Below are 288358 nucleotides of genomic sequence, written 5' to 3' on the forward strand. Positions count from 1 at the left end.
GCATTTGACCCATGGGCCACTGAGCTCAGTGATAATGTGGCTGCCCTTCAAGGAGACATTCAAGCCTCCAGTCAGGTCCCACAGCAACTGCAGGGTCAGCTTTTTTGCCACATACGGTGACCATTAGCTGAAAATGTCAGGAACCAAAGGTCACTGCAGTGGCTTGACCGTAGTTATGTGCTTGAAAAGTACCTGCGTGCCTTTGTGTATCCCAGTGTTACTACTCTTATGTAAAACCAAGAATTTGCATTTAAAACATTGTATGTTTTCTCTCTGTTTTACATGCCTTATACATGGCCTGTCTTCAAAAGAGTTATCTCATATTTAAAATAATGTGTTGGGACACAGAATTCATCCCTCAGTAAGCTGTAAGGGGAGAAAGCTGTAAAGCACAGGATGCTCCTACTATTGTTTCTTCATTGTTAAAAGGTGAAAACCTCAGACAAGAAGGGGGAGAAAAAAAAAATAGAAAAAAGAGAGACAGTTTTAAGGGCTTTTAAAATATCTAATGCTCCAGGATCTAAATTGGCAAGGAGCCAAGCAGTGTCTTAAAGGGACAAGCACTTTATTATACTTTCTAATTCTTCTAAAGTCTGTCTGTAGGATATATGAGCTGGCTCTAATATGACTACTCTATTCTCATCCTCCAGTGGTATACTCTGGTCTCAGCTCATAAATTGAAAAAGGAAGATCAGTAAATCAGCATGGACTGTTTCAGAGGGACATTGTGAATTTCCAGTCAAATCTTCTGGTTTATCTTAAATATTTCATCTTAATGTCACCTTTAGAAAAAAACCTTTCATTCATGTAAGTTACAACATCCAGTTCTAAACTGATTACACTCCCCCACTGACCTCCTGAAGAAATGCTTCTACAGCAGCACGAATACCACATTGGCAGCTCTATGCTATAGCTTAGGAAGGAGAATTTTTGGCAGAGCAAAGATCCTTAAAACCCTCTCAAGACATGTTATGATGCACCAACAAGGTAAGAGGAGGTCTACATTGCCCTAATGTGCACTGCTGCTGCTCTTGGCCAAATCTCCTTTCCAGGGTCTGCCATATCTGTGGGGGACTCCCACGTCCTTTACACCAGCATGACCAACACATATTCATCATCATTTACTGGGCCAAACTATTTTCTGCGTTGCCACAAAGTCCACCAGTCTAAGCAAGGGGAGTCAATTTTTTAGCCAGATGGGAATGCAGTACTGAAAAGGATTAAAAAAAGAAAGCTACAGATGAATACTGCCACTGAGTCTCACGGGTACCGCCTGGCTGAATCTCCTTTTAATAATAATAGCAACTCCTTCCCCTAAGGAGAAGCACTTCCCCAGAAGCTCAAAGAAATACCTAGAAGGGAAAGATTTATCTGAAAGATTTTATCATGAAATGCATTAACATCTTTAATTTCAACCAATGCTAGTTGTACTGGGCAACAAACAACAGACCCTTGAAATACAATTTTCTGTATTTTGCTGCTCAAATAATTGAGGAGTTACATGAGAAATATGTGCTGATAAAATTGCTCAAAGAGCTTGAGTCTATCCTCCTTCTTCCTACCTAGGCCTTATTCTTTTTTCATCTGAGTGGAGATGATTTTGTTTTTTAGAACTTTAGATGAAGCTGGGAGTTTCCATGGCTGCTTATTTATACAGGGCTATACACCACAGTTAATTCACTCTGACAAGAATGATGTTGAGCTTTCTTGCCATATGATCTTGTATTTAAGACCCTGTCAGTTTTGAAGAGTCTAAATAAACCTTCTTTTAAATATTTAATACTCTTCAGTGATATATGCCTTTAGGCTCTGAGCCTGGTCCAACCATCGAAACTTAGAGTTTTCTATATTTCCCATCACCATGATATTCCCATACAAATCAAATTTGCACTCTAAATTCTCTGGTGGACTCCAAGTTGTTTTCTTCTCATTTGCCATTCCTCTATATCTAGAAATAAATAAAATTCTACTTGAGTTCCTTCTATAGGACTTCTAAGGTCTTTGTATAGTAAAGCCATCCCATCCCCCCAAAATAACCCACAATATTTTGTGATAATGTCTCTGATGATATGACAGATGCTCAAGTTCTCTACATTCTGCTTCTTTTTTACTAAGGACCTGTACTTGGAATGCTAAAAGAAGTCAAAGAAAGGGTGATTTCTTTCTCTATTTCTTTGGCCTAGTGACGTCCTCCCATTTGTTCTGGTAACTGAGGAAAAAGAGAAACAATGGACTCCGTGACATGGAACAGGGATCTTCATGGAGTAAATAGAAGCCACCTTCAATACTGATCCATTGAAGTGTTATGGTAAATGTGGGCCTTGTCCAAAATAGGCACCAGCCTGTTGATTAGAGACCTCACCCGGGTCACTAAGAGAAACATAGGTTAAAACTCTTGACAAGCTATTTTTCATTTTGACCACAAGTTTCACTGCAGACCTGTGGAGATTTCCTTCTAATTAAATATTTCAAGTAGTCACTCAATGTGAAACCAACTCAGATCCTCATTCAGACTTCTCAACACTATGAAGAAAAAGGGGGCTGAAATAGTTGGTAGATCAGAGGTTGCCTCTTATCCTTTCTCTCCCAACCAACAAGCCTCAATCTTCAACAGAGTTCTCAAGGTACTTAAGAACTGGGTCCTTCCAGGCAAGCTTTATTTGTTCCCTGATGCTCCAAGCCCTGCAGAACTTGTCCTGTCCCTAGATCTCCTTACTTGCACTTCTGGATGTGTCACACATGCACGCACACAGTCCTTCTACAAAGCCTGAGACACACAACAAAAGTCTGATGCAAAAATCACAGGATGTGCTCAGAATAGAAACCCAGGCAGATACCTGTCACATGCTCCAGACCCAGTTAATAGCAAAGGCAACAAACACTTGCAATGGCCTGCATCAAATGGAAATATAACTAAAATAAACAAAGTGTATGTCAGGTTCAGTTCAAGAGACGCTCCTGGAAGATAACTCGTAACAGCTAGAACAGAAATTCATGCTCTTTGACAGGAATTGTCCTAACTCTAAGTGTTTAGACTTCACAGAACTCAGCAAAATTGCCTTTGAGTGTCAGCAGGGAACACTGTATATTCTTCTAAGACTTCACAGTACAACTGTCAGCTGTCTGTTTTCTTTCTGCTACGTGTAGAGCTTATACAGACCCTCCCAGAGGAGCCTTTAATTGCATGTCATGACAAGTCTCCCAACCTCTTTGCAGCTCTTCCACTTAACACATGGTGTAAACTCACCCAATCTCCCTTCACTTTCTCCTTCCCAGATTTCTCTTGGAGCTCTGTGGAGGCCTGTGTTGAAGCTTCATTATGATGGAGTGGACCCAGTGGAGAACTCTATAAAAAGCATCCGACCCATTTATCAGGACAGATCTCTTTAACGAGCCTATATAAACCTCACATGTTGAAAAGCTCAAACCTGTGACTCAGAGACAAAGCTAAAAACTGAAGTAACTAGGAAAGAGGGGTGTTTTTTTTTTTTTCCTGACTGCTTATTCCTACAGGTTTTTTGATCATACAAGAAAGTCACTAGATTTTACTACCAACACCACTGAGTGGTCCCAGCAGAGAGACAACACCATTACAGAGAGAGCTATGCAAACATAGAGACCTTCTCTGCCCCAGAATTCTTATAATATAAATAGTAAAGACAGTGGGAAAGAAAATAGAAACACAGAGAGGCAAAATGTGTTGCTCAAGGTGACACCACAGTTCGGTAGTCACCACAGAGTACTGTTTCTCGGAGTAAATCTTCTTTGTAAGAGGTATGGCTTCACGTTTAAGGAAAAAAATCAAAGGAGTTCTCCTAGCAAAGATATTGTAAAGTCTGGTCACACTTGTAAAGGGATTCCGTAGAACATCATGTCACGGCATGCTATATTATTTCCTTTTAGTGATTCTCAGAACAAATTTTCTCAATTTTCAAGTCTAAAGAGACACTTCTTTTTTACTGCATCTACCTCAAACCAGTATCTTAAAATTAAGGTGTGATAGTGAAACATTTATATTTAAAGCACTGTATATTTGCATCAAATTCCTCCCCCACCCATTACAACCACAGTTTAACTGCACATTTATGCACATGTTTAACTTTAACCACACAAGTGGTACTATACACACCAATGAAACTACCTGCACTTAAAATTAAGCACTTGTTTAAGGGCAAGATGTAGAGAGACACAGAGTGGGATTTTAAAAACCCCTTGAACACTCAGTGGAAGTTAGGTGCTTAATGCGCTTAAGAGACATTTGAAAATCCCACTGAGATGGCGTATCTGCAGCTGAATGCCTCTGGAAACCTGGCAGTGCAGCTCAGAATGATACAGTGATTGATTGCAGTGAGAATTATGCTTCTAATGAAGTCCTGATTACACAGAGAATTTGCAATAGATATGGCTAAAATGGGCACAAGGGTTTGCTCCTTTTTCTAAAGCACCTCTTGGATTTCAGTCCAAACTAGTACACAAGTGAGGTGTAATTCTGTGAGCTACACAAGCAGCGGCTCTCAGAGGGCTCACAGGTCCAGTCAGCTGGCTTGTGGTACATTTATATTTACTAATTTCCAGACTTCAGCTATCTGGGGTGTATGTCACCCTATACGGTGGTCAAAGACCACAGTCGTCTCTCCCTCATCAAATCCTACAGCAGAAGCATCTCCACACTCTCCCTTGTTAGTTGATCATGGACTGCTCCCTCAAAGAGGACCCAAAACACCCAGTCTCTGGCTCTGACAAAATCAACACTCACCCAGCAATGCATCCAAACGCCTGAGGACACCCAGAAGCTGAATAAACACCTCTAATGAAGTGATATAATTTTTTCTAAGCTAATGAGAAGAAGGTGACCTGAGCCCCCGGGTACAAACCCTAATGGACAGCAAGCCAAGGAGATAAGCCCCCTCTTTCCACACAAGCTAACAGAGGTCACGCTGGCCAGAGTTTGGATCTTTCTGGCAAGCAGCTTGCTGCAGCTCTACACCTGGCTGGGTTTAATTTGTTATTTATGTCAGCTTTGCATATTTGTAAAGTTCAAGGGTTTATTGCCCTGGCCTGACCTTGCCAAGTCAGAGCTCACATGTGGTTCTCTAGTAGCAATTTCTTTCTAATAAACTTTACTTGAAAGAACATGTGTGATAGATTTTGTTGATGATTAAAAAGAATGGGGCTATGTTCATTGTTAGCCAAGCTGGTTTTGAAGTTTTGTTGGAAGTCACCTCTGTTCTCATTTTTTAAAAAATGTCCCCTTCCCCCTCACACCTTTATTTTACTGCACACCCTAATTATGTTTCATGTGGAAGCATGTAGCATTGTTTGTGTCTATACAGTAAAGACACTTCCCCCACATGCTTATTAAGATCATTAAATTAAAGAGCATTGTTCAGAGTTATTCTTTAATCAGAGCGTGTGCAAGCACCAAAACCTGGGCACACACAAAAGCATGAAAATGTGTCTCTCTGATGTCCAAATGTGTAAAAAACAACTAATGCCTGACACATTCTTTACCAGCCCCAAAGACTGTTGCTCCTAATTTGCTTTGTTTTTCCCTGTTAAGAAAGGAAACAAACATTTTCTGTCCCCACAGGCTGTGTAACAGGGTATGATCCTAGCTCCATAGGAAGCAACACCAAATTCCCTTCACCTTCAAAGGGCTAAGAAATTCATCCCCTTATGTTCAAAAGCAAATAAGCCAAAGTTTCCCTGGGAATCAGAACTTCTAAAACCTGATATTTTGACCTTTCAATAGTGTAGATTCTCCTCTGGCTAAAAGCCTGGCTGTGCCTGGTTTTACCCTTCTGCTTGATTGTCCTGTGCAGAGACAGGAGTTGGACTCAATGATCCTTGTGGGTGCCTTTCAACTCAGGTTATTCTGTGATTCTATGACTCCTAGTAAGCAATGCCAGCCACCTGGGTGCCATGCAAACTCAACCACTAGTGATCTTTGGGGACTGGATAAACTGAGGACTATGTGCTTGAGCTGCAGACCTGTGTTTAGTCCAGTGCTGCCTATCCTTGTGCCAAGTGTGGTTGACATTGTCCAAGTTTAAGAGTTATTAGAGGTAGATAGTCAGACAGACAACATGATTGCATAAATCTTGTTTTCTTATAAAACCCAGCTGAAAATGTTATCACAGTCCTAGCACATCCTGAAATCTTTATTTCCCCTACAACTCTTTATTTTCCCACAGTCTATGTTTTCAGCTCAGGACCTAGTTCTGCACAGACAGCATTGAAGGAAGTTTTCATCTGATGTATGACAGCAAGTTAACATGTGCTCTAGTGATTACTTGAAGAGCATGTGTGTGCAAGTACTTTCCTGAATCAACAGCTTTGATTGTAAATCATTTGAGGCAGGCTTGCCATTTATTAAATGTGTGTACAATGACCTGCCTGAGATCACTAACACTACTGTAAAATGACTAAATAAGTAAATAATAGTGACATTCATGCTCTGACAGCAGCTGTGAGACTTTCCATTAAATGAAGAGCTCAAGAGGCAATTGCATCTAATAGTCAAAGCAGGGACTAGGAAACAGAATTTCTGGTTGTCACTCATGGAGCAGGGTCAGGACGCGCTGTAGCTACTTCTGCGTGAAGCATCAGTTTGTAGCTGCCCTGTAAATGGGACAGTGACTTCAGGAATTGTCAGCCCGACACAAGTCTTTCCTTTGCTAAGTGGTAAGGTTTGTGTGTATACATATACATGCACAACTCTAGATACTTCTTTTTCTCTTTCCTTTAGTTTCTCTGTTTCTGTGACGCCACTGCTATCTCTGTCTCCATATGCAGTCTTCTTGTAATATTCACTGACTGTACCTTTCCCCTCTCTTTCTTCCACCAAATTCTTCCTCTCACTCTGCAAATTTCACATTTTTTCTAGCTCTATGTGTCCTTTTCTAGCCTAACACCACACATTTTTGTCCAGATAGCACCCCTTTCTCCTCCAACAAACCTTTTTCATGGTGTCTCACTCAAAATGCAAAATGTAGTTTGGCAAAAGCACATTTTTGCAAGGAACAACAAAATTAAGGGGATCCAAAGCCAACTACAGAGCCCCATGTAGACAAAAAGGTACAACCAAGAATACCTTATTCTGATTACAGTTTAATTGGACACCCTGGTGTTTGAAGGGACTTGGTGGAAAATAAAACAAACGTGCCTATTGTTCTTGGAATAATTATTACAATAATAATCATTCTTTAAGCATCAGTAGTGCCTTTCATCTAAGGACCATAAAGCACAGTGCAAACATTAATGAACTAAGCCTCTCAGTGTTTCTATAAACAAGGTAGACATTTTAGACCCATTTTTTAACATAAGAGTGAGGCCCAGGGAAGATAATAGCAGTTTGGTTTTTTTTAATTTGCTGTTGGCTACTGAATTCTAAGTATACTTAGGCTCAGCAGAAAGTGTTGCTTGATTTTCAGGAGTGATAAATATCCATGGTTCCAATGGCTCTTAGAATGTAGCATCTCTAAAATACAAGTCCTACTTAAGTTGCTGCTTAAGTGTGTGCTTAGCTCACTCTGTCTCAAGATCTCTGCCAGAATCAGACCACAAGTTTGTGCAAGAACTGGAGGAATTTAAGGCTGGTTCTTAGTCTCTTCATCTACACAATAGTCTACCATGAGTTTCATAGAAAAGCTAATGTCCTGTAAAGACCTAGGCATGGCCTTCACTTTCGGCATGAGCAATTCTATTGAATACGATATTGAACACAGTGAATACAGTTGATTCAGGGCGCAGCGGTTTTTACAGGATTGGGGCTCACGTATTTCCTTTCCAGTCTTTAGAAACTCACGGATGGCTTCACATAGCCACCCAAGAGTTTAAAATATGAAATGGAGCTAAATCCCCACTAAAACCTTGTTTTATCAACCTTTACTAACTTTGGTGATTGGTTAAGAAATTTGTAAGCAGTGTTTCCTAGACATTGGCTTAATAAGAAGCTTTCAGCCTTGCTCTCAGCCAATCCAAGTGCTAAACAGAACACTGCCCAATTTATTTTTTAACAAGGTCCTCTGCTATTGAAACCAGTATGAAGTGCAATTATGGGCTTAACATACAACTGTTAAATTATCCTCCCAACATCTTTCCAGGCCACTCTCTTAGCTCTTCAGAAGAATATTTTATTGGAAAGGGTAAATGTATAAAACTCTACTGTTAAAACACTTAACAAATCTCCGCTGTCAGGCCAGTAAACTGTAGTCCACTCACTCTGGTCTGAGATTGCTGTTTCTCTGCTCCCCCTTTCCCACCTCCTTTTTCTTTGTTTAAAATATGCTGACCACACAGTGACCTCTCGTAACCCGTTGGCCGAAAATTACAACCAGCCACACAAACAAGCAGCTCGAGGTCAAAAAGAGCAGGGTCTGCTAAAAGTTAGTAATCATACATTAATTCCCTGACATAATTAATCAAAATGAACCACCGTTATCTAGCGCGGAACCTTTAACCTATTACAAAGGGGTCAATTTGCAAACCACTTGAGCATGGGAGTTTGGTACAAATAGCATACTCCCTTCATCTGGGATGCCCTAAGTAGGCAAAAATGCCTTTGAAGTCCCAAATCTACCAGATTTAGATATAATTTCATCAATCAAGTTAAAAGGCTGCCTTCCCTCCAAAAAGGATTTCATGTAGATCTGTCATCTAGTTCTGTTCAGTGGGTGACTGAAAATCCATTTGTTAGGCTCTTTTTGTCAGGATGGAGTAGGCTGCAGTTGGCTCTACATGTCAAAATAGCTGAAAGTTTATCAAATTGAAGGCTAAGAGGCATGATTTGTGTTAGAACCTGCGCCTGTCTGGTGAAGGAAGCAGTAAATCTCAGCTTTGTTATGCCAATCAGCTCCAATTCTGGAACTTAATTGTGTTTTCATTTGATATGACTATAATTATATCTATATAGTGCATGCAGGTATTCACAGGGATCAGAGACAGGACTTCACACGTCTGTACAGCTCCCAGGTCCATGTGGCCTCATGATCCTTTCTGCTTTCACTCAAGCAAAGTCCCTGTGAATTAGTATTACCTCCATCTTAAAAGTAGGGAACTGAAACCCCGAGAAACACAGCCCTGATCTTTCAAGGGATTTTAGGGCTCAGTTCCTTTTCAGATCTTAAATTCCCACTGAAATCAGAATTAATCAGGCATCTTGACAGGAATCAGGAGCCTAAATGCTTTAAAGGTTTGGTTTTAAATGGCTTATCCAAGGTCAGAAAGGAGGAACTTGCAGGAGAGAGGGGAGCAGAATCCAGGTCTCTAAAGTCCACTGAATCAACCTTCCTCCATCAGATTTAAGATCCCTACAGTCCATGGAGTCTCCCTTGAGTGTTATCTAATCCTCTTTCATATGTACCAATACAAACACTCCTCCATATGTATATTTAATGTATTTATTTATTACATGCAAGAATGGATGAGCTGTAGAGTTTAGAAGAATATCATCTTATCCAGTGATATCATATATCACACAGGTGAATCTCCAGGGGTTTACGATGTTACCAATTCCCCAAAATAGAATTAATTTTAAGCCATTCACTGAATCTCATTTTCTGTGTCATATAATATATGACCACAACAAAGGTGTCAACAATATTTTAAATGACTTTATATTAATATTAGTGCAACAACTGCATTTGGAAAGTATCACACCTACTTTAAAAAGTTTCTGGGAAATGTAAAACAAAGTCATTGTTAAGGTCAGTGTTTTAGCAGAGGTCACTTGAACTACAATTCCCAATATGCACATGGAGTTGACATGTCTGGCTTTTAAAACAAAATCACAATTCATCATCTGAATGTCAGAGCTGTGGCTTATGAGTTCCTGGTGTCTGAATGATTATGACACTTATAAAGTATATTTTATTATTACAGCCCACTCATTGCCACTCTCCATATGTGAAGTGATGGATATTTTAAATGTAATTCTACTTATTTATATTTATATCTTACTAGTGACAGGTAAAAAGCATCAACAAATCACTGCAATTTTTAACTAGTCAGCGACAAGATTTATTTTCAGTATAGTTAGTATGCACACTGTGGTTATTAGGAAGAATGATTCCCACCCAGAGAATCATTGTTTAGTCATGTTTAATTAAAATAAACAAACAAACAAAAAAAAAGTGCAACCTCAAAATATTCAGAAATGTCACACGAAGGTAAAAGGGATGATGGTAGATATACCTATCACAATAGGTCTTTGTGTAGAAACAAGGGGCCAGACTGTGCTCACCTCTATGCCTGGCTACTGGAAGGGCTGGGCTGGCACAATGGTTCACCAGCCAAGAGTAGGAACTGCACATTAACTGCAACATCTTCCAATGCTTGAAGTGACCACTGGAAATTAAAAAGGTAAAGCTGTCTTTAACAAGAAGACATGGGATTGCCTGCAACGTACTACTACATCACATTGTTACATTTTCATGCTAATTAATTAAGTACCTAATTAATTTATTAATACTTAAATTGTTCACAAAGTTAAGACTATGAGGAACCTATTTAATGAATAGACTCCTAGATGTGGATGCAGCAGTTCTGGCTCAGGTTCCTCCTCAGTCACCTGATTTTCTGTAGAACTGTGAGTAAACAGCCTTTGCTTTAAAAAACTCACAATGACAAAAAGTTTTTTACATATGGAGGTGAACAGGCCACATAAGTTCCTGGACAAAACAGAGGTTTGGCACAGCATCTCACCTGTGTGCTTTCACTATAATGATACTGTCATCAAGATGAGTTAGCTTTGTACAGTTTGTAAGATATTTTTGTCACTGTTACAGAGACCTTCAAGAAATCCAATGCTTCTTCTCCAGCCCAACAATCCTTCCAGTCCGTAAGGAGAACTGGCATCAGTTCCCAGGGCAGCTGGACAGCATGTGAGACAAAATGGAGGATGTTGCAGTCCTACAGCTCTTCTTCTTCCAGGAGAAACCATGACCCAACACCAAAACTGCAAATAATGAGGGACCTGCTACATCATTCTCATTTCAAAGACCCTTTTGCACATCAGTTTTGCAGCCATTCCTGGCCACAGCTCTGTGCATACCTCAAAAATAGCAGTGACGGACATGTGCCATTGGGTGATATCAAGGGCCCTCTTTCAATTCTGGACAACACAGTACCATGGGATAGTACAGCTCTAGGATGCTAGAAAATTATTTGCTTTGTAGTCACAGGTCCCTCCCAGGAAAATTTGTGCTGTGCTACCTGTCCAGTCCCCAAGCTGAAAGGCAAATGTTAGACTGTTCATAGGAAGATTTTGTAGACTGGCACAAGAATTTGATGCTTATCTCAGCGTTATGTACTATACCAAGTCATCCCACATGCTCTAGTACAAACTACTGAAACCCTCACTTAGCATATCTGTAAAATGGATATAACTATAATTAAAGACCTCCAGGGTCTCTGGTAAAGCCATTTAGCATTTGTCAGGCACTTTGTGGGCTTTTGGGTCAAAAACAATAAATGCAAGGTAGCATTATGAAGAGTTTCATCCTCAAGTTACAGTAATACATAATAGCAGGATCTTCAAGTTACAAATAAAATCACAGTGCAGAAATGTGTAACACAGAAAATGCAACTGGATTCATCACACATTCAAACAGACTTAAGGGTTACATGCAGTAGTATTCTGGACCTGGGCATTTACAACAGGGATAAACCTGTTCTTGCATAGGTAACTTCTCTTGTTGTTAACAGACAGGAAAGAGTGTGAAAACACCAATTGGAGCAACTTGCTTACAATAGTAAGTTGTTTTAAAGTATGAATTACCTTGAGCTTATTCAATAACATCATGCAAAGGACAAAGGGCTTACTGGTAGCTCGCTCTGCAAAACTGTCTGAGCTGTGAAGGCTTCTGAGTCACACTCCAGAGCATCTGCAAGGAAAAATACATTACATTTTCCAGGCCACCAAAACTCCTGCTCGAAGTGGGAAACTCACACATGTTCAATCCATTCCCTCCCCCACACACCCTGTCTCAACTCCCACAGGATAGGGAGTTTATTAGTTAATACTTGAGCTTAAATCTTATTCTGAGGAAGTGATGAGCATCTAAGTCTCTCCTCCCTTCTTGCACAGAGATGAAAGTTTCTTAGCTGGCCTGTTCACTCCAACCTCCCCCTTCCTGGAAGAGATGAATCCCTGCTGCAGAAATCTGAAACCTCTGGCCACCCAGCATATCTTTTAGAAATAAAAGCATCTTCTCTGAGAAAATGCATGCATGGAATGAAGCACAATGCAAGGCAAGCTCTGCTTGCATGGAGCTGTAGGAAATGAAAGGTAAAAGCCAAAAAAGCCAAACGGAGTGGTGTTGAGATAACAACAGGACATTGTTTTGATCCCAGGAGATCCTGTGGTTTTTCTTTTTAATAGTGTCACATAGAGTAACTTATAAGGGAGGCAGGGAAGGTGACACAATTTTATAACTCTGCAGGGGCTTCACACCATGGGACAAGATTCCTATTGTACTGAGGAGTATTGGAAAGAAAAGGGGGAAAGGAAAAAAAGAAGAGCTTGCAAAGCAGATCTAAAATTACACCTATTCTCAAGGAAGATACAAATCTAGGCCAGGAGGATTGCTCATTACAATGAACTCCTAGGAACCTCCTTAGCAAACACTTTGCAGGTATTTATCAACGTAGCTGAGGACAGGTGAGTAGGAGCAGGGAAAACAAAACAAAAAAGCATCCTGCTTTTTCCCCTCAAAACTCTCAGCCTGGTTTCTACATTGATCAGGTTTTGTTTCCCTTCTCCCCAGTATAAAACTTGTTCAAGAAGCCCCCCAGTTAATGGGAAGGGTACACTGGGGATGTAATAGAAAGGCAAGAAATTTCAGACATAACTCATTACTTTCCCACCCAAGATCACATTCAGGCAAACACAAACCCACCTTTTTAGCTAACACAGAAGAAGTAAAAAGAGAAGACAGACTTTGTGCATTATGTTCAGGACTGGATCAGTCCTCAGAGGTGCAGCCCCTGTGAGCTTCTCCTCCCGAATCAGATCCCTACATTTCCCTTTGCTCCTGCAAACTCTATTTGATTTCACTTGGCCAACCACCTTTTACCCAGCTGCACCCCATGTGGAGGCAGGACACTTCCAGTGAGTCCTGCCAGGGTTTATCTATTTCAAAATAATGCACTAAACATCATCTTTTCAGTTCTCCCCCTTTCTCAGTCCCATCAGTGTCAGCAGAGGTGAGCATGATCCACAGCACCAACGAGGTCTGGACCATTTGAGGCACCTGATGTACCGCATACAGGTGCAGACAATAATTTCAGAGCCCAGCACCAACAAATCAGTTGCAAATTTCAAGCCACAAAGTTGGAACAAACCAAAGATGCTGCCCTCTTCTTACAAGAGAAAATGATAAACAGTTAAATCCAAAATAACAGAAAACACACAGATTCAGAGGGAGAAACAAAATGCAACAAAACTGTGTGGGCATCTGTGATTTTTAAAAGATAATTTAAATCCATGAAAATAATTACAGTGGGATGGTCCCTATTATTATTGTGAGTTAAGGTCTTCAAAGATCTTTATCCGAGATAATCTGAGCTATTTGGTACAGAACTTCTTTTATTCCCTTCGCACTGTGCATCACACAACGCTCTTTTCGGTGTTTCTGTTCACACAGCGGGCACTGATCCCTGCTAAGAGAGGTGTCAAAACTTCTAATAAAATGACTGCTCACGCAGAAAGTCTCACAGCTGAAATTTTGGAGTCGTACAAACTCCCACACAAAGCAGGGCTGTCAGATCAGATTGCAAGGTGTCAGTTTACCCAATTCAAACCTGAGGTTCTATTAAAAAAATGCACAACAAGCCCCCCCTACACATACACACACAAATGGAAAATGTCAATCAAAAGTAATTAATAGTTTTCCTTCCTCTTTTGCACTCTAAAGAATGCCAGGAGACAATATTCAGTGAACTTGAACGACTGATGAATAACATTCATTTGAAAATCAGACGCATGGTAAAATATTCTTCGTCAGTACTACCTGAAGACTGTGCTCCAGACACACAAATATCCAAATCCTCAGCAGTGTCTGTGCGGAAATCTGCTGCACAATGTAAAGTTTTGGAGGTAACAGAAGGCGTCAGTACAGATGAGGGGGACAGATGTGGAGTTAAGCCAGATGTGAGGGAAAGAGCTTGGGGCCAGATTTGAGCCTTCAGGACCCACCATTTACGTCAAGCAACTGTGAATGATCTCATTGCCCGAGTCATCCAGGGCAAAATGTGGCTTTGAGAAGAGGAGTCAATACTTATGGGAACTTAAAAAAAAAAAAATAAAGAAGCCTATTGAATTTCACTGAGACCTGCAGAGATTTAAACCAAGATTCTCCTCCAAGTTGAAAGCTGAAGTTCTTCATTTATCCAGCAATATCTGCCTTAAAGAGCAGTAGTAGAGTTTGCTGGCTCTTCAACTCCACACCAGAGAGTGCACCAAATGCTGGAGTCATACTTTATACTTTGTTTTCAATAATTAGGTGTGAATTTACTCACAGAAGGATTCAGAGGGACTAGTAAGGCTGTAGCCCCACACTCTTTCTTCCCCAGTAGCTCACTAATTTCTATGCCATATTTGCATGTAACTATATCATGGATCTCAGCTGTATATCTCTCCTCTTGTCTCAACACGGCCATGGACGTGTTGGATCCAGCCTATGTAGATGGAAACACATCAGTAGACAAGCAACTATAAATGTAGAAAAGAAAAATCATCCCATTTCTTTCATATTCCTTTCTATGAGGAGGAATACCCCTGCTTTGGCACAGTTTTCTTTGACCTAACAAGGGATTTTGAGATGAAAGACATACTTGCTGGTAAAGTTAATTCTCTCCACCTGCACATCACCCTCACAGGTCAGTTCTCCCTAACTCCCCTCAGCCAAACTTATCTGCCTTAGCAAAGAGGGGCTATTACAACTGTTGTGCAATCTTTTCTTGCAGATGCCAAGTACACATTCCATTTTTTCCCAAGCTTCTTTTTTTCTTTTTTAATTGCCACATTTTTGAACATTTTGGATAAAATACTCTTCATATACCCTTAACGTGCTCTGAATGCAATAAGTCGTATCTGATACAGGTAGCTTCTCCCAACCTACTTGTAGGCAATCTGTTGGAAAGAGAGCCACTACTCTGGATATCTTTAAAGCACAAGGCCTATAAGTTGTTGATGCTGCTGTAACCCCATAAAGCCCTTTTCTTTTGTTCTCTTCTTGAGGCTGGTTCCTAGTACCCTTCAGACATTTTATTGATCTTTCTCCCCCTCTAGCTCATACATGCTAATTGTACCTCTGGAGCAATACAATCTTATTATCATGTTAATTAGTGGGAGGGTTGTTGAGGGTTTCCAGTTCATTACCTGCTAATTTCAAGATAAATGAATCCACAGGTTACTAAGTAAATAAGGTCACCTATCAAGTACTTGTAAACGTGTTTGTAAACAGGGAGGGGAGATGGGGAGAGAGAGAGAGAAAGGGAAGTATGTTTGGCTTGGATGGTGGGAAGTAGCTTTGGATAAGGATTTGGCATCCCATGCTGGGGTGACTCCATTTCCCTTGAACTCATTTGTAATGGAAAGCGAATGTTTGCTGTCCACCTGGTTCCCCAGTGGGACGTTTCCTCCCTGCAACTACTTTGTGTGCTCAAAGGGCTCTTTGTGAGCAGATTACTCATTTGGAGGTTTGGTTGATTGTTGCTGCCTTTTGTGGTGAGAGCCAGGAGTGAGGACATGCACTAGGCAATACAGCACCAAAGGGGGAACAAAAAAGCATGGTAGTGTGAGTCACAGTAACCTCCCCCTTCACATGGCTCAGGGTTATTCATATTGCCTTTATAGACAGGGCAACAGGACAAAGAAATACAATGGGAGAGGGGAAATAAACAGTCATATGGGGTAAAATGACATATTGCTTTGAAATCTGCACCTTTACATCACACCCCAAATCTCCAGGAAAATTACTCTCTGACTGGGGCAAGTGAATAGAAGGACCATGTAGAAAAGCATATCTGAACCATGGGGATTGCAGAGGTAAGCTATCAGGGGGCAAAATGGAAAGTGATACTGACTGGGCTCCCCTGGGCTCTGTCCTCAGACCGGTTCTGTTCAATGCATTCATTAAAACAAGTGAAATAAATATGTGTATTAGATGTGTGTGGGCAGCCAGCTCACTGAAAGGAAGGAGAGCAATTCAAATAGATCTTGATAAATCAGAAAAAATGGTCTGGAAAAAACAGAGTACTAATCCTAAAGGCAATCTCAGAGTCCAGGTCTGAGTAGGAATAAGGCTTGTGAACGCAGCATGAGCCAAGCAAAGTGGTGTTACTTCATTGAAGGACGTGAAAAGATGAGTAGATATCAAGTTAGAGAGAAGGGAATACTTCCATGATGTTGTGGACAAAGCAAATATGATATTAGCATGTATAAGCAGGAGTATTGCCTGCCAGGCTCCTGAATGACCTCCAGCCCATGCAGCACTGGCTGGTGCCAGGTTTTGAGGAAGAGCAGAGAGATCAGAGCTCCAGGGAATTTGGCCTGTGAAAAAAGAGACTGAAGGAACGCAGTTGTTTTAGCTGAGGGTCTTCAGAAATGTGAAAGATGAAAGAAGAGAATAATCTACCCTGCAGAGCTGTACTGGCTAGGCCAGAAAGTAAAAAGTTTACTTTACAGCAAGAAGGATTCAGGTTAGGGGGTAAACTCAAGTACCTGTATATAAATCTTTAGTGTCAATTTAGGGACCCAAGACAGACTGGCGGATATGCTAAGGGACTTGTAGGAGGCTTGTACCCTTGTGACAAGGCTATAGGCTTGGCAAGATACCACAAGAGATTTAAAATTACAGTAGAAACCTGTCTTTAGGCATCTGAATCATTCTCCAGGTAGAAATTCTTAAAGCTGCGAACAGTGAAACACTGGGGTAGTTTGCTTGAAGATGCTATAAAGTTTTTCTGTTTTGGAAGAAGACAGGACAGTCTGCCTGCCTTGGGGCACTGGGATCCAGCAAATTCCCACCCAAAGCCACCTTGAGTCTCTCTCATTTTGTATCAGGTGAGAATTCACCTACCAACCCCTCTTTCTGGCTGTGCTCTCGTATATTCAGCTTTTTATTTAACCCGTGCTCGAGTCTGTTTCAGAGGCTTGGAAAGGTTCAAAGTTGAACACAAAAACTTCAAGGGTGGTCCAGTGGGTTAAACCTGAGGAGACATGAGAGAGGAGAAAATTGCAATGAGTAATTCACCTGCCCCATCCCACCTTTTTCTCTGAGGGAGATGTCTGAAAACACTCCTCCAGTTTGCCAGATTTGATCCAAACTCTGTTCAAATGATACACTTGTGGAAATTTTCCTTTTTCTCCCTAGTTGCTTTTAAAATTTGTTATTTGTGCCAGGAGCTCTGTCATATGAGTCACCTGATCTTCTTCCACCAGCTGGATGAGCGTATAACAACTTGTATCATCAGCTTCCAAGGGTGAATGATCATGAGAAACAAATTTAAAATCGCTTTTTGTGAGCATGCAAGATTATTTCTATAACCATTTGCATGTTTGGTAAAAACAAGTGCAAAAACACCACAAAAACAGGCCAGGCAAATCCATTTAGTTTTCTCCCCCCCCCCCCCCCCCCCACTCCATTTTATTTGAAGAGCTATGGATTTCTCAATTTTACATGAATTAGAAAGTAGAAATAGGCCCTTCTTGTAGTAGTGGTTGATATCAAATGCCTGTGAAACACAGCAAGCCCTTCTCTGAACTCAGAATTGCTTGTGCATTTATTTGGATACCAGCAACCTGAGGAATTTAAATTTCAAGAACAGCAATCATGAGTTATATTGAGCATGATCTTATTATTGTAACTAAACAGCTGAAGTTTACACATGAAACATAATCAAAGGGGGTTCTGCATATGTATTTATTTCATTTTCACCTGCTTGCCATATACTGTCAAAACAGACTTTGAGAAATTATGCTTTGGGGTTTTTTTTTGTTTTTGTTTTTAGCATGCTTGGGAATTTTGGGGTTGTTTTTCTGTGGTTAACTATATAATTAATCCAGTGCTTATTAAGACAAACTCAAATGTTTGTATCATCTGGTTTTGGCTTCTCTTTCAGAACAGCTCTAAAGTTTCTAACTGTGTAAAATGTAGATACTCTAGAGGCACTGTGTTTTAGCCGTTCAACTGCTATCTGAAACACTGAATTCTCCCTTCTTCTTTTTTTTAATTAAGATAATAAATTGGTCTTAAATTATCCCTGAAATCAGACCAGTGTTGATTACAATGGGTCTCATGCTGTGACAGCTCAAGATGATGTTATTTTTATTCCTTTTCAACGAGATCTTAATCTCTCCCTGCGTGTAAACAAATTGTCACAGTAACCTTGTTCTTTTAATCTCCCAGCTGAAGACCTTTAAAGCATTGGGAGATAACAGATCTAACTGAGATTTCATCAGCTTTCAGGCTTTTAAAGATATGCCGCATGCCTCTCCCACTGCTGCAGTCTTTAAATGTCGAAGGAGAGAAGCCCACAGTACACTCAAAAGCTTTCCTTAAGCGTTTGAAAATAGTATCCACCTAGCACCATGAGATTCAGGGGTCAAATTCACAGACAAAATTTGGATGCAAGCACAGCAAACCAAATTACTACCTGTTGCAGCTGGTGCAGAACTGTCCCACTGTCTCTCTCTTGTGTCACTCTGGCTTACCCTGGTCAACCTTGCTAAAAAGGTTGATGAAGTTTTAATGCTCAGAAAAACGTTGTCAGAAAGAAACACTGACTTGCATTTCTTATTCTTCTTCTAGGAAAGGAAAACAATTTCAAGGGGCAGCCAGCAAGAAAAGGAATGAAAAGACCAGAGGTAACTCACCTTTTTTTTTCCCCCCTCCACCTGCCTTGCAAACATGAAGTAATTTATCTTTTAAAGCAACCGATACATAATTATACCTAGTCAGCTATTACAAATTGGGGAAAAAAGGCAACAGGTAGAAAAGTTACTTGCCTAAGGCCCAGCAGCCTGTTTCTGACCTGGCTCACAACCAGTCGTCCACGCTGGGGAATCCAAACCTCGCTACTCTCCCCCAAATTCTTTGGAGCAAACTCCCAGGATTAGCAACATTGACAACTGGGTTTCTGCTAAGTTCCCAAAACTCTTCGTTCCACTGGTGCATGGCAGTGATAACACTGTGAAGTCTACCTGTGAATACTTCTTCAAAAAATATTGTCAACTCTGTATGTCAGTCTATTTCAGTGTATTCAGATGAGCATTTTTCATGTTTGAGGGCATGTGAGCATCATTATTCATAGTGGTAGGACTGGGAATACTCAATAGCATCTATAAACCTGGTGTGCATTTCCTTACAGGTAAACATTATTTGTGAGTAGACATATGGGTACATTTTCCAAACACTACACAGGAGCCACTGCACACACACAAAAAATCTGTTCCTGTTAAAATGGCTTTTGCCCAGGCATCTATTGATGTTTGGAAAACGTGCTCCATTTATTTACTGGCATGCCAGTTATTTGTCTATATAACAATGTTTTCTGTCAAGTCAAAAAAATTTATTGTTCCTATGGTTTAAACTCTTTCATTGAAAATTCAGCCAAAACTATTTTAAAGTCTGACAGAAAGGTCTGTCTGCAAATAACACAGATATCTGCATCAGGTTTTCAATAATATTGTCCCAGATTTACTACTGACTTTCATTTGGTTTAATATGCTTCCACATCAAAGTTAAAAGCACTTAATATATTTCAAATTATTTTTAAGTTATAGCACATATGCATTAGCAGCACATAAGTACCAAATAAATATATATACAAACATAAACATATATACATAATGCAAATTGGGGTTTATTAATATTGCCACCATCTGAGAATTATTAATTTACTTTGGGATGTTTGGCTTCCTGAGAAATTTGAGCAGATAAGCACCTTTCAGAAGGAAAACAGGCAAAACTCAGGTGAGGAATCTTAAGCTGATGAGGCACATTATACCCAAAATTTCTTAATCGGAAATAACAAAATGATTCAACAGTAGCAAAAAATTTCTCAATACCAAATTATTCTGCAAACGTCTCTTAGGTTTGTCAAACTACTGTATGAGAGAACAGCCACAGAAAAAAGATTATCTGAGGATACAAAAAAATTGCACTCAATAAGTTTGAAACACTAACTTTCTCTTCAGAATGATCTTTTTATTCTGAAATTCCTTCAACTTTGTTTTTATTACCTTCTGCCATTTAAAACTTAGGCAAGTAGACAAAATCACTTCAGGGATGCTTTCAGAGAATCATGGTTACTCATAGTTTTCTGAAAATATTTTAACTAGATAACAGGAAATATTTACTTACTCAGTTATTTGCCAGCAAGCTGATAAAGTGACAACATGCAGAGTGGAGTTTGGGAATATTTACTGGCTGAAGTTTGAAACTCAACAGCAGTAAGGACTATTTGCAACATGAGGGTTTGAGGGAAGCTACTGTCTATTATTCCCTATTTTTATAGTTCATATTTTCAATAAATTAAATATATATATATATATATATAATAAAAAACCCCACCACAAAAAAACACTCTATGCCCATAGCTGAGGGAGGTTTGATTGCTCTAGAGGCACATTCTGCCCCTGACCACATGCCAAACTCAATTACTGAGTCTCCCTGTTATCTCCATTGTCTCCAGTGACAAGGGAAGGGACAGCCATCAGCAAAACCTGTTCAATGTGAAGCTAGGGCAGGAATCCAGCTCTTCACAGCTCTAAGAGAAGACAATTAAGTTATCCCATTGCAGCAGAGCAAAATACACCTTCCTCAGTTGCTTTGCTATGGATAATTCCTACCTGTCTTAGACACATGTGTGAAAAAGTGCTTAAGATACCTGCACTATCACATGAAGCTGCCTCACCACTTCTACCCTGACAATATCCACAGTTCACAACACAAGATAACAGAAATACAGTTTTTCCTCTGCTTTGAAACTAGTTCCCAGGTCACTAAAGTTCCATCATTTCTCCCTTTAATCTTTCCAGAAAGAAAACCTCTGATAAAACATCATTAAAAATGTATAGTGGTTTTAAGAGCTAAAGAGAATGGTTTCAAATGTAAATATCAGTGGAAGCCTCTGGTTTAGTTTCTATGGCTGCAGTTCAACTCTATATACTTAGTACCACCTATTTCTTATCCTAGCACGGGCTAGCAAAATACCACAGCCTGAACTAAGCATAACTTGTCTTGCAACTTCTGTAAGAAGTAAAGATCAATTTTCTCCCCGAACACCAGACTAATTCATCAGCAGAGTAGAGACTAAAACATGGCAAAAACAAATAGCAGAGAAAAGAGAACAGATATGAAGACAGAAGAAGGTGAAGGGACTAGAGGGAAAATAAAGACAAAGTAATTTTCTAACTAATATGACCTGATAGAGCCTCCAATTCTGTGTCACCTGGGAGGGAAGAGGCTGCACCTGTGTGCAATACTGTGTTAGCCCAGAGGTGGGGTAACCCCTGGCCAGGGACTGGCTGTGATCTGTCATGCATTAAAGCCTTGGCATTGGTTTGCTTTTCTCATATAAACACATCCTTTGCCCTCTGTGAGTGTATTTTGAGCCTTCTGAAATGAGGAGACAGGGCTATCTCCATCCACCACACTGAACCAACTTCCCTGTGGTGCTGCCAACACCATTTTAAAGCAGATAGTGTAGATGATTACTTAAGTGAATTTACACATGATGGCAAATAACTATGCTTAATAAAACTGAAAGCGCCTTAATGATTTCATTTTGGTGATTTAATTTATAAAAGCAAAGCTTAATCATTTAATAGCATCATTAAGAAAACACCACAGGAAGTTTAGAAATAAAGAATCATCCATGTCTCCTGAGAAATGAGTTTTCTTCTAACATTCAGTTCATGACAAAATAAAATTGAAAGCTTACAGCTTCTTAAATAATTGCACTTGAAATATAAGAAATCCCTAAAGAATCCTTTCAGCCTCATCTTCTGCAGCACAGAAGAATTGTATTTCTGCTCACCACAGTGTGAAAGAGGCTTCACAAGTAAGAGACACCACTGGTGATGGAAATGCTCGTATATATTTTTTGTTAAAGAATTCCTTGTGAACAAAATGCAAATGTCAGAGCAATTAAAAATAAATGTTTGTTTTGAAAGTAGCAGTTTAAAATAAAATAATATTCTGTCACCACATTTGGCAAAATGACAGTGGAAGCATCCCTTACCAGCACATGCGCAGTGTGTGTGTCTGTGCACGCATGTGCACACACTAGTGTGCTTGAGTTCCAAATGGAAATCTCCAAGGACTGGATTAACTAAGAGTTTGCATTGGGGTAATGGAAAATATGACCTCATTAGCACTAGGTTTGTCATTTGCTCCACAATACAAAAGTAAATTACAATGTATTAATGCAGTTAGTGTTGTTTTTAATGTGCACTGGGATACAATAAAAGTTTTTATTGGGGAAGTGTGATGGCATGTTTTCACTACAGTATTAGCACTGGTCTTCTGATAGGGCGGCCAGTCATATTACCCAGTGGAACGCTCCTATAATGATGTAGTAAAATTTGACTCTGATATAGTAAAATCTGTTTATGGCAAAGCTGCTTTTTCACACAGTCGAGCTGGGACAGGGAGCAGAAATGACATAGCTAAAAGAGTTCTTTTCTAACTGTATTTTCATTGAAAGTGCTCTAAAGAAACAAATAAACAAGCAAATATTCCTAGGCTTCAGGCCTGCCCAAAGGAATTACCATGCCATACTCTCCATTTTACTTTGCGTACTTCCTTTGCTTCTTCAATTCATCTACAGGTTTGTCATCCAGCAGCTGCCATAAATTAGTGTCCCCATCTTGGTGAAGGAGCCTAAACAGGAGTATTGTAATTTAACACACTTTTAATAGGCTTGTCACAGAGTTTTGCATGTACAACCCAGCCCGTGTAAAACAACCTCAGGCACATTCATGGCTTTAGAGAGGGAAGGTAATGGTGGAGAGCAGGGGGTGGGGTGGGATCCTTTCCTTATTGAATACAGAGCTTGCTTGTGTTATAGCAGTGCTGGCAGCCTCCACACTCCTGCTCCTTTATTATATTACCAAGAACAGGTTTGTGGTACTAATGAAAGTTTGCAGGTGCTATTTTTAAGCCGTGATTTTGCCTTTCTCTCTTTCCTAACTGGACACAGAAAGTTTCATTCATTTAAACTTGTTCTCATTGTTTTTCCTAGGCAGTGGCTAGTAATGGCCAGCTCACCATCATGCCCTAACCAGACTTCAGGTAACACCAGTCAAGATTGTCTATCCAGCTCCCCACAACCAGCTAGCCACACTCCACAACTGCATTGATTTCCAAATTTGTGTTTCTTATCTTAGCTTGTTTCAAAACCTAGGCTGAATCTGGGTTTCTGTAGCAGTAATTCAGTACAGTCTGAGTCTGGTCTGCACCATAACTGGCAGATGTTTTGCCTTTGGAGTCCTAGAAAACCATGCTCATTGTTGATGTGGTCAGGGGAGATGGTGGTGTCTGGACTGGAAGTTATCATGGGGGAAAACATGGCCCATTGCAGCAGCAGAAGTCACTGTTTCCACCCATTTCTGAAAAAGTAGCCAGAAACTTAAGCCAAGACCCCAGCTCCCATCCACTACCTCTCTGCTTTTTCTCCTTTCTCTTCCCCTCGCTGAGATCCAACCTTCCCTTTTTGGGGAAACAAAACCTGATTTTGCTTTTGCTTCCAGGATGCATTGAACAAGCTCAACTATCCCTTTGGAGTGATATATGAGAACAAGATGTAGAGAGCAAAATTTGCTGGGATGAAGACATTCATTAAAATCAAAAGATAGTCAGAAAGTCCTGAATAAGGCTTTGTAATTAATGGACCCAACTAGACCGTGCCTGTGGCTCTCTTGCTAGTTCAGTGACAGTAGCTGAAAGTTATTTATTTGTTTGTAATATACTTTTCCTCCAAAACACTTTAGTAATAAAGAGACATGAGGGAAGACACATTAGAATGTGTGCCATACATCAAAATGAAAAGTACCACATAAGCTACGTGATAAACGTAGGATAAAATGTACTTTGTTTTCCACAAGACAAAGCAATAAGGAAAATGCTGTGTCTGGAGTAATTCTGAGCTTGGAACTTCTGCTGGTTATTTATTTTTATTAAGCAAATATACAACCTTGTAAATGTACCTGGTGCTAGCTAAACAAGAATAGCATACAGTCCTGGTCCTGAGGAGTTCACAGCCCACGTTGGATGAGACACTGAGCAGGACAGACAAAACAAAAGCCTATGATTCAGGGAAGTGTTGAGATGTTTTAGGTGAAAACAAGAAACATTTATAAAAGAAGCAAATAATGTGGCTATTGAAACTTCACATAATCATTAACAGGTATAAACATATCTCCTCTCCTTCCCATTTATTGATTTATTCCCCGGTGGCATATTGTCTAAATCCTACACAGCAAGTCCTGAAGCAAGGACAGCCTTTGTGTCATTTGTACAGTGCTTAGCACCACTAGGCCCCGATCTTTCACCAGGTTCTTTTCTATTTCTTTTTCCAGCATAACTAAAATAATAAGCAGATCTGAAGGCAAGAGTGAGGGAAGAAAAGCATCTGCAAGACAAGATTCAACAAAATCTGAGGGTGACTTTGGTTGGGAAGTAAGAGAAGAGGAACAGAGAGCTAAAGTGTGGGCACAGACAGTTATTATCTGCTTTCTGACTTATTTGCTTAGGAGCTCTTGCAGTTTTACTTGTAAATGCACAAGGAGAAAAGGAAAAAAAGTTATTTTGACTTACAAAAGCGTGGAAAGGTCATTAGGAAGACTTGAGAACGAATAAAGCTCTTTAAATCCTTCCTACTTGTAATGCATAGAGCAAAGCTTACAGGAAAGCTGCAGCTAAGAAAATTACAAATGGTAATGCTATTATTTGGCATATAGTTGCCAAAGGCATTCAATATAAAGATTTTACAGAGGTGTCAACTGATATATAGCAAACACACAAACAGTCTCCAGCACTGTAACATATGCAAGGAGAGCTGAAGCTAAATATTAAGCATATGAATTATATATTCTTGCAATGCGAGGCTGAGAAAATGCTTGCTGTGCACCATAGTTAAAATGAGCAATAAATACCAGGGTTAATGCTGGCAATGTCTTGTTGTGGAAGGTTCCTCTAAGCCCCCCTCTCCCAAGTTTGTGTTTCAAACCATTTTCTGCTGTGTTGGATAATGAAGTGATTAGACTGCTCCTTTCCGAGACTGTTACATATTTAAAACAGGTTCCACCGCTGCCTCATTTTAAGCATCAGAACTTGTTTTGGGCGCCAGAAATGTGAAACATGAACATCAATAGCTTTCTCCTGCCAAGATAAGAGCTTGCTGCAGAGGCCAAACATATGTCTGTCTTTCTTTCCCTGAGGAGGTTTCTGGATAAGGAAGAGGTGTGTCTGTACCTGAGCTGCTTAAAATGACTCAGCCACATATGGACCTTTTGTAAACTTCCCTTTGCTCTTTCTCCACAGGGCAGCAAGAGATTTCACTCTCAAAGTTATTGCCATCTGGGTTTACAAAGCTGGATCTGCCTGGAATTGGCCTCCCCAGTAAAAGTGGTTTTAGCTGCTGGGGTCTGAGCCCCGTGGTAGGTGCAAGCCCTCGCAAAGGTGGCTCTGCAGGGCTCTTCGCTTCCTCAGGGAGGGTCATCCCAAGACTTGCCCTTTGAAAAGCGCAGCAGGACTTCCGCGATAAAACACACTATGCTTTGCTGCAACCCTCCTCAACGCCAGCAAAATTCAGGTGAGGGAGACGATAATGATGCAAATGCAAAGCACTGCTGATTTTCAAAGAAAAGCTCTTACTCCAGGCCAGAAAAATCGGGATCTTGCTTTGCTCACTAGCCAAGGCAATGCCTTTGCCACCCCCAAAGTGCTGGAAGTGCTGCCCGTGCCTGACACGCTGGGTGAGCGCCCGCACAGACAGGTCGTGCGAGCGGGACAAGACACAGCTTTGTATTCAGCAAACGTGCCCAAAAGGCAAATTAGTTCTTGCAGCTCAAGTTTAATGAACAAAAAGTGCTCGTAGTAACCAGACTCTTGCTTCCCTCAAACAAGGTGGGGTAGTGTCAGGGCAAACTCAGCTGGGGACCTGAAGAAAGATTTTCCTTGTGTTTTGCTCTGCTTGACCGGCTCTGTGCAACCAAATGCAGGTCTGATCCACTCCTGGCTGCCTTCCCTGTGGTCTCTGCAGACAAGAAAGACACCTGAGACAGCCTCTCTGCTGGTGGACCGGGATACATGCCCTCCTGCAGTGACTGCCACCGTGTTTTCCTCCTGTCGGGCACAGAAAGCATTGATTACATGTCGTGCCCTCACAAGGTGAGAGTGATATAGCTTAGTGGTTCCCCACCGCAGGCTGCTGGCTCCCAGCCCTGGGACACTCTCTGGAGTCCAGTGTTTCCCAGCCAAGCCAGCAGCTGAGATTTCTTCTGATCATTTCCACTTTACCATGTGCTCTACACAGAGCTCTGCCCCTTCCAGTACCATCCCTGCATACCAGGCACTTGCTTGTGCCTTGAAAATGCAGGCTGAAAACAACTCAGGTGACCCCAGAAGCTACATCTGAGTGTAAGAGGTGACAGTATTTCATTTTTACTTCTCCAAACCTATGTCATCAAAATCAGCACCCCATCAGGACACCCTTACTGTAAGGACTCACATCTGCGCTGAGGGATGGTGGACATGAAACCAGAGGGGAACTTCGGCTTCACACTTTCTTTTGAATTTAAAAGGCCTTAAGCATGGTCTGGCCATATGTACAGAGCAAATCCCTCCCCAAAAACTAAAATATAGTTGCCTTTAAAGTAAAAACAAGAGTAAGAGAATGTAGGACTGGATAGACAAAGGAAATGGCTCCAAAAATACAGAGTTTTGAACAGCAAAAATGATCATTGCTTCACAGGATTTTGGCTCTATTGAAGAGTCAGGGCTCCTAAATCTTTGGAGTCAGCGCCATCCAATTTTTAAGCAGTTAGGCACTGACAAATAAATGCACCATTTAACTGCCTCTTATTGAAATTAATAGGAATGAATCATCCTGACATTTTTGAAAAATCTTTCTAGAGCAGCTTAGGTGCCTAAATATCTTTAGCAGCATAGACCTAAGCAACTTTTCAGGTAATAGTTAACTGCTTATTCCTGATGTGTCTCATAGCACTAAATCACATAGAATAAATGAGGTTTTTAATGAATGTGAGAGGATGGGGTTTCAGCTGCCAAATTCCTCTTAGCTTTGTGCAAAAAGTGGCAGTAGCTGTGAAACTGTTCTTCCCTCGGCCAGCTGAAAGTCAGGCAAAAATGTTGCACCCAAATCCTTCCAGCCTGTTTACTTAAGTAGCACACACATCAGTTTCACTGCAGTGCTACTCTTGCTGCCCTTAATTCATGTATTTTCCTGATGGCTTTTTAAATTTTTTTCCTGGGACCCTGAGCATGCAACATTTTCAGCAACTGCTTCCCAGGGAGGTGACACTGATGACTGACATACTCTCCTGTACCGCTGTACCGTACCAGCACACAGCAAACTGCAGCACTACCTGGCCCCTAAAACCATAACAAGGCCCTTCTTCACACAGACTTCACACAGACTTCACCCTTGGCTGATGAGCCAAAAATAGCCCGTTTGAGCCATGATACAGAGAGAGGAAGAAATGGCACTGCTCTCTCAGAAACATCAAGCCACCAAAAATCCAAATCACTGCAAGCACAGGGGTTGGAAGGAGATGGAGAAGGGCTGTCAGAGTTGCTGTGAGAAGTGAAGAGAAGGCATTTGGGAATGCTTTACATTCTTTTGTGTTTGATTTTGGATGGCTTGGGAGGCACAGCACATTCAGATCCCAATGTCATTGTTTAAGGGGTTGTTTATTTTCATTCCCCTCCTCCCTACATAGAAATTAAATGTGGCACACAGAGACCGGGCACTGATGACTCTTCAGGGATAGTTTTTTATTACATCTAGGAGACAGTCAAAATAGTTTTTGACATTATTTTATTCTAGGAATTATAACTGAGACCCTAAGGCATGGAGACAAGCAAAGCCCAGAGTAAAGCAGTGGGAGATGCTGATTGCCCAAGGCTCCTTAGAAATCCCAGATTATGTTACAGATATAGTCACACAATTGAAAGTGATCCACTTACCACAATTTAACCAGCGTGGGGACCGCTTTAATGGTCTAAGCAAATATGTTAACTTAAAATTGTGGTACTTTAAGAACGCGCAGGTGGCTGCTGTGGCTTGGTCGATGGGCAGTGGCTGGTGGAGCCGCAGTAATTCAACCATCTCAGTCATGGGCCTGTACATTATAGAAAGGTTATATTGCTCGTATCAGAATAGCACTTCTAAGCTTCAAGCATGTGGTGGCCTCAGTGTGTCTGCTGCTGTGCCTGTATGTACAGTTTACGATGCTGAAAACAAACTGTAAAGGACAAATGAAACACGGGTGAAGGGTAGAAGGCAGTAATAATACTTGGTAGAATAAAGAATCATTAAGTAACACGTTTTCTGCAATGGTTGGATGTTAAGAATTGTGATTCTTTACTAAATTTGAGAAAGAGAGAGAATTGCTCCACTATGGACATACGAATTCTGTTATTATAGGATTGCTCATTCAGCTCATTGCAGTTTTATTTTTGAGGAGCAAAATGGCATATGCCCTAATCTTAACCCCTACTTGCACATGGTTGCAACTCTGCCTGTGCAAAAAGTCTCCATATGTAAAGAATTCAGACAACTTAAAATGTGAAGATATCTTTCTTTGGGAAACTTGCATTGTTTAATCTAACATTTGGAAAATCTAAACCAAACTTTCCATATTTTTGGACTGGGAATATCAGCTGGCTACTTGAATTAAACTGGCCAGCCACATCTTTTCCACAGCTCTCTATGCAGTTAATAATAGTATTACTTTGAAGTTAGCCAATTCCTTTCCTCTGACAGTCTCCCAGTGCTTTTGAAATGTAGCTAGATGTTATTATTCCCATGCAGTGGCTCAGAATAAACTGTGAAGAAACTAAATGATTTGTTGAAGGTTACAGAGTAAACTAGTGGCAGAGCCCAAATTTTCCATGTCCTAGCCTATTCATGTAGGCCAGTGACATCAAAGTTTGGGGACCTGAAATGTTATATATTCCCTTAAGGAGTCATTTGAAGGGTATTTACACTGGCCCTTCCTTTGTCACATGGCTATCGTGGCATTGAAGTAGAGGCATCCCCATCTCATATGGCCACATGGTAGACACGTGTCCCTTGTCATGCGAGACAGGAGCCGCTGTGGGTCTCGAGGAAAAAAAAAAAAAAAAAGGAGGGGGCAAAAACCAGCAGGAATTGACCTGAGCATCACAAAACCTGGCCAACAGCTCACTACTTGCCCAGACCAAAATATCAGCCAGAAAAGAGGGCTGCAGAGAGCAGACTCCGAGGGGGATAAATTGTTGTGATGAGCTGGGAGCTATAGATAAAACACTTCTGTTCTTACTAATGCACCTGCCCTCTTTCACTGTGTTCATTATCACAATGGTTCTTGTATTTTTATTCATCGATGAGAGCAAAATGACTGAGCCTCTTGATGCCTTTGTCTGTGAAACACTGTTGTCTGCTGGTTTTGTATCACCTTTGCCATCGCAGCTATAACAAATCACCTTGTTAATGTTACAGTGCTTGTTCTTGTGGCCCAGGGTGATCCTTTGTAGACTGGTGGGCAACACTCACATAACTATAATCCACCACATTTTCATGCAATTAGTATGCGGCAAAATTGTTCTCAGATACTCACACACATACAAAAAAGATTAAATAAGACCCATTTAATGTCATGAATTGTCCTGTTAGGAGTTAATGAGGTCTGGTAGGTTGCCAAAGTCCAACACACAGAAAGCTCAGGCAGGCCAGGAGGGAGAAAGGGAGGAGTTGCTGGGTTCAGCCAGATAGACCTTGAAGTGCAACAGCTGTGCCTTGTCTTTGAGGAGAGGATCAAGTAGAGAATATGAGATAGGCAAACGTTGGCTTAAACTTTCTTCTCTCTTTGATTGTCCTTGGACATCTGCCTCATCTCCTGTCAAGAATGTTTGGCAGCTGTGAGCCCAGAATAACACTGCTGCTCAGCCAGGACGCTATCGCAGCCCTCTAATACTTTAAGCCAACTAGTCTCTGCTGTGTGCCTCGACCGATACTGAACTATGCTAATGCCTTGAGCTAACTAGACTTTCTAACAGCCCGTGAAATACACAGAAGTGGGGTCTGCGGTTTATTTTCCTCACGTGCTAATTGGCTTTAATTGTTGGCCAATTGGATTTCAAGTTGAGAAAAGGGTGCCCCAGACAAAAGGAAAAGTGTTAACTTAAGACCGTGGGAGAGACTGGCCATTCTGTTCAGTTTCTAATGTAGCAGACTTTATGCAGATGCATAAGTCTCAGGGCAATGGCTGTCCTAGGAAGATTTTTCAAGCATAACCAATGTGCTTCCCTATAAAATATATGCTTCCATACAGGCTGAATGTCATTAATGTTCAACTATTTCTGGAGTGTAAATTCCCATCTTTCAGAACCAAAGTGTTTATGCTCATTTTGCCTCAAAAATAAAGGGGTAGGTAAGAGGAATACCTGATTAATTTTGATATTCCAGCTGGTTTAGGCAGTGGCTTTAGAAGTAGAAGTGCTTCTGCAAAAGCCAGCCTTAATTTTGTCCCCACAGTCACAGTGAGAGAGTAGGAAGAAGGGCTTCCATGCTATATGTACCTCAACACTTGTCTCAAAGAAACAAGCCAGCTCTGAATAACAAGGGGACTCAGATTCTGCACCCATTCAGCCTTTGAACAGAATATCACGTTGTAAGATTCATTATAACCACTGCATTCCCATTTGTTTCAAATGAGTTCATGGGAAGAGAAGCAGGCCATGTAAATACACCTGTGAGATCAACCAACCTACGTGACTCCGGTGTAATCTTTCGTGTACATATCCTCCCAATATCCCTGGTAGATAGGGTAGTGCTATTATCCATCTTTTGCTGAGAGCACAGAGGGGTAAATCCTCCAGAGACAGCTGGGATCATAAATACCAAAGAAAATATGTGCTAGAGAGACTAAATGCCAGCTTTTCAAAACTAAATTAATAGGATTTGGGCACTTAACCTGCTTAAAGCACTTAAAAGACGTTGATGAAGAACTACTGAAAACCTGATCAGAAGTGATTTGCCTAGGTCATATCAGCTAGGAATCCATGTCCTAAAATCTTGTGACAGGAATTTAGTGCCGTTAGGACCCAACCAAGTTCATGAGCAAAACCTCAAACAAATCCTCATCATTATCACTACATAAACCATCTAGAAATGGGAACAAGTTATGGCATTGTGAAAATCTACTGATGAGGAGTAAAGTTCTCCATCCCCCCTTCATTTTCTTAAGTGTATCCCTTAAACAAAGCTCAGTTCAAGCCACTTTCACTTGCCCGTCTGGATGGTGTTACACAGAAGCCACAAGTTCTTTTCAAAGCTACGTAATATCCATTCCCAGTTGTTTGTTAATCAAGCCTCAGACTTTCTCTTTGATGTGACTTGTAGAATTGTTTTGGAGATAATGCTGTAATAAAGGCCCAGATTTTCTTCCATTACTTCTGGTTATTTCGTGTTAACCAGGCCATTCAGAAAGATGGTGTTTGGCCAAACAAGCTGATGGAGAATTCTCCCCAATGAGGGGAGTTTTAACAGAGGTTGGAATTATTAAAGGTAGAATAACCTGCACTATTCCAATTTACAAGTAGTCTTTGAAGGGCTATAGCTAGTGATACTACAATATGCTTGCAGACTGCCTAATTTATAGCAGTAAGTTGAGGTTAATGCACATACATAATAAGAATTTAAGAAAAACACCACCCTTTTGCTGAAGATCCATAGATTTTTCTGCAAGCTATACCAAAAACAAGGTTAGGTACTGAAGGTGTTCAGGCACGTGCTCATTCCCATAAAAGCTTAGTCAAGTTTCCTCTGGCCTTTGAGTTCTAGGGCAACAGACTCCTAGTCCTAGGGCAATGTCTCCTCTGGCAGCTTTATTCTGGTAGTCCAGGATGGTCTGTATTGGAATAAATAAAAAATTATTCTTCAAGCCTGAGTCTTATCACATGAACCCTTAGGTCTCAATCCCTGATATTGTGGTCCAGTGTTTTGAAAAGTTCTGCTAAGTGTTCCCCACTCAGGTGCATTTTACTCACTCACTCCAGATGGGATCAGGGCCAAGAATGCCAGACCAGCACACAAAAATGTTCTAGCAGTAGTTCCAGCTGGGACAAGAAACAGAAATGTTATCTCATGACTCATTGTCCTAACAGAAGTAAGGGTAATTTGGATAAATTCAGACAGTGGGCTGCTTTAACCAAATCAAGCTTGAGCTACGAACATCTTGACCCCTTTCCTTGTAAAAGAGGTTTTCAACAACAACAAAAAAGGATTTTAGCTCCATCCTATCTCCTTACCCTATGTAAACTGCTGTAACAAAAGCAAAAACAGAGGAACTATGCAGAAGAGTGACAAATTCACCAAATTCCTCTGTGTTAAATCTAATGCCTGGTGAAAATATCATGCTCTTCTCCATGAAACATGATATTCTCTCCTGATTTACAAAACACCAGGGGGGAACATACTTGCAAAAACTTTCAGCTACAGTGAATCTGACCTGGAGCACTTGTCTTAAGGGGCAAGACCTGACATCAGCTTCCTCAGCAGTTCAGAGACACCGTGGGATTAACACAGAGGGACTATACTGGCTTCTGTGCAGCCACATGCAAAACACAGGGTCGGTGCTCCTCTCTGGTGCCTGCTGGCATCTTGCCCTCTCTGACAGCATTCACGGGAGGTAGATGCTGCCTGTAGGAACAAACTGCCCAAACTAAACTCTTTGCTTCTCTGTCAAGCGATATCTTCTTGCTCCAAGAGCATCTCAGCATCCATGGTGTGAGGAAAAAGTGGTTGATGGCAGCTCTGGAGACGAGACTATCACAACGTGCTTCCCCTGCCTACTTATTTTCACTTGGGATTGTCCTAGTGTGGCTCCCTCTGTGTCCTATGCTGCAAGAGATCATGCGGCCATCACCGAGGAAAGCTGGACACTAGACACTTTCTGCAGCTAGTCAACAGGTCTCTGGGGTTTGTCAACTGAAGGCTGATGCCAGCCACCTGCTCCTGCATGGCAGTGAAGTGTGCTGCTTTCTAGTGCTCAGCAGCTCCCAAGAAGCTGCAAGTGGATGCGAGTGGCAGATGCTAACAGACACCAGAGAGCCCGAACTGCCGGCCTTGCCTCTCCTTGACAAATTACACCTTCGCCACAAACATTTCAGCGTGTAACTTATCTCCCCATCGGAGCTCTGGCCGCCCCTCTTTGCAAAGGCAGCGTCCTTCCAGGTGGATTATTTTCCACTCAAAGACTGATGCCTGCAGCAGCAATCTTGAAAGTCCCCTGCTATCTGCTTCTCACTCTTCACAAGACAAGACAAGACCACCCAGTGATTTGCTTGAAGAAATATTACACCAGCCTGTGGGCCGGTGTGGCCCAGGGAGCATATCGACAACGAGTTACCCAGCTTAGAAAACACAAGGGGATTAATAACTTGGACAGTGTGCTGGATAAAACTAAACTCAGAAACAATTCCCCACCCAAACCCCATCAGAATTTTAATCTTTACAGACTTTTAGCTCCATAGCCCAATAAATCCTTTCCATAGTGACTCATTGTTACCCTGATCTTCCTTATAAAACACACAGTGGAAACAGTGTAACATTTTCCTTTCTTATTGCTTTCCTTTGTAAAACCATCTTTCCTTGTATCTTGCTGCCATTTGCCTGTTAGTCATGGGCTTCACTCCTGAATGAGCCACTTAAGAAATGTTACACTGATGTCAAATTGATACATGTCTTGTGAATACTTATACTTTCTCTTTATTTAATGTGAAAGAACAGTGTTCAGAACTGATCAAAAATTGGGGACTCTTCAGTGCAAACTTTCAGCTGAAATACAATTTTTCTATTGAAAAAAAGAAAAACTTTAGCAGAAATTAGAGAATAAGAGTTAAAGCAAGACCACAAACATTTTGTGTTTCAGATTTTTCTTTTCTTTTGTCCCTCTTGGAAAAACTGAAATTCCTTATAGAGGACATTATTCACATTTCTTACGAAGTCCTCAAAATACATTTTAAAAATAATTCTGTTGCCAGATCTGGGAAACTGCAGCTGCAAATCAGTGGGTTTGCCTGTGAACTCCAGCTTGGCAAAGTGTTTTTCTGGGTATTTCAAATCTGGGAGCCCAAATCTATAAATCAGACCCAGAGGAAGCATGACCAGATTTTATACAAGTTCTGAGCAGGCAGAGTAGTAACAACAAGAATGAAGAACAAAAATAATGTTGTCCTGAGAATTAGATACTTATCTCAGACTGCTCCCTTTCCTTCCACAGGATAGCAATAGCAAAACCCATAGAGGACTTCATGAAGCACCTTTCTCTAGTATATATTGCATTTTCAGGATCAACATGCCTTTTATGGTGATGTCATGGCAAGTGAATCTCAAATTCATACGACATTCTAATTTTTTAATTGAGTGAGAACATGAAGACATTGTTACAGTGTCCCAGGAGCAACACAGGGAAGAAACTGAATTCCTTGTTGACGCAGTGCTGCAAGGTGTGCAACCGTGAGCACATGGGCAGCCTTATTTATGAAGTACCATACCATTCCCCAAAAGCTTTGAGCAGTCAGCTTATGGTTTGAAATTCAGCCTTCAACACATAACAGAGTCCTTGAACACCCTCCTATAGAAAACAAAATCCTGCTTATTTTGGCAGATGTTCATTTTCTCTTTAAAGCACACTATTCTACTTTCTGACTGTTTAGAGTATTTTTCCTAAGCACAAAGTTATTGTGGGTTTAGCCTGAGATGTCAGTCAATCCCCACCTTTAAAGCAAACTGATTTCTCTACTCCTTTCCCTGTGATATCTATTTTGAAGGCTCTCAGCTCCCTAGTGGGCCAGTGGGACATCCCGCAGCCTCTTTATGGCTGGTGGTCTGCAGGAGGGAACAGGATTACATCTCTCAGCAGCCAATGGTGCTGCCAGTAGGTTCAATAAACGAGCTTAAAAAAAAAATAAAATAAAACCACAACACACACACACAGCATGTCCTTCTTACTCTGCTTTGCGTGGTGTGACTGAACCTGCAGAGCCAGTGGGAGCGAGTTCCCTTTCCTGATTTCACCTCTTCCATTATGTCAGAGAGCTTTGTTCCAAACTAGGAGATTATGCAATGGGCTGAGGAGGAGAAGTGACTTCAGTGAGATATAGCACACAAAAAAGTGTGACAAATTGCAATGACAGGGGCTCCGATGGTAGCTTGTGATGGAGTGAAATTAAATCTCTAACCAAACAATGCAGCATTATGCTATATTCTATAGGCATCCTTGTTGAGGGTAGGTTGAGAGAAAAAGAGACGAGCAAAAAAAAGATGCACACATACTTTCCCCATCCATGTTCTCAGTTCTCCCCCAGTTCTCCCTCATGTTCTCCCCCAGTGTCAGCTTAGAAATAAAAATAATAATAATAATAATAATAACAATAAAAACATCTTTGATGTTTGGGCCCAGGAGTAAGTAATGTGTGACTCCGGGAGAAGTGTAACAGATTGAAGAGATGCCCAGCGAACACCCACAGATTGCAGTGCCAACCCCTGCAGTGGGACGGCCTCCCAGGAGTTGTGGCTGGGACTCTGGGACCACCTGGCCCCATACTTCCACTCACAGCATCCCAAGTAATTTGCCCTCCTTCCTAATTAAAGTGCTCCCTGAAGAGCACTGGAGGACAAGGATGTGTGTACACCTTTGTACTCAGCCGCTCCAAACTTCCTTGGGCAATACCGCAGGGTGATCCTGATGGCTTTTTTCATGCTAAATAACTGACCTGGATGGCCTTACTGGCCCATTCATCTCTTCTACATAAACAAACTATTCATTCTCCAAGGAATAGGTGCATCTGTTCACTCAGGCCCAGTTCCTGAGGGAAGCCAACAAGAGACATGACACTATTTAAGGAAGAAGGGAGCATAACATGCTGTTAGAGTATCTTTGCTGTCCCGGGGCCATCCAGGTGTTAAATCACTCAGTGGCCTCTAAAGGATCCAGAGCCAAACACCGAAACAAAAGGCAAAGATGTGGAAGGAGAGTGCAAATACGAGGAAGGAGAGTGCCAGATATCACAGCTCACACTCGTTTTTCTCTTTTGCTTACTGGGGTTTTCAGGAGCAGTATATTGACAGGACGGAAAATGAAGTTGACTCTAGGAGGTTAGGAGCACTCAACACGGCTGCAAACTTTATGAGCTGGTCAGCATTACTAATGTTCTCAAAGCAACACTCTTGCGGGACTCCCGAGCTTAGTTTCCACTGGAAAGAAACAATAGTTCAAGCTGTGAAATGTTTTACATTCAACTTCCACCTCTCCCCCCCTCTTCAGTGGAGTTGCCATGAGCCCAGACTTTAAAAACATTTCAGACTTAAAAGGTTAAGATTTAAGTGCTGCTGATTTTATCTGGGCTTTTAACTAACATAGGCAGGTGGATTAGAGATACGTGTACAATCTCCACTCTAGACACTTGGGTAAATATGCACAAGTGCTGAGTGAGCCAAGGAAGGAATCTGATGTTATTGTCTATTAATTTGAAAGCAGAGATTAAAGAAAGTGCAGAAATCAGTAGTGTAAATATCAAAAAAGATTTCCATTTATATGTAAGAACATTACTCTAGCAGTCTGGCTATTTCAAATAACATGAAAGCCTTTTTTTTTCTGAGGAAAAAGAACTGTGAATTTGTTTAAATTTACATATTTTCCTGTCTTTGTTTGCAGGAATGGTCGCCATGCTTGCAGCTAAGAAGCAGTTTGCTTGACAGGGTTGGGTTTTGTTCAGAGGCTGTGTTTGGCTGGAGAACCTAAAACCAGCAAAAGAATTTCAAAAAGTTACATGACAGACAACCAGGCTGGGATTTCTTCCTTCTTGCTTTCTTTTCCTTACTAATATTTGTGATCATTTTTCCCTTTTATATTTTCACTGTACAACAGCTTGAAAACAGATTCTGATTTCCTACTAACATTTTTGTTATTCAGAAATATTCATGAAAACTTGGCAGAAATAATCTGCAGGTGATGGGGAATCAAAACCACTTTGGCTGTGGCTATTAGGGGATTCAGTGATGTGACTGACTGCCTATCCAGCTCGTATGGCATCACTTCTGCTTTCTTCTTAAACACCTACAACCAATTTTTAAATGAATGATGATAATAAACAGTAAACATTCTCAAAACAAATTAAGTGCTTGCACTTTCTCCTAGAAAAGAACAATTAAAAAATTATCTACTCTGTTAATGTGGCCTAAGTGTTTAATACTGGAAGAAACAATGTTTTCTCTAGAATTAGATATAGAATTACATTATATCTGAATGTGATAGGTGCTCTTTAAAAGCATACTTTGCACTAAAATATCAAGGAATTCTCTACTTTTCTGAAAGCTTTACAAATTCCTGGAGGTCATCTGAATACTCAAAAATAATGCATAATATGACCCCATGAATCCAATAGGCCAAGCTCAGCGCTTTTTATTAGCAGAAATATTCATGAATCTTTTATCCTCCTCTTTAGTCCAGCAGCTCTTATTTTCACCCTGTTCTCTCCTTAATGCAACATTTTGTAGAAGTGCCAAGAAAAAGGAACCCAGCTTCAGGTTTAATTGCTAATATTTCTAAATTTAGTCAGCATAAAATCCATCTGAGGCTCCAAAGATTTTCCCTGTAATCTGCAGAACCTGAGTTTGAATCTAGCCCAAGAGAGCACCACAGCAAATAAATACCATCTGATCTCTACAGAAATCTGACAAGAGTTCAACTGTTTTCCACCTTGCTACAAGTATATCAGAGTTGATTTCCCAATGCAATGCTGTAGGGGAAAAAAGTCAATTAAAATGCAACTGTCCCAATTTCAGTGAAAGTTACTGATCAGCAGGAATCACTATACATATAATTATTATTTTTTTTTTTCTTCTCTTGTCCTAAAAAGGCCCACACTATGGCTTGCTTTATGACTCATGTGACAGTGGACAAGCAGCAGTGACTATGAGCCAAGTGATCCCAGTTTTCCACCTAACAATATGGCAATTGCTGGCATTGGCTCATTCCTCCCATCTTTCTCACCTGCTTCTGTGACCATTATGGATACCACAGTTAAACTCTGCAAAATTTGTCTGAAGTCACACAGTATGGGATTGTCAGTGGTGTTATTTCCCTATCAGTGTAGCCAAAAAGGGATTAAGCTAGACAGAAATGAACCAATTCTGGATGCTGGAAAACATCCAGATTTGGTTATCATTTCATTATTTACTTTGGACCATGTAAATGTCATGGAAGTTTTCAAGTTGTAACAACCACTGAAAATGTGACGATTTTCCATTTCTCTTTCTCTAGCAGCTGGTCTCACAGATCTAGCTATGTAGCTTGTTAGCCTCAGTAAGTTGTCCCAACATTTGCTAGTATTACATAAATGGAGACAACATTATCTGATTGAAGGCTGGGTTTGCTCATTTTTATGCAGGAGCTATTTGCTTTAAATAGAAAGTTTTCAATATTTCAGTGAGAAAGCCTCAAATCCAACAATGATTCAGTTTGGAGTGGTTTTGATCAAGATTACAATTTTTTATTTGTCAGATAATTTTTCAACAAACATTTGGAAAACTTTAACAGGGAAAAAAACTCTAGTTCCCGCCCAGTTCTAATGTTAAGTGTCCATAAAACACAGAGGAATCTCCTCAGTGAAACAGTTAAGGTATCAGGTCCTCTTAATCCGTTAAGATTAATTATCATATGTAAGTAAATAGGAATTGTTTAAAATTCATTTCCAGAGGTAGGAAGATTAGACCTGAAAATAAGTTTGTTCCGATGCTGAATATCAAGACTACATCAATAATTATTGAACAAACAGCTGAACCTGGGCTTTTGGGCTCCCCTGAATAGTTTGGATCAAGAGTTCATTCAGATTACGTTACAAATAACAGCTCCACACAACATTTGGCTTAGGTTCAGTTTCTTTGAGTCTTAGGCCAGGATAGACCTTTGGTTCATGTCCTTCGACTCTCTTTCTAGCTTACACAATCATATTTCACTCACATACTTCTAAGCTGAGCCCAGTGACATTAATTAAATGAGAGCACTTCAGAAATCAAGAGAGAAAAATGTTGCTTGCTTTAGGCGGAGAGCAGGAAAGGAAAGTGACACCAGGCTTTTGCCACGGTGAAGAGCTGAAAAAGGTGACTGTGCCTTGGACTTGTCACTTGTAACTTTACATGTCTATAGGGTAGAAGTCTACACGTGATATCATCATGCTCGGACTCCACTGCAGTCAGTGGAGAGAAAGGGCATTTCTAGTGCACAATTCATGTGCTCTCCCTACTTCAGGATGGGACCTAGTGCCCCATTTCTGGTCACTGAAGGGTGACCACCTCAGGTGTGGACAGCTGTGACACAATTATCCAAGAGTCATGTAAGAACATCCTCGCTTTTCATGACCACACAACAAGCTCTAAAAAAAAAGAGCAGTTTTGAGCCCTCAGGAATCCTTGTTGGTTTAACCAAGCAAAGTTTCAAGACTATTATACCCTCCAAATGCAGGAGACCATATAGGTTAGTATTTCTAGTTTGATCTTGCATCTTCTGCAAAGGAGCGATGTTATTGTCAAGGCTAAGATGGGGATGGCTGCATTCTCTTTCTTTGTGAAAGTGAGAATTGGTATTATTGCCCTTTCATTCTCATGAGAGATGTTTGATTTGAAAGAGGCCTTGACTTTTGTTAAACATTATCAGTTCCTATTTTATTCTAGATTATTATGTAGATTAAGCAATGTCTGACACTCAGAATTAAATATGAATGACACAAAATAAGAATAAATTAAAAGAATACAATATGTCCTGGCTACTCTAGCTTTTGTTGTAATACTTCTAGTACTACAAGACTAGAGGTGATAGTTAGGAGAATTCAGCTTGATCCCTATGGAAATGTGCCAAGGAGGAAAATAAACTATAGAAATTGCGAATTTAGGAGTTAAAAAGCCCCACAAACCGTTGTACCCTCTTTATCTAGCCAGGATTAGAAAATACTGAGTAGTACAGTGCAATGTTTTCCAACATTTCATCTCAGCCATCATGTTTTTCGACACTCCTTTGAAAGAACAGCCTCTAGGAAGAGGGCTGAGTGCAAAATTCACAGCACATAAATTAATCTCTTTCTCCAGCTAGTGGGGTACTGAGAGGAGATTGGAATTGTTTTGTTACTCAAATGTATTTCACATATTCTTTTGCCATTTTTTTAAATTTTCCTGGCTATTAAATGTTTTGTCCTGAATAGTTGTGATCCCTATTTAAAGGTGAATTGCTTTCCTTAAAACTAATAAATTAGCAACTTGGCCTACGTGAGCAAATGTAGAAGCTTTCACAAGAATTTGCATCCACACTGATGATATTGCCATTTGAAAGCAAGATTATGAGTGATCACACGAAATTAATGGAAAATTGGAACAAAAGAGGGGCAGGCAGGTTGCAAGTGAATTCTTCAGAAAATCTGAATGTCTGTGAATTACTTAAGCTTAACTCTCTCCATCTCCATATAGGCACAACACATCCTGTAGCCCATCGGAGAATCTCGACACATCACACATAGAGCATGCAAGACACACTAAGGAACTCAGTATTGGGTTTCCCACTGATTTCTGAGTGCATATGCAGCTGACTGTCTTCCTTTTCCCTTTTCCCAGCGCGCCTGGATACCTAGTTGTGCTGTCATCAGTCCAAACACATGCTCTATTTTCCCCTCTTTCTAAGTAAAATTCTTATTCCCTCTCCCTCCTCAATATGTTACTCTTTCCTGTCTCTTGTTGCTCCAAAGCAGTGGTGCCTGCCAGGAACCTGAGAGATTCAGTGGGTGTATAGAGCAGCCTGGGAAAAGGGCAGACAGAACAGAATTGCCCAGATTTTGACCAAAACATGAAGTTTTCAAACTCTGTGTTAGTCCCTTGAAAAATCAGGAAATGGGGTGCAGCAGAAAGCGGCTTGCTAGGCTGCTGCATGTGTCAGTGCGCGTGTATGTGTGCACATTTTAACCTGGAATCTATACTGGTGATTAAATAGTCTTTAAATCAAAGCCAATAGATGAATAAGGGAACTATTCCAAAACCAAGGGGGTTAAAAAACACTCTGCATGCACCTGCTGGAGACGCTGTGCTGCTGGCTCTACATTTCAACTCTAACCTGTATTTGATATGGTGTTGTTGCAGCTGTGGGTTGGGGTGGTTTATTTAAGTGGCTCCAAATGCTTGTCAGTGTGGCAACCAGCTGAATACATAAAACAGGCTCTCCAAACCCTTTATGGCCCAGGGTCAGAGTAAATGGAATAATAAAATCCAAATGCTTTTGTCTCATTTTCCATCACCCAAGCCTTCCGCATAAATCTACAGCTTTGCAATGACCTTCGCATTCAGTGTCGGGGATGAGGCCGCAGGTCTGAGATACATTTGGTCTTCATCTTAGGTCTTTAAAAGCTTTTTCCAATTAATTTTAACTGACTTCCATAAGGATCAAGTACAGTTTCCTCCTCCCACCCCCCTCGCTCCACATCCCACCCCGTTTCTCTCCTGCCCAGCATCTTCCTCAGTCAGTCGGTTGGGGGAACGCTAGAGAATACTACTATTGATCACATTATACATGGTGGCATCAACAGCAAAGACATTTACAGAATGAGTGATTTAGCAAATAGGAAGTGAGAGCTTTCTTTAAGGAGTTTTAATTTGATGTCTTCCTCACTGCTGGGTGTCTGGTTTTCTTTATTTCTCTAGTGCCACATTATCACCACTCAAATGTCATTGGAGGGACCAACAGTCTCCTGTACACATGTTTACAAAGGGTAGGTCACTATTAAACTAAAATATATTTGTTTGGATTTAGTGAATCAGAAATCACCTTGCCTGGAATTAACCACAGAGAGCAGCTCCTTCCTCCTTCCCCATCTGATCTAAATTAGATGTAAAGTCATTTCTAGGTGTTTCAATTACAGAGAAGAGAAACTCAAACCTTTATCAGAACAACATCCCCAGGACACCTCCAAACGTCCTGACTGTAAGAACCCACAGGTTTCCCCTCCCGATTCCCAAATGGGATTTTAACAACCACCTAATAAACTGGTGCCTAAAAAAAATGTTCATTCCAAGTTTTGTACTTAGTGAAGCTGGAACAGACTTTGAGATCTGTAGTAAGCATTAGGGGACACATTCACAGCCCAGAGTTTCGACGTTTATTGTGGCTCTGTTGACTTCTGTCAAGCTGAACGGATTTATGTGATCAGAAAACTGGGCCCAAACTGTACAGATACAGTCAATAAAACCATCAGTCATGCACCTTGCTACTGGAAAACTGGGCTCAAATAATCTTAGACAAAACAAGGGACAAAAATATCCATAATTTGGCTGCTTTCCTGTGACCTGCCCAAAGGAAAACAACAACTAACTGGGATCTCCAAAGAAAATTGGTATTTCCTGAGATTTTCAGTCCAAAATTTTAAACATTTTAAAAATTAAGGAAGTTCTGATCATGTTGGATCAGCACTGAAGGTTCTATTTCCCTAATCAAATCAAGCACTCCCACCTGATGCTTTATGACATTTATCCATCACTAGTGTGAACTTCTCTTTCAGCTGTGACAGGAGCATCAGCAAAGTTTAGAGACACAAGACTCAAAATCATAAAAACCTTCACTATGCAATGATGTACAGCAAGGTGATACCTCTTCTCATGAGACCCGATTGTGCTACTAATGACAATATGAATCAGAAAGGTGTCCAACGATTGAAGTTCATGGAGTTACACCCCTCTGTGTGTTGATAAAATAAGGCTCTTTGTTTGGAGTCAGCTTCCCCAATATTTTCTTGCTCTGTGAAACTGTCCTTCCAAGGAACGAATAAGCCAGCAGCTAACAGAAGTAGAGTGACTTGGTTTCCCATGGCATCGAAGGCTGTCCTGGGAGTCTCTGATGCCCAAGAAGCTGGAAATATCACCTGAAGCTTTGCCTGTGAGTAGAGAATTGGCAGAGGTTCTCTAATGTAGATTCTCTGGTAGGTGAGCACTGACCATAAGTGACAGTCTTTCCCTCAATGGGTGCATTATTAGAGTCTTTCATCTCTGTCCAGCTGCTCTCACCAAACTTGCAGGAATTTAATAATTTGTTCTTTTACAACTGGCTGAAATTTCCTGACAGATTCACAGTTACCAAGAGTGGACAGGCAGAGGAGCAGGAATGCCCAGCCAGCCCTGTACACAGAGGCAGATCAGGTGAAAGTAACTCCTGGAGGAAATCAAGCTAAGAATGAAAATTAAATAATTTTTTTTTCTCCTCCAGAAATGAGAAGAAAGGAAGTCATACACCTGACTATGGAAGTGAGACAAGGTAGGACAGAACCATTCCTTTTTGGAGACTATGGGATTGAACACATACTATAACAGGTTCACTTCTGTAGCCTGAAAAAAAGTTTTTCATGGTAATTAATTTGAATGAGTGGATTAGAGACCCTGCTTTTTCCATCCAAACTCACATTAAGGGAGTCTACAAACATCCAGCTTTATATTTGCTATGTAGGAAAACCATCTATGGCCCTATCAAAAAGTCTCAAATGGCTTTAAAAAAAAAAAAATTAAAAAAAAGGAGAAAAAGAAAACTCATTCAGTTAAACAGAGAACTGTAAGCAAGAAAAAAGGAAGGAAAAAAACAAACAAACACAGAGCAGGTGTTTAGCCAGTCAATTAATTTATATGGCTTCTAGCACAGCACAGGGCATTAACACCAGCCCAGCACTGCACACAGGTGGCAGGGTGTGTGTTTGGGAGGCGGGCAGGCAGTAAGACATACTGTGAATTTTCTCTCTAAGCAGCATGATTACAGAAACAACTGCAAATAACTTTGTGCTGATCCCCAGCGATGCATGCAGCAGTCCCTAATCTTCCAAATGTCTGCCTATGTAATGGTATGAAAACTATGGCATTCCTTCAACCCTCACCTATGGAGACACATCTGGGCTTTTCTATTGATTCTTTATTTATGGATTTCTGTTTCAGCATGTTGAAAAGGGAGTCACATGAAGATCACTAATACAATCCTGAGAACACAAAAAGATACAGAAACACTGGCAGAATATACAACTAACAGATGCACTAAACATATTTCCACCTGGAGTATTTTAAACAGCTTTTCAAACACACACATTTATAAGACAAGGAAACTGAGGTACGGAGTGAAAAAATTAGACCATGCCTTGTAGCAGGGGCAGCATTTCAACTCGGATCTCCTGCCTCAATTCTCCATGTGAGCTCCAGGAGCCTCCATGCATTGGTTTCACATGTGAAACTCTAAAAGCTTAATTGAGAGGCTGCGTTTCCCCTGGAGTGGAATCAAATGAAACACTCAAGCTAGACACTCAAGTAGGCTTACTGGTTTAATTTAAAAGCAAGGGGGACTGGTAGCAGTGAGTTCCCGGTCAGGGGTCATTTGTTGTGGAATATACTTCTCACCTTTGTGTTCCTCAGGGCTGGGCTCTGGCAAACTGAATGGCATTTGGCATGTCCACCTGCTCTATCAGTTTTTTCTTGAATTAGACAGCTCAGCCTAGAGTGGCTTGAGAGCTTCTTTGGGTCTTGAGAATAAATTTTGTGTGTGTCTTTTTTAAAGAAATCTTTGGGTTTTTAGTGTTGTATTAGTAGTAGTAGTAGTAACAGGAGGAGGACCCCATGGTATATAAGGAAAAAAAAAGATAAATTCAATGCATGATTGCCTGGAAGAATTACATTAATTTGGAGCACTCAGCTTTACTCCAGTGTCTGCTTTGTGATTATACAGAAATAGGAATTTCACAGGATCTTGATCCAGGAGATGAAGCTGACTTCATTCCTTTTTAAGACTTAAGATTTTGGACCAAACATCTGTTTGAAACTTGAGATGAAATTCACATGTTTTAGACATAAAGAAATGAGTCAACTAGATGTCCAGCATGCATGGTCAAGATCCTTGGCTCTGATCATCTAAAACATTAGCACGTACGTAACTTTATGCATGTAAGAAGACCCAGTACATTCAATGGGATTACTCCAGGTTATTGAGCTTTCTCCCAGGGCAGTGTTCCCAACTGGAGCTAAACCACAAGCTACATCAAGCTCAAAACGTACGAACGTTTTGAACTTTTGAAACCACAGTAATTTTATCTTCAGGGCTCTGCAATTATCACTCAGCAGTGGGGATATTCCTGATGGAGATTTCAGCTCCACCAGAAGCCAATGATAGGCTGAGAGATGCTGAATCTCACAGATAGCACCACTCTTGTTTGCACCCCACCTAACCTCTTAATAAAATCTACAATAAGGGACACCTGAAGCATGTTGCTGTTGGAGCTGAACCATTTTTCAAATAGAAGGTAGTTTGTTGTTTTGTTTTGGGTTTTTTCTCCAAAAGCCCTTAAATATTGTCAATAGTTTTTTTCACAGCATCAAGGGCTTTTCACAGGGCCATTTCTTTCCCTCTCCCTCTTCTGATATCAAGAAAAGAAGGCCCAGTTGGTTTCCAGAGGGTGGCCTAATCATCTCCATGAGCTATGGGGACATTTGGAGAGGGGGACCGCCCTCTTAAATTACAAATTCTTGTCAGACTCGATGGGTGAGAGACCCACGTGCCCTCATCTGGTCACAGAGCACAGCACACTGGCACATTAGCTTCTGAAGCTGCCTTTTCAGTGCTGACCTTTATATTAATGCTAATAGGGTTTGGAGAAATAAAATGTAAATTTGCCTCTAAATGGATTAGTCTAGGCTGGGGGAGGGAAAGAAGGGTGCAGAAGGGGGTATTGCTTGGAGCATTCGCACGAAAATTAAAACATTTATGTTCCAACACTTAATTTTATTAGTGGCACATCGCAGTTGCCTGAATGTGTAATACATTGCTCAAGTCCACTCCGTTCTCACTCAGACTATAAGTGTGTGTGTGTGTGCATGCACTGTGTTGCTAGAGTTATACATTATATTTACCTAATTGACGTCCTTTTCCTCTCAGCTCACATTTTGTCATCAGGATTGTTTGTTGGTTATTGCATCCCATATTCTCCAGGGAAGGAAATAGTCTTGCAAGCTTCAGCCTGACCCTGGGAATCCTGAAACTACAATCTGGGCCCAAAATACCCTCCCCCCCACCTTTTTTTTTTAATCTGCACAACAGTATGGGTGCCCATTTCTTCACAATAGCAGAGTGTTTACACACAGGAATTGGGTAATAAGGTTAATTGGTGCTTACAAGTGCTTTACCTAAGCAGAGACCTTAAGAAAGGTGAGTAAACAGCAGTATTCCTACTTTTTAGATAGGAAAATTGAGCCATAATTGGCAAAGTGATGTTTGGTTGAAATGACTGCGAGAAAAAGTGAAGAGGGTACTATTAACCACAAAAAGTACAGTTAAATATTTGCTAAAAGATTAAAACATCCTACCTGCTCTGCTTGAACTTCGGGGGTTGACTCCCCACAAACAAACATGAGGGAGTTGGGAATTCATTTAGATCAACTGCAATAACTCCCTTTTCAGTGGAAGAACTCTCACATGGTGTAATTTGGTTTACATTTTTTGCAAAATAATAATTCAGTGGAAACCATACAGTTTCATTAAAATCAAAACATTTTCATAGAAATAGATCAGCTGTGGCAAAAAAACATTGGTGAGAAGAAGTTATGATATTTCTTTTCACCAACATCAAAACATTTCTGTTAATTTCAGTCAATGTTTATATTAAAATATGAATTTTCATGTTCTGTGTTTATATATTTTTCTTAAATTGGCACCTAACTGTTATTTAATGTTTTAATACAGTACACATTTTTCAAAGCACCTTTTTTGGCTTAGAAAATATAAAAATTTCAGCTATTCATTCTGACAGAGACCCAGGTTTTCCGAAATGTCAGCATTTTTTTGGAATAGAAACTCTGGTTTGTAGCCAGGTCTAAGTCCTTCTTGTTGTAAATGAGGCCATATTCATTAGATATCCAGCCGTGGCACACTTATCTTGTATGAACATATATCTCCAGCATCGTGGCTGGGCCAATGCAGAAATCAGACTTGGCTTATGGGGCTGACATAGATTCATTCCTAATGAAACACTTCTATCTAAGAGTGATTAAGCCAGCAGCATAGCAGAGAAATTACTCTAAAATCCATTGTTTTCACTGAAGATCTGATCTCTGGAGTTGTATTTAAAACCACTCATAGGTTTCTATAGGCTGACAGACTCCTGAAGAATGATATAAAACCTTTCTTTTTGTATTAAGTCCTATAGGAAATTTCCATGGCTACGTCACCTCCATGTTAAATTAGACAAGTGGTTCAGCACAGAAACAAGCAAAAGCCAGGCTGATTTGGATTCCCTATTGCTGGTGTTAGTGGCTGTGCATTAGATACAGCTTAAAACATAGTGCAGATTTGAAGCATGAAGGTAACATATATACACACACAGGGTCCTGTAAGGTGAAAAAAGCAGAGGGGGGAAAAAGAGCAGATCATTCAGTAGTGGAAAAGTATCTGATTGCTTAATGTAAACTGTGATTAGTGGCTCAGTGCCTGGACAGTGAGTACTTCACAGGCCCCCAAATACGGTCCCCAAATCAGCATGTGTGCTGCCAATCTGTCAGGCAGTCCAGATGTAACACTTTCTGGCATTGCGATGTCTTCAGCTGGTTTGTGTCAGAGCCGGCCAGTGCAGGGGGAGCTTTTCCAGAAGTTGGCTATTGAGTGTCTGTCTGCCTGGATCAAGGGTGTTGCCAGTTTAACATCCCAGCATGGGGCCACCACATCTGGCTGCGGAGCCATTAGGAAAAGGGAAAGGTGGGGGGTGTCTGGGAGGGGGCAGCCCCACAGGATTCAGAGTTAGAAGGTAGCCCCAAAAATGCCAAATGTCATCCATCTGAAAACAAAGGACTTTTGGAGAAAGTTGAGACCACCACACGGGGAAAGATTTTGAAGCGCTCAGAGCACAGCCCAAAATTCATACCTGGCATTAAACTCTCAAGTCAAATTGGGAGACCTCTCACCGAGCCTTTTCCTCCCTGTTGCAAATTGATATTCTACTAGCTCAAAGCCAGATGATGATGCTTCTTAAACCAGATTAATCTCCAGTTCATCATATCACTAGAGACCAAGCGAGGCAAGGGGTAGCAGCGATACTGAACATGTGCAAAGTGAACAAGATCCTGAAGTACTGGAGAGGGGAAAAAAGGAAGAGAGGAAACTTATTGGTTGTTTGTTTTTTTTTTTTTTTTTTTTTTTTTTTTTTTTTTTTTTTTTTAAATAAAGCATGAGTCTGTTTGATTTGGTAGCTTCAATTTTTACCAGTGCAGATGGGGGAAGAGGGGAAAAACCCATACAATAACCCTGGCAATTATGTGCCCCCCCCCCCAAGCACCATTAAGGTGGTTACTGTTGCACAAGACATCCTAAAGAATAAAGCTGTTCCCATCCAAGGGGCAAGGCAGCAATGCAACAAGCTGCAACAGAGAAGGGCCTAGAATAAGATTCTTTAAGAGGATCTTGAATCAAGGGTTAATTGTTTCCAAATGACCACTGTGTGGGAGACTATTATGGGATGGGACCCATTCAGTATTGGTTTAAAGCTGCTGGTTAGGTACCTTAAAAGAGGGCTAAGCAGCAGCAGCTGTTTTACATTTAAAGCGACTGAAGTGAGTAGTGAATTACTGTGGGAGACAAATGAGCCCATGACATGATTGGACCTGGGACGGCTCTCCCAAGTGGCCACTTGTTTCATGAGAAGTCCCACCCCCAGGCTCTGTATTTGAGTATCAAAGGCACAAATAGCACCAATTAATTCAGATTAGCCCAAGAGGGAGAAGAGACAGGTTGGCTGCCTGCAAGAACCCCAATTGATGTCATTTCTCCTGGGTTTGGGGTGCTTATCTGTGCTACCAGGCTCTCATCTTATTATTCCAGATTGTTTCTTGAGGAAGTCGTGGGGAGCATCAGTGTTAAGTCAGAAGCCAGCAAGGCCAGCAGAGTTGTGTTGGTGTAAACTACTTGCTAGCGATAAAAGCAAGAAAGGAGGCATCATGCAGTGGACCTTGTGGTTTCCATCTAGGAGTTAAGGGTGAGTGTGGGCCCTGACACAGTTCATTTTGGTATATACAATAAGTACACAATCAGGCTCAACTTTTCTGGGGAAGTCCCTGCCCTGCAGCATAAGGAAGATGTAAGATAGTTCAGCATTAAGAGCCTACAGATAGGGTAAACTGTCTGGACTATGTTTTACCAGTCATGGATTTCAACCCAAAATTCAGTTTCCAACAGCTTTGCAAGGCAAGCAGAGCTTCCCTTTAACCACCTATCGTTTTTATCCTTGTTGGTTTTCTTCCTTCTTTCTGCATTGGCCTCGATTTGTAATACTTATGTAGAGATTTTGCTGCCTCCCACTAGAACTTTTTCTCTCACCACTAATATGCAGCTGCAATGTGCACAGAACAGTCTGAGCACCCACTTTGGGATTCGACATTCAGTTCAGTGACACCAGGGGCTTGCGTCAGCCTTCCCAGAATCGAAAGGAAAAAGCAGTCCTACATGCTATTTACCAAACTGCATTAGTCAAAATACTGCATTTTAAAAACCCCTTAAGTTGTTATACATCATCATATAAGTCATCACAAAATAGTGAGCATGAATTCCTAAGAATTATGTTGACATGGAAATTGTCAGCAGAAGTGCTGGCAAATTTACTTCTCCTCATATATCTGTACTCATATCCTCCATAGAAATTAACATATTATAACGCTAATATTTCAAGGTAATGTTTTCTCTTGAGGATGCCATATTTTATCAGTTAATATCATCTGCGTAAAACCTATTCAATTACAGTATCAAGCAACGTGTGATTAATACTAATATCACCAATGTAATGGCAACTTTGTAAGGTATCATCGTAGCTGTGCAGGCAGCTGAAAATGGCAGTAGCAGAATAAAAATCACTCTTTTTAATTAAAAAAAGAATAGTTCAATGCCTGTGAAATTGAATGGCCAGTGATACCTGGAGTGCAGCCTACCCTGCCTGCAGAGTGTAAGTTGGGCCACAGATCTTAGTAGGATAAGGATTTCACTCTTCAGCTTTGAGCTCCATCCCTCAGATCCCTGCAACATCATTGAATATAAGGATGGGAGGGAGTTAATTGTTTTACTGAACCAGGAAGATAGCCACTCCTGATTGGTTGTTTTTATTTTTAATTATTATTTCAGAAGTGTTGTTGAAAAGCCACTGGATGGTCATTTATCTCTGCTTTTACCTACTTCCAGAAGAGCAGCACTTCAGGTACGTTGGACCTAGGGCAGAAAACTGCAGTAGTACAATAGATTATCAAGGTGCCTTTCCTAAGAAAGGAAACAATATTTTTTAAAAGAGCAGTGTCCCTGCTTTGTCCCTCTGGATCCTAGTCCTGTGAAGGACAAGGGTTCTCAATAGGAAGAATCCTGTAGGAGGCTACATAAGGCACAGAAATGAAGAAAATGGCAGGATATTATTATCAACTGGTCACAAAGCTAAAGCATCCAGAATTGAAAATGGCTGTAACACACCATTGCAGCTAGAATAGATTCCCTTCCCCCTTAACCTGCAGATTTGTTGCCAAAGCTGAATAGTTCTGTAATGAATAATTTATTCCAAACCGTTTCCCCCTTCACGAATTGTCAGAAGGGGATCATGAATTTTTTTAAATGTGTATTTTGTCTGTACAACTGATAATGTCCAAGGGGGTTAGAGTGAAACTGTGGGAATTGTATCTCATGTGAGCCAAGTTTTGAGAGCATTCTCTTGAACTTTTGCCCAAGGGTGAATTTCAGTCTATTCAGATAGATATGCCATATCATTGTGCGAATCATTTTGGGTCTGTAGCTCATCCACATGCATATTCACAATTTCAAATTCAAGCTGTCTTGACAGGATGCTTAGGTCACATGGGCCATATCTGTTCCCAAATTGGAAATGGGTAATTTGGAATCCGCTTTCCAGCCCCCACCCCATCCAAAATCCTCTTCCCACAGAAAAATCTGTGGCGTATTCCTGAAGTTCACTCTTCCAGCCGTGCTCCTGCCCACGTACCTCTAGGAGAGGATTCATGGGAAGTGCGCCAAACCTGGCTCAAGTGAATTGGTTTAAACTTTAGGATCATACAAAAAATATTTTGGCAGTATTCCCCCAATTTATTTCACCAGTTTAGGTAGATTTTACAAAGGCAGCTAAGCACAAAATGAAAAGGGGACTCTAACAATTCTGACTTGTAAACACATTTTGAGCAGATTGTGCAAAGCAATTCAACTAAAATTAGATTATGAAAAGTACACTAAGTAAAACTGTACTATGGAAATGTGATTAAATTAATTAATTGAAGAAGCAGCATTGCCACCAGCATGTGCTGGCCCTGTAAACTCATGAGTACATTTGTTCCTAGCTTTAATTCTAAAGTTAACATGAGTCAGAAATGCGACTTTTCTAGGTCTGTGATCCCAGTGAGTATTGTGACCTATTACAGTTTTTCATTTGATCCTTAATTTGAGTTTGGTCAGTGACACTTGCATCCACTAAGAATTGCTCTGGTGACCATAGATTGACAGATAGTTACAATCCTTACAGCATTTGTTTAATAGGTTTAGTTACCACTGTGGGTTGTTATTCAGCTAAGCCACTAAATAATGTATTTTTAGTTAATAGACAAATCTTCGAAGGATTTGTACAATGTGTATGACTAAATGAAGAAACCCATTATAATTATATGGTAATTTGTTAAAATCATCATTAATACTTCTGATGTTAATTATCTAATGGTAAAAAATTACAGAGGGTACAAGTAATTTGCCCTTTGTAATTGCTTATTAGGTTGTAGGATAATAATTTTGTTTTCTTTGCATGGAACTATTTATTGTATTTTTTTTCTGACAGTAGCTGAAGTATGTGTGAGGTCAAAAGCTCTTGGATACTTTTCTTAAGAAATGAGATCACATTTTTCGTGGAAGTTCAACAGAGTACATCCAACCATGATTGCTACATGCAGTCTTCACTTAAAAAAAAAGTTGGAAAAATCATGAAAGTGAAAATTACACTTTTGGTTATAGACTGGATGCACATATTTATATAAATCAACCATTTACATGTGGTTACTACACATTGCAAGGAAACAAATGAAGTATGCCTGTATTCCTGGTTCTGCCAGGAATTTGCTGTATGACTTTGTGTTAGATACATGACATGATCTGTAGTTCATCACAGCTGCATACGTGACTTCCAAAAAAAGAGCTAAGTGCCAAAAATTATTACAGATTTGGTTGGCCTTCACCTCTGATCATTTTTCCCACCTTAAGGGTGAGTAAATGATTCCTCAAATACACAGGCTCTGATTCACCTCTTTCCTCATGTTAATGAAGGGTAGATTTTAAAGGCATTTTTTTTCTGAGAAACATTTTCACAGAATATGTGTTAAACTCTGAATAACTTATTGGGAAGCATGGAAGGAAAAATCAGAATGTTTTGGTTTGTTCTTGAAACAAATAATTTTATTTTTTATTTCAGAAAGATATTTTTAGAACTAATTTAGCTAATCTTAATTACATTTTAAAAGTTTAAAAAATAATACCTGTCAACTAAAATAAACACTTCACGTAATGCAAATTTTTTTTTCTTCTTTTTTTCTTTTTTTTTTTTTTTTTTTTTTACCAGATTTCATTTCAGTCAGAAAGGAGGAATCTGAAGTGAGGGGCTTTGGGAATAAAGGAAGCAAATGGGAGAGCAGTTAGAGGCAATGGGGCTACTGGGAAAGAGGGGGCCCCAGAGTAAACTTCCCCTCACATTACTTACATATGCGTATAAACCACACTGCTGACGAATCACAGTTTTTATAGATAATCCGTGGGTGATACATAGGAAGATATGGTATTCATCAAATTCTGATCAGAAACAATTCCACTGAAGTCAATGGGATTGCACAGGCATAAAACAGATGTGAAGGAAGGAAGAGTCAGAATCAGGCCCGCTACACATGCACACAGGCTGTCAGGCATATATAGTATTTTGATATCAGTCTGGGAAAGCATCCCCCATTTAAACCTGGAGTTAAAGTGGACTTAATAATGAGAACTGTAAATATGGAAGTTGTCATCAGTAAAGCTCAACGAATATGTTTCCAGGTGAAAACTGATGTCTTGTAAGGGTGAGCAGAGAGTCTTCATCCAGCAAAGCATCACACATTGGCCATCGTGACAGCAGATTTTCTTGCAGAACGATGCCCAAATGGAAGTGATTACGTTGAGTGTAGGGGGAAGCAATAGGGCCATTCACACATAATCACAGAATAGATGTAGTTGGAGATGGGTGTTAGCCAACGTCCTGGATCCAAGTGTATTTGGATGTGAGAGAAGTTCAGATCTTGATCCAAACTTTGTTGTTCAGACCTGCCTCTCTCTGTCAGGAGGTGGCTCCTGGCCAGCTCGCTCTTCCATGAGTGATTCCACTTCACCAAATGACAGGTGGGATGTCTGTTTAACTTAGCAGGTGGGGGGAAAAAAAAAGCCCCATCCTTAAGTAGATGCTATTTTTGATGGTCTTTCATAGACACACAAGGGGAATAGGAAGATAATTAGCCCTTTTATGCCGCTTGTCCCCATATACCTCCAATTTTCAGATGTGCTCCTTTTTTCTGTGGTGATCCCACCATTAACTGTTCAGAGGGATGTTGACAGCCTCCCTTTTCAATGTTTTGCCTTTGGAAAGGTTTCGTGCTCTGCAGGCTGAGCTGTCTGGCACACGGCCATTGATGGGGAGCTGGAGTTTGCTCTTAAGTCCCAGTGCAATCATGCACTGTCTGCTGCCTGCTGTTACACAGTGCTGCAGGAGCTTAAAAAAAAAAGACTCCTCCAATCCTGTCAAAAAGACAACCGAATTATTAAAGAAACAGCTATTCAGGTGTTCAGAAGGACTGAGAAATGCATGGGCAGAAATTGTTGTCAAGGACTGATCTGCCACTTAGTCTGAAATGCAGTGAGGTAGGAGGGATGTAGATGTTGCAGTCCTAGCTTGAGTGTCTAGCCTCTCACTTTTTCACAGATCCAGGAAAATGGGCATAATCCTCAGAGAGATCTGCATTAAATAAAACTGCATGCAAGATTCTGTCTTCCACAATCCAACCATCTGAGATGTAAGCAATGCCAGCACCCACAAACAGCAAGTTGAAAATCCTCTGACACCTGGAGATCCCCAAGACACTTTGGCAAGGTAGGGAGCAAAGTTAATATGTGACTTGTTAATGGCAGAACAAGAGGAAGGACAAAGGTCTCTTGGCCATGTGCCTTTTCCACCTCTCCCACCCTGTTTCTCGATAACTCAAAACTTATTAATATTTGCTTGTTATTAAGCATTAACATATCTTAACCTTAGCATAAGTTCATACCCTACCGATTCCTGAACACTCACGCTAATTCTCTTTTGGTGAAAGACCAGTAATTTCAAGCAATTGCCTTTTTGGCTACCCATTTTCTGAACTCTGAGAAGACTTCCGATGCAGAAGACAGCTAGCCTTCTTTTGTCTAAAAGTCAGATCCTAAATTAAGAACCAAAACCACAAACCAGCCTTGAAAACTTTGGCATGCTCAATCCCTTGGCATGTCATTGCCTAGAAATTACTTAGTCGCAGCAATTTCTAGATTCCAAGACTTCCTACTGTCTAGTTTATCGACTAATGCACCAGACTTCTCATGTTAACAACTTCTGGAGCACTGCTTCATCGATACAGAAGCATCCTCTGTTAAGGTGGTGACATAATGATACACTTGGCTGCTTTTTTTTGGGGGGAGAGGATGCTTCTAGTGCCTGGTATGCATGAAAGGCTTCAGCCCTTGCAGCTTCCTCATCCTCCCTGTGTTGCCCTGCCTGACTCTGAGGTTCCTGTTAACCCAGCAGCTTGGCTTAAAAAAAACAAGTCAGCGTTTTGCTTGCAAGACTTATTATATTTTTAATAAGAGATATCAACTCTTTGAAGCCTGCAGTGGGAAAAAGTGTAGAGGAAGCTGGCTAAATTGACGTGAAGCACTCTTTCCCTATCTCCAAACAAGCTTGCTAGAACGTAAAACAACACATCCCGCATTATCCAGCAGCCTTCTGAATGAACACTTTCCGCCCTGTGACAGAACGTAAACTACTTTAGCCTTATTCTCCTCCTGACAGACCTTCTAATTATCTCAGCTGTTTACAGCGCTCAGGCCCTCTGCTACCAATTTCTCCATTATTCTGACAGTCAACAAACTAGACCTATTAGAGCACAGCACAATTCTTGCCCAAGGCAGGAACTTTGTGAGACCACAAATCGTCTCGGTATTAAAAGTCGGTGCATAAGAACTGCCCTCAGCTTTAGCGCTAAATTGCTGGTTTGGAGACATTCATTGCTGTATATTGTATTTCCACTATATTCCTCTTTAATAGACTTCGTGCTGAAGTGTGTAAGGAGAGTTTTAAAGCCTGAGGTGGCAAGTAGACCCTTTTTCTTTTTTTTTTTTTTTGTTCCATTTTATATATTTTTCCATCTTTTTTGTTTGTCGTCTTATATTGCAGGTTGGTTCACATACATAAAACAACACTGCAGTCACACAAGAATATCTCACAGTTAGTGAGAGGCACAGATTTTGCCATTATAAGTTAAACAACAAGGTTTGAGCAATACCAGATTTGTTTTTCTTTGATTTGTATTTGGCTTTGGCCTTAAAATTATTTCTTTCATGCTTTGGAATATTTTATTTTCCTATTTGGTAAAGCTAACCGGTTTTGTTCTTCTAATCTGCTGCTATCAAAGTAGTCAGGGCCAAATAAGAATAATAGATAGAGAAGATTACAGTTTCTATTAATAATCTGCATGCATTTGTTTAAGCAATGTTTATTTAAGGTTCAGAAAGCTCTCAGAAAATTGTATTTATTAATTAGTGTACACAACACTTTATAAAGTATTTATGCATGGCCTATCTCCAGACTTCTCTCAGACTGAGCTTTTACAGAACCAGGGATTTATTTTGACTAAACACATTAGAACCATCTGATTCAGGTACACTTGTATCTGGGACCTGGACTAATTTTCAATGTTATCTTAAATTCAAGGTGTCTATAGGTATATATTAGTTTCAAATCTCTCAGGTAACCTACCAAGGTGTAGAAATAATTCCAGGTGTCTAAGATACACATTATTATCAAGCTGATATTCATAACTAATCCTAACAATCAGCCCAAACAGCAAAAGCTCCAAAAACTGTTTTCCAGAGCCATTCAATTGATTCTGATTCAGTTAGGAATACACTCTCAGCAAATTTCATTCAGGCTTCTATTTGCCAAGCAAAAGTGGTTACATTTATGAAAAATTAAAGCTTGTAAATTGAAAAAAATCTTTTAAAGACAGAACTGAAAAGAAAATACATAAAAAGCACACACCATTTCAGCTAAGCGGCAGGTTGGAAGAAACATGTGCTTTTGCTGAACTGTGTTACCTCTGCCTGGTGGAATGCCGGAATATAAAATGACATGTTATATTAGATTCTGCTGAATTTAAATTCTTCCTTCGAGGCATTTATAGTGAAATAAAATATTTTCCAATGAAGACTCTTTGAAAAGTGACATTGCTTTCAGCAAAACCTTCCTGAAGACAACTTCCAGTTTAGTGAATTGTTATCTGGCCTATCACAAGAAATCAGGTACTGGACATGCTTATCATGGACCAACAGAGAGGAGGCCTTAGCACAGGATTTGTGGTACAGACCGTTGCATTCCTGTGAGATCAGTGTAAGTATTGAGGCATATTTAACTCAAATGCTGACCAGTTAATGGCTTTAAAGCGTTCAAAGTTCTTAAGTTCTTCCAAACGTAGCTTTGAAAGTGAAATGCATCTGTGTTGTGTTGTGGTTTTGCATTTCATCTTCCAGGATATACTAATTTGGGCTAAATACTGCTGTGACTTAGTAAAAAAAAAAAAAAACTAAATCATCAGTCCACATTGTTCCAAACCCAGATAACTTCAGGAGAAGTAAGTGAGATTTGCAGTTTTGCTGATGAGATTAGGAACTGTTTTATTGATTTCCATGAAACTTGCATGAAATGGAAATTAGCACAGGCTTTAGTAATTTATCATCCTTTTCCTGTTTGATTCCAAAATATGGTTTCCTGTTCAGAAGAAGGGCATGTTCCTGGGTCAAGTCAAGCTGAAAGTTATCGGACCCATGATGGCACTTCTAATTGGCTTTGGATCAGACTCTCTAACTGGGGTACCCTGGATTACTGCCTGCCTGAGGACTTTTTCTGAGCACAGAATACTCATGTCCACAGTCTTAACCATGTCTTTCTTTTGCAAGCTGGCAGAAAATACTGCTTTGTGTTATGATAGTCAAGAAGGAGTCAGAATACAAAATGGAGACCTTGGAATTCCATTGACCATTCTAGAACTGGTGTCGCACAAAGGAAAGTAGATAGGATCATTGAACTTAAACATGGATGCCATGAAAATTGGTTAATATTATTTTTAGAGGACCTCTATGTAAATAAACATATTTAAATATATTTAAAGTAGTATATCAGATGTTGCTTTTTTGTTTGCCTTTTTTAATCTAAAAAAAAAACATGTTGATATAAGTCTTTTTTAATGTTGACCTTAATGAACAAGTTTACTGGTAAGTATTTTCAGAGTATGTTGAAGTAAACAAAACACAAAGTAATTGAAAGAGAATTTCAAACTTGCAACCACAAGTATTTGTAGTGTAGACCAAAGTCTAAGCTTTGGGTTCATACAATTATGGTATCAAAATGTTACCATATATGTGGTCAGCTCAAAGGGTGTGGAATGACATTCAACACGTCAGCCAGAATATTTGTAGGCATGTCATCATGTACTGCGATCTTTTCAACTCCCACAAACTAAGCAAGAATTGTTAGCAAATCTTGGAAAAACAGACAAGCTTCTTAGTAATATAATTTGGATATTCAGGATAGAGTGTTCCTTCCTCTGAGACCATGCAGAGAATCAAGGAAGTGCTGGCATTAGAGGCTGTTTAACACACAGCCTATCTTAATTGTTGCTTGAGCCTCCATGGCACTTTTCACAGTTAATATATTCATTTTGGCAATCTAGCCAGTGGTGTATTTAGGAAATTGCAGTTTTCCTATATAAAATTTCCTATTCAAAATATAACTGGAAAATATACTAATTCTTCCCTATTGCATACCATAGACTACTGAGAGACAGTTTTAGCTTTATCGTTTCTGATGTGGACTCCTCTCTAGCTCCTAAATTAATTAAACGAAACCAATGGGATAGATTAAAATTCACATTGGCTTCAGGAAAAAAAGTAACCCTTGTCTATCGCAGGAGGCTGGCAGCAACAGATTACAGATTTAGGAAGCCTTGTTCCTGGTCTTTTCTACAGTTTCATTAAAAAACATGCACGCTAACTGTGGAAATGGGAGGCAACCTACAAAAAATGTGTTATTATGAGAGTCTGAGACATTGTATTTGTGCATACAGCAGGGAAAACTTTATTGAAATGACTGCTAAAAGCAGCCCAAGAGCAATGTGGGGAATGAGAGGGAGGAAAATCCAGAGCCAGTGTCTCGTAAGGAGAGCAGTGGAGTTGGAGTCAGACGTGCAGAAAGGAGAAGAGGTGAGGGTCAGAAAGATAGAAAGGAGAGAGAGCAGCACTGGGAGAAGACATGAGAAATTAGATCAGAATCTAAAAGCACTCAGGAGAGCAAGGGAAAAGGCAGAAATTAGAACAGGAGCTAAGAGGAGAGCCGAAGAGGCAATAAAAACTCAAGGAGGAGAAAGAAAAACTGCAAGATGAAGGGAGGAGGACGAGAAAAAAAAGACAGGAGATATATATGAGGCAACATAAAAGGCCCTTGACCTCCAGTTTGTAAAGGTGACGTGATCTGTGCTGTGGAAGAAAAGAAATACTTTGCATTTTTTGAAATGACCATGAAGAGAGAACCAGGCTACATCTCAGAAATCAATATCGCATTTTATGCCTGCTGCACCCTTCACGAAGAATCAAGACAACATTGATTCAAGTAAGTAATATTTCATTGAAAACTGATCTTTGATTGCATGGCTGTGAAGGGCTGACTCTGAAAGTCCCTCTGCGGTGTCTGTGCCGAACAGGTGTCATTTTCAGGATTGTGTTAGAAGTGATGTGGCTTCATTCCCGGTCCGCGGAGCACGTGGAGAGCAGAGGACACGTCACTTTAGTCTTTGAGAGCAGATGATGTTGCATCAGAAGGACTGGCTTGCTCTCTAGGGTCATTAGTCTGTGTCTGATGGTGTGCAGTGAACAGTCTGGAAGGTTTGCTTTGTGGCTGTATTCATTTCAAGTGGTTAAACGATTATTTTAAGATAATTAGAAAAGCCTTAGACCGATATTTTAAATCTGCTTTCCTGATCAATTGTAGTGGTGTTAGAGCTGGTGTGCAGTCATGAGGCAAAGGGCTGTCTCTCTGAGCTGTGAGGCCAAGCTCTGGTAATGGTATTAACTGTTTCTGAGAATTTTATCCCCAGTGTTTTAGAGTGTAAACCCTCTGCTTTGTTTTATTTCCCTGGCCACTAATTCCCTTGGGAAAACAGAGTCACTGTTTATTTTGCTAGCAGATCTTGAAGTGTTCAGCATCCTCATACCAGGAAGGGTGATGGTGAAGCAATTTATCATAAAGACCTGTGTTGGAATTCGCTTTTGGAAAATCACTTTCTTATCTCTATAAAACCAAAGCATATGTGGGCAGAAGGATATACTGATCAGGAGGGGCAGAGATTTTTCAACAAAAACTTCCATGGATCTCATTGCAAGCCAGCTTGACCCACTCACAATATTTAGCCATTTGAATTAACTTAGAACACAAACGTGGTATAGATTTCCGACTGAACCATGTCACAGCCCTTTATGGGCATCACACAACTCAGAAACACTGCAGGAGATGTACTTCTACTGTATTGCTTAGTTCTTTGGGACAAATGGAGGAGCCTCAAACCTCCTGCTACAAATCATGGCAGGTAATTCACCACCAGGGAAAACTGCAGTGCAGATTTCATTGTCACAAAACAAAGTGGTTAGGACCATCTCAATGAAACCAAACTAGGCACTTCTGTTTCAACAATGTCAAAATATTTTGTTTGCATTGAAAATGCATAAAGAAAATATTTCTACAGCTTATCAAACTGTCATTGAAGAACCAAGGACTCCCTACCCCAACTGGGGGTGAAAGTAAACCTTGAGAGATATATTGTGGGTCCATAAATCAGTTCTTCTGTTAACTCAGTACTCCATTGGTGCAGTACCTTGTTGTTGCAGAAATATGACAACTGCAAAGTCATTTTCAGTATTAATGAAAAGAAAACCTCTACTGAGAAGCTGATAGGCAGTTGTTAACAGGTCTGTGAACCTGTTCTTGAAGATGAGCTTACATTCATGGGAACATGATGGTCCTATCTCTAGCAAAGATTATCTAATGGAAGATATACAAAGTCTTGGCCTTTGCAGAGAACAACCGGGAATCCTGAACCACCACCTCTTCATAACAAACTTATTCTCCCCAGGTACGGAATACTGTAGGACTTCTCTAGTTTCTGTATAATCAGAAGCTAGTCCATCAATGTGCAGTGTCTCTTTCAATATGTCACCTCACAGGACAAGTAATCTGCATTTCAAGTGAAATCTTGAGTTTCACAACTTTTTTCTCAAAATAAAGACAAAGTGCTGGTAATAATACACATATTTACAAATAATTCATTTTTTTTCTCATGTATGCATGCTCTGTACATCCTTTCACTCTTTCCACACAAATGTAAAAACCTCATTTTGGGTGTTTTCCTGGTATTCAGTCAAAGTACATCTTCACAGATGTAGCAGCTAAAACACTAAGAATGAGATCAAATTTCACATTAATGCTGTATTAGAAACAGGACAGAATACAGTTGTATCCAGGGTATTAGGGTTTTCTGACAAATACAATTGTACCCTACCTAACTTGCTACAGGACTTGGGGATTCTTCAGCAAGCAGAACTGGTAGTTCTGAAAAATGAATAGTAATGCCAAGTCAGATCCTTTGAACAGAGTTTCAAGACAATATAGTTATTGTTCAGTAAAGAGTCTAAAAACAGCTGACATATTTTGAAAACAAGTGAATGAGAAAGATATTTTGCAGTTTTAAAAGCAATACAAATGACTTGTGGCCTAATAAAATGCCACTTAAAATTATTCTGCATATATGTGTATATTCACATGTGCATGCCTATGGATACATTAAAGAGACAAAAAAAAATAACAATAGTTGCAAGATATCACCAACAAATAATGGTTAAAAAATGCAGTGCCTATTTGTCATAAATATAGACTACTGATGAAAACTGTTTATCACATTTCTGCCTACTCTAAGCCTAATACAAATGTGGAGAGCGTGGCATGACCATTGAGCTGACATTAAAAGCTTTAAATTGAATTACATTGGCAGAAACCTTCAAAAATTGTCTTGGGAGGAGAAAAAAATTGATGACAGAGTATAAGAGATGTATGAAACTCAGAGCATTTAGGAAATGTTATCTTTGCTGTGTGATGAGAAATGTTTCTAATTGCACTTACAGGGTGCCTTTAAGATGTGCTGTTTTTATTTAAGCAATGTTCTTTATGATATGTTATAGATTATCAGCAGAAATATATAGGCAAAAAAATGCTTAAGATACATGTTTTTTGCAATGATCAACTCATCCATTTTCATTGTTCAATCAAACAAATTGTAAAGGCAAAGTTATTGAATCTATAGCAGCAGTAGGATAAAAAGAAGGCATCTTATTGGTTAATGAAGAACCTGTACTGTACTGATAGACGTGATATCCCAGTGCTCATGAGTGGTTTTGTGTCTCATATCACAGTCAAACTGTATGGATTTGCTGGTACATCTGCACCTTACTGTATGTCAAATGTTACTGCTGTTCTTTTCCTGGATGCTAATTAAATCCAGTAATTGGGATGCAATAAGAATTACTGTATGTGGATTTCAGCATTGATAATGTCTGTGCTGCAAGGCTTTCCCAACCAGCACTCCATGTTCAAAGTTGTCTTTTGCACATAGTGAAAACCAGATATAAATGCAATGGAATTTCTTTCCTTGCATATTAGAGAATTATAGTTAACTCCTCCTGTGTCATAGACTCCCATAGATTAATATGTCTTGAATAAAATCTCAGTAAGAGGTATCTTCTAAAATTACAATACTTCCCTAAGGGTCAAAGCTCCTGTGCATCACATCCAACCAGCTCTTTTTGTCTCGTTTTTCAGCTGTTTTCTAGCAGAAATTTCAAATTTCTTTGCTCTGTCTCAAGGTGTGTAGCCAACTATTTGAGAGGGAGGTCATATCTTTGCACACAGGATGGCATTTGCACATGGGACTCAGACTGTGAGTGATCTATTGAGTATTGGAACTTGATATAATTTATCAAAACCACTCTTTGTAAAAGGATACTGGTACTTTCTACTTGCATATCACTCTGCATATTAAAAATGTTCTGCAAACACATCTCCATTACTTTTGCTTGGTATTTAGTGTCCTTACCTTAGAAGTGGAAAAAAATCTAGAGCGTAGAGATTTTCTGGTGACCTCACAGATTTATTCCTTACCACAGACCGTGAATCAAGAGTTACAACTATAACAGCTGTGTCAATTCATTCAAAGTAAATATTCAAAAATACATTCATCTGCTAGCCTTAGGTGGAAATAGAATGAACTATTTCTTTGTTGTACACACAAGAAAATAAAATGGTTTACCAATATCCAAACTGGTTAAGAGTGAAAACTGACCAGATCTGAATTGTTATCTCTGACATAAATTTGAACAGGAAAAGGATTTGTTGCAATGGAAACTCATGCTAATAGAATAAAAATGATGGGAGTTGTCTGACCAAAGTCAAACTCAGTGGAGTCCAGGATGACTTAGAACCGTTCAGTCTGCATCAGGGAAAATGGACTAGCTGAGGGAAATAACCTCTTATTCATTTCTATATTTTTGTCAGCAGCATTAAAAATAAATAAACAAAATAGTGTATAAAGACTTTCCTGACTTTCTCCAAATGTAATCAGTTGACTATGTGAGTATGTTTCAGCTTCATTGCTCATATGCAGAAAGAGCAGGGAAGGGAACCAAAAAAAAGTTACACTAACCACCTCCTACTTAGGGTTATTATGTTGCACTCACACACTGAAGTTTGCATTTTAATTTCTTTCCAGGAGCATATCCACCAGTAAAAAAAAAATACACAATGAGTAAATAACCCACCAAATCTTGTATATGTAAAAGAAAAGGAAGACAAATATTCTTTGGAATGCAAAATTGGTTTCAAACGCAGTAATAGAGAGGAACTCGTAAATAAAAACTTAGACAGAAAATGAAGAACATCATTTTAACAGAGAAAAGGCTCCTTGGTAGGAACAGAGATCTGGTTGCTAATTGTATCAAAAGACACATGTAGCTCTGAGCTGAGTTGTGAGGAGCCATCAGGAAAACCAGAGGAAGAGTACAAGTCGTGGGCCAAAAAAGTCATCCTGGGGTATTGCAGATGGCCCAGAGGCTGTAGGTTGGGGAACATAGGATTAGTTTTGGATTTAATGGCTTCATGTAGGCTATGCATACAGTTAATGCATTAGACTCAAGAGATCTAGGGCCAAATTTTCCTTTTATGAATACTTATTCCAGAATTGCTTTGTACTTAAAATGAATTAAGAGTATAGTTTTTTCAAACTGAATCATTATTTCTCAGTTAAAAAAAAAAAAAAGAAAAAGACAGGGCTAATAATTTTCAATTAGTTTCATCTTTAAATCAGGGAAATTATGTGACCTGTTGGAAAAAAAATAATAAAAAAATAGTGTACTTATTAGCATATATAGACATTTTGCCCTGGTATAGCAAAAATGAATCAGCATGCGAACATGCAGCACATTAAATCCTTCTCATTCTTTGAAAAAATCCTTTTCAAAGTTGTTATTTCAATAAGCTATTAATTTCTGGGCTAAACTATGTGCTAAAGTGCCAAAAAACACCTTGGAAAACATGATATATTTCATTCAAAACAAGTAAACTTAGGAAAAAAAAACCCTACCTTTAGGCCGAAGAAATCTTTATAGAGCGTGTTTTGGAATCCCTTTAGTTAAAAGATTAATGATTTTTAATCCAACATGCTGCATTTTGGAAAAGAGTGAACAAAACCACTGAAAATATTTCCATCACCTACTTCAGTGGGTTCAGAAAACTCAACCTGAGATGAATCGTTCTTCACCTTTATTTCCACCAAACTTTCTGGTGTACACAGCGATTAAAGGCACTTTCTGGTCCCCTGCAAGTGTCATTAGCCCTGTTGTGTTGTGGGAAACTCAGTCACAAAGCCTATGGGCTACATGGGGACAACAAGAGAAACACAGTTTCAAGAGCAGTGGCCTGATGTCTCACAGCCACCACTTCCAGCACATAATAATAATTAAAGCCTGGTTGTCTGTCAGTTTCGGACGATTCCCCCCTCCAATTTAATCCTGTTACCTTCTGGAGCAAGTAGCAGAGGACCCCAAATTTTAAAGAAGAGTCTCAGACCGCAAGTCAAGAAATAATGTACTCTTCATAAGTGTACAAAGAGGCACCAACCGATGAAATTAATAGCTTAGGGCATTGTGAAGTATTTATTTTTATCAGGTTTTTTTGTATTACTGAAATTTAGACAGATTTTTTTTTAAAAAAACTGTTTCCTCAGATTACACACACACACACTTAACACTAGCATAAAGGTAGTGCAGTATGTTACTTGGTATGTCTCCCTTTAAAATATAAAGCATTGGCCTCCTATAGAGGAGTTTCCCACCACTCCTGGGGAGCTCGCAACTAATGAAGCCAAAAAAATATCAGGGTTCATTAGGCATGCGAGCATCCTGGTAAAATCAAAGATCACTCTGGAACCTCCTCAAACATGTTATAGTTACCGTTAAAATCATCATCATAGTATTTGAGGTTAGTAAAACATATTGCTTAGGCTATAAAACATTCTAAACTAGTATCCCAAATGTCTTGCCTCAAGCAAGCACTTAAATTAAAGTTTCAGACAGCTGGCACTGGAATCAAAATAACAGTTTTGCACAAAGAGATTGGATAAACACGAATATTGTTTTCATAATTTATTTTGTCAATGTGCAGTATTGTGCCTTGATTTATCCATTGTACTTGGGCATGATTTCTTTTACTTTTCAACAGGTAACTACATTTCACTGTGGTTTTTACAGAAAGAAATCCTAATTGATCTGCTGCTCTTAAATAACCTAATCCCTAATTAGCTGAGCCTAAACATTGAGAAAGGCAGCATTGTGTGCTTTAATTAATTTCCATAATCTGGAATTTTTGTTTGCTGGCCTCATAAGATCTTTTGGTTTTCAAGGAGAGGCAAACATAACAACATCACTACTCAGCGTACAAAAAAAGGGGGCAGTGTTCTGGATATTTGATACAGCATGATTGCAATAGCTACAACCACATAATTCTTAATTAAGACTAAACCCATTTCCTATTTACCTTGAGTAACAATTTTAAGAAGATGTTCTTCCTGCGTTTATTTCTGCTCAGCTCTCCTGTCTCTTCAGTGCTGTGGAGAGAGACGCTCTCCATCAGTTCTCTCTTTAGACCAGACCTTCCAAACAAGTAGCATGTTGAAATATATAGAAAGAATGTATCAGAAATGTACTGCAGCAATCTCTTAAGCAAACATGCGTTTTCAGAAACAGATCCCAAAACATTCTATATATAAATACCCTCTTCCAGAGCCCAAATGCCTCTTCTTGAAAAGAAATCTCAAAAAGACTTCTGTGTGCTTTTGCCAAGTAGCTAGCCAACAAAATATCCACAAAAGGCAAACTCTCATCCAAAGGTGACATAAACAATTAGAAAAACAGAACCGAGGTTAAGAAAAGCTCCTGCTGTGTTTGGATAATGCTGGAGTGTGAAAAGGCATCCTCATGATTCATGGTGCTCTTTTGTATTGTTTTGTAGCCACTTCTTAAAAAAATATTTTTTAAAGTTAAAAAAAAATCTAATTTTGATAAACACTTTTCCTGTAAGGCCCTTTGAATATTGTCACTACAGATCTTTCACTGAAATGGGAAATGAAATTATGATATTGTCCAGAGCTGATTTCTCCCACCTCTGTTTACCCAGCCATAAATTGGAGATAGATAAATATATTTTGTATATACAGCATTCACCTGCTTCACAAGGATGTTACAGAGTTTACGATGACTTGCAAATGTTGAAAGTGCTTAATGCACAAAATGCAACTCCAAAAATATAAATTAGGAATTTCCTGTATTGAATTTGGTGGGATCAGTGTAAATTTATTTTACCTAGGTGACTGAGAGATAAACTGATCATTGTTTATGCAAACGAGTTGTGTGGTTTTTACTAACATGAAGAATGGTCAGTCATTCTCACATTTGTAAAAAAGATTTATCAAGCCAGCACAGACCAAGCAGGTGCTGTTCAAGGTTGCCCTTTGCTTCCACACCTGCTGTAAAATAATCGTTGCTTGTCTGATGGGAAGTCCACATGGAACTCTGACCACCGGGGCACCAAAAGACACCACTAACCTTTCAGCTCTTGAAGGCAACCCGTCTACCATCACCTGTGGCCTTTAACAGAACCTGACTGGACAATTTTAAGACTTTGCACCAATGAAAGCAACATTTTGGACACTAATCAAGGGAAGAATGAGATGTTGAAAATGTAAGAAAATTGCCTGTACTGATGTGCAGCCTTTTTCTTTCCTTCCTTGGACATGTCTCTGTTGCTTTTAATTAAGCTCTCAGATTCATAGCTTGGAGATCTTTAATAACTACAGAAAATGCTTGCGAGGCAACTTTTTCACTTCTAAGAAGGATCCTTATAATAAATGTTACCTTTTAATTTATAGGTAAACTTAACCCGATTTTACCTTTACAGTAATATATTGCATGGCCATTTGTGTGCAACAGACTGATGACATAAAATATTTTAACTTTTAATAAATGGCAAAAATGTTGGATTGCACACCTCCAACACACCGTAAGCATAGTGCCTGCTGATGAATTAATCTAATTAACAAAGGTGAAGGTTTATAATTGGGGTTAACTAGAATTTAACTGGTCATTGTTCATACCCCCCACTGCATTGTCCCCTAAGTAACTCACTCTGGTAGCCCTCCATGGTCCCTCGACCCCAGCATGAAACTCAGGGATCAAGCAGCTTCAAGGAAAAGTAGATATGATCATATTTCCAAGACTGTAATAACAGCAGAACTTAGTGGTGTGATATTTTTATACTGTTTGGGAAAGAGACCCTATTTTTTCTTACTCATAAGCCCAGAGTATTTTTAAATAGTTCAAGTCCCTGTAGTACTTCACAGTTTGCAGCGCAGTTTAAAAAGTAATACATCTTTTCTTAGATGTACCCCAGATTCTGCCTTTTAATAGACATGATAATGAGATTCTGTGTCTTCATTTCCCAGTGTGCAGAAAGCTCAAATAAATCTTTGATTGTTCACAACCCTGGAGAAGGCTCCCAAGCCCAGGAATGTAATGATGTTTCTCTAAACAATCATTGCTAATGAAATTTAAGTGTATTTAAAATATATAGAGGTGTGTGTGTGTATATATTAGTACTATCAAAATTAGGTTTTATTCATTTTGCTTTGTAAATTTTAATAGGATAGCAGTAAACTTAGCTCTCAAGAGATTAATTTCTAGGAGAAGGAATGTCCTGAGTTATTTATCTGACCTGCAAGACATACATTGAGCTTCTGCTTTTGAGTGAACTCCCTCTAATAAGGAAATCAAGGGATGTTTAAAAGAGCCATTCAGTGACTTCTTCATAAGATTAGGGACCACATCCCCACACCACTGCTGAAAGCATCATGTAGCTGACTACAGTCAAATTGCTTTAATAATTTTGAAAGAACAAGGTGTCCAAGTAACTCGAAGGAACATGAAAGGGCAAAACAAATAGGGGACACAAGTATGGGAAGTAAGGGTTAAGAAACAGAGTTAAGATGTTTCGGAATGAAATAAAGGGTTACAATGCTTCAGAATGAGAACTGTGAGGTTTAAAACAGGTTTTATTATCTGAGCAGCAGTTTAGTTTTTTTAAATGCAGACTGAGTCAAAAAAAAAAGTATTTCCATTTCAACATCCTTTTTAAGGATTATATGTAAAATATCCCACAGACTGTTCCCTCTTTCTGTGTCCATGCTACTTGCCATTGCTGCATGCTGGGGTGTTACACACATGCTCACACTTGTGCAAAGTCCCTTGTACCCATAGCTGATGAGACTGCTAATGGGAATTCCTTCACAGCAAAGGCATGGAGAAACCAAAAGAGTTAATCATCAGCCTTAAGACAACAGTCCTAAGACAATACTGAGAAGATATGGCACTCAAGATGAAGCTGTGGCAACCAGGCTTGGTGGCTTATTGTAAAATCCAAATAGCTTATTATAAAATCCAAACTTGGCAAGATTCGGTGAAATGTTACTCAATATCAGTCAAAATCACAAGTATACCTGGGCTTGGCTGTACATGATCTAGGCACCTCTAAACTTCTTTGTCAAAAAGATTAAATAGTTTGAGGGTTTCTGGCTACTGTCAGGCTTGTGGGTATCTGCATTCCAAGAGAAAACTTTTTATAGGAAGTTGAACAGCCATCAGCATTCACCTGTTGAGTCGCTGTTCTGCATAGTTTGACGCAGTCTGTTGAATACAATTCTGGATGTTCAGCAAAGACACACATAATATTCTTGTCCTCAGGAAAAAATGCTAATGACTTACACCCTCTGTAGTTGTTAGGTTTGTTTCAAAGAGAATGCAGTCTGAATGGCATCACTTGTTTAATTTCAGAACTCAAATTTGCCAACAGAACTTTCAGTTTATTTCCTTTCCTTTTGTATTTGTGTGTATCCCAGTCATTTTCAGGAAACAAATTATCATGCCTATTTCTAATTTTTACCAAGAAATTACATTTTTCAGAAATGCTGAAGGAAAAACATTTCAATTGTAATGCTCTCCATGTCATAAAGAAGCTTAAGAAGACTTTGGACATCACTGACTTCTAAAGATTGTAGCATAGAGGGGCTGACAGAAGATAGAAACTTGCAGAGCTGTAGGGAGGATAAAAATCTCATTCCTAGCCAGGAGGAGAAACCCTTGTGCATGAAGGGTGGAGGGAAAAGCAACAGGAGAGCTGCCACAGCCTTGTCTCCCCTGGAGATCTGTGCAAATCCCATGTACCATCCACCTGGGACACTCTACCTGCTCCCAGATTCTCAGAGTATCTCTGGTAGAGATTAGTAGCCTAAAACAACTAATTATTTTCATCTCCTTTCAGATTTCACCTTTTTTTTACCTCCCCTTTCCACCTTTGACCATACATAATCTTTAAAAATCTTACCAAGAAATATTTCCCTGATCTGAAAATAATTCCCTCTGCCCCACAGGTGTGATGTATGATAGCATCAGTATTCTCTCAGAAACATTTTTTCTTTCTTAAGAAAACCAAACAAAGCAAAGTTTTTTTTCCTGACTACAGGATGGAGTTCTCAGAGCTATTAGTGTTTGGTTCTGATGTGAAAAATAGATAACCAGGCCCTTAGTGGTGCTAAGCTAAAATTACCCTATTGCCTATACTACACTTTACGTACGATGAGACTATGTTTGGCCCACAGAGCAATCTCTCGGATAATTTTGACTTAAGTCATGTCTCCTTCTATTTAAACAGTGGCAGATGTCACAGGAGAAGTTGATATCTCTTGGAGCCAAGATTCAATACCATCAAATCAAGGTAGATTTTATAACAAAACTTGATAGAGTGGGCTTACCTATTGACTGGAAATTTAATAACGACTCAATCCATTCCTCAGCCTTAAAGGAGGTTTCTCTCAATTCTCAATTTCTTTCTTCTGCATATGACTGAAAGTGAATCAGAGAAAGGGAATCAGAAAAAGAGAAGGGAGAGGGGAAAAAAAAAAAAAAAAAAAGAGAGAGAGAAAGAAAAAGAAAAAAAGAAAGAAAGAAAGAACGAACAAATACATAAATACCCCCAAAGCCAGTTAATTATTGGAGTGGTGCTGAGTAATCAAGAGAGCTGTGGCTGACTATTGTTTACACAGGCAAGATGGTCTGGGAGTCTTGAACTCAGATATGCCAAGACAGCAAAGTTAAGACCTGGTCCTATCTGGCAAACAGCTGCAGTCTCTTTTTAATTAACAGCATATTCCTGACTTGGTTCAGGTTGTGTGGATGGAAAGGTGCTTCCCAAGGAAATCAGAGTAGGGACAGAATAGGGAAAAAATGGAAGGGAAAAAAAAAAAGGCTGAGGGGAAAGGTGAGTTCAGGAGGGCAATGAGGCGGGGGTTAACAATGCTGCTTAAGATCAAGGGCTGAAGTGCTGAGATGCTGCCAGACTTGAAAACTTTAATTTACTGTCACTGTTAGCCCCCTTTGAGGTTTATGGTGGTATTTATACACACAGCATCAATCACATGAAACAAGGAGGGGATTTATAGTTTGTTTTAAAGACTGCAAATGCAATGTAATGCAAATAGCATGCCTCATGGGCATTTACATTTAATGGGAAAATTACAGATGCAAAAGATTGGTAGAACAAATTTTAAATTGACTTTATTACATCTAGTGCTTTTCAGAGAATACTATTAAAAAAAAAAAATACACGAGGAGATATGGTAATGGAGTTCTACACTGTAGCTTGACAGCTTAAATTCCACTTAACTGACTTTGCTTGCATCTTTCTGTTTATATTATTTCTTCCAATAAGTTTGGCTGGCAAAATCTCTGAATCATAAACTGATTAGAAGCTTTGATTCTGTTTTGTTTTCTTTTTGAGGCTGGAATCTTTAATGTGTAAAGCTGATTGTATCTTGATAATGGTTTTTAACTAAGATTCATCATCAGAATTTCTTAGTCTAGACCCACTCAGGAACAGCTCTTGAAATCTATTATCACCTTAATATGTGACCATACTTGCATTCTCATTAATTTGTATAAGCTTCCATTATCACCCCTATATGTCTATAGATACAATAGAAAAAGATAGCTGCATTACCTTGCTCACGGATGGAGTGAACATTCAGAACTAATCACAGTTATTTGTGGAAAGCCCGTCCTTTCTCAATCTAATTTTATTTCCCAGTATTCCCATGTGGCTCCAAACACTTCTTCTGGAATGAGGACTGTTTGCTGTTGGGGTTGAAGGTTGTTATTATCAGTTGCCGACTTATGGTAGATCCATCTGAAAGGTGTTGGTGGGCCTCAAACTCACCTTCAGCAGACCAGATGAAGCCCTGATCCAAGCAGGTGCAACTCTACTTGCTTCAGGGAAGCTGTGCCCAATTACTCAAGGGTTGATTTGTTTTTAACACCCTGCAATGATTGCTACATTCCCCTCCCATTCAGGCCTCAAATGAGCAAATAATTTAAGGTGGTTTTTAAGCCCGTTGCTATTGAGCAAAGATTGAAGCACATGTGTTGGTTTTCAGTCTGTTTTAAAGCCAACAGCACAGCAGCCGCTCTACCTGCAGAAACCTGCATTTATCTGGCAGGAGCTTTTTACCAGTCATTTCTTCAGACTTCCAAACCTTTGCTGTTATACAACACACTGCCCTTGAAACATCTTTCTAGACCTGCTCATTGTACTGTATTTTAGCCATGGTATAAGCAAAAAATTGACCTGGCCTTCGAAGAACATAAAACACTAATGTGATTACTAGAGCTAGCTTGGCCTATTAGGGTTGCATTTCTCCAAGATTTCAAGCAGAACCTCCAAGAAATGCCATCCTCTTTCTTTGTTTCTGTTCATCATGATACATAGCCATACATCCTTGAGATACCCTTAAAAGCCGTGACTAAAATGTAGAGGATTTGCCATTCTTAGTGACTCAACTAGTTCTACTGAACTCAGTGGAATGGTTATCATCATCTACAAATACCTCTCCAGAACTTTCTTCTGTATCCCTACTTTCAGTTCCTGTAGCTCTCTCCTTCATCTAATAGAGTAATATCTATAAGAAGACTAATAACAAACTATGTGGCATCTCAGTGCATTTATTAGTGAGGAGCTGAGTCATTTCCATGTTTATTCTTTGTCCAGTTCTGAAAGATATATTCTCCGGGTGTTGTCACCCATAACACATACATAATGGCAGAGAGCAGCCTACATTAACATTTGAGCTAATACAAACATGCACTGTTTAAGCAATTCACCTGAGATTGACGGCCTGGCTATTGTGACTTTTGTTTAAGGTTGTAATCCCGTGTGATGACATTCTCCCGTGCAGAAGCAGTATGTTAGCACCACACTTGGCAATGTCACAATGATGAGGAAACCATAGACTCAGGAAGCAAGAGCAGAAGGGAAACAAACTTTCACACTCAGGAACCATTAATGAAGTAAACACACTTGAACGGTGACAGGTAACACACAAACCACCTACCAGTCACGTTACAAATCGAACCAACACTTACAAAAAATGCAAACCTAACTGTAAACAAAGTATAGAATAATTTAAAAGTTAGTTTGTCCTGTGATAAATATGTAAGCAGTGCCCAAGCAGACACAATGCCTTCAAAAAAGAGTGGAAAAAGGCCTCTTTGTCCTCCTCTGTGGAAGACTTTATATGTTTGTGATAATCTATAAAGAAACTAGATTTCCTGCAACATTGCACATCATAATGCAGAATCTGCTTCCTGCAACACTGCTGAATGTCATGACATTATCTTTAGGCACTATAAGTATCATTGCTTTCAATAAACTGCTCACGAATTTCAACTGTAACTGGAAGAATTTGGAGAGCCAAAGCTAATGTTGTGGTACTTAGGAACACACACACGCAAATGTCCATGCAACCATGGGTAAATCCATGTGTTCATGTGTGATCAGTTATCAGAGCTGGACAAAACTAGCAAACTTCTTTTTGTGAAAGGCTATCTAGACAAACATGCAAAAATCACAATATTTGGACCAGTTTCACAACCCACAAATGACATGTTTCTACAGAATTTAATGAAATGGCAGTTTAAATCCCCCCAACCCCAAACCATCTTTCAGTGAGAATTAACATTTCTTCTGGAACTAAAAAAATTACACTGACAAGATGAGTACCAAGACAGAAAAAAATAATAAAACATTAAACCCCTTAATTTTCAAGTACTTTTGTGTTTCCTAGTAAACATTTTCCACATCTCCAAAACCAAACACTATTCAGAGTATAACCCAAGCTTCTGGAAGACACTCCTTACATTGCAGTGCTCTAGGACTGTCATGTGAATTTAAATACAAGTACTGTCCAGATAGCACATACCAGCTGCCAGTTACTATGTAGTAGGATATTCCCTCACCTTCTGTTTTAGTTTAATGAAAGATTGTTTTCTTTGAAAATGGCAGGTTCCTTCCATTCCATCCTCTCTGCTCATAGCGAGATGTGTCATCTGATACTAATTTGTACTTGCTTTGTGTTTTGACTTAATTTGATTAATAACTACATCCTTTAATGGCAGTGTGACTTAACAATATGTTATTATGTTGGTGCACTGCACTTCGGCATCTAGGAGCAATCCATCTGCATCATAGCAACATTTTGAAACTAATTCAAAGAGGCATTATTCTGTACCTCTTCACCACAGGGTAGAGGTCTGCTCTTCTACTGGAATTGCCAGCTTAGAGCTGCAGGCCAAATCTGTGTTGAATTTACCCAAAGACTTTTCTTAGCACTCACATTCCAGCCTGAAATATCTACAGGATTGTTCAAGCCCTTTTATCCACCTCATATTATTGATTGACTTTCGTGTCGTCTTCTTTTTTTTTTTTTTCTATGTTCCCTTATGCATTCATACTTTAGATATTTTAAAGAGTTTAGTAGTACAATATTTTGGGCAATGACAAAAATGTATCAGAATTGTGACACTTTATAGTGGAGTTTACAAACATGCACACAAAAAATCCTATAGAGACAGAGAAAGAGAGAGATAGAATGCAACCAAGAAAGAAAGAATTTGTCACACCCCAAATTACAAGTATAACTGAACTTTATGGTGTCTTAAGAGATAACACATGTTTTCTGTTGTATAGGATTAAACTAGTAAATAAGGTTTAACACATGGGGAGGCAGAGAAGTTTAGGGAACTGCCAGCACAGGAGAACGTGTAATTGCACACAATGAAATGTGGATTATCATCATCAACATCAGAAAAGCAATTCACAGAAAAAAAAAAAGAGAAAGCTAAACCTTAATCTACTGCACTGATAGGTTCTATTTGCTTATATTGTAGAAAAGGCTCTATTCCTCAAAGAGAAGGAGGATAAATAGCTGGGAAGTAAAAAAAAAAAAAAAAAGTATCTAAAAAAGATTTCAGGTCTAAGGGAATGGGACTACTGGAAACAAGCCAGAGAATCCAGCATTTGGGAAAGGGATGTATCAGAGTTTAATTTCCCTGTTGTTGACCTGAAGTCAGTAACCCTGCTCAGGATTCTTCCTTCTGTAAAAGAAAGGTTCAAAGTAACGCCCATGGTACCACAGCACAAGCCTGTCTGAGTAGCGAGGCAATTAAAGGATCAAACATATTTAAAAAAAAAAAGAAAAAAAAGTAATTGCCTTTACAGTGGAAACAATGGCAGTAAAGTTTATGCATGATGGTTTCCCTTGTATTAGACCAATGCTTGCCACATGCCAAAACATAAACCAGATTGCATAATATGTAGGTTTTTCATAATTTCCTCAGATTAGGTTTTTATTAATGCCTGTCAACAGCAAATGACAGGCATGTGTTGCATTAACAGCTGCTATAAGCCATGCCAGTACTGACTTCTCTGCAAATCTAAAGCCTGGAGGAAGCTTAAAAGCCCATTGATTGAAGAGGAATCAACCCCATTTGCATTAAATTTCCGAGGTTTTTACCTTCTCTTTTTTTAACCAACTATTAGTTGCTTTTACATTTTTACTAATAATAGTCAATAATTACAGGGTTATTAACAATCATCTGGGATAAACAGATCTGATTACCTTCTCCAAGGTGTTCCAGCCATCTTTGGTTATTTTTAACCTTCCTGACTTATATCATCTCAAGAAATTACTTTCTTTTTATTTCTCTTTCTGAATACTAGAAAAGAACTCCCTACTTCCAGGCCTCCACCTTGTACCCCTTCTGTTCACAATAATCTGTAAAATATACTCATAGCAAAGCAAAGTAACAGAAAGAAAATAGATTCCATATCAGTAACTGGTAGGTGCTAGACCTAAGAGAGATGTGTTGTCCAGTTTTCGAGTCTACATGAGCACAGTTTACAGACTGGAAAAAGACTCAAAGCTTTTAATGTTCCAATTTCTTGAACATCAGGAAAAAAACATAATTTACAAACTTTTAAGAAAAAAAAACCTAAAATTTTTAATGGGATATTACTTGTAAAACACTAGTGTCTAATTGGTGAAATAAAAGAGCTCAGAATTGCTTTTTCTATTAGGTAACATTCCCAGCATAAAATAAATATGCTGTAGAAGTTCGCAAAATTCTCACTTTAAAAATGGACCCACTGTGTTCTTCAGTGTTTTTATCACATCATCAGATCACCACTTAAGTTTCTAAAATTTAAACATCACCAAGACAAATGAATCTAAAAAAATACTAGTAGGAATATCTGGGGTTAGAAGGACATCTCAGACATTGATAACATGGTATTCAGGGAATTTATTAGTTAGGTCTACAGCTGTTGGCCTGCTATTTGGCTGAGCAGTATATTGCTCATATACATTTCATGGCAGGAGCATTTCATTTTGATGAGTGGAAAGTCCATGAGAGTTTGGCCCAGACTGCACAAATGTAAAACAGAACTGCTCTGTGTTGAGCTGCATATTTCTGGATTCAGCTTAATTAATGTTGCTGACACAAATTCAAGTTTTCAGTGAATGTCCATCAACCTCAGAGGAATTTCATCCAAGGACAAGAACAGAATTAAGGCAAACAGATATGGGTCAGCTTTAGGAACGACCCATTATTTGTGCATGTGTCATTCATCATATATTTAATAAAATCAGGATTTTTTTTTTTTCCATTCTGGTCAAATTGAAATCAAAATCAATATTCTGATTGGTTTCAGTATGGGTAGGAGTTGGGTTCCTGTGATTTTTAGGATTCTTTTCTTTTAATACTTTCTCTGCCTCCTTGATTCCATTTTCAACTCATGGGTGTTCTCCTTGTTACCAGGACTGCTTAGCCATTAACATCCAGTTTCTACCATCCTCTCTATACACAGAGCACTCAATTACAGGAACCCCTATATATATTTATATTTGTATATAGACTCAGATAGATGGTACCACCACCACCAAAAAAAACAGTGTGCAGAAAAGCCATCTCTGCTGCTTGTTCAAGGCAAAATTCTTGAACCTACAACAGCCCATAATTGATGGGATGGAAAATTTCCAAAAAGGTCACTTTTGCCAGTTTTCACTTTATGTACTATGTCAGCCATTTTATTGTCATTGAAAAATTAATCTGTCTGCATAAGCATGAATTTTTTTACCCCAAAAGGGGCACCATCCACATGGCTGGCACTGCAGGTATCCACAGGATTCTGGTACGAGATATTGGGACCTTCATGTTTGCAGGTGGTGTGCCAGTGGTCATTACTATAAGTGGGAAGCTGTTGGGCCATTATTAAGAAATAGTGACCTGCATTTCAAACAACCCCACTTAATCAGTGGCTGAGATTTTGCACCGGCTGTTTAATAATAGTTTATCTAATAAAATATTCATGTTATCATATATTTTCCATCTTAGAGGATGATCAGAATGTCATTTTAATATTTTCCCCCAACTAAAATAAAATTTTAATTAAGGCTAAAGATATATTGCCTACGGAAAGCTAAACTGTTTAAAATTATTAACTGCTTGAGTACTTGTTGCTATACTACAAGCTGCTATAAAAGAAAAGAAATTAAGTACATGGGGGATTAACGCAATTTTGAAAGCTGCGTTCCCCTCCCTCCTCCTTTTAGATACGCCTAACTGAGCCATAACTATTTTTCTCCACTCAGCCAGACTCCAGCTTTGTGGCTTTTTTAATAACCTGGCTTTTCAAGCTTGTGCCCCCGAGAGCCTTTTCATTTCTGCCGCACTACCTACAAGCAAATTTCTTCCAGTTGCTCAACAGCCTAATGCCTCCCTTTCTTCGTTGTTGAAGCATTTCATTGCAGTTTCATTGACGGGGAGGTGTTCTGTTACAGTGGAATCAATAGCTCAGGGCTTCCCAGCACACCGATTAGCTTGTCAGTCAGAGCCTGGGGGAGGTAGTGTAAATCCCAGAATACCAGGGGCCACCAGTTTGAAAAGTAAGGAATGCGAGGAGCCCGCATGGGTTTTTCTACCACCTGTTGCTCTGCAACATGTGCAAAGTGTATTAACTTCTTTGCTGCTACATGCCTTAAAGGTCAACTGCGATAGAGGCTTTAAGCTTTTGGAATATTCTAATTCATTACAGGAATCAACTTTTACTGATTTGTGACAAAGAGTGCCTTACAAAAGGCGTGTTTTTTCGGTGGTTGGGCTTTTTGTTGGGGTTTTTCAATACATTTACATTTGGCAACATGTTGGTTCCTCTTTCAGGTTTTTTGGTTTTTTTTTTTTTTTTTTTGGATTTTTTTAATCAGTACCTCATCTGCTTTTTTTTTATTATGTAGGAATAGAAACTAATTTCTACAGCAAATGTGGTTCCTTCCTCTGCCCTCCCTTCCACCACAAAAATAGAATCAGTTTAGATGATCCAGACTGTCACAAGGGGGATATTTCTTCTTTCACCAGTTTAGGTTTGAGGAGGATGAAATTATGAAATATGAAGTTGGAAAACTTCTGCTGTACATATGCTCCCGGTGCACAACGCCCAAGCAGAGGCGGCTGTGCTCCCACCGTTCTGCCGTCCCGGGGGACAGCAAAGCATCTCCAACTCCTTCCAGCCTTTTTAGGGACTTCTGATAATGACCAGGAAATATTAGAGAAGTTCAAAATTGCTCTTAACTGCACATACAATGGGGCATCAAGTCACCCGGAGCTAAATCCCCTTTGCCTACCTCTGTCAGATCAAACCATGTCCTAAATGGCAAGGCAAGGTAATGCAGAGGAATATTGTCAGCACTCGTGGTCTGAAGCAATGAGTGAGCAAAACTTCTCTGGATCAATCTCAGGCTCATTAAATGCTGTCTCTAAGAAGTGCTCAAATTCTAAGAAAATATATGTAACCAAAACTCCTCCAAAGGCAGCCATTAAAAACAGAGGCACAGGCCCTTTGAGCCAACCTAAGAAACCTTATTACAGGCATTTGTTATCCAAAAACTACGTCACATATGACCACAAAAGGAAATTCTGTGCTTAGAGCATGAAAGCCTGTGCTTTGGAAAGGTTTTGCTGTCACCACATTTGGATTTGCTCACCAAACCTCTACAAAATCACCACAAACCACAAAGTAAACCTGCACAGTGCAAATTGTGCTTATTAACATAATTCCATAGAATTAACTCAATAGAGCTTTTTTTATTAATTTTGTTTTAAAAGAATGGCACTGGGATTTTCTAACTAATAGCATAAACAGCAGCTGGAAGCTCCAGGTTGTCCAAGTGGATTCCAAAGTTTGTATTGAAAATATTGATCTTTGCAATAGACAATAATCTCAGATGCATGTCTTTCCAAATGCAAGGAATTAAAAAAAACAACTTGACAGTAATTTAAAGACCCCTACTGATATGCCTCTTTCTATAGAGTGTAGAAGGAATCCAAGTCAATCTTCTAACTTTTTTCCTTTCACTAGTAAGTGTAAGCCTGTTTTAATTTTAAAATATAAACATGCCTCCTGTTAAGTGTGTAGCTCTGGATATTTAGTTACTTTAGCAGCACACCAGAAGGATGTAACCAAACTTTTCATGATACTGTAAACCATGTACCATTTATATCACCTGGTAATTAACAATCCTGAGAAAGTCCATGACAAACCTCTTTTTTTTTCCCCCTCTTCCCTTCCACCCACTACTAGTAGTGCTGTTAATTCAGCAAAATTAGTAGTCTTGTGTTGTCAGAACAAATCACTCCTACCCCGTTATGAATGTGGTTACTCAGCAAGACCGCATGTTCAGAATTTATGGGATGTTTTTTCTCTCTGTTTCCATCTTTCACTTCTTTTCCTCCCCCTTTATGCATTGTAGCTGTGAACATCTGATACGGGTAAAATTGCACTGGGTGATTACTGAAATTCAGCCTTTGACTGCAGCAAAATACTCTGTGTCTTGACACTTCTTTCACCAAAAACCCTGCCTCGTGATGAATCAAAGCACTTTCAATGAAAGCATGCTATGTCATTTCCCTCATTTTATCCAGTACGTGTAACAATTTTTTTCTTTACCTTGCACCTTATAGACAGTTACCTCAGGCATCTGAAAACAGGTCTGCTACTTGTAACCACTTGATGCTTCTGTCATCAGGAGGGGATTACCCTGTATTACTTATTGCACACACGCGCGTGCGCAAACACACGTGCACATTATACTCCAAAAAGGAATGTGAGGCCGCCCAGCCATGAGCTGTTGATGCCAGGCTGAGCCTGGGGTGCAGCAAACCCACAGGCAATCCAGGACCCATCCAGCATGGCATGGCCTGAAGTTTGCACTGACCAACAGGTTTGCCTGGCAGAGATCATCTTTCCATACATTTAATGGCCGCTTGTTAGCTATAGGCTGGAAAAGATGTAACTATATGTAGTATGCATACATATGCATTCACTTTTGTACCATTAATGCCTAAGGTTTAGTAAAAGTGAATAAACCAGTAAACTCTTTCACAGACTGTTTGGCAAAACATATCCAAACTAGGGGAAATAAAAAGAGAAAGAGGTCATTCATAGGTAAAGTGGTATTGCCTTTCAGACATATTATTTTTTCAGATTATCACTATTTATAAAACTCATTAATAAATTCATGAATAAAAGCTATAAAACATTCATGAGCTTTCTATAGACGTGGAAGTTTAGGCTAAACATGAAAATACATGTGCAGAATATACACACACAAATAAAAACATGTAAACAGAGAGATTTAAATGTCACTTGTTTCCAGCTGAGAAACCTACTAGCTGGACCCATAGACATGAATATTCTTTTCTTGTCAATTGGAATAGACTCTAAGGGCATGATGTCCAAACGATTATGTGCATAGGTGTCCAAACAAATTTTTAATACAAAATAGTTCTGTACATCAAACTGTTTGCTACCAGGGTAATATCCCATCTCATGCCCATTCTCTCTGTCACTTTGCCTATAGTTTTCTCTAGCACTGTGCATGTAACACGTGCACTGAAAAAATTGTCTGTTAATCAGTGCTGCCTAAGCCAGGTTATACATTTCATATCCAAATCAACACCTACAGCCATCATGACTTCATGTGTTTGGATTCTGTCCTAACTGGCAGTAAAAGCTGTCATTAGGAGCAGGAAACAGTATGAAAGACCTTTCACGGCCTCTTTCAGCATGCAATGTCATCTGTTACCATGGGTTGTATAGTACTGATGGCTATAAATGCCACTATGAATGATGCAATCTCATATGTGATGATGAACTTGAAAAAACCTTTGTTGAATTTGTGCTTAAGGTGCTCATATTCCGGTTATTCATGAGCATCCAAAATGTTGATCACCAGCCGGGTGTTTCAGCAACCCCAGTGGCAATGCTACAAAACTCACGCACAGCCCTTCCTGTAAAAGATGGCACAAATAAACTCACTTTATAGATTCCATGAGAGTTGTTTGTCAGGCATGTCAGCTGTGGCTCATTTCCCTAAATTTTGTAACCTTTCCTGGTAGAAATGTTTAGAAATAAAATGTGCAGTTTCCCTTTACTTTTTTTTTTTTTTTTTTAATGATAGTGTTTCTCTATGCAGTCCTCCTGCAATCGTTTTGCTCAGATGTATCTGTAAATACATTTTGGATACTCAATTGCCCCTGTATGAAAACTAGCTTGTCTGTCAGGAGTAAAGCAATTTATTTCCCAAATTGTAGGTGTGAGGCAAAGAATTGGGTGAATCCCAAAGTGAGGGATCTAGAAGGCCAGCCAGTGCTCTGCAGTTCAAAGGACATTCTGGGCAAGTCCCCATCACTGACTGCCAATGGCTTTCCATCACAAGCAGCTGCAACCTTTCCAACTGCAACCACGGACTTCTCTTAGGAAGCAACTGCCAATCATCCTGTATTGTGCAGTGATTTTGGGCTGTGACAAAATATCCCCACCATACGCTACGAGGAGCTCACCAAATATATTCTTTCCTGTAAATTCATGGAACTTGAACCTCAGTTTCCAAAGGCAAAGAGGTTAAATTTTAACCCACGAGAAACTAATCTTCAATAATGTTAAATTAACTTTGTTCAGAAGCAGATTTTGTGACTGAGTGGCTACTTGTCATCTTGGTCTTTTTCAGGACTGGTACACCATCCTGGATGGCCACTGTTGGGGCAAAAATCATCTGGTGGTTGCAATCTTCAAATTTAGTTGCCATTCTGAAAGTTTTTTGAAGTAAAAACTATCAAAGTGTTAATTAAGAAGACTGGAAATGAGTCAGAAACATTGTCACAGCTAACAAAGTTTAACTTGGCTGCAGAGAACACAAAGATAATTTAGCTAACAGAAACACTAACTGTTGAACATGTGGGAATTTGTAAGGAAGAAAACTGAGGCACATGGAAAAGAAAAACTAAAAAAGCAATTAGGGGGGAAAATTAAATGTACAATTATAAGCTGCATAAGACTGATATATCATATTAATCAATGTTGAAGTAAGCATTATAAAACAAAGAGGTGAGGGGACTACAGAGATGCAAGTAGCCGTTCCTATGACCCACCAGCCAAGGACATGTAGTTAGGCCTTGGGTGGCTCAGCAACCTAAGAGACCACGTGGCATTTACGGCACCCAGGACCTTCACCCATGCCAGTGACTTGGAATAACTGGCTGTGATTTCAGTCCCTCTGAAGTCAAACATTAAAGTCTCAAGTCTGCACACAACCTAAGCAAGCACACGTTTAACCGTTCCTATGTGCTAAATATAAGAGCACAGTACTTTTTAGAGTCTTTATACTGTTTAAGTTATATCTTGGCTATAATTGCCTAACCTTAGAAATACCCCATTCTTTTCTTAACCAAATAAGCAAAGATGTTCACCTTCCTTCTTTGTGTGCGAAGAGATCATAAAAAAAGCAGGTTCACGGGAATTTCTTAAACACCAGTGAATATGCTTGCTCAGAAAGACAAGAGACTGTAGAAACCTGGGGCTATACAGAGGAAAATAATAAAAAGATTAGGGGAGAGGAGTTTTTCAGGTCTAGAACCAGAGCCATGTAACAAGGATAGCCCCTTTTGTTCTCATCTCTTTTAACTTTCTTTTTCCCTCGTAACAGTTGCCCAGTGGTTATGAAGAGCTTCAGTCCTGCATTTCAACTAAGGGGCCCGTCTTTATTCTCTCAGAAGAGGGCTGTCTCAAGAGCACCATGCTAAAGTGCTAAGTTATCATCAGGCTGGGGCTTTCGTGCAACTGTTTGTGTGTGTGTGAAACAAGCTCTCAACATGTTAGTAAGAAGCCTTTAACCCAGATTACGCCACCTCTCTTTCTATAGTGTTCTTTTAGGGCAGAGTGTGAAAGGTCACCCTCTCAGGCTGGATAGCAGTACTCAACCAATTACAGTGCACCAGTGTTGCCACAAAAGAGAGTTTCGAGTCCACAGCTACAAAAGATTTTACGTGTCTGATTTTCAAAAACACAATTACAAAAGGAGGAGGCTCGCTTATGTCTAATTTTGGGCCCTGAATGATTTTTTGTTTAAGAAAAAAAAAAAAAAGAAAAGAAAATCAATTCTATTTCTCCAAAGAGGTCTGAAAAATGTGGTTAGACCAGCACCTATGCTATTTAAAGAGCAAAACCTCTAGTCCCTCAGGTTCAAGTACTTGTGATTCTGTAGTCCTATAGTTGCCAGAATAATAGGATGGGTTATCTGAGTATATGAGTAGGCTGACTTTATGAAAACAATATTTAGAGTGAGTGGTATAATGACTTTGAATTACACCTTGCGTTTGCCTCACATGCCTCAGACATTGAAAATTGTGTACTTCTTTCACACAGATGCATTTTCAGACCTAATTCACCAACTCAAGTTTCATGATTATCCTAAACTTAAGTTCTTCAAAAGCACCTGCAAGGATGAGCCAGCAACCCATGTCCTTCTGCCCTGGAGTTAAGCTGAGGTCAAAACAATGACATCCATGTTGCTCATTGTGTATATCCATAGGGAACTCACTGTAACTGTGGTTAGAGTAATCCTTCCCCAAGCATTAACCATCTCAGAAGTCATAAGGCAGATAGTTCCCCATTTAATCTGGAGACCCAGTGTCTTCCTTCACTTTGTCTAGTTAAAGGTCTCTCATTAGTTAGAGAAAACAAATCTCAAAAGATTTGAAATTGTGTGGCTTAAGTATTCCAAAGGCAGAGGAGTTATGCCATCAGCTCTTCCTAGTTAGTTCTCAGGGAAGGCTCCATGCTTTCAGGCTATTTGTTAAAGAACATTACGATGAATATTTCAAAGCTATCTAGGGGTGTCAAGTACCTGCTGCAATTAAATCAAATGGGCAACCTGGAAAATCTCAACCTGGAATTCTTGTTATTTCTCATATGATCATCACAGTAGCACCTCAGTGTCTTTATTTAGAAATGTTTCTGTTTCTCTCTAAGAAAGGAATATACTTTCTAATCTCTTTCATTTGGACCCATGGGAAAACCTATTAAAAGCACAGAAATTTAGTGTCTTCTGTAAAGAAAGGTAACAACTAGAGAAATTGAATAAAGTATGATATTAGAATCGGCAGTGAAATATTCCTGGGATCACAAGCTATACATGAATTGCTACAATAACATTTATTTGAAAAATTAGGACAGGAAGAGAGTTTTATTGTAGGTCATGTAGAAGACCTACAAAGTCAGACAAGAAAATCAAAGAGTTCTTATTTATGTCAGGGTAGAAAACAAAAGTCCATGGGATTCCTGAGAAGCTCCATGGAGATAAGAGCTACCCATGCTACAAACTCCTTTGGTGATTCTGGGAAAACTGGTTAAAATTCCTGTACTAAGTTGTATGTATCTGCAAAATGATTACTAATGTAATTCTCAAATGTGTTGTGAGATTTACTTGCCAAGTTTTGGAGATTCTTGAAAGAGAAGAGCCAAGTGAAGTTTCACACATTCTCACAGAAGATATATGCAAGATTTTATAGGAGCCTATCTACATGCTCCTGTATGGATTCCTCAAAGATAAAATAAAACTGTACTTGCTGCACATTTCCAGCAATTGTCCCATGTCTTTTTTTCTTCCTCCGTTCAATGAACTGTTAAAAGGCCAAGAAGAACTGTTGTGCAGATGATACAAAACTAAAGAACTGGTGGTAGGTGTTACACATTTTGGTACCATCTGTGCTATCTAATCCCAGCCAAAACAATCTCCTGTTCCTATGTAACTCTGAATCTCACTGGAAAAGGGGGGGAGTAGTGTGACTGGCTCAAACCTTCCTGTGTAGGAGTATTATTATCAGTGTTTGCAAATTTTTTCACTCTTTATAACCATCATAACTCTCCTCAAAAACCCCTCATCTGGCTGCTGGCCTACTACAGAGACTGAGCTATCTACACAAAAATAACTTATGTTGGTTGGTTCACTTCTGGTGTGCTGGAGGGAATCTTCACCCAAGAGAAAAACGTCAACTCACACCAAAAGTTCTTTTTCCATTTCCATACTTGCTCACATTGCCTTGCAGTGTTCATTGTCCTCCCCCCCACTTTGAGTCAGGAACACAGACAACATCCTGATGACACATTTTGTAGCACAACTCAAGGCAAGTATTTCCTGGAAATCATTCTGGATTGAAACCACTTGTGGTAGATGTTTCCAGACATCAATGCCATTGCAGCTTCTCATAAGACCTGAAATTAGTTTGGGGTTTGTTTGATTCTTTATTTTGTTTTCAGGGTTTTTTTTTTTAGATTCAATCCATGCTCTGATCTGCTCTCAGGGAGCTTGCTTTTCTCTAAAAGTTTATGGGAAAACCTGTTTGTGCAAGGGGTTCACACATGTACACACATTAGTCATCTTATATGTGACATATATCCAATGTTGTCATCGCTGCCAAACATAATAAAAGTAAAGCTAAAACACTTAACCACATATTGATCTGCATCTGTATCTCCTGTAGCATACTTAGTGTAATAAGGTCTTTCTACAGAGCTCTAACACAGGGAACAACATGCTTCCTGGAACTGTTTGCTTTGGAAACAATAGAGGAAGCATCTGATCTCAAACTTGCTCATTGTTCTGCTATTCTGCTGTTGCCATATAATCCTCGGGAACCTGTGGCCTTCATCTGAAACACAAAGGAGAATCTGAAGAGGTTGGCCATTGGTCTTCATGAGGCCAGTCTGTCTTGGAGGTATTTGTTCTATGGGAGAAGTATGTGAAAAGGCCATGCTAACAGGGGGCAGAGAAAGGAGTGATAAAATTAAGAAATTGAAAATCAGCTCAGTCATGAAGGCCATCTCCTGCCCAGCGCAAAATAATGCCACATACCTCATTTTTGTAGTGCTGCGACAGCTCCTAGCAATGGGGTTTTCCACAGTGTTCCTTCATAGATAGACAAGGAATAAACCTCTGTCCTAGAGGTTTATTTGTTTTGTTGTCAATATGTATTTTAATTTTAGTCCAACACACCTGTTTACACTGAAAGCCTGTGCAAAATATTCTGTGCTATTTCATTCATCTACTGATTAAAAAAAAAAATGAAAGACAAGAACTCTCACAAATTACATAAACTTGATTACTGCAATTGTTGTCAAGACAAAGTTTGTCTTACAATGAAGCAATAAACGCTGGACTGTAGTTTTTCATTGTGCTGCTGAGCAACACTTTTTTGTATTTTATTGCCTTGGTAGATGGCATCTACAAACTGATCTTTTTCACAAATAAACAACATGTTTGAGACAGAGATGAATATACAGCAATAATACCAAAAGGTTGACCTCCATGTCTGTTTACTAATTCCTTAACTTCAACCTACCCTTTTCCCTACAGTGTTTTTATTTTTTTTGTCTGTGTGCTGCCCACATTACCCAGATCAGATAAATGAATGTTTAATCTTATTAAAGCAAAATCCACTCAACTATCTTATAGTTAAGTACAAAATCTTAACTCCAGAACATTGGTTTTGCCCAGGGATATGGAAGAGATAGAAGCGCTTATTCAAGGATAGATTGGTCTCATTGAGATGTGTGGTCAAGCTGCTAATATGTTTGTACAATGCAAGATTGTACAGGCCAACTTCAAGTAAAAAGTTTCTGAGTTTGTTTGTTTGTTTTTATGGTCACCATACAGTTTGCAGGAATAGAGGTATTTATTACCCTACCTTTGATTTTTTTTCCTCTCTTTGTCGAATCACAGGAAATATGGTTTTTCATCCCATCCATCTTTTCAAAAAAAGAAGTGGAAATGATAGCCATATACTGTTAATCAAGGATATTGAAATTTTCTCTCCTTTGATTCACCCATCAGTATTCCTGTGTATAATAAGAGCAGATCAGAAACCTTTTAAAAAATTATATTTCTAAATTACCCCTGGGTAATTCAGAATGGTAGGTATTTTAATCTCTAAACTCCCTAGTATGTATCTATTTATTTTCACTGTCTTTTGGCACCCAGCTGGCAAAAATCCAGTCCCCACAGCAAGAGAACTATCAGAAACTATAGGAACTTCAGAGAGGAACACAGACAGTGAAAGAATGACTAAATTAACTTTTTTTTCTTTAATTCGGTTTCTGCTGGCACGTAGCTGGCAAGGACACACTCGTGTAGATATACACACACCTCAAGTAATACAAGGCAAGAAAAAGCTAAAGAAGAGGAATACAGAGAGAAACTGGAACACAATACATTCAGAGAAATCCCAACAGATCCACTACATTTTATTCAAATTTTTTTGTTTCCCAAGCCTCTCCAACTGGCTTTATTCCACTGCAGAGAAGATAAGAAAAGTTGAATGAGAGTAGCAATGCCACAATTCCAACATGCTCTCTGTGTGTTTAAAAGTCACTTCGCCATCCTTTTGCCAAATGCTGTGTGTATGTGTCTGCTTGAGTGACAGGGTTTGAGTTTCCAACATCAGGGATATCAGTGACTGTATTTATTATAATAGCTTGTTTACATATCTCAACAAATCTTTCAAATTGTATATTGTGTTCATAAAGGTTGCCAAGTCCCCAAAATTGCACAAATGCTATTTTGATGGTATAGATAAGGCAGTAATCCAACTAGTGGAGGTTATCAAACTAGTAGGATTTGACAACAGATTGGAGAGTAACATTAAATACAAAATTATCTTGGTTATTTGGAGGAATGCTCTTGAATAGAGCAAGATGTTGTTCAAGAGGGGCTAATACAAAATGCTGCATCATGTAGGAAAGGCAGGCAACATTTCTGTGGAAGATGATGTAGGAGATACTGTTAGTGACAGATTAAACTTGAATCAACAATGTTAGGATATTGGAGGGGGAAAAAAGGAAAATGTCCTAGTTTTATGATGATCTGTAGAGCATCTGGTGCTTCCCAGCACCAAGTACCAGCTGGAGGACTGGGATCTGCACTTTGGTACTGTAATCCAAGAAAGGTTTGCGTCAAATAGAAAGGGTCCCCTTTCCACCAGTGTGGAAATATTGAGGACTTAAATTTGCTCAGTCTCAAGAGGGGAAAGAAAGGAATGGTAGCAGCCTTCAAAAATATCAAACTAGAAGTAAAGGTGAAAGACAAACTATTTTACATGTCCGCTCAGGCTAACAAGATTTGGGGTAGACATGAAGAAATATTTAAGGAAATTGAATATAGCTGAGTGCTAGAATAGCCCACTTAGGAACCTGAGGCACCAGAGGCTGTAAAGAGAAAGAAGCACAGGTAAGCTTTGTCCAGACCATGTCTTATCCTGTCCCAGCACAGAAGAGGACCAGATAATCTCCTGAGGTCCCTTCCTGGCTCACTCCTGATAGTTCCATGACAAAATTTTAAGAAATGTCAAAATCAACGGTGTCCATTCCTCATTGTCCTCTACACAGCATGAACACCAGCTGGAAAGAATTAAGCAACAAGAAAATTATCTCTGCTTTCAGTTCTGGCATCACAGCAGCTCTCAGAAGAGAGGAGTGGTTGTAAGTTGCAGCAGAAGTCTAGCTCAGTCCCTCCTACCCCAGACACAAAAAGGCTCACACTCTTCTCCGTCATAGCACATAGGCAATCTGGTTATACGAACAAAAGCTGGCACATAGTCAGTGCATGCACTATCTGGAAACTTGGCTACAAAACTCCAGCAAGTTTCTGCTGACCATGCCTGAGCTGTCCGTTTTTTTTGTTTGTTTGTTTTCTCAGAATCTTACAAACTGGATGAAAAGCGGGGCAAATTTTCTAGAGGACAGCAAATTGCACAAAGAGAGTCACCCTGCCAAGTTTCATTGCCATTCTCCAGAGATGGAAATACTAAATCTTTTCCATCAAACTGGTCTATAATGCATGAGCAGAACAAGAAGTTTTTCTGCAACATGTCTGGACAATTTTACTCTAAAGAATTTTTAAGAGGGAAAAAGTGCTAATTTGCATGCCAGAAATGCAAAATGTCAACCAAAATATTTGAGGTTTGGGTAAGACAGAAATGAAAACTGAAAAAAGATCCTGCTGAAGGTTAGTGCCACACAATAATTAGAAGGAAAAATGTAGCATAAAACTGCAAAGAACTTCCAAGGTCAGTTAACCCAGGCTTCCTCTATGCAACTACATTATATAATCCCCTTTATAAAAGCATTGAATTCAAAGTCAAAACTAGTTTCGTTATTTGCCTTAACTGTTCCTAATGGAAAGCTATTCAAGAGTGTCAGTTCTCCACTGACTAGAAATCTTCTAATTTCTAACTTAGATTTATTCACTGTCAGCTTATCCCATTTGTTCATGTGCCAGTACTGTTTACTAATTTAAGTAACTCTTTTTTTTCCACTTCTTTATTTCTCTGATGTGTTTATAGAAAAATCATATCCCATATTCAGCAGTACTTCTTGTCCTGCTTATGGTATGTAACTCATATAGTGTTTGATGTCTGCTTTTCACCCTAATAAACCAAAGATGCCAAAAGTCACATGTCTAGCAATTCAGGTGCACTTGCTGCAGATTGAATACAAAGTGACAGACCTACAGAAAAATCCCTTCACATGGGCAAGTTATTTCAAAAGTGACCTGCACAGACTTTTTTCTGAAGGTTCAAGTATTGGTCATTGCACCTGGCTGAGTTTAGTCTGATTCTAGCATTTTCCTGTTGCTACAACAGTGCTGACACTTTGTGATGACAGAACTGCTTTTAGTTCTGCCTGTTAACAAAACAAAAGGTGAGTCCTTTAGCAAACAGCTCCTGGTAGCAGGAAAATTACATCAGGAGCTTATCATAAACCTCATTAAAAGTCATTCTGCTCTGTAAGACTATGGAGAAAGAATTCTCTATGAGAGAAAAAAAACAAGAGGGAGCAAACGGGAATGAGGTATCGCCCAGAGCTCCCAGCTCTAGCGCTGCGTGGTCCAGTCAGGATAGATGCTACCACACTCTGTTAGAGATAACAGGGGCTCTTTATAGCGCAGATGAGAACAGTCCTTGAGACACAAAGAGGAAAAAGTTCAAAGAGACTGTGCTTCTTGGAGTACCAAATCCAAACTCCAGCTAAGAGCAAAAGAAGAGCCTGGGGAATCTGGGGAGTCTGCAATGATAGTTTAATTAGACTAGCCTTATCTGTACAACAAATGTGGCAGCTTTCTGAAATAAATTCTGCTATTCACTCCTCACTGAAAACTCTATTGCGTTCCCCAACACCAGAATAGCCTTTTGCCTAGTAACAGGCACACTGCCTACAAGCTGGACAACATCTATGCACTAAAACTTGAAGTATTCACCTCTAAAATTGCAGCATATTTTATGTAAAAACAGAAAATATTCTGTAAGTTAGACACTGAAAAATTTAGCAACTGAAAAAAAGGAATTCTTTCCAAAGATTCTTAGGAAGAGCTGTATTTAGCACATGTATTTATAGCATATTATTTTACATATTTTGTACCTCTCTGTCTGGACTTTATTTTTTAAAAGTCTTATCACTATTAGTCTAAATAAAGTCTCTCAGATGACTTCCCATCATTTCTATTTCATTACCCAGCTGAACACTCTTATCTGGATATTTAAACATTTGTTTAAAATTATTAAGATTTCTCTGTAAAGTTTCCAGGGAAAAAATAGATTACTCTTAACTCCATTTCTCATAGCATAAGAACAAGGGAAGAGTCAATAAGACTGAAAGCAACATATGTGGAGATATAGAATTCATAAAAAGAAATACTTTTTATTCAAGTAGTTCGTTAATTTTACTGTCAAAGGTTATCACTGAGGTCCAACACTTTAAAAAAAAAATCAAATAGAACTGGGCACCCTCCAGGGATTCATGGTAAGAATAAATATGTACTGATCTACCCACAACTAGGAAGGGATGTCACCCTTAGAAGAAAAAGCCACGTATCTCCATTTAAACTGGACAGCTGAAAGGTAGATGCTGACAGTAAGTCAGACTATGAGAAATGAGCTACTTTAATGAAAATGATATAGAAGTCCTGCCAGGAAACCTGCACTGATGTATGTGGGAATTGCCTTTAACCAGAGACTCAGTGCCACCATGCAGGAAACAGGCATCCCCTCTGGTCCTTCCAAATTTGCCATCCTCCCTAGCTGAGACCCACTGAAGCACTGACCTGTAACACCAGTGAGAGTTTTGGTCTCCAGTAGAGTTTGCAGCCCTGTGAAATTTATAAGTTCTGTGTGTAACTGGGCCCAATGGGTCTCTGTTCTCCTGCAGAGTTTACAAACTCCAGTACATGTTTCATTCACAGGACTTATAGGTTTTATATATTCCATATATTCAGGCTTTATATAGTCTGTATCTTGAGGTCTTTGAGAGGTTTTCTTAACTACAAAACTACTATTTAGCCATTGACTTAATTCCAATGCATAAAATTCAGATTTCTTTACACATTATAGGATTTTGTTAATTCTTAACACACCACAATGAATGACTTCAGTCTGAACAGAGAGGCACCTCTAGAGTTATCAAAGGTGGAAGAATCAGCTACCTTTGGAAAACGTTAGTTGAACCTGTGTGACAGATGATGCTTTAGAAATTAAAAAGTTTAGATACTCTCGGCAAAGGTAAGAATGCTTTCTTTTCCAGATTACGATTTGGAAAGTGTTGAGGAAGATCCCTCTCGAGTCTTCCCATCATTTCTCAAAAGGGAAGAGGGGATCAGGGTCAGAAGCTTCTCTTCTGGCCACAGACAGAACAGAAAATCCAGGAAGATCAGATGCATTTTGATTAAGCAACAGAACCATTTGAGAGGAAAGCAAGAGGGAAATGGCAGATTCAGAGTGGACAAGAATAATAAGGGCAAGATTAAGAGAGAATAACACCCTGGCTCATAAGTAATAGCTTCCTATTCCTAGGTGTCCTGTGCATCTGGAGGTGGGAGCAGTCCCAGGAACACTCTGCACTGCACAGGCTGACACACTTTTATGGGACAAGGCATTAAAGGCAACCAGCGGGTGGAAAAGGCACAGCTGGGGTACCCACCCTTTTTGGAGGCCAGGTGAGAGATGTCTGCCAAGGTCAGGCATTCAAGTCACCAGGTGGTGTATTTAATTTAAAAGGAGTGTTAACCTTGTTTACACAAAATAACACCAATATGCAGAGAAGCAGTAAATCCATTGTCGTTAAACAGCAGGGAGGCTGGGCTGCGCTGGCAGTTTGCCCGCCAGGAACTCGGCTGGCACCCGCCGAATGAACACCGGCATCGCCGGCCCGAGAGCCCAGGCCCACAAATGCTGGCAAGCCTCGGCAAGAAAATGCTTGCGGTCTGCCCTTTCTACCCTCCAGTTGACTCTTTACATTCTTGTCAAATATATTTAGAACAAGAGGTGTCCACTTGAAGGGAAACATTTGTTAATCACTTAAATGCAGGAGTCTGGCAGTGCTCCAAGTTTACATTTATAAATATGTAGTATCTGTTTCCAGCTAAACAAGGAACTCCTGACCCCCCTCACCCGCAATCCAGCAAATACATATAGACACACACAGGAGGAGAACTTGAAAGGGGCGGGGGGGGGGGGGTGAAACTGGAAATGATGAACAGAACCAGCTTGGCCAAGGCAGGACCAGTCCACCACCACCCCCCCATCCACCGTCAATTTGTTCTCTGCCTTTGTCTGCAAGTGATGTAGATAACAGTGCAGAAAGAGGATGATGTATCTTTAAGTAATGAACAGATTAAAGTTAAATTCCTGTTGACCGAGACAGTTGTGTTGACATTCCTGTTGTTTACTGGCAGCTGTCTCTACTAATGACACTTTGATAACTGCTGTTGGGCAGGGGGATGGGGACAGACAGAGTCAGCCAGGTTAAAGAATGCTGTTTAAAACCCAGTCATCCAATTAAACATTAAAGCTGGATCGGGGATCATCAGCAGTGGTGCTATTCGGGAAAGCAAAATTCTGGGCTTCTTTTTTAACTTCTGCTCAGATTATATGGCTTAAAGGTCAGCCTGCCCCAGTTTGCTAGTGGATGGGGGAGATTCCAAGAGGACTTAAAATAAGACAGAAAGCAGTAAACTCTGTCAAGCCATCCATGAGCTGCCATGACATGGGCAAGCACACACACAGTCCCTGGGGCCGGTTGGGACTGGGGTCAGGCAAAGGTCCTGCGGGACATCCTCCCCCATCCCACAGCGGTCAGCGAGAAAAAAGAAAAAAACTACAAGCATCCCACTGCAGAGTCACAATTTCCCTGGTCTTCTGCCATCTTCTCCACCTCACTCTGAAATAAGTTGTTTTTGCAGGGCACTCAGTGCTGTAGGTTTGTTTACCATTTGTTCTTAAATTAATATGTTTGCCATTAACAGCTCCTCTGTTTGGCTGTGGGCTTTTCAGGAGTGAGGGTTAAACTGAAATCCTGGAGCCTGTTCCTGAAGTCCTTGCTCAGGTCAAATTCCCATGGGGAAGGAACACAAGCCCAAGATCTACCAGGTGATAAACCTTAGAAGTGTAAATAGTCTACTAGATCTCCACTGGTGAAAATTAAACAGATGCTTAAGCACTCTCCCAAATCAATGCCCAAAGTAGATAACACAGCCCATCACCCCCAGTCAGACATCAGCCCCCACTGCCCTTGTATCAGCAAGGTTTGGTCTTACTCAGGCCTAAAAAGTAGCTCTTTGGATGGCATTATGTTGTTGCCTCAAAGTTTTCCATGTTCAAAAGGACATTTTAAAATGCAGATGTTTCTTTCCCATCTATTTGTTAACGAAGCCTAAATTTAGGGTTTTTAAAGCAATGTGATAATGTCTCTTTAATTCCAAATCAAATGCCACATGCTCATTCACTGTAGCCATTCATAGAAATCAATGGATTCATTTTTGAATTGATGAAGTCAGTTTAATGGACTTCAAACTCCAAATAAAAGTAACGACAAAGCAGCATTTCCTTCCATCACTAAAAGCATCACTGCTTCTGTAGGAGAAGCACATTTCATGCAGCAAGAACATTTACAGTAAACACAAGTTAATTTAAATGAGTATCAATTAGAAAAAACGTACCTTGCTAAGAAATCTTGGCTCCTTTTATTGTCTCAGACAATCAGAAATTGAATCTTTCTAAGCTTAAGAACATCAGTTGGCTTGATATTTTTTCATAAGACATGAATGGGAATGGGAGGATTGTAGGATTGTACCTGTGTTCCATGTACAATTTGAAATATTTGGAAGATGGAAATACACACATATTTGACGTAAACTCTCAGCATCCATGCAAGAAAAGACCAAATATCTTAACAGTGCAGAAAATCAGCCTTGATCTCCAGAAATAAAAGTCCCACTTGAAAAAAGCATCATCTGCACCCATGGCTAACGTAAGCCTAATGCACTGCAAACAGCATGGTGGCCATCTGCAAACCAGGTCATAAACATGTTCTGCTTTAACAGATGAGCAGGGTTACATCAGCCCAATTTCTAGTGGGAGAGTCTCCAAGTAAAACTTGGAGTTGCTACAGGAAATCACGCAGGTAGCTCCTGTCCTCCCCTGAGACTCCATGTTGTACCAGTGCCTCCATGTTGCTGATAAGGCACCAGACTCAAGCTCTGACTTACGGCCACCTAAAGATACTATAGCACTTTTCACTCATGGGAACAAGAGTGTCAGAACCAGTGCTTTGGCTGCAGTCCAACTCGGTAATTACTTTTTGCATTTCTAAACATTGCCGGTGCAGAGGCGGGCAGAGGTTATTTTCTACTATTGAGTAACACCAAGTCACAAAGAAGGGCCAGAAGAGCTGGTTGCATTTCAGTGCGAGTGGGAGAGATCTCTGCAGTCTGTGAAGTGTTTGGGGATCCTTCAAGATGAAAGGTTCATTAACAATTGGAAGTTTAATATTAGCATAATAATCAGTCCAGACCATGTCTTAATAGTAAAACCTACTCAAGAGATCCCATGCTGCAGGTTTCCATTGTCCAGTGCAAATTTATACTTTTTTTTTATTCCAAATCTGCAATGAGCAGAGTCCAGCAAGAATTTACTATGTGACTGATTTTCCAATAGGAAATGCAGCTTTTTCAGGCTCAGGATGGGAGGTGGTGGGGGGAAGAGTTACCTGACCCCCAAACTGTTGTTTCTCCATTTCACGATTAGAAGACCAGAATTCATTTTTAATTTGTTTGGTCTGAAAAAGAACATGTCAATTTTCCATAATCATTGAAATGTAAATGCCATAGAGCCAAAGACTTTCTTTAAGGAATATTCAAGAAATATCATTTTATGATAAGAAAGATTTAATATGAATTTATGCACTCTTATAAAAGATCAATCTATTTAATATGGGGAAGAAAAATGCAAAAACCATATATTCTAAATTAAATGTTTCTATATTTCTTTTCCAAACAGCATTTTTCCTTTTGGAATTTACTTATATTCAGAAAGCCTTAAATAATACAGATGCTCAGAGAGACAGTTTCATGTCAAGGTAAATCTTTAGCACTGATCCAAAACAAAAATTTCAGCTTGCTAAGGATCAAACAAATCCATCCTTCTGTGATTCTAACACATAAAAGCAATGATAGTTATATTATTTCCTTCCCATGCTCTCACCAGGACAAGACATATAATTTCCATAGAAATACACATGATTTTCACTAGTAGCTTTTTTCTAGCACGAGGTGAATCAATACTCACAATATTGAAATGAGCCCATCTGTGGTCAAAGGTACTTTTACCTGTTGACTTTTGATTGACAAGACATGCGGAGGGGGAGCATGACAATCAGATACAAGTTTGAATAAGAGAATTTGTTCTTTTGCTTTGCCAGAAGCTGCAGTGGAAGAAACTCATACACCTATGCTGTGCTACTGCTGGGCTTGTCATGCTGTGCGAAGAGGTAGTTGCAGTAACATCAGTTTCGTTAATGAGTACTCTTTTTCCAGCAAGAGAAAAATAAAGTTGAACCTTTGAGGGGAAAAAAAAAAAAAGAAACACACCACAAAAAACAAACCTGCAAATAATCCACAGGGTGGATATTTCTTCAGTGTTCTTGTTTTCGTTTGCTGAGGTTGTTGGGTTTTTTATGTCTTGGAAACTTAGACATCAAAAGCAAGTCAGAATAGTTGGACGCTTAACTAATTAATTAGTTTTGGTTTAAGTTGCAAAAATATGACAACAAATTTCTTTCACCCTGAAACCAAAGGCAACATTGAAAAACACAAGTGTCTAACTGAAATAAAGCAGACAGGATATTAGCCTTTAAATGAAAATTCAAGTTCTGAAGGAAAATGCAGCTTTCAAATTTATTAGCAGGGTGGGATGCTATAGCAGTGGAGGTAGAGACGGCTATTTTCAAAACACACCTGGAATGGGAAAAACAGCAAATTTTGTAAATATTCTTTAAGCTAATATATTCTCGGGTTCCATAATGCACTGTAAGACATTGGTATTGAGAGTCATTCCCTGAACAAATTTGGGGGCTTTTTTAAATTTATTCAATTGTTCAGCAATTAGTCACAAGTTTGATGTTCACGTCTGCTGATCATTTAGATTCCAAAGGCTGAAGAGGAACTAAACTACAGCAACTTCATCTTAATTCAAATGTCAACCTTCTTACTGAACCTTGTACATTAGTTGGAGTTTTAGTTAGATTTATTGTGCTACAAGACAGACTTTTCACACAAGAAAATGGTGTCTTTATTAGTACTGAATGTGCATCATGAGAGATCCCTTGGATTACAAAATAATGACCAGTTTCTAACCAGCACTCCAGTGTCTTTTACCTTTATAACTCTATCAACGAACAGAGCTGACACAAATTACCTCAGTTCAGCTTTGACGCATCATTTTATTTCCATTTACCACTGACTTAAGCACACATAATTACTTACTTAGGTCACAAACAAATGTGACGGACAAGTTTCACACTGAGCAAAATGTTTTATTACATAGCATTACTATCAGCCTAAGTTAATTAATTAAAATTAACATAAGCTGTTGGCTAATTGCAGCCCAGGAGAAATTCTACTGCACCCGATGGTACAACACTGGAAAATTATCACAATATTTTAAAGCTTGACAAGTTCCAGTGAAAAGCTAAACATTAATAGAAGCAGGTTACCACAGTAAATAGACTAAAGCTGACTTTTAGCTTGGAAATACATAAGCCTTCAGCTTTGCAGTTGGGGCAGAAGCAGCAGCAGTAACACTTTTGAAAATTTCTACCTTTACACTGCAACACAAATATCCTCTAAACAAAGTGGATTTTTTTTTCAACAATCTTCTAACTACAGCTGTATGAGATATTATGTAATCTTTCTGATGGCAATTGCCAAAAAATGTATTAATGCCAAAAAATTATATTAAAGCCTTTTGTGAGAAAGAAAAGAAGCAGAAAGCAAATCAGTATATTTCATTTGTGTGAGTATAAGGCCCAGGGGAGACTGATTTTGTTTCACTGCCTAAATAGAAAATGGCAGCTCCATAAAGGTATTTAGGAACCTAATTCTTACTTAGGTGCATAATTGCCCTTTAAGTCTATGGGAATTCAAATTCTCAAGTCCTTCTGTGGCCTGTTTTCATGTGCTCCCTTGGTGTTGGTGACATTTGTAAAATAAAGGGGTTTTTTTTCCATTTACTACAAGTTCGTTCACAAGAAATAATTAAAAAAAGAGATGGATCCACCTACAGTATTTTGAACACCCCAAATTCAAGATGTCAGTGAGAATCCCCACTTTCACCACAACTATCAGTGAGGTACAATGGCTTGCTCTAACACATATGCTTCCACTCCGTGGCTGTTTGCCAGCTGAAAGATCTTGAAACATCACCACCCTTGATGGGCATGAGACAGTAGATGGACAGAGGAGGAAAAAAAAAAGTGAGTCTTCAGAGTTTCCCAGCCCAGGCAGTCTGAGCAGCCTCCCCTCATGATGTCACCAATAGAAAAATCTTAGAATCATAGAACAATTTTGGTTGGAAAAGGTCTCAAGAGGTCATATGCGTCTCACCCTCTCACTCCAGACTGGTACAAGTTCCAAGTTAGGTGGAAAAGAAGTTGCAGAACCTCTCTGGAGCTTCTGCCCATCTATGTACAGTACATAGCCACAGGGTTTATTAAAGCTCCCAAAAGCGTTTGCTGGAAGCTGCACCTCTTAAAAAAGCACTACACTTTTGTTCTGTTAATACCATCTTCTACTTATCTGCTGTCAAAGTTGTAATAACTATGGCTGATTATATAGCTGCTTAAAACTAGCACATTAATTTCAATTAAACTGAAAAAATGCAGAGTGGGGTGGAGACTGTGAGTTTACCAAGTTTATGGGAATAAATTAATCATTGACCTCAGCAATATCTAATGCAGTTTGTTCTCATATTTAACCCACACCCACTGACCAGTATACTGCTACCTAAATGTCTATTCCTATTTACCCTAGAGTCCCACTAAGCTAAACAAACTACTCTCCCCTTGGCTTTCTTTGTAGGCAAACAATACCCAGCACTGACATGTCTTTCTGTATTTTGTTTGCTGTTTTACAACCTTATAAAAGTCTGCTTTTCTATCTAATACTACTTTTAAAATAAGTTAATGCTAGGAGAAATCAGAATGTATTACCTATACCATCTTTATTGCCTCCTGGTGTTTTGGTATTCCTGGGATGATTTCACTCCTTAATGAACCTCCAAGCCTGAGACAGTTGAACCATCTAAGAAATATATCTCGGTTTGGTCTCCTACCCACTTGACAGGCTGTGACTTGCAGCAGCAGTGAAGCATAGCAACAGTTTGAAAGGTAACCATAATCTGGTCATGTTCACAGTTATGCAGCTTTTGTTCCCTTATTTGTGTCCCTCCCCTCTTTCTCAGCTTCTCCAGCAAAGAACAAATTATATATGCATTTCTGCAATTCATTTTTTTCAGAGTAAGGCTAATACACAGGGAAAATGTTTGGCTTCCACAAACCCCACACCCCTAGGACAGACAAAAAGTTCACAAACTTTCCCCTTACCTGACATCACTCCTGCAGACTGACATCAAAGCCCCCACCCATGGAAACTGGGGCAATATCAGCTACTTCTTAACACAAGAACAGGTGAAAAAATTAGGCCTTTTAACAACAAAAAATCAGGAGCAATTCATTAGCATGATAAACCACAGAGACAGATTTTTTTATTTATCAGAGTCACAGGCATCCTTATTGCCCCTTTTTTCACCATGCTTTGGTGGAAATTCCAGGCTCAGCAAGCCTGATGATTAAACTTCCATGGTCCAAGTATTTTGTTTCACTGCACATGGTGGAAGAATGAATTCATGTTAGTCCTTATTTGTCCAGAAGTGAAAAATGTCATGAGAGTCATATAGTGGTTCCTTGAATGGACTATGAACTAACCCTATAGATACCCCATGCAATGAGTTCTCCTGGGCCGTCAGAGCAGGGTAAGGTGTGTGCATCAGACCATGTTGTCTCTGATGTTTTGGCTGGTAGGTGCAGAGATCTGTTGCTGAAATGTATTAATGAATTTTCCACCTAACTCTCTGAAGATTTACACCAAGCCCATTGTACTTTGACTCTTCTCCATTGCCTGCGTCCTGTAAGCAACCACTGAAAACACAAAACCCACCCTAGATCAGCCTGCTACTATGAGCTCAGGTGTTATGTGAGGATGCCAAGTTGTGGAAGAAAGACCCAAGAACAAGAATGAAAAGCAGAGTATCTTTTCTAATGTATTCATAATTCTTGCCTGTTTGCATTTGATATGGTAAATCCCAGAGAAAGCTAAAGGGGAAAAAAAAAATGCTTGGTTATGTTATTCCTGACAAAATATCTGGAACACTTCTTCTAAGGGTTGATGTATGAGTTTTCTGCTCTGCTCTCTCTGACTATTGACAAAAGTAATCATGCATGTTGTTAGTTAGGAAAGTAATATTCTTTGTCTTTCTAACAAAGACTTTAGTCCTACAATGACGGGTCAAAGGGTTGCACACTGACCTGCAAAGGAAAAAAAAATCTCCCATAAAAGTAAATGTCTTTCAGAGTTACAATTACTTGCAATTATCTAATTCAGCATAAAAGGCAAACATGATGTCACACAGTCTTTGATACTATAAAAGGCCCTTTTTGTGAAAGGTCTTTGATCCTTTCTAATCCACACGCCAGGTATTGCTGATTTAATTGCTTTACATGTAAATATAAATTGCTGAACAGATCTTTGTGCTAATTTTATTTATTTCAATTGGGTTTTAATGGATTTTTTCACACTTGAAAGTGTTCTTGTAACATTTCTATAATATTTAAATGAGCTCTGCATAGATACTTTTGATTACATAGGAAAACATAATAACCATTATGAACTTTATAACATTTGCTCAGAAACACATGCGATGGAGGGAAGGTTACTGACTTCATCATGTGCACAGCTGTGTGTGTATGCATGTGTGTTCTTCAGGAAAATGAATTATATCTTCCTGAATATGTCTCAGGAGCAAAATTTCTCACATTTAAAACACATGCAGTCTTCAACTTTTAATCTCTGTTGAAGAAATGAGGTAATTTATGCTATTGATACAATTATTTTTCTTAGACCTCCTGTCCTTTCTGTTATTTTAATTCTTTATCATCTTATTTCTTTTGGAGCCAATAGCATACCTGTATTGCCAGACAAGTGTGGCGTAAAGAGAAATGGAAGTTGATTTTGCATAACAAAAATGTAATATAAAATTGATGTAGTGAAATAGCTAATTCTGAGCTATGTGTGGAAAGAAAGAGCAAGAAGGAAAAGAGAATCCTGAAAAATAGTGAACTAAAGTTTCTCAAAATTGTTTCCTACAAACAGGCGTTTCGCCACCTCCCTTACAGACCAAGCAGTGATCAACTGTAAAGCATCTCTCCTGTGAAAAATGAGTTTCAGAACTGTGAATATTTCCTCACCAACGTAAAGATTTCTTGGTAACCCTAAGAAAATAAAACAAAAAGGATACTAGTTGTAGAAAGCTTAGTTGCCTTTCAATTATACACAGTATTTTAGTATTACCAATTAACATTCATTCTTATGAAGAGTTTAAAAAATTAGTAGGAAGCAGTAAGAATTATTTTACCACACTAAAAAACTGAGGCAAGATTTATACTAAAAATACAATCTCAGCCTAAACAATGACAGCTATTGTCTTGCAATAGCATCTGAAAATTGAGAAGTTGCTGGCCTGAGGTGAATCTCAGGGCAGTGAACACAACCAACTTTCAAAACATTATTAGCTAACTCTATCTTATTAAAATCTCCAATGATTGCACACGTAAAATCACCTTTGTTAATGGAATACAAATATATCTTCCTCATTGTGCTAAAATTGGGCTACCTCTTGCTTTGGAAAACATTGCAAGTTGGGGCGTTTTGAAGAGGGGGCACTCAAATATTAACACTAGTCAATGACAACAGTGTTAGAAAATAAAGGGAAAGAAAGGGAAAAGGAAAGAAAATGAAAAAAGATAGAAAAAAGAAAACTCCAATTAGAAGTATCCTGGGGTTATTAGAGATAACACTGCTCATATCCAATTAAGATGAAAACCATTTTACCAGTTTAATGTGCCACCTCTGGCAGTTTTGGTTTATTAGTTTTATCAGACTTCAGAACTGAAACTCACAGTGATATGTATGCTGTGTACTGGAGAGATAAATGTTAAGGCTTAGAGATTAATTAGTATAGAATAAAATGCTTGAAATGTTGTTCCTTAACCATGGACATTGTGCAATTTCTCAGAGAAAAATACTCATTTTCTGAGGCAGTCCCTTCACAGGGTTACCTTGGATATTGTGGCAGGAAATTACCTACCTGGAACAAGGAGGCGTTAACTTGCTTTACTAGTCATAAATGCAGGTGAGTCAGCCAGGTGTTTAACCCAACACCAAACCACCTTTCCAAGCTGTGGAGAAGAGATTGACCTCAGATTAAAAACTGAAAGCAGGGTGGTTTGGGTGTCAGACTCTTTCAGCTCTCTGGTTCCCCTGCTGAACTCAAGATTGTTTTGGTTTTACCAATTCTGTCTCGTTTGGGGAGTGTGAGGTATCAAGGAGTAAAATGATAGAAAAAAAAAAAATGTTTAACATCTGGTGTTTCATCAGCAAATGTAACAAGAGAATCCTCATGTAAACACTATGAAGCAAATGGAAAATCTCTCACCAAATATGGAGCAGGACCTAAGAATAGAGATTAGATGGAGATAAAAAATAGAATCTGGTTATTGTGGAGATGAAAACTCGTGATTGCTTCCATACTGAACAATCACTAGAATAAATGTAAAATCAACAGAGTAACATCTGTGCTATCCAGACCTCTGAAGACTACGAAGTTGGGGCAACATATTTGTACAAAGCAAATTCTTCCTCTAAGAGGACAAAAATCTCCTGCAGCATTTCCACAACTTCCTTCTCTGGGTGGATCAAAAGTAGTTTTTATTAATCCCACTTCCTAACCAGGATAAAATTAGCAAGTTTGAATGAAATATGGAAATTTAGAACAGAAGTCTTTCCTACTTCTTTTAACTGGCAATTTTAAGCCAGAGAAAGGACTGAGAATAGTTTGTGGTGTCGATAATATAAGAAGTGAAACGCAGCTCAGTTCTTAATTCTACTCTACATAAATGCCCAGAAATGCAATGATCTGAAAACCAACTGAAAAAGTCCTGTAACAGGTATAGAGAAGCAAGTGGACTTTTTCAATATCTGTTTGCAGTCAGTATATCAACCTCCTTGATTCATTTAGGTTGCAAATGTCAATTTAAGAATGAAAGAGTTGAGAAGAGTTGGTTACAGTTCTCAAGAAATAACTGAGAAATAGATTTTGACATCTTGATCAGACCACCTAAGTGAGTTCTAACAATGTGATGTGATAAATAAATAAATAAATAAATAAATAAATAAATAAAAAACCCAACCTAATTCAAAGATGTTAGTATTATGGAAAAACATACCCTTGAATATCAGGGTATATGAGGAATCCAGGATTACAGAGTTCACACCAAGCAGTGTTCAAAACTATAAAGTTGATTTCAAGAAATCACAATCAGTGAATTTTCTTACAGACTACTACAGATTGAAAAGTAAACACTTTTTTTTCATATATATTTGTGTATATATACAAACAGACATATGTATTGTTATTACACTTCTTTATCAAAAGCTCTGCTTCATGTATCTATTTGTACTCAATTTTCAGCATTTTAAAAGAATTTTAAAATCTTCCACAGAACTAGAGACCAAGTATAGCACAGTTCTAATCCCACTACTGCTACCGTTTTTCTCTATGGGCTGCAAAGATGGAAACTAGAACAAAATAAAGATAGCATACAGCAGTCTAGTAGCAACTAATACAGAGTACTTTTAAAACATTTCAATCATGAGTACTGACACTGTATTTTATCAACAACTTGCTAAAGGTCTGGCTGTTTCTGCTGCTTTTTTGTTTTCCACTCTTTGATTAAGACAGGTCAAAGTTTGAGAAACATTTTCATGTGGGCATTTTCTTTACCTGTTAGCAGAAAAATAATACCAAAAGATTATATTTTCATTACACTTTAATTAATACATTTAATAAATACAGTGGAGCCTTTAATATCAAATTAACAAATAAAAGCTTTCATCCTGGGATCACTTTTGTATATTCTTGAGTATCTTAATAATGAATTTCACAACTGAAACCATCACACTTACTTTCAGTGTTCATTTCACTGTAGAACAGCCTGGCCCTTCTCCACAGCCACCAAAAAAAAGGGCAAAAAAAGCCCTGAAAAATATCTCTGCTTGTTTAGTCACTGTGATTAATCTAGCTGAAGGTACATGAACAGAAAGAGAAGGGTCTTGAAGTCAAAAGGCCCACAGAGTAGCTGAATCTCTGATTGACTTCAAGAAATGTATCCAATTAATGTCCCCCTTCTGCTGAAATCCCTACAATAGTTTCCCTATTTCTCAATCTATTTCTCTCTGAAAGAGTTTCATGTCCACCCACATATAAGGCCCATAATTTGTGGCTAAATGGCAGCTGCAGCTCAGTGCTGGAGGCCTTTCCTCAAATTGGTCTTTAATTGGTATAATCAGGAGCTTGAATTATTGGTTCAACCAAAGGAAAAGTATTCATTCGAACCAACAGGATCGCTCTCTCTTTTTCTTTTAAATTAGCAATAAATTAATGACTTTTCAAGATGTTAAAGAGAAACTAAAACCTATGCACAAAAGATGGGATTCATTAATAAAAGCCAGTCGGTTTCATTCTCATTAAGGAGAAGAGCATTTAGGCAGCGACTTAAAGTCTTTAAAAAAATAGCTAGGGAGAAGCTGTACAGACTTGGGTGGGTACAATTGAAAATCAAGATAACTTGAACCGTGACCTGAAGAGATCATCAACCTAAGAGGACTTTGGGCTGGCTTTCTTTATTCCATACAGCCTCTTTTCTTTTGCAAATTCTGCTGAATTGTGACAGGTTTTTTTGTTTGGGTTTTTGGGGTTTTCTGGTTTGTTCTAAAATGTCAGGCGCCATCTTTTAATCCTTAAATGTAGCTTGATAAATTAATTCCAGAAACTGAATGCAGTTGAAGGGCAGGAATTGGATCAGACATTCTTATTATCCTGAAATGGACTCTACTTCAAAAGTGAGCTCCTGTAAGGGCTCAGGTTGTGTCCTTCCCTCTGTTTATTTAGTGTCTGGTTTTAACCAAAGAACTCATCTTGATCGGAGCCTTCAGTCTTTAAAAACTTTTATAAACGTTTAATATGTGTCAAAATCATCTGCTTTTTTCAGAAAGTCAGACCATATATATGTTATAATCCCAGGATTTCTGAAAGCTAGATCCTTTTCCTAATAACCATAGTTTATTTGGGATTGTTAAAATTTAAAAATCATGCTTATAAAAGTGAGGGTTCATCACCTCCTCTAAAGATTTGTAAGCAGGGCAACTTCTTTCTTTGGCCATCGATTTGGGTAAGAGTACTTGAAGCTGTGGACAGCAGAACAACGGCCTGGATCTCCTCTCTCAACAGCTACCTACATAGTGAAGGTCAGAAGGAAAATTGAAAACAATTCCCATTGCCTCAGCAAGTGGGGAAATACCAGCATTTCCCTTCTTCCTGGGATCACCAACATGGAATAGGGCAGCTCTGAGATCCTTCTGTACCAGAAGGACTGTGACTACCAAGCAGGGATTAAATTCCTTCCAGACTCATTTGTGAAGCAAGAACAAGAGTGTATAGCAGCTTGCAGTAACACAAAAACTTCATTTCCCCTTTAATTGTCATCTCCTCCAAATTAGCTAAGCATAACATCATCTGATTTTCTTGCGTGGAGACAATGGAAAGAAGAAGAGAGCTGCCTTGTGCTCCAACTGTGTGGAGCAACGGAAATCTCAACCTAGAGGAAGGGTTTGCTCCTCCTTCCATCCAGCTGTGATATTACGCCTGTGAAGTGATCTGTTATGCTCAGGAGAAGCAGTGGCCCTGTGTCAGGAAAACTTCAGCTGCTGTTGCTGCAGACTTCAGCAGCGACTTGGAGCTACCATCCATCTACTGATTATATTGGACAAAAGAATCGAAATTACTATCTACGGCTGAATCATGTGCTCTTTTAGCTTCCCCCTCTGGAAGAGCAATTTTTCAACCACTTCTTGCCAGGTCTCAATCAGAGCCCTTCTTAGTTGGAATTACAACAAATAGGAAAATAACGGTGCTTACAGCATTTAATTATCGTGACTGAAATATTATTATTGTCTCTCTTGGCCCTGACATGGGGCTAGAATTCCTTAAGGTGACATTTGCAAAGCACAATGAAACATGTTTTACATGAGATTCCTTAAAACCCATCAATTATGCATGCTATAAAAACTTGTTATTGTACTCTGAGGACATGATCCAAACACCAATTGTGGTTATTGGAGATCCACAGGACTTGGATCATATCCTAAATCAGCTGTATGGCCAGCTATCAAAGTAATAGCTTTTTTTACTTCGTTTTCTGACTTACAGTCTTTAAAGGTTGAATCTTCCTCCTTTACTGTCTTAAAAATACAGACAAAATCTCTCACTTTATGAATATTTTTACTTTTTCTCTACTTGAACAGATTAGCAAAACTTTTGAATTTGGTAGTTCCTATATTAAACAGTGTGTGAGTGCATGTGTGTGTGTGTATGTAATCCCCAAATATTTTTGTAAGGTCTCCAGAAAAACACTGTGTTTTTACAGTTCTCTATATTTTCTTTATTAAAAAACAGGATTCTCACTACTAAAAAAGTGAAAAACAGATATTAAGAACATTAGCCACATAAGTAGCTATGGAACCTGGGTTTTTTCCCCAATGTTTTATTAGAAGTCCGATTCCTGACCAAAGTCCTTTCATTCGGTGAAGTTAGACCAACTCGCTTCAGGTTTTCTCGACTCACATGTTACCACCAGGAAATCATTTACAAGCCTCTTATCAAAAGTCCTTTTGATGTCTAGGACAGTTGTGAGCTACTTTGACGCAGCCCTTCCGTATTCACCACCTTGTCATAAAAGTTAGGAAGATTGGCAGAAAAATACCCAATAAGAGAGAAGTTTAGTTAATGCAGTGGATTAGCGATTGCTTTTTTTTTTTTCCTTCCCCCCCCCCTTTTTTAGATCAGAATATTTAACACCAAGAGAGAAACCCGTCCTGTTTTTCGGCTGGAATAACAGCAGTTTCTGTTTCTAACCTGGGAAGAATGTGATGGGGATTGAAAAGCACCCCTGTCCTATTGTTAGACTCCCCCAGCACTGATCCTTGCTTTTAACATCATAATGAAGGATGCTCTTTAGTGGATTATCTTGAGAAGGGATTAACTCCCTCAAGACTTCTTAGGAGGCAAGGTGTTTTGAGCCCTAAATACACACCAATTGCCTGCTTAACTTTTCATCTTATTTTGAAAACTGCCCAGCTGGAATTCAAATTCTTTTCCATAGAGCTGAATTTCTTAGTAGCAAAGTTTGAGTCAGGGGCAGCAGATGCTAAAAATAAATACTGTTCATTTAATCATGTGTAGCCAAATGTTCCGGATACTTCTCTGAGACAGGCATGGCAGGATAAGACTCAATCAAAACTTTGCTGCAAATTCAGCAAAGCTTTAAGTTCTGTCTCTGTCACTCAGGCACATGAAATAAGTCTCCATGGCCTAACCTCTCTTATAAGGTTTTCTTTTTAACATGACAGAGAGACATAATATAGACAGATAGATAGATAAAGTACGTTCCATGACACTCATATAGATTTCTTTTTTAATTTGTATTAATATATCAGTTCTCTAAAGACTTAATAGGCCTGCACATGGATATGCCTAGTGATGTTTATGCTGTAGGCAGACATGCGTGTACACACACACAGACATACATACATATACATACAGTCCTATGGATACATATACCCATATATCACTCACAAACCTATTAATACATGCACACACATATATATGGGATTTGGCCACTCTACCTTGGCTTTCAACAACATCATTATCAGCATTGTTTTATGACACATTTGCTGTAGCATACAAAATACCTAGTACAAAAAAGCACTGAAAAGAGGACTAATTGCTCTATAATTTATAATCAAGTGACTTCTTCAACCTATGTTTCTTTATCTTAATAACCATTCATTTGTGTCTGCCTAATTTATTGGAAGTGAAATCTTGTATTTGTTCCACGTTCATCCTATCCCTCAGCTAACCTTGTCTCCATTATTAACCTAATCTATTGTTTCATATTCTGCTTAGCAAGGAAGAAGGGATATTCCCCAAAAGTTTTTCTTCCTTTCTTGTTGCTTTTCACTTTACTAAAAACTTGTGTTCTGCTCGGCCTGAAGTACAAAACCACTTCTTTTTGTTGACAAGGATGTTGTTTATTTTTTTTTTTCATTTCTGCAGGACTGGCTGAGGAAGAGGGGCTATACTTTTCACACACACACACACCAAAAAATGAAAAAAAAAAAAAAACAAAACAAACAAAAAAAAAACCCACACCTTTTCTCTCCTTTTTTTTATCTTTTAAAGGAAGAACATTCTCAGCTTTCTTGTTTTGCATGCCCTGGTTTTTGTCCTTTCCTTTTAGCACTTTCTGCAACTACAGCATAGATCATTTATAACTTCATAAACAAGTTTTTTTCAATCGGATAACCCAGCTTGGTATATGAAAAAGAGTTTGCTAAACGCAATCAAACAGATGATTCTGAGGGCAACTGATTTTTCTCCAATTTTAACAAATGGACAAGACCCAGGTGCACTCTTATTGTGAGCTAAATGAAATACCCTCTTATTCATTTTTGTAATAATAACTGTATTCCACAGACTATGCTTTAATTGTAAATAATCCCCCACATTCTTTCAGTGTAAACTCTTTAAGGAGTCATGAATTTTATTTATACTCTCTCACTCTTTGAGAGTCTTTTGTTTATTTGCTGTTTAGTTCTTTGTGAAATAACACTCCCAGAAGAAAATCCCCCTCTCTGCTTAAGGAATTAGCCCAGAGACAAAAGCAGGGAATTCTTTAAGCCTTGTTTTGTGCTAAGAGAAATGTTTGACATTTCTGTGGAGAGGTGTTTAGTTTGGATTCATTAGGTCTTAGGGACTCTTTTCTCTTTTTTGGCCTTTCAGTTTCTGTCACTGTTTTTTTTCCTGTGTTTGGTAGACTGAAGAGAATTTACCAATGTGTAATTAGGTTTCCTACATTTGAATAGCAAAATCCAGTTGTGTTTTAAATAGGCAAGCTAAGCATTCCCCTCAACCAGCAGGCCCAAACCTGAAACCTGCTTTGTGGGCAGACGAAAGAACCACAGAAGGAAGAAAAAGGCTTCCCCAAGGTTACTTAATGCTTGAAACAAACACCAATAAAGCTCCACTAGTGCAGCTCCTTAGGTTGTAGCAAAGGGGAGAGCTGTGGTCTTTAAAAACACAGCATTTCCCTTAAAACTGAGCCTTAGAATGGCAAAAACACATATGTGATGTGTGTCATGTTATTACTATCTTTCTTGGATCTATATGGCTGAAAAATTATCAGCATAAGTGGATACTGTATAATATTATTTTCAACGGTATAGAACACCAAAAGTTCCATCAAATTAGAATCATAAGCTCAGTCTGGCACATTTAAACGGTTTGTCAACAGCAATACAATAGACAATCCAAGGGCAAAAATACATGACAATATCCCCAAAGTTGCATTGCACAGAGCTTTTCTTTTGATTGTGAAATGCAGGTAAGGCTGTTAGGAGGAAAATGGGACTCCATTTTTAAAACAAAAAGAGTTAATTGTGGGTTTGTAATAAGAGATGAAGAGGAAGCTGTCCACTGAAACAGCTGTTTTGATCATTTTGAACTGTTTGTGTCGGTACTAGCACTGGGCTGCTTTTCTTTTGAAAATGGCAGAAAGGAATGTGCTGGCAATTTCAAATTTTTTTCTTCCCAGATTCTTATCAAAGTGGGAAAATCATCCAAACTGATCTTTCCTTAAACAGTTTCCATTTTCAAGCAGTCAGCAAATTTCCAGTGAATAAGGAATTTTCTTTAAAAAAAATCCCAGCAGACTACAATTTGAAAACTTGTTCTCAGCCAAAGCTGTGCTTGTAGGTAAAAACAGCCTGAAGTTGTCCATTGGGGCTGTGCAACATAGTGGAAAATCACAAGGTTAAAGACCAAGCAGAGTATAAAAAAAAAATCAGCCCTAGGGTATAAATATGCCGTTCCCTAGACATTAACATGGTGGTTTTACCAAATTTATCTTTGTACAGAAGCTTTACCTCATTTCTCAGTCCTCTTCTTTATATGTAAATAGACTGTTAAGGGACATTTTTAATAATGAGTCCTCTACTTATTTAACCATTTCATTCAACATTGCCCAGATTTATTGACTGTCAGAGCTTTCCTCCTTTTTCGTTTTCTCTGGGACTTCCCTTCTGGGTGAGGAATGTCACTGGTGAAAAACAATGTTGTCTAGCTGGCTTTTTAAAGCTACAATAGTTATGAACTCTAGATCATTTTTTATTTACTAACTGACTGCTGCCAAATACAGCCAATTCATCTGGTGGAAAGACTTTGTGCAATAGCTAACAAATCTGGAATATTCTTCATTGGTGTATCTGGCAGTAATCACCTGTTGCGATGCCAAACATACAGTGTGAAACATATCTGGATGTTGACAGACTTCAGTTTCACTGCAGAGCATCACTGCTATAACATAAAAGTTTGGTTGTCTGCCTTTCAAATATGCTGAACACCTGCTCCTCTTATTGTTTTTGTTATTTATTATTGCTTTTTGTCTTTAATTGAAGTCATACTTGTGTTTTTTGATTGACAGAAGAGCTCTCTGGAGTCTTTCCACTGACTTCAGTGATTTTGATTCTGGTCCCAGAGGTAGAGTTGCATAGTATTCTTTAGCTATGTATTATTTGCATAGCCCTCTGCCTGTACATGCTGATATACCATTTGAGACATTTCAGTTTCCCCTGTAATATGAGCAGAGAAGACCTAGAGCCCATCAATCCTCTCCTTGAGGAACAAAAGATAGTGAAGAAGCAACCAGTCACTATGATGCTGGGTTTCACCTTAAATGTCCTCTTTTTCCACCCAAAAGTTGGCAAGATTTGAAAGCCTTGGATACTTATTTAGGATTTCCATAAATTTCACAGCTACACAGCATCTGTCAGTGATGTACAGTGACGCCCTGTGCCCGTACAGCAAATCTGAGACCATTTGGATGGATGCATCACATTTACTGCGCATGCTCAGGTCTTCTGTAGGCAAGCTTGTGAAGGAATATACAGGTGCTTCTTGAGAGCCTACAGCTGCTGAGAAAAGTCACTGATGAAAATATGAGAGCATGCAGACTTCTCTTCCCCTTTCCAGCAAGAAGCTCTTACAAGGGAGACTTGGGAAGGGACATGACACTTTCCCTGCTGTCACACCCAGAGCTTCACAGAGGAGTTACTGTGTATGTTCTTGATGAAGACAATATTGGGATTTCCTCATGCACAGGGAAAAAAAATATACAATGCCATTACGCAAGTAGGTGGTGTGACATCAGCTAAAGCAATGTCCTTAGTTCTTTCTTTTAATTTTCAAAAATATGAACAACTGCTGATACTCATTTCATATATGGAAGGAGGCAGGGGCCTCTTTCATTAGCCTCAGTAAATTTTGGATTAATTATTTGTCTCCTATTCTCCTTTTTTTAATAAAATACTGCAATTACTACTATTAACAAGGGGGGGAAATAAGACATCATCTTTAGACATAAAAGAAATAATAATTTCATTATTTTTCCTGTATTCCAACATTTCCTGTAAGGCAGTAGCCCACTCATGACAGTGCCAGTACTAGAACTTTTATAAAAGGTGCATAAAATCCTGGATAATTATGGAGTGAATTTCCTCCTTAAGTCTATTAGTCAGTAGCTGGCTTCTGTCCTGAAGCATAATTGTTTATATCCCTAATGTATGGTTTCATCCTGTGTAATGTAACTGTGGATGGTCTCATTATCCATATAAGTGTTTAATAAATCCCTTTAATCCCGCTAAACTCATGCCTCAAAGATACTGTATTTTGTGGCAGTGAGTTCCACATGTTAATTAACTACTACATAAGAATGATCCTGAGTATAGTTTTTTCAGAACTTTTTGTTAGAAGGTTCACATAAATTCACTTCAATAACAGTTGTTCCTGTTTCTTCTATTTTTTTAACAATATTGTAGTTCATCAATCAACTAGCAAAAAACTAGTGTTTTCCAAACAGTTAATTTTAATTGAGTATTTTAAAATATTCACAGGAAATGGACGCCTGCTCTGTCTTTCAGCTGAGATATCATCAAAGACCAGAATTGCTCTTTTCTCTTTCATGCGCAGAAACACAAACATGACCTGTGAGCCCAGTTAAGGTGGAATGGGACTTCTCAGAGGCTTAGCAGATGGTGCTCTAGGAGAGCAGCATCCTGGCTTTTTGAGAGGCAGCATCTCCCCATTCCTTGGCAAATTTCACTTCCAATTTGAGATACAACAGCTGAGCCCAGGAGACCATCCTGGACAGGTTGCTGGACAGTCTTCTGTCTCACAAAGTCCATCTCTTCCATGACCTTAGACCAGCACACCCTGTGCTGGCAGTGATCATTCACCTCCAAGTTGCAACGCAATATTCTCCAGTCATCACATCTCTTAAAGAGGATGACATTTACAAAAAAAAAAAAACAAAAAAAAAACAACTTTAGCGCCTGTCAACATCATATTTAGTGGATCTGACATCATTGTACAAATCCACAATGTCTTTAGGACACCAATTCAGTTTTGGGAAGTGAAGGAGTCTGGGTGGTGGGCTCTAGCGCTGAGCCCAGCTCTGGTACCCTCCACCTCTCCTTCGGCTCAGGAAGTATTATTTTCTTTTCCAACCCAAGTTTTATACCTCCTAAACTAAATTGTTTCCAGGACTAAAGATTAAAGGTAAGCTATGTAAATGGTGAAGTCTGTGATATCTAAGGCACCCAAGATGTACTGCAGAGAGTACTGATTTAGACTGATTTTTAAAAAAGGATTGCAGCCACCAAAACAAAAAAATGTTTGGATATTCAGACAAAGAAGTAAAAAGCTTCAAAAGCTCCCCAAAATGTACAGATTGCTCTTTTATTGTTACTGAAAGTAACTTATTTATACCTTCCATTGCAGCATGGGCCATAGTTTTTAAATGAGGAAGGATTATATCTAATGTTGTATTTTCCAACAATTTAAAATGCTGTTCCTGCTTTTCTCCATATACCAGCTCTTATTACTCAATAAAATTTTGGGGTTTCTGAGGTGAACAACACAGAAAAATCACATGTTCTATTTATAAGGTGGACCAGAGATCTCTTGATACTGTTAAGAAAATCTGGCCCACTTTGCCATAATTGGAGTCAGATCTGAGGGGCCTGTAAGTTTTCATTTGAGGATATTGTTTCCATTATCATTTGTTGGTTTTCTTTTGTTGCAAAATGGACTACTTTCTGAAGTTGGATGTCACTTTTGAAATGGAAATCATGATGAATTGTGGCACATATTCTTTGCTATGCTTTATCAAGCTCGTTAGAGATGATGCATCTTCTGAAGTTAAGGCAGCAAAAAAAAAAAAAAAGCAACATAGGAGTCTTCTCTTTCTTACCATTAATGTTTACATAGTAAATGAAATCACCCTGTTCTGCTGGTTGCACTCGATAGCCACCCCTTCCAGGGACACTGAACTCTTTCTACTGTAGCTGTGTTTTTTCTGTAATTAGAACACAAACCATGCTGCAAAATTTTAAGGGTATAAATAATTTCAAAACTTTTGTTCCTTGTTGTCACTGTCTCATTCTAGGCTCATTTTGACAAGGAATACATATGCCAAGAAGCTTTTCATACTTTTACAATGTTAAATGTAGAGGAATCTGAATTTGTTCTGGAAGAGAAGGTTTAGCAGAGTGTATTTCCACTGAAATAACCATGTAACAAAAGATGTTTTTTTAAGTCGCATAGACACTGATGCATCTTATACAACAAGCCAAGACTTTCATCCAAAAACTAAACAGCTGTGGTGTAGTTTTCAGGCACTTAATATTTGCATAAACACATTTTTTCTTTTGCAACTTGAATAAATCCTTATATCAATAATGGAGCAAACTTCCAAACAATTGTTTGAAAGGAAGAATTCAGTGAGGCTTTTCCATATTGGAAGGAGCTCTGCTTATATATTTTAGAGTAAATCTAATAGCTGGAAAAGTTGGACACTATTTCAACTAGTTGGAAACATTTGCTTGAAGTGCTTCCTTATACGGGCCCTGATTCAGAAAAGCACTTAAGCACAGGCTTAACTGTTATCACGTGTTAAAGTGCTTTTCTGGATAAGGATCCATTCTTAAATTGTAGGCAACAGGACTAATCCAACACTTCTAAAGAAACCAGTGAAATGATGCTCTTTGATTTCACTGGACCTTGTCTGACCACTGATCAATAGTCCAGTGCTGAAATATGATACCGGAAAAATGGGGGAAAAATAAAAAGGAGTGTAGAAAAGCAAGTGTGTTGTCAAAGAATGAATTGCTGTTACTGGCAAAATAACTTTTCTTTTGAATGGCAAGCCCTTGTACTTTGACTAAAGTGCATTAGCTTGTACAGTGCCCCATGACTATCCATTGTAATTGTCCACAGGCTGATGAACTGACATTTAATCCAGGAAAAACAGAATTTAATTGCTAAAAGATGCCACAGTTAGTAAAGCAAAAATGTGCATCTGGCAAAATTGAGATGCTGCAGTTTTGAAAGCCATCTTCCAGCTTGTTCCTTGTGTACATCAAGTAGATGGGCTTGAAAAGACTCTGCTACCTGTGGCCTTTGCTTAAAGCAGCTAGAAAGAGGTGGAGAGCTTGCTACACTTTTCTAATAGTTTAGGTTGTAGCCACATTTTCCAAGCTCTGATCCAAAATGAAGTGAGACTATTATTCTATGGAGTCACTGCTGTGGTTTTATTTGAACTGTACCTTTGCTTCTGTAGATCCCTGAAAATAAAACCTCTTGAAGTTGATGAAAATGACAGAAAGAATCGTGTTTGCATTGGACTTGTTAAATGTGCAAAACCAGTGTGGTCATCTCAATAGTTAAATAATGGGAGGAAGAGCATGATGAAGAAGCCAAGCTTTTTTTATTGTCTGCTCCCACCTTTAACACAGGATCACCATGAGCGTCCATCAAATCCATTAAGTTCCCTTGGTCATGTCTAGACTGTGGGGATAAGGCTTTGCAGTGCAACCCACAGGCCTGACTCAACACCTACCCATGTTGGCCACCCCTCCCTGTCTGAGCACTCAGGTCTCCTTCCTAAGGAAACCAAGATCCTGGGGGAGAAAAAACCTGGCTTTTGCCCCAGGACAGGTTTGGGATGTGGCCAGGGCATGCACCTGGACCCTGGAAAACAGGAAGTATCTGCAAATCTCACACTTCAAACATACCCTTAGTTTCTCTACTTGTAAAATGAGCCTCTTGTCAGAAGTCAGCAGCTCTCATCACCTGTCAGAAGTATTGAGAGGCTTATTTAATTAATGCTTATAATAGTGACTCAATTGCCAGATGCTACAGTGCTGTGGTCTGCATATGTAGCTACATCAATAGATAAAGATGAGGGAAGGCACTAAAGACATGCAAATATTCTTAGTTTCTTGTTCATGCAAATTACCACAGGTAATTAAGAAAAGCACTACAAAAGAAAGTAGTAGAAATGAAAGCTTAAACATGAAGAAATAACTACTTTTTTTAGAACTTAAGTGAAAAATTAATCAACTAATAAAAAGAACTTAGCATATTATAAGCTAGCTCATTCTTATATAATTGAAACACATGGAGTTGCTTCTAAATTGCTATGAAAACTAACCAATAACACTACAATAGTTTTATTTCTTTATACTTATCATGTAGTGTAATCATCATTTTGTCTCTTTGTGTGCATCTCTGAAGAGTGAAAGTTGCTAAATACTGATTTGCAGAATCAAGCTACCAAAACGCCTCCTTACTCAGCAGAGAAACAGATCTCATCGGGGCTGCAAGGCGTCGTCTGAAATGTTCGGAGTCAGAAACTCTGCCAGGGTCAGGACACAGCTTTCTTTATTGATCACTGTACTGCATTGTACAGACACATTTTGCAGACCTAAAGAATCCCATGAGGATAGCTAGACATATAATGTAGATAGCACAACAACAACAAAGGATGCATATGTTGTATGCAATACTTTTGAGGGGGGGAATTTGTAGTGTCAGGTGGTTGTCTTGTGCCACAGTTTTACACCTCAGCAACAGTGGCCATCAGTTTCTCTCAGGACATTTCCAAGCCATGCTTAGCCCCACTTTGATCACAGCATCAGGCCTTCTTCACAGAAATCACCATTTTTCTCTGTAAATCTCCACTCAGGCATAGCCACATGCAGACGTGTGACGTGTCCTAATTGTGCTGAGCGATATCACACCTTAATGTCGGGCAATAACCTTTGTTTTATCTCCAGGTTGTTAATCCCTTTATAAGGGCTCTAGCAGCTGTCAGATGAGGTCAGGCATGAGTTCTGATTTTCCACTGTTGCATTTAGAGAAACAGGTTTTAAAACTCTTGAGCAATTCTCTTTTAGCAAGCAGCAGAGTCCAGATATTTCCTCACTAGCACTACATCACATACCTGGAGAGCTAAGGAAAGAACTGAGTATGCATTCAGATAATGATGTAGCACTTGTGTAATTACATAGGGATGTGTACATTACAAATCTATATTACACACTATAGGAGTAAGGCCAAGAGAGGCTTTAAGTTGTTTGTCCTAAGCAAAAGCATGTCTAAACCATCACTTACAAAGTTTGTTCAACTCATTCTTATAAACCTTTAATACCCAAGGAGGCTGTGGAAACTGCTAATGTGCTCCCACGTGGTCAGAAAGCTTTCTAACTGGAATCCTCATCTTGCAAATTAAAGCCACCCCTAATTTCTTGTCCAGTTCTTAGTGGACATGAATAATTGATCCTCTTCCTCTTTATAACAACCGTTTAAATATTTGAAGTCTGTTATCATGTACCTCCTCAGTCTTCCCTTTTCTAGACTAAACAAAGCAAGTTCTTTCAACCTTTCCTCATAGGTCACTTTTTCTAAACCTTGCACCATTTTAGTTGCTGTCCTCTGGACTCTCTCTGATTAGTCTCTGTCCCAAAGTGCAGTGTCTAATGCTGGGCTCGGAACTACAGCCAAAATCACAACAGAGGAGTGGAAATACATGCCATACTTCTATTTCAGCTCAAGGTACAAGAACATCATACTGATGGGTGACATTTGGGCTGTGGTCCACCTCTCACCACTTGATTCACTTCCACAGAACACCAGTAGTACCTTTGATTTTCCCCCTTTTTATTGTAATACTTTCAAGTTGTCTTTATTGAATTGCAGGTCACTTCTGCAATTTAATAGAGTCATTTTGAATTCTAATCTTGCTCCAAAAGTGCTCACACCCTGGCAGCTTGGTGCCATCTACCATCTTGATAAGGGCACTCTCTATTGCACAGTCCTAGATGTTAGTGAATATTGAACAAACCAGGCTTAGCATAAACCCTTGTAAGATCCCTACTGACATGACCACCCAGTTTGATAGCAAAGAATTGACATATACTCTGAGTAAGTTTTTCCAGCTAAAAGGTGATTACGCTTTTCAGCAACCTGAGCTGGGGAAGAGACAAAATATTCAGAAACAGCAAAGAGTAAAAGAAAATAATTTGGAGCAAGGCTCCTATAAGATCTTAAAAACAGTAAATTATCTTGCATCTAAATGACTGTAATGTGTGTTTCTTATTGTGTCTACTGCTGCGCTAGCAAAGCTTAATGTGTTGTTTAGATTACTTTAATAGCTTTTGTTAATAAGGCAGTTTTCCCTACTTTTTTTATTTCATTTTAGAATGAAAGCAGTCCAGCCAGTGCAAAGGGGATAAAATCATCTCATGGTTGTATTTCTTATGCCTTTTATGTAACTTAGATGTCTTTTCACTAGCAGATTGTGGAACATTTGTGCACGGAACATTTTGATGGAACTTTAGAGATTGAAATATACTAGCCTGACCTGAGCTAAAGGAAGATCCTTCCCAAAATGCAGGCTTTGAGTTTAGTCTGCGTTGAGTGGATCATTTCAGAAAAAGCCTATTTTAGCCAGTGCTTTACAGCTTCTTGTCTTGTTTTGTGGGGTTTTGCTGTATGTTTAATGTTCCAGGCACTAGTTATTAGTTACTAGTCTGTAAGAGAAACAGTCTGTGGTGGCTGGTTTGCATGTCAAGAGTGAAACCTGTATGAAAAGAGATTATAAGCCTCACTTAAAGATGCTTACAGACTTTCAGTTACATGAAAGAAAGAGCGTATTTCCCCTTCTTGAATATTCTATTGATTTAGCCCTTTTCTTCTTGTCAGTAGTGTGCTTAACAGAAGAGCTGATTTTCTACCTTGACCACAGGTCTGAGAAGTCAATTTGTTTCAGTAGCTTTAATTACTTCCAGCAAGCTACCTCATAGAAATTCACGGCACCCAGCAAATTTCAGTAAAACACATCTTGAACTACATTTATAGCATGCAATGTTGTGATTCTAGAATTAAAGCAACAGAGACTACCTAAGAAGCTTTTCCAGACAGGCAATAACATAAACTTAAAATGACAATGGTTTGGTCATCCACTCAAACATAACCTGATTGAGAAATTTGCCTGTAAATGTAACATCAACTGATGTTCTGCTGATATGAAGACTCCTCTGTCTTAGGTAACAGAATTTTAGTTTTCTGGGTCTAGTTTGGAAGTCGATGAAAGTTCCCCTGCTAAAACTCCCAGAGTAAGGGAGTTTTTTCACAGGTTTTTCAGTTATTATAACTTCTTGTCTCTGCTTTCCCTACCTGCAAAGGGAGTCTGAAGGTGCTCACCATTTTTTGCAGCATGCTTTTGTGGATGAGGATGAAAAATGGGAAGTGTTAGATAGTAGATACCCCATAATGTTTTAAATTAGTATAAAATGAAAGCCAGAAAAGCCACCACCCAGTCGCAGTAAATGAGTTGGAGCTTAACTTCTTCCATCACATACTTATACTGGGTCATCTGATCCCACAGAAAAGTTATAGGTAGATGATCATTCCCAGTCAAAGGTGCTTTATTAACACCAATTTTACATGAAATCAGTTTTCATGCAGAAAAATTCAGAAACCATAGATTTGTCTGGAGAAGAGAGGAAAATGGGAGACATCGTAAGGATAGCTTGCCATTGTCTTAATGTCACCTTAGGTAAGCAAAAGTCTCTTTTCTTTATTTTCTCCTTACTAGAGAAAGAAAATACAGACTTTCTAAACTCCTGTGGAGTATACATATGAGAACTAATTGGTTAATAACTTGAAAACATAAGCAACACTGTAATGAGTGATAGCAACGAGCATGAAAATGTTCCCAAACAAACATGTTATATCTATGAAGAAAAAGTGGCTGAAACAGTGACATTCCAGAGACATTTTCTGGGCTTCTTCTGCTTTGAGTAACATGAACACAATCTTCCTAATTCACCACTCCTGCTCCGACATTCCAGCCTCATATATAGCCATTGGCAAACTTGGAACGTGCATCCGGTGCATTTTTTTGGTTGAAATGCTACATCTGGCTTAGCTGGCAAGTGTTACTGTGCCTCTAGAAAGTAAGCCAAAGTGAAAGAAAAAAAAAAGAATCTTAACTACATGCAGGAAAGGATTACTGAAACATAGTGTCCTCTTTGTTTCCTGGAAAACTGAAGCTGCATTTATGGCCTTTGACCTTTGGAAAGATGGTGCCCGAAGAAAACCAGCTACCTAAGAGTTAATGTATGCAATGTACTGTAAGTATTTCATTAATTTGCCTATTAAAAACATGAAAAGCTTTCGCCTCTTTGACACCCAAACAAAAGGCAAGCAATTGGGAGACTTTTGACCTGAGCTTATCAGATGACTGGTGTAATGCTGTCAAACCTTCCCCACTGCATGCAAGTAGGGTCACATTTTAGAGGTGTTTATGACATTTTAAGGTTCATAATGCCTATCTTTGTCAACACGAGAATGATGCAGGTCAACTGGATGGGTTAATGAGGCCGAGCACATAAGGAAAAACATACAAAAGAGATTAATACCCAAATTAAAAATCAAAATTTAAATAACCTGTAAAGCAAACATGTTCTACCAAAAGCTAAAAATATCACAAGTTGCTTATACTTGATCATAAGCTTTGGTGCCCACTGGCAAAATGTGGAATTGGGAGACGACCCCTTTCAATTGTAAGGCAATATCAGACAGCTTTGAAAACCCAAGGAGAAAAGTGTTGTGAAAAACTTTTCACAGTTCTTGCAATTTCCTTTCACCCTTTTTGAGTGCAGGAATATATATCTTCATCAACAGCTCCCTAAACAGCAGTTTCAATGTAGACTAAAACCAATTTTGCCTAGTAGCCCAAGTGGCTTTACTGTGCAGTATGATCTTTTTGGAGGGAAAAGAAAAAAAGAAAAAAAAAAAAAAAAGGGGGGGGAAAAAAAATGTTGATCTTAAATTTTGCAACAAAAAATGGGCACAAGTTCAGATCAATTAAAATTCATTTAAGAATATTTGCACCATATCCAAGCAACAGAGAAGTGAAAAACAACTAACATAACACAGAAAACGTTTGTGAAATCTGGAATAGTTTTGAGATGTCATAGGCTACATCCACCTTCTCAAGGCAATCACAGTCACAGGAGCAGATCAATAGGTTGAAAAACTTGGTACTGGGGCTTCTTTATCTCTACTACAGGGGAGGTGGAGAGACAGCATTTTTTTAAACTTGATTTAGCCTGAATGCCTGAACTGAAACAACCCTGAGTGTGATTCCAAGCTTTTGGGAGGTCTAGTCATGGGTTTGACCTCTTATTTCCTCAGTAGGACTTGAAGAACATTTGGCACATCTGGATCAAGCCTCCAGTTTAGTTTTCTCCAAACAGAATCAGCTTATGTGCTGCAAAACGACTCTGCAAACTGAACAACTGCACAGTAACTGGGACAGTCTGGGGGATTTGCTTCAAAACTGTATCACTGCTCTGAATCACAGCACTGATGTGGATGAAGTCAATAAAGCCTCCCAAAAGGCAATTTAAAAACAAGCATCCCAGAGGAGACATTACTGGCAATTCCTGATTCAGTTATAAGCCTATTTTTCAGGATGGAGAACTTTTCTCTAATAGCTTGATCTTCTGAATGCCTATATTCTAAAACGCCGGACAGTGTGTCATTAGCATCTGGGCTAAGTAAAGGGTCTATGCTTGTTTGACTTTTCATTCCAAATTTCAGTCCACTAGGCTTTTTTCTTCCTGGTAAGCATCAGATAAAACGTTCCGGGAATAACAACATTCTTTGTGCAAACATTTTAGGGATTTTACGTATATTAAACACACATGTATGTACATACACAGACTATACCGGAGGGCTAGGAAGTGTACAGCGGTATGACACACCAAGAGTTTCTCTGCTGGGAAAATGTAGCGGAATAGGTGTATACAGGGAGTTTTCCCACTCTACTAAATCAGTGCTTCTAGACATTCATTAAAGGAGCCCTGAATTTAAACGACTAAACACAGCAATATTTTATTCAATTCAAATGTATAAAGCACTCTGGCTGAGGAGTGAGACTTTGCAGAGAGCCTGGGTGAAGTTTCTAGGACAGGAGAAAGGCAATGTGAAAAACAAAATGTCATGATAAAAACCAAGACATATATTTTTGTTATTTTTTTTTCTCCTCGGAAAACATCAGTGCTTTATGACAACTGAAAATTCAGAAAGGTTGTTTTAGTCCCAGGCTCAGTGGTGGTTGCTTGGCTGATTATTTATCTTTTTTTCTTTTTTTTCCCTCAAGATAAAGGCATTATTATGACAGTATTATTATAATGATTGTCTTAAAAGCTTTCTTATTCCCACCTAGCACTTTCACAAATTCCTTCCCTCTCACCCCCCACTTCGCCCAGCATTAGGGCTTCTTGGAATTTTTAGTATCATTTAAATTATTTGTAAGAAAAACATGTTGTCATTACACTCACGTTTTCCCTGACAGAGGTTGCAGAGATTTTGGGCTACAATCATTGTTCAGCTGAAGAAATGCCAAAAATAAAACAGAGGCCATCTTAAAAAATAATAGTCATAATAGACATGACTTCTAGTTAGTCTGGTCATATGTGTATGATCTATTTTTCAGTATCATTTTGATGATGAAGGTGTCTGTGTGATATCCTCTGAGATGACAATAGACCCGTGGAGAGGGAAGTGTAGCTTTGAGTTTAGGATGAACACACAATCATCTACCTATTATTTAGACATAGGTCCCCAAACACAACTGAGATCAAATATGTAAGCATATCTGGCAATTAGAAGAGCTAAAAGTAAAACTTAAATTTGTTGCCCCTAACTCCAGACTCTACTATCTCCTGCCATAATATTAATCATAAGGATCTCTACATGTGCATTTTATTAGCAATTACCAGTATCCCAGTGATATCATTGGGATCACCACCAGTGACTAAGATGCATGGTTACACCTTCACACGCCAAACAAATTGGTACCAATACACTACCCTGTATTTCAAAGGCATATACTAACAATTTTTTTCTAGTCAGGAAGTAGGGTCAAGCAGGTATTTGTGTTGATAAATCTAAGTATTCATACCTGTATTTCTTAATTTCTGTCTTGATTACTGAAGATGTTTCCATTTGACCCATTTTTTTTTTAATTTCTCTTTTGCAAAAAGCAAGTGCAAAGAGGTGGTTTCTAATTATTTACTTTCATGAATTTTGCATGTGCATATCGGGCATTTTCATAGCAAAGCCTGAACAATATCAAACAAAGCAGACCGTCACAAAGTGAGATTAATACAGACCAGTGGAAAGGTATGGAAATTCACTGAGCTAATGGTGAAAGAGACCATATGTCCTCTGACACCTTGACTTGATGGAATGCCTCTCCATAAATGCTTCCTTAATGCATCCCATTGTGCCTAGGTGTGGGATGACGTATGGTCTGCCTCTGTCCTTTCATGAGCTTTCATCCCTTTCATTTACAACCTGTGTGTTCTTATAATGAAGATTTTTCTGTTCAGCAGAATATTAGAAGAGGGCAATTAGGGGTAATTGTTCAAAACCTTTGTTAGATGCACACACAAATCCACAGGTAGTATTTGGATATCGGCAAATTTGGAAATGCTTTTGCCAGGGCTCTTTATAAATCAAAATACAACTCTTCTCCCTTCCCTTTTCTTAACACTAAGGTTCAAACAATTTGCAAAGATAACTACTACTCTACAGTCTCTTCCAAGCACCCTAGTCTCTCACAGGTTCTGATAACAGAAGTTGTACATTTCTTTATCAGGGCAAAATAATTTCTAGCAGTATTATTTTTATTATTACAATCACTCCCAGTCAGTTCCACATCCATAACAGTAGGGCCTAAATAAACAAACGATATACAGGAAGACATGGTCCCTGACTCAAAATGTTTATGATCTAATTTAAGACAAGACACAACAAGTGAGTGTAACAAATGTTCAACACAGATTCAAAATGTAAACATAGGGTAGATAGGAAAATGGTCATAAATTCCTCTATCAAAGATAACACCTCTCGAAGTCTCCCGCACAGTCTCTGTAACATGAACATGTCAAGTGAAACACATATAGTGAAGGGAATGTACACGTTTGGTGTTGCTGCTGAAAATTCAAGTAAAAACTAATGCATAGTAAAAGCCTTTTTTGTGTTATTTAGGAAATACATTCAGGCCTAAGAAAATACAACACACAAATTACTGTGATTCAAAGAGTTGGGATTTTTCTAGTGTGGACATGCATATAGAAACATTTTGCAGTTGTAGCTGATCCTAAAACAATAAATAGAAAAATTTGTATATGTGTAGCTGTTCTTTAGTTTTATGTTATCTAGCATAGGAAAGACATCTGGAGTGCTGGTTTTATTGTTCATTTATTGCTTTATTGTTTTGTTTAAAAAGGTAATATTGTCTCCTTTGGATCTGGTAGTGACTATAACCATAACAAACTGTGATCCTGTGATTAGAGCAGTGCAGCTGGATATATGTGGCATCTAAGGAAGGGACACTCCTGGACTTGTCCATATTCAGAGCTGCTTTGGGGCCGTGCTCTGAGTCAGACCCATGGGCGATGCCAAGCATGTCTAAGCTCTCTCCAGACACCCTCATGCCAAGCTTTAGCACCCAGATATGTTCAGATGCTCAATCTGCAACCAGGTCCCTATTCCATCCAGGACTTCTGAAAGGGAGTATGACCAACCTTACAAATATTTCTAGCTGTATTTCGAGTCATTTGCTGCAATGAAACTCAAAGGTCGCATCCTAAACTGGTCTCAGTAAACAAGCTCAAGGGACATTGCTGTAGGTACAGCTCTTTGTTCCAGCAGGATATTCAGGCCATATGCTTCTCTGTGAGTCACCTTTGAAGGTCTTGGAATAGATGGTTGTTCTGTGATCACCCTTCCCTCTCCCCCTTCCCCTTGTCTGGTGAACAGTAATAAGCCTCAAAATCAATAATTACAGAGTCAGCTTTACCAACAGGTAATATTCAGGCGCACAGGTTCAAAATGTAAACATAATATAGGAAGCAAAGCAGCTGTAAATTTATCTCCTGAAGATAAGGACTCTCAAAGTCCCTTTTGCAGACTTAATAAAATAAAACATGCTGAACACCAAAGGGATTGTATAGCAGCCTGAACAGCGTGTTGGATATATCCAGGCTGCCAGGGCTTAGCTGCAGGTTTCCCCTAGACCCCCCCGCTCCCAATTTATCTGGAGTGAGCCCCACACTGTTTCCAGTCAGAGCTCACTTAGTTGAGCCTCGAGATACATGGTCTTTGTTGGGCTGGATATTGAGATTACAGATTCCACAGCTTTTTTACTGCAGGGATTATTTCTGCTCTTGGGTTGGACTAAATTTCCCCTCCGCTGTTAACGGGCACTCTGCTGTGAGGCAATTCTTTGCTCAGCTTCCCTCACCTGCCTGCGAGCGGTTCTTCCCACACAGTGTTTCATATATAGATATAAAACCCCACTGTGCAAAATACTCTGTTCATCCAGGCACTTGCATGTTATTTGTTATTGATAAATATCAATATTATCATCATTAGCAGAGCAGAGAAATTACCATTATTATCTATTTAACTGACTGCTTGTACAAAAAGGAAAGGTTTGTTCGGGTTTTTTTTGTTGTTGTTGTTGTTTGGGTTTTTTCTGGTTTTGAACTATATTATTAAAAGACTGTGGAGGAAATAAGGAACAAAAAGGAGCATTCTACCATATGAAAAACTACATTCAGTGTCTACAAACAAATTAAAATCAGATATGGAAAGAAGTAGCACCCACAAGAGAGAATTAATGAACATACACACCGGCCCAAGTTCTGCCCTTAGGTGAAATCAATGAAAAAAAGCATGTGCATATTTTTGGCCCATTACATCTTTCCTTACAATGTTTTCTTAATATAAACTCAAATCCAGGGACCAGATCAACTCCAAAATCTCTCAAGTTTTCTCTTGAGCAATATGAAATCTTACGGAAAATGATTCCTAATATCTCAGAAAACAGAGCACATTCAGTACAACTGGGAACACACTTATTTCACACAAATGAAAGAAATAATCCTGCTCATTCTAATTGGAGAATATTTTTCTGGGGCAGCGATTTTGTCAGCTGTAAAAATGATTAATGCTGTAATTCAGCGGGATACTTAAGCACATGTTCAGTCAATTCCTATTCAGCAAAGCATTTAAGTACTTAACTTTACGCACATGCTCAGGAATTTCAGAGTGTGCTTATGGGCCAGATATGGAAGTGTATAACATCAAATGACACTGAGCGGTACTGAGCAGCCATTGCCCAACAGTCACAGAGTGTGATGCACTGACTGCAGCAGCATGTTGGCATCTTCATCTTGCCATGGGATGCTCCACGTACCCTCTTAAAAAAGGTTTGAATATGAAATGGAACCTAAGGGGTCCAGCGGAGAGCTACAATAGACAAGATTAGCGGTCTGGAGCATCTTTCTTATGAGGAAAGACTGAGAGAGCTGGTCCTGTTTAGCCTGGAGAAGAGAACGCTGAGGACCAGTCTTATAAATGCTTATAATAAATATCTCAAGGGTGGGTGTCAAGAGGATGGGACCAAACTCTTTTCAGTGGTGCCCAATGATAGGATGAGTGGCAACAGCCACAGATTGAAGCACAGGAGGTTCCATCTGAATACGAGAAGAAACTTCTTTCCTTTGAGGTGCCAGAGCCCTGGAAGTGGTTGCGGAGTTTCGTCCTCTGGAGACATTCAAACCCGCCTGGACACATTCCTGTGCAATCTGCTCTGGGTGAACCTGCTTTAGCAGGTGGGCTGGACTGGATGATCTCCAGATCCCTTCCAACCACATCCGTTCTGTGATTTTTGTTATAGATGTAATACATGATGTTTTCAACACCAGTGACCACAAATACAGCCCAGTCCCTTTGCTAAGGGGAAATTTGCACATCAAGCTGCTTAAAAGCAGCATCAACATGGAGGCAGAGACAGGTTTGCCACCCTGCATCTTTCAGCCTCAATCCTCTTGAACACACACCCAGGCAGCTCATCTCCTTGTCTCCCTACTTGCACAATCCCTTTATTTTTCCCCAATTATTGCCAGGATGGAGGAAGATTTGGTTGGAGTCCTGCAGCAGGCACAGCCCCAGCAGGAAGGATACATATACTTGGGAGGGTTCGAGGGAGGACAACGGATCACACATGCTGCAAGCATGGGCACAAGGACACTCATTTCTCTCTCTTGCTAGGGGACATGTGCAGACACCTGCCTGTGGCCATAATGACAATATGATGGAGAACAACAGGATTTGCACATTCGCTATGGAAAGTTGCTATTTAAGGAGGACATGGCGAGCAGTAAGAGCAGCGGAGGGGTTGCTGTTGCTGGAGGAGAGGAAAATCCCCATCGGTGGTGGTGGAGAGTCAAGGAAGAAAGACAGAGCTGGAGAATGACCAAGTATATCCTCAGGAAAAAACAAAAAAACAAAAAAAAAAAACAAAAAACCAAAAAAACAAAAAAAAAAAAAAAAAACTACACCTCTAGACCATTGAGAAAGAGCTAGAGCAGGGGCAAATCTACAGTTTGCCGAACTGATTGATGGTGATTACCATCTTATCCAGATGTCCAGATGATCATAACATTCCCTCATCTAACCAGATGGATCCAAATGTTTCTCTGTATCTTTTCCCTGGTTTTCTTAAACTGATAAATGGGGTACAAAAACAGGTGTCCTCAGTGCAAAAAAGTAACTGTCTTCAACCTTCAGCTGAAAAGCAGCCACTACAGACAGGGCAGGAGTGAACAGCGTAAGGGGAAAAAAAAAAAGTATTTTTTTTTAAAGATAAGTAGTTTTGACAAAAAAATGAGAGAAAAATACATACACATTAGCAATGACCACCATAAAAACTTTAGCATGGGAAGTCTGGAAGTAGACTGATGTTTTGTTACAGGGTGGAGGTTTTTTTTTTCCCCCATTATTCAGACATCTGTTGAAATCAGAGCTGGATAAATACTTTCGATTTAAGTTATACAGTCTAAGCATTTCACCACATCTTTATGAATTTTTGAGGAATAGTAATTCCAAACAGTACCCAGTTTTCTCTTAAACTGTGCATATCCACATGCATATGACTGGAAGTCATTAATTTCTTTTAATATAAATGAAACCAGGTCACTGATGATGTCTCTAAAGCTTACTTGGAGCAGAATTGCAGAAAACTGTAAATGCACAACTGTATATCAGGTTATCAATCAATAATATGCTATAGGTTCTATAGGCCATTTCACACAACTGAAGCCACAATCCTTCAGTGAATACAAAACTGCACTACTTCTCTAACATGATGGACTTATCTCAGAGTGACCAACAGGCCCTAAAAGAAAAGCTTTTGATTAGGAATAAAATTCAGTTTAACTTTTTAATAAAAACAGGGAAAATAGCACCTGTAGGTAACCCGGAGAAAATGCAGCATGAAATTTAATGCAGGAGACTTTTGGCATGAAAAGCTGAGCTACATATTCAAGACGGGTGGCCCAAATACAGATGCACATAGAAATATTTGTCTTTGACATGCTTGATGGAACACTAGGAATTAACAATTTGCCAGTACCTGAGGAAAAAAAGAAAGAAATAAATAAAAGAGATTCAAACTGCCTGGTTTTAAGGGAGCAGCTACAGTTTAATAAAGTTAAGTGTGTAATCATGATAGAAACTTTACGAAGTACCAAAACTCTATCCCCTAAATGGTGTCTAGTCTAAATGATGAAACAGTTCCATTTGTCTCTTCCTTGCTGCAATACTGAAAATAAACTTATTGTCTCACAGGAGACAAAAGGAGCATAGCCATATTTTCAGTAGTTCTGGTCGAACTTTGCAAATAACGTCAGCAAATATTTTTTACTTTGATTTTCAAAGAGAGCCTTTCAATATGTTATTTAGAAACTCCACATAATCCAGAAACATATCTAAAACTCTTTTAAGACGATAGCCATATAAATCAGAAAACATTGTAAATGTATAAAATTAGTATTTTGTAGGGCAGTTTTTCATCCTTTCACAGAAAAAAAAAAAAAAAAGAAAATTAAAAAAAAAATAAAAGGTTTTATTAAGCAGGGTAAGAACAGATGAAATTGAAAAATATACAGTCCAAGGTATCTCCAAGGGTATGGATGGGATGGTCACTACTGAAGGAAGCAACAAAGTACAAAGATCGCAGATACAACATGAGCAAGCAGGGCACAGTAGATAAGAGAGATGGGGGGAATATCTGTCAGACAGGAATATGATTTCCTAGGCGGAATATGGAAAAAGCACAACAGAACTTCTTTGTTTTAACTTAATTTTAAAACCACCATCACATCTGGGTCACAAGTTAGCATACCCTGACAACTCAAACTGGCTCTACAAGTTTTTCACTCCTTTAGACTGTGTTACTGTGTTGTACTTTAAAACCAGTTTTTCCTGTGGTCAACAAGTCAATGAAAAAGAACAATACAGCTCCAATTGCATTTTTGGTCTGCAGTTGATAACAATGCTTTAATACATTTGCACAAAATCTTTTCTGGTATGCTTCCCTGTTCATGCACGCATACAAGGTAATACTAAAAAATTACATTATTAACGGACCAACTACCAGTAGTCCAGTCCTTCATTATTATTATTATTATTCTATTATCATTCCTAATTTAAATTTGGAATCTATTTGATTTCATTTAGAAATCAAGCCAGGGCCATTTGAAGTATATCCAAAACCTACTTTAACTGGAGATACCTGCCTAAAGTCACATAAGCAACAAGATTGCTAAAAAGAGATTGTTGCAGGAGAGCAATTCGTGTCAGAGATTCATAACACTGCATTCATTTTAATGGTGCTGATTGTATTTGTAGTTAACTAATTTCTTAAGAAGACAGTAAGTCTTGTTGCCCCTTTCTATCCTGCAAGATGACGCAGGTGAACCAGCCTGAGGAATTTGCACAGACTGTTTGCAGAAGTGTTTGTTTGATAAACTGTTTAATATAAACAGGAAGTTCCCAGAGCCCACAAAAACACATAAATCTATAGTAAATTCCATTAAAATTTAGGAACTTTTTCTTCTCCCATTATACCGGTTATCCCTGTGTGTCCTTCATTCATTTCTTTCTTGCCCAGTGCTGGGAATGCCCTCTACTCTCATTTTGCACCTCGTGACTATGTGCTAAATTTGCAAGGCTTCATGCAACACTTCTATTTTTAGCACTTAGCTGCTAGTCCTTGTTGCGTTTTCTGCTCAACATAACAACTTTTTCTAGAGTTTTGATATGGGATTGTTATTATTTCCAAACCGATGAATGTGGCTAGGATTGGTAGGATCAGCTGCGAATAACATGGACTGTAATTTTGGGCATTTGCTGTAACTAAGCTGTTATTTACAGGTATTTTTTCTATTATGAGCTAGCTGTGAGTACACCTGTGACATTAGCAGATACATGGATTACTTTCTGTACCCATTACAGGAGATAGCAGTTAAACAGTGAAGCACAGTAGTTTTAGCTTGTTTGCACTTATTTACCCACTTACTACCCACCAGACCTAACTGGTTGAGTAGCCCTCTCACATTTAATATTACTAGAGTTAATTCAATTTTCAAGACAAATCCTGAATATTATTCAAGTTATCCTCACAAAGCCATTGTCAAGGATTCCAGTTCTCCATATTTGTATACAGACAGAAAACCAAATACAAAGCTCAAATTCTTTGACTGAAATCTCATGGCAACTTAAGGTCCCTTTAAACTACCTAATGTGAAAACATAAAGTTGTCTGATGTAGGAGCACACTCCTGTTCCCTAAGTTAGCATCAGGACACAGAACCCTGTAGGATACTTCCCTTTAAGAAAATCATTTTGCTCAGTAATATTCTTCCTTCCCCACTCCAAAGTCTGAAAAGTCCTATTAGCCACTCTGACAGCTATTTCTTCCCCCTGCCCTCTCAGCTGCTGCTGTCCGAAACAATCTCCTGGAGGATAAATTCTTCAAGAATAATAGACCTTAAAAAGGCCATGAAGATAAAACTTTGTAAAGAAGGAAGGAAAACCAACAATGGGAAACTGCCCTATCTAGGTTAAATACATATTTTGGTATACGTACTATTTACGCAATAGAGCCTAATGGCTTCTTCAAAAGCCATTAAGGTGTATTAAGTAAATACATAATTTGGTACATGAGCTAATTTTGAAAGCACATTATTCTGTTTACAATACATTCTTTCAGGTTTGAAATCTACTCTTCTGAAGTGCCTGAAGAATGACTCACAAATGGATCCTTAAACCACAGCAAGGAAATCACCTCCTAAAACCAGACCAGCCATCTAAAAGTTTACATAGATGGTTGAAAGAAAAGAGAAAAGAATCCGAATGAAATATTAACCAGCTGAGTGCTCTCCAGTGTGCTGAGTCTATAGGATAAAACATCCCACCAGTGATACTCAATCTACCTAATATAGAACATGCCACCTGAAATATCGCTCCATGTGAGACCCACATGTGAGGGCACGCACTCAGATACAGCAGGAGGAGGGTTCGGGGAATGCTGCCTTTCACTGCACAGTAAAATAAATTAAATGAAAAGTGATGTTTCGGAAAAGACCTATTGTGCGTCGTATAGGATGTGAACTAATGTAACAAATGACAACAGTAATTCCTTTTTAGGGATTTGTCCAAGCCAAAACTGCAGATCCAAATACTCAGACTTTGAAAAACTTTGGATCCAGGTCTGATTTTTTCAGTTTAGGTCACCTGTAATAACAGCAAGCATGCTGCATGTCTTTTAGGTAAAAAAATATATACTGATACTGAGATCTCCATGAACCTCCTCACTCTTCTTTTAAAGTGAGACACAAATATCCTTTTTCTATGGTGTGCATTTAGCAGCAGGAATTCTGATCTCATGATGAGTGTGCACATCATCACAAACATACAACTTGGCCCAATCCCCAGCTCTGCCCAGTGATTTGAATGTCAAAAATAAGGATAATCCTGATGTGTTTCTGGGGAAAATTATGGACTTCCTTTCACTGATGGCAGTACACATGGCAGGAGACTGTAGACTGAAGAATGGGCAACTAATCAGTCCCTATTTTATGACAGAAGGGAACAATATTTCGTTTTCAAAGTGATGATGCAGACTAAGATAAAATTTTAATCTCCTGATCTGTCTGAGCACAGGTTTGGGAGCCAGGAAGTTCTATGCTACGAATCCAATTATCCAGAAATACTGACCTGTCCTCTTATACAGATGACTCCAGCTATCTATCCTAAAACTTATCACAGTAATGTCTGATATACAAAAATACTATTCTTTACATTCTACAGATGGGGAACCAAAATAGAAAGAGATGAAATAACTTGCACCAGGTCCCATAGGATGTTTTTAGAAGATCTGGGGACCAGATTACCTCAATTTTGCCTCAATACCTTGATTACAGGGCATTCCTCAGAGAGGCCATGCTGGTAACGAAACAGCATATTAAACCAGATGTGATTAAACTCTATATAAATGATACATACTAATAAAACAGATTTCTTCATCTGAAAAACAGGAGAAATTTAAGGCAAGGAATGGGATTGCAGGCCTAGATTGAAGGAATAATATTCAATGTTAAGAAAATGAAGTCATAAAATCTTTGTCAAGCATAGCTCAACTCTTCAAACCATATGGAGCATGACTGCTGGGCTTCATATAATGCCCCAAATGTTTTTCATTTTCTATTCCACCATTCACAGCAAAGGCATAGTGCTGTAATCCTGTCCTTCCGTTAACTACCAACTGTTTCTTTTGCCAACCTTTTTGCTTTAAAATATCATTTTTTACAAAGGATAATGTTATATAGTGAAAAATTGTAAAAATTTTATGGATAGCCTTGGTGCTGAGAAAATGCATTCTTTCAACAGTTTTATTATATATATATATTTTTGTCCATTACACATTTACAGGGTTTTCTCCATTGTATATATGTGTGTTTTATAGTTCATTCTAGACAAAAGGCATTATGTTAACAGTCCTATCGTTTAGAACTTTAATTCACTATTATATTTTTACTTTTTTAGGGAAAGAATGATTATTTTTTCCTTCTTGGTAGTACTCGCTGTTGTTAATAAGAATAATGGGGGATCCTAAAAAGGGTTGGATGTGAATAACCACCCAATGGTTCAAATGTATCTCTGAGCCACAAGAACAAGTGTGGAGATCCAGCTCCCAACACATCAGATGGGATGATTTAACTCCAATATAAGTCAGGTTTACAAGTTATGTGCCCTCAGTCAAATGTGAACCAGTCTCCATGCTTTCCCCATGTCATTTCAAGCATCTGTTAACCAACACTAGCTTTCGTGACGTTCATTCACAGGTAAATCATGAAGAAACATGCTCAAATCAAAGGAATGAAATACATTTACTTCAACTTTAAGGGATGCCTAGATGCCTATCAACTTTCTCTCAACATTCCTTCCTACTAACGAGCACAGTCCACTCTTTTAAAGATTGACGTTTCTTTGCCCTACAGCAGGCTTCAAGCCTTTAAATGTCAGCTGGGACACCAAAGGTTTACTTACAATCTCTGCTAGGTTCACAAACACCCTGCTGCAACCTCTGTCTTTCTTTGAAGCTGCACTCTAAGACACGACTGAACCATTGGTGCCACTTGTCTTTCCTGCGTGCTCTGTCAAACAGCACAGACCAACGTGACACGAGCCCATGGAGGATTTCACACGAGTAACAGAACAACCCAGCCCAGGGACAGTTACGTTTCTACAGCTGGAGTAAAGCCAGAAGATGGGAAACTGAGACAAGAGAGTGTCAGGAATGCCAATCAGAGAGCTTGACCTCCTGAAAGCCTCCTGTTATCCAAGTTCTTCAGCCAAATGATTTTGAAACTTTCACAGTGATTAATAGTGTCCAATTTGAGAAGAAAATTAAGAGCAAGTTTCTTTTTATGGTATGGGATTTTGATACAACATGATCCTTAAGTTTTCTAGCAGCTAATCACATTCACAAGTAATTAGATACTGCAACTTGTCTTCTTTTTCCCCACAAATTGATATTTGCAGCAACACAGAACAACTGCTATACTTATATGGTTGTGAGTTATTTTTAGCACAATTGTTCATTGTCTTTCATAGTGCTAGTTAATGGGCAGTCCCTGAACACCTTCTTTCCTCCTCTAACAGAAAAGGGAGTCCATGCAAAATAGTCTAGGCAGATAAATCCTTTTTCTTTTCCTTTTTTTTTTTCTCCATTAACACCCAGGGGAAGTAAAGGACTTTCTCGTCATAAAAACCACAAAACCTTAGAATCAAATTATGATGAAAGTCAAACAGTGCACTAATAAACATAAGAAGCATACTTTCACAATAACTTTCTTATACTTTATTTAAGACTAGATAGCTTAAATTATTTACACGATGGTCTGAAAAGATCTTTATTAGCCCAGATTATGAATTCATACACATAACCTTAAAAGTCAGTCACAGAAAGTTGTGATAACAATTTTTACTGTCTCATAGCTCAAAATATTGTGGTATTTACCACCAGCAATTCTTCTGATACCAGACATTGAGGAAGGAAGAAAGGGTTTGTCCAGACTCATGGTCAATCTTAGTGACTAATTGCTATATTTTCCCTACTGGCCAGAATTACCTTTAACCACTTAAGTTATCTATCAAGATCATCAAGAAAAAAATAGCATAATACCTAAAGTAAATGTAGCAGGATGTTTGCAAAGAGAAAACCCTGAATTTCCATTTACACAAGACTTTCACTATTTAAGTCAGACTCTAGTTATGTGTTCACATCATTGAAGTAGCAAGAGTTATAAATTGTGAATACTCATAGTAAACTGTTCTCAAATAACCTACAAGCTATATCAGAAATTATATAAGTAATAATTTGAAATGACAAACTGAACCAAAAAGAAAAAAAAAAATCGCAGAGTATTTGCAGACCATTCATAAACTGGAGAAGGAAATTAAATGTCAGATAAATTATTCATTATGGATTATTCATTCAGCCTACGTGTAAACACGTGACCAGAGAAAACCAGTTATAGCCATTCCCTACTTTGTGCTTTAAATGAGCATGCTCAGTATAGGCTATTGTTAGGTTGGGTTATAGAAACATTTCATAAGGGCTTCCCCATTTATCACTCAAAAAAAAAAAAAAAAAAAAAAAGTGAGGACAACAACCCTTCTGGAGTCTTAGTGCGTATGTTTAAAGTAACTCTGCTATATAAGCCAACAGAAAATTGGCCCCCAAAATGACTTATAAAGGGATTTTGTAAGACATGAACAGAACAGCATGGGCTCTGGCTAGGCAAAGAATTCAGAGTTGTAATAGAAAACATTTATTTGGCTACAGCTAAACATCCCAACACATGTTAGCATTTGCTGCCAATATGCTTCCTAATTAAGAACAACATAAAATCATAGGAAATCCTGTATCCCTGTCTTCATGCACTTTCCTTGTATTTTCAGTGTCCTGGCTCTGTTTCTCAAGTATAGCCTGCACAAGAGAAAGGTTAATTCAAAAGTAATGTTTTGCCAGCCATTAACTGTGTTGTCATTAACAAGATTAATGTACATTCCACTATGCATCACCAAGTGCATTCCCCCTCCTGCCCCCACCCACCCTTTAAACAACTGCTCCTATTAAAACCTAATGAGCACAGCACAATATAAAGAATAGCACCATTTCTGCTGGGCAAAGTGTCGTCTGTAAACCATATAAAGCTGCAGGATTATTATGGATCTAATTGAAGGGCAACTGAAAAAAAATCTGTTCTCTCTTGGACTATGAGGTCTTGGCCATGTTTATATATTTTATCACAATGAATTGATTTCAAGACGAAGGACAGACTAGTATCTGTTTTTCTTCCTAGCCCCGTCTTCTTCCAATCTCTACTCTTTCTTCATCTGAAACTGTTCAGAGACTCCCACTATGCACAGTCCCACACCCAGGTTACCTCCAACTCATCATGCAGTGATTACTGCACAGATAAACAGTTGACTGGATCCTTCTAAACAACCATGAGACACATTTTTTATAAGCTGCTCTTAGAGGACCCTTATTCATCAGCATGGATGGAGCCTGGACTCTCTTACCCAGCCAAACTCACTTGTTTTTTTTTCCAGCACAAGCAGCAAACAAATTGCCAGGCAAATATACACAGTGCTCCTCCTTTGTTTTCACATTGAAGCGGCCTTCAGTTTGGAGATCAAGAGATCAGCCATGAGACACTTCCAGTTTTTTATCAGGTTCTTGAGAAATTTCAGATTTATTTTATATGCAGAAAATCCATACTCTCTACCCTGCTCTTTTCCTGCTTGGTTGCTTTACATTTCTGTTCCCCAAAACTATTTTTTTTAATCTATTTATTGCCTGTTTTTCTTGGCTCATTCTCACTTTCCATTTTTCATTATTAGTTCTTTATGATCTTCTGTTTCCTTCTTTTTTTTTTTTGTTCTGTCATGGCTGCTCTCCCAGTTGTTCTCCTCTGGGGCCCTGAGTTTCCCTTAGCTAATGAAACAAGAGCTGCCTACCTCCCTTGCTTTTGCAATCCAGCTGTTTCCTTTTTAAAATATAAACTCATCTTTATTCAGTGAAGTTCCTGTGCGGGGTCTGATCCTTTTAGAGGAGATTGCATTTTGTGACAGCAAGAGGGAGGGAAAAAATAAACTTTGCTGGAGGAAAAGCCCTTTGGGTAGAAATCCAGCCAGGTTGCTCCTCAAGTGCAGAGCCTTCTCCACTAAAACTGGGTCATTATTTTACTTAGCACCTCTTGGCACCTTGACATTGCAAAAGTCTCCTTGACAGTCTCCCCTCCCTTTTCCTCCTTTAGCTCCTAAAACCTCCCACTTTGAAAGCTTAACGTTTCCTGGCCTCTGTGAAAGTGTAGTCTAACTAACACCACAAACCTGGATTTTATATGATTAGTTAGTGAAAACTTGCCAACTTTAGGTGCAGCCTGCCAAGTCAAGTCAATTTACTGTGATGCTTTGACTGTGCAAGTAGGTCTTAATCCCCCTTTAATCTCCAGTGTACCCTTGACATCATGGAAATTACTTACAAAGCTAATGTCATCAGATGATCCATGTTCGCTATTTCAGTGAATGTTCTTCTGCACAATAGTGCAAGTTTACCTTGTAAAACACAGGCCCCAAAATATTTTCACTTAATGAGCCCAGCAGATATCATCTTACAAATGGGGAATGAAAACTCCCTCTTCTGCACTAGAACTCCCCAGGCCTCACGTGACTTGAAATTTACATTTTAGCTAAGCATCAGGTCAGTTTATTTTATTTCATGTCTGACTGATTGGATAAAGAGATTTACATAGTAGCTACAACAGTTATGAGTTATTAGGAAAGCAAGGTCCCCTGCAAGGACCCTCCCATGCTGAAAATGTTTGGCCGACATAAACATTTCTACGAGAATCATTTTTCATAGCATATTCAGCCATCAAGAGGATAAAGGAAATAGAAAAATAATCCCATGTTATGCATGTGACAAACAAGGTGAAAATTAGCATGTCTAACAGCAAGAAGCTAACTCTGTTATTTATTGATTTAATCATAAGGACTTTTATTTATGTAGTATCCTTTATCTAAAAGTGACCCAAAGTGATTTATACACACTCAAAAAAATGATGTGCAACCTATGTAAAATTATTGTTTTGCCCATTATAAGAGGGCTGCCAGTGCTGGAAGAAGGACAGAACGCACAGCAATCTCCTGGGCAGCCTGGGCGAAGGCTGAAACCAGGGTTTAAGACAGGAAGTGCAAGGAATATTATATCCTGTCTCGTCTATAGATTGAACTGATGAAGCAATGACCTGATTTGGACATGAGCAAGGTTACTGGGGTCAGCTGTCTCCTGTAAAAGAGAGACAGCCTAGAGGACTTATTTTAAAGGTCTGCAGAGGTGAAGTTTGCTCTTGTGTCAGGGAGGCACTGCTCTGCATAGACAGGTTGTGATTAAGGAGTGACTCATTGATATCTTAGAGGAGCATTTATGAATGCTCCTTCCTGGACTACTTAAGAGGCTTTTAGGAGTGTCTCATCCTAGCACCATTCTACCTCTTCCTCATTTAAGTTTGACATTGCCCTTTGGAAGCCAAGGAGATGTCTAACACTCATTTACATGGAAAAAGAACCAGATACCTCACTTGTTATACAAGATCAGAAAATAACACACAGTAGAACACCTATAAGCAGTCAGACCCTACGAAAAAAACGTGTACCTGCTATCAAAATTAAGGTGGAAGTGATTCTACATGCTCTGTATCTGTCTACAAAGCTGCTTCTTCACTTGCAAAGAGCAAAATCAAATGTGTGGTACTGGTATTTTACACATGCTCTTGGTCCATTTGAGGAAAAAATGTCAAAAATTACAACCTTGCCTCAACATATGTCTCCCGTCAACTAGAATTTTGACCACTGTGAGACGAGATCTCTTCCCCAGACATGTGGCCACAGTGACAGAAAGTGACAGCTCCATGTCAAAGGACTTCACAGCATTTGAAGAAGAGAGCAAGATATGAATCCAGATCCAAAGTGCACATGGTGAATAGGTTTCCCCATCAATAGCTCCAATCCATGTCAGTTTGTGAGAGAAAGTAGAAGTAAAAATTAATCTGAGCAACAAAAGCTAAGAGGGTGTTTAATTAGGAAGGTAAAGTGCAGTCACCCTGTTTGAGATTTAGCTGAAACACTGAGCTAACAGCCTCCCAGGCTCTCACAGCAATTTTTAACTGACAGATGTAGTCAGGCTTTCGGTTTTATATCACCACCATAACTCATGATACACAATCTTGGGCTGTTTTCAGAAGGTCCATCAAACGAGGCCAGCTTGCAATTTCATACCGGGGGACTACAGTGCTGCTCTGCTGCCAGCACCTGTGCCCGACATCTGATCTTAGGGCTGAAGCACATCCTCTCCCCTCTCTTCCTTCTGTGGGACTGGCTACGCCAAGACAGCGAAGAAGCATTCCAGCAGATTATGAAATACAACTACCTTGGCCCTCACAGCTCAGAAGAAACTGGACCTAATAGGAATTTCACACGCCATTCTGATGGATCTAAAGCGAGCTATACGGGGAGGTCTGTAAGGCAGTTTCTGTCCATGTGTTCATCTGTGACCATGAGACACGCGGATCCCTAAATGCTATGATTAGGTCAAGGATAATGGCAGGGACAACTGCTGCATTGAAACATGGGATCAAGGAAATGAACACATTCTTAGAAAAGGTGGCAAAGACGTAAATGGGAGTCACTGGTGCTTCCAGAGAATGGCTTGGATTACTGAACTCAAATGAGGAAAGTACACCAAATATGATGGAGAGAGGTAATGTGAAAACACTTCATCCCAAGAACTGCCTTAGGAATATTAAGGTCTCCTAAACAAAACATGAGCCAGGCATTTGGATAGAGGGAAGCATGAGCCTAAATCTAAGCTTACAAAAGTCTGATCCTCCCAGGACAGTTACAGGAACAAAACAGTTTGTTCACAAATCCCTCAACACTGTTGCTCTTTTTATAGATCTCAAAGCAATGGAATGAGGCACTTTGGTGTCACAAGGTGCACAGAAGGGGTCACAACTGAACAGATGACTGAAAAGGAAAATATGAAAGTCATCTTCTCCTGAACTGTAAAAAGGAAAACAACAGTGACATTCCCTACCCTTTCCCAGCTGAAGGATCCAGAAAGGGTTCCCTTTAGCCAGGGTTTCCTTTCAGAAAAACTTTGTTACAGGAACCCCAGAAAAAAATCAGCAACTGTTTTAAAGGGAATCAGTGGGCATTTCCCACCAGTTTTGGAGGTCAATACTCAGACTTCTGCCTGTCAGGCAGATGTGCTGAATGCAGTTATGGCCAGTCCCACAAAAGGTATCCAGGCACCTCACTCCTATTGAAGTGCCTGAATACCTTTGCAGATATGGCCTTTATTCTTTGCGTAAGCTGTGACCCCAGCAGAGAAATCTGTGTCCTCTAGATGAGATCTTCACTTCTGCCTGATCCAGGGTAATTCCAAGGTTTACTACTCAGAGTATTGGGAGAATGGTCTGTCATGCTGTTTCCAGGCAGACTGCACTTTCAAACACCCAGCTAACACTAAATGCCACCGGGCTCCAATGTCAAGCTAAAACATAGGAATTATAGTGAAGTCCTATTAACCAGGGGCATTGCAGCAACTAAGTGAACGCTGAAGTCATTTTTGTGCCAAGGAACAAGGAGAAGGAAATAAAAAGGAAACTACATGTCATGAGGGAAGGGAATTCCCTGTCTTCTCCAAGGTAAACTTCAGACTTCAGTGATGTTTATTAGAAGTTTCAAAAGCCAGACTTAGAAGAAATGACATGTGGTGTTTTTTAAAAATCTCTCCTTTTTTTTAGACTTTACACTTGGTCTTGTATGCAAGCCTGATACTTCTTGTTCCCCTGTGCCCTTTAATACTAAGGTTACTGATAGGCTTTATAGTAATGCAAACAGAGAGCATTCCACCTGCATTCGTCAAAGCATTTAAAGATTCTGTTAATCTGATGTCTTAATTGTTATTGAGATAAGGAAACAGCAGAGCCTTTGTTCCCACAGCCTGTGTGCTCTCCTAGAGAAGTGGCACGGGTTGTTTGGTTTGTTTTTTTTTTATATCGAGGTTATTGATATGACAGGGAAAGGAGCATGAGTCAGTGCAGGTGTTTCATAAGGGTCACAGACTAGAAGCAGCCAATTTCTTTGAAAGCTCATGGTGTTTTATAGATCAGGAATAAAAACGTTCTACTGGGTTGTCCCTGCACAGTAGTTCTGGACCACAGTGCTTCTGTTCCACCCATCTATCTGCTGTTGTCAGCCAAAAGTAGATATTATGTTTGCTCACAGATCAGGGCTGTTAACTTAAGAGCAAAGGACTTTCCCTCTTGGATCTTTCACTAAGTGAAGCAGGACATTCAGATCAATTATGGCTCTTTTCTGATGTCAAGACAGGGTCAGAGTGAGATGAGAATGAGATTACCAGAGGGAGTAAGAATGGAGAGGGATTAGAAACAGAGAAATAAACAGTGTTGGGAGGAAAATGGAAACTAAAGTGGAAAAAAGTAGGCTACCAAATTGTCTCCACTGGCTTGTTCAGGCAAGAAGCCTAGAAATTAGTGGACAAGACAGTCCATAGCCACTAGAGAAGCAGCATCCATGCTATTCACCATAAACATGCTGAAGCAAGAAATAACACATAAAAGACATAGTAAAAGTGTTACTCAATTTGGGCAATGTCCTACTCAAATCAGAAGAGAACATGGTACAGACTAGAAACTCCAAAGGGAAGCCATAATAAGATCTAAGCATCTGTAAGATATCTAGGAGCATATGTTGACGAACCAGCAATGAACCAGCCTTAGGTGTGAGGTGATAGAGGTAGGTCCTGGGTCTGAGTGAAGAAGTAGACTTTCCAGCTATCACTTGGAAAGATCAAATAGTACAAGATCAGATCTGGCTGCCGTATACACACCACCTGATTTTTAAATGTATCTGTGAGCTCCAGGATGGCCCCTCCCTTTTCCAAGATGAATGATTTCATATACAGGATAGACCAAGCTAACAACATTTGGAGTGTCACTTTACCACGTATGCACGAGCACCTGCTGGGATATATTGTTAGAAATGCCATTATCCAGCCACAAGGAGTTTTACAGCAGAGCAGACACTTTATGGAGTGGCGTAGCTACCTCACCCTATGGACTTTCTAGTAGCAATAGATTTTTTTCTTCACTAGAGACGCCTATGAGCTTATTTACAAAGTCAATTAACAAAAGATAACCTCCCATTGTGCAATCATCAATAAATCAATTGTGTTAATACTATCTTGGAATGTCCTCCACTATTTACTTTAATATTGTTGACTCTTGGCACTTAAGAAAGCCAGCACCTTCAAGTTTCACTTGATTATGGGTAAACGGATTTTGTAGTAGCCATCAATAAAAATAAATTGTTTCAGAAAATATTTAAGTTCGTTGAATTTAACCACTTGCTGAGCATTAAAAACTACCCCTATTGACAGTGTTAGACAATTACTTCAAGAGAGACAGTCCCCCATTGCAAGAACATATTACTGCACCTACGTATTTTGTTGGCTTCCTATTCTTACAGCTCCTTACAACTGTGAAGTGTGATTATTGACATAAACGTATAAGTTAAGACTTAATTAAACCATCCAGGTCAGTAAAGTGATTTTCTATAATTTGGCAGATTCCTATCCCAAATAGTTTACTTATACATAGGCAATGCATTGCTGCATTTACTCACAGTGAGTAGCACTTTACTCCATGAGCAGTCCCACTGACTTCAGCTCTACAAGCATGTATGGTGCCACATCCATTAATGTTCATCAGCACAGAAGGGTCCGTTAGTCACACTGAATTGTGCCTGCTTCCACAGCAGAGTGATTTATATCTACGGGACTGCTCAGCATGAGCAAGGACAGTGGAATGTTTCCCTAAATAGACAATATATAGGCATAGGAACAGGGCAGGGTCATGGTAAGGAAATCCGATGCCTTCAGCCCATTCTTCAAGGACCCCTACCCAAAACTTCAACAGAAACATGCTGGTTTGGGGATAGAATTTAGTTAATGCCAAACGGGCAGTGTAGATTTTGTTGCAGGTAGGTATGTATCTTAGGTTTTTCTTTGCACCCTTAATACATTAAGAAAGATTTTTTTTTTTCATAGTGTTGCTCCAAGGACAGTCTTAAAAACTTCTACCTTTTCAAGGATCAAATTAGAATCAGGAAGGTTGTTTAAAAAAAGACAAGTGAACATAGCTAGTGTAATTTTGATGCCGTATTACCTTTGAGGTAAGAAATCAACTATTTCACTTATTCTCCTGTTGCTTCAGAAGTCAGTAGCCTTGGCAGTAAATTGAATATTATGCTGCCACAGACAACATCTTCCTTGTCAGGCATCCAGGCCCATTCCTCTCTTGATGATGATTGGTGACTTTAAAATTCACATGATTTCTAGATAATAAATGAAAACTGTCACTGTTCTGGGGCTTCTGGGATTCTATTTTTTTTTTCTTTTCCTCTGCTTTGACCTCATTGTGATGTATTGTCTACTTCAGGGCTTTTGGAAAAGTAAAAGAAATAGTAGGCAAGGACTTTTAAAGAAAAAAGCAGACCTCTAATTAGACCCCTCTAACAGACCCTGAAATGACCCTGTTTAGACAGACATTAATGGATGGGCCTAACGTCCATGACTGTAGTGCTGTTCTGGCCAAAACTGAGCCCAGATGGAAGCTTTTTGCTGGTGCCCAAGCTCTTGCCATTCATGTTCACTATGGGCTGCATGTCCCTGAAGTCTCCATTGCATCAGTGCTGGCAGTCGTGTGAATGCACACTCAGCAGGGTCAACTCATAGAACAACCTGAAAACCAACCTTATTGAGCAATAGAAAAGGTAGTAACTCACAGTGGGGTTAATCTGGCCAGATAGCTGGTATAAATGAGAATTAGATTGCAAGAATGTGTGACTAAGGCCAGAACTGCCTTTTATCAGCAGCCTACAGTTAGACTGACCATGCACTGATGAAGCAATCGCTCTTGTATCTGCACATCCCTGCAACTCAAACATTTGACATTCATCCATTCCCTTTTCAATCAGGAAAATTTTTTGCTTAAGTAGTTTTGTTCAGAGAATAGCATTGGCTCAAACCACACACTAGACAGTGCCTGAACTTTAGGAAATTTCAGTTCCTGTACCTTAGTACAACTTGAAAACCTAAACTATGTTTCACTGTTCATATGCTTTTTGAGTTACTCATCTGGGATATAAATTAGAATGAGCTTTCTGGAAGAAAGAAAATATTTTCTGTTTTTGGAGGCCTATAGAGGAGCTGGAACTGAACCAGCTGAATATGGGGAGGTACGAGCATAACATGACAGCGGGCTGGGGACTTGCTGACAGGGCATTTTCTTTGAAGAAAGGGGTTGTGAAAGAAAGGAGTCACAGAGCTGGACGAAACATACAATGTGAAAAACAAGAAATTCAACAATTTAGCCACCCTGCAGTTCAGCCATCATCACATGTAAGTGAAAAATGCAATTATACCATGCAGCATCTTTGATTAACCTCTTAAATGAAGGAAACCATAGACACCAAATATGGTCTTTACCTCCACTTCTGTGACCGCATATTGACAGCTATGAGGACATACTGGCTAAGAGAGACACAAAGTCTAGAAAAATAAGTTAGATAAAGGAATAAGCTTTCACCACAAGTTTAAATGAGTTGGATATGTGTTGCTCTTAGTTTCATAGCAGTTACTCTTGACTCCTTGTATTAATGCATAATAAAACAAAAATATTAAATAAATTAAAGAAATTATAAATCCTGTTCAAAAATAAGGGAGTATAATGCAGACAAAATATTTCTGTTAAACCTGGGAACAAGGATTATGAATTAAGTGATACAAAGGAGTGTGCAAAATGTAAGTGAATAGCCATCATTTAGCATCAGGAAATTCCAAGGCAATACCCACTGGTGACAATGATAGTTGCTAATTTTCCTTGGTGGATAAACCAATCCCCAGGTTTTTGAAAGTCTAAGGCAGTGTTGCCTGTATATGAGGAAACCCCTGCAGCAGTAACATCTCCATTATACCACTAGGAAGTGCTTCTGAACATGCATCTCCTCTGCTGCAGTCCATATGGTTTCGCACACTCTGTTGGTTCTCCACAAATTAATAACAAGATAGCGCATATCCCCACAGTATGGATTTATACTTCTGTCTTCTGAGGTCACACAAAAATAAAGCAGGAAAGTAATAATCATAGAAATTATTCTTGTGCTTTCATATATATATACACACACACATATATATTTATATAACAAAATCATGCCCTAACCACTCACCTTGTCAGCATATAGGCATTTAAAATATCTCCTACCTGCAATGCACAGAACACATGGCTGAATAGCCCACTCTCCCACTGAACTAGATGGAGAACTGAATGATACATTATAAATTAAAATAGTCATGGAAGCTATCAGTTCGTAATCTCTTCCTATTATATCTAGATCTTTAAACAGTGTTTCAGATGATGATGGGATGTATGAGACAACCCCTGCCCCTTTTACTCTCTCACCTAAGTGATACCCCATCCACTTGGGTACAAAATAAGTAATGCAGAATCTGTATTTAAATAATTGTGGTATAATAGGGGGAGTAAATGCTAAGAAGGAGCTGTTCTGGTCCATTGGGTAAACATTATGATCTTTATAGTGGAAAATAAATGCCCAGCTATCTATGAAACCAATAGAGCTGTTCCAGTCTATCAAATTATAATTTGTGTTTTTAAAAAACAATTTTAAATGGAATAGCTCTGATCTATAAAGCACATTATATAGCTTGGAAAGACTCTAAATACATATTTATCTGGAAAATTTAAACAGCTCCATATAAATAACAAGCATCTTGAGGTGGAGGGGGAAACCCTGATTAAATATGTCTTTGCTTTGTACATAAAAGCAGATGGACGCGGAACACCACTTCCCACAGGAATATCACATTTGAGCCTTGTCCCTTGTCGCACAAGCTAAAATGTGTCAACTTAGGTCAGTTTTAGATGAGAGACCTCCAAGAAAGACCTAGCTATTGAAAGGAATGGTGCTGATGACTCTAGTCTATGCACTGTTTTCTGAGTCAGCAGGGAATTCATTTTCTAGCCTGATGCTGAGGTGTGCTGAGTTGTTGTCTTTCTAAAAGAAAGCCTACCCTCTACAACTGCAGCTCATTAAAGTTTCCACGGTGTGCTTTGCAAGACTGGAGTGCCAAGCCAATGTTCTGAAGAAGTTCCAACTGAAATAATTAAATTCTCTCTCAGGTCTCCCTGCAGTTTCCATCGGATGTGGTATGCTGCTTCGGTTTCTACCCTGGTGGGTGGTGTCACTATACACTATTAGACAGCTGTTGTGCTTGAACCTTGGGATAGATCCATATCAGTGGTGGGTGACGCTAATTCAATATAACACTTATCCAACTCACAAGGCTTTTGGCGGCTTAATTAAGGTGCCGGTTGAATGACTCTCGAGAAAGTGTAGCATATTATTCTTTTTCCCTTTTAGTCATATATTTAAGTGTTGATCAAATAAACCATAGGATTATCTCAATAAAAAGTAGGAGCACAATGTGGATTACTGATTGCAGCACCGCTTGTCCACATCCCTAGGCTAAGATGGATTTGACCAAGTCCTGCCCCTCAGTCTTTCAAGATAATAATGCATGTTTTAAAGGGTATTTTTCTTTGTTTCCACAGTGCTGTAACTTCTGGTCAAATGTCAGAAGAGCTTGATATTCTTGTCTTTCCTCAGGTTTTGTCATACCATTATTTAAATGTAGTTTTTTGGATTTAATTTGACAGTCTTTATGTAGTTGCTGGCACGGTAATTGAGTCTACTTGTCTTTTTCAGAACACCAGAAGATCTAACTAAGTCAGAATGTCTCAGTTAGAGTCCAGATTTCTATTTATTACCTACCTCACCAAGAAAGACAAGGTGAGTTATCATTCAGTACAGAAAACCTGAAAGGCATTTATATGCTTGAAGTACTGTATAACCATTCTGTACAGAAGCACAGTGTTTAAGTAAATGTGTTACAGCCCAGACAAATCCCTTTGAAACAACACTATTGAGCCCAAATGGTCTATGCAACTGAGGGCAGAAACCTAGAAAGCTTACCGCCCACCCAGGACCACAGCAAACCCCTTCAGAAATTGATACTATGGCTTCTGACAGATTGTTCCTCAGCCTTACAACTTACATTCTGTATGATAAATTCAACATGAAGTGACAGTCACAGCAAGTGTTCAAGGCTATAACTTTAAAAAAAAAAAAAAAATTACTGAAGTTAGAACACCAATGAACAAGAAAATGTGAACATATACCTACATATATATCAAAGCTGCAATCTCTGTAAATGCCATCACCATTACTTACGGCTGGGATGATGCTAATATTTGAAAATATTTCAAAAGGAAACCAATTTCATACCTGCAAATTGTAATCACAAAGACAATATTTCAAGGCTCTTCTTAGCAAAGGATGTTAGTGGACCAAGGAAGAAGAAACCTGCCTGTTCCACTTACCTCCATAGCAGATTGGAGGAGGCCATCCTACACATCAATTCGAGTGGGAAATGCCCTCAAATTCTTTTTCATCCTGGGCTACTGCTTGTCTTTTTAAATTAGACACATTTAGTGAGCAAAAATATACATAGAGTTTGTAATCATGGGTAAAAATTACTGTCACTACTTTCAGCATTAATCCAGTTGTGTCCCCAGAGTAGCCTTTAGCTATCGGTAGAACATAGGGAAGAGATATCTTATTTGTGCTCAGATTAATACTGCAGATCTGAATGAGAAAAGATGAAGATTTACTTACAGTAATTCTTTTTGTAAAGCATTTTATTATGCCTGCGTGATAGACCTTTATTTTGTCTGTTGCAATGTATATGAAAACAAAACCAGAAGCAAAGAATATCAGTGAAGATTTTGTTTCTTTTACTTTTGCTGTGCCATTTAACTGAAACAGTCTTGTACAAATGTCTATGAATTATAAGTGGTATGTAATTTTTGGTTTTCGGGTCAAAAAAATTTTTGGTAGCTAAGCTATGATGAGTATTTCTGAATTATTAAAAAATGTAGACATTTACTGGCCAAGAGCTTGGCATGTAGTTGCAAAGGTCATCAATGAGTAAACAGACATTAATGGTTAGCTGGATAACTGGTACATAAACAGGTCATATTAATAATTAACACAGAGGAAAACTGGCAGTTTACAGCAAGCTTAGGAAAATAGCTAATAGAAATAACTTTGGAAAGGGCAAGGACCAATATTGAAAAAGCATCTAAAAATTAAACCTAGAGGACCCTAACTTTAAGGCATTTGTTTCTCATTCTTTCTTCTCTCTCAATTCTGAACAAATTATTTTTTAATTCATGGAGAGTAAAGCTATTTGAATCACTGAAAAAAGTATTGCACAGATGTTCATTCTGTAATTGATTCTCAGAGTGATGCTGTCTTGTTGACAACTCTGCAGAATATAAAATATTTAAAGAATTTATTTTGTCCATAAATATATTTGGTCTAAAAAATAAAAAAAGAAAAAAAAAAGAAGAAAAAGAAAAGTAAAAGATAAAGCTCCTCCCTTTGTTCATTACTGGAAAGATATTAAAATATACTGAACAGTTGGATTTAACATTCCATCAATGTTCACTAGAGCTGCCTATTGATTCTAAGCAAAATATACTTCAAATTACCAATGGTAAAAGTTTTATTACCACCTTTTTTCTAAAATATAAAGTATCAGCTTTTCTCTCCCACATTCCAAAAAGGTGAGGTTTTTTTTCTCAATTCCTTCTGGCTTGTCAGCTCAGTAGCAGTTTCCTGTGCAGCCCTGTCTGTTTATTCCAGACCAGTATCAAAATTACCATGAAGACTGGCCTCACTCAGGTCCACAATTAGTCCTAGTTGACTGTAAATAGGTCCCTGGTCATTCAGGTTAGGAAACAAAGGCAGCCAGATCTGAGACAAACTGCATCTCTCCTGCCATGTTTTCATAATGCAAATTTCAATAGACACAAATCAGATGGGTTCTTAAATTATTATATTTTAACTAAAAATCATACGAAGCACCTAAAACTATATATTAGAAGGGAGTGGAATTTCCAAATACTTCAACAATAGTCATCCTGGCAGTCCCACTATGAGAAAATGTAGAAAATTACTTCTACGGAGAAATATTACACTTTTCTAGTGTGTAAAAAAAAATGCTGCTTTTCAATATTAAGTAAAATAGTGTTATCTGAACACTGAGTTAAATTGTAGGAACATCTCAGATCATCTAGAAGGTACGATCAGAGAGCAGAGCAGTAGGAGAGAGGACATATTAGGGGAGCCTAAGAAAAGTAGCTGGAATATTTCATGGTGCAACAGAAAGGATTTCTGATGATGGACTTGGAGAACCAGGAGTCTCCTCTGGACATACAGATGTAGCAAAAAAATTCATGCTACACTAGCAGGAGAAGAGCCTTCCTCCCTGACTTTTTCCAAAATGCAAATCATTTCAGTTTTCTTAATGATAAGCCAAAGTCACCATCTCTGTGCACCAGCATATGGCTTTTACAAATGCAGAAGTATTCATATGTGCATATAGTTTATAGGCAGTCTCAGGCTTACAATGCAACTCAGCCCAATAACTGGACTAAAAAAAAGAGAATTAACAACATTTCTAGCATTTAATTAACATCCAATCATTTTATTCGTGGTTCCTGTTCCCTGTTTGCCAAAGGAGACCTACCACTTTAATTTCATGCCACTGAAGTCCCATTAATGATAGCGAGCTATTTATTAACACCTGTTTTATCCATCATTGTAAAAATATTTCTTGTTACAATAGAATAAGAAGAGAGAAGCTGTAGGTACATCATTAATGTTTTTAAGATGCTATATGCCAAATATTCCTAATTTTTTGGCATCCTGTTTGATATGACCTGAGGCTGAATCCCACCCAAATCACCTCATTCCCACCTTCCCCTCGTGCCATGAACTCAAGTTCTGTCCAAAGGCCAAAACATGCAAAGTGGGTACTAAAGACTTCTGTTTGATCTAGATTTTGAAAATATATATCCACACAGTAGAAACTTCTGTGAAGGATGGAGAGCTCTCCATTTGGAGTGTGTGTTTGATTTGTTAACTGCTTGTTTCTGTGGCTCAGAAGATTCATGGTCACAAAAGGTCAATAGTTATTGGTAATCATTGCAACAAGTGTCTGCTTAACATTTTTAGAAATAGATTGTCTTCTATTTGGCCAGATTTCTTATTCAATCCAGCTACAGTTTTCTCAAGTCATTTAATGGCTACACTTTAATATACAATCTATTTTTATTCTTGGACAGCCTTATGTCTTCACTTTCTTCTTTCTTAGCAACTTCTTATCTTTTCTCATAAAATTAAAATAGAAAAATCTATCTTTATTTAATTAACTATGCCATTCTTTAATCATTTTAATGCCACTAAAATATATACTGAAGAACTTTACAGATTGGGCCGAAAGGGCATTTTGGCAAAAGAATATTGCAGCTGTGTTGTCTGAAACATCTTAGAAGACAGTGTCCTCAGGGAGAGGGATAGCTTGGTAAAATACTGACAGATGTAAATAACACTGTCAAATTTTGGGATGAAAACCAGTTCATGGTTGTGCTCATTAAGAGCAATTTCTGTGTCTCTGAGAGGCTCCACGGAAATGGGGAGGTCTGCACCCCAGGCAGCAGATATCACAGCAGCTGAGAAAGGAGGCTTGCTTTGCACCACTAATCCAGTTAATCCCAGTTATTTCAGGGTTCCTTCTGCAGCAATGCAGGGAGTGATGTGGCTGGGAGGAAGGGATGAGCCTGAAAGAGATAGTGGGCAAGGACAGACGAAACATATCCCCCCCGGTCCTCCTGTTTTTCCAGGGGAAAGACGCCAAGCCAGGGTGACTCCAGCCATCAATCCAGAACAGTTAACATGAAGCGACACTTTTGTCCTCTGAAAATTTTACCGTGCAGCAGAAATAACGAAGCTGTGCATGGTGGACAACGATTTCCCCCCCAGGGCCTCATCTGGCAATCCTTCCTGTGCTAAACCCGCTGAGGAGATCCAAACCAGACACTCTCCAGAGGATGTGACGAAGGAGCACGTGCACAGGTTCAGCTCCACCAATTTGGTCCCTGTCAGCAGGACACTGCAGCATGGGCTGTGAATGTCTGGAGAAAAATGAGTTCAGGATTTCAAGGAAGACAAAAAAAATTTAGAATGAAATAAAATAAAATAAAATAAAATAAAATAAAATAAAATAAAATAAAATAAAATAAAATAAAATAAAATAAATATACAAAAGCCATTTAAAAATGTGGTTTAAACTTAAGAATAAATGAAGTGCATAGTCACATTCTTTAAAAGCTTTACTCTGCCCAGAATGGCTTTGTTATTAGTAATTCTTAATGCATGAAATAGTGGTTTGGAATAAATCTTTAAGTAATTCAAAACAAGGACTCTTCAGTAAATAGTTGAAATTAAAGGGGGAGTTAAAGTTATCTGGTTTCCATTAGGATGATAAAATAGTTCACTTGAAACCTTTTACAAGATGCTTTGTTACTGGGAGGTGTCTGTGCATCTCACTCCATCACTAGCCATTTGACACAACATAAAAGGCTTCAAAAGCCATGCTAGGCCTCTTAATCAAAAACTAATTGTAATAGATATTGGGGAGTGTTAACACTGTGACCGCTAGGTTGTATCTTCAGTGTATAAGCAGGAGGGAACATTAAACACAACCCTGAGTTGATAGGGCTTATCAGAATTTCAGAGTTAAGTGCTAAGTACTGCAGCCTGGTATCTGCATGCTGCTGCTTTGTACCACTTTTGGAGTTAATTGCACTGTAGGACTTCATCTTCCCAACAAAATTTATAGCATTGTCAGAGAAATTGGAAGCCCACTGCAGAAACCGCTGTAGTTTACAGGGGTTCAGTGAAACCATAGGGAAAAAAAAATTGTGGCATGGAAGACATTTGCTGAGAAAAGGGGGTTCCCACCTCTGCCCCTCTTCCTTTCACCCCATAATAAAAATGAGCTGTTTCTGCCTTTCAAAGATTAATTTGCTGCAAATGCTATGACAGAAAAATTAGGGTGCCAACACATGCAGGTTTCCCCAAAACAATGCCACACCTACAATTGTCACTAGATTGTCCTACATGCCTGCTTTACAGTCCTGTATGCCTTATTAGGGTTGTCAACATGAATATTCACGGTGCTCATGGAATCAGCTTTATTGATTTTACTGATGCAGGGTGGGGTAGGAGTTACTGATTTTAACTTAATTCATGCATTTTTCCAGATAACAAATGACCTTAATATTTACACTCTATTGCACCACAATAAACTCAGGCCATATTCTCTTCTGTTATATGAACTGTTGAAAACACGAGTTCAAATTTTTTAAGCAAGGAGCTCAGAACCAGACTGCCGTAGAGTGAGGAAATCAGAGATAAGGCAATTTACTCCAGCTGAGAATGTAGCCCACAGTGTAAAATTCCTTGTTCAGCACAGTAAAGTGCATTAGAAAACTGCTGCTGTTATTCCTCATGAGTTCATTATAACCTGTATGCTACCAAAATCTCTAGACAGCTGTGTTCCTTTTTACTCCAATTTCAAACAATATAATTTTAAAAGCATTTTATGAAATGTAGACATGTCTACCATTTACACTGAAGTGATGGAACCATCCAAAATCAGCTAGTCTGTAAATACCAGATTAGAATCTGTGTAGCCAAGATTTCTATTCTAGGAAAGCATATTCAAAAGAAACTCTCAACCTTTCTTGGTGAAGAATAAGTTTATTTGCAAAGCCCGTAATTATCTCAAATGTTCTGAGAAGCTGGGAGAGCTGCATATGTTAAAACAAAACACAAGGAAACAGTTCGGGACATTTAAGTGGAGTCAAATAAGGATGTACTTTTCCCCTATTAGTTTACTATATAAACGAGAAGACATTATAGAGTGAAATTTAATTAAAGTAATTGACCAAATTGCATTTTGTAGTAGTTATTGTCATTAGCAGCCCTGACTCCTCTGTCAAAAGGATTTGCTGAAGATTATTTCTAAGGGGTATTTATTATGAATATTAATCTCTTCTGTAAGTAGCATCAACAGATTAAAACTCATTTCAAGCACTTTATGGAAGAATGCAATCAGAAATGACTGGTGAAAAACAAGGTGTCCAGTCATGTTGGCTTGGTTCACACATGGTTAAACCAGAAGTAGAACAGGGAGAGGAAATGTAATAAAAGGTATATTTGTTATATTATGATGAAAATGTGCTTAAAGAGTACCTGATTTCCAAAGAAATTCAGGCTGCACTCCCAGGAACACCAATGACTTTGCTGTTTAAGGTGGGTTTTTATATAGTCTTGCACTGTCTCACTGGAAAAGCCTGATTCTTCAGCCCATGTGCTTATTTCTGTTTGATCTTTTTAGTGATTGTTTGCAGGAAGTATGTAATTAAGGAGGGTTAGAATTGCTAGAGACAACTTGTTTTGCAGGTGCTAGCCACACTACTTGCACCGACAATGGACAATTTGGATTCAGTATTTAACACCCCAAATTGTACCTGTCAAGCCCCTCTCTTCAGCAGGGGGAAGGACACAATTTTTAATTACAGTACATGCTTGAAGGGCTGTATAGAGTTGCATCGCTGTGCCTTCCAGCAGCTTAGGTGGTGCAGTTTCTTCTCTTCAATGCTGCCTGATCTCCTCATTGAGAAAGAAAAAAATGGAGGTGAGATGAGAAGGTGCAGATTGGCAATGAAAGAAAACACAAAGGGAGAAAAATTAGGAATTCTTAACCCACTCTTTTCAATTTTATGTGCTCTGGAGACAGGGTTTGAAGACTGATGGCTTTATGCCAGAGGGAGAAATGAGATTGCCAGGGTTGCAAGTCGCATGGTTGGTCAGCCTTGGTCCTCTTCAGCCTCACCTCATCCTTCCTCTCCTTCACCCTTTTGCTTTGAACACTTTTTCCTTCCCTTTCAACAACACCATCTGCAACTTTCATACCACTTGTGTTTAAAATAAACACCTGACAGCAAATAAACCCTAAGTGTACACAAGTCGGGCATTCCAAGTTGTGTTGCAGCTCCAGACATCAGTTTCTGTTGTCCTTTTAATAAAGGCTCAGATCCCTCTAGTCTTGGCACTCTGCCTCCGTTTTGCCAGGAAGCATTCCTTTTCCTTCCTTACGAAACAGGTTGAACATTTTCCCTGTGTAAACGTTGTTCCACATCCATTCACGCTGAAGAACATCAGAGTACCATTTCTCACAAATGGTTCTGGCTACATGTGACCAAATGTACTGCAGAGGAACCAGCACAAGGTCAGGAATTTCCTCAAAGTCAGGGCTGGGAAGAGCCGCTTCATGCTGCTGCTGCAGTTCTTACAATAATTTTTTATAGGTTTAATCCACCTATTAGAACTATTCAGTGTGGTTGTGGCTGCAAAATTCCCCTGCATAGACCAGGGCCATGGCATCCACTGAACTACTGACCTAGAGATAAAAACCCCAAACTATCTCTGTTCCTGAGTAGAGTAAAAAAGAGAAACCATTTCTATTGCTGAATATGGTAAAAATCCTTAAGGGAGTCCACTGATTACACTACTGAGATTTGTATGAACTAACTAGGGTAAATAATTAGACTATATTTTAATTAATATATCGGTGCCTGCTAGCACAATATAGTTAAATTTGTGCCACTATTAGAGCTGAATGAAAGAACACTGTCCTATTTGTGGTGAAATTATAATCATGACCTTTCCAAGAAAAAAGATAAAGCAAGAAAAACCTTGCAACTCTTTTTGGGGCTGAAAGAAGTCAAGAGGTGCCTTTAGTTCACCAAGTGCCCATGTGCCTCTTCTCTAGGTAGCAAACCTGAATATGGCAAAAGTGTCTCTGGTGAACAGGGAAATGAGCCACACACACACGTATATATATGTGACACAGATCACAAAATGAGGGCTAAAAATACAGCTCAATTATTCAAAGTATATAATTTTTTTTTCAAGCTTGACCTTGTTATTACTTTGAAGCACCTGTGTCACTGGAAAGGTGCCTTCTTGCACAAACAAGAAAAAATTATCTGAGCATCACAACACAGGCTTTCCCCAAAACCTTGCTCCTTGGATGACATTGTGGTTTTGGGGAACAGAAAGCTCCCTCCTCATGAAGTGTTAGCAGTTGTTTTGCAGGACCAAAAACGATCGAGGTACAGGGTGGGATTTTTCACTGCCTCCACTACGAATCAGACTTTGTCCCTCACTGCCCAAGGAGGCAACTCCTCACCATCTTTCTCTCAGTAGCAAGGAATGGAGGGATAACTAATCCTTTGGACCTCTCTGCACCGAAGAGGTGGTCTTTGTAAGACCAGCCTACAGCCCTGGGCCCACAGCAAGGCAAGGATCCAAAGCTCTTATCAGAAGGTGAAGTTCGCTTAAACTCCCTTATCTGGGGGATCAGCAGGAGCCAAGGGTAAAGGCTGTAGAGGGAGGGTTTGCCAGTAGGTTTGTTGAGCCCTTTGCAGCCACCACTCTGGTGGCACCTAAGGACCATGGTGGTCCATACCAGGGATCCAAAAAACAGAGAGGTGCACTGACCAGTGAGCCTGGGACAGGGAGCTGCATTCCAGCAGCCAAATTCCCAGCTCTGCTAAGAAAGTCTCCCTGCAGTGGCTTTGCAGAAGAGGTGTTCTAAGCCTACACTTCCTGAGGTGGCAGCTGACCTCTGCTCTGCTGCAGAAACACAAGGACTTGATTTTCAGAAGGTGGGAGGCTTAGCAGTTGCTGAAAAGAAGACCCATTTAAGCTGTCACGACAGCACTCACCTTGAAAGATTTAGGTCACACTATCTGGCTAGTTGGCCATACCTCTATCACTGTCTCATTTATCAACCGCCCGTAACAATTCCTTCCTCTTCAAAAAGCAGTTTATTTTGTGATCTTCACATGAAAGTTAAGGTGCCATATTGGTTAATGTTATTGCTCCTCCAAACTTCTCCCACTTTTGGCCCACAAGAGGCAAAGGATAACCCCTTCCCTTCTGCTTCAGCATCACTTATCAAAAAACACAGAGTGAAGGAGGCACCACACTATTCAGCTTTAACATTAATCTTCCCACTGGCTTCTCATTACTTTGCCAATAAGATGATCTTCCTCACACCACATTTCGATATATTTGACATCTGTCATAAAACTCAGGTCACACATATCTGTCTTCTGGTAAAATGAGTCATCCTACGAGACCCATACTATGCTGTTCAGGTCTTGCCAGAAATAATTATTGACATATTGTCAACACATCCAGCCTACTGTATTAATAGGAGTCATAAATTACCAGCCTTTTTTCTTCCCTTTACCTAGCAAGGAAACGAGAGGACATACAGCAGGAAAGTAGGTACATGGCATTCGGGTGGTGGATCCAGGTATGACCGTTCACTGCTCTCTAGAAGCTTTGCATTATTTAATTGGATTTAAGAGAATTAGTAGTTTCAGAATTGATTCTAAACTGGTAATGACTTTTTGTACCTTTTGGTACCATACAAGTTATGATCTCTCATCAAAACAAAAAACAGCTACTAACTCCCCAAAACTTGTAGCTGATAAACAGTAGCTATTTAGAGGAGAGAGGTTATAGACAGATAAGAGTTAGACTATTGTCGGCTGTTACACCGTTGACTGCACTGAAGAGGGAAGTTTAACCTGTTCTTGGTACTTGCTGTATGAGACATATGCAGCTTTTCCATTTCATCGCAGATATGCAGTGCTCCCTACTTGATTCCATTAACAACTTAGGTATACTTTAGGTTATTTTCCTGCTTTTTTTTCTTTTTAAGTGGAAGCTTCCATAGCTAAAGGAGAAATAAGAGCTATTACAGCCATAGCTAGAGGAGATCCTAAAATCATTTTGGTTGGAAGAGACTCTCAAGATCATCAGGTCCAACCATAACCTAAATCTGGCGTTAAACCATGTCCCAAAGTGCCTCATATATACATCTTTTAAACACCTGCAGGAATGATGACTCCAACACTTCTCTGGGCAACCTGTTCCACTGCTTCACAACCCTTTCTGTGAATAAATATTTCCTAATATCCAATCAAACAGCCTTTCCCAGAAGCAATATGCTCCTGCAGAACAGTCACTGGGTTCAAACCCTGTTGTAGGTTCTTCCTGGGGTTGCTTAAGTGCTTTCAGTTACCACCTCTTTGCAGCTTAGGATATCACAGGTTCCCCTTGGTATCAGAAGTACAAGGTTGAGGTGGTTAAAGCGTCTTCCTGCAGACCCAGAGAGAGGAGAACAAGCTCTGCTTTGGACCATGACTGAGCTGTAAGCAGTACCTGGGAAGTCAGTGATAGACATCACATGATGTTCTGCTCTGTCGACTACAAGAAAAGGCCATTAGGCTGGTGTGATTAAGGTATGCTGATCTACAGCCAGGCAGGCTTTGACCTTGACTGTTAGCAGGTGAATACTATGGTTTGCAGTACTCTACCTTCACTCTCTGAGTAGAGACTATAATTGCCTTGTTAGAGACAATGGAGAATGGGGACCACCTTGGGGAGGACTTTTGCCTTGTACCAGCAAGCCTCCAAAGGCTGCTATGCTAGAGAACATGAAGTACTTCAAGTAAGAAGACTTTGGTGCAAGGTTTTGCTGGGGATAAGGAAAGTGGAGGTTAAGCCCACTAAATATCACCTGCACATAGCAGACGTGCTGTGGGAGAATATTCCTTCTTGCACAAATCCTGATCCCCAGGTTCAATGCCAAAACATCACATCTTTCTGTGCAACCTTCATTTGTTTTTGTACGACTCCAGCTAGGATCACACCAAGAGTGAGTTATCCAGGCAAAGAGTGTATGCACATTGCTGTGATGTTTCACGGGCCCAGTAGTGGCAAAAATGTCACCTCGGTATTTTACATTTTTAGCCCTTCCATATATACAGGAGCACTGAGAGCAACTCAGACTAATTAATAAGCTGCTCTGTATCTCTGTGCATTATCCTTCTTTTCCCCCTTTGATTCACACACAAATTATTTTTAGAAAAGGGAAAAATATTTTTAGAAAAGGGAAAAAGAAGTCTTTTTTTTTTTTTTTTTAAGAAAAGCAATGAACTGAGGTCTGGCACTGCTCATCTGCTCTGTTCATCATCTCAGTGGTGTATTAGGTCTGTGGAAAGGTGGAGGAGGGAGAAAATGTGGAGGATGCCCTCATTCCTCTCACCTCCTTCACCCCAAAACCTCAACAAGCACCAGCTTGGTCCTCAACAATCACCAACTTCCCTGCTTCCTCCCCATGAAAAAGCCCTAGTGGTTATATTCACAAAATCCTGGAATGTATTTCTGACCTGTACGCTTTTCACTTTCCATAGGTTTTGTAAGGGAAGGATGTTGTTTCAAGGCAGTTTGTTTTTATGGGGTACCTGTGGGTTGCATACACCTGGGTTAAGAGACTTGGTGGCTTTTCTAGCCTTACACTGTAGGCACCATATGAGGGCACAGGCACATCAGATACTCAGTTCAGATGTTGAGTTCTTGGGCAATTCTGGGCCAAGAAAAGTGACCTGAAGAGATCATTTTGAATCCTGCTAATTACAGTATCCCTGAATTTGCTCTAGTTTTTTCCAGGTTGAATTTAGCAAAGGTAAGATTGCAGAGAGCCACTCATACTTTTCTGCTTGGGCACCAAGCTCTGACACAGCAGAGGGTGTTGTCTTTCATTATTAACTTTGGCATCATTTAAATTAAGTAATATCTTGACAGGGGAAACGAAGGTAATGAAGTGTCCTGGGAATATGTTTTCTCCTGTTTAATTGTACTGCATTTGATGTATTCTAAAAAAAATTGGAAGACATGCTCTTCAGAGACCAAAAAGAAAGTTTATAAATCCCCACTAGTTGAGGTAGTTTGGCAGCACATAGAAGGAGAGAGAATTATCATCTGTCCAGGGAAATCCACCCCCCACTTCTCCCAACCCTCTTTCAGCTGGTGCATGCAAGATGTTCCTGCTCACTTCATCCTCAAACATTTAAACACTTTCAGGACCACACACCTACGATGCATTATTTCCAGGGCTTTCTAAGCTGAAATCCAGTGTGCACGCATGTGTATCTGTGGGTGGGAATGGCTGGATAATGTTACCATGATAGCTGATGATAATATTTCTACCAATTGTTAAGCTTCTTAAGTCTCCACTTTGTGAATGCTTCAGCGTATCATTTTCTGAAAAACTCAGCCTTCCTCGCCCAGGGAAAGGTAGGAGTGCTCGTGTGAGATTATCTCGGAGCCTCTGATTTACTCCAGAGAAAAAAACGTCTCCCTTACACAAATGCACCTTTCTAAACACTTCAGGGGTCGCATGGTTCACTGCAGGATTGTGTCAGTACAGCCATAAAATAAGGCGGCAGTTCAAGCTGTCTTGGACCAGCAGCGAGCAGGTACTGCAGAAACACAGATGTGGTCGAGTCTGAGCTGTTTAACAGCAGCTGCCTGCTTGTGAGCACTCTGCTTTTAGTCCAAATAGACATTAGGAAAATGTGTGAGGGACGAAGAAATGTGTTTCTTCAGTGTTTCAGGGAGAAAAAAGTGTGGGAGGAAAGATAATTTTGATGAGTCAAATCCCTAATTCCCTTCAGACCTGTAAAGTCAGTAGGAGTTGCTTCGCTTTCATCTCAACATGCAAAATTGAGAGAAGTTAGAACAAAGAAAGGCAGAAAAAAAAAAACAAATAAGCTTTTTTATAAAGTCAGTTTAAAGAAGACCAAAAGAAACAGCAGTGCTCTTGGTGTAAGGACAAAAGCAAAGTAAACTATTATTCTTCATTATATGTTATTTATCTCAGAACACTTATTCAGGCCCTGGCTTCTGGGAAATCCTCTGCTCATCTTTTTTCCATTTCCTCTGCCATGGTGACTCTTCTGGGCTGTAGCATGCCTTGAACAAAGCACAATAGCCTCTAGGACTTTGTTAAAAATACTGTTAAAGACCAATTTATAGCCTTTATCATGTCTTTGTTTCATATTTTCCATCAGTTCCTCCTTTTCACCCACTGCATCAAGGCACAAAATTCTTGTTTTAATCCAAGATGTTTACAAGGTACCCCCCCCCCCCGCAAAAAAAGCATTCCTTCCCCTCGCTTGCTTTAGTCCAAATCAATCAAACCTGACTGTCCACTTCTCCCTCAAGCAGTATCAGTCTCAAAGCTTCTCAAACGCCATAAATTAACCACAGTTTCACCCCTCAAAACACTTCATCGCACTCTTATTCTGTATCACACAGAAAATCTCTATCTTAGACTTCTTGTGTGTGACCTGCTCACTACATTTACAAAAATGTACACATTGTAGAATTTCCTAAAGCATTCTTTCAATCCTGCCAGTTTTCCATGCCTTTCTTATACAATGTCTTCTGCTTTGTTACCCCTTTAGGTCTGCTCCAAAACCCAGTAAGTTACAAAGGTGAAAAAATACTGATCTCCAAGCTTTTATGGATCACTAATTCTTTTGAGGTAGGGGTTTGTTTACTACAAATATTCCCCATTTAAATTTAGTCCCCAGCTTTCCCTAACTATAGTTATGATGCTCAGCAGTTTTGCACCTCAGCTCTGCATGAGTGATCTGGGTAGTCCTGGGGCAGAAGATGTCCTTTAAGAGATCCGAGAGGTAATTTAGAAATGTAAACCTATTGTTAGGGTGTTTAGATTTGCCATAGAAGAGAAAATTCCTATGCATTCACTATTCAAAATGAACTGAAAAATCACAGTTGCAGATACTTGTAGACTACCTGATACTAAAAGGTTCTGACTTTAATAAAACCATCTGGATCCTACTGTACAATAAACAGTAAAAACTGAACTGTTCTGATCATTGCGTTAGGCTCCCATACTCTTATCCTGAGAGGTTCCCTGGTTTGAAGGAGTGTTCTTTCTTCTGCAGAGCACTGAAGAAATTGCTTATACAAAAAGTCAGTCCATACACAAGAGGGGAAAAAAAAAGGGGCACTAAGGAAAAGCAAAGCAATAGCAATGAATCACACGTTTCATTTAGAAAGCAGAGATCTCTAGTTTTGTTTATCTTTTGTGTGAAAGAGTTCCCTGGTCTGGGTTCCTACTTTTTCGAAAGACCCATCCCCCATCACGGCAAGCCGCCTGCCCCAGCTGACAGTCTCATTGTCCCCATGGCTGTCGTGGGAAGTCATGATAGATGGCTACACCACGACCCTTCTAGGAGGTGTGCGTTCATATTATGCTCAGAGACCCTTTTTGATCAATAGTCAATTCAAACATTTTCACTTGTGTATACACACAAATACATTTATGTTTATAATATATATATATGTATAAATAAGTGGCTGGAGAACTGCTAAGATGAACAAAGCTACTTATGTAGGTTTCAGTGGTTTGGAACCCCAGGCAGGGGTATCTCAGGAGTAAATGTGGTCATCTGCAGCATGCACAATATTTTTTTCATATTTCAGTCAAAGGAAGAACAGCCAGAATTTTTTCATTGTTCGGAGCACACAGACTTGAAATAACTGGGTTTTGATACTAGCCATATTGCACTTCACTTTTCCTCAGCACAGAATGCCAGCTTGTTTCTTCAAATTAAGACAATATGCTTATAGTGATGAACCTTATTGGCCATCTATCTTCCTTTTGTAATCTGGCTCTCATCAAGCTGAAATGAAGCCATTTCTTCTGACTGTGGCTGATTAAACACAGAGTAAACCTCGATCTCTGAGGAGGCTCTAATGATTCTCCACAGGCCTAGTGTCAGCCCGGCACCTGCAGCATTCAGCTTCCCCATTTCCATCATAAAATGAAGCATCTGTTACAGAGAAGTGTTATCTTTTTATCATCGATGGTATCTTTCTGTTTGAATTCACCTACCCCATTTGGTATAAATTACAGCCATTTCATATGTAATGAATGGTCACACAGGATGCACTCTGGTTATTGAGGGTTAAAAGGGCACAAAATCCTTTTACTAAACCTTTATTTAACTTGGTGAAAGTTAAGACTACATGGCTTGTGTAAAACCTCCTTTCTTACAACAAACAGGAGGAAATACTTATCACAGCTTAATGCTGAAGCATTCTGATATTGCTTATCTAAATACTGGCCTTTGAGTTTTTTGGAAGCAATTTCTGGGGAAACATTATTAGTTGCAGGGAAAAGAAACAGAAACACGTTCATGCCAAAGACATTTCTGTCTCTGTAACTTAATTAACTATAAGCCTGAAATGTAAAAGTAGACAAGATTTGTTTGCTAGAAAGGGTAGTTGCCAACTTAGAACCTGCTGTAAATCCCACAGAAGTCAATTGGCATATTTTCAATGATTTCAACAGCGTGTTTGGATCAAGCCAAACATCAGCTAGCTGTTTACATTTTGTGTGGTCCACATGCTCTTCTCTGTTTTACTTTCTTCAGTCTTCCATCTGAGCTGAAATAGGCAACTTCATCTCAGAAAGAATTTATTTTCAGCAGATGGGGGTTTGGTGCATAACTTAGCCAAGCATTTTGTTATGTCCTGCCTAAAACATGGATAGTCTGGACAACTTCACATTTCAAAGAATAAACCAGAAACTCCCAAAGATGCTAACTCAGAAGTAAAACTTTGCTCATTGCTCCTTGAAGAACTAGTATGACTGATGGGAACAAAACAGCCATTAAAAAAAGCTAAATAATTCCACCTATTAACATGTAGCTACAAGATACAGAGGTGGGGGAAACAACTGTACAGCAGCTGGTCAGATGAATCTGATAGACTTTATTATAACAACTACTTAAATGACATCTAAAGATTGCAAATAAGAGGTGGCCTTCTGTGTTCAATATTGTAAATATAAAGTCTTCAGTCAACTAAAGAACAACGTAGAAATACTTTAAAGTAAGTTCCTCAGATATTGGTATGAAACTTATTGAAGGAGACCAGGGATCAGCAACCCCTGTTTCTTGGAAAATTCTGTGGGTGTTGAATCACTGAGGTGTCAGATTAAACTGGGATGGGAAAGGCAGTTACAGCCCAAAGGATTGCATTCCACTCATTGTCCTATCCCATGTTCTGAACAGGACATGCCACCACTGGAGTCACTATGATCTGCAGCCAAGCATAGGTCAGTATTCTCCCCAGGCTTCACATTTCTCCTGTATGATGAGTGTCAATATGCTGACACTCAGACTTCTTTTCCTCGTGTTTGTTAACAAGTGCAGAAGATGTGCTGGACATAAAATAGTGTTGTCAATATTCTATGGAATGATGGATGTTGAATGGTCAAAAAGGAAATTCTAATCACAAAAAAATATTATAACCACAAGCTCCTTGGTGGATCATTCACATTACAGGTGAAGTAATTCTACATCATTAGAGTAACTTAAAAACATATACTTTCATTTCAGGTTTAAACTTTCAAGTACCTGTTATCTACGGAGAGCCCAGAGTTGCCTAATGGATTAATTGTGGGGCCAGGGGACAGAAATCATTCTTGTGAAAATAAAGAATATTGAACAATTTTGTACCAACTTGCATTTTCATCATCGCTTTGCAAGCCTGTGTTATGTGGCCACTTTCTACTGATTCATTTTGTAGCAAGCAAAATCATATTGTCCCACCACAAGAGCACACTTGTTATTCAAAATAATTACAACATGAGTCATCTTAGTATCATAGTTGGCATTAGTGATATATGGGGCTGATGACTGATGAGTCCAATGAATGTTTGACTCGTGTAGACTTAAAATATGCAGCTGAAAAGCTCAGTTAATTCAGAAGAGACACAGTATAGCAGTGATAGCATCTTGTATAAGCAAGATCCAAGACAAGTAGAAATGCAGTAACACTAGTGATGAAAACAGCTGAGGTCTTTGAATTTCTCAGAGCAGCTGAAAAATGGAAGAACTTTTTCGTTAAAAAAAAAAGTTCAAAACTCAAGTGTTTCCCCCTTAACAAGTTACAAAATGTAATTTTTTTTTTCTACTGTTTACATTATATTTTTCTAAGTGCGGGAATTGGTTTTGTTCCCTGTCCATTTCCTTTCATTTTTCCTTTTTGATGCTTTTAGTTGAATAAATGAATTATATCCAAAATTTCAGTTTGGTTTGGAAAAGATATAATAGCAGAAAGAAAAATGAAACTTGCTCAACCACTTTAGAGAGTTTCAATTTTCCTTTGTTCCCTTCTGTAACTTCTCCAGAAGAAAAGATTTGGAATAGTTAGTACAAGAATAGGAAAAATAGGGAGAAAGAAGATGGGAAGAGCAAAACAGGGAAAAATAAAAATGCTGGAAAAATTCCAAACCACTACTTATTCTCTTAGAGAGGGGAAAATAGGAAATAGGGGTTCAATATTTATTTTGAACAAAAGATGGAAATAGTCAAATCTGAAAAGAGGTTTTTGCTTTTTTCTCTTCTCATGGATTCCAACCATTTCCCTGTCAGCAACTCTCTAAGTGACTAATAAAGTTAACATGCAGCAATTATTTTCAACTGTATTTAGCTAAGCCTGCTCCTGTGTTTCAGACATAAGAAAGGTTTCCAGCGAGCAATAGCTGTCTGGCTTTTTTTCCAGCTTTACTATGGGATCTAACAGAAGGCATTGTACCTAATAGGCTTTGACTTAATTTAAAAAGTAACAATGTTTCCATCTAAATACATTTTAGGACAATATCAAGGTATACATCTGTGTCAGATGCAATTCATTTTGAATGCCAGCTTCTGTAAAGAAGCTTGGTATTCCAGTCAAAAGGTGTCTCAAAATTGGCTATCTTCAAAGCTGGTAGTAAAACTAATAGAAGTTTGTATTTCAGCAGCTGGACACCCTGAGGGCAAACAGAAAGTAAGCAGAGCCAGAAAGTCCACTTAGCATTTTCATCCTCCATGGGACAGATTTGTGTGACATAAGGATGTTCCCCACCTTTGTGTGAGATCTAAATGTTGCCTGTCATTTTTATTAACAGTCTATAAAGTGGTAGAGACCCTTGCAAGCTGCATATTATCTGGGGACCATAAAATTTAAAGGAACTTGTTCCTATCTGACACCTCCAATAGAAACCTAATTAACAATACATCAAAAATTTAAAATTGGGAGAAGAATACATTATTATGCATTATTATCTCCCCAATAATTCCAAACACCAAAGCATCCAATCACAATGTTAATGTTAAAGGACTTGAAATATCTGGAAGCAGTCATAGGTTTATAATTAAGCATAAAGTACAGTGTCGCCCTAGAAAAAGAGTCTGCTCTTTTTAGGTTTAAAATCTAATAGAGACACAACCATACTTGTGGTCTTGCATCTTCTTGCCATAAGATTTTTCTTTGCTGATTCAAATACTGTGACATATATAGCCTATACATAACGGTATTTGTGTAGAGGCTCCATTAATGAACTGAGGCCATTCAATGCTATTTTCCAAGCCATCAAAAATCATCTTACAGTTATTCTGGAGAGGTAAAAAAAAAAAAAACAACAGCTAGAATGAAATATCAGAGGTGGGTACCAACTTACATGATTCTGAAGAACAATATGTGAATAATGTTGTGATCAAGACAGATGAAAGAACTTTGAGATGAAATTGGGTTTTCACAGTATTATCAGTTTGCTTCATCAACAACAATGTATCTGGACAATGCACCAGTGTCATTGACTTTCACCATTTTAAAGGTCTTTAATACTGATTACTGCACAAAGTGAACAAAAGCTTCTCTTGTGAGAAGTCTGAAAAGGTTGATTATATGTACATTACAGCTGAAAATGGATCAGACAAGTAGTAAGTTATGAAAGTATGAACACAAGAGAATAAAACCATTCACTGGGTTTGAATTACTTTAGTTTATCTTCTTAGACTGAATTGTGGCTGTGGTCTTTTGCAACTCAAATAAAAAGCATAGATCAAGATGAGATAAAGATAACTGAGTATTGCCAGCATTAGGCAACAAAATCAGTAGCTGGAATGGAAGAAAACTTTGATAATCACACAGAAAAAAATTTAGAAGTTACAGGAATACAGGCAAAAGTCCTCTGTAGCTGCTACAGTCAAGTAAATTAGGCATTGAGACAATAAAATGATACAAGCGTCTGCTCTAGCATTTCTTTATAAAAATGTTTGGAACTGAACTTGCTCTGGCCAGTTGAAGGGACTGTCTCTGCTGTTCCAGTTAAACATGGTTTGAAAGCTTCCCAGAGATGAAAGTGGGTAACAATTTTCATATTAAGGCCCACACAGAAGGGTAAACGTCATTCAAAATGAAAAGTTCTGCTTCATTCTGGGGGGAAGAAAAAAAAAAAAGGAAAAAGAAAAAACCCTTCTACTAAAAAAAAAAAAAGGCAATTCGTTTCTCAATAATTTTCCAAGATGATTTAGAATCATGTTTCTTTTCATATTTTGCAAAGAAAATTAGGTTTTAATTATTTTATGTTTGTTTTAACACGGAAGAGGCAACACAGCCATCACTGGAAGGATGTGATGTCAGAATTCGTGTTGGTGGTAAGAACTAACACCTCAGAACCAACACAGCCTGGTCTGCAGGGCTGGGCACAGTTTGCAGGTTGAGCAGACAGGTTAAAAAAAAAAAAAAACAATAAATCATTTTCTTGAAAAACTGCATTTTTGCTCTAAAAGTCACAATAAAAAACATGGAAGCCCTATTGTTAATCCTGTGAAACAAAGCCTACACTTTTTAGAACCGAATATCCTAAATTAAATGTTAGCCACTACATTAAAGGGTCATTTCCAAAAGATGAAAGTACATTCTGTAGCACTGTAAAGGGATAATAGAGGGCAAAAAAAAAGAATTACAACACACTAGTATTACTGAAAAAAGAGCGTGAGTTGTGATATCCGTGAAATGTTAAATTTTCCGCTATTCACAAGGCTCTGCATTCTTAACATCTGTAAAGAATGGTCATCTCAGTTACTAAAATATAACCCGAACACTCCAGTCACAGGGCTAAAATATTCTGAAGTAGCCATTACATCCAACTGATCCTGCCATTTAGCATTTGTCCTGTAACATCAGTGGTGTAACCTTAGTCCCCAGAAGTTGGAGGGCAAGTTGTCCATTGACTTCAGGCTGATCTGGCTCTAGGACAAGCAACCATGTGTCCCCCAGGGCTATGAGCCACGGGGAAACCACAGGGCTGGGGAAGGTGGTAATAGCTCCAAACATCTCAGCTGGAGGAGAAACTCAGAGCTGGAACCTCTTCCTAGGGCTGTCAGGAGCCTGAAGCAGTGGGGCCAGGTTTACATCCATGAAAATGGAGAAATCCCAAATGGGTGCCCACCTGCTGAACCATGGAAAGCTGCTCGATGTAGCCTCATGTATCAACAGCTCATGTGATCCCCTGGCTTTTTGGTGCTTGTGTATGCTAAGTGCTCCCTATCATACTGAGAAATTCTTGCGTTCATGTGTTTAGACACATCGCTTAGACACCAGACAACCTTGTATTAAATATTGCGGGATATGTGAGAACCCTCATGCTTTTTCGCTAGATGTCACACGCTCCTGCGTGCACATATGTACATACTCATGCACATTCACTTGCAGGCAGCAGCTCTCTTCTCAGCTACAGGCAAAAACTTGCTAATTGATGTTTGTTAAAATTAATATTTTTGTCAGTCAGAATTAGTCACACATGAAGCATCCTGAGTTTCAAGAAGACTGTCTTAATTAAAGTTTTATCTGTCACTTAATGGAAGAATTATTATCAATTTTGATCACTCTGTTTTTCTTTCAGATAACAGTGGCATTAAATCAGTCTGTGTATCCCTGTATATAAAGCAAAATTTCTTTCCAATTTCAAATGCAGACTGATTTATTTTACAATGTTATTACTGCATCCTAGACTATCGCGTGTGCAAGACTCTCACCCCACATAGCATAGAAGCCACACAAAACAGTGAACTCACAGAAGGAAAGGAAGCTGCACATACCAGATATTTTCATGAAATGTAACATGAGTTGCACAGCTTTGCTTTCACCTGCTTCAGATGTTTTCAACAGCAAAAGGCCAAAAGAATACTGCTTCTAGGGACAAAGGTTCTATGTTTTTTTCTTTTTTCAAATAATAGTTCAGTAACACTGATTTCTCTCAAGTATGATCTATTGCCCTTATGCAAATCTGGAATAACATCACTGAAATGAATGGAATTAAATCTGGAGTCATTCAGGAGCAGCTGAGATCCAAATTCCCCGATCAGTAACATTTTGTTCCAGATTGCAAAACTTCTTGTTAGAACACAAACGCTCTTTTTATGAGAAGAGTTTAAATGAGTTGTTAGTGACGTCTTCACAGAGAGAGCTGGAGAATTTATTTGTGCTTTACAAAGAACCTCTTCCTCTCTTTAAAAGCACCAGTTGTTTTAATTTAAACTAATATTAAAAGTTTCTTGCCCTGCATCTGGTGTCAGCTATACAAATGTACAGCATCTCTTTATCAATGTAACAGCATAAAGATCACACACTCAAATGAGAAGTATCCTCATATTGCTCCCCTGCGGTTGCCAGAATTAATCCAGATTTACACACCAGTAATCTATAAGGGACAGTTAGTGCCCAACTCTTTCCTCATAACTGTGGAGTCAATCCAAATTGCAGGGAAGACAAGCAGCTTCATATATTTTAATAGAAAATAATGGACTGGTAAATGAAAATCTCCCTTTTTCTGAACAGTCACAGATTCAGAAAGCTGAATCAAGTGACAATGTGTCCCAGAAACTGCACCATCACCAGTACAGCAGCATAAAGCAGGAATGCTTTGATGGCTCTTCTAGGCAGTTCTTTTCCTTCTTTTTTTTTTTTTTTTTTTTTTTTTTTTTAAGGAAAAAAAAAAAAAAAGCACCCCACATAGCAACCAGTTTTCCTCTTGTGCCACGCTGACATGGGTAAACACAGAAATCTACAGAATTCTCTTTAAAGTATTTTGGCTGCATGCAGCGGAGCTTTAATAGGATCAGTCCTTTCCTGACAGGTCACAGTATGCTGACTAAGTTCAGTTACACTTTATGATTTCAAAGGCTTCTTCCCAAAAAATACTCCCCTCATTTTTATTTTTTTTAAGACCGCAATGATCAAAGTGCTTTTAAAAATGCTATTTGTGACTATTTTGAGTTTAAAAAAAAAACCTAAAGTGATTCCAAGCAACATTTCATCTTAGTTTAAGGGAGGCATAAATTTTCCATAACTGTTCAGCTTCCACCATTCAAACACTATAGGTAAAAAAAAAAAAAAAAAGTTGGTTACAATACTTACCACAACCTATCAAATTGCATTTATAATGTGCAAATAGTTCTATCAGTCTGAAATGATACTATGTGTATGCTGAAAGCTGAAGAGCTGCTCAATATCCCTAGACCAGCAGAAAGGTGCTCCATACCATGCAGAATTAAGCCAACAACATAAAGGTGAAACAGAGACAGAGACATCTTCTTTGGTCTGATCACTATCATTTTACTCAAGCTTTGAGTTATATGCAGCAAAGTGTAAAAAAAATGAGAGTTTAATTATTGCAAATGAAAGGGAGAAAGAGGAATATTTCCACCATTTGTACAGAATATCTTGAGCCATGTAACACTAAGTGCAACCAATATACAGGAGTTCAACATAGATGACAAGCACTTCAATCTCCACACTAAGTTTATATTTTTATGGCATTACCTAAAATACCCACTCAATGCAAACTGCATATTTACCTTGGAAGGAAAAGCCAAGCTGTTTCTGCCAGCTTCTAAGCAAACTGTTCCTGGGGAGTGTATGTTTTCCACGCTTTGTGCTCAGACTGCCAAGCTTCCTGCACCAGCACTCATTACATGGTCCAGTGAGAGTAAAAAGCAACCTACCTCCTCCCAAAAAAAACAGATTTTTGTTCATCTCACCACTTTTTTTTTCGAAATAAAGGGCTTCTCCAGGGGACCAGCTTCAGTTTAGAAGGGGGTAGTATATAATGACATAATATTCTGGGCATAGAGACTACAGAAGTACACTCGTCACATGTGAAAGATTGTTACCAGAAAATGTTGTCATTCCTCTGCTATCCTAGGAAAAATGAAGGGAAAAACTACATTGACTGTTACGGCAGAGAGGGGAGAGCCGCTCACATTTGTGCCGTTGATTGACTCCAGCTTGGAAGCTGAGAAGTTAATGTATTCAACTCCTCTTTAATGCCAGCTTTCCCTCGCGTTATTCACACAACTTAACTCCAGCTGCCTCCTCCTCATCCCTCCTGCTTTGCCTCATGCTTCTCAAAAGACATTTCTCTGCACGGCACATCAGAAACTAGAAATCTAAGTTGCTATCTTACTTCCAAACCGAGCTGTTGTCAGCGTTAAACCTACACAATGCATTACAATATAATCCATTTACAGGGTGTCTTATCATGCAAATAACTCAAGGTGCCTCACAATAAAATAAAAAGGAGGAGAGGAATAAACCTCAGCCATTGGAACACACAAAAAGAAAACCTTGAAATTTACTTTTAAACACACTAATGGCTCTTTTCTCCCAGTGAGGCATGAAGACGGATGGAGGAGAGGATTTGACCAAGGAATTCCTATTACTATTTGATGGGACTTAAATGTGCAAATCCACCCCAAGACCACTGGGAGACTAGACTCCTTAAAAGGAGAAACTTCCTTGATATCTTGAAGAAAGAAGATTCATAAAAGCACAAGCATTAGAAAAAAGCTTGGTCATCAGAATATCATCTTCATGGCTTAGATCTAAAGAAGCGTAAGGTCTGAATGATCTTTCTTAGGGGCAGTAACTGTAAAAGCTCCTGCAACACAGAAGAAGAAATACTGTTTAAAAGTAAGAATGGCTTTGGCCAGTGCTTACTTCTGACTCATTTCCAAAGAGGGTCCTGGTTTAAATTAATGTTCCATTATCAGTGTAGAAATAGCAAATAAAAGGCACTTTTCCCCTTCCTACTTAATTTGTTTTCATTTTCCATAGTTCTTCCTTAGACTGTTATAAACACCATAGGAAAGGAGACAGTTTGAGTCCCTATTTTCCTGCTCCTAAGAGCCCAGATTTTAATATAGTAAAAACGTCAAATGCTGGAGATATAACCCAGCACTAGGAAAAAATGTGTGAAGGTGACAGCTCTTCTAGCAGGTGGTCTAATGCAACCACATCCAGTTCAACTGTTTGTTTGGCCCACTGGCTACTACCTGACTGGAGACTGTGGTTGAAACCAGACTGAGCAGACAGACTTGTTGCACTAAATTCAGACTGTTGAAGAATCTCTAACTGACTTACAATAATAAAGTTTATGTTTAAAATTATCAGGGGTGCAGCTTTATTAGTCAAACATTAGCCAAACTCTTCAGCAGGAATCAATGCTGGCCTACTGTTCTTTGATCTAAATAGTCACATTCAAAGTAATTCCTTTATTTTCTCTTCAGCGTTGACCAGAGGTATGTTCAGATTTAAATTCAAAATATTTAGTGAGTGTTCAACTTCAGGACACTCAGGAACAGAATAAAAAGGACTGGAGCATCTCAGGCACCACAAGGTAATTGCCACCATAGAATAGAAAGCCTATGGATATCCTGGCAGAGGCAAACATTTCTTCCTCCTCCACAAAAAATCATTTCTAGTATCCAAAATTTGCTGCGTCTTTTTAGGTTAGTGGGCATTAACACAACATCGGAACCACAATACAGCTAGCATCCACCTATCACATTCTAATTTTACTGAAGAATGTGTAACCTATTTCCAAATCTATCCCAGCTGCCATTGTAGAATATTATTAATATGCACCAACATTTGCTTTACTTCTGGAGCTCATTGCAGCCAACCTTACCTACAAGTACATTCAAATAAGCAGAAATCTAAATTGTAATTTTACATTTTTAAGACCACTTCCTTTCTTTCAGAGTCACAACAGCCATGGTTTCTAGATTGAACTTTTCCTTCAGGATACCCACTTCTATATTCATCCCCACAGATTTAAATCCAGAATAATACTTAAATAGTAAATGACATTCCACATTTCTAAATGTTATCAGATTGTTGTCTGTGGCCAAGACTAAGAAGTAATGAACTCCTAAAGTTACTTTAAGAAATAAAAGACTAAAGTAAAAACATAATTTAAATTGGAAAGCACTGTGTTGCTCTACTCCTCTTGCCTCAAAGTAAAAAGACAAAATTATTTGCCATTTGAAGAGGATTAAAGCCTTCCTAAGATACTATTTCCCCTTCATGTATCCTATATTGCTGGACATGTATGGCACCCATGGTCTGAGAGAGCCCTTCCTTGGGGATCATAGCTAATTTCAGAAGAGACAGAGGGATATCTATCATCTGCCTTTCCAAGATCAGAATTGGGTCTGCCTTGGTAAGCTAAGCTTTAGCTTGGAGAGAGTTTTTATGGTGGAGTTATAAAAACCCTGGAAACAGGGGAGTTTATGATAGAACCACTGACAGACCCTTAACTATCGCAGTATTCATGGTTACCACTACAAGACAGACATTATGTTGGAGGGCAGTAAAGTTAAACCTGCCCATAGGGCATTCTGAAATGTTAACTGCCAGTGCATATAGTAAGATTTTAGCACAGGTGTACTCTCCAAATAAATGTGGTTTCCAGAACCCTCCTTCTTTCCAAAAAAAAAAAAAAAAAAAAGAAGGTTTCATCTATGACACTGAAAACATTTCTATAGTTGTGAACAACTACATTTGATTAAAATCTGTCAGATTTATCTTCTTAGCAGGAGGGAAGAAATATGTGTTTTCCTCCGAAAGGAAATCAATGTGTCTTTATGATAGATGCAGAGTGAAAACAGGGATGGTGCCACTTTAAATGGTGAGGGAGGAAGGATGGGTAACCCACTGGATATGACCATTAGCTGCTGGTGTAATTGTTGTGAGACAATGCCCCTGTTCAGATCTTATATTCTGCATTTATAGGACTGTTTTATGGTCACTGACCCAGCAGTTATTACTCAGACTCTTCAGGCACAACCTCTTCAATGCAGGGGCACCGCGATTTTTTATTCTTTTCACATTTCTTAATTATGACACCTTAGTGAAATCCCAGGGAAAAAGTCCTTGGCTTTGTTGCTGACATTATTAGTGCTGGAGTCCAACTAACTTCTTTAAACGGCAGAATAATAGCAAAATAATTTTACTTGAAATAACACAGAATTCAAAAACTGCTTGCAGCATGCTGATTGATTAAGTGGCCAACACAAATATTCTCATAGAGATAATGTATCACCCAAATTAAAAAAAAAAAAAAAAAGTAAGAGTGAAAGAGCTTGATCAAAAGCAGTAACCTAATGCCCTTAGCAAACTATTTGCCATTAACAAATGTATTATCAGTTTAGATTATGACATTACCCAGAGTTGCCTATGAAACAGTTTAAAGAAATGTACATACAAATAGGCTGCCCCTATCCTGGAAAGCTCAGAAGCTAAATAAAGAAGGAAAAAATAAGTAATGATTGCACCCCTGAGTAATTTCACCACAGTGAGGCAGATTTTTGGCAGAGAAAGAGTATAACCTGCATATCCTGAATGCCTGACCACGGTTCTAAGTAGAAAACCACACTCTCCTTTTGAACTTATCTTAGATTTAACTACGTAAAACCACCACAGTTTGTAATGCCAAGTGCTATTCAGCACCATTCCTTGGTCTGCACAAATGCCTTTTAGTAAAGTTCTGTCAAAGGAACCAACAAATGCAGGTGCTCCAGGGAGGGTACACAGATTTTTAGAAATATTTTTGAGAAGACTTCACAGAAAAGGTACTTAAACTGGGCTGTTATAAGATGACATGGTTACAAAAAAAATACATGGTTTTCAGACCAGGGAGAGTTTTTGAACAGGGTCCTCCCAGGAGTCTATGTTAACTGCACTGACCATATATGTGTCCAGCAGGTCGAGGGCGGTGATTCCATCCCAACCCAAACTATTCTCTGGTTCCATATATGGATGAATGATAGAGAATTATGCAAGAAAAACAGAAAAAACAAACAAACAAACAAAAATAAAAGCCTTAGTGTCACTTGGTGGAGAGCAATGCAAGTACTTCAGACACTTCCATGGCAAAAAGTTCTCAGTGATTGTGACTAACCCACTGTAAAGCATTAATTCAGTGCTCCACAAAAGGGAAAATAAGATACAAGAACATGAGTAGAGAATGAAAACCTAGAAAATATCCTCATGCCATGTATAAATCCATGGTAGTTCTGGTCATTCTGACTCAAAATAGATATAGAAGATTATAACATTTTGCTGACTTTTTTTAAAGAATACCTGAAAAAGAGGGGACATGATGTTTGGCCTATAAAATCTGGAGTAAAGAAGTTAAGTAGAGAATGATTATTCAGTATTTTTCATAATACAATACCTGTTACAAGAAAGTATTTTTCTCCTCTGCACAAATTAAATGATGGAACTCATTTTCACAAATGTTGCAGAGAACAAAAGTATATATTGATTAAAAATAAAAAAATTGAAATTCACTGCATAATACTGAACATCAGCTTTGGATGTCTTTTTAACTCTTGATCATGAAACCAGAAGGGCACAGAGTCATCCTTCTAATAATCTTTCCCTAAGTATCTGTCACAGACTATTCTTGGATCAGATTTTGTTTTGGTTTGACCCAACTTGTAGTTTGCAATACAATGAACTTTATTATGAAATTTTCACATAGTACATAAAATTGTGCTGATAAAAATCTGTAGATGACAGGAAGAACTATTATGTCAGAAAATGATGGGAAAGGACAAGATTCTGATTCAGGCTAGTCTCTTATTCTGTATTTACTGTGATATAGCTAAATACATCAAAAGCTGGGGAATAAGGTTACTTTTGTAGAATGGGAAACTCTCTCAAAACAGTTGAACCTGAAGGATTTAATCTCCACCTCTGTTTAATGCTATAGCATAAAGAGGCCAAAACCCTTAGGAGTCCAGATCTAGAATAAAAAAAGAAAGATCCAAGTAGAAACAAGCAAATTATCGTGTCTCTGGAAAAAAAAAAAAAAGCACTGGTAAGATAAGTGATGATGAAAATATCCTGGGTACTAGAAACAAGCACTACTGTATAATATATAAACTCAACTTCTGCAGTTTAACAAAAAGAAAGGAGAACTTGATTTCTAAGCACTGATGCCTGTACCCAGGGAGAATATTGGATAACATGGGGCATTTGACCTTGTTGCCAACAACACAAGAAGATGCAAAAGTGGAAACAGAAGTTACAGAAACTCAACTTTGTAGTAAGATGCCGTTTCCCAGTACTGAAAACTGCTAAACTTTGAGACCAGTGGGCTTGAAGAGTTTAAGACAAAGTTTACTCTCTAAAAGGAAAAACAAAAAAGGGGGGGCAGGGATGTCTGCTCTAACTCTCAGAATAAATTATTCATTCTATAGATACAACAGCACAGCTGAAGATAAACGCAGGTGACAGGTGTTTATTCACTTTAATTGAGACAACATAGAATTTATCTTCTCTGTGGTCTGACTTGGAACACTTGGCAATTTATATACATTCATATTTGAGAGAATATGAGGAAAGAAGGAGGATGCTTCTGCAAGTGAGAGAAGCACATTGCCAGCCTCAGCATCCAGGTACCAAAGTCTTCCTCTTGCTACTCTGTGAATCTGAGGTCTTGCCTTCTTTTCTTACCCTTGTGGTTCAACATTAAGAAAATATTTATCCTTCAGAGTCCCAAGCATTAGACAGGTACTTTGAACATGAGGAATAATTCTCACACCTGGTTGATACAATTCAGCTTCTGATCTTGCTTCATTCTAGCATTTTTCCCCTTGGCTATATTGAAGATTCTGCGATGTTAGGGATGTGATACTGGAAATGTGGTCAAAATTTTCAGGGGCAATGAAAAAACCTCATAGGTGGTAGCTACTGTTGGTTATTTTCATGCTCAGGGCCACACTGATCACCAGATTCAGATCTGAGACAGGCATTAACCCTAGATCAGATTATTAGGGACAGTAAGGGAATTCTTATGGCCTGGGATCACCTGGATATATCTCAGCCAAGTTCTCTACACACCGGTGCTACCTCACTATGACCTGTTCTCTGCCTAGACTTAATATTTAGGCAACAAGAAAGGGCAGAGCAGAGGGAAAAGTTGTACAGAGTTTTAAATAGGTTGCAACATCTGGTCTTATCATAAGTAATTTGTAGTATTTAATAGCCCTGATATACAGGAGGTGACACGAAATAATTTAGAAGTCCTGTCTGAATACAGTTTCTAAGAATGTATTAATCTCTGACTGGCACAGGAAAGATAATGGCATTTCCTTCAGTAGAGCCTCAGTTGGTGCCAAGAGCAGGAGTCTGATTGTCATCAAATCAGCCAGTGGAAACAAGAGGGGTATTTGGTTGTTTATTTATTGAGTCATTCCAGCTTGATATTGGCTTTATGCCAATGCGTATAAGTTCAGAGATAAAGAGTTATTCCTAATGATAGCAGGACAATCCATTTCTCCTCATCACAGCACAGAAATCTAGTGCTTAATTAAATCCAATCCCAGATACGCAGGTAACCTGAACCTCAACTTTCACAAAGGAAAACAGGTTCAGGAGACAAGCTGAGACAAATACAGAGAAGGGTCATAAAGGTGCAACGAGCCAGAACCCTGCATAAAAGTTTTGCTGTCTTTCAGCAGCCCAGCACAGACTTGAACTTGGAAAGGTCCAAAGGAAACTATTTAAACCCAGGTCCCAGAATGCAAAGTGAGGTAGTGGGATTGCTCAGGAGCCTGAAGTGGCATTTTTTTATAGAGCAAACAATATAAAGTAAATAAGGGAGTATGACAACCCTCTGTGTACACTAAAAGAAAACTAAAAGTCCCACTGCTGTGCTCTGCTTGTCAGAGAATACAGGGGCAAAACACAAGTGTGTTAAAAGGCTCTAGCCTGGAAGAATTTTTTTTCTTGTTATTTAAAGCAATGAAATGGTTCAACAACCTTCTGAGAAGGTGAAAAATCTTGCCTGTCTACATTTGTAAGAGAAGCCTGAATTACCTGCCTTTCCCTTTAAGCATTTTCAGATACAAATCAAACACAGATGGCCCATTATGTTTATGACCTCACTGTCAATTGCTTTAGATAGTGCATGCATTAATTATTGAAATATTTTCATAGTATACAACTTTTTAGTGCTCACATTGTCACAGATAATTTCAACTTTCTGATTAGGCTATACAAACAGTGTTATTTACAAGAATTAATCTCTCCAATGCCATAAAAGCCACAAATATAGTGTTTTGGGTTTTTTTATAATGAATCCAGTCTAAAGGGAAAAAAAAAATAAAAAGAGAAACATAACAACTAAAAAAACTGACCTGAGTCCTGAAAGTCAACATTACATTAACATCCCCTGCAATACACAAACGATGCCAAAACCTATTACAGCTGCAGTTAATTTTGATTACCAGAGGTGTTTATTATTTATGTCTAGAAGATAAAGATAATATTGGGAATAGCCCTCTTCTTCTCTCTGTATAAATGACACCCATAAAATATTGTGCTTGTTAAACAGTAAAACAAGTTGATTGAGATTTTCCAGTTGTTGTGTCCATTCTGCTTCAAGAAAACCACCCTTGGTGAGTGAGCATGTAGTGGCATTTCTTTAATTCTTGTTTACTTTCGTTAGTAAAAATTGAGCAACTCTAGACCAAGTCCAGAAAAGTCCACACAGTAACAAACAGCTCCTAGGAGCAACAAAGTAATCTTTTCAGAAAAGGGTCATCAAAAGCCAGCAGTTTCCCCAGAAACAGCCCACTGACTGAGAGTTAAGGCATTCTCCGATAGGTAAGATTTAAGTCTATACTCTGGTGAGCAACAAATAAATCTAAACCTCCATTTCCTTGAGGATACAGAGAATAAAAGGTGGGGAATGGCCTTTCTGCCAGCTAAGTTTTGGGGAGTATCTTGAGAATATCAGTGAACTGCCGATCCCTTGACGTCAACCTGGGATGTCCCATGTGTGAACTGCACCAGACCTAGGTATAAGCTCAGTCCTGGCCACTCACAGCTGGATTCACATCCTGGGTTTCTTAAAAGAAAAACCAATAAAATTGAACCTTGAGTGCCTATACTATTTTTCTCCTCACAAAAACCTTGTATCTTGATAAACATTTCCAGGTAGGATCTGCCTTCCTCCAGCAGAAAAGTATAGGTATTTTTATTCTGAAATATCTCTATTGGGGGGGGGGGAAGGGAGAAAAAAAACACACCTGCAGCTTCTTATACTTTAATTGCCTTAACATTTCTGCAAGACAAAACTAAAAAGGGAACCCCAAATTTATGGGGTGAAGAATTAAATGTTAACCCCTCCTAGAATATTCCAGATGAGCAAACAGAAAACATGCCTTTTTAATATTGCTATTTTCAGCAAACCCTTCCAACAAGCTGATGCCATCCAAAGTAGCAAAGGTAAAATGAGGGGGGGAGGAAGAGAAAGAAACATCTCATAGAAGTAGCCCAAGGGAGAAATAAGTTCATGACTAGCACATTTACACCTTTCTTGATTTATTTAAGGTACAAGAATAGTGTAATGTGACCTGTTTGCTTCCCTAACAAGCTTTTATATTTGCAGCAGATCAAGTCCAGACCCACTTCTTGTGGTGCAGGCACCTCCCACAGCCCTACTGAAAACCAAGAGTACAAACCTAAGCTCTCTCCAGATTTCCTTAAGCAGGAGTGGGGAAAAGAGCAGCTAAATGAAGAGGAGAAAAACAAACAAACAAACAAACAACAACAACAACAAACCCACACTATTTTTTGACAAATTTTGTGGCAAAACAGAAGCATCACCTTTAACCAAGGTCCCCGACTTCACGCACAATCTCCATCTCTAGTTTTTGGGTTTTGTTGTTGTTTGTTTAATGGATGAGTTTTGTTTTGGTTTGGGTTTTTTTTAGTTAAGTGGGGTTTGGCCCAGATTTATTCTCCCCACCCTAAGGAAGAAACATACCAAGCAAGGGAGTGGCTTTGGGTGCCTCCAAGAAACCCTCCCAAGCTAATATTTCACATCCCTTTCTATCACTCTTTGTAAAAAGCTCACCATCTGCTGCAGATGCTTTGATAATCAAAATCACTAAAAAAGAGAAACAGCTGGTAAATGAAAGTCTATATTTTCCAAGAAACCCCTTGTCTCATGAGATGGAAACTCCAAGGTCCCAGAATTCCTTTGGGCCAATTTACATTCCCAGTCCCAACTGGATGTATTATAAATTGGGTGCAGCCCTGGAGCTGCTTTTCTCAAGATATCTTGTTTTCTGGAGAGGTTGTATGTGTTGTTAGAAGGGAACTGGGAAGAAAAAGAGATTTTCTTCTAGGCAGAAGCTGTTCTGAACCTGAAGAATGTAAAGATGCTCTCCTGTAGGTTCTCTATGGCTCTGTTTTTACACAAAACTGCTTTTAGTCCACCCTGTTTATTTTATTTATTCTGAAATTTTTAGCGCTAGATTTTTCTAGAGCTGAGAAGCAGAAACAGGAAGATGGGGTTTCTTAATTTGTTGTGGATCTTAATTTTTTCTGTAGAGGATTAAGTTTTGCTATAGCTTGAAGGGCTAAATCTCACATTTGTGGTCATTTCAAATGGATGGTCTCTATCCACTCTTCCAGGTCTAGTCACTACAGGAAATAGTAAATACTAACCCTTCCTTTTTTCTTTCTTCTTTTTTCCTTCTTTTATATAGAAAGCAGAGGCCAAGTTAAGCTTCTGTCCTTCTAGATAAATAGGAATTGTATTGTTTATCTGCAGCAAACCTTTACTGCTTTTCTTTTTTACCCTTCACTGTGAAGAAAAGTGGATGTTCAGGGAAGGACATATCCTACTGAAACATGTTTGGGGCTGGTGGAGTCAGGCTGGCTGTGCAAACAGATCTTCAGGGATTTATGATGATCAGTTTTTCAAGCATTAGGAAAGCCTGAGAGCACATTATTTTTAAATGAGTTATATATTTAGCGCTATGCCCACCATTCTTTCAGTTCTAATTTTAGAGGGCAGGGGACAACTCTGGCATTATTGTAGCCTTGTCTAAATTTAATACAGTTGAGCAGCTGACAATTATCAGAGAGATTGCCTTTTTGCTCCTTCAGGAATTTTTCACTCAGGAAAAAAAAAAGTCGCTGTGTAGTACTCTGCTTTGGGTATTGTACAGGAGAAGAAAAGCATGCTCTGAAATAGTCTTTTAAGCCCTACCTCTTAGTCCAGGTAGCGATTTCAGATACAAGAGAAGTGAATGAGGTTGGTTTGGACAATATTTTCCTTTGTGCCCTGTAGAAAGAGTAGTAACTTGTGCTGGCATATACCAGTAGACCTGTTCTATCCTGTCTCCTTATGAGTACTGATGCCACTAGATAAAGAACAGAGCTAAGGACCTTTGAGTTCACCACCTGCCTTGTGGAAGGAGTGAGGTGTGTTGTCACCCAATGCCAAGGGTCAGGTGATCCACCCAGAGCCATGGTTAGAAGATCAGAAGAGGTACTCTTCTAATCCTTCAGTTCAGTTTCTTGCAAGATAAATCTCTCAGATGTTTCCCCCAGTTGTAGTCATGGGTAAGTGTGACTTTAAACTCTTACACGGGCTTAAAAATAGTCTAGACCTCAATGTGTTATTTTTCTTATTATGGCCATGGTAAACAATATCCTCTCAACCAATGTCTCTCTGAATCTGTCAAAATATATGCCATTCATATTTTATGGAAACAGAGACTTGTGAGGAGCTTTTTAAATGTTTGTAAGTTATTAAGGGCTACACAAACACAAACTCTTTAGTATTAGAGGCAAGCTTAATCTGCATAACTCTACACAGTGTCAAAGACTCATTCTAGACAAAGGGTGTTTAATAAAAAACTCTGTAAAAAGAAGCCTTGCAAGTTCCTATAAATATTAGGCTTTCTGCCTTCATTCTGAAATATATTAACAGCTTCAAGAGGGATTATTGATGCTGGCAAGTAAGTTTAAGCAGCCCTCAGAAGTTCCTGACACTGTGTACAGCATTAGATTTTTGCGTATGGTTCCCCCACACACACTCAAGTGTTTTGAGGTTGGGGTGACTGCAGGTCTCTGAGAAAGCAAGATTGATAAAGCAAAGCAATCGGAGTTATTTCCTATGCATGAAATTGATTAAATGCTTCACTAAATGGCTTATAAATTTGGCTCTCATATTTCTGTCACCCACTGCAGAGATTACAGAAACTCTGTCTATAACCATGTTGTATACAATACCAAATTACAAAAGGTTGTAAAAACTAATGTTTTGTTTAAAGTTTTGAGCAGGACCATATGCCTTCAGTGACCTTGAGTAAGCTATTTTAATTCAAAACACTTTAAAGAGCAGAAGAGAAGGGAAAAAAAATCCATCTGCATAAAAAAACCTGAGCTAACATAATTTAATACTTAGTATGCTGCATATCATTTTTTCTTATTGCCAGAAAAAAATCTTGAATCCCCTTCTACCAGAGTATTCAAGTTTTATAGCTACTAAGTCTATGTGGCATGAAGCCTAGAAGCTCAGATTTCCCCAGATTGGATTTACTTTTCTTATTTTATTAACTCTGTTATCGAATCTACCTGGGAACTTACATGGTCCCCTTTACTCTAGAACCCACATGCATAGGATGCTAGTATTTTTTACTTCAGCAAACCCTTCGAAGTGAAGCTTCATTGATTTCTGCCTTAACACAGATTTTTCATTACCTCCCAAAATGGGATGGGAAACTGAGGCACAGAGACACTGAGGATCTCCAGATGCCAAAACCACATGTGAGTACAGTTTGCTTCCCTTTCACATGGGACAGCCAAAGGACCTCCTGCAGTTTGGGCACTGGGCTACAGCTGTACAGCACAGTCAGCTGCTGGAGATCTACTGGTACAATATTAATTTCCTGACTCTGCTTGGTCACACACAGTGTCCTGCACACATTTAATAACAGCTGCTGGTTACACCCAGTTATGCTCTCGGTCCACAGCAGAATAAACTTTGGGCCAGCTGAGTCTTCTGTTATTTTAAAATCTTGTGTTGGCTTATGCCTTGTCTGGCCTGGAAACTTGAGCTCACCAAAGCTATCTAATTGTAGGGAAGGATGCTACTTACAAAGTCACAGATATATAGTTAGCCACACTAAAATAGGTAGGTAGCTTTATAAATCAAATAAATACTATTCTTCTGTCAGTCATAAATAAAATTTTACAGGATCCTTTTTCCATGCAACTCCATTTTACAGCTGGGAAAACTAAGGTTCAGCAAGCAAACAGGCTTTGCTCAGCGGCAGAGAGCAAGTTCTCTGGCAAAGCTTGAGGCTGATCTCTGGCTCTTCTGCTCCCCAGTGCTTTAAGAATTCAACCATACTCTCCTTAGCTATACAAATAAAGATCTTAAGTGATTAAATGTAAGTACTGAAGCGAAGCTTATAGTGAGCAAGAGTGAATCGGCATGAAATGCAAACGTAAGCATGAGAAAATAATCCCTGTGTTTTAACCATAAATGCCTGTTTTCTACAGGAAAAGCTGTGTTCTCCTATAACATTTACAAGCCATCTTGTCCCCAGCAAGGATTAACATTTGGCATCGAAGTACTGATCTGGCAAAGAGCTGCCAGTAATGTAATCTTTTTTACAACCAACGGCATGCTTAAAGTCTTGACGGACTTGACCTCTGCCCATTGCTAATCCCCAACTTTCTTGCCCATTCAGATGTACATCTTTAAAGAGATGGCACCGAATGTATAGCAAACAGCTAAACTTTAACTGAAGGTGAAACAAGAGCTGCCCAGAGAAAAGCATTGGGTGGAGGGAAATCTGAGTGTTCCTTACCCAGCCTCGTGCCGGGATTTTGATCCTATCTTGAGGGAAGAGGTGCCTCCTCAGTTATACATGTGTAGTGACTTTGTTTCTGCCCAGATGGGAGAACACACCTTTTGGCAAGAGGGGATGTAATGCATTTGCCTGGATTACAGGAGTGCTAAAGAGGCCTAACTATAATATTATCAGACTCTTTATGCTCAGACTGTCTCAACAGTCCTTGATCCCAAAGGATAAAGCTAGATAAAGTAGATGAAGCTTACACACCAAAAAATGAGATATAAAGAGACCTTATATTCTACCGATTCAGTTTCCCAGCTCCCAGTTCAAGTGTTCAGCTGAAAAACCAGAGTGATAGATTTACACTATGTTAGAGAAAATAACAGTCAACCCAAAAAGATTCCAGCTGTCTTTTCTTTCATTTGTGTGACAACCATTCCTGGGACACATGCCAACTTCTCAGATATTGCTGCTCCACACTCTAGTTATTCTAACTTCTGGCAACTGGTTATTTGACCTCTTGGTGGCTTGTCATTTTAATATCACTTTCTCTGCATGGATAATCTAGCGGGAATCCCTCCTTTATAATGCAACACTCTATACATGGTAATTGGCCAGAACACTGAAGTATTGTACTGTTAAGTCCAGTCTTGAGCTGCAGCTGAGGAGCAATTATTGTGGCTGGGAAGCACAAAAATATGGCTTAGTCTCTTCTTCATGAATTAGTAGTCCCCAGGCACTGGGAAAAAAGTCTAATCTTTTTCTATGCCATGTGTTATATACCAGTTTTGGATCACTCTCTAAAGCCATGTGATAGCAATCTGCTCCTCCCGGATGAGCACAGCCCTGGCTCCAAAGGACATCCAAAGAGAAGGTCAGCTGAGTCTCATCAGCCCTTGTAGATTTCACTGCCTTCTGGGTGATGAGTTCCATCACTTTTGTGTGAGAAACCAGCCAGGTGTAAAAAAGTTATCTGTATTCCTCTGTCCCATTACCAGTGATTACAAAGTGGCATAAAAGCCCGCAGAGTGCTCTGTACCCCATAGCGATCCTCCAATGAGTGGCCAGCACTGTTGGAAGACAGTTGCTTTTCATTAGTTTCCAAAGCAGCCTAAAAGCATCTCAGAAGAGCCTGGTGTCTCTAGACAGTCTAATCTTCTGATGCTGTACTCAGTGAAAAAAACATCCAAGCAATCCAAATAAAAGAACCAGCAGTACATCTTTAATTTAAGGTGATATTCCATTGTAAGCCCTTTGTCCACCTCGAGCACTCAGAGTATAGCCAGAGATACTTTTTTTTCTAGTAGTCTGGGAATAGGATCTTAGAAAATGGTGTAGTCAGTCTGACATGGACTTAAATAGGTTTTAGAATAATCCATTATGCATCAAGTGTTTAATCGACATAATTAATATTTTTAAGGGTAGCCATTTACATTGTAAGTTCTATACACATTATTTACAATTTCAACAGTAACAGTTAATGCTCTGTGACAAACTATATTGTTTCCAGCTTGTTATCCATTCATAACAAGGTCAATCTATTACCATTATTTTTGTGAATGTAGCTGTTACCTTGAGGCAAAAAGTTAATTGTAAATTAGAGAGGAGGGATTATTGAGGGTTTTTTTTAACTGTATTCACTGTAATGTATGGTAATGGTGCTATTTTATGAAATGTTTACATTTAAAAGCATTTTGTTATTTGTATCAGACATACGGGACAAATTCACTTCCAAACTTTTCAAGAACTTACTCAACAGGAAAGGAAGAGCTGTTTGAAAGGATCCAGCTGAACATTTCATAACCATCGCAGTTAAAAACAGATGCAGTCTCATCTGTTTTTTTTTTCACTTCATCTGGGTCTGGTCCCTCTACCATTACCGTCCAGCACAACCCCAAGAAGTGCTTAGTGCTCTGAGAAGCAGGAGCAGATTTGATTGTAATTTAGAGTAACACTTCAGCCCTTAAAACACAAAAGTGATCTGCAGGAGATGTATCTTGAGATTTTGTTCAGCCCCTGATACACAGTAAGTACACAGTGCCTGTCTGATGTCTAAACTCTTCTGCCTCCCTGCTTTTGCACGATTATTACTACATTAGTTGATGCTCTGGCAGACAAGGTTAAATTTTGTATTTATGCCCTGCCTTGTTTGCTCCCACCTCAGCAAAAGTTAAAGGGTATGTGGCATCGCTATGTCCTAAATTGCAGTGAAAGTTGTCATTCATAGGCTACACAGAAAAAGGATGGAGAACCATCATAAAATCTGTCTTTCCCCCATCATTTGAATGATGGGTCTCAGGGCAAAACCCATGAGCTTTCCATCTGACTTGTCCATCTTAATGTAGAGCTGAGCCCATTTATCTTCAACCTAAACAACACTTCTGCTATGGCCAAGGTACAACAGGTCTTCCTGCCACATTGGAACCCACCCTCAGCTGTCCTCTGTATTTGTACTTTGAATTAGATGACTTATTTAATTGCATTTTATTCTGGCTTCAATTATAACACTGGTATTGAATCTTCATCATCACTTCCAGAATAATAGAAGACAAACTCAGAAACGCTGAATATTTAGAGCTAGCTAAAGGAAGTAAGAGGATGATCAGATGCAGAAATGCATTTCTAGTAGTACAGGAATAAGTGAAAAATGCTAGAGTTTTATTTTCCTTTCTCTATTGCCAAATAGACAGGTGAGAGCTGTTGGGATATTTGTCGAACCATCCTATAAAAGATATGTTCTAACTCCTCAGCAGTGAAATTTGTGTAGTATGCTACTGGTGTTTGGGTGAAAAGAAATTGATTTCCTCTGAAATTTTATGGAGAACAATTTACATTTGTTAGAACCCATTGTTCTAACATCCAACTGCTCACTTGAAAAATCTGTTCCTTTCTTCCTTCAAGTCCTAATGAAAAAGAAATTTGTCAGGCTTACATCTTTTATTTTGAAGGCTTAATATAGTAAATCAGATGAGGCTTTCTTTTACCACATGCTCTCAGGAACTTCAAGGCATCATCGGGTATTAGCATATCTAGCTTACGAAGGGTTAAGTAACATTATTTCTGTGGTCTCCATCACTGGTAGTATGTTCAAAGTGCACAAAGCTCAAGACATACGCATTCTTTGTCCAATAACTTGTCCAGTAATTGGTATATTGATTGCTAATGTCATCATGTTTTAGTATATATAAACCCTCTCACTCTATCATACAGCCGCCAACAATCCAAGAAGTCATTGTTTATTCATTGTAACTCCCAAACTGGCCGTGTCAGATTCTGCTTGAGGCCTTGCTGATAAAAATCAGCAGATGATTGGGCACACACATTCTTGACATGGCTGACCCATGACATCTTAGGGCCAGCGGGGAGCCTGTCATTATGTGTACAATACTCTTCTTTCTTTTCCCTTATCTATTCCCAGATGACTTTGAGATTTTTATTAACTCATTAATGACTGAAGATGTCATTAAAGAAAGTGAGGAGGAGGGGGAAGAAGGACATTCTGTTTGTTTGTTTAAAAGTGGGAAGTGGTGAGCCATTGACTCCACGTAGAGAAAGGCGGAGGAAGCTTAAAGACAAAGCTGAAGTCTATCCAGAGGAAAAGATCATTAGGATGACTAAAGCTAAGCTCTGAAGGGAGAAAAAAATATGAGGCCATATTTGAAACATAATGGAGAAAGAAGGAATGGATTTCTACACAGAAAAAGAAACAACAAAAAGTCTGGTCGTGATTATGTAGCTCAACCAGGAGTCTTCACAAGCACAGAAGGACATCTTTCTAACACTACCTAGGTGTTCAAATACTTAACTATTCACTCAGAAAGAGTTTTGTATTCAGGATTAGTATTTTATTGTGTATTTAAGAGTGTATTGTTTTATACAGGGGAATAGTATCTGCTTTTTTTTAGGTTTTATTGTAAATACATCAGTTGAACAGATATTGAACAGCATTCTATAATAATCACACCTGCTTTTGTTTTCCAGGGTTTCTTTTTGTTTTAGTTTTGGGGTTTTTTTGCATCTTAAGTTTGTGAATTCTATTTGCAAATGTAGCAAACTACTGAATGTAAGTTGGCATACTATTACTACGCAGTCAGGACTTGATTGCATTAAAATATACATTTGAAGCAGAATTTTCATGTGAGATTGCTCACAGTCCACTTCTGATCTTAAAGTTGACCTAAAGGTCAGTTGTTTAACTTCCCTTGAATTTAGGTTAAACAACTAGTCCCACTTTATAGGCTTGTCTTCAATTTTAAAAATATTGTCTATATTTCTTAATTTCTCTTTGAAACAATTTCACAGTCAACATTTATATTGGAATCTGGATACATGTGACAATAAAAGACGTGTTTTTCCTCCTGAAGTGTGGAGGTTTTCTATCATTAGAGGCCTGTTGGTTTAGAAACAAGGACTTAATATTTTAAGGATTGCAATTATTTTATTTTAATGATTGCCATTTGTGAATTAACTGAGCAAGAGTGAATGCATTTCTGTCTTAGGCAGCTGCCCTCCATATGGTGGTTGATCTCAACCTAGAAATTTCTGACGTGATTGTAGTGGTACTGGATGTTAAAGTGACATAGATCTAGATGTCATCTGCATTGGTTGGCCTTTAATAATCTTTGTTTCAATGTCTATCTTTTTGATGAGGTGAGTGGAAGAAAGATGAGCTTGTTTCCCTGAGGGACCTGCAAGTATTGGTATAAAATAATAGAATAAGCTCCCTGGATGGGACCTGTAAATTACTAAACCCAACTCAAACAGGAATCTGCTTATTCCATCATGTAAACGGCAAATAATAGCTTGGCAATCAGTCATATCAATCCAACTTTATGGACTGACTAGAATAAGTTTTAGAACTCCTAATAGGAGTTTTAAAAGAACAATGTAATTATGCCCTATTGTTTCTGACAACTTTCCTTTTTCTCTACTCAACAGATGATCCAGATCACCTGGGTCATAGGGCAAATATTTTTTTTCTTAGGAATAACTACAATATTTTCTATGTCCTGAGTCCTTGAGAAGGCAGTGGACATTCCCTGCAATATTAGCAGTCATTTCTGATTTGTTTCTTTTTGTCTTTTGTCTTCTGATGATTAGCAGAACATTGTTTGTATTGCAGGGGGAGCTGGGGTCCTCAATGGAAGGTTAGGGACTTGTGCAAGGTGCTGTCTACAGTTTTAAAACACTCTATGTACATATTCCAAAGGAACACTGATGGGTTTGAAAAAGAAAAAAAAAATTAAAAATGGCAAGAAAACATCAGCATGTGCTGACTTAATCATCTGTGCCCAGCTTAATCAAGGTGTGCCATTTGTCTAACGCACCTTTTTGAGAGGAGGCTTTCCTGTCTCCTCACTTTCTGACCTCCAGATTCTCTTCCATCACATACTGAAGTGGGAACCTGTGACGAATCTTTGGATAATGGACTGTTGCTTTGACAAACTACTCCTCTAGTGAAACACGTCCCTGTCTTGGTGACAATAACAACAAAGTGTGGATTTTGTTGAAGAAATAGAGGCTTTGAGGGCTACAGCACCAGACTCAGAGTCTATAAATTGGTGGACTGGGATGTTAGATGCCTTTTAATATTTTCAAACATCCAGTAGAGTAATGAAAGAACTGTAGGACTATCCTGATGTAAGACCTCGGGAGAGTTGTTTTCAGAGATCATGGGAGCTCGCAACTTGTTTAAGAACATGAAGTCCCATCCAAGTAATAGCTGGAAATAAGTTGCTTGATTTTTCTATCCCCAAAGACAAATTCTTGTAATAGCAAAAGTGTAAAATCCAACAAAGAGAGGCTTGATATTTTCAGATACTCCAGCCAGTTCATAGTGGAAAAAAAGCATACTGACAGTGAAGCTATTTGGGGTAAATAATGAGGACAGACTTCTCAGAAATCAACTGGCATGGATTTGGCCATGAGATGTCAGATTCATAACTTGGGAAATGAAAGCCTCTATATACTAGAGAGCAGGCCTTAGCCCAGCAGTGGCAATTCAGCCTTCTGAGCCACAGGGATTTCTTTATAAGCACTGGTATAGTAAATGTAGAATCGGGTAGGCCAAAGGGACAGCAGTAAAAGAGAGACAACATGCAGTGACCAAAAATGAGTTAAAGCCAGACACTAATTACTTTGCAGTAATTCTGTTTTACTTTAGAGTTGAGTAACCTCTCACTCCTGGAAGCCAAATGCTTTTCCTATCACTTAGGTTATACATCTAGCATATTTTTTTAGTTTAACTGAAGCTGAGGAGAAAGTAGTTTTTGTCTGTTTCTCTGATTTAGTACCTTCACTAATGTGAAGGTGAGGGGTGGATTTTTATACATCACTGGAGTGGACTGAAGAAGAGCACTTTTAGACAGGCCTAGGTCAACAAAACAGATTCATCCATCACATCTGCCAGAATGGAAAGATAGTTGTCTCGATGCTCAGTCAAGCCGAGACCTTTCTACTGAGTCAACTGACAGATTGCAGATATTTGTGACAAAGAGGACACTTATCCACTAGTAAGTGGACTGAGGACCACCTACACATTTGGCGGTGGGTCTTCAGCTTAGGAAGCTCTAAGTTCTTGAAGCTCAACATATTTCTGTTTGCAGTCCTCCTTATCAGTTGAGAACCATTACCAAAAACTAAGCTATAATAAGATCAAGTAACAAAAGGAAAGGATTCTGAGGTGATAATGGTGGAAAGTGCGAGACTTAGTAGAAAGTACAGTAAAGAAACCCGTGACAAGTCATGATAAATGGGTCGTTATAAAATTCATGTTTAGGCTGCACCAGTCTGGGGATAATGCCATTCGTCATGGCAACACTGGGGCACTAATGAGCCCTCATTGCATATTCATGGATTTGGCGCCTCTCTTCTCTCTCTGCCTCCCTCCCACCCCGAACCAATGCCTGGTAAATATCTCCACCTCAAGCTGAAACTAGACTTAGGCTGCTTTTTCTTTTTTTTTTTTTTTTTCTTTTTTTTTTTTTTTTATTTGTTATGTTGCAGCAATTACACTGTAAAAGTGCTGCACAAGATTGATTGCTCTGATCTGTAGTTCAATTGTAAATTAGAATACACATCCCCCTGGGGACACACGGCCCCTATTTGTGATTAAGAAAAAAGCCCCATAATAGACTAATAGCTAAAGTTCTCTCTCTTTTACTTTCAGGCAATTAGCTTGATGAAATGGCCTCTTTTTGTGTACCCTGGAAGTGTAAACCGATATCATAATGAAGTATATGATGTTTATTCTATTATTTTCACCTTGCCATGTATGCAGGAATGCATAAATAATGGCTGCTTTGTCTAGTACATTTACTGATTCAGAAGTAAACTATGTCTTAAAGATGCAGTGTATGATCCTTCAGCCTTATGTTAAGCTGGGCACCGTGACTAGTCCCTATGAAAACTAATGTTCTGCCTAAAGAAGCTGGAGACCATTTTTAGTCAGGTGATTAAATACTGTGTTTGCAAGACACTTTCATTTATAAAGAACCTTAATTGGAAAATCCTCCTAATAACCTTGTGAGAAAAATAAGGTATCTCTGTTTTACAGAAAGGAAAACTGATGAGGAGATGCTGAGCATGTTACACAAGCCCACACAGGACCTCGGTAAGTGCTTAAGAAATCCTAGCTCCTTGAATTTTTTTTTCAGGCAATCAGAAGCTCCCTTTCCTCTCTTGTAAAGTGTTATTAATGCTGTCCTGAATGGTTCATGGAGTGGCTCTGACCTTAGCTTGCCTCAAAGACTTAAAGCTCTGTGGTGTCACTGTTGTCTTCATTCCCATGTGGCATACATGGCTAAAGCTCTTTCACCTGAATCCAAGGTGGATATGGTCATGCCCATATTCAATATCATGTGTTGGATGCTGGCTTTCCCAAGGCTCAATTAGAGCTGTCAGTCTAAGCAAATGACTCCTGTTGTGCAACGGTGTTATAACACTGTGATGGTGTTCATGCAGTTGGGCTCAAGGTAAATATCTGGGAAGCAAACTGCCATATGATGATAGCTCTGGGCATAACTGCTTTGTGACAAAAGGTGCTTCTACATTGGCATTTCACTTTGGCCCAGAAGTGTACTTTCAAAGTGAATCCTCCAAATGACCCCACTTACCCTGCTTCACAATGCCAGGCAGTTTTGGAGCACACAGATGGAATTCTTTTGCATGAAATTAAACCAGATGATGTGGTCTGGGAGCTTCACAGCTAACGGGAGTTCAGTCCACCAGAGCATGTTGGAGCTCGTCCGAGCAAACCTCCAACATGCAGTGACCTGGGGCCAGTTTCTGCTCTTCCGTGCACAGTGTAGACATACCTTTATTTGACTATTTGCTAAGCGAAGCAGGGTTCCTGTTCAAGGAGTTAGGAGAAGCACAGATACTATGTTAGGAAGGCCATGTGAAATAGCCTGGAAAACCTGCATGAGAAAACGCACACGTTTGTGTATAACCCTGTCAGTTTATCTGCAATAGAAATATTTTTATTTAGTTTAAACTCTGTGTGAGAAAGGTTCTATAATGTAGTATAAAAGACTTCAGAAACATTTTGCTAAGCACTACCAGTGAAAACCTTTAAAGGGTAACACTCTGTACATGGCTACAATACCATATTCTGTTTAAACTTGTTCATCATTGTCTTCTTGCATGACAGCCCTGGCATTTAAAATATGTTAGGGGTGACACAATACTTTCACCTGGTGCAGACATATATCACTGGAAGGATGTTCTCATAAACAAAGCGCTGCAGGCTATGATCTTATCGTTCTCCTCTTCCTTCTTCCCAGTTCAGTTCAATGACAAACACGTATTTCTCTTCTTTGCTCCAGTTTCTGGTCTAGAGAAGCCTGGTGTTGGAGCAACAGGTGATGTTGCAAATCAGGAATGACAAGCACTGGTGGTGGCCTGGTAGGGGAAAGCAACAGAGAGGGCAGCAAGCGGGCAACAGATTTTATCATGCTTTGGCTGGTGCAAAGATTCTATATGGTGCTGCAATTTTATAACATGAGCAAAAGTTTACTCACGTGCATGCCTACACATGCACATTTTCTTTTGAGAAAGACATAGGGCAAATTAGAGTGTTCACATGTAATTAGCTAACTATTAGTGTGGTTCAGCTGAGGCGATAGGCAGACAGTAAACTTTGAGATACCTCACAGATAAAAGGACTGACGGTGTTCTGCATAAAGCTGGAGGTAATAGTTCAGAAGAGAAATTCCTGACAAATTGAGAAGGCATCTAAGGATGTTCTTGCCTTCCACTATTGGCATGGCACAGTGTAACTATACAGGCCATCTACTGCAAACCTTAACCCTTCCTGGCATCCAGGGCTCTTTCTCCTTGGACAGGCCACTTTTAAATTATTTGAGGTTTAATAATAATTTTATGTTTAAACACATAAGTTTGGACTAAAACTGTGGAATTCCTGCTCATACTTCTTTTGACAGCATGTGAAACAGGGACTACAATCCCTGCAGAGGCTGGAGTACCTCCAGTTATTTATCTAGGAGTGTACATGACCAGATCTAGTAAAAACATTAGCAGTTACCATATGTAAGCATCACACTTGGAAAGAAACCCAAAGTGTGTCCGAGTTCAAGTCTTTGCATCTTCTATGAAAATCTGGATATTTTACTAAATTTTTGTGTTAAATGAAAATGTCATTATATTTTTCTCTCATTTTATATCTGGCAGGGAAGTGCTTTTTTCTGCCCTTTGGGAGTTTTCAATATTTCATTTTTCCAACTAATTCTCTGGCTAACCAATAAGCTGCTAAAAAAAAAAAAGGCTGTGTCATTTCCTTCAGTAATATAAAATATTTCATTTTTTGCTTTACTTTATAAATTAAAAATTAAAACCAAAATGTATTTCAAAGCAAATAAATGTTCATTTAGAAAAATATCTATTGGGATGCTTGCAATAATTTTGAAATGTCTTTAACATCTTTTATTCAGTTGGGAAGCCTCATGAAAACCACATTGTTCCCTCCTAACCTTTTTGCCTGTTTGGCATTTTCCTTTACAAAGCTTTCATAGAAAACCCCAGACATAATCCACTTTTAACATCAGTTTGGTATCTCAGGGTGTTCTTGCTTGGGATGGCTTCTGAGGAGGAACAATTGAGAACTTCATGCTCTGAGTTGATCCAACACTGAAAATTTCAAGTACTGCTGAAATTATCCATACTTCTGAGTATCTATCCATGTAAAAGTTTATATTTCTCAAGGCCTGTGTACTTTTGGCCTGTTGTCCTTTTCATTACACTCCAATAGGACTGATCTAAAGTCTTCATGTTGAAGTAAAAATTTGTCATAGGTTTTGCACAACTTGTACACTATTTCTTTGCCAGTATGTAAACACTTCAGCAAGTCTTTCTGTTAGGACTAAATCCTGCAAGAAAAATGCACATTCGATACACCAGAGGAAAGAAATGTTCAGATAACAGGCAGAAGAACTAGCATTTTTGGAGTGGGTAAAACCACATTCAGTAAAGCACATGTTATTTTTTGCAGACAAGGAATCACTTCTCAGTACACAATTAACAACATTTGGTAAATAGTAATTCTTTAACCCTCAAAGAATATTACCGCTTCTAGCTTTAAGGGTTGTTTTTTTTTTCAAGGCTTATGTAGGCATTTGTGATGAACAAAGTTGGTGTAAATTCTATATGGAAGAAATGTTCAATCAAGAATGTAAGATCGTGTTGATGTTTCAGTTCATCTTGAAGAAGGGAACCTTCTCCTGTAGGTCTCAAGTGATGCTCAGGGAGAAGAACAGCACATACGAGGAGGAGAGCCAGCATGCCGGTGACCAAGAGACTACCACTAGAGATAAAGCCTGGGGACCGTGTCAAGGTAAGGGCCCTCACAAAGCACTCAGCAAATGCTTTCTTTGCAACTCTTGCTGCCCTGCTTACCTTCTTCCCAAGGCCCATCCTCTTTTCTCTCCTCATCCTGCTCTGCAGAATGACAAGAAAACCTGAGGGTTTTCACAGGTTTCTGGAGAGAGGAACAAACTTTCAAACAACCATTTGTCTTGCCTAGATGTAGCTGTGTTGGGTTAGACCAAAGGTCCAGCTAGCTCCTCACCTTGTCTGTGGCAGAAACCCCTAGCAGACATACAGAAAAATGTCAGAAGTCAAACATAGAGTAATTCTTCTCCTGATGTGTTTTCCTTGTTGCTATCACTCAGTGCATTACAGAGACCAACAGTAAAAGTTGGATAAAATAGCGTCCAATGATATCAAAAGAATTCTTTTCCATTAATTTCCATCCCGTTTAGAATCCGATTATACTTTTGGTATTCTGTGGCAGAAAGTCCCCCAATTTAATTGTGCTACATAACAAATATAAAATGCTGTTCACTCTAAACCTCTTTTGCTCCTTGTGCTAACATACGGAATGGATATTCCCCTCTTCAGAACATTCTTCATAAGATATTCCATTGTATAAACCTCAGCCATCTCCTTTCAAATTGTTTTAAATTTACTTAGTTTGTCCTTTTGTGGAAGCAGATACATATGGTTACCCAAAAGACAATCACTATCAAACTCAACTGTTGTTACTGAGACTGAAACTCTTTCAAAAATTAATTTATTTAAAATAATCCTTATGGTGCAAATATCCAAAGATCAGGCAGATCTATAAAACCTGCCTGAAGCAAAATCATGCAATTAGAATCATGCTCATAAGTGTTGGAGTCTTAAAACATTAATAGATCATTTTAATGGAAGGAGTTATTAAAATTGTATTTGATTTGCATTATTACAACACTGAATGCACTGTGGAAAACTGAGTTCATGAGAGAAGCACAGCACAAAACAGATTCCAAGTTGGAAATTTAAATAGATTATACTTTACAGTTCTGCCTAAATTTTCTTCAGTTTTATTTCTCTTCTAAATCACTAAGAACTCCTGCTTTTATATTAGAATAGAAAATAAGGATGAGAATAAGGATAAGGATGTGACCGAAGACTGAAATAAAGCCTCAGAAAAGTAGTTTGCAGAGCAAAAAATGCTTGTTAACATAAGTATTTTTTTATCATATATGAGATGTGTTGTTCATGTCATAACCACTATCAAAAGTCCCATGAATTGCAGGGTTTCTGTAGATGATTTAGGAAAAATTTGCCCCAAATGTGGAAGCAATTATAAAGAAATTAATGACTCATTAGTAAGTGTTCCTTGTTTTATTTCTGTTACAAGTAGACTATAATTTCTGGATCTCTATCTGACATCTTTTCTATTGGGTGCTTACCCACTTATGCATTTATAATAAGATACTCCACTTCGTTATTGGGACATCACCAGCAAAACTGATGTACAAATGTCTTCCTTAATCCAGTAGGAAGTAGAGACTGTTGGAGTCAACAGAATATAATTTCCACCATTTCCAACAGACTTAGGAATAAACATACAAGGGTTAAAAATATATAAACATATTCACTAAGTGAAGGAAGGTATACAATGAATTTGCTCCACAATTGAGATGTTTTTAGTTTTGTATTCTTTAGATTACCTGTAAAGATATGTCCCTCATGTGCAGTTGTTGAAAATCACATTTAGGTGTTTAGACTTCGGTTGATTTAAGCCAGTATAGAAGTGTGCTCTGAATTTTTCAGGGCAGTGCAAGTGTGCAAAAATTACGTCTTCTTCATGTTGCAAAGCTCTGTATCATTTAGAAGAACTGTGCCAATAAATTAAACAAAGGAGAGTATTTCTATTAAAAATAGAAACAACATCCTGTAGAAAAAATATTCTTTATCTTATGACTTTCAAATGTGGTTTAAAATTCAATGATCAGATCCTTACCAGGTATGAATCACCACATAAATGATTCTGTAACACTTTATGTTACCAAATTGTCTTGTTGGTAATTAGGAATATCTTCTATGGAATAAGGACCAACAACAAGACAAAATAGAAGCTGATACTATCTCAGCACACATAAGTAGCAGACAGAAATATTCATATGCAGAATCTTACACCTTACCTACATGATACCCAGTGGGCTGAAGTAATAGCATACAGAATTGTCTTGGAAAAGGCAATTCTCAACAGAAACTAAAAATCTTATTATTTGTCTGTAAGTTTCTCACAATTATACGTGGCAAAAATGAAAATAAAACTGACAGGCATGCACTCAGAAAAAGTTTATTTTAAAAAAGTTTCTTTAAACTTTCTTTAAAAATGCAGAGCAAACTATACTCAAATGTCAAAAAACAATTAGACACAGATATGTACAATTAGTCTTTGATTTCATGTAAAATGGAGAAGGCAGAAAATATCATGTATTAGAGGTCCATGAGCAAGAGCCATTGTCTAGGCATCAGGCATCAAGTGCAAAACATATTACAATCGCAAGAATTTTTCTGAGGTATGAAAAAAAATCCACTAACAGGAGGAAGTAGAAATATTTGGATGTCTCTCTTGAAGCCCTCAAAAACCAATCTAGGTGTCTCTGTGTGAGGCAGGTTCCAGGAGCATCATGCCTGCAGGAGCTTCGATCAGGCATTCTCCTGACTTCAATATCTGCACAGTCAGAGCAGAGATACATTGAATAGTGACAACTTTCAGAAGTTTTTTAATCAATTAGGCCCTTTTTTAACCTGTTGATATCCTGACTTTTCTTGTACAATGTAATGTAGAGAAGTGTAGCTTTTTTCTTTATCAATACAAAACACTCAAGTACCTACATATGAATACTAGAGAAATGCTGCCTGTTGTAAAACAGCAAACGTTTTGTATAGTGAGCAAATTCTGTCACAGGCCTACTAAGTGAGAAGCACAGTTTTTTTATGTATCACCCCCCATGAACTCATCCCATTTTGTGCCTACTGGAGCTTTGCAAATCTCCAGATTTTTGTGTTTAGCAAAGCAGATGTGCAAATGGAGATCCTGGTGACCTCCTCTCTGAGAGTCATATCTTTGACATATATTACTCTCCTGCTGACAGCAAGAGAACTGTGAATCAGTTGGTATTTCACACCTGCAACTAATGTAGAAGTTGTAATGATATAAGTGAGCATTAGGAATAAAAGTGATGCTTTGGATATGAACCAGCTATATTTAACAGGAAAGGTGCAAATCTACATTATCACTCAGGATATGTATTAGCTCCAGCCCTTCTTTAACCTGGAAAGAAAGAATTATATCCAAGGGAACTTACCTCAGAGAGTTTCTTTCCTCTGACAGAAGTGATGACTAGGCTAAAATTGTCCATTGGTTCTCTCTGTAGTTGGGGAATCCACAATTTAGTTCATACAGCTTCAGCTGGTAGGCAAGTTCTGGTTCAAGATTCTCTCCTACTATACATACCTCTTCAGGATCAATAGAGAAATTAACTTGGAGTGTAGCTGAGGACTTTGTCCTGCCCATTTGGCCTGGACTGAGCTGATGTGGTAAACCCATGGGGAGATGAGATCTTGCTGAACATCCCAAGTTCTCTAAGTCCCCTCTGGCTTGGGAAGTCTGTGCCTCCAGACAGGTTCCTGGGTTCAGGAATTACGATAGCTTTTACCCACTATTTTTGTGTTGGTAACAGATGCTCCTTGGGCCATTTGGACTTCTACTAATGCTGTAGCATGTATTATCCTACAATACTCCACTGATCAGGGCTTTCTTCGTTAAAGCATATCTGTTAACTGCAGAGTATATGGGGTTGAATATGTTTGCTGCCTCATCTAGGAGTAACAAAACTTGTTGGTGGTTAGAAAGTTACCATCACCCTTTATAGTGGTTTACATTAACCCTGGGAAATCATCTCCACTTAATGGTGTGGGGAGGTTCCTTTGTCAATGCCTAACAGGTGGCTGCTCTGACGCCTTGTGCTTTTCTTCCTGGCTTAGAAATGTCCCAAATGGAAATGAGCAGTTTTATCTCCTCCTGCTAAGCATACAGGGTAGGAATGGATTGTACAGGTACATCTCTTATGGAAAAAATCAGGGGCCCCTTGGCAGTTACGTGACAATTGGCTTGAGAAAGGAAACCGGTTTGTCACCTCATTGCTTAATGGTGTGATCTGAAGCCCGAGTTGAGGTGTACCTGTGGGTGCAAGAGATAAGATTACATTGTTAACACTATACCCATTGTGTTCTAAAGATATTGGAGTTTCTAACCTCAGAATGTAATACAACATTAAAAATATGGTGGGATTCTTGGTTACATGAATGCTAATGTATAGGTTCTCCTACCAAAGAAAACAAAGCGTTATCTCCCTACTCATCCTCCTTATTTCTCTTAAAAGATATGACAGCTCTCAAGCAGATGAAACTTGTCATAATCTGTGAACCCTTGGCCTGAGAACCGCACAAACATGTAGGAAAGGTGTTCTCACCCAGAATAATGTAAGCTATAGGTGAAGTATGTATGAATAATTTTGTGTAATGTGATTGTATGTATATACTCTGCAAAATGTATTTTGGATGTAGTTGAGAATGGTAGTGTATATGATTCAAAGGAATAGGGTACATTAAAATACCTAGAAAGGGCACAGAAGAGACAAGAGAAGGTATAGATAAAGGTAGGAAAAAAAGGAAGATAATAGATGTGGAGACAGCTAGAAGGATGACAGGTGTGACACGCAGGATCACGTTGGATAAATCCAAATAGTTTATAAGAAGATGGAAAAATGCCTCTCTGGCGTTGTATGTTTAGTGTTTCTCTACAACAATGTTATGGTGCTTTTCCTGCTCTTGATGCAAATGAAGCAGTGAAGTTCTCCTGAATTTTATTTTTTTCTCCCCTGTGTGAGATGTCCTTTACACTGTGATGAGATCACTGGTGTATTAGTTCATTTTAATCTTTTCAGAAATTATCCAGGAAATGCAGTGGTGATGTCATGACTGCAATAATGTCTAAAAGGATGGTTTTATGGAGGAAAGGAGAAATTTTCCTCTCATTTAGCAAAACTGTAACAGAATTCTTTGCTCTCAAGTGTGTTGGACAAGTTAAGTTTTGTTTATTTTTGTCTGTTGCATGTTTTTGCAGTAGACAACCTGCTTCATACTTTTTTTTTCCTCAAGTATTGCATAAATCCAACAAAAGTTGCAGACAAAGTACCCTGCTAAAGCAGCTCTCCATTTGAACAATCATCTAGAAGCATCTATACCCATGGTACCGCCCCAGTCACACAGTCAAAAGAGGCGTAGAAAAAAAAACTGATTCCTGTGATGACCTGAATGTCCCCACGCTAGACCTTCTGCATCCTTCAGCAGGTGGATACCTCACTGAGAACATTCTGGTTCCCATCTCTTCTTAGGAGAAAAATCCTTGGGCCCTCCTCCAGGGTCATGGTATCACTATTTAATATGATTTATTTGTGTCTGTTTGATCAATGGAGTAATGCTAGACATGAATTTGGACCGTGACATTTCAGGTAATGACAGTGACTTGGAAGTGATGAACTTTCACTGTTATTCTGGTTTTTATGCCCAGTCTTTCCCAATCTGTTTGCTAAGTAAAGTGGCAAGACTTAATGATATAGATCTGAAAGGTCTCTGGATAGATTTAATACTGAAAAGAAATATGTAGACAGATGGAATCATATGCCTTGCTTTACCATGGTGAATGTATTGTATTTTAATGTGTTCTAATGAACTTAAAAATGACTCCCCAGTGTGCTTACTGCTTGGGTCAGAGGGGTTGTTTTGAGTTTGCTGTTTTCCTGGATTCTTGAGATAATTCCCTCCAGATTTGTTGGGTCAACAACGGAGTGGTGATAACAAATACACTGATGTTTTAATCCAGTGCTATGCTGTCTCCCTCTTTGTGATGTGGATTTTTGCATCCTAACAGTTACACTACTCCTAGTTTAACAACTTTAGGGCATTAGTGACAGGCAGCACGAAACCAGGTCCCCTTTCATTCCTAGAGACCAAATGTCCTGGATGGTCTGTGAGACACGACAGGTGCCACAGGTTTAGTTTTGCTCAAAGAGTTTAAGAGATTTAGTTACCCAGAAAGGACTGGGAGATTAATGGTATTCATTGATAGTGATAGGGAACTGTGCACTCTAAATCCCATTGCAAGCAAAGAGGAGCCTACCTCTACATACTACTAAAATCTATAACTAAAGAATATCTTCCTATTTAAAAAGACTAATTAATAATGCTTAGTGGTCTGGATTTGCAAGTATGAATTGTCAGGGATTTTGGTGGGCTTTGGGAGGTGGGGAAATGAATTAACACTACATTGTTTAAAATTACAAGGGTTTAAATTGTTTAAAATTATAAGCAAATAGGGTTTCCACACAAGATTTGAGACTTTTGTTCTCTTTTATTTGTACTAAAATTTTGGCTTGAGCTCACATAGTCGTTCTACCCAGACTGCTTCCCAGACAAGCTAATTTGTCTACCTGTGTTCCATTTTAGGCCTTGATTTTAATTTGAGAATGATTCCTGCTAATACCAAAGACTGGATAGAACATCCATTAAAAGTCTACACAGCAACTGAAATGGAAAATTCCAAAAGAACCCCTATTAGAGTTTTTCTCCATCAAATCAACATTACAGACTTCTTATGCATTTCTTAATTAGACATTGATATTAACTGGACTGTTGCATGATTTAAATCTAGCTCTTAATCTCAGCTATTCTATGCTGCTGTAGTTTTTATGACATCCAACTAGCGACTGCTTTATGCATTAATCTATCTGGAAAACCACCTTCACTTTTTTTTTTTTTTGTCTTTTTTTAGAAGAATAAAGGCCCCAAGAAGGAAATGAAAGCTTTTGGATTCAGCCATTAGTAATTTTCTGCTTAGTATTTGAAAAATTGCTTATTTTAATTGCTTCATAGAAGAAAAAGATATCAAAGCTAACGTTCTTTCTCTCCAAACTTTGTAATTATTTCTCTCAGACTCTTATTTGAAATGCCTTGAAAGGATTTTCATTGAAATGTAGATTTCTTCTCTTTCAAAAGTACTTTTATTCCCCTGTGCTTCTTTCCCTTTTTTTTTTTTTTTTTTTTTTTAATTCTTGTGACTTCCTCTCTAGATTCAGAGCAAAATACATAGACTCCAATCTCTGGACACTGTAGTGTGTGTCACACAGATGTCCCTTAAGTGTCCTCTTCTTTAAAATTAACCTTTTGAGGGCCTAGAGACTGTGCTGACAATTGGCCCGAGGTCTTCAACAGCCTGACATGCTTGGGCTTCCTCCATGGACAGTGAAGAAGAGCCATAGGTGTTATAGGGGTTTGCTATATCAGAGACATACTCATTCTGAAAATTGCTGTGTGATTTGCTTTTTAATGTCACTACCAAAGTCAGGGGAGCCTAATGGAAAAATTTCACAAGTGTTAGTGAGCATGCCAGTGAACAGAATTTTGGGGCTTGTAATAAAATCTAGGGACAAGTAAGTTTTGTATAGTTTCAGGTTTTGTTTCCAGTAGTATAAACCCTGAATTTTCTAATCCAGAGAAAAATTTTCTCACCAAATCCTGTAGTTAGTTCTGCATTGTATTTAAACCTCAGTATCACAAGCTATAGGATCACATTGGTCTCATCAGTAATCCCTGGTACCACTACAGCAATAGTAGCAGGAAGTTCTTTATTTCACCTATACATTTTCAGGAAACATTATTTACTTGTAGATTATGATCTGGTCAAAATGATCTATACATTCATTACATCTAGAGTGGTCTTTCATAATTCACAGTACCTAAGAATGAGGCAAAACTCACATTTGTCTATAGTACAGCAATTCTGGTCAGCAAAACAAGATGCAGAGAAAACACTGTCCTAAGCGCCTTGTGATCTGCTCTGAGTCCCAGGTGATTTTTCATGCCAGCTCAAAAACCTCTTCAAGAGCCTCAGAAGAGTGGGGAGCTGGCTACCCCAGAGACTCTTCAAAATATAGGTGTTCTCTCTGCAGATAAATGATCCCACAAGCCCAATGTGGTCATGGCTAAGGTTATCTTGTAGGGGGAATCTTCCTAGCGAAACAAAACATTTTGAGAAGACTGAAATGAAGCTAAAGCATCCTTACTATCAGATTTTCCCATGCATTTTTTTCAAAAAAAAGAAGAAAAGAGAACGAGAAAATGAGTTAGAGGAAGATGGAGAGAGAGATAGACTATTAAGCAAAGCCACTTTTTTGCTTTCTGAATTTACAGTCCTGATAGACATCTTTATTCAAAATTACTCATTTTTTTTTAATATTCAGACACTACAGTTTTCAATATTAGGTCCCGGATTTGTCTGGACAGATTACTCTCTTATTCCCACAATAAAACTTAATTATCCTTTTTATATCTTCAGATACTTTCAGTCATTTCCTGAACTGTTTTTAGGGACAGAGAGAAGCTGATGGATCAGTCAGTAAAGCAAGCACCATGCATCCCTGTTGACCGCACATCTTTGAAGGCAGAAGCCCTTTGGCCCCTGGTCGTGTTAGAAAGATTTTGAACGTTAGTACAAGTATTGTGCTTGTATCTACTTTTTCTGAGTTTTGTTTTCTGTTTTGTTGGGGTTTTTTTACTAGGTAGAGACTTGTCTTTTTCTCAGTACCTTTCTATGTATTACTTGGAAGCATCTAAATGTGAGTAACTCACCTGGAATCTGTAGAAGGATATTTGAATGATTCATATCTGAGACAAGAATAACTTCTCATGAAATCCAGGATGGAAATGACTGCATGGTTTAAAACACACCTTCCTGTATCACTGCTGTTGCAGCAGGAAGGAATGCTTCTGAGTAGTTTAAGTCCAAATGACTAAATAAATTGTTTCAAAGCAACAGCAGTAGCACAGAGGGCATAAGTTGCTGATATTAAGTAATTACTAGACCTCAGTATGTCATCGATTTCATTTAAAAGAAAAAAAAAATAAAGATACATATATAAAAAACACATCTGTTATCACTGCCTTTTGTGTCTGCGCAAAACTACCAAAGAGTAAAAAACTAGTCAAGGTGGAAAAGTTGCATAAGATAAGCCAAGACTTGCAAGTACTAAAGAGAAAATTATAATGAGTATACATTTGATCTTTGAGAATTATTTTTTAGCTATTATTATTTTTGTCTCAGTTATTCAAATGAGCAAAGAAATGTCAGAAGAAAATAAAGTATGAATAGTCTTAAGAAAATAACCCAGTTCATCAGAAAGTAGAGAGATAGCACAACCAATGTGTGTTATAGAATCCTTTATGAATGAAACACTAAATCACAAAAGGCTGACCTGGTAAAATAATTGTGATATATAAATAGAGCAGGTGTTGCCATGGTATGCAGGTATGCTTTATTGGATTGAGTAAGTGGCGGTTAAACACAGTTTCACAATTAGGCTGGGATTAACAACAAACTTTGCATGGACTTTATACACTGTATAAAACCCAAACTGAATAAAAATCCACTTACCTTGGAGTACCGTTCATATTCCAGCCACATATCTGCATGAAAATTGCTTCTTCCAAAGCCTAAAAACAGAGAACAGGATGGCACAGGGTCACCAAGACCACAGAGTCTGTCATACCACAACCAGAAGTTAAGATGGCACTGCAGAATAGAACACAAATTTCTCCATCACACCCAACCACTTTTTCTCCTGATGAGTTTATCACTCTCAATAATCTCCACTAGCCTGAGAGAATGGATAATATGTTTTCTATAGATACAATAAATAGTGCTTCAAAGGACATGACATTTATACAATTCGTCATTTCAGTGATTCAAAATAAATGTAAAATAGAAGATGTCTAAAACAACAAGCAGCACAATCCCAGGACAGAGGGTCTCAGGCTGAGTCCCTGTTTTTGCTGCTGATGGGTTCTGCTGTCTTAGACCTGTCACTGCAGCCTTCAGCCTGGGTGTATTTGTCCGCCTCCATAAAGCAGATTAGTTAACACCTTTTATAGGGCTCTTACAGTACAGTGTACTGTACAACCTATACAGTGCATGGCAATAAACTGGGTCCTAATCGCATCTGTGCCCTTGCTCTGTGTGACTGGAAAACGAGGCATAAAAAATAATAATAAGCTCTGAATAATTACGTATATTCCTTATAGTGAAGCAGGCTTTGAGCATTGTGAGTTCTCCACTGGGAGAAGTCCCATTTAAAAAATCTCCCTGACATAAAAATGAATCAGATCCCGTCAAATGAATGGCCTGCATTTACTATTCTTTTCACTTACCTTCTAGTCGTTCATTTTCTGAGCTGACTTGTGCCTGTTCCCTGGTTGTCAACAGGAACTGGTTAACAAGAACTTGCTGGAAATGGATTATTAAATTAACAAACACAGAAAGAACAGATGACTCAGCAGATGCACTATTACAACGTCAATGTAAAGCTATCAAACAACAATTGCAACTTCTGAACATCTCATGATTCACACCAGAAACAACAAGGGGAAAAAGAGAAAGAGGATTTTGACCAGTGCTAATAAATTTGGAACAACACTGGATTTTGAGATCACAAGAAATTCGGGATGGGTCTGTGCTCAATTCTTGGTCTGTCTGAGCAGCACATGTTCTCCTTCCTGTAACCATTGCAACATTAAGCACTGCATCCATCATCTGTAAAAAAGCAGTAGTTGAACTACTCTGATAGCAAGGACAACTCCACTACAGCAAAAAATATCAGCGTCTCGGCTCTAGAATATTGAAAATATTGTGGAAGTTCAGGAGAAAGCTTCTCTCACCCTGAGCTCCTGACAGCTCCAAGTGTGACACCAGGGCTGCTGGTTTCATCTGGGAGACAGGGAAGGCACATGCTGCCTAGATCTTGAAGCTCTTAGAAGTGGCTGTTACCTTTTCATACCAGTTCACACCTGCTGTATTGGGCTTGCCTTGGGTATGGGGTATCTCCCCAGGGAGATAGAGCAAAACAGAATAGGGCAGAGGCAGAAACCCCATGAGTAACCTAATAGATTTTTTGGTGGGAAGAAGGGGATATTAATTATGAGAATAATCTGCTGAACATTAAGTGTCCTGGAGCAACTATTGCAAGACTGAAACAGTGAGTTTCAATGCAGCTTTAAGACTTCTACTCTGAGGAGGCATTTGCAATTGAAACTGCATCCTCTTTTTCTTAACTCTCCAATTCCCATGGGCCAGCAGTTTCCTTGCTAAATGAAATGCTTCTTCATGGAGACCGCAGGGATTGGTAATGCAATATAGTGCCTTTCATCTCTCACCCATGAACCCAAGTCAAACAGAGTTTGGTAAATGGCCAATAACCCTTCCCATCCCAGGGGCTGTTTGGTGACCTGTGCGAAATGAGAAGGGTCATCCCAGTGTCTGTTTACTAGAAGGCAAGTGTCAACTTCACCATAAAAAGGGACCCAGTTACTACTCATTATCACCCAATTTAACATTCTTAATCCAAGAGAATGAGCCCAGAAAATTCAACCATATTCTTACCCAACCATGGTGGTCCCAATACATCAGGGCTTGAAGTACATTAATGAGGACAGTTGCATTGTAGCAAACCAGGACAAGAAATCCAAGTCTGAACTTCTCACAGCTGCACGGGATTGCAGTTCTCCTCAGATCTACATGGAAATTCCTGGGAAGAATGGTTCAGTTTGTGGGTGCAGCAGGCACTGAAACATGGTCATGAAGTTACAGAAAGCTGCAGACTTCTGCAAATCTTCATTTAGGGCCATAAACAGACACAGGCAACCTGTGAAGAGACACAGCATCCAGCACTGATAGTGTTAATATGCTGAGAAATCCTTCACTGGAAGGCTCTGTTCCCTCACCCGTTGTGAATATACTGTTCTAGTTACCAAAATAGCTGCATTCGGAAGGGTTGAAGGCCAGAAGCTCACTTGCCCTATGCACTGCTCATTTTAAGGTCAGACCTTCAGCATCAGGAACCTGTTAGAAGAAAGAGGAATCACTTTAAAAGTTGTTGCCGCTCTGGAGGTTACCCTGGACTGTCCAAGAGGGGAAAGGGAAGGGCAGGGGCAGATAAACACTTGGCCGCATGAAAAAATCAGCTGCCCCTAAATTTCAATAGATCTACATAAACCTCTGAAATCCACACAAAACTCCAGCCAGCTTGTTCTTACAAAGTTTCTAGTAACCACTATCATTTTCTAGCCCTTCTATGCCATAGTAATGATAACATTGTCGCTGTCAACTCTGAGTTACTGTTTAATCCCTATCTTGATTAATTGCATTCAATTGGTATAGCTTTGTTAATTAAACAGAAGACAGCAGCGGCAGCTTTTACTTCTTATTCTTTTGTGTAGATCATTTCCCAGGGCTTCATAGGTTGTAGAAAAATAACAATACAGACACACCACACATCGTATTTCAGCTCAGCTGATAAAGCTATTTTACTCATACAGTGGCCGATGATTTTTTTCGCATATCACAGTATAGACTTAATTACCGTGCTGCTGCTGCATGGCAGCTCCCCTCACTTTTTTTTTTTTATTTGTATTATTTGCAAGTTGTACTCATGTTTTCCTGTCATCCCCGAGCAATGTGCATGCGTGCGTACAGGCAAATGCCAAGCCTGGAAAGGAAATTTGATGCGTGTCAATGAATTGGAGTTTTCAAACTCTGGCTGAAGATTAGTACATGTAAACATAGCTCTGCCCCCTTCATCTTGGATAATTGGTCACAAATGCTACTTGACACTTCTCAAATCAGACACTTTACATACTTCTGAGCATAGCTGAACTTTTTTGGCAGGAATTAATTTGCTTTGCAACTCAGCCACTCATTCCTGGCCCAATCCCTACTCCAGTGATTTCAGTGCAATGTTCTGCCAGCACAAGCAGCACAGAGGCAGGACCAGATCTGTTTCCTAGCCTTGACGAGCCTGACTTTGTTTACTCCCTTCAAAATCCATTTACTGCAGCTAATGTTCTGCCCTTTGCCAGCCTTGATTAACAGTGGGATTTTTACCTTCAGTCCCCTCTCTGTTCCACTTACTGTACAAGTTACATTGCACCACATTCAGGCTAGATATGAGAAAGAACTTTTTTTACAGTGAGGGTGGTGAGAGCCTGGCTTAGGTTGCTCCAGGAAGTGGTGGATGCCCCATTCCTGGGGACATCCCAGACCAGGCTGGACGGGCTCTGAGCAACCTGATCTGGGTGAAGATGTCCCTGCTCATCACGGGGGTGGGACTGGATGAGCTTGGAAGGTCCCTTCCAACCCAAACTATTCTATGATCCCTGAAAAATGAAGACTACAATGTAACATCACCAGAAGATGTAACTTCTGACATTCCAGAACACTTCCACAGCAGCAGTATATTTATGGGAGGTGGCTACAGACACCACCCACCTCCAAAGAGGTTGTCTCACTTTTCTTTTACAAACTGTGTGTGTTACAGCAAAGAAGGGGAATCCATTTCTGAAGTACTGATGAAGTTTGAAGTAGACACAGAATTTCTTGCTCTTAAACAGCCTCCTGTTTGCTCCAACATTGCTGTGTGCTTATGCACTGTGCACTAGTACTGCAAGACCTGAGCAGATCATATGCTCACTCAGAAGGGTTGCCAGGTCTCAGGGAGCATGACTGTGCCTATTCCAGGAGGGATTTGGGGCAGGAGCATGTTCCATAAAGGTTTTTGCTAGAAGCACTGTATTTTATCTAGTGATATATTTCTGTCCAGCCTCTGAACAGTTCATCAACACATCCACGTACATCTATGAATAACCAATGGAAAATATTATTCACCAGGATGTTGATAAGCTGCAGCATCTAACAATGTTTGCAGGTTGTTCTTTCCAACTATCAAGCGGGATGTGTGCCAGCATGCCTTCCTCATGCTAGCTGCTTCACCCAGAAAATGGAGAGAAAATTATGAAACCATTTCAGTTCTAGAAGAGGGCGAAGATTCACGTGGGTTATTTTAGCATTTTTGTCTTGCTCATCACTAGCATTAAATCTGTAAACTAGATTGAGCTCCTACCTGCAGAAGCAAAGGATGGAACTTTTTGCTCTTCAGGTATAGACCATGAGAGAAACCTGGTCATGCACTCACATTGGCTTGGTTCTCAGGGCTTCATACAGTTCAAAGCACTGATGAGGAGGATCCAGGACAAGAACAGTCCATGCAGTGTTCCTCCAGCCTCTGATACCTTGTGCCACAACTCGAAGATGAACCACTGCAAAGCAACAACCAGGGAACCAGCTGCACCAACCATCTCTCTGTGTACTTGTCCCCACACTTTCTGAGCACAGTCTTGTGATGGTTCATCCCTAGAAAATAAGAATATCTGGTGTTACAAGAGATAAGGCAGTTTCACTGTAGATAATCAAATGTTTATATTGTCCCTGAATTTACCACGAAATAGTGCAAGAGAAGACATTGCATACGAGTATGTCTTGAGGTTTTACAGACTTTTACCTTAAATTAAGCAGATGGAAACATATCTTTCTTCCTCCAGTTTAACTCTGGTATTGGAACCATTACGGGAGTGGTAGGTATGATATTTGTAGGTGAATAAGGCATCAATTGGAAACGAGATGCAACATAGCTCTAAAGCATGAGCTAAGGAGGAGGTTTAGTTTCCATTGCTATTATATATCACTATATAAATTTAGCTTTCAGGTCCTAGACATTTTTAAATGACATGTCTAGTGTTAGAAGAGTATCAGAAAAAGTGAATTACAGGTTACAGGCTTCTAGTATTTGCAGTAGAAGAACTATTATCCTAATTACACTTACAGAGTACTCATTTTTGTTGTTATTAGGGGAAAAGGATTGTAGAATTAGGATGTTCGGAAAGAAAATCCTAAAGAAGGGGAGCCAAATAATTTAGCTGGGACAAAGAGCTATGATGGCTGCTCTACACACTTCTGTTTTCAGTACGTGAGCTTGCCCTGTGTGTGTGGACCTGCAATGTTCAACAATTTAGAAGAAACCACTATAGGTACTGATGTCTGGTACAAATGAGAACAAACCACAGCCCACAGGAAGGCCTGACCGCACACAGAGAAAGCCCAGATTGGGAGCTGGGTGCTTTTTTGTACCATTGAACATCTCCATAGTCTTTGCTGGGTGAGAATGGAAAATGACCAAATGACTTCATGAGCTCAATATTTCATGAACAAAAATCCTTTCCCACCACCAAAAAGATCAAAGCCAGACTCTTGAACATTTGAAGTGAGAGTATAATAAAAAAACAATTTTGTTCCCTGGAAAGGTGAACTTCCATTTTGAATCATTATTTTGTGGTTCGGGCTAACTGGCCATAACCAGTACACAGGTATTCGCTGTTGTAAATCCACTGCATTGCCTCCTGGATGTCATTACTGAAAGTAAGTGAGCTGTTGCTTCAGTGGCTAAAGATTTACTTGCTTAATGCCTGGTGTCATCAACAAATTCAGGCTGGCAATGACATCCTACTTGTCTAAGCTAATATACAGCTTTGCACCCTCCTTGGTTTTCTTTCCATTTGAACTTATGGCTTAGTGTTAATGTCTGCCACCAGCCAGCATTACAGCTGAGGTGAATGAAGTGATGAATGAACACACAGTTTGCATGTAGATAATTAGAAGTCTGGCTGAGTAGATCACATGAATTAATGTATCATCATTATGTTTGTATTTTAAAAGCATCTAAACAATATTTTTTTTCTTCTATAACTCCATCACTTCAGTGCTGTGACACCAGGGATGAATTGCACTATGCATTTTGGTAGAGATTTGTTTTCTAAAAAATTATAGAACCACTTGGAGCTTAAGTTATTGCTGTAATAAGTTAGTAAGTTGTCCCTACTTAAGAAAACTCCAGTGTAAGGAGTAAACCTCCTTGTTTGGCTGTGCTGCAAGAAACAGGGTGATATTTAATTATGACAATTCAAACTCATCTGGTTTCTCCAAGTGTGGACTATATTGATTTACAGCACTAATATAGAAAAGGCAGAATTAAAAAGCTGGTTTATTTAGAAACTTACTTATTCCTAAAAATGTCTGTTCAGCTCATTTTTAAATATGATTTCTTATCCCAGGTGAGTTACACTGCATTTCTGAATCTCAAGAACTGCTTGTGCCTGACAACAGCTGATCAAAGTACCAGCACAGTTCGATCGTTTTGATTGTAAGATTTTTGTTTGTTGCTTTATTGGACAATGGTGTTTGCAAAAGAGAGATTAAAAGCACCAGAGACTGAATTATGGACCGCAGTTAGTGCATGAGACTTAATAGTGGTACATGACCACAGTCTGTAAGATAAGTGGCAAATGAAACCAACTTGCAGGCAGAATCAATGTCTTGTTCTGAAAAAAATGTACAGAAAATCCGTACCAGTGTTTCAGTATGACAAATGAACTCAGGCAAGTTGAAGATAATCATGATTATTTAATATTCCACAGCTTTATAACTTGATACTCTGTGGACAAAAGATCAGAAGGCTGCTGAGTCCGAAGTTTTGAATCTTTGGGTCAATATGCTTCTCATGTCTTCAGCATTTAGTTTAATTTAGAAGGAAACAGTTCTGAGCTAAGATAAGATCTCAAACAAAATTGACATGGACTCACAACATGGCCTAACATAACAATTTAATCTATCCTGTGCTTCCACTGAAAGAAGGCTTAATAACTGTGGTATGACTTCACCTGCTGCTTCTAACATTTGCTCATTCTTTTTTCCTGAGCAAATTTGGATTATCAGATAGCGAGCAGCTTTGTTCATGGTAGACAAACTTGAATTCATTTAGGATTAATAACAATGGCTTCAATCTTCAATTCAATGGCAGTATTAATGAATGGGATTTTTGGAAGACAAATATTTTTTTGTGTTAAAGAGAAATCATTAATTCTTAATCTTCCTGGGTGTCAGGTGATTACAGCACATAGCACAAAATGTTTTCCCCTATGAATCCAGCCTTGGGCAGACAAACTGCAAGAACATTCCCCAGGCCCCAGCATTGCAGCTACAGGCCACTTTAACCTTGTTATTTCAAAATCTGAAGTTTCACAATTAATTATTTGATGTGAGGAAAAGCTCGTCTCTTACTCACAGTATTATCTCAGGTCCTCTTGGTGATCTGATGCTGGGGAGTAAGGAGAGAAGGGTCCACATTGTTGTGATCTTGTCAGCAGTCATAGGTCGAGACAGGACTACTCAGATGAAGAAATGTAGGCTGGATCTGGATTTTGGCCCAATCCTTGCCGTTGTCTTAGAAGTGAGCATCTTCCATATTCCTGCAGGAAATCCCGAATTCTTTATTATTTTCCCTGTCTCTTGGGAAGCAACATGATCACACACCACAACTGTGCCCAGCTGAGCCACTTGGCTGGGCTGCACCGCCCAAAATGAAGTACCCGCTCACCTCAGTAAAAATTAACACACTTCAGTAAATTTACCCTACAGGCAATTTTACCCTGGAAAAACATGGCCCACGTTGCTAGAGTTTATGACACCAGATTAGAGCTTTTCATATGCACTAGAAGCATTTTTTTCTTTTCTCTTTTCCCACCTCCTTTACCCCCAGTAACATCCAGTTGCTTAATTCCATTTGAAATCACTCGGGGTAGGCACCTAAATACCTAGATAATCTTGTCCTTCATGCCTGTCAACATCTTGAGGCACCTAACCACCTTTAGAGATGTGGTGTGAAAGCTTGTGAACGATGCAATCGAGGAGGGAAACAAAAGACAAGTATCCCTATTTACTGCCCAAGAATCCACAAAGAATGCTGCTTCAGCTCTGCTCTGATTTCTAATTAGATTATGAGTGATGTAGGACTCAGAAGCCAAGCTGGAGTTTGTGCTAGCACTTTGCATGTATGAATGACAAAGGGACACCACTTTCATATTGATTTAAGCAAGGCAGTGAAATAATGTTTAAACATCAAGTGCTTGATGCCCCAGTTTGCCAGAGCACCTGGAAATATCAAATTAATTCCAGGTGTTCTGCCATTAAGACAGGCTTGTTGCTTTTACAGCCGCACACACAAAATGTGGCTCCCAGTTCCACAAATAAAAACTGAGTGGTTTCTGCTCCTAATGCTTCGATAACTCTGACATATTGCAAGTTCTGGAAAGAATTTTAATCTACTTTTTTTTTTTTTTTTTTAATAGGGAGGGGAGTGAGGGGAGGGATTTTAAATATGCTGCATACAATTTGTGATGGTCATCTCTAAAATGCAGCTCCATTATCCTTTTCCATTTGGAATGAATGAGGCTAATTAATTTCAGGCCATACTTGATGAGGTCAGCACCATACGAAGGGTGCGTGCTAGACATTGCTAATCTCTTTCAGCTGAGAGTGATGAATTAAAGATGAAGCATTCCTTTGCAGGCCTAATTTAGAATGTATATCAAAAACCTACAGCAAATAATACTATACCCTACAACAAAGGAAAACTTGTTCTCTCAGGCTCCCATGTAGGGTTGATTTTAAAAGCATTTTCATTTCACTTTGGAATTCCAGCTGTGGATGGGTGAAATAGTTCAGAAAATTCAAGCTTTCTCTCTTTCTATTGCTTTTATGGACAAAAGTAGGGGGGGCAGTAAGGGAAGAGAGAAACCAGTCAGTGTTTGATTCTGTATATACTGTGATTCTGACTATACACTCAACATTTAGGAAAGCTGTCAGGGTCTTGTACTTCCCAAGTACCTGTGATGTGACACCCACCCCATCCCTTCCTCACTCCCCCCCCCGCCGTCCCCCAAGTCCATACTGAAATTTTACTGGTTTTTTTTTAAGTCTGAGGGGAAAATCTGTCCCATTTCATTCAGCATCATCTCAAAGATGTTTTCCTGGACGTTACAGGCTTTTCCCCAGGAAGCAGGATGGGTCTGGTAGTTCTGCTGGGTCACCCAACAAGAACACAAGAGCTTCCAAGCCAACACAGAGCTGTATTTCTCCACAGGGAATAAAAACCACCTCCCTATCCAAAATGTTCCATCACATGTAGGAGCACAGGTAGCAAAATTTAACACGAAAAGGTCACCGTGAAAGCAACCACACCAGGTCTGAAAGCAGTACAAATTGCTACAGGGCTTTCAAATTCACCAGGCTTGGGGCTCAGCCAAGCTTTGCCAAACCCCCTATAAAGTCCGCAGGGGTTTCCCCTGAGTGAAGGACAGCAGGATTTGACCCTGTGGGTGGCAAAAAAATAACCTTAATTGCCATTTTGGTAAAACAGGGGCTATGAAATCCTAATCCAGCCTTGGAAGGAGTCTGAAAACAATAGATCACCAGCTTCCCCACCACTTTGCTCTTTAATACCTGGAAGTTTCTTGAAATTCGTGACAGGTTGCTGCAGAGTCAAAGTTCCTAACTGGTGGCCGTAAGCGGCTGCCGTCTTTGTATCCCAGTAGTCCTCATTAGAACAAAGCTGCTTCGAATTAAATCCAATCTACATGCCGAATCAATCTTTCAACCCTTTGATTGCTTCTGAAAATATTTATATTTCTTAATAATGCACATTTTGTCCCACAGCCTGTGATTAAACCCAGACAAGGTCCAGAGAAGCCTGAAGTCTATGTAGAAGGGGTTATTTTGGACAGGAAAAGAAAGATAAAGAACACAGGTTTTTCCTATTGTGAAACCATTATGGTGTATAAATCTAGCAATTGCAGTTGTATAAGCATCAGAGTGGGGTTGTAATAAATACAGATTGGAGTATTATAGTAACCAAATGGAGTTTATGGATTATGTTCACTAGTTCATATTTCTCAGCTACTACAATCTAACTAGCATCATGCTGCACTCAGCTCTGTTAATATTCCCTATTAATATTCTCTTTACATGTTTGTGGGGAAAAAAAGAAAAAAGTTAGGAATCAACTACTGCTCTGTGTAAAACAAACATGTTTAAAGAATCATGCCCTCCACAGAAAAAAATAAACAAGGGAAAGCTGTAAAGCAACTGTGTTAGAAGGACACAGGCTGTGGCTGGCTGAAATAGGCTCCGTTCTGCTTAAAGTTAATAACTTCCATCTGAGTGAGAATCTGACCCTAATGCAGGGCGTTTGCTGTGTGCAAATTGGGATGTAAAAATGAAGACAATAACTTGCTACTATCCCTCAGCTGGGTATATTTTTAAGGTGGTATATAAGAAGCTTTGGATGGAGATGAGAAACATACAAAGGCTTTGAAGCTGCACTTTGTGGTAAATAGCATATTATTGCCTCCTCAAAAAGTAACATTTATCACAGGTAAGATACATGAAGATGAAGGGAAGGATACATTCCTTGACTGAGAAGTAGCCCAGAGAGGGTCTGGTCTTCCAGAGTGGGAATTTGCCATTGATTAAGAAGGTGGCTGTGGCTGGGGACACCAATCAGATAAAGGCACTGTACCTGTCTCCCTCCCTAAACATAAATGACTGCCCTTGTCTATAATAGGGGGGAAATATTAACTTCATAAAACATGCCATGATAAATCTCCTTGGAAAAAGTAGTACAATGACTGGGTGAGAGGGAAAGAAATTCTAGAAATGAAAAGTGTATATATATATAATGCTTGTTTAATATCGTTGGCAGCAGCAGTAACACATGGTAAATACAGCTAATATACTTTATCAGTGGGCTGGTAAATGCTTGTGATAGTTTTGCTTGTGACAGTTTCTCATTTTATAGAAGAGAGAAGGAAATATCAGTTAAAATATTATTCATTTATTCTTTTGTCACTTGTTTCATTACATTAAGCTGTAATTTCTTAAATATGTAGAGGGTGGTATTATTATGAGTATATCCTGAGTTTTTGATAGCTATTTTGCCTTTTGGATGCTCAGTCTTTAAGGTAGAGAGTTTTTTATCATCACTAAAAATAAAGGGAGAGGAGTAATGAAAGAACTTCTCACAAATAAAGACAGATCCAAAATCTAATGGCATGCATGAATATTCATTTTTGATCAGGCCCCCAGCAGAATGTTAGATTGTATAACCAGCATTTCCTGAATATCTTCTATTGTTTGATAACCCTGATTTCACACTAAACTTGGAGTTTGTTTCCGAACAGAAGCTTTTTGTATTGAAACTTTAAATCATATCCCTTCGTGAACACACACATACCATAGAGGATATTGTCTTATTAAAGAGTTTAAGCCTAAAGGTGTATGGCTATTTTTAAAAAGAAATGTTCTGATTGTAGATAACTGCTCAATTTGATTTAGTGTCCAATGATAGTGATGGGGTTGATAACTGAGCATTCATCGGTAATTCATCTTGTGCTAGTAGAAATTTACAGCAAAGCAGTGCTTTCCCAACACTGACAAGTCCTATTAATCTTCTTCAGACACATTTCAATAGGTGTCTCCATCTGTGCCCAACATCTAAACACTCTGGCATCACTAGGGACTTGGAGACACCTTCATTTCAGGTTACACTCGTGAAAATGTGATACTAGATTGTACTCTATTTTTAACCTAATTCTCTCTTTTCGTTCAATTAGCCTTTCTTGCCTGCATTTTTCTACTCATGTGTAACATCCTTTTCCCAGGAAGACCTTAAAAATGAGATTTAGTTACTTAAAGAGAAAGAACCTGCCAGGACAAGAGCAACTAAGAGCTTAATACATAAAAGCAGGATGACAAAGCTCACGTATACAGTGCGGAAACCAAATCATCAGCCACAAAACACTCCCCGTGTAGCATGGCCACAATATTCCCCTCCTGATGCACCTCTGGCAGGCATTGTTCAGTTAGGACAGGTCTGAAACTAAACACCCCATCTTGAGCTCCCCAAATTTTAACACAGTTGTAGATTATTTGGGGGGTGAAATGTAGCGTGTACCAAAACATCTCTGTTTGTTCAGGCTGTACAGGGATCACTGACATACATCCCCACTTCACTTTACATATACGGCTAATGCATGAACAAACACAGCACAGTCAAATTACAGCAATAACATTTATGGGCGGATTATGTTCCAACTTCCTCACTTATTATTAAAAGCAAGTAGATTGCAAAGCACATGGAAGAGGTAGGGTACAAATGAGGGCGAATTTCCACTCGGAACCAAACATTGCTTTTTTCCCTTTCAAAGCCACAGTGAGTTTGCTAGCAGACGCAATCCAGCTTTAAAACTTACTCAAAAATGCTGTTTGGATTCTTTTTTTTCCTCCTTGCTCCATTTATGTTTGCCTTTCAAAGAAGTGCAGATGCACACCGGTTGGTTTGGGTGACTCCTCCTGCTCTGAACTTTCTTCTGAAAAAAACAAACCATGAGCCTTGCATCTGCTCCACCAGTCAGAGGCAGTTTCAAACTTCGTTTCTGGCTTCATGAAGTTCTCTTGCGAGTCATATTATAGATCTAAATGACCTTATTGTAGGTGGCAAGTTTAAATGTGCCATATTAATAACTTGTTATCCAAGACAAATTAAGTCCTTATGTGTCAAAAGCACTCTGCTCTGGATTACCTACAAGACAAGTATTTATTGAATAAACGTTGGATCCAATTTCATTTTAATGTGACTGGCTGTATGCTTCAGCCCCTTAGAATGAGATAAAAACACTCAAACCTGTAACTGTGTTGCAACATTATACCTAACTTGTCTGTTTCTATTATTGTTTCTTTGATGTGGGATATCAAAAGTGTTTGGTATTTTTAAGGAAGAAATTATTATTATTATTATTATTATTATTATTATTATCATCATCATCATCATCATCATCATCATCATCAAGGAGAGAGATAGAAAAAAGACTGGCGTTCAGCCTAAAGAGAAATCATTGAAACAAATTAATCCTATGCTGTTTAAATTGACATGGTAATCCATCATCAGCAAAGGGAAACTCTGAAAGCAATCTAGAATCTGCAGTGTTCTTTCACTGGCCCTCAGGCACAAAGACAGATAGTAAAAGAGGAAGAGAGAGAAAGAAAAAAATCATAAAAGTTAGCAGCTCCTTAGCGAAGGGAAGGAGCAGAGAGAACAGCTTTCACTTGTTCCTATTTTCAATCGTCCAGTTCAGAAAGCAACACTGATTAACCTTCAGGCGTTGCCTGCTAACGTTTACTTCTGTACGTCAAATTGTCTTCGGCTGCGGAGATATATGTAATTTCAAATAGTGCAGAGCCCCCATCCTATATAAACTGGAGCATTGAAAACTCTGCCAAACATCAACTCGGGCATTTCTGCTTACAGAGGGCCTTTTATTAGCCTAAACTTGATCGTTCCAAATGGACAATAAATTCTATCTTCACAGCCCTGGAGAAAAGAGCTGTACTATCCTTGGGAGTTTAATAGCCAGGATTTTCATAGAGCTAGCATGAAAAAAATGAGTTTTATATTTGGGTTTGGGGTTTTTTGTTGTTGTTTTTTTTTTTTGGTCTATCCCCTGCTTTCTCAGCAGGGCTGTTTGCTATAATGTATGTTTCCCAAGAGTTTTTTCAATCTAGTTTTAAATATCTAAAGTGACGAGACTTTGTGCACCTTTAAAATTTTATTATACTTATGGTCAGAAGAAGACATAAACCTCATGGGCCTTGAAAGCCCATTGCAATACAGACATTATCCCTATAATGTCAACAGAGCTACAAAATTCTCTAGAAACCTTTTAAGAACAGCTTTCCCTGCCTCATGTTTTCTTTTAAGGTCAGTGGTGCATCACTTTTTGGAAAACCCTCTCTGGCCAGGTTTAGCAATCTGAAATAGAATGTGTATTGCTAAATGAATAGGTTTAATTTCAGACGCTGAAAAAATAAATAGAAGAAGAGAGCTAGGGCAGGAATAATACCTTTCAGTTAGAAACAGACATAGTAGAAAGAAAAAGTCAGAACTTTAGTGCCAGGGGCAAAGGGGTGAAAGGCTGCCTAATATGAACCATATCCAACATCTGCCCTATTTTAATTTAGCAGGGATAAAGTTTCCTCTTTTTTATTATTAAGAAAACTTTATGTGGCAGAGAAACCCATGAGCTATGTTATCAAAACTGTTTTATTGTCACAATGAAACTTAGAACTATGAAGAACTGGCAGGGCAAAGAGATAAAAACTCCCCTTCTCTCTCCTTTTATACCCTGTGACAAGCCTGGGCTCGGGTCCTGCTGTCTGGGATGCCCTTTTCATGTCTTTATGACGAACTGCACTTGGAGCTCTAATATAAAGGGGAGGTTAATTGTTCAGGATGGGTCCAAATGATTGATTTTCCAGGTAAATAAATAAATAAATAAGTAAATAAGGAGATTTTAAACAAAATACTGCTGTGAAGACATTTACGGTAGTCGACCTCAGTGATGGTGCTCCTGCACAACAAAAGTAAAGAAGGGCTGGACTGGGCATCTGTACGAGAAACTGCCCAAATTGCCAGGCTGGAACAAGACCTCACTCCATCAGTCAGTGTTCCACTTCGATAGTACAAGTTCTACTATAAAATAACAAAGTATACTAAAACACATGTGAGTAGCTGCAGGAGTAAAAGAGCAAATTGGTTTCTGACAAAAGAAGGATGAATACCTTGGGATAATCTAAAGTTAGAATTTGATTGAAAGCATAACATTCCTTTAAGCATCAATATGCTTAGGATCCAAAATACGGTTATTTTATTACCAGTTAATGCTTAGATCAAAGCAAAACACTGTAGCTGGAAGGGACGTTCTCTCTGGAAATAAAGTTCCATGTAATTATTTCCTATTAAAAACTAAAACTGGTCTTAGATTCAAAAATGTGTGCTTCCTTACATGTGATATTATGCAAGCTTGTCAAAAGAGAGCAGATGTGCCATTTTTCACTGTTTGCTGGTATCCCTTTGCTTTAAAGTTTTCAGTTTAGCTTTAACCCTTTGGATATGAAAAATTCTCATCCAATTTACTTCATTCAAACACAGGGTTTGGATAATATTGACTAGTGGCTTACAAACAGGAATTAGAATTTGGTATAACGTTAAATTATTTTAAATAACGTCTGCAAACGTAAGGAGACAAAATATAAAGAAAATGATATGGCAATTGATAGGCAGTTGAGACTTAAACCTCGAATTGCAAACAAGTAGTTTACTCTTGGGTAAAACAGCTCATCTTAATTCAATTCAGGACATGGAGTTTAAAATATGCACTCAAAATATTTCCAAGAAAGCTGCAACCTTTCAGAGGAGAGAGATAAGAACGTATTTTAATTATGAGGTTATAAATATGCGTTCTATTTTTTTTTACCATCCTTTAATCTCGTACGTAACATTGTTCAGATGCAGTTATATATCTATCCGCCTGTCTCTATTCCTGTTCAGGGTTTTGTTTTGTTTGAAGGGGTTTTTTTTCTGGTACTTCAATCCCTATTTGTGTCATCTTCGAGGCAGGCCCTGGAAAAAAAAAAAAAGAGGTCTACCTTTCTGTATTTACAAACTACCACAGAATAAATACAGAACAGTTGCTTTTTACAACTGGTTGGCTAGTATTAGAAGTGGCAATATGTAATATTTAGACACGTTATTTCAAGCTTTCTGGCTGCTTCTGATTCTGCTAATTATTTCTGATCTGCCATTCAGAAATGTAAAAAAAAAAAAAAAGAAATACTTTAAAGAGTTCATTAGGACTGTGGAAAGGAAGAGGAGGCAGATATAAGGCTGCAATTAAAATTTGGTTTTAACTTCTTTTTTCCTGACACCTCAGCTATATTGTTTAGTAGAAGGATGGCTACAATAAAGTTCTGTATTAAGAGCTTATTAAATAGGGAAGGAGCTGAGACATTCTGCTTGGATATTGTTTGCCAGCTCAATTAGTATCCAAAGAATTTGAAAGTACAATAAATGTATCTGAAGATCATATCTAAACATACTTACCAAAAAGTACCCACCTCTCTCAACAGTTCACATATTTCTGCCTTCTGACTGGGAGGAAAGGAGGAAGAGAAAAAAAAGAAGCAGTTCAGATGTATAGGTTAAGATTGGCGTATGGCAAGGTTTGTGTGAAATACAAAGAAACCTGTATTTCACTCAACAATTTCATTGCTTAAACATATAGTTTAGAAGCATCTTTTCCTTAAACATGTGGTTCAATAGCATTTTCTTCAAAGGAACAATTCAATGTGTTAAAAGATTTAAGAACAAAGAATGTGCTGCAAAATGCAAATCTTACAGTGTTATACTGTGTATGCAATTATGTATGTAGGCAGATAGATATAATTTGAGAGTTATTAACTTTCAACATCAATGATGTACCCTGAATCAATACAATGTAACTACCTATTAAAATATAAACCAGGTGTGTTACCAGGCAAATACAGTCTGAGAAGCTTTCCTAGATTTTTTTTTCTTTAAAGATTGCAGCTCTTCCATGGACAAGAAGCTGAAGAGGTTGCTGCTGGTCTTAGAGATGAAGATTGCTTTGCTTTTTGCAATACCTGACGTCTCTAGAATGCTTCATTTCCTCCAAATTTGAAAAGAAAAAAAAAAAATCTGAAATGGGGTGAAGCGAACGAATTATCTCACAGATATCTGCACATTTATGCACCTCCCGGTGCATGGGAAGGAGAAAAGTTCTCTTTCCATTTCCATTTTGCCTTTGGATCAAGGAAGGGGAATGAAGGGAGCAGAAATCATGTTAAGCCTTGCCCCGTCGGATCGACCCCTCTTGCAAATCCCTTTCTCCTGCCCTCCCTCCCTCTCCTAAACCCCCAGCCCAGCGCAGTTAACCTCGGAGCAGCACTGGGGAGGGAAGGGTTAATGAAACCAAGCTCTTTCCGACCTCCAGGGTCAGACTCTTCCTATCTGCAATCTAAGGAATTAAGTAAGGAGGTTATAAGATTATAGTGAAAGGAGTTATAGGCCCTCGTAGCCTCACACCTGAACATATTGGGCTAATCCACTGGGATTCTTAAAAATCGCTTCAGCGATGGAAAACTGTTAATTAGGCTGAGTCTATCCCGAGGTTTCCTGTTGCATTAGTGATCCAGCCGAGCTGCCTGCACTCTGCAGGCTCATATGAAATGCGCTTAATATGCCTATGTTTTTGCTCCCCTTCTCCACGACTAAAACCAGCATCAGCCACTCATTTCGGGAGAAAGCAAAGGTTGGGTGAAATTCGGCCCGAGAGACGAACAAAAGTCATTTTTCCCCCCTCGTCCCTGAGCCCTGGGTGCCCGACAGACTATTTGCAGCTGTTTCTAACTTCAATGTTTGTTTACAGTAGCAAAATTAGCACTTGGAGGAAAAGTGAAAAGCTTTTTTCACATCAGTTTTACTCCTCGGTTCCTAGCTTTAGATGCCTTTCCTACCTCGCAGCAATCAGCATCATTTAAAGCGCGGCTCAAACTTTCGCTCCTTTGACTTAGTTCTCTGCAGTCTCATCCTATTTTTCTGCTAAAGTAAAGTACACGGAGAAAAGGTAGCGTTTGAACACGGCCCAAACATCAGTGATTCGAGACAATTAAAAAAAAAAAATCCCGAACATCCCTAAAGAACATATTTTAACGTCGCTTGGCAGAACCCTGCCCTGCTCCCAGCTTTCTGCCCTTTGGCACTTAGACATTTGCTTGTCTCCAGCAAAATTTCCTTTAATCCACCGAGACACCCCAGGGCTGTACCTGAGCTACAGCTGAACTGATCCCTACGACGGACAAAATCCTGCAGCAGCAGCTCTTCAACTTCAATATTTAAAACACGAGCTGGTTTTAGCCGTTTTTTTGTCATTTGCAGAAATGCTGATTTTTTTTTTTTTATGTCATTTGTGGTCACCCTCGAATGGCAGTAATCTGTAGATTACATATTACGAGCCTTGTCATTACGTGGATAAAATGAGGTGGTTAAACGCTAAAATCCATTTTACTCACCACATTTGCTTGGAAGGGGAGGGTGAGAGGGGGAAGGAGAGGGGAGAACAAACTTGTAGGAGAAGCATTTAAACCCCTCGCATCTGCTGCAAGAGACCTCCCTGCCTGGTGGCACACGGGGCTGAAGACCCCTCAACTTCACCTCGAAGCCAGGCGCCCGTTTCCTGCAACCCTCGCCTTTTCCCTCTCTCCTGGGTCTTTTGTCCCCATTTTCGTGGTGTCTCAGCATTACTCTGCAGAGTCGACTTTTCTCTGCCTCTCCTTGATTTTCTCGGTAGCATTTCTAGGCTCCTACTCGCCTGCTCTCCCCCCGGTTTGCCTCTTTCATGTGTGCCCCTGATCCCTCTCCAGCTGATGTGATCCTCTAGAAATGTGGGTCTTATCCCGTCCTTACCTTTGCCGGGGATGATTAGATATTATTTTTTCATTGGCTCTGCTACAATGGGTTCCTCCCTTTAATCTCTCGATATATTTTCCCCCTCCCGGTATAACCAAATCCATGAAATTCACAGCCTCTCTCTTTGACACGACTGGCTCGTCTAATCACTCCATATCGATTTCCCTAACTCTTTTCATCCAGCTGAAGACACATCTTAAAACACTCCAAGCCAGAGTGTGCTCTTTGCTTTATACACACTAATAAAATGATTTACCCTTCTCTCTCTGCTCTCCTCACAGGAGAAAATCGTTCAAGTCCCGGCTATTTGTGTGTGATCAGTAAATATTTAGTGTGGCGACATCTTCAGCTCCTCTCCTGATCAATACACAACCCAACAGGAGGTGGACTATTGTCCGGGTAGTGACTTGCTGAGATCTCCTTTAGATGAATCCTTTGCCCCCTATACAGTCTGTTATGATTTATCCTCGAAGGTAACCAGTAAAGAGAAATCGAGGCTTTAAAAATGTCTGTTTCTAACCTGTTTACCGTGACATTAAAGCACCTAAGCAAGGATGGCTTATTCTTTGCCGTCTCCCATCTCTCTTTGATGGGCTAACGCTTCCAAAGCGCTGCTAGAAAACTAATATCAATCCGAGCAGCCGTCTTACGGTTGCTTCGCATCCCTGTACCCCTCTGTCACCTCTTCCCCGGCCCCTCCAGCAAAAACCCGCCCTGTCTCTGCGGTGGAATGTCACGGTAAAGGGGCGATTCTCCGGTCCCATTCAGCAGCATCTCCTGACGCTGGACTCGCTCCCACAGCTCTGCCTCGGCGGGTGGGTACCGAGGTGCTCAGGGATGGAGGGTGTCCCAGCAACTTCCAGCCTTCCTCCCTCCTCCCTCTCATCGCATCCAGCGGGCTCTGACTGCCCCAGGAGCAGGCTGAGACTGATTAGTTTTTTGTTAGTTTGCCTGTTTGGTTGGTTTGGTTTTGTTTGTGTTTTGGTTGGGGTTTGGGGTTTGGGTTTGATTTGGTTTTGGTTTTTTGTACCGACATGGAAAATCTGCAGTGAAGGGGAAAAAAAAAAAAAAAAAGAAAAAAAAAAAATGAAGTGGAGAGGAGCTTACAGCCCGGTTCCTGTGGTTAACCATACACGAGAGCTTTTCCAGGGTGATAAAATGGACAGAAAGAGAAGTTCGTGTGTATGTGTGTGTTTTATCCTGATCTGTTACTTCACTCCTGGGAAAGCCTATGTCTCAGTTAGGAAATATTTCCACTTGTAATTACCCCAGGAGTGGCGGCGGTGTGCCCGCTGCTCTCCGGTTAGGTGTCTGTGCAGCAGAGACAGCTACGCCTTGTGTGCCTGTGTCTGCCTTTGATGCAAGGCTGAGCGCCTATACACAACCGATACCCAGTTTTATCTGTAATGTGTGTGTGTGCTTGCTCACATCATGTGCCGCAGCCTACAGAAGTGCCCAGCTATTTATTTTATTCCCGTGTGTCTGCATTTGCACATCATCTATAGGTCGAAGGCATTTATCTCTCTAAATGCACGTTGCGTGCATAAGTGCTGCATAAATATATTTCTGTGTATTATATATGTGCGACTGTTATTCGAATCTAAAACCAGCTACATCCACCTGTTAACTTTGTTTAGAAACCACTTTCACTAATGGCTTTTCCCTAACTTATTCAGTCCGCTACTCGAGTATAGGAGGCAATGGAGGGGAAAAATTCTTATGAAACCCTGCTTACAGCCTCTCTTCGAGAGGACACTTTACACACCTTGCCTAGACAGGGCTCCTATAGAGCGCTTATCTCTCAAATATATCTTTATACTAATGCATACTTAATTGGTCTGTCTTGACTGTCCATATAAAACAATTTAATTAGGGTGCTTTCTGCTTTGGAAAGAAAGAAAAAAAATCTGCCCAGCATTTATTGTATTTAACACCAATACAGGCAGAAAATGTTGCACAAGTTTTTGGTTGAAAGAGCACCTATGTGTCCATTGAAGGGCGTTGATCCGAAAAGACAGAGAGGACAAGTAAAATCGATTTGAAGCGACCCTCTCTGTCCCTTTCACACCATTCAGACACTCCATTCCTTCTAAGACAAAGACCCAGCGCCTTGGGAATGCTGGCAAGGGGGAAAAAAAGGAGGAGGGGAAAAAAAAAAAAAGGGGGGGGGGGGACGGACACGACTTCAATCCCCCCAAGCAAAAGGGAGAGCTCTGAAATTCCTTCATATTGCTGCTATTTGCCCCCCGCCCCTCCCAAGATATATTCGTGTCCAAGATTTTCTTCAATTCGGCATCTAACATTGCTGCTCAGAGGAATGTCCCTGGAAGGGGAGGAGGTAATTATGGCTATTAGTGCTGCGAGCCCAGCCTCAACCTTGGTCACTCGCAGGCTTTTAGGGTTAAAATAGCCCTCACCTCTGACCCCTGCGGAGCAAAGTTGTAGCTATCGCCACAAGTTGGGCCAAAGTTTTCAAATCCAGGGCTGGGCAACACCGGAGGGGGGAAACTTCTCCCTGGAATTATTTTTGTTTGGGATTTAAATCATCTTTAGTCTATTTAATTGCCTTTCCCTCCTCCTTTTGCCGAACAATCCCTTTCGGAGAGGTGGGGGGGAATCTCGAAATGCCCTGTTCCCACTACCTTTCCCACTGCTCTTTCTATTTAGGCTTAATTTGGCAGTTTATTTTCAAGCATGAAAATGGTTATCATCAAACTGAATTACTGGTTCATCCTTTCAGCCACAGATCTCAAGAATGGACAGGGAGCGGGGGGGTCCTCTTTAGGCTTTCCCCACCACGACCCCGTCCAGCTTTACAGAAAACGAGTGTTTGGAAATGGGGAGAAAGGACGAAAAGCTTGAATTTGTATCCTGTGCTTTCTGCGCACCTTCACGATGCTCCTCAGCAAGGGGGTGATTTTGGAGCAGGGGGCAGGGGGTAAAGTGAGAAGGGGAGAGAGCCCACAGATGCAAGTACCCCTCTGGCAATAACAAAAATTCATTCAAGTGGGCTATGTCTCCATCTTCCATGTACTGATTAGACTTAACAAGAGTGGAAACTTGTGTAGACCATATTTATGGTATTAACGAGCAGTTAAAAGATTTATCCTTCTTCTGATCAATATTGTTCGTGCCCAGCACCCCCCCCCCTCCCCGCCCAGGCCCTCCCCGAAGGCTGCAATGACAGTCGCCTTCATACTTTTTCATCACCGATCGAGGTGGCAAAACCCTTTTGTAATTTTCATTAGCCCAGTAAACATGCAATTAACATGCAGCACTGTGGTTAACTTAATTCCTGTTTTAAGGCAAGGACAAGCAAGAAATGGAAGAGCGTTTGTTCCATTTGTCAAGTATGACACACTCCTTACCCTAACAGTTCCTTAAAATAAAAGCTCGGCTCCCCACCACCACGACCACCACCCCTCTTTCCAGAAACCCCCCACACTGATACACACACACACACAAAAAGGAGCAGGAATCCATTAGTTGGAGAGTATTCTCCTGCCAAAGGCGGTCTAATGTATTCCAAATTTTCCCAAGCCCTCACTGTACTAGGGTCCCGTTCTCCCCCCCCGGGGAAGGGGGCTGAAGAGCTGATATTCCTTGTGGGTGAAAGATTCAGCCTCCTCCTAACCGTTTTTTTTTTTTTTTTTAATAAAATAAAACTAAACGTGCTTCCCATGTCTAAAAGTTGCCATGTTTGTGAAGGGGGTGGGGAAAAATGTCTCCAAGGGTTTCAATTAGCAACAAATGATTATTGCAACGGATTTTTGGTAATGAAAAAATGTGGAGTACCTCTTTCGAGCTGGGATCTCAGGAGCAGTGAAAGAGAGAGAGAGGGGGAGAGGGAGAGAAGGAGAGAGAGAGAAAGAGATTGCTGATTAGCCCGGATTCTTTCCCAACTTGCTTTAGCGTGTGCTTGCGTTCCCTGCCGACCCTACACAGGACACTATATATTTTTTCCCCTTCGGTGCATGTGTTGATAGTTCAGCCTGTAGTTGTTTGCGGTTGGCTTTTTTTTTTCTTTTTCTTCTTTTTTTTCTTCCCCTCTGTCTGGGAGGGGGGAGGTGGGAAGTGGGGGGGGAGCTGGAATCGGTCGCATCCATTCTACCCCCACAGTCATTAACTTAGGAGATTTCCCTCTCTTATATTTTTTTCCTCCCCAATTGGAAGGGTGGGTTGTGATTTTTTTTTTTTTTTTTTTAGTCTCGCCTTTCCAGCTCCAAACAAGGTGTAGTGAGCCGCTCTTCCTTCTAAGGAATGAAATGAGAGACAAGGATCACTCAAAGACATCTCCTACCTTGGGCTTGGGGATTTTTTCTTAAAGGCGAGGCGCACATTCCTAAGCAGCTATGTACAAAGCCCCCCCTGAAATCTTGTCTGTGTAAAGTTAGAGTGTGTTCAGGATTTTTTTTTCCTCTCTCCCAAGGCTGATCGCTAATAATATATCGAAAGCACTTCCCTTTAGGTTGTGGGAAATCTATTCCCTTCACCTTGCCTCCTTTTTTTTCCCCTGAAGGCTGTAACTTTACTTTTTTTTTTCTCTCTCTCTTTTTTTTTTTTTATCAGTTTGCACAATCGCTTAGATAAACACCAAGAAGGAGACTTCTCTTTAATTACCCAACGCACATCTTTCTGGGGGGCAAACAGCGGTCTGATTATTTTTTTTGTTTGTTTGTTTCACCTGCCAAACTAAAGGAGAGGTAGAAAAAGGAAGATGCAAGCGATTTGGGACCTTGAACAAGGCAAATATGGTTTTGGTATGTTTACTTATAGTTTTTTTCTTCTTCTTTGACACTTTTTTCGGGCAATGTGTTGTGATTCTTGTGTTTCTCTTTTAAGGAAAACAAAAAATCCAAAAAAGCGAATGTTAGCTAACGTACGTCTTAAACGATCGTTTCTAAGGTTACGTGGGTTGCTCTAAGGAGGGGAAGAGGGGAGGGGGGGAGACCCAAGTCTGTGTAATTGCAGCACCATCAGTTAGCACGTCCTTTAGCTAAATAAAGCAAGCAGCAAACAAACAAACAAGCCAGCAAACCCAACGACCGGGAATCGGTTTTCCATGTCGGTCCGAGGCAAAGCAAAGCGCCTCAAAGTCATTTTCAAAGCGGCGTCCAGGAGGCAGAGCCCGGTCGCAGCCTCCCCTGCCTTGGGTTCCAGGCTGCTCGGGGGGGAGCGCCGGACTGACCTGTTCGGGAGGGTGGGGAGGGGAGGACAGAGCTCTTAACTTAAGTGATAGGTATTAAACTGCACGGAATTGTGTCGCTGTGTGCAGCTGCAGTATTTATTTAGGAAAAAAAAAAAAAAAAAAAAAAAAAAAAAAGGTCGGTGGTGAAGGTAGAGCGCCGAGATCCCCTCTTCCCTCTTCCCCTCCGGTCCCTTCCCCAGCTAAGCAAGTACAATGGAAAGAAGCTGGAATATACTCACCATCTGAAGGTGTGGTTGGCAGTTCGGCTGAGGCTTTAAGGCAATTATTTATCCTTTTTTTTTTTTTTTTAAGTATTATTGCGAAAGACGTAGATCTGACTTTAAGCAGCAAAAGTGTTTTGCTCTGACAACAGCATGCGAGGCACGGTTCCTCGTTTGAAAAAAAAAATCACAAAACAGGATTCCCCCCCCCATTCCTTTCCACTATCCCTTAAAAATACCTATTCGGTGTAGAGCTGGCAGAAACCCTGATGCAGAAATCTTATAGTCCGGTCTAGGAGTGCCCAAGCCAATTAATTTTAAATCCTTAGGAATTAATCAGATTAAAATGTACAGAAGTTTCATTCTCGTATGCATACGTGAGCCAAAAGTCGTTTCCCTTTAAGAGATCCTTTTCTTTTAAAGTTGAATTTTAGGCAGATAAGAGACTTACACTAGGGGGCAGCCGGATACTGTACTTGCTCCAATCTTAAGCAATTTTTTTTCCTCTCTCACAGCATATGCTCTGATTTAGCACTGTAAATTTTTCAGAGGACCCAACTCTGACAGCCCCTGGTGATTTTCAAAGTACCACAAGCCAGTGGTTAAAAATTGCATTGACTTGGAAGTTCAGAGGCACACAATAGGAGCCACTTTCCCTATTCATGGAACTTCAGTGTGGTGGAAGAGAAAAACACACACATACTACATTGAGGGAGAAGAGGAATTCATTGAATTCTGTTAGACGTAACTGCTTTCCACTGAGTTCAGAGCGAAACTCGGTATTTGTTCGATGCTGTATTCATATTGCGATTTAATCTAGAAAGAATTAGAGGACTGTTAGGCAGCTTTCTGCCAGGAAAGCAGCTTCCCCCTCCTTCCTCCTCTTTTTTAAAACCTAAAGATTTACACCGGCTTCATCTCCACCTCTATTTTAGCAAAATAAATCCTTCCACTCCCTCTCATTAAAATAAATTTACATCTGCAGTAAAATGGCAGGAGGGATGGATTTGTTTATTTGGAAAACCAATACGGTCTTACTTTTAAAACAGAGCGTTTCTATTGTCATTAGGCTCTGAGAAGGACAGTTGAGAATCTCCTTCTATGCGAGGCGCTCAGGTTTCGAGTATTATTTAGCGAAATTAGCTGCAGTTCATTTTTACATTCATCTGTTCTGCCTCAAACCACTCGCAAGAGTGTTTTCAAATAAATAGCAAAGCATCTAATGGTGCTAATAGATAGTTATATTGCTGCATCCCTCGAAGAGCAAATAGTTAATCTGGTGCATTCTTCATTAATGCTTGAGCAATCAGCGTATACGGCGGCTGTTAAGCGTATATCAATGGCTTTTCATTTTTACGATCATACGTTCAAACTATTAATATTGTAGGTCCTGTTAAAACCGCTTTCTCTTCTGATTTCTGCATTTGTTAAGACGGCATTAATGTTTTTTCTTATGGCGAATTAATCCTGTTTACTTTGTCAGGTTTTAGACAGGAAAGGTTGGTGTTGGATTGGGGGTTTTTTTCTATTTTTCCTCAGGAAATTCAACATCAGCAACAATATGTGACTATTCTGCATTTTGAACCCCCACCTTCTCCCACCCTCCCTGAAAGGTGACGTCCTCGACTCTGGGTTGTTTGGAAATCATAAAGCAGTTCCCCACATTTTAGCGGGGAAAGATTCTTCCACCACCACCACCCCCCTTCCATCTTTTCAGTCCCTTGTGGTCCCTGTTTCGGAGAAAGACTATTTTTGCTCTGTCAGGATCAATGGGAACGCTGCACCCTTGCCTTTGAAATTGAGCCGCAGTTACATCTTCGTTCGTGGGGTCTTAATACACCAGGTTTCTAAGCAGGACATTGTCAAGTCTGGGTGCTTTTTACAACTTTCCAATCATCTCAGCACCTGCGGCTTGAGCCACATATATTATTTCTGCGGCAGAAGGGGGTGTGCATGTGGCAACATGAAAAAGTGTGTGTGAGGAGGTGAGAGGCAATTAATCCTGTAAAGAGTTGGGCACAGGTCTGTGTCCCCACGTCCGTGCTTGGTGACTAGCTCAAATGTGAGCGTACATAGACGTGTATGTTTGCAGAGGAAGGATTGTCCGGCCGGGCATTTATCTGCCTATTTTAACATGTTTTCTTTTTTTTATCTCTCCGTCCTTTCGCCTGTTCGAGTGTCTTTTGGCCATTTGCACTAGGAGATGAACTCAAAGTCCCCGTTCCGCTGTCCGGTCGCTATATTCAGCAGGAAATAAACAACTGTCCCCGTGTACTCAGATCGGTTACCTATTTAGTGGTGTTCCTACTATAGCACAGAGGTTGTGTTACTGTGTCAGGGTACGTGTGATCTAAAAAAAAAAAAAAATACAAAAGCACAAACCCCTAAATAAAGTTTAAGGGGTTGAGATGAGCTGCGTTATAGCGATGCTGTGGAGGTTGCGAGGGAAAAGACACGAGTGTCACACTCTGCGGAGCGGCGTTGCGGGTGTTCTTTTTCCCCCGTCGCGCTAAGGGAAAGGAGTAGATGGTGTCTTGCGTGGAAACACGGTCCTGTCGCCCAGCCCGCCGGCTGCCCGGGGTGGCGGGAGAAGAGGCGCCCGTACGGGGAGGAGCGGTCCGGAACAGCGGCGGTGCCCCGTTACTCCGCCGGGAACGGGACTGTGCGGGCGGCTGGACCCGGAGCGCTGCGGCAGGGGGACGCTCAGCGCCCCGCGGTCCCGCGAGCGGCCGGGGAGAGCGCAGGTGCCGCCACCGCCGGCCCGTTCCCCCGCCCGTCAGCCCGGAGCGAGGCCGCAGGGACCGAGAGCGACGCCGGCCGAGACAGTGCCCGGCGGGACCTCCGGCGGGCGGGAGCCCGCGTACCTGTGCAGCGCTGCCCATGACGGGCGGCCGCTTCCCCTCCCCAGGCGGAAGCGGGTCTCACTTTTATTTTATTCGGTGGAATTTTGCCTCATTTTAGAGTCAATATTCTGATTCTCACCCGCCGTCCCCAAGTCCCCCTCCCGACCCCGATGCCGTGCCTCGGCGGGCGGCCCCAGGTGAGGCGGTGGAGCTCCGCTCGCCTCGCCGGGCTCGCCTTAACCCCTCGCACCGACGGCGGCGAGGGCACGACACGGGGAAACCGGGGCGAGGAGTAAGAGCGAGAGGAGCAGGAGCGGCGTGCGCGGGGGGGACGCCCCGGCCCCCGTGGTGGTGGCAGCAGCGGCGGCGGGGCGGCGCCTGCCTCTAGGACCGCGCGGGCGGCGGCGGCGGCCATGGCAGGCCGCGCAAGGGCGCCTGGCGGCCCAATGAGGGCCGAGGGGCGGGGCGCGAGCTTTTGACCAGTCAAGCGCCGGTCGGGTTGCCTTATAAGGCGCGTGGTCGCCATGGCAACGTGCGCTAAGTTGCAGCAGTCGTGTCAAAGTTCACTCTCCCGCCAGCGGGGCGAGCGGCCGGCGGGGAGCGCGCTCGCCACTCGGGCCCACACGCCGCCGCGCCCCGCCCCGCCCCTCCCCTCACCGTCGGGAGGGGGGGAGGCCCCGCTTGCTTTTTTTTTTTTTTTTGGGGGGGGGGAAGGGCTGGCGCTCTCCCCCCGCTCTCCCCGTGGTGATTTTCCCCTCTTCCCCCCCCGGCTGAGGAGCGATGCTGCGCGCTGGGTTATGATCCTTCCCTCTCTCCCTCCTCCTCCTCCTCCTCCTCCTCTTCTCCTCCTCCTCCTCCTCCCGCTCCCCTCTTTTATCATCCTGGCTGGCTGGGCGCTGCGCTGGCGAGTTGACTCCTTCCCTCCCCCCCGCCCCGCGGCCCCCCTCCCCCCGCCCGCGCCGTGAGCACCGGCGGCGCGGAGGCGAGAGCCCACTTGCGAGGCGGCAGAAGCAGCATAAGGCAGCGCGGCGGCGGCAGCGGCAGCGGCGGCGGCGGCGGCAGCAGCAGCAGCAGCACCCGAGCGGCGGCGGCGGCGGCGGGAGCGGCGGCAGCGGGGACACGGAGCGGCGGGAGCGGCGAAAGCGGTTGAGCCCGGGGCAGGAGCGGAGCGCGGCGCGGCGGGGGACGGAGAGGAGGAACAAATAAACAATCATAATAATAATTAATAATAATAACAACAATAATAATAATAAAGCGAGGAGAGGAGGAGGAGGAGGAAAAAAAAAAAAAACCAACCAAACAGCCAACCCCCCCACCCCCGAGCCAAAAAGAGGGAGAGAGAGAGAAAGAGAGCAGCGCCCGGGCGGAGCGGCGGAGAGGAAGAATTAAAGCGAGCGAAGGAGGGAGGAGAGACAGAGCAGAGAGAGAGAGAGGAGGAAAGAGGAGGAAAAAAAAAAAGCCCACAAAAACAAAGCGATCGCAGTTGATGTTGCTGCTGCAAGCTGGACTTCCAAAAACTACGGCGAGACCGTCCGCTCTCCGCGCCGAGAAAAGTCTCCTCAGCTGTGCGTGTTTTTTTCCGCTGTGTGTGTAATCTTTAACCTTTTATTCATTCTTATTTTGATGGCTTTCCTGAATGGCTGACTGCGAGCTTCCCTGGACCTGGCCCCCAGACACCCGCCTCTCCTCCTTCAACTACTCTGCTGCAGATCAGCTCTAAGAGAGAGAGAGGGAGATCTTTGAAGAGATTTTTTTTTTTCCTCCTCTCTCTCTCTCTCTCTCTCCCTCTCTCCCCCACCCCCACCACCCCTTTACTTTGCTCTCCTGGAGCCCAGACAATCGACTCGCAACTCGCCCCCCCGCACACACACCTCCATCGCCCCGTGCTTCAGCACCTTCGCCGGTACCGGGAGATCCCCCCCACCCCGACCCTCCTGAAAAAAAAAAAAAAAGAAAAAAAAAAAAGAAAGAAAAGGCAAAACAACAAAAGAGAGAGGGGGGAAGAGAGAGAGAGAGGGGAGGGGGAAAAAAAAAAAGACTGCTGCAAAGCTGATCTGAAAAGCAAAGCAAACAAACTTTGAAAATAAAGGGGGAACAGGAAGTTTGGCAACGGTGTCCAATAGATATGGCAATGGTAGTCGGTGCGTGGCGAGACCCCCAGGACGATGTGCCCGGAGCTCAGGGAACGCAGCCTTCGCAAGCCCCGCCGGTGCAGGGACCTCCGGCCGGGGCCCCGCACACCCCACAGACCCCGGGGCCCGGGGGCCCTCCCAGTACGCCAGCCCAGACCAACCAGCCAAGCCAGCAGAACCAAGGAGACAAACAGCAGCAGCAGCAGCACATTGAATGTGTGGTTTGTGGGGACAAGTCTAGTGGCAAACATTATGGCCAGTTTACCTGCGAGGGTTGCAAGAGTTTCTTCAAGCGGAGTGTAAGGAGGAATCTCAGCTACACTTGTCGTGCCAACAGGAACTGTCCCATTGACCAGCACCACCGCAATCAGTGTCAGTACTGCCGCCTCAAAAAATGCCTCAAAGTTGGCATGAGACGGGAAGGTATTGGGATTTCATTTGTTTTGCAATTTTTTTTTCACTCGCTGCGTTTTGGGTTCTTTTTTAAATTATTATTATTGTTATTCTTTTTAAACTCTCTCCCCAAACCCAACCAGAACCTTTCTTTCCCCACCCCACCCCCCACCCCGAATAAACAGACAGAAACTTTCTCGTAATGAAAGAAAGAGGTGCTGAAGAGGGTGGGCAGGGGAGGCAGGGGCTCTTGCATGCTTTCTCCTGCAGTCGTAATTGATTTGTGTTTGTTTTGATTTTGCTGATGGAGGTTTATTGGAAGTGGATTTTTAGTTTCACGCTGCTTAGGAGCGAGATGATTATTCTGACGTCTGGTTACTTTTCCCTCATGTTTCCTCCCGCATGTTCAGCGTTACCCCTCGTCCCCCGAGCAGCCCTGTGTGTGTGTCTGTGCGTGTGTGTACACACACACGGAGCCTCAAGAGATGCACACACGCATATATATATATCCTCCAGCACCCTGCCTTAGATTGCAATTTTACACAGGCGGTTCAAATTACTATTACAATGGGACTCACCCTACCGAGGCTCTACAGCACTCCACTGTGGATTCCCAGCCGGATTTTTCCTCCTTTAAAAATACATACACACACACACATCCGCGCGTGTGTGTATATGTATATGTATATATATATATATGTATATATATATATATATATTGCCGTGTGTTTGCCTTTCCCGATTATCTTACTTTTCTCTTCTTCCTCTTATTTTGTTGTCCGGGAGAGGCAGAGGGGGAGCAGAAGGGACGGGTAGGGGGGAAAGGAGCAGCCCAGAAGTAAGTGTGGGGTGCTCGGGTCTCTGCAAGTCGAGTCTTTGTGATATAAAATTAGACGAGAAATGTGAGCCTGCAGTTTTCCAGTGCGTGCTCTGTGTCTGGACGCTGCTATGTAGGTTAAGGGTTAGGGGGCTTGGGACTTGCTGGGCTCCTCTCTTTGTGTTTCTGCAAGAGTAACTAACCTTGTAATACATGCGATAACAAATATAAATCAAGCACATTTTTTAGGCGTTCTCCCTCCTTGCCGTCTCTCTGCCTCTGAGTCCCTTTTCTCTCTCCTTTTTCTCTCGCTGTCACCGTGTAAATTTATTAACAAAATGAAAGGCCCACTTTCCATGGGCAGCTGAGGAAGGTGCCTTTGGATAATGCCCCCAGCCTCGCCGGGGGACCTGCCGGGGATGTTGTGGGGTGATCTCGCCTCCTTTGATATTTTTAATAAGGGGAGGGGGGGAATACATAATAACAGCAGCAACAATGTATTCGGTGGATGAGAAACGTGTGTGGGACCAGCGCCGGTGAACTGACGTGTTTCTTCCCTCTTCCCCCTTCTCCCTCCCCATCCTGCTCCCCTAGCCTCAAATCAATAAGCTGTTTTAGGTGTAATGAAGAAAAAATGCCCGGGCACACAAAGACGTATCCTGCCTCTCTTGAAGGAGAGCGGTGGCGGTGGGGGGACAGTGGAGGGAATAACTGAATTGTGGTGTGTTTTGGGAAGTGAGGATCTCGGGCTCCTCCAGGCAGTCCTGGCCGAGCGGGCAGCATTGCTCAGCTTTTATTGTTGCTTTTACTTGACCCGGGAAACTGCGTAGCCTTAAAACCGGGTGCGGGCTGAACTCTGGCTGGAAAAATGCCTGTTCCCCCTTAAAGCTGCCTTGGTGCGGTGTCACACACGCAGGCACCAGCACACAAAGCAGGCTGTATTTGAACCGATGGTCGCAATTCAGATATTAATAGCTGTAGTTTCTTTTTTATTTACTGCAGCGGTCCAGAGAGGCAGAATGCCACCCACACAGCCAACTCATGGTCAGTTCGCCTTGACAAACGGGGACCCTCTCAACTGCCATTCCTACCTATCCGGATATATCTCCCTTCTTCTGAGAGCAGAGCCCTACCCCACCTCCCGCTTTGGCAGTCAGTGCATGCAACCCAACAACATCATGGGCATCGAGAACATTTGTGAACTGGCAGCTAGGATGCTCTTCAGCGCCGTGGAGTGGGCCAGGAATATCCCCTTCTTCCCAGACCTCCAGATCACAGACCAGGTGGCCCTGCTGAGGCTGACCTGGAGCGAGTTGTTTGTCCTCAACGCTGCCCAGTGCTCCATGCCCCTCCACGTAGCCCCGCTCCTGGCAGCCGCCGGCCTCCACGCTTCGCCAATGTCTGCTGACCGAGTGGTCGCCTTTATGGACCACATACGAATCTTCCAAGAGCAAGTAGAAAAACTGAAAGCATTGCATGTCGACTCTGCAGAATATAGCTGTTTAAAGGCCATAGTCCTCTTCACCTCAGGTAGGCAACATTTCTTTGCTCTTCCTTTCCCTCCCCCCCAACCCCCCGCTCCGATCCCCCCTGAGAACTGTTTGCTCTTGCAAAGTGTTATTGCCTGCACCCCATCACCGCTGTCTGCCCCCCCCCCCGAGAACCAGCGCGGTCTCGTTTGCTTTTAGGAAACGGTACCCTGTGGTCTTGCCTTCAGGGCCTCGGATCTGAGCATCCCGTCTTTGAGGGAATGCAAGATTTCTTTTTAAAAATAAATAAATAAAATATACACACACACAAAAAAAGACACCCCAAACACACCCCAAACCTAGCTGAGTAATACTGGGGATGGAGAACGAGGGGGCTCGGGGAGAGGCACCCATTCGCCATGAGAGACTGCGCTTTCTCATTGAAAAAGAGTATTTTATTTAACAGTATAGCTCTGGGTTGTTGCATTTAATGACACGCATCCTAACAGCAGCAAAATCTGTTTGATGTTGTTAAATACAAGTCGTCCTATCAGTGAAACCACTTTAAAGAGAGGATCATTTTATGGGCAGCCAGGAAGGGGAAAAAAGCCCTGCAGGATTAAAAATTGAATTAAAAAAAAAAAAAAAAAAAAAAAAAAAGAAGTGCGCAAAGCTGAGTTTAAAATATGTTCCCTGCCATCCCATAAAATAAAATAAATCAACTTTCCAAAGAGATGTCTGATTTAAACAGAATGTGGCAGTGAGCAGTTCTGTGTCATTTAAGCTGAGGGGAAAAGTTTGCATTTGTACCCAGCAGGAACTGCATAGTCCAAAGCGAGTAGCGGGTGCGAAAAGATAATTACCATAAGTAGAGAGGAGTAGTATGGAAAAGTAAGAGGAGACTGAAGCTGCCGCTCCACAGTGTAATCCCGGGGTGGCACAACCATGGCTCTCCCGAGGAAAAGACCTCGAGGTGTTTCTTAGATAATCAAAGAGAGGGGGGAAAAATGTGTCAACTTTTGCTGCCTAGAAATAGTGCATGAGTTATAAAGCAATAATTGAGTGCGTTGTGAAATCTAATTAGCTTGCACTAGAGTTTAACCTGGGTGAGTAATAAACCTGATATTAACTCTGGAGGCTAAATTTTTTTTTTTTTTTTTTGAGAAAAAAAAAAAATCTGTTCGCTAATTTGTGCAATACGTTATCTCAGATTGCGAACTTTAAGGCTGCACCGGCAACCCAATGTGCTGCAGCCCTAGAAGTTTTGGGATTAAGTTTAAAAATACATCTATTTCTTCTGTAACTCATTTGAAAGCTTGGGAAAGTGGCCACGCGATAAACATATGAATGGAAGCAGGACCTGTAAAATAATTACTCATCGGAGTTTTTTAAAGCCTGATATCAGGAAACAGGAAAAAAATGTAGTTTATGTGGGAAAAGAAGGGCTCACAATCCTTTCCTTGTTGTGTTAAAGGGGGTCTGGGGAACGAAGTCATTTTCTGGACTTTGTCCAGGTTCTGGGTCGTGACCTAAACTTCCTTTTATATATTATTGCTTTACACATAAAAAACTTCTTCTTTTTTTTTTTTTTCTTTTTTTCCTCCCCCCCAAAATTACTCGTGCTAAAGTCCTAAGGTGATCAATGAGCAGGACGCATCTCACCACAGGGGGACAGGGATCCCGAGTGAGAATGAGTGTACGTGGGGTGCTGATTTTATTTTTCTATGGTTTTCCAGGATGCGTTTTCCTCTCCCTCGCTCAAACCCTCAGCGAGGATCCCACACATGCTCACATCCCTCCCCAGCCCCTGACCAGCTCACACCCACACCCGGGACTTTATTTCCAATCCTGCCTTTTCTCCCAAATAATTTTTTTTTTTCTTTTTTTCTTCCCCCCCCCCCCTTTTTTAGCCTTCTGAGAAAACAATCGTCCGATCCTGTCGTAACTGTTTAATTTATTACTATTTTCAAAATGTGAGGCCTGGCGTGTAAATTGCCTCCCAACTAGATAAACGTTTCTAGTTATCTGATTCTGGGGAAGATAGCCGCATGCAGAAAAATAGGGTGATGCATGAAGCTTCTGCAGCACCCCAGTAGCACTCCCTGATGCAAAGCAGGCACACATAGATGCATATAATGTTTGCTGCAGCCTCTTTTAAGAGCAAAAAAAAAAAAAATCTGGGTTCTAATGACTCGCAGAATATGCATGTGTTAGCCCTGTGCCTAGGAAAGCCACAGGGAGGTCAGGTCACAACCTGTGCTCTTTCAGCACAGACGTCTCTGATTTAAAGGGAACTTATTGTATTTTAGCGTATCAGGAAAAAAAAAAAGTGAGAGAGAGAAAAAATGTCCAGACCCTATCAGGGAGTTTTCTTCTTGTAAGGGCCTTTAGGTTTAAAAAGAAGAAGAGGAGAAAAAAAAAAAAAAAAAAAAAAAAAAAAAGAGGAGGGAGTGGAGGGGGGAAGAAAGAAAGAGAAAAGAGGGGGGAAAAGAAACAGCTCAAATGAACAGAGAGATCACAGTTTGCATGGCTGCCTCTGAATAGGCTAAACTGACAAGATCAGTTTTAAAGGGCCACTTAAATCAGTTTCAAAGACTGAAGAAAAACGCGTTGTCTTCTTTGGGGGAGAATCTGTTGCTGGATCCGGGGCGCCATTATCTTTGGCTGGGCCAGTTTTTTATTATTATTATGATTTCTATCATTCTTATTAGTATGTCTTCTCATCACATGCTTAGGCTCTCCCCAGTTATTTTCCAAGGGGGGGAGAAATAGTGGCTCCGTTTCCCCCCTTTCGACTCAAGCCTTCCCCGCCCCTCCAGCCTTTCCCCCTAAAAAGTACAGATACACGAAATTATGCCTGGCCAGCACCTCCATGTCAACCCCTCACGTCTGTCGTGCCATTCGAAATCTCGAATCTTGGAGAATCTCGATCCTAAGGGAGACCCTCCAGAAGAGAGAGAAATACAAACACACACACATAGATTGTCCCTTTTGGTAAAACCTACTTAAACTCTGGGGGGCGAGGTGATGGCGCACCATCTACACTTAATTCTAGCAATAATAAACAAAAAAAAATCACATTTAAATATAAAAATTTGAAAAACACACAAAACTTTTTAATCTGATGATTGTTTTCTTTTTTCTTTCTTTTTTTTTTTTTAATTTATTTTTGTTTTTTAATACACTTTCTTCTAGATGCCTGTGGTCTCTCTGATGTAGCCCATGTTGAAAGTTTACAGGAGAAGTCACAGTGTGCTTTGGAAGAGTATGTTAGGAGCCAGTATCCCAACCAGCCAACACGATTCGGGAAGCTATTACTACGTCTCCCCTCCCTTCGCACTGTCTCCTCTTCTGTCATAGAGCAATTGTTTTTCGTCCGTTTGGTAGGTAAAACCCCCATAGAAACCCTAATCAGGGATATGTTACTGTCTGGCAGCAGTTTTAACTGGCCTTATATGTCCATTCAATAAGATATTGGAAAGAAAGAGAGAGAAAAAAAAATAAAATAAAAATAAAAAATTGAGAAGGGAGGTGAAAGAGAGTGAAAGGAAAGCAAATGACATTTGGGTTCTGGTTGTTTCTTAAATTTCCTTCTGCTAAGAAAGGATGTAAAAGGATGTTACAAGTTTGCTAAGAGAAGACAGGAAAAAATTAATGGACTGTGAATAAAAAAAAAGAGAGAGACTGTCAAATGAACTTTTACAGAATGCATTAAAAACTCCCGTGTCGTTCAGAAAAAAAAAAAAAAAATAAACAACAACTTGCTACTTATCATTTTTTTTTGTAAAAAAATAGAAAAAAAAGAGAGAAAGAAAAAGGAAAGAAAGAAAAAAGAGAAAGAAGAAGAAAAGGAACGATGGTTGGCTTTTTCTTTTTTCTTCTTTTTTTTTTCTGTTTTGGGGGTAAACTTTTTTAAAAATCTCGCTTAAAGTGCATTTAAAGGAAATTTGAAGAAAATTAGCAGAATGGAAGAAAGTAAGTCTTTTTTTTTTCCAAATTATTAATTGTCCTATGTGTCTATGTACCTATAGCTGTTCTTTTTTGTATTTTTCTGGTTTCAAACCAGTTTATTCTGTGGTTCTGTAATAATTTTTGATATAACCTTGGCTTCTTAAAAAAAATAAAAAACCCCTGTGTATCCTTAAAATATATGTTCTGAAAGAATTAAAACTGAGTCCACGAAAGTATCATAGGAAGAAAGGAAAAGAGAAAAAACCCTCAACAACACAATGATGGAAGCGCACTTAAGGTGGTGACCCAAAATCTAGCTTGAAGCTGAGAGAGCTATAATTATATAGACCCGGATGAACCACACATGTCATATAACTACCCCCAAATCTAGTTTTTTTTGATATTTCGGACAGAAAATGAACTGTGCGGATTTATTATAGGTAGAAGGAGTTTGTGTCCAAGACACGCTTCAGTTTTGATTTTAAAAAACAAACAAACAAGCGAAGTGAACTTTTGTAATTTGAATTGGGTTCCACATAGTTCATCATGAATTGTTATTAAACTCCTTTATCTGTTTGTATATTTGCAAGCCCTTTGTATTATAATAATTGTTGATATTTTCCCTTTTTAAAAAATACCATTGAAATCAGCATGACAAAATAACACTGTTGGCACTTATAGATAACGTGATTGATTCAGTATCTTAGAGTTTACAGTTTTGTGTTTAAAAAAACTGAAGGTTTTTTTTTTTAAGTGCAACATTTCTGTATACTGTAAAAGTTATAATAACTGAACTGTTTGGTCGAGTCTTTGTGTGTTATATTCCAAGGAAAATTGAAAGTATTCAGAAATTAAAATATTATTTGATATCTGAAACTTGTTTGGCTGTCATAAATGTCTTTCAGAAACCACATTACTTCTCTATAGTTTGCAGTCATTTGAGTCCATAGGCGATTGATTTGTTTACTTGTCACAGTAAGTTTGTAGCAGATGTATTGTAGTGTATTTACCTGTTTAATTCCGGGATGGGGGTGGAGGACTTAAGTTCGTGGTTTATCTCTGGTTTTAGGAAGCACTCTGCTGAAATGGTAAACCATCAAACCCCATTCATCTAATCCTTCTGTTAATTAAAAATGGATTTTCTGGGGAAAAAAAAAATAAAAAAGAAAAGAAAAAAAAGGCCCTTATTTTTGTCACACTTAAGTGCCTGCGTAGGAAAGGTATTGTGGAAAAAAAAAAAAAAAAAAAAGTCTTAGAAATCCGGCGATCAGTATCTATTTTGTGATCAGAATTGGGCGAAAAATCTTTTGTAAATGTGTGACATACGCGCACAAGATCATTCAAGCAAGGTAATAGCAGTATTGTAAATATAGGTCAGTTGTTTGCAATGAGTTTTCTTTAAGTATGTGTGATTTTTTTATAATACTCCGTAGTTGCCATCTATCGTTGTCATTGAGAGGTCTTCAAATGGAGTGGCTTTAGCTTCTAGCACTGAGGAGTCGGGTTTTAATGTATATATATACTCTCAAGTGGATTTTTTTTTTTTTTTACCTTAGACTGTGAAAGCATGACCACAGGTCACCTCTGTATTTTACATATGGGATGTATGTCTGTATGTGAACTTGCATACATACATGCGGAGGCGCACACGCAGCTTTCCAGAGCAGACCAGGGCCCTCTCTTGTAGCCACCACTGATGCGCTGGGGACCCGCCTGGGCCAGTGGCTCAGGACTGGACATAACATTTGTGAATTTAGTGCTATCCTGAGCAGGCAACAAAACCCCCAAATCTGAAGGAAGGCAAGACGATGTGGTTTTGCGAAGGGTTGATATTTTGTTTTGTGTGTGTGTGTGTCTTTTTTTTATCTCTCCCCCCACCCACCCTCCCTTTGGTCTATAGCAGATGCTTTGTATGTGAAAGCTTGCAATTTTGTTCTTGTCTGAGGCTTCCCCCTCTCCCTTTTTACCACACGTAACTACACCATGTTGTGGTTTCACAAAAAAAGAGAGAGAGGGAGGGAGAGAGATCATTCTGTAAAGTCGATTAAACCCTGATCTTTAGTGTGTTCCAGTTAGACACATCTGTACTGGGGGCTGAGGGGAGTATGACTGTGAATTTGAGCAGTTTTACATCTGAATCACGGCTCCTTTTCTATAAATATATAAATATATAAAAATATATATATATACTATTATTGCAGGGGATTGCTGACCTCTAGATTTAGCTTTTTCTATTGCAAGTGCTATCCATGTGAGTGTGTGTGTGTGAAGTTTTTATGCTTACTAAGAACACAGGATCTTGACTTGTTTGTTTTGTGTTAGTTTATTGTAAACAACCATTTGTTGTAAATTGTTATTGGCATTAAATTATAATTTATGATTTTCAAATCCAAAACATTCTCTGCTTTTTATGTTTTAAAGCCTGTAAGCTATCTCTGTATTTATAAGTTTCTTGCAGCGAGCTTTGGTTCACAGAGAATAATAGTAAACAGAAAATGCACCAGGGTTAAATAAAAACACACACACGCACACACACACACACGCAGAAGGCCCATGTATATATGTTTGGAATGCTCAGAGGAGGATTTGTTTAGAGACTTCAGTTAGTTGTAAGTTTATAGCATTTAAAGAAAGTTTTTCTTTTCATGCTGAGTTAGAACAAAAGGTCTATCCAAAGATTGAATTGGACAAAAGAGGAGGGTTGGGATCGAGAAGCTTGTTCTACGTGGAATTGAGGAGATTTTTTTTTTTAGGGGAAAAAAAAACAAAAACAAAAAGGCTGCTAAACATGGCGACTCTTTCCCTTTAAGTCTCTATATCTTTTTTTTTTCCTTGCGGTTCCCCCCCTCTTCCCAACCCTCCCTTTTATTTTTTGCTTTAATCTGATCTTAGGTCGCTTTTTCCCTTCCCCACCACCCCTGCTACCGGCGCGGGGACTGGCGGGGAAAGAGACCCAAAGGCGACCCGGAACGACAGCGAAAGCTGCAGAGCCGCCCGTGGTGCAAACCACATCTCGGGAAAGGTCTTCTTCACCCCCCGCTCTTCCTCCTCCTCTTCCCTCCCCGCTGCCGCTCTCCTGGCGGGGTCGGGGAAGGTTTGGGAGAGCGGCGGCGGGGGATGGGAAGGGGGGGGGTCCGCCCGCGCTGTGCGTGCGCGGGGCGCGCAGGGGGCGCGGAGAGGAGGCGGCTCTCCCAAGTTCAGACAAAAGCGGAGGGTTGGGGCGAGAGGAGGCGCTTGGCGGTCGGTGCGAGCCCGCCTGTGGGGCTGGCGGGGCCGGGGCAGCGCCCGCAAGCCCGCGGGGGTTCGCCCATGGGGCCGCGCCGTCGGCGGACGAGGAAGAGGCGGGCGGGTGGGAGGGGAGGTGGGGGAGCGCGGAGCGCTGCGCGGCCGCGGAAGGCGACGCGTGGGAAAGTCCGCCCGCGGGGTCCGATGAGCTCAGCCAACATGGCGGCCCCGGCCCTGCTCGTTCGCTCCGCGCTGTGCGGAGCCGGGGAACGGGGCGAGGGGAGGGGGGAGGCGGTGTTATCCTCTCTCCGCGCAAGGTCCCCGCGGTGGGAAGCGGTTGGGGGCTACCGGGCGGGCCGGCGGGAAGAGTTGCCGGGCCGGCGGGCGGATCTTCCTCCGGAGCTCGTATCCCATCTGCATGTAAATGACCTGTGGAAGCATCTCCCCCGTGCGAGCGCGGCTCGATGGCCATTGAAGCGGAGTCAGACCTACCCCGGGGTGTTATATTTAGGGTTTGTGCCTGCAGGGACAGCGGGATCCTCGGGAAGGTGCCTTTAAAAGAAAGAAAGAAAAAAAAAAAAAAAAAGAAAAAAGAAAAAAAAAAAGAACAAAAAAAAAGGAGAGTGAAAGAGAGAGGAAAAGGGAATGAGAACAGGGGACGTTTCGAGGCGCTCCCTAACCGCCGCCGCTGATAACGAGCGGGATGTGGAAATGGAGATGGATTTTATTTTTTTTAATTAAAACTTTAGTGGGTCCTGGGGATCTCGCTCGCTTCGCTTTGCTTTGTTGAATGGAAAGAGATACACGGAGAAATGCAGGCCTTGTCAGGATTTATTGAAGTTGGGTTTAAAAAACGTGCTTCAGATGATTTTTCCCATTTTCTCAGATTTCAAAGGCTCCCTGCAGTGCGGCTGCCTAATTAATGGTGAAATTCAACTAAATCTAATTATGCAGTAATTTTAAAGCAGTTAGTCCTGGGCGCTGCTTTGTAATAGGAACCCAGTTTTTAAAGTTTGCTTAATGTGTTGGTTTAGGGAGCTTGGGGAGGAGAGGGGTGTAAGAGACAGAGCTATGAAGGGTGTTTTTCCTTCCTTCCTTCCCCCCCCCCCCTTTTTTTTTTTTGCTTTTGTCAAGCAAAGAAATGTAAAATATAGACCCCAAACACCCAGGGAAAGGCAAGGAGAGAGGCTGTGTTACCCATCGTATGTGATACGGGTATTGAGTGAGAAGCACCAGCGAAAGTGTAAATAACACAGTAGTTAATAGGGACCATAAAGGTATTCCTGGCCTGTGAATTGTGGATTTCCAAGTGCCAAGCTGTTTTAGAGAGGATCTTGAATCCTACGGTAATAAAGGGGCAACGGAGACACACAGCGTCTCTTCTTGGAAAATAGGAACCAGATTTCTGCTATTGAAAATCTATTGTCATTAAGAGGAGAGGCTTGTGCTCACGAAGTTATAAATCTTATCACCCTTTTGATAACACAGTTGTAATCAGTTAGCATCGCATTCAAACCCAATTGTAAAACTGCCTAATTTAATATGTCATACATGTCATTAAAACTTTATTTTTCCTCCTTCTCTTTTTTTTTTTTTCCTCTCTCTACCCATCCCCCCCTCCCCCCCCAAGTAAAATGTCAACAGATCTGTCGTGGTAACGTGCGGCAGGGAGAGCTCGGGGTGGCTGCGCGGCTCCGGGGGCGAGCCCGGGGCTTCGCTGAAGAGGGTTTGCCTTCTCCCCATGTAGGTAATCGGAAGCGTTTATATCATATTAGAAGAAGTTTGGAGGGAGGGGGGGATGATAATGAAAATAGAGGGAGGGGTGGGAGACAAGGGAGAGGAAAACGCGATCCTTCTTCCTTCAGAATTGCGATCGCTCAATGAAGTTCTTTGAAAGAAACTTGTCTTATGATTAGCTAAGCAAACACATCTGCTTTCCTAGTTTGGGCTTAGCTAATTATCAAAACAAAGGGGCCGTTTCTTCTTCTACCTTGCTGGAAAGAAGATGTTATTTCAGGAGTCCTGTCTCTCCTCCCCCCGCATCCACACGAACACTCAGCCCCTATCCCAGCCCTTCCCAGCGAAGCACCACGCTCGTTTTATTGGGATTACCGATGGGGAAATGAGTTTGCGCACTTCTCTTCCTAATGTTAAGCTTTATCATTACCTTCCTTGGAACAATATTTTTCCAACCAAATGTCCCTACGGCAGGGAGGAGGGTGGAGGTGGGGTGGGAAGGGGAAGGGAGGAGTGGGAAGGTGGTTTTGAATTGCGGACCAACTTCGCAGCTATTTGAATCAAGCCTGCACTCGGTTGATTTTAGTTGACAGAGCGTGTGTTGAAGCTGAACTCTATAATTTGCACTTCTGTTCTTTTATTAGAGTTGGACAACGAACTAATGAGCTTTCCCCAAGCACAGTGTCAGTTGTATTTATTTTCTTTTGAAAACTTTAAGATAGAAGAAGCGTTCTTTTAAAAGGGCAAAGGTGTGGAGAAGGTTTCGCGTGGTATCTTTTTTTTTTTTTTTCTGGAGGTGCGGGGATCAACTTTGTGTCTGTGTGGATGTGCGTATGTGTCCCTGACCCCGCGAAAGGCGACGCACGGGGTATTAGAGGAGGATAAGCTCCGAACTAGATGTGAAATCCGGACGATGCTGTCCTTGGCATGACTGGGATGGTGGGAAGATAACCCAGAGGCCATCCTCGCAAGACACCCCCCCAAAAAAAAATAATAAATCATTGCTTCTAACGCGGAGGCTCCGCGGTACGGGCGCGGTGCGGTGCGGAGCGATGGGCGAGAAGCGGCGTTAACCCCAATTTGATCAGATCTCTGCAGGAGCGGGTTAACTTTATAAAAGCGAGAGGTGGCTTTAGACATGTACCTGACAGACAGAAAAATAGAAAGGTAATAATAATAATAATAATAATAATAATAATAATAATAATAATAATAATAATAATAATAATAATAATAATAATAATAATAATAATAATAATACCAAAGGAATTCTTTCTACACACCAAAAAAATTGGGCGAAATGTTTATCACTGCGTGCCCACCAACGCATGAAACTGCACACGTTGCTCGGAGCCTGCTCTATCCGTGTGAGTCGTGAGATATTTTGAATTTTGATTCCAGTGTGTTTTCTTTGAACTGGGCCTTTCGGTTTATTAAGGCAGGAAGAGGAACTCAGCAATCCGCTTTGAAACACGCTTGGTTTAACTATTTTACACAAGTTTGCCCAGGTCCCTGGAGATTCTCCAGTTGAAGAAGATTGAAATTAGAGTTAAAAGCTGGCGGGGGGGCAAGGGGGTGGAGGGCGAGTGTGAAAGAGGGTGATGAATCTATTGTAAATGCCCTCCTGTATTCTGATGTGTTGGTGAACGGAACAGAAATGCGCGTTGCCTTGTTTGATCCATACGCACGCATCTGCATGTATGTGGGTGTATGTCATATACTCTCTATATGTCTACATGCCCACACATATATAGGCCACGATTAATATTCTGAGAAATGCTGGAGAAAAAGCTGGTGTTTAGCGGCCACACGGAAAGGCTCACACTGACTGTTTCCCAGCAGCTTTACTCCTAAACTTTGCCTTTCCTTTTGTTTTCTTTTCTTTATTCTTCCTTCCCCCTCTTCTTGTAAATTGCTGTTAACGTGTGTCTTTATGTTCTGTCTATAACTAGGATGTAATCAGGCGCCCCATGTCTCTCTCTAAAAGCATTTAATAAATGTCTATTAAAGCGCTACAAATGTAAGATAAATTTAGTGGCGCTGCTGTCTCCCTGTATCCAAACGGTAATGATGGATTTATCAACAGGGATTCGCCTTCAGCGCAGTGAGAGAGATTTACTCAACAAATAAGTCGGAAAAGCACCCACCCAAATACAATCATTTATACGGAAACTGATTTCTTTACAGCACCACAGATTCGAGGGAACATACCGCTTATTGCCTTTTTTTTTTTTTTTTTTTACTATTTTTTTCCCCCCAATCCTCCTTTTATTTCCCCCCTTTTAAACACAATCATTGAAGCTGGGAGCGTGTGTCTCTCTCTGTTTTGGGAGTGTTTGCCTCCTTGTTGCTAACAGAACCTCCCAGACTCGATCAAACCCGGATCAATGCCTAATTTCTCATCATCACCCTCCCTCTTCTCCCCCTCTTTCATTCATTTCTTTTCCTTCAGCCCCAAAATGTCGACGATATGTGTATTCGGTATCAAAATTCGTCGGGTTTCGGAGTCCAAGATGGATGATGAAAGGAGGGGAAATTATGCCTGAATTGTCTGTGTGTCTCTTCCTAAACGCTTGCGAGCGGCTCCCACCGCCGCGGAGAGATGCTCCCAACCTCAGCTGAAATTTCTCTCTCCTTCTCCTTAGCCCTTGCTTTGAACCCTACCCATTAGCCTGTATGCGAATAAAAGGAATGAACTCGGAAAGAACCACCATTCATTGTTGAATTCAAGCACTGTAAAACAAAAACAAAAAAACAAACAAAAAACCAAAAACAACCAACCCTGAAATGCAGCCACATAGCACCTTAAGATTATTTCCCTTTCCTCGAAAGTAGCTCCTAACCTCAGATTTCTCCCCCACCCCCTTTGCCTGGTCTTATTTTCCCCCTTGACCACAACTTTCTTCGATTCGCCTTGGGAAAAGAAAAAAAAGCATGTGTTGATTTGATGGAGTCCTTTAAACAGCGGGCTTGCGAGAGCTGTATTCATTCTGAAATATTAACCCTATTTTCTGAATTTCCTTCCTTTTAAATAGCTGCTCCTATTTTACTATGCTGGATCTCCGATTTGAACATCCACAGTTCTAGGAGCTTGTTAGATATATCTATATTTTAATTTAATTTCGGTATTGTACGTAAAATAACAATAAATAAACCGGAGAACTTGTCTTTTCCTTTGCAGAGAGTTTTTTATTCTTCTCTAGAAATTTCATTGAGATGTCTCTGTACTTTGTTTGTCAGTTATCTTTGTTCCTTTTAAATAAAGGGCTTTTAAATGGACTTATTGCTCCCAGCGTGGGTTCTTCTCTCTAAATGTTAGAAAATTGTGCCATCTACCCGCTATTCTAAGTACTGTCACACTCAGAGACCTCCAAGGACCTTCCAGCCCCTACTTCAATACAACTGTGTCAAAGGGTGCCTAGTAGCGAGAGGAGAAAGGTTTGCGTGGATTTTACAGATTTCCAGCCTGAATCGCTCTCTGAAGCGCCAAAATGATCTGCAAAGATGCAGTTGGTTTCTTTTGATGGCTCCTTCTCCGGTCCCAGCTCCAACTCCAGCCTTTGCAGGGACTAATGAAGCCTCCCTGCCTCAGCTCCATTGCACTTTCTCTCCAGTGCATAGTTTTTCCTGCTAATTTTAGACACGAAAAGTGTGGGTGTGCAGGGAAAGGGGGGTGAAGGGGGAGGGGAAGGTAGAGACTTCTGTCGTCTTTTTTTTTTTTTTTAAGAGAAATAGATATTTATAGTCGTGGCCCCTAACGATGAACATATATTGTTAATTGGGGGGGTGGGGGGGGATGAAAAGTTCGCTTTTTGAGGTTGGTTCTGGCTGATTAGCTGGGGATGCTGCTGGCTGAGTTTCCAAGTGAGGGATGAGGAAAACAGAAATGTATATAAACTTCACAGGCCTTTTTATCTTCACGCAAATACTTTGCACAGTAACCCACTGCTACCCCCTTAGCTGGACTGCAACATTAGCGTTCAGGTTTAAAATCAGATTTCGAAATCTTTCTTGCTCGTGGGTGAGTAGAAAGAGTTGAGAGAATGTCTTAATTTTTTTTTGTCTTTTCCCCCGAAAAAATAAAATCTGAAGTGCCCTCTAAATCAGTTAAAACGGATTAACAGTTTCCAAGTTTATGGTGTAGTTACATGTCTTCGAAAATATTTTTGCACCCCTTAGGAGACTTAGGAGAGAATTGCGAGTGTCGGCTGAGTATTTATGGGTGGGGGAAAAAACAGTGATACGCTTTATGACTTTTATGACTTGTTTCACACTGTTCAAGAAATGGAGTTTTAAGCAACATACAATTAAATCTATATTACTCTTTGGATAAATTCCAAGAAACTCCAGAATCAATTAGTTTAGAACCTTGGATACTTGTTGCTAAAAAATATTTAAAATTTGAAAAAAAAAAAATAAAAAGAAGACGATCAGGCAAGGACAAGTCTGCTCCAGATGTAATTTTTTAAGTCCCTGCTATATAGACCAGACAGGCTGAACAGTCTCGCTTCTCCGGTTTCTCATTTTACATTTATTCCTGTCGGAATATAGAGGCATCATAGAATAATTTTTCTTTCCTTTTTTCTGTGCATTCCCCCGTTCGTTCCCTTACGGGCTTCTTTGGCAGCTTCGCGGTTTTTTGGGGGTTTTGTTTTTGTGTGTATATGTGTTGTCTTTTTTTTTTTTTTTTTTTTTTTTCCCTTCGCCTTTTTGATTCTTCCCAGTGTCTTTTTAACCATTCCGGTGATTATCGCTGCTTGTCAGATATTTGGGTTAAAACTTTCCTTCGCTACACACAAACCACCGCCATGCGGGCGAAGTCAAATTCAGCCCCTCTCCATTCCCAGGTTGAAGGATAATCCTAATTTTGAACGCGGCTTCATCGGCCGCTCTCTTCCCCTAATCACAAACTGTTTAGTTATCTTAAGTGTCATCTTCCTCCCTTCCCCATTTGGGTTTTTTTCCTTGCCCCAGAGCCTTTTCCACCCCACATTTCTCGGGGCTCAGGTCGGCTCAGTTCCGGGCAGCCCAAATTGTCCCACCGCCCTCCGTTTCTTCCTTGAAGATCATTGTCTGTCCCTATTCTTTGCAACGTTTCTCTTTTTCTGGACAAGAAAGTCGTCCCTGGTTACAGATGTAATGGAGTCCACTGACAGGTTTTCCTTCCTACATAACCTAATCTCAGCCAAGAAGTTTCTGCCTTCACTTCTGCAACATTACTAATTAACGACCCCTGGAAATAAACTCTACAGTGACCTAAAATTTCATCCTCTCGGCTGACAGTTGCACTCAGCCTTAAAGAGAAACTTAAAAAAAAAAAAAAAAAAAAAAAAAGGAGTCACAAAATATTGTAATTATTTTAATTATTATTAAGCAACTCTTAGAGAAGCATGTGCTTGTGGGAAAAGCTTTAAAAGAGACATTTGACATCCAGACTAGTTTTACACCGACTCTGAATGAAGCTCAAAGGAGGAAGGAGAGGAAGGGCTGCCATCCAGCAAAGTTTGCTGGACTTTATTCAGATAAAACTCGGTCTTTCCCTCGCTGAAGCCAACGGCAAAATTGTACAATAGGAGGCAGGTCAGAGCACATCACACGGCCCATGTTGTCTCCTGAAACACGGATAGAACCCTGCTACCTTCTTCAGCTGCCTAAAAAAATATATATTTTTTATTATGATCCACGCCTGATAGACACCCCCCTACCCTCTCTTATTTTGTATTTCCTATTCGCTTTATAGAAGGATGACTCATTTTCCACTGTCACTATTTCCAGTTTTGTGGGTTTACTGATGTCTTACTTAGGGAGAAAAAAAAAAAAAAGTACACTACTCCTACCCCAAAGGTCTCATTAGCCTCCGCTGGCTGCTTTTAAGACAGCAGCTCGCTCTCTCTCCTCCAGCTGAATTTGTCCAACCCCTTCATCTTCTCATGTTTTATTTCGAGGTTTCGCTGAAAAAAACATTAAATCCCAGAAAGGTCATCTTCTCCCCCCTCCAATATCCCCGCGATCCGCTTGCAGCCCCGGGGTCCTGTCCCTCCTCCCGTTCCGAGCGGGGCTGCTGGAAGCTGGCAGCCCCCGGGAAGCGGCGGGGCCGCTCCCCCCCGCACCCACGCATCCCCCGCGCATCCCCGCCTGCTCGCCTCCCCCGGGGCATCCCCAGCCGGAGTCCCCGCACCCCGCCAGTGCCTGTAAACACCTTCCGCTCTTTATCTCCCAGCCCGCTCTGGCGAGAGGATTATTATTATTATTGTTATTGTTATTATTATTATTATTAAAGACGATATTCAAATGGGTCCCTGTTTGTCTTCGCCACCAGCGTGTTTCAGAGCGATTATCTCATATCTTTCCTACAGAAGTAAGCTATCCCTCAGCCCTGGGTCAGGCATTGATCTCGCTGCAATGTAACAAACGGCCGGGTTAATTTTCCCTCATTACCATTTCCATAGCTCAGGCTCCACACACAGGACCGAGCCCTCCAGCCCGCAGCCCCGGCTGCCGCCGTGTGCGGCTCCCGCCCGGGCTCACACACACACATACACGGGTGATGGCAGCGCCCCCAAATCTTCACACCCCGCTCCAAGCACCCCCACAAGCACAGGGCGGGTTCGCTGCCTCTCTCTCCCCTGTACCACCTTGCCTCACCCCTTTTCGTATGGATTTGGGGTTTTCTTTAGGGCTGTATTGTTTTATTATTTTTTTAAACGTTGTTCTGCTCTCTAGAAATTAGAAGGATTTTTTTTCCTCACCCCTTAATCTTTTCTTTTTCATTTTTTTTTTTCCTCCAGGACTCTTTTCATTCACTGGTTGCAAAAGAAAAGGGGGTTGGTCAACACCAAAATGGCAAAGTTCATCTTGGAAAAAAAAAACCCTCCAGCTACCTACAAAGGGGCTCAGGGCTTTGTAATGGCAGAAAGAAACAAAAATGAAAAGAAAATTGCAGTTGAGGCTAAAGTGTGAGAGTGTGTTTGTGTGTATGTATATCTGTGTGTATTTTTAAAGGTTTCTTTGAACTGCCTTTGTGCTGACTAGGCAAAGCTCCTTGCCAATGCTAGTCACGGTTTAAGGAACTTTGAGTTAACCTCTTATATCGAATGAATCTTTTCATTTGGAAACCAATAAATCTCAATCTCTAGCCACCTTTTGTAGAACAGGCTGGGGCTTACCAAGGCAAGGCTGAAGCTTATAATAAAGAAGAGATAAAGTTTGCCAAAGTTTGCCTATTTTTTTTCCTCCCCTTCTTCTTCTTCTCTTGTAAATAAAAGTTTTGGAGAAGGCAGCATTTGGAAGCAATCCGGAGAAGGACTTGGATCTATGCATTGTTTCACAGTAAGCCTATTTACTTAAATAGAGTCTTCAGGGATTCAAACACGAAAATGATTTATAGTTTTCCAACAAGTCATTATTTTGGTCAGTTGTTGAGGGTGGGGTTGTGGAAAAGGAGGGGGGTCCATACAGTCTAATAATCAATGTGTGTCTATGGAAAGTGAAAAGGGAGGGGTGGGGAGGGGAGGGCTCTGTAGATAAGTAGAGTTAACACTATAAACATTACAGACAATTGAGTTTTCCCATCTGAGCGGGACTTGGGGAGAAAAGGGGTCTTCACATTTATCAGGCATTGGAGAGAACGTGTGTGGGTGAATGAGAGGGGGGGAAAACATTTCTCAGATCAGTTTGGAGTCACTCCTTTGGTTTCCGACTTGCACTTTTGCATATTGGCTATCATTTCTTTGAAGTACTTTGAAATCCAGCGTTGTGTCTGATCTTCGGATGGGAGATGTGACCACACGAATCAATGTTTTGATTTATTTTTCAGTACTTATTTCCTGTCTAGTCTCCCTCGCTCGCTCTCTCGCCCTCTCTCTGATTATGCCATATTTATACGTGTGTATACATTACATACATATTATATATATAACGCCCCTGTAGACATCTTTTTAAAAATCATTTGCAATTTCTCTTTCACGGAGGCGCAGTTCACTTCTCAACCCCGCTCTTTATCCTGTTTTATTTCAAGACGCTGTCTTCTTGCCGTCTCCGAATTGTTCCCGTCCAGGAGTTATTAATTACTCTTACAAGGCGGGAGATTCTTAACTAATAACAAAGTTGTAAATTACCACCTTCCCTCAAATATTTCTCATTTGTCAACCCTGATTGATTTGATTAATATTCCACCGGCCGAGATCATTTCAAGTTGCTCTATATAATCAGCAGCACCAGGCTGCTCAGCAGAGCTTCTGCTTTCGGAAAATATTTCTGCCCAGCCCTTAAGATGAAGTGTATTTTGCATTTGGTCCAGAGGAGGTAAACGCAGATCTATCGCTTAAAGGACTTTAAGGAGCAGGGGCTTGAATACAGTGTCTGGAAATAAAATGGACCAAGCACGTCTGTTTGTTAAAAAATAAAGACAAATCGGGGCGAAGGGGGTGGGGGAGAAATGGATGCTAACCCCCTCATGTAAGCCTGGAAGAAAACACGGGTTTCAGCCCTGCTTGCGAATCTGGTTCAGCCCTCGCCTGAACTCTCCCACAGTCCTTCCTTGCCTTGCACCCAGACTGTCACGTTGCCCGGAATAAACACCCAGCACTTCGATTTGTGCTTTGCTTTTGGACTCAGACACACAGAAGTAATAGTAATAGAGCATAAATGATCTTCCCCCCCACAATGAAATGACAGAAAATAAACTTGGCTTCAGCCCCTCTCGCTCCACCGCGAGTGAGTCTCGGTTTCTGGTTCAAAACCATCATATTGGCTTAATTATGTGACAGTAAATAACGGCGCGGCGATCATCTTTCTCTGCTTTTAAGATAAAAAGAGTCATCTGAGTGAACTTTCTGCCCAGTGCCAGAGCCGAACCTACGCGCACCGCTGCGCATATGCGTAGCCCACACCTACCGACCTGTATATACGTTATAACGTGGAAATCACTATATATAAAAGTGACCCTTGCCCATCTGAGCTCGGGCATCAGACCCCGACTGCTGTCCTTGCAAATCATCCATAGCCGCTCCCTCTGCCACCACTTGAGTTTTAATCTTAATTATATTAAGTGAAGTAGCGGGCTCGCCATGGAATTGAACATGATGCATGACGGCTGCCTGTTAAACGATCGATTGTGAATATCGCCTTTCTCTCCTCTATCGATATTCACAATACAGCTTATCTGCGGCCGCGGAGGTAGCGTCGGGGTTGGTCTTGTGGGTTTTTTTTTTCCTTGGAAATATAAAAATGAGAGACTAGAGTGAAATAACATTCCGCCCAGTCACCTGCAATTCAATATGCGCACAAGAGACGCCGATGTATGTGAGACGATTTTAATTATGATTAGAAGACACACTCTGAGCAAGAGAATAGATTTGGAGGCGGGGGGTTGGGTGGTGGGAAGGGGGTGCCGGAGAAGCATTAATGAAATCTTTCTCCGCGATACTAAAAGAAACAAGTGGTTGATACAACGGAGGTGATTTGTCACCCAACTCCAAAGCGGGGGGTGGGCGATTGGATCTGAGCATCAGTCCTTTCTCCCCCACACACACACCCCATCTCTTTGAAGCAAATGATATGCCATGATGCCTCCCTCAGACCACGCCTATGCCGGGCTCTTCCACCCCGATGCTGCCGGAGCGGCTCCCCCCCGCCCCCGGCCCCCCCCGCCGCCGTCCCTCGGCTCCTCGGCACGGACATGCGGCATCAGCTCGGAGGAGCGCCGGGCTTAGGCCTTAAGCAGATTGTGTTTGTGCACATGAAACCTTTTGTCTCGGCCTGCGGATTGCCTCCCTTTTCAAACACAGCCGAGAAACAGTTCAGGGTCACTGGCAATACCCAGCCAGGGTGGCGGCGGGGTAGCAGGGGGGGGCGACAGGCAGAGATGACCCTGGCCAGCCGCCCTCCCGGACAGTTGTCACCTCTGGAGCCGGAGCGGAGAAGGTGGAGGTGCGGGGCAGCCCGGGGACTGAACGAAAACTTCCCCTTGCGCCGAGTCTGCCCTTCGCAGCTATTCCCTCGCCCCCCGGGCGTTCCGGGGCGAGGGGGCCCGGCCAGCCCCCCGCCCGCAGGTCTCCTACCGCCCCGGTGCTGTGCAATAGCTGGCTATTTTTCTCAGGATGTGACTTTCAAGTGGCATAATCTGTAGGAGTGTGAATCTGTTCTCGTTATGTTTGTCCCCTTCAATATTTCTACAGGCTGTATTTTTGTTCCTTTCTTTCTTCCCCCACCCCCCCCGCCGCTCCTCTTTATTTTTTTTTTTTTTTTGTATAAATTAACTCCGACTGAAACCACCAGATTGTTCCGAGGAGACTACCTCCCTAATGACTTCATATCCAAAAGTTGACTGACACTCTAGCGAACTGCCAACACCTGTTTCCCAGCACCCAGACTCCAGAACCCACCAGACCTCGTAAATTTAGCTTCTCCCTACTTCGTCTCACCCTCCCTTAATAGATGACGTGAATATCTAAAGGGAAGGGGGAGGGGGAGATGGAACTAGGTCACATTTGAAACTTTTAATTTTTCATCTCTTCTGAGTGAAATCTTGGAGATAAAAGGGCCGGACACCTCCTACCACCGCCCGCCCATCCCTGCGGAGTGCCCGGGGCTGGTGTCAGCCCGGCAGTCAGGGTCGGTCTTCAGGGCTGAGGGCTTCCCCCGGGTTCTGTTTAGGCGGGATTTAGGTGCAAAGCTCAGCCCTGGCCGGCAGATTGCCTGGGTCGTAACCACGACCCGAACCCTTTCCTCTCCCGTTGCCTTTTCCCGAGGATGCTCCAGGTATCAAGCTCTTTGGTCCCACCCGGGCTCCGCAGTACTTTTGCCCGCAGACACTCGCCTGTGCCCCACAGGGGTGGTGCCAGGCCGGGCCAAGGGGACAGGAATGCGACGAGGAAAGGAGACATACCAGGGAGCGGGGCAGAGCGGCAGAGACTGCCTGGAGAGGAGAGGAGAGGAGAGGAGAGGAGAGGAGAGGAGAGGAGAGGAGAGGAGAGGAGAGGAGAGGAGAGGAGAGGAGAGGAGAGGAGAGGAGAGGAGAGGAGAGGAGAGGAGAGGAGAGGAGAGGAGAGGAGAGGAGAGGAGAGGAGAGGAGAGGAGAGGAGAGGAGAGGAGAGGAGAGGAGAGGAGAGGCAGCGGTGGGCATCGCACCCGGAGCCTGCAGGATGGATGTATCCCGCTCCAGACCATGGGTGCCAGGACAGAGGTGGCAATGCCCGGTCCCTCCGCTTCTGGGCACCGCCCGCCCCGTCGCGAACCCCGTCGTTCCCAGCACGGGTTTCAGAGATTCGCGCTCAGAAGGAGAAGAGAAAAAAAAAAAAAAAAAGAAAAGAAAAGAAAAATGTATTGTCAAAGCGGGAAATCTTTTCCAGCTGTAGCCAGCCTTGCCGTAGAGGCCACTGAGAACAACAGCCGTGGGGCTGGGAGTTGGCCGAGAACGTGTACCTACAGCTCGGCTGCCCCGCAGCCCCCGCTCCCCTCCGGGGCGGCCACCCCTGTGGCCGGGGTTGAACCCCCCTCGCCGCTCCTCTCCCCACTTCTTCATGCAGGAGGGCTCTTCCCCTCCTCTTCTGTCACATCTTTCCTCCCAAACCTCCCACCCTGCCCGCAGGAGCTTTTGCGACTGGGCCTAAAGTCCAGAACAGGAGGAGGGCGCGGAAAGCCCCTCAGTGCCCTGTGTCATCTCTGCAGGATGCTCCTTAATCCCGGCAGCGTCTCCCACTCCCACCTCCTTCCTCACACCCCGAGAGGAGCCAGCCCGCTGCCTGGTGCACCCCTCGCACAGGATTTGTGTGTCTTGGGGCGAAGAGAGAGAATTTGGGGGGGCTGGGACACGGTAACTTTGCAGCAGTCTCCCTCCCGAATGAAAACCCCCGGTACCTGGGGGAACCCGCTCCATACACACATATAAAGTTGGAAGATGTTTTCTCCAGAAGAGAGCGTCCTGAAATTAATAGGCTGCAAACATAATTAATAGGTGGAATATGCAAAACGTTTGCGGTGTTTAAAAGGCTCATGGCAGACCCGCTTCTCTGTGCGAGATACTGATGTTGCAAATGCTGGATATTAATGGGTAGGTTTTACGTAGCTAAGGAAAAAAAAAAAAAAACAAAAACAAAAAACCAAAAAAACAACAGGTTTTCTTTTTCTCACTTCTCGCTCTCCCTCTCTCTAATCCAGGAATCATTAGCAACCCCCTCTGGCTACATGTTTTGCATCAGTGAAACATTATGACATAGTTGTAATACAAACTCCGCTGACTTGCTCTGCATCTTGTGGTAGGAAGTGCAATAGCAATAAAAGCATTTTTTAAAAAAGACTCCGGGCATTAAGTTTTCTACCTGACATACTCTTTTCTTATCAAACAAACAAACGGTAAGACGAACAAGGGGGCCCGTGGGATCCGCTGTCCACAAAGGGCAAGGAGAATTTCTTCTCAATCTTTTCTGCCTTCTGTTCCCCCCACCCCCGCCCGTTTAGCTTTCCATAATTCCGAGTGTTTCCCATAATTTCTGGGTACTGCTGCATCCCCCCGCACTGCCACTTCTCACTCCTGGCTCTTAACAAACCCGGACCGGGGACATTTTCTCCTCTTAATATTAATTGTCAAAAGCAGCCTTTGCTCAATTATCTCTCTTCCACCTGTCGCAGCTGCTTGGTTATATTGTTCCCGGTAGAAATTCTCGCTGGAATTAAAAAATAGAGCAATTTTTTTTCTCTTCTTTTCTGCTTTCTTTGAAAGAATCCAATTGTGCTACCACCGGCCCGGCCGCTCCGCACCTCTTTACTTTGTCCGTTACTCATTAACTAATATTCGCTACTTTCTGGTAAAGTCAAATGGCTCTTAATAGCTCTTTATATTCTCGGAATGACATGTGGATGCTCTTAATCAATACTTAATAGCACGTTTCATGCTAAATAACTGCCATGCGTGCTGGTGGGCAGGAATTCTCTGTAAACAGGAGGGCGAAGAGGAACGGGGGGATGCTTGCCCTCCGTTGTCCCCCAAAGCCAGCGCTGGGAAGTGGGAACTTCCCATCGCCCCTTTCCTCCCTGCCTGTGCCACTGCTCCCTCCTCAGCAAGACCGAAAAGAGCCTTCAAGTGCTGAAACTATTTCTAGACTTTATGTTTTCATCTTCTTCTTTACATTTACTTATTCGCTGGTTATTATTCCCTCAAGCGATGCGGGATTTTCGGACTGTATCAGCTAAGGCTGATGGTTTTTTTTCACGGTCTTTTTCTTTTATTTTTCTGTGGAAAACAAAGAGATTAAAAATTTTAAAATGATCCTGAGAAATGTCATAGTTATACGTGCTCTGTGTAGTTAAAGGAATGACTTTTCCATCCAGGTGGCATTTTGATCAGCCAAAATAAAGTCCCTAAATGCCTTTTTTCTCTTTTTTTAGCCCGTGCAGAAATTCCGGCAGGCGCTGCCTGTGCGCCCGTGTCAGAGCCGGTGGAAAGTGATCCTTCGATTTTGCTTTTTTTAACAGAATATACAAGTCTGTCGTAGTTGTTTGCGCTACAGGACACTTCAGAGTTCAATCTCCTTGAAAGGTTAGGCACTGCCCTCAGAAAAAAAAAAAAGGTCTCACAGAGAGGGCGAGAAAAACTATCTGTTATTTTTTACAGCTTCCCTGAAACCTTGCAGCTTGTGTTACCTCGTGAAATTGTACCCCGCGGTTTTGCCTTTCCCCCTGCCCTCCCCACGCGCAGGAGGTTCCGCCGGTGCGTGGGCGGTGGGTCCGGCTGCGCGGCCCCTCGCGCCCTGCAGTTACGCGCTGCGCAGCGAGGTGGCGATGGTGAGCGCGGCCCCGCGCGGGGAACGCTGCGCGGCGCCCCGCGGGTGCGCAGCGGGAGGGCGACCCGCGCCAAGAAAATAATCATCACAATAAATAATACTTTTTTTAATTAAAAAAAAAAAAACCGGACAGGCGGCAGCAATCCGCTCTCCGAACCCCCGCCGGAAAACGAGAGGCTCATTAAACCGGGAGCACCCACCTTCCGCACCCGCGGACACCCCACCCCTCTAATTTAGCCCTGGCCCCTGCGCCCCCTCCTTGCGCGGCCGCGGAACTCCGCAAGATCCCGGGACCGTAAGACCCCGGGGGCTAGTTCTCTCCCGGGGTGAAGTCGGGAACCTCTGCTCAGTTTTACCGAAGGGCACTATGATTTTAGCAGGAAAGCGATGACGCCCACGGCATTAAGCAGAAGCAAAGGCAGGGGAACAACCTGTGTAGTTTGTTTAAAATAACTCCTCCACTCCCACATCTTTGCTCCCTGAAAGCGAACGGCTGCCGTTGCACTTCAGATGCGGGTTTATTAATAAATGCCAGTTACTGGCAATAATTTTACAAAGCAAAACACACGACGGAAACCTGAACGCGCAAGGCATAAAACCTCCTACAAAGGTGAATTCCCAGCATGGGAATGCAAGCAAAAGCAAACTGGTCAGTTTTTGTGTGGTCAGGGAAGTTCCTGAACGCGCTGACGAGTGCTGGCATTTCAGATTGCTTTTCTGTGATTTAGGTTTTTGTTTACTGTTTCAGCGTATCTAAAAGAGAAAATAATATCTATTTTAGGTGTCTAGTTTTTCCCTACAATACCTGCAACCTTCTCCGAAATGATCGGTTGTAGACTGGAAAAAAAAATAATGCCTTCATGATAAAAAATACTCAGTGAGATAAAAGGATACAATATTCCATTTCCTTTTTTTTTTTCTTCTCTTCTCTTTTTTTCTTCTTCCTCCTCTCCTCTCCCATCCACCCCCCTTCACACTCCCCCCATATTTCTCTATATCATAGCTGTGATAGGAGTGTGAGGAAGAAATGGAGAGAATTTACTGCTAACCCAGTGCTAACTTTCACCTTTCCGGGCGTGGGCAGTACATGTATGATCATGTATGATACTTCGCATGTGTTTCATCTCTGTCCTGGTCTTCCTCTGTCCCTCGCCACTTTCTCACCTTTCTGTAACTTTTGGAGCCTGGTGTGTTGATTTTCTTTTTATTATTGTTTTTAATCTCTGCGTTAGGCACACAGGTTCCCTATGCAGGTCAGGTCATTAGGAATGTTAACGTCGAAGACAAAGAATTATAAACACGATCTCCAAGTCTCTCTCAATTCATTTCTCCAACCGTTTTATTCGGTTTAAGTGATGAAAAGTGACAGTTCTGAAATAGACAGCTTTTAAAAGTAATGAAGTCAGATGACGCTTTAACCTGTCGATTGCTATAAATCAACTTTGAAAAAGATGAATGAACAATATTATTTGCTGGCTTAACTAGGAGTTAACACAGTGTCGCATTCGGAGCTGCGAAGATCTGAGCCGGCGTTGGGTGCTGCAGCCTCTCCCCGCCGCGAAAAATAACAACCTTAAAACAGCAAATATTCCACATTCTGCGGAAACCAGTGTCATTTCACCGCTTTTATTACGGACCCTCGAGGGGAAAAAAGGGGGTATTTAAACGATCCCAAACATCCAGCTGGGAAAGGAAGGCATCTGCTTTTTTTTTTTTTTTTTTTTCTTCATTTTTAGGGGCCTTCTGAGCACAAGTCCCGTCGCGCTACTGTTTTTTTAAGGCCAAACCGATCCGAGTACTGATCTCACCACCTCCACCAGGCAATGCACGCAGGAACATTTTCAAAATAACCAAGGGCCATTTCCTCTCTTTTACCGGATTGTTTATTACCTGCGTACTAATAGACTCCGTGAAATAAAAGCAAAACCAAACCCAAAGCAAACCAGAAGAAATAACAGGAGGAAAAGGTCTATTATTTTCAGGGAAAAAAATTACGATTTTCGCTGGCGAAGCCTCTGTCCTTGCTGGGAGTGGGCAGGATAGCGCCGGTCCCTCCTGACCCTTCTCGGGCTCTCCTGAAACCCGCAAAATATTACAGAGGAAGTAATTAACGCTCATTTCTAATGAATTATTGTTAGTTAATTAATAACTGTGATTACACGTGCGGAGGGCTCACTCCTGCAGGCCTCCCCTGCGCCCTCCCCACATCCTGCGTGGGGATTTTGAAGCACAGGGCTCCTGCCCCGCTCCCTGGACGAACCCGGGCTTGGGGTTAGGGGGGGGGGCTTATCTTCGCTCTTGGGAAATACAAATACTTCTCGGATTTTTCTAAACCACTTTTTGAGCTCGCAAAATGGTTTTTAAATTAGTTGTAAACAGAAACAAACAAACAAACAAACGACGGGAATTCCGTCTGCGATAGCGGGCCGAGGTGTATTTTTAATTGCTTTTTTTCTCATAATTTTTTCTTTCCTGAAGAAAGCTTGCCTTCATTTGTCAGCACTGTTAACTTGTGGTTTTTCTAGTATTCGCATTTCCCCCCCCAAGCTGGGGAGGGCAGAGGTGCCCATCCGAGCCCGGCGCGTCCCGGGCGATGGCAGCTTGTGCGTGGGGCGGTCGCGGCCCCGCCTCAGTCTACGGGCTGGGGAGGGGATGGGGGGGACAAATGTTATCCAGTCTGCTTCTATAAAGTGTTATCGATTTTAGGCAAGTCTCGGCGCCCTCACCTCCAGAGAAATGTAAGAGCAGAGAAGTTTCTCTGCTATTTTAAAGGTGACCTTTGGGAAAGTTTCCTCGCTTTCTCTTTTACCTCTCAAGGACTTCATTTGAAGTTATTTGGCTGTCTACACTCTCTCTCAAGCTCAACCAGTCTCTTACATTGCCATTCTCAAGTCTCTTTATCCTAAATAAAAGATTGAGACGCAAATAGATTTTTCTTCCTTTTGAAAAAAACAAAACAAAAGAAAACAAAACAAAACAACCCGCAATTTATCCTTCTGCATGAAGTTCTTTCTCTCTCTCGAAAAAAAAAATACCCTCTCCTTTTAGAGGATACTTTGGAAGGAAGGTTAAATACTTCCATACCTGTTGCAAGTATTTGAGTGCAGATCCCCCTACTAACTCCCCTTCCCCCCGAAGTTTAAAACATCAGCTGGTGTCTGAGGACTAAGGCTGGTTTCGAAGTGAACGGGCTGACGGGGTTGCCCGAGAAAAGCAGCGAATTGCAACGGGGTGTCCGTGGGTGCTGGCCCCGGGTCGTGTGTGGCCCCCCCAGGAGGTCTGGGGGTCCTGGGGGTCCCGGCAGCACGGCCCAGCCTGGCCCCTGCCCCACGCTCGGCTGCGGGGGGAGAAGCGCTTCCCTCGCCGCCACCACCCGTGTGTTTTGCAGGCACTCCGGGGAGATTTCCCTGAGGTTTATTTACATGGAAGATGCCGAGGCAGCGGCAGGCGAAGATTTATTTTTACGGTAGGAGTTTGTGGGGGCGACTTCGGACCAGCTTCCCTTGCGCTTCCCTTGCACTCCCCTCTCCTCCCCTGGGCCACCAACCCAGAGATGCCCTCGCCGCGGGCTGGGGCCGGAGCGACTCCCCTGCCCCGGCACCGGGGAAAAGGGCACGGAAAGAAACTTTCCCCTCTATGATTGTGTTACCTTTGGCTGAACGTGTAATGAAAATCCTCGGAAAATGTTACACAACACGAGGATAGCCTTTTGGAGAAAAGTTTCCAGAAAAGCCTGGCCACTTCCCTGGGGGCGAGGGACGATGCTGGGGGCGACGTTATCTCCCGGGAAGCACAAGCGCATCCTCCGCGGTCCAGCCGCGGCTTCCCCCCTTCCCGGGCCGCCCGCCGCCGAAACGTGAGCCCGAAAATAATATAACCCGTCTGCGGCCGCAGACATATCTCTCGCCCTTACAGTGTTACAAAAAGCATTTAAATTAATAAGGGCGCTCCCCACGGTTGCTAATTATGTAGGGAGGACTGGTCGGGGCCCACGGGCAGCGCGGCCGCGGGTTTTGCCCTGCCTGTGCTGCTCCGGGAGAAGCCCATGGGTTGCGACCCCCTTCCCCGGGGGCAAGGGCTGGGGAGGGGCCGGGGGTCGATGCTTTGCCCCCGGCGGGGCGGCACGTTGCGCTGGCGGTGCCGGCGGGCGCTGCGGGCAGGAGCAGAGGGATGCACGAAGTGGGGCGGGCTCTGGAGGCTTTGGGCGGGGGAGGGAGGGAGCGGAGCACATGGGACACGTCGCTTTCACCGAGCTGTCTCGGGGATCATAGGATTAGCGAGGACATTGCACCCGGGGAGCTGCATTCCCCCTAAATCCAACTTCACCAAGAGCTGAAGGGTGGGTTTATTTTATTTCATTTTATTTTATTTTAAATTGCCCAGATCTCGCGATAAGGAAAACCTGGCGAGAGCTGGCTCTTCCCTCCTCTCTCCCCCGCCCCGACAGTAAAGTTGTGATGAAAAAAGCAGAATAAATAAATGTCCCCCGTGCCACCACCACCCGGTACCTTGGAGGCACCTTGCCCGGAGCGGGGTGGGGGGAGCGGGACCAGGTGTGGGGGCTTGTCCCTAACTTCGCAGTGAATATCTCCCGGCCGCGTGGCACCCCCAAGCTGGGAGATGAGGATGGTGAGGAGAAGCAAGCAGCCCCCAGCAGACCCCTTCCCCCACGTCCCGAACTGGGTATTGCAATGTTTTCAATCCCCGCTCCGCCTTCCCCAACCCTCGAAGGAACCAGCTCTCCTACTCCCAGCCTACCGGGTACCACATACCTCGCAAACCTAGCCCGAGGTAGCACCTTGCTTCATGCTACTACTTCTATTATTATTATTATTATTATTATTATTATTATTATTATTACACCATGCCGCGTCTCTGCTGCTGCCAAGCGGCACAGGCAAAGGCCTGTGAGGTTGGGTTTTTTTGGTTTTGGCCGTGGCAAAAGGAGGGGCTTCAGGGCAAGGCTTCAAGGGATCAGGTGAAGCGTAGAGCCGGGGCCGCAGCCCCGCAGCTGCCGCCGCTCCCCCGCACCGCAGGGCCGGGTGGGTGGGAAACGGTGCGGGGGGGACACGGGGGAGACGAGTAAGGCTTGGAAAACCCTCCAATTTTCCTGTGAAACAAAATAATCAGAAGGGGAGAGTGACTGTGGTGAATTGGTGTGAAGGAAGTGGGATTATAGCCTTAATTTTGGACAATGATAACCGAATGAGGTAAAAACAAAACTTGCTTCATTATATAGAACAAAATGTAATTTATACCCAGGGATGCCTGTCCACAGAGATTTACATCATTTGCTGATAGCGATCACACTTATTACTTTTCTTCAAAGACTTTTTTCCCCCTTTAAAAAAAAAAAAAAAAAAAAGAGGGTATTTGTGCTAAATTGCCCAGTGCTAGTGTGATAACTGTCAAAAGTTTGACATCAAAGAGAACTAATATTATTCAGTTACCAGAGGAGCTGTCTGTCCAAATAAGAATATCTTAATTACTGAATCACAACGGTAGAAAAGAGAACAGATCTGAAAAGGAGAGGGGCTGTCGGGGGAGAGGGGGGGGAAGCTTTCAGTCTGTTCCTTTTTGATGAACCATCTATATTAGGCCACTGTGCGATTCTTAATCATGTTTAGTGGTTTATACCCTTTCTCTCTCCCCACCGGTCCTCTGAACTTTATAACTATATGTAAACACGTTGTCAGTTTGAAAATAATCTTCTCTGGGTTCTTGTTAGAAGAAATTTCAATCTTCTTCAGTTCTAGATTAGGCAGTCTAGTTTTCTCTATCAGTGAATGGACTGGGGTTTCTTGGACAATAATGTGCCAATTGTTGATGGTTTGTGACCCATAAAATGTGAGGGTGACTATTCTGGCTTTGGTATGTAATTATGCAAAACACTTTCTATAAAGGCTTGCCATCTGATCTAATGACAGTCCCTGCGGTCTATTTCAAAAAGGGAGGGTCTCTATATACAGCTCCTGAGAGAAAGAAAAGTAACATTTTGTTTTAATACAAGTTTTATGGGAAAAAATAGATAAATACAGAAACATCAGAACACATAGGCAGTCGTTTTCGGGGTAAATTAAACTAATGGCGAGTTATTTTAATAAGTTAATCATAGCAACATGACGGATCTATAGCATAGGGGTAGGGACAAATGATGTGAAATCTCTATACAAAAATAAATTATGTTCAGCTCCTAAGCACCTTGGCAGAGATGGGAGGTCGCCGCGGATGTGGATGCTGGGGGTCTCGCTCCAGCCTCTCACCTCTGCGGGTTTTCGCCATCCCACCAGAGCCATTTATTTCCCCCCTTTTTAAGGTGCAGAGCAAGCCGGAATCCTACCTTAGACAGCCTGTACAAATGAGCCGGGCACTTGGGATGACACTTATCATGCTATTAAATGGACGGCTGTTTCACCTGAGAAATTAACGCAAATAAAATAAAATAACCATATCGGCATAACCAGCTCCATAGCTCTCTAAAGAGTCTGGGACAGTAGAGGGTTTCTTTTAAACAGTTGAACAGGAGGGCAGGAAGGAGACATTTAAGTTCCCTTAAAGAAAAGGGAAAGAAGTTAGAAATGTTCAGAGTTTAAAAAATTAGTCGCATTTTTTCCCGTTCCCCCCTTCTGCTTCCTCGAAAGCGAAGACGCTAAAGGGCTTCGGCTGCTTTGGTTACTACCAAGTGACATTGCTGCTACGTCACGGGACAAAACACAAACACTGCTGCCAATTTAAATTGATGTATAAAGATTAATGAGAGATGAAGCATACTAACAACCTGGATTATAACGGCAGGAATAGTTATTATTTCTCCCGAGCACATACATGTATACCGGGAGCCATAGGGAGCGCACACTCGTGGCTAGAATTTTCTCTCCCCACATAGGCATGATGTGTGTCCACCGTGACATGTTTAATTCCCCCGTGGACTAAACTAATACGATTAAAAAAAAAAGAAAGAAAGCAAGCAAGAAAGGCTGATTAAAAGGGAGAATCAACAAAGTATCAACATGCCACAGAGAGGAAGGAGGAATAGATAATTAGAAGCAAAAGAGGAGCAGGTAATTATGATCTGAAATTAAATATGATGTTTAAGACGCCTCCTTTGTACTGCAGTGAAGATTTCAGATTCATGCACATAATAAACACTCAGGTTGTCATCTGGAGGTGCAAATCTGAAAGATATTCCAACAAATGAAGTGCTGGCAGAGAGAGGTATAAAGAGATCTCCGCCTGTCAGGGGTCAGACAGCCTGAGATTGCTTCTAGAGATCTTTTGAAAATTTCACACGATTGAAGGCTTAGGGGCTTTGCTGCGTTCGCATTTCAAACTCAGATCAGCGGGATCACAATCAGAAATAGAGGTCTGGAAAATTTTGATGCAAAGATGGCCACAGGCTTCAGTGATTTTTTTTCCTTCTTCTTCTCCCAGACAGACACTCTGACATGACTATGATCCCTGGGATGACAGAGTTGTCAGAAAAGAAAGAGAAAATAGCATCTTGTCTTGTAACTTCCTATCAGTCAAAAGGAATTTAGGATCCTCTTCCCAGTAAAAGAGAGGAAGAGGGAGCAATAAGGGGTGCGGGGGGAAGATGAGGCTTTCTTATCAGCAAATAAAAGTGAATAGAGTTCTGTGTTTTATAATTAATATTCCACACCTAAACGTTTCTGATCTCTTCCCTTTACAGTCCTCCCAACCCATCACCTTCTTCTCCTCTACAATTTTAATTTTAGATCAGTCCATGTCCTCTGAAACAGTGTGCCAAAGTGATGTAATATCGGCTACATGTGTATTTATGTCTAATACTGTATCATTTATGCTTATATAAAATCTACCGCATTTTAACTTGAACTTAATGTGAAGAGATTATTTTTGCTACAAATATCTCATGCCATTATTGTTTTATTTAAAGCATTAAATCGTTCTAAATTTTTTTATTTAAAGTGTAAAAAAGAACCTGGAATAACAGAATATGATAGAAAATTTAAAAGTGTCCTCCTAAAAGCCGAGAAAAGGTAAAAGACGGATTAAACCAACGGGAATTGTGTTAAAACATATACTCAGTAGATTCTATTTATAAGTCTTTTGGAAAGGTCAGGTGCAATAGGAAGTGTTTTATAATCTCGGCTATTTCAAATTAATTGCTATTGATTTGTTGACCAGGAGGAAGAGTAGTTAACTCAGCTCAGGTCTAATTATTGTGGTTTCTAAAAGAAACGATGCGGGTAGCGTTGCGAAATGAACGAGCTGAGTTTGGAAAGAGGAACTTGCCGGGATGCTCTTTCCTAATTAGCTCCGGGGAAGCGTTTGGGGACCTCGAATCAAGCGAAAATTTCCCAGTCTGCATTTTACTCCTAGATTTTCTGCCAGCCAGATATTAAGAAATAGTAAAAACTCCACCATATTTCACATCCTAGTTGGATTTTTGTTTGATCGATATAAAACAAAGGTTTATTTATTTATTTATTGTTTTATTTTTAGCTAACTTCTCTAGCGCTTCCTCGCTTCCTCAGGTAAACAGAGGACAGGGAAGCAGCGAAAACGTGATTTTTGTAGTTGACCATATATATATATAATTTTTTAATGAAAGAAAAAATGTTAACAGGAAAGATGAAGATTTTTTTTTTTTCCATTGGAAGGGATAAAAAAAGGATTCGGACTCCTTTGAGTAACCGGAGTTCCACAATATCTCTCGAAATAAAAAATAATAGCCCTGCCATGCTGAGAAGCAGAAAGTAACCTCTAAAAAAACTCCTAAAATGATGAGATTTGCGTGGCTAAAGTTGCATTAAGAAAGCTTGTATTTAAAACCGGCCGTTTCCCGTTTCCCTCCCCTCCGAATCTGACAGTGGTAACTCTGGCAAATGACATCTCAATAATGAACAAAAATTTTTTTTCCTTGCCCTCTGAAGCAATCAGTTATATAACAAATAATCCCCACTTTGCATGGACCACACCTTTTTCTGAACGAAGGATGAGAATTTTAAGAAAAATTAACGACGAACTTGAGAGTGTGAAGAAAAAAACTTTTGAGAGATGCTTTTGCTGTGTATTTTCAGCTGCATTTTTTCTGGGCTCTGCCACAAAAACGAACCTATACGGTAATGGAAGCAATTTCCTGAAGATAATAAACAAGACTTAATAAAATAAAGTAGTTCGAACATGCAGTGGCGGGTTGGTTTGAAGGATGATCAGAAACATCTTTTGGGGAGGGGGACTTTTTTCCCCTCCAGAAAAGATAAATCAGAACTAGGGTAATTCGAGCTTTTGTGCTTTTCTGCCTGTATCTGGGTGGAGATATATTTGCAATTCGGGTTTTCGGGTGCAACTTTAAGAAATAGGGAAATAAAGTCAGAAAATTTGAGAAACAGAGTTGGAAAGACGCAAGACTAATGGCTTTCGGCGGGCAGTGGGAAGGACAGAAATAAGTCAATTTATAATAAATGTTGCCCTCCTTATTAGGAAAAAAAACAAGTATTTTTGTACATGTGCAACATAAATTTCCTGCTTCTGCCGAATTTCCCGCTTCGACCTGAACAAACTGAATTGAAGGGAAAAATAGTAGAAAAATTGATGCGAGTCCTAAATATGCCTTGGAAACCAGCACGTTTGTGCTCGTATCGCGTTGATAGTTTTTAATCTCTGCAAAGGTCCCGTCCCGCTGCGGGGAGTTCGTACCTGGGCAGAAGGGAGAGAGGGGAGGAGAAGCAGCAAACGAAGTTGGCAGGAGGGAATCGTTGCCATTCCGGGCAAGGACGCAGGGCGGGAGTTTAATTCTCAAACTTTTACTTGGGACATGTAAATAGTAATAATAATAATAATAAATTAAAGAACTGTCTTGCGAGGAGGACGGTGGGCATTGGGTTGAAGTGGTGATGCCCCCTCCTGCGGGTTTTCGCTGAGGATGGGGCAGACGAGGGAGGGAATTTGTATTCCTTTCACCCTAGAGATGGACAAGACTGTCGTGACAACTGCAAGACGTGGGGGCTTGGACCTTTGTTCTGGGGCTGGCGACTGCAAATTTGGAGGTGCCGATTTACGTTTTCTTCCTTTTCTAAAGAAAAGCGGGACGGTCCGTGACTGGAGACGTTTTGCTCAATAAAGTTTTCACAGAACGAGGGTGTTTGTTGGTTTGTTTGTTTTTTTTTTGAAGCGTGACCAACAGTTCTCTAACGAATGTGGAAATTAATGGAAACCCTCCCGGTGACTCCAGCCCGCTTGGAGAGAGCGTCCCTAACCCGGAGCAGTCGAAAGGGCCCGATCCTGTCTCCGTTTCTCAGGGCAATACTCCCGGCTCTCATCCTGGTCTCTATATTATTTTTGAGGGGGGGTGTGGGAGAGTGTAAGTTCAACTCCCCAAATGGGGATACAGCACCGTATCTCCCCTCACCCAGCATCCCACGTCCCCCTCTCGCTACCCCACGACAGCGCGGGATGGAGCTCAGTGTCAGGAGCGGGACCAAGTCCCAGCTGGCTCTGGGCCCGATCCTGTCCCCCCTCCACAGATCACCCCATGTTCCGCCCCCGGCCATGAGGATCCCCCCCCCGGCTCGGGGGTGGGGGTGCGGGCTCGGGAAGGGGCATCGCGCTCCTCCGGCTGCCCGAGAGGGAAACATCAGTTACATGTGTCGAATGAAAACACCTCCTACGGTACATAACGTCCTTTCATATACCCTCCAAATAAATGAAATACTCCTTAAATCTTCTTAATTGCAACTGGAGACGGCAGATGATATTACCATTCATTGAAATGACAGCTGCGCTTGACTTCTAGGGAGTTTCACTAGGGTTTTTCACAGGGGTGATTTAGGGTTACTTTCAGACCCCGTCAGTTTTCCGCATCCACCTTGCGGTGAAAGACTCTTTCCCTTCGTGTCCACAGTTAATACCGGGCTGAAAGTGTGTGCTTAATAAAGTCTATACGTATGGCCTGTAATGTATATATTGCTTCGTGTACATTTGTCGTGGCAGCGTGGTTTTCTGAAAGTAAATATATGCGAGTCTCGGTGCGCGGCTTACCCCTTTCCTGCCGCGGGTATATGCTCTCCCCACACACATCCACGGGAGTGTCCACCCCTGCGTGGGCACCTGGGCGAGAGTGTGTGCCCGGGGGTGTTTGCAGAGAGCTCGGCGCCCTCCTTTGGTTTGGGGGACGCGGGACCGGGGAACTGGCCGAGGGGCACCGCCGGAATTATTCCCAGGAACCAAATACTGCTGTGGAGATTTCACATGATCTTCCTAATTCCACGTTTTATATTTTATGATTTCTTGCCAGCATCTCAGTGTGTTTCTGTTTAGATATACTAAGCTCCTTGAAATTAATTAACCTGTGGTCAGCAACAAAAAAAGTAATACTGGTTAAGCTATATTCCTTTACAACGTTTGGTCACAGTTAGTTACAGAATTTTCCAGCTGTGAAGATGATGTACACTATTTACTGTAATTGAATTGCTGTTATAACACCTTTCAAGAGGAAAAGTGATACATGACAAAAGTTGAGCTGATGCAGAGGCCTCCTTGCTTTTTTTTTTTCTTTTTTTTTTTTTTTTTTTTTTTTCCATCCCCCCCTGCGTTTAAGTGGAATAGAAACTTCAGCGCAGAGAATCCCCACTCGTGTCTGCGCCGGGGGTGGGTGAAGATCCAGCCCCCGCGCAAGGGTGCGGAAACCTCCCCGCACCCGCCCTCCTCTGCAAACCCCGCAGCTACAGGCGCGTCGCCCCCCCAGCCCATCCCGCCGGGACTGCCCGGCAGAAACGGGCACCGGGCTCAGCCCCAACGTCCCGGAGCTGCTCGGACGCATCGCAGCATCAGCCAGAAACTCTGTGTGCGGCGAGGAGGGACAGAGGGGAGAGGCGTCTCACTTATAGCTGAAAGCGCTGAAAACAACCGTTCTCATGTTTGGGGAAACAATTGGATTTATTCCCTTCCAACTCGTAATAGATTCTCTAGAGCATCAGAGAGATTATTTTATAAAGTAAATTCAAAGCAGGCTCTTCATTAGATCCCATTATTAATAAAAGGGGACGATCAATTGGAAAAAAATCTATCTAATTTGGAGGAAAAAACCCGCACATTTTAAATAATTTCTGTAACTTTTGCTACCTTTGGCGTTTTTGGCAAGAGAACAAACAAAAACACGGAGGAGTTAGAAGTGTTTCTTTCCCCCTCATTCCCCCCCCCCCTTCTTCTCAGTGCCATATAACAGCCTTTCCTCCTTCAACTTCAAAGAAGACTGAAAGGACAAACATTCTGATACAACTAATAATACACGGAGAGAAAGAATTTGCATTCCTTAGCAAATATAAGTGCTCATTAATAGAATCATGTATTTGACTAAGAACATCTTGCTGGTACCGCTGGGAGATAGAAAGTGTTCATGTGGGGAGAGTCTGAGGAAGAGTTTTGATTGACGTTGTAGGAGCCACATCTTCTGCCTTTCCCCCAGTCATATATATTAGGTCAACGATTACTATTGGAAAAAAAAAAAAAAAGTGAAGTAATAATCATAAAGGAACAGATGGGGACAGAGTGCCCTGCGACTTCTGAAAGGCACTGCAAGGACTCGCTGGCTATAAATTCATCGGGATAATGCTAATTGCGCTCTTAGGCCGTGTCGTGGCTCCCGCCCGTACGCCCTGCCAGGAGGTCCCGCATCCGCGCCCTTATCCGCGCCCGCTCCGCATCCGCCACCCTCCGGGGCTCCCGCTTATACTCGCACCTGAGCCCGGAGGGTTTAGGCGGAAAGCGCTCATGCTCAGGCCGGGGCTCCGGCTGCGCGGAGGGGAGCGGAGGGGTGCGGAGGGCAGCGCTGCCCTCTCCCCGCACACCCTGGCACGGTTTTATCCCCGGACTCGGGGGTTTCTCGTCTCCAGGCTTCTGCGGGCCCTTCGCTGCCCTGTGCTGTGCATAGCATTAATGAGATTTACACCCCAACGTCCTGTGTATGCCCAGTGCGGTTCGGACATACAGCCCCGCCATATGGAGGTGTTAAGGGGGTACCAGTTTTTTTGCCATGAATGTGGGGTGCAGCATTGCCGCACAGCATCTCTCTCTTTCCAATCAGTACTTTCTTCGGCTCTTAGCTGAGGTGATGCTGCTTAATAAGTGTGATGGGAAATGGTAAACAAAATTAAAGTCGCTTTATGATTAAAACTTTGTTCATTTGACTGAGCTGCAAACATTTTCAGTGATTATATAAAGCTTATTTTAGCCTTGTGAGAACCCCAATTTTCTTCTCATTTACCGTATCACAAATTTGGACATACTCTTCCCTGCAAAGAAGTCTTCTTCAAGAGGGAATAAATCAGCTTGATTTGGAACCCAGGAAAGTTTATTGACACCCAGGTGGGCAAATCTTGCCTGTTTTCAGGACAATAACTTACTCAAACAAGATAAAATCTTCAGGAAATTAAAAAGCAACTTTGCTTTTTAAGGTGATTATCTGGGAATTTCTCTTGCTCTCCTGTTACTGATTCACGTCTTGCTACAAAGAAGGAATATAAAAATATCTGGCCAGTGCAGACTGGGTAGGTCTGTCTGTGAGGTGACTTGCAGAGGAGACACTGGATCAGAATTGCAACCAGACATGGGGACGATAATTTGATCTCCTAGCATCCAGTTTTAAAACTGTCACAATTAACATAATTTTAAAAGTGGAAAATATATATTGAATTGTTATTTTGAAGGACCTGAGAATTTATTGTCACTTCAATATTTAACATCAGGTTTGGATATCCTTCTAGAAGCTGTATTACCCTTAATTCAGCTGTAATGTTCAGAGCTCAGTGTAAACACTGAGCAAAGATGCGGCTCACTGCTGACAGTTTTACTACATTAAGCTTTGTTGCTAACAGTACTTTTCTGGCTTTCACTTTTTCAGGCTTATTTAAAGAAGTTATCTTTGGGAGTTTCTTTAGTTTTCATTAGATTTGGAAGCAGCTTTTTATACATACATGCAAGCATATTTGTGTTACTCAAGCACAGCTGAACACAATTTCCCTGTGAATTTAGTGGGACCATATTTCATCAGAGATGCACATGAAAGCCAGAGGAACGGTGCTAGGAAATCGTCACATGTGGTTGTCCGAGATGGTTTGTGTATGGCAAGGGCAGAAACACGTTTTGGCGTCAAAGAAGTCCTGTATTTTATTAGCATAATCGGTAGAAATTGGCAGTCAGGGTCTTGCTGTTGGTTTAGGCGCAGCGGTCATTGGTCCAATAACCTTCTGACTGAGTTTGGCATTAAAAAGTCAAAAGTTTTTGGTTCGTTCAGCAAACGGGACCCTTCATCTGAGCACATTGATGTCTGCGTTGACTCTTTGTTCTGTCCCAGTGGTCCCCAGCCCACTCTGGCTCTCGGATAATAATATCAAGCAAGGAATGCACTAATGCATTGTCTTTTTTTACTTTTTCTTCCCTCTCCCTGTCCTTTTAAACTCCTATAGCTGTGAGCAGCCTCGGAGGGCTCATAAGGTTAACAAATTGGGAATTTCAAACCCCTTTGTTTCAGATTCCCCTGAAAAACGCCTTTTGGCTTTGCTCCGGGGCTGTGAACCTGGGAATTCTTCCCAATTGATGGTCCCAAGGCCCCCGAGCTCACAGGGCCCTGAGCTGTGGACCAGCCTCGGCAGGGGACTGCCCCAGGGTGAGGAGCGCAGATCTTGGGGGATGAAACAAAATGTTTCAGATGCAATGAATTGGATATCTGTTTCACCAGAGAAAAAAAAAGGAAAATAATTCATCAGCTCTAATGAGAGATGCTAAGATATTTTGGTATGTTGATAGGTGGCCTCCTGCTCCTCACAGCTGGAACAAACAGGCTACCTAATCTACTGGCCCCTAGGAATGATTTTTTTTTCCCTGGGTTTTACCTTTTATTCACATCAGAGCACTGGAGTATTAGTAGCATGCACTTGATGCTTTTCAGTGCACTCTTCAGTGGTTTTGGGTCATTGCCAGCCTTCAATTTACCTGCAAGTTTCCCTATCTGTAGCCTGTGGATCCATTCTGTGCTGAATTTCCTAAATACGATGATGTCCTCCTGACAAATACATTGTTTTTTAATTCAGCAGCTCTACCAGTGCTAAAAGTCTGTATTGTTTCACTGTTAACATAGTCAGGGGATTTGTTTTTATCCTGAGCTTGTCTTGTAGGATTCACCTCCTCCAAATGTTTCCTGACCCCTTAAATTTGCTGGACCAGACATACAGGACTTGTTCTTTCTCACATGGAGAACATCTCGGTATTGCCCATTACCTGCAATAGTCTGCTGCTCAGTGCTGGGTGGCACCCCCATGTGCTAGTTGCTTTATAAAGATGCATCCCTTGGTTCGTGGGATTTTTATTAGCAGCTTTGTGTGGATTCTGCATCATTTTATGGTATGCTCATGGACCTGATCACATTTTCCCCTTGGGTTACATGTTCGTTTTATGCACAGATTCAGTTCTTGCAAACTGAACTTTTCAGTTCTTTGTGCGAACTTATTTTTCCTGTAAATACAATATTATTCTCTGGGAAGGAATTCCTCTTCACATCTTATTTACCCAGTTCCCAGGTGCTGGTTTTTGTTTGTTTGTTTGTTTGTTTGTTGTAGGTGCCACTCTCTTTTGCTTTTATTTTTACTTTCCTCTTTGCTGAGCTCTACTCAGCCCATCTTACATACCATGGGCTGAGCTGTGCCATGAAAGAGTTTTCCGCTTCTAATACAAAGTACCTGCTTTTCATTGGAAAAGCAGTTACCAGCGATGGTGCAAGTATAGTTGGGATTTTAGCCAGGCACTTGCAGACCAACTTTCTAGTATTGCCTGTGAGAGGACTATGGTCTCCGAGTAGACAACTATCTTTTCCTGGACAGTTCCTGCGAGATCATTGCATCTGCCTGTTTCCAAAGTGCTGTCACCCATATTTATTCAATACTTCTTGTAATACAGTCTCTTCTGGAAGCAGGATCCAATCTGAAGCTACTGATAGCAGCTTGTTGTGCCATTGGCAGGGTTGCGGAGCCTGTGACTCCCCATATTTCTTTTTTTAGAAGTAGTGTTCCAACACTCTCAAGTTTTTTTTTTAAAGCCTTCTTTTCATTAAAATAGTACTGATGCCACAGAAAACTGTCAACTCTCTATTCTTTCCCTAGACATGGCATATATCTATATGTATATATGTATGTATGTATGTATGTATGTATGTGTATATGTATGTATAATCACAGTAAGAGGAAGAAAGGATCAGGTGTTGCTATGGAAAGAGACTATTAATCTGTGACAGAACTGGTACTACGGGAGGTGAGAGCCTTCCCCTGCACGAAATAAGCCTTTAAAAGGAAGCTCACAGAGACCCCAGGCCCTCTCTGGGGGACACATGCCCCAATTTTGGTAATTTGCTGCTCTTATTGCTTACCTTTGATGATTGCTCTTCAATCAGATTTTCACCGATCTGAATGTAGCCTAGTTTTAGCTAGTCTGGATTAAACTGGAAAGAAGATTTGTATGAGGTATTGATTTGAATGCTTTACAAAGAGCTCGATGGCTAGGTCCCAAGGAATATTATAAGTTTCTCAAAAATCCTGTGATGGTTTATGTCAGCCAGGCATCTACTTAGATGCATAAAACATGCTTTACTTTTGATAGATGTACCCAAAAGGAAAGAAGGGGAAGCTGGAGGCGAGTGAAATTATCCCGTTTCTCATCTATTCCGTTAAAATGATGTCCCTTGAGGACCCCAGCTGCATGTTGCCCCTGGTCCATCCTGGTCAAGGGGTTTCATCAGGGACTATCATGTCAACCAGCCTGTGGCAAATGAAACCAGCTCTGTTCTTTTTCATAAACTCCACCACTGAAGAGGGGAATCCTCTGGTGCCTTACTGCCATCCAGATGCACACAAGTGGTTCAGCTTCCCAAGGCTCACAGTGAGAATGGGATTGAAGCAACTGGTCCTGACCCACCAACTGGTCTTTGTCTGTGTGCCCCACAAAACATAGGAGAAAAATTATTAACTGTGGTTTCTTGATTGCATTTAAAACTAATGGGATAAATTGTAGATTTGCCAGATGAATTTCTCAGCTATAAAACTTAGGCTGCACTCTAGGTGGTTTTACATTATTAGACAAACTATCTCTCTGGGTGTATTTTTAGCAGCCTGTCTGATAGCTTCATCCTGGCCTGGCTTAGCAATAGAACTAGAAGTAACGAGCTAAATTGATTTATTCCCGTAAGACAGGATTTTTCAATCCATTTCATTTTTCCAGTCCCTGCCATTTTTCTCACTGACCACAGACCTGCCAGCTGGTGTTACCTCTCCTGGTCACTTGGAGGTTGCCTCATGGACCACCAGGTCTCTCCTGGCCAAAGGTTGAAAACTGCTGCTTGAAGGAATGTGAACAAGCAGAACGAGCCTCTCTCAGGGTCATTGGCCTGGCACAATACTCACACACACCATGTGCAATGTTTTATTTTGCTCTACCTGCCAGTCTCAATTTCAACTTTTTTTTTTTTTTTAATTTTCCTTTGCCACAGGGAACATCAGAGGACTGTGGATGGAGGACCATCAACCTATATAGAATAAGAAGAGTATTAACATTTCCTTGTGTCTCTCTTATCTTTAGCATTTTTAGATTTTCTTCAGAAGTAGTTAGATTGAATCTGATGTTTTTGTGTTGCTCTGGACCCTTAAATTCTCACAAGAAATCCTTGTATCTGGCTCTTGTATCTTTTAAATCTTTGCAATCTGAATGTGTCTCCACACAGGCACATATGACTTACTTTATGCACACAGGGACATGTTGATGTACACAGAAATAGAAAAAGAGGTTTATGTGTTTCTCTGGAAATCACACCTGGTAAAAGGGGGGTGACTCTTTCCTCTACAGCCTGATTCCTCTTCACATTTTGCAGAGCAGATTTTACTTCAGAACCAGCACTCAGAGAAGGGCTGTGGCCCTGGCCGCTGTGTTAGATCAATTTCTCCTTCCCCCTCAAGATCAGCCATGTTTTCGGCCAAGAACAGTGAATGCAAAGAGAGGCAAAAGGAAGAATACTTGCAAATATTTGAAGGGTTTTTACTGATCAGGGTTCAGAGCTCCAGTTAGTCATTATTTCATAGTGCAGAAGAAACACAGCCTCGGTCTTCTCTAAGTGATAGACACAGGGTAACAATCATAAGGGCTCCGGTGAACTTCCTGATATTAAGACAGCTAAAGTGCTGTTCAGATGTAATCCAATCAACGAGACACTACTCCAAGCGAGCTGGGCGACAAGGCAAACTGAGCTGATGATCAGGCGGTGCACGGTACCGCCAACGTACGTGACAAGAGTGAAAAGAAAAAAAAAAGAACTGGCCTATTTCAAACTTTGGGATAAAGGTCAAGATGTTGCCTGATGTGATTATTAGTGATCATGGTGACAAGAAGGAGACTGGTGAGAAGGGGAGGGAGATGATAAGCAAGAGCTCGTGGTGTGCCTGGAACAGACAAAAGAAGAGTCAGGAAGAAACACTTATATTTTCCAGAGTAAAGAGATTAATTAGTGAGAAGGGCTGGTTTTACAGCACAGAGCAGGTTTTCTTCACAAATGGGCCTGAATAGTACCATTCTAGAGATGGGGTTGTATTCCTTCTCTTGGGAATCCATGGTTTGTTTGCTAGTGAGGGAAGAGGGATGCAATCTCCTTAGTCCTACCAGAAAATCTCTTCCCAGTAAAAGCAAATCTTAGTAAAGTTTTCTTTTTTGTTGTTTTCTTTTTTTTTGTTTGTTTGTTTTTTGTTTGCTTGGGTGGGTTTTTTTTGCGTGATAAGATATGCCTTGTTAAATGGTGACCATCCACACCATTGCAAGTGCTCCTTGAAGCTGAAAGTGTTAAGAAGATGAATTTCAAATGGTGAAGGGAACGGTGCATCACCATCACCATACACAAGTCTTACGTGCTTTGCATTCAGTGTCCATTTTAAATTGTCAACTTGTGAGACAGATTGTCTACTACATTTTGCCTATTTGTTACGATCTTAACTTTTTTTTGAAGTTCCCACCTCAGGAACATATCTTATGTGATAGGGAAGAGGGACTATTGGCCACTCTTGTGCTGCAGCAGTGCCATGAAGGAAGAACAGGGGGAATGGAGGAAAACAGGCAGCTGTAGAAGATGTGGCTAAACAGATGATGCAAGCTGGCATCACTGGTGAAAAAGAAATTGAGACATAGTAAGAACATAAAAAATACATACATTAAAAAAAAAAAAAAAGCATCTGGGCACCTGGGAAGTGAGGTTAAGGAGTATGACTTTGCTGTAGAATGGAAAAAAGGAGTGTGAGGGCTGTCTGGAAGATAGGCACAGGATGCAGAGAAAAGTGATTTGTCACCTGTTTTTTGGGATGTGACAGATGGGAGGATGTGGTCAAGAAGGAGACACAGAAAGGAGGAGAAAGGGGCACACAGCAGCCCAGGCTGGACCTCAAAAGGGTTGTGGAGGGAAGATGACAGGCAGTGCAGGTTGAGGGGAGCTGAGGATGGCTGCCAGCCCACGTGGTGATGGGGTGGCATTGTCAGTGATGATATTGTTAGGAATGGCAGATGACGGGAGTAGGGAATGGGGAATATGGGAGAAGAAAGTGCTGTCAGCCCCCACTGCTGACGTGGGAGGGGTGAGTTCAGTTGTGATCTCTCAGTGCAGTTCCTCAAAATCTGGGGCCATCTGGACACAGTCCTGTCCCTCGTACAAGCTGTCAGTGGCACCAAGGGATTGCTCTGGCAGCCAGGACTTGCTGGCACATCCAAGAGCCTCCGTGTTGATGGCCAGGAGGGCAGATGGCAGTGGATCCACTACAGTGGCTTTGCACCACCTGGTGCCCCCTGTTTGCAGGAGTCCTGCAGAGCCAGGTGAGCCTGGTTTTGGGCACCGTGGTGTCACTCAGCCGGATGGTGTAGAGCCACCCTGCCACATCACAATGAGTAGACACCTAAACAGCTTTGAGCATATGAGCCGCAGCGCAAATGTTCAGGATAGCCACGTTTGTTTTTGGCTGGTTATGCTATGTCAGGCATCACCAAAGCAACAGCCTGAGGTGGGTGACAAAGCAGGAGAGTGAGAACTCGTCTGACACAATGTCTGTATGGGAAAAGACATTTGCAGTGATCAGTTTCTTCAGCCCCATCTTCCCTGCACTTCCCTTGCTCAGCACAGACATGATGCATGAATTAAAATTTGGACTGGTGTTACGAGTTGCTCTAGCAATGGGTATTTATAGGAGTCTCTGAGAATGTTGGCTATTCCTGCTCATGCACACCTATATATCAGGTGTTGTTTCATTCAAGTAATATTTTATTTGCCCTCAACTATCCCAATAGCAACACTAGTTTATTACAGTGTATCTGACAATGGGGATCTGAAAAGTAAGTGCCTTGGGGTAAGAAACTGGTGGTATTTGATTGCTGCTGATCTTAGAGCTGCGGAAAATAATGTCAATGATTGCAGCTTTTCAACAACAACAACAAAACCAACCAAACAAACAAACAAACATCAAGGCTCCAGTAAGGACAATATAAAATTGTGCATTATGACGTGACATGGGAAACAAATGATGACCGGGAATTGGTTAAAGGGTCAGTTTGCGCTGGCTGAGGGGCACTGGCTGTTTCTCCTCTCACCTCGGGTGTTGCCTCCTCACCGATGTTGTTCCTGGGAGAGGGAAGAGGTTGTAGTTGTCTGATCCAACCCATAGCCCCAACAAGCTCTTCTGGCAGAGGAGACCCTGAGACTTTTTTAGCTTGAATTCCACATGTGCATGTAGTTCTTCCACTAGAAAATGTAAATGTTTAAAAATAAGTTACATGCATTTCAGTTAAACTTTAAGACTTCTCAAATCTAGGTATGACTTTCTGGTCAAAACCTTTGAGGTAGAGATCCTCATATAAGAATAACAAATTGACCCACAGTGAAGATATTCACAGAGTGAACTAGAAGGATAAACAGAAGGCTCGAACACAACTTTTCTCTGCATCATAAATAGGTTTATCTAAGCATTAATTTATTAGTCATTCAGTAAATGGAAGACAGGAGAAGAAAACACAGGAGAAGGAAGAAGATGCTAGATTGATAAATGTATAACTGTTTAAATTGTATTTTCTCACACAAGCTGAAAATACATGTAATGAATTCATACGCAAGTAAATAATGAAAAACCTACAAATACACAAATAACCATGTACCCATATTGGACTAATAAAAAGCAGAGACCAGTATCAAAAATTTATCTTAGACTATGTTAGACCACAAAACTCTGCCCCTTTACCCCAGAACAGCATTTTGCCCAGCATCCACTGTGTAATTATACACTCTTCTTTGGGACTGCACTAGCGTGATAATTTAGGAAGTACACTTAAATGAATGATCTGAAGCGCATGGCACAAGTACCTACAATGGACCATCCCAAACTCCTCTTTTAGACAGGGAGAAAACACGAAAACTACTGAGACACTATCCTTGGCATGGGTACTTGAAAGAATGCTGTAAGTATGGTGAACATGGTTTGGAGAAGGGACGTATTAGCTGCAAATATTATTAAAGCAGCTATCAATTTTAAAATGCATAAGCTATAGAAGAAAGCAAGCCATGGAAAAACCTGTTAGTGATAAAATTGGAAAGAGAAACATTGCCTACCCAGCTGGTTAAATCATGATGGAGAGTAAAATTGATTGAAAAATAAACACCAGATTTAGAAGCACACTCAATGTATTTGGCAGCCAGCAAAAGCTGGTGCCACCAAGGAAGATCACCCTATAACCACATTGAAACTGTCCAGTTCTGCTCAGTCCTACACAGATCTCTACACTGCAGAGTCTCTCAGTCACCTCCACTCCCGCAGCAAGTGGTCACACAGCTCCGCCTTTGCTCACCCTGTTGACAGAGAGGACTGGACTTAGGCTCTCAGAACAGATTAATTTTCATCTAACCATGGAATCATAGGGCAGTCTGTGTTGGAAAGGATGAACTAGGTCCAACTAGGGACACCTTCCACTAGACCAGGTTGCTCAAAGCAGCGTCCAGCCTGGCCTTGAACACTTCCAGGGATGGAGCATCCACAGCTTTTCTGGACAGCTTGTTCCAGTGCCTCACTACCCACAAAGAAAGGAACTTATTCCTGATTTCAAATCTAAATCTACCCTCTTGGAGTTTAAAACCGTTACCCCTTGTCCTATCACTACACTCGTGATATCTTGGACATCTATATCCTCTCTAAGGATCTAGACACATCTCTACAATCATTAACAGAATACATTTCAGAAGTATGAAACTAATAGCTATTGGGTGTCTTCAGTGCTCAACATTCATTGATTTCAAAACAAGAGAAGTTATTAAAACTTTTTTTTTTTTTTTTTTTTTTTTTTTCTGATTAGCTCCTACAAACACAGCTTCTGGGTGTCCAAGCCCTCATCAAAATCAAAGGAAGCCTGCAAGCAAAACAGAAATACCTTTGTCACTTTAGTTTACTCGTGCTTGTCCCAGAAAATGAAAAGAGGCTTTTCTCACTTCAGGTTTTTTTTTAATGCACTTGTGCAAGGCGATTGTGTTTGGAGTTAAACTTCCTATTGTCGTGTTGGAAATCCAAACTGTCGATGCAAATCCCCTGATGGCTTAGTACAGGATTTTTGAGTCTCATTGCAGAGACATCTTTGAAAATTTGGCCCCGTTTTGCAGTGATAACGTGACAGATACTTCTTATACTAAATTCTGCTTAGCAGTGTGCCTGGAGGTTTGGCTAGTTTGCTAGGATTAAAGTCTGGGTTTTAAAGATGGTAGCTCATATTTTTCCCCCAAACAGCCATCAAAATAGAGATATCTGCTTTTAGAGAAAAACAAATCCACAAAGATACAGAATAACAGTTATCCTGACTAGTGTTTGAAAGCTCCCAAATAAGCCTGTGTTCCCCTTGTTAAATTCCTCTGCTAGAGTCTGGGCCTGTGGTGTTTTGCTTGTTTGTTTGTTTGTTTGTTTCTCTTTTCTTCCATTGCTTTGAGCAAATATTTTTTCTAGAGAAGTTCACTTTCACCCTATTTACTTCAGAAATCAAACTGGGGTCTTACTGATCCCGAGCAGATACAATTTCTCATCTTGGGCTCCTGTTAAAAGACTCTGAGGGTTGGGTGGGATGTCTCTCCTTCTGTCATCTTGAGCTTGAGCTTGAGCTGTTTTGTCATGCAGAAGGGCATCCTTGTGCCAGGATCAAGTCCACTAGCTCTTTCACTTGTTCAAAGCTACTCTTTTATGCTAGAAATTTTTCTCAAGCCCCTGCCAATTAAATTCAGTTTAATAACTCTGACCATTTATGTGACACATTTCGTCTTGGAAGAGCTAATAAAAACACTAATTACTGTTCTGAGTACTCCCAAGAGACAGCTTATCATTGTCACATCCTCATTCCATTGATAGGGAAACTGAGGCAACATGATATGACAGGACAAGAGGTGATGGTTTTAAACTAATAGAGGGGAAAATCAGGCTAGACATGAGGAAGAAATTTTTTACAATGAGGGTAGTAAAATACCGGGACTGGTTGCTCAGAGAAGTGGTAGATGTTCCATCCCTGGAGACATTCCAGGCCAGGCTGGGATGGGCTCTGAGCAACCTGAGCTGGGTGAAGATGTCCCTGCTCATGGCAGGGGGTTGGGTTAGGTGACCTTCAAAGGTTCCTTCCAACCCAAACTGTTCTATGGTTCTACGGATTTGTGTAGGACAACAGACCGGAGTCCTTCCCAAACCACACAAGTGAGTTCAGTGCTGTGTGGTTTCCCACACAGGGAAAAATCTACTTCTGTTTGGTATAATGGAGGAGCACTTTGGTATCTCCAGTTTTTCTTCCAGAGTTCAGCAAAAGAAGCAGCTGAGAGCTCAGAGCTGTCAAGTCTTTGAGTCTCTATTTCCTTCTCATATTTTGATTAAACTTCCCACTGTTGCCTCAACACCCTTGGCAAAACTGGAAGCTCCTCTCAAAGGCAGCAAGATCTTTTGGATATAAAAGTAATGCAGCATTCTTCCAGTGACTTCCAAGGGCTTTCTGAGTTTGGGCTGAGTGAGTTCATCCAAGGATGTATGCCAAGATGAGCTATCACTGCAGTCACAGCCATGGTGCTACACCAGACCTGTGTGACTCTCACCAGCACCTGGGGCATTCGGAGGAAGATGCAAAGGTGAATGGAGCGAGCCAGGCCATGAAAACGATGCCTGTGCATCTTCCACTTCTCTGCTGAGCATCAAACTTATACTGACAACAATTATTTTCTGCCTTGTTCTCAAGAGGAAAGTTATATTTAGAGTAGGACAACATGTCTTCATTTGAGAAATTTAATGCCTTCGAAGAACCACCAAAGCACAATTACTAGATAGAAAAAAAGAAAATAGGAGTCAAAGTAGGAGACCTGTGTATGTAGCTCCAACATCAAAGAAATATTACCTGTGCTTTCATCTCCTTTTCCTCTTCTGAGTCAAAGGTACAACATATTAATGCATATTTTAGCCATTTTCTATTTTGAAAGCTTAAATGTCAGTGTAATTCCCCCAATAGTAATTTCTTTTGTGCTCTTCTAGGTTGGTACTTCAACAGAATATCTCATAGTTTTCACACAGTTATCTCAATTTTTGCCTTTGACAGGTTCGTGTCAAATTGCTTCAAGTATTCACTCTAGATTTGAACTGGTTCATATTCCTTGAAAATTTGCTTAGAACGCTGTCAAACAAGGTACGGTACTGACATCTATGGGGCATTTCTGGTGTCCTACTTTCCCCTGGTTCCCTCATCCTCTTCTCTTTCAAGTGCAGGGTGGTCTGGTTGCATCTGGATGCACTTGCTGTTCAGAGTGGTCTATAATGTAACCACCTGGAAAATAACACTTCTTTTTTTCTTTTTCCTTATTTCTTTCTTTAGAATGAACTTTGCATTTGAGGATTATTGACAAATCTGTTTGAAAAATACGTGTGAAGAAAAACCTTTATGGTCCATCTTGTGGTAAAAAAACGAGTATGTCTTTGCTCATTTGAGTGTCAGTGGATTATTTATGCTGGTGCAATGTTTTGAAGAGATAAAATACTCCCCACTGTGCTACATGCAAATCTCTGCAATGTAAACATAAATTGTTGTTGCACATGCATAATCAAAGACATTTTTATAATTATTGTTGGATAGTTCAGTCCTCCAATAGCATCATCTGGTTTAAAATCAGTGTAGCTCTACTGCAGTCTGCAAAGCCCCTACTGATGTGTACCAGATGGGACTCAAACTCCTCACTCTGAGTCCTTCTGAGGGAAAAAAAGAAAAAAGAAAAAAGGCAAAAGCCTGATAGTCCTTGAAAACAAAGTTCTATGTTCATTCATGGAAAGCTCGTGGAGCAAGAGTAGTAGGGACTTTTCTTGATCTGTGTGTATACCCTTATCTAGGGAGAACATTTCTGCAATGAGGGAAAGCATGGTGTTCTGTGCCAGATTATTTCTTGGCCTCTTTGCCCAGACTATTGCAAAGATTTGCCAGATAATGTCATTTATAACATAAACTCCTTTCTGCTGAGATTTGGACTAAGACCACCAGCTCTTTAGCTGGGCCAGCAGACCACTGCCACATGCTAAGAATTTTCAGTCGTTCACAACCTGTGCTGCATTTTTAGATACTGAAAGGTGAAGGGCTTGAAATCTGGTTTTCTGTCCCCAGAGCGATCTTGTTTCACTGTCATTCAGCATTATCTTTTCTCCAATACTGTACATCACACAAAGAACTTTCTAAAGTTACTTTGACACTCGATTCTACCCCAGCTGCTGACAACATCAATCTCGCTCTTTTGGTGTTCTGTAGCCAAACTTTGCTCTGAATTAATATAAAACACAATATTCAGTAGCATTTATTTTCTCAAATTAATTCACACTACGTCATTCAAGTAGCTGATAGTTGTGACTGCCCATGCAGATTTTAATGCCATAAATATGTATTTATTTCCAAACCATCAATGCTATTATCTGGCATACACACAGTTTTCTCCAACAGACATGAAGATAACTTTGTTAGCATAAAAAGAGGCTGACAATTAGGGGATTGTTCTCCCTCTTTTGAATGCTGGTGGCAAAAATATCCACTAAATACCGAACTATTGCTTCCTATAAGATAATAGAATGTTCACCTAAACTTCAGGGAGGAGCAAGATTTTACAAAAGTGAAGATTACACACATATATACAGACTATACATGTATCCAGATTTCAAACAAATAAAAGTTTGCATTGTTATGATCAGCTCTTTCAGGTTTTCCTTTGAGATTTTTTTTCCTGTTTTCTGCATTTTTGACAAGATCCTCCAAAAGAGTTTTTATTCTTGTGTAAGCTTGACATGGACACAAACTTTTTTATGCAAGAAGTCTGAGCTACTGTTAGCAGCTACTGAAGAGCTCTAAGTCTGATGTGGGTTTAATGTTGTGATGAGTGCCATGGCAGAACAGTCTAACAATATAAGTCTGTTGGACATGTCGTCTGGGCTGTCACGTTCAATTTGCACATGACCTCCTGGCCAAAAAATGGGAAAGAAGTGGTAGAATGTGGGACTGAAAGCTTATATTATTGCTTTGACAGCTTCACTCATCTAGAAGTAATGCAAAATGCAATTTATATTTATACTCTCTGACCTTCTGTACAGAGAGGGAAACTATCTAATGATGGGCCATGGTAGCAGAGATAGAAACAGATCTCAATACAGCTGGAATTTGTCTACATTTTTTGCTTTTCAACCATTCAATTACGGTCAAGAGATAAATGAAACATGAAGAGTGTCTTGGTTAGGTAGTGACACAATTATTTTATAGTGAGTAGGTTCTGGCTTTGAGCCTTGGCAAAGGTTGCCATGCACGCCTTGTTTCACGAGATACAGATAATCTGCCTGCTCCCACCAGACAAATCCCCTCTGCTTGGAGGTGTCACTGTGCCCATCACAGGAGGAGAAGAAAGACTCCAGCAACTCGGTACCACTCTTGCCGTGCATTTGAGTATTCTTGAGAGAGGCTGACACTCTAATCCTATTAACTATGATAAATCAAAGTTGGACCTAAATGTAAATGGGACATCATTCACGTTTTGTGAAAAACAGGCAGATACGAAGAACATACCACGTTCTTCTTGTCTGTGGAACAGCACATAGGTTTGTATCTTCTCAAGGGAAAAAAAAATTGGCCTTTGATTCTGACAGAACTGCCGAAGTAAATACCAGGTAACACCTTAAGATCCTTAACAAGATGTCTCAGAGCAAAAATCAGACTGCCATAGCTCAGCATCCTTCAGAAGGCTTCACTGCAGCCACGACTGTTTACAACAGTGTGATTTGGCTCAAAAATTCAGCTTCCATCTGCATCTGTTTCTGCCTCTTCATTCAAAAGAGACACAGCATTTGAAGGAAAAGGTATCTGCAGGAATGAACGTTAAGAGAAGAAAACAGACACAGAAAACCAGGCACAGGTTTTACACATCCCAGTGTATTTGGGACAATTATATCAGTTTGAATTTGTCTTTTTATACATATATCCATTGTGTCTTAAAAAGGAGTTGATCTGAAGTCCAATTACCTCAATGGTGAAACTGTCATAACTGGTTGTAGACTGTTAAACAAATCTAGTATTCAGGTGTTCACATAAGCCAGAGTGTCACTTGTTTTCTGTCGTATTTTATTCTGGACTGCCACATTTCAATGGGTCTTTTTTGCTTTTGTAGATTGAATGGTTAAAAAACTTGTTATTGTACAACAATTTCAACTGATATCCAGCTTGCTTCATGCAATTCCTTTTTTAATACATATGTGATGACAATAATAAACAATGAAGCTGATGGTCACTACACAGTTAATATGTCAGAAAAGCACAGAAATAAAGGCTATGGGGTGGGCATGTTTCATAAATAAATGCAATAAGATAAGACAACTTAGAGAAAATAGTGCAATGATGAGAGGCTGAGTGAAGATTAATATGCAATTTATCTTTCTTTTGGTTTGTTTCCCAGTGAGAAAGAATACTTTGTCCAAACTATTAGTTATCCTGCAGGTCAAAAACTTGTTACCTCTGCATCTGTTGGAGCAGAATATGATTTGATTTTTTTAAACTGTAAGGAAACTTGGAACCTAGTTGGTTTATGTAGCTTCTTCCTCTGGTCCCTGCAGGCTGATACAAACTCATGGCTTTGTGGGTGTGTAGTGTTTGAGCACGTGGGTTTAAGTGATGGGCCACATGTGAGGACCGAGATCTCTGGGGTGGCTGCTCGAGGCCAGGGGCAGGTCTGGTGTGAGTGTGGCTGCATGAGGAGCACTTTGCAAGGTGAACCTCGCAGCTGATGCATGTGGTTAAATCAATACCCACCTTCCCCAGGGCTCCTCCAGCCAGGAGCACAGCAGCCCAAGCAGGGACTGATCCAGCTGGGAGGTCTGCTTCTGTTTCTTGTTTTTTTTTTTTTTTGTTTTGGTTTGGTTTGGTTTGGTTTGTTTTTTTTTTTTTTTTGTTTTTTTTTGGGTTTTTTTGTTTTTTTGTTTTTTTGTTTTTTTTTCCAAGTGGACAGTTAAAACAGAAATAATAAGTTAAACCACCACCACCAACAGCATAACATATCTTTCTAGGTCCAAAAACTTGTCTAGGTCTGACTCCTGCTGGTGTCACCAAAAGCTTTGCCCTTGGTGGCAGGAGGAAACGAGTGAGGGCTTTGATTTGAGTGGGAGGGAGAGGAATGCCCCTGGGTAATTGCGAAGTTGCTTTTGCAACCTCTTGTCCAGCAGCTGGTACAGTAGGCAGTGCCTCCTCTCACACGCTTTGCAGATCTTTTCCAGCTGAGTCACTAAACCAGGAAAAAATGGAGCACTTGAGCTGGCATATTGGAGGACTGATTTGGAAGGGAGGAAGGAAAAACCCCCTCCTTTGTCTGCACCTTTTTTTTTCTCCACCAAGCTGCTCGAGTGAAGCAGTTAATCGTGACTTTTTTTTTTTCCATCGTTTTTAATCCACAACCCTGCCCTGTACCTGCCCTTATAATCCCCTAGCATGTGCTGGTGACATCACATGGCCATCAGCTCCCAGCTCCATCCCTGTGACTGTCATTAACTGTTGCAAGCAAATGAAAAATGACTGGGAGACTCGGTGGCTCCCACCAGTGACCTTGGGTATTATTAGAATGACCTCGCTTTGGCTTGACCATAAAAAAAAAAGAAAAACCTTTCTTGATATCATCAAGGGGCTGGGGCTGAACCGAGGCTGTTTGCAGTGAGGAGCGGGGAATGGAGTGGAGGAAACCATTAAAGAAAGCAAAGTAAATGTTATGCAAAGATGCAGCGGCCATAAATACTTGATCAGAGGCACAGCCCCGCAGCCTGACCCCTTGCCAGGACACGCTGTGCAGCACGGGGGTTACAGTGCACCTTGCTGGGAGTATTTTTAAGCCACCTCTTGGTTGTTATTTGTGTGCCTGTTCTTTAAAAAAAATACTAAATCACATGGATCCACTTAAGGGCTCATTGGCCTCACATGTCTTATACGCTGGTGTAGTTTTCTGGTCCTACACACACCTCTGCAAACAGAGTAGGCAACAGACCGGGCAGGATGCACAGTTTCTTGTGTGGTATAACACATGTAAAACCTGTCTTTATCTGTCTATACATATACTTACTCTGTGTGTGTACACACACATGTATACAGTTTGTAAATGTGTATATGTATGTAAGCATATATATATAGCACATATTTATAGATTTTCATATTTACGGTTGTGCATTATTCTCAATGCATATGAATGCAAACATAAAAGGATCACATTTTCATCACACTTGTCTGATGTTGCCTTCTATATAATATATAACAGTATATATAGCATATAGCAGTCATGTTTCTTCCAGGGTATGCTAATGATATTAGTAATAGTGATAGTAATAAAGAATAAGGGTAAGAGGAAGAAGAGAAAGAAGAAGAAAAAGAAGAGGAAAGAGAAGAAGGAGGAGAAGAAGAAGAAAGAGAAGAAGAAGAAGAAGGAGAAGAAGAAGGAGAAGAGAAAGAATTCTCATAGCTGAGCTGGGCCACGGGGACATGAAGATGTTTTGCTGGTTTATGTCCTCCCTGTGAGGGACCTGCTGGCTCCACTGGGGCAGAGGCTACCCGGGACCCCGGGTCCCAGTGGTGCTGGGAGACCACGACAGGCTGCAAAGTACTGCCCAGGGGGGGCTGCGGGGGTACCAGGCCGGGACACCGGGGTTCGGCTGCCCTCGGGGTGCCTCGCTGTGAAATGGTTAAAGCCCTGGAGGCAGACAAAAGCGATCCTCCAGCCGCTGTCCTGCCTTGCTTCTCTGCTGTCAGCTGGAAATGGATCTGATGCCCTCTGGACTTTTAACTCCCCGCGAAAAGGGCATTTTATTACAGGTTATGACAAGTTGCAGAGAGACGTGGAGAACTCAATAAGAAGAAACAGCAAGTGGAATCAAGGCAGGAGGGGGGCAGGGGGGAGAGAAATGCTCCAGATGTTTGGAAGACAGAGCGAAGATGACTTCAAATGATCGGTGTGAGCAGAAACCCCGATGCGATCGGCGGCCGCCGGCTCAGCGCATCCTCCGCAGCGACGGGACCTGCGCGGAGCGGGGAGGCTGTCCAGGTACCAGGGTACCAGCGCCATCTCCTCCTCGGAAGACAAGAACGAGAAAGCACCAGATCTTCCAGATCTTTTTTTTTTTTTTTTCCTAGTTAATAGGGGCTGTATAAATATCCAGAGAGCTTTTCTCCCCCTTTGCGCCGTGCGGAACAGGCTGGCTGTAACTGAGGCAGGAGGAACCAGCTGCAATCGGGTTCCCCACCCCAAATCCTCCATCTCTTTCGGATTTGAGGCCAGAAGGGCATCTGCTGCCCATCTGCAGAGATGTGGCACCGCCAGCGCCCAGGCCGTGCCCGGCCCGGGGAGTGGCTCCCATCCCGGCTCCCGGCTCCTGGTCCTTGGACCTGTCACGTCGTTAGAAGGATGCCAAGGACTTTATGGAGTCTGTCAAGCACTCAGTACTTCTGTCTTTAGTGGCATCCTCCTAGACAAACTTCGCAGGTGTTAAAAAAAGAAATATGCCGGAAAATAATAATAATAATAAACCCAACAAGCTTAACAGCTGCTCAGGGACACTTTAAACCATCTGATTTTGCGGGATAGGGCTACCATCCTAATTCTCCCTGGCAGCTTTTCAAGTGCGTTTCATTGCTGATTGCCAACGGAGGACGGCTCAGTCTCTCCCTCCAAGCCCCACTCGGCGCCTGCCGGGTGTCTCTGGGAGCGGTTTGGCACCGGTAAAATAAACTCACAACTAGGGAGCCCGGGAAAAAAAAAAAGAGTTCCGTCTGGAATTTTTTTTTTTTTTTAAAAAAGTAATATCGAAATGTCAGAGTCTAAATTTAAAAGTTTCGGCGGGGGTAACTTTATGCCTTACGGCAGGTAAGCACCGCCCGGGTAGCCCCTCATCCTCCTCAGGGCAGGGAGTAACGTGGCAGTCGCAAAGACAGTATGAGGACAGGCGTGTACTTTATGAGCCCAAGTATGACCCCTGCGCAAGCCTGTCACCCCTGTCAAGCCATGACCCACACAAGATTCCATCGGAAGAACTGAAGGCGGAAGCACTCGGCACAAGTCACAGCGCACAGCACCTCTGCATCCCTTTCCCCGCTAAATGATGCTCCTTCCAGTTCTCCCCAGCATGCCCGTCAGGTGACTGTCAGTCTGGCGCTCTTATTCCGGGTGTATAATTATTTTTGAAGTGTTGAACCCCCAGTAACATGAGAGGTTTCCTCCGAAGGAAAAACAAACCCCAACGAAATCCCAGAACGATCTGCACTGCGAACCGGAGCTGCCTGTTTCTGGAAATGCTGCTTGCAGAAAGGGTGAAAGTCATGAGCCTCTAACCAAAAATGTAACAAACCCTGGCCAGTATCACAAGGGCAAACTTCACATGGCCCTCAGGGTTTGCTTTTATC

The 288358-nt window shown here is 40.5% G+C and overlaps 1 protein-coding gene and 5 long non-coding RNA genes across 37 annotated transcripts; 3 read left to right on the forward strand and 3 right to left on the reverse strand.

Annotated features, from left to right (window-relative positions):
* The first annotated feature begins 48565 nt into the window (after nt 1–48565).
* On the forward strand, nt 48566–57751 carry LOC110356565 (uncharacterized). The gene is made up of 4 exons (XR_002409855.2): nt 48566–49313; nt 50450–50522; nt 54303–54470; nt 57401–57751. It is a non-coding gene; the product is annotated as an uncharacterized LOC110356565 (long non-coding RNA).
* A 430-nt stretch (nt 57752–58181) lies between these two features.
* Nucleotides 58182–201459, forward strand: LOC110356560 (uncharacterized). The gene is made up of 4 exons (XR_010475392.1): nt 58182–59288; nt 189163–189219; nt 192350–192456; nt 200892–201459. It is a non-coding gene; the product is annotated as an uncharacterized LOC110356560 (long non-coding RNA).
* On the reverse strand, nt 58734–72218 carry LOC110356564 (uncharacterized). The gene is made up of 6 exons (XR_002409843.2): nt 71595–72218; nt 71379–71512; nt 70135–70225; nt 65811–65925; nt 61231–61280; nt 58734–61125 (listed from the first exon to the last, which is right to left on the reverse strand). It is a non-coding gene; the product is annotated as an uncharacterized LOC110356564 (long non-coding RNA).
* LOC102090150 (uncharacterized) lies at nt 190062–229557 on the reverse strand. Of its 30 annotated transcripts, XR_010475370.1 has the most exons (12): nt 226046–229557; nt 218234–218281; nt 217608–217753; nt 214548–214664; nt 209525–209708; nt 206471–206760; nt 204324–204414; nt 203956–204217; nt 202728–202803; nt 201955–202013; nt 195770–196644; nt 191524–195132 (listed from the first exon to the last, which is right to left on the reverse strand). It is a non-coding gene; the product is annotated as an uncharacterized LOC102090150 (long non-coding RNA). The 30 variants fall into 30 exon arrangements; XR_010475378.1 differs by adding an exon at nt 211741–211994 and having other exon boundaries at nt 190062–196644; nt 203956–204414; nt 214548–214661; XR_010475379.1 differs by having other exon boundaries at nt 190062–196644; nt 206543–206760.
* Nucleotides 224984–240027, forward strand: NR2F2 (nuclear receptor subfamily 2 group F member 2). 3 transcript variants are annotated; one of them, XM_065076657.1, is made up of 3 exons: nt 224984–225378; nt 233215–233742; nt 236877–240027. In XM_065076657.1, the coding sequence occupies exons 1-3, from the start codon at nt 225336–225338 to the stop codon at nt 237149–237151; spliced, it is 846 nt and encodes a 281-aa protein (XP_064932729.1). In that variant the 5' UTR covers nt 224984–225335; the 3' UTR covers nt 237152–240027. The 3 variants fall into 3 exon arrangements, with proteins under 3 accessions (XP_064932729.1, XP_064932727.1, XP_064932728.1); XM_065076655.1 differs by lacking the exon at nt 224984–225378 and adding an exon at nt 229591–231425 and having other exon boundaries at nt 233194–233742; XM_065076656.1 differs by lacking the exon at nt 224984–225378 and adding an exon at nt 229617–231425.
* A 7087-nt stretch (nt 240028–247114) lies between these two features.
* Nucleotides 247115–249139, reverse strand: LOC110356561 (uncharacterized). Its single transcript, XR_002409830.2, has 3 exons — nt 249033–249139; nt 248432–248545; nt 247115–248245 (listed from the first exon to the last, which is right to left on the reverse strand). It is a non-coding gene; the product is annotated as an uncharacterized LOC110356561 (long non-coding RNA).
* Between the last annotated feature and the right edge of the window lie 39219 nt (nt 249140–288358).

This window comes from Columba livia, chromosome 11 (genome assembly GCF_036013475.1).
Source record: "Columba livia isolate bColLiv1 breed racing homer chromosome 11, bColLiv1.pat.W.v2, whole genome shotgun sequence".
In the NCBI taxonomy this organism is placed as follows: domain Eukaryota; kingdom Metazoa; phylum Chordata; class Aves; order Columbiformes; family Columbidae; genus Columba; species Columba livia.

Bases quoted from the DNA above. Each gene is read 5' to 3' on its own strand.
- NR2F2 (XM_065076655.1), top strand. From the start codon at position 230,996: ATGGCAATGGTAGTCGGTGCGTGGCGAGACCCCCAGGACGATGTGCCC. The intron at 231,426-233,193 runs GTATTGGGATTT...TAATAGCTGTAG, and splicing joins AGTTGGCATGAGACGGGAAG to TTTCTTTTTTATTTACTGCA. The intron at 233,743-236,876 runs GTAGGCAACATT...ACTTTCTTCTAG, and splicing joins CATAGTCCTCTTCACCTCAG to ATGCCTGTGGTCTCTCTGAT.